The sequence below is a fragment of the Tachyglossus aculeatus genome, chromosome 21, assembly GCF_015852505.1.
Source record: "Tachyglossus aculeatus isolate mTacAcu1 chromosome 21, mTacAcu1.pri, whole genome shotgun sequence".
NCBI classification, from domain to species: domain Eukaryota; kingdom Metazoa; phylum Chordata; class Mammalia; order Monotremata; family Tachyglossidae; genus Tachyglossus; species Tachyglossus aculeatus.
This window is the reverse complement of record NC_052086.1, coordinates 61841507-62126441: the sequence shown is the minus strand read 5'-3', so window position 1 is coordinate 62126441 and position 284935 is coordinate 61841507. Positions and strand designations below refer to the sequence as shown.

Genomic DNA, 284935 nt, shown 5'->3' with positions numbered 1-284935 from the left:
AACCAACTGTCAGACCATTCCCAGATGATTAATAGTAATCAAAGGAACGGCACTGACAGAGCATCCATGACTACCTGCTTGGTAAAGTTCAACTGGCACCCAAGACACATTTCACGCCCACAAGCAGCTTACACTCCACTGGGGGAGATGGATATAAACCTATATATTATTAGAATATTATCAGAATTAACAATGAAATGAAACAAAAACCACACAATTTGAAGCCCCCAGGTCCTCTTGTATGACTCTGACTGCTAGTCCATTTAGCAACCCTGAGCCCACCCTGTGAGGTCACTTCCTGGGCCTCACAGCCAGGAAGGGAAGTTGTTCAGATTTTCTGGGTTAAGTTTGGGCATTTGAGGACTCCCAGAGTGGGATTAGCATTTCACTGAAGATCATGCTGCTCTGGGCAGAACACTAATAATCATGATTGGGTTATTTGTTAAGGACTTATTCTATGCCAAGCACCATACCAAGCACTGGGGTAGAGAGAAGATAATCAGGTTGGACACAGTCCCTATTCCACATAGGGTTCACAGTCTAAGGCATTGGGAGAACGGTCATTGAATCCCCATTTGACAGATTCACTCATTCATTCAATCATATTTATTGAGCGCTTACTGTGTGCAGAGCACTGTACTAAGCGCTCGGGAAGTACAAGTCGACAACATATAGAGACGGTCCCTACCCAACAATGGGCTCACAGTCTAGAAGGGGGAGACAGACAACAAAACAAAACATGTGGACAGGTGTCAAGTCATCAGAATAAATAGAAGTAAAGCTAGATGGACATCATTAACAGACGAGGAAGTTCAAGAATTCCATGGAGAAGTGAAGTGACTTGCCCAAGGTCACACAGCAACCATGCAGCAGAACTGGGACTAGAACCCAGGGTTCTGGACTCTCAGTCCCATGTTCTTTCCACTAGGTCATACAGCTTCTCTAACCTCTAGGCTAGGTGACACTGCCTGGCCGAGCCTCACAGCTAGGATCTCAGGGGCAGCCGTTCAAAGTGACTGAGAACAGCCCAAATTCTCTCCAGTTACCTCCAATTTCAGTCTTTCCCTTGTTCTGGTTAGAGAACTCTTTTAAAGCAGCTCCTTTCTTTGGCTCCAGAGCCCAACTTGCCCAGTGTCCTTGGTCAGCAGAGTGATTTGAGGGGAAAGGTCATGAAAGCCCTCGCTCAGATGAACAATCGGTCCTCCCAAGCCTTCAGGCTGGAGGATTTGTGCAGTCCAGGCTGCTGTTGTTACTACTGGGGCCTGAAGTCTTCCCTGCCCCATTCATCTCTGCTGGGTGTGTATGCTTAAGCCTACTTTCAAGGAAATGAAGATGCTTTGGTGGTGGGAAAGTAATCATGAATCAATGGTATTTATTGAGCACTTACTGTGTGCAGAGCACTGGACTAAGAGCTTGGGAAAGGACAATACCACAGAGCTGGTAGACAAGATCCCTGCCCTCAAGAAGGTTACGGGGCTGAACCCCAGGCAGAGATCCGGAGGGAACACGTTGGATTCAGGGCCGGCAGAGAGCAGGCCAAGGAGTCATCGTGGCCCGCTGGCAGATCAAACTCGAGGTTATTAGAAAATGATTCATGGTCTAGAAAAGTTGCCGCAAAAAATAGCAGAATGAAAACAGGCAGGGTGAAAGCAAATTAACTATGGAATATGTGGCTCTGATATGTGTTCATTTAAGAATATTTATTATCCTCTGGTGAGGTTTGTTTGTTTTCATAACCAATTCAATATTTAAAAAATAACTAAAGCCTCTCTCCTTCTCAGCCTCACTTACACTCTCTGGCTCCCTCTGTCTCTCCCTCTCTTCCTTTTCCTTTGTCTCCCTCCCTCGCCTGCTCCCCCCTCTCTCGGATACTGACTCTGACAAACCGTGCGATTCTGATGGAAAATTCATTAGTCGTCTGTTTTTTTTTCTCCATTTTCCCAGTCAGCTTCGCGCCTGATCTGTCAGCCTCTTCCATCCTGATTATCTGGAGACGCCAATTTCAAAGAGACATCTTAATAGTGATGTCAACGAATTAATTAGATGTGTTAATGAGCTAAAAGCAACCCAAATTAAATTAATGCAGTAATAAGCACAGACAGCAAAATTAGCTCCAATTTCTGTAAATGATTCTGAACTGTACACAACATCTCATCTTGCTAGAACATTACCATCCCCCAAAGCTAATCAAGAACTCCAGTGCAATTAACTGCTTAATTACAAAACACACACACACACACACACACACACACACACGGCTCATAGATCCAGCAGCAGGCAGGCTGGGCTCTGCCACCAAAGCAGGAGGAAGGATTCTATCGAACCATAAGAAAATAAGCCACATTTCCCTCGCTCCCCTTCTTTCCCCCGTCTCCCCCCACCCTGCCCTACACACACTAGCCGCAGTGGTGAAAGGGTTGGAGCTCTGGCCCAACCCATCCTTGAGGTTTGGAGGTGGGATTAAGTGCTAAGGATGAAGAGCTCTGGTCTGAGGCTGAATCATGCAAGGTGCCCCAATGCGATCCCACCCCACCCCGAAGAAGTCAGCCAGCTACAGGGACAACCTGGGCAACCAGGTGTGTCTCTACCTGGAGGAACCGGGGGAAACTCTGAGCCACGCCCACCTCGTAGAGGAGCACCAGGGCTTGGGTTGTTTATTGCTTGCATCAGAATCTGAGTTGCAACTAAAAGCCTAATTGTCCAGGACTGCTGATTTCCCACAGGGGGAGGAAGAGCGGCTAATAGCTTTGCAGAGCTGCTCAGGTATCTGATTAGCTCTAATTGCAGCAAGAGACAGAGAGGGAGAGAGAAAGAGAGAGAGAGGGAGAGAAAGAGGGAGGGAGGGGGAGAAGAGAGAGAGAACGATAAAAAGGAAAGGAAGAGGGGAGTGAGAGAGTGACGGGGAGGAGTAAAATGGAGGCAAAGCCAAGGGGGAGGGAGAAAGATAGTGATTGAGTGTGGGAGACAGAGGGAGAAGGGAAAAGAGCAGAGGAGGACGAGCAAAGGAAGGAGAGAAAAGGTAAATATAGCAAAGGAGAGCCGCGAAGACAAGGACTGGAATGAAGGAAGAACGAGTACAGAAGAGAAGAAAGAGAAACAAAGAGCAGGAAATAAGAAGGGGGAGTTAGGGGTGGTGGCTGAGATGATAGACGACAAAGCAGAAACAAAGCGCGGAAGAAGACAAAGAGACAGAGCAAACATGCATATGCATTTCCTTTAGGCCTCTTCTAGACTATAAGCTCGTTGTGGGCAGGGAACGCGTCTGCCACCTCTGTGATATTGTACTCTCCCAAGAGCATAGTACAGTGCTCTGTACACAGTAAGTGCTCAATGAATATCCTTGATTGATTTATTGATTCTCTACCCAAGTGAGGAACTTATGGAAACCCAACAGAGATGTTCCAGGCTGCAGAGTTCACCGCTCCCCCGCAGCCACCCGCTCCAGGTCCCTGTCAGGAAAAGTATCCTCCTTATCCAAGAATTACAACATTGATTTTTAAGGTTGCAGAGTCATTAGTCTATTTAGCAAATGGGAACATTTGCGATAAGGACGTAGGCGAGGGTGTGGGAAGCAAAGCTTTGGTAGGACAAATAGAAACTCTGGGTTGTGCTCCCTTTTTTTCCACCTTTTATTGCAATTAGTTCAGTCTGTTAATAAGCAAAGGATATTTTTAGTTAATTTCAGTTCCAGTTAATTGATTCAAAAGCGAAACCCAGCAACTGAGCTAATTGATCCATGCATCTTTCACAGTAACAGCGAGTTAGTCCCTAGGCAACTGGCGTCCCTGGGCCACGGAATGGAAAGATAAAAACACTGAGGGGGGTGGGGAGGGGGGTGAGATGAGAAGGGCGAGGCCATAAAATCACTGCGGGGAATTAGGGTGGGATGGATACCGAGGTCTGGGTCCACAGCCTCACTCCCTCAGCTGCACAATTCAGACCATGGACAGCTGCTCCGGCTCATCTGCAGCCCTATTTTGTGTGCCGCCGCCGGACGTCTAGAAGTTGGCTCCATCTCCCTCTGCTCAAGGGTCTGTCCTTTCTCTCCTGATCTATACGCCAGCCCTCCACCCATGTGTCTCCGTGGATGCGTTATCTCTATAGATCTGGTTGACTATAACCATATCATTAAATCTCACTGTCTCAAAAGTGGAGGAGGTTTCCTTCCCTCCCGGTCGGCTGCAAACACTAAGGGTATAGTTTTCTAGTTCTTGGTGGACTTGCTGCCTGTATATATGCACACACAACTATACAAACATATGATGATGATGATGGTATTTGCTAAGCGCTTACTATGTGCCAAGCACTGTTCTAAGCGCTGGGGTAGATACAAGGTAATCAGGTTGTCCCACGTGGGGCAATCCCCATTTTTACAGAAGAGGGAACTGAGGCACACAGAAGTCAAGTGACTTGCCCAAAGTCACACAGCTGACAAGTGGCAGAGCCAGGATTAGAACCCACGACCTCTGACTCCCGAGCCCGCGGCCTTGCCATATATCTGCTCACATGCATGGACAGGCAATGGATATGCACTGCCTGTCTTCCAACTCTACCAATACCAACTCTATTGTACTGTACTTTCCCGGGGGCTTAGTACAGTACTCTACATGCAATAAGTGCTCAACTGATCAATGGCATTACCAAGTGCTTACTATGTGCAGAGTATTATATTAAGTGCTTGGGAGAGTAGAGTACAACAGAGTTAGCAGACATTCCTTGCCCACAATGAGCTTACAGTCTATTAGGCACACAAATTAGGAAGCAAAGAAACACACTAATTATGCCCAGTGTGGGGAGAGGAGCAGGAACTTGAATCCCTGTGTGATTTTAATCAAGTCTCTTAACCTCTCTGTGCCTTAGTTTCAGCAACTGCACAATGGGACTAATAATCCTGCTCCTTCCCAATCAATCCATAATATTTATTGAGTGCTCATCATGTGCAGAGCACTGTACTAAGTGCTTGGGAGAGTACAATATAACAGTTGGTGATCACATTCTCTTCCCAACACTCAGGGTTTAAGTCATTAAAAGGAGATAATAGATGAGAAAGCAGCATGGGCCTGAACATCAGAGGACCTGGGTTCTAAATCCCACTCTGTCACTTGCCTGTTGGGGGACCTTGGGTAAATCACTTAAATTCTCTATGCCTCAGTTTCTCCTTCTGTAAAATGGGGATTCAATACCCACTCTCCCTCCTTCTTAGACTGTGAGCTCCATGTGAGGCAGGGACTGAATCTGTCCTAATTTTCTTGCATCTACTCCAGCAGTTAGTACAGTGCTTGGCACATAGTAAGTGTTTACAAGTATTTATAGTATTATTATTGTTAAAACACTTTGAGCTCTTCAGAGGATAGGAGCTATTGAGAGCCATATTAGGCACACTTATGTGCAAAATCACAGTATAGATGTGGACATGTTTAGTTGGGGCTGGTTTCACTTACATTTGGGGCCTACTAAGTTGCCAACTCCAAAGGGGAGGCAAATCAGCCTTTAAACAAAACTGGGCTCTTGGCCCTTAAAGGCACAGACACACCCCAAAGTCAATGTCCTTAGAGAAGCAGCATGGCCAAACTGACAGAGCACAGGCCTGGGAGTTGGAGGACCTGGGTTCTAGTCCCAGCTCTACCACTTGTCTGCTGTGTGACCATGGGCAAGTCACTTAACATCTTTGGACCTCAGTTACTAAATCTGTAAAATGAGGATGGAGACTGCGAGCCCCAAGGGGGACAAGGAATTTCCCAATTAACTTTTATTTACCCCGACGCTTAGTACAGTGCCTGGCACATAGTAAGCACTTAATACCATAAAAAAGGCCTTGTTTAGCACCCCTGGTGGTGCTCTGACCCACCCTCCTCCTGCCACCCTCCCCAGGAAGTCACCCAGAACTTGGCTCTGTTCAGACCCACACCCCCTGCCCATCAGGAGAGATCCTGCCTCAGTTCCCTCAGGGGGAAGGAGCAGTCACTCTCAGCACATCAGTGAGACTCTTTTAATCCCCTGCCTGGGCCAGTGAGGAGTGTGGGAGGTGGTGAAGGGTGAAGTCAATGCGGGGGCTCAGATCACTTTCTGAATAGATGTCCCTGCCACGGTTCTGGATAATAATAACAATAATAATGATGATGACACTTATTAAGTGCTTACTATGTGCAACGCACTGTTCTAAGCACTGGGGCAGATACAAGGTAATCAGGTTGTCCCACGGGGGGATCACAGTCTTAATCCCCATTTTACAGATGAGGTAACTGAGGCACAGAGAAGTTTGGGCAAGTCACAAAGCTGACAATTGGCAGAACTGGGATTTGAACCCATGTCATCTGACTCCAAAGCCCATGCTCTTTCCACTGAGCCACGCTGCTTCTCTGGAGCAGAGGATGGGCCGACATTCGCCCCTAGAGGCAGCTGCTGATCTCCCAGAGTACACCACTATGAGGGCCAATTATGAACTTGTTCCACATTATTTTAATTTGTCTCTAGGGCTATGAAAGGAAAGTCATGAGATTATTATTATTTTTTGGCTGTAAACTATAGTAGTCATTATATAAATTACATATAATTGAATATATTTAAAGCATTTTCCTATTAAACAATCATGTTTTTCCCTTAGACAACAACGGTGTTGCATTCATCCTAATTACGCCACTTAACATTGCACAAAGATTATCCTATCCCGAACTTTCCTCTGTGCACCAAGCAGGTTCTGAATTAAAGTTTACAGGAGGTTGCAGGATCTAGGCCAAGCACTTTTTTTTGAATGGGGTTGAAGATAATCTGAGCACAATGGGGAGATAATTTTATCAAAACAAATGCTAGTTGCTGCCATATATTCATATCTACATACACAGGGATTTGTGAACAAAACTCCCATTAATGTTAACGGGAGATACACACACCAACGTCTGCACATCAAGATGTGAATATGCCCCATAGTCTGATAAGTAGGTTTCTTGATACTGTACAATCAGCCCGCCATCTGCTTGTATTTATTCATGCCTTCTCAGCGTACTACAACAATGTTGACATGAGATAGGCTCCTCGATCCACGGAAAGCTTTGCGGGTTTGTTTGTTTTTTTCAAATTCTAATTTCCAACCCTGGCTTTTCCTTCCTTGGGTCATCCCCACCCTGCAGGCTGGGTTTCCCATCTCCTTTGGCTTCCCTTCTGGCCGATCCCTCTCTTTTTCTGGCGGAGAGCCGATTCCCAGCTTCAAAGGGGGTGGTTTCTGGAAACCATTGGAAAGCCTGCTCTCTGCAAGGTGGTTTGGGCTTCTCCATCCACTTCCCTTCGAGTCCCTCAGCTGCTTATCTCACCTCATCTTCCTGGCTCCAGTTGGCCCACTCACGTCTTGCTTAATAGGCTTAATTTTTCTCCCATGTTTCTGCAATCTCATCCCTTCCCACATTTCCACTGAACGCGATTTTGATCTTTTTACATATTCATCCTGCATGGCTTTCTCTTTGTGTTCCATTCTCTGATCATTGCTTCTTTGTCTTGTCATGTGATTCATACTCTCAACTTGTAAAGTAACAACCTGTCACACTCATAACCTCTTTGCACCAAAAATGTTCTTTGATCTATGTAAACTACAATTGATGCTGGAATGCTTGATATTAATATCTTTTGTTTGTGTGTCAATGTTCTCTAGAATCTAATTAAGCAATGTTTTGAGAGCATTATATATGTTTGAACAATTTGGCAGAGCAGACAATATGAGCTATTGACCTGCAAAGATAAATTGTGCTTGCAAATTCTGAGGGATGTGCATATGCTGTTCACTTCTGCTACCGCTTCAGAAAACGTATCCAGCCCTCAGTTTGGAATCAACTTAAAAGTCTTAATTGAGTATTTATTTCACTGTCTTTCCTGTCATTTTGATCACCAGGCACGGCTGCTCTGGATTGGAAGGGGCCACAGCTCAGACCTGCTGAAAATATGAAAGTCTCAGCCAGTCCTCCGTAAGGCACATGATTCAATCAACCTGACCTTTTGAAGACCGAGTAAGTTAGGTCAGTGGTGACTAACGAGATCTGTGTCAGTTTAATCCAGCTGCTTTCTCTAATTTGGCTTTCGGTGTGAAAGTTATCCACCCTCCCCTCTGCATCGACTGAACTTGGCCGTGTAGCCCTTATGCACTTTGATACTCAGCCCAGCCCGACAAGACCTATGTAAATATTCTTCTACTCTATTTCCCCTATCCTTCATCTATTTTAATTTCTGTCTCACCCTGTGTAACATAAGCTCCTTGTGTACAGGAATCATGTCTACCAACTTTGCTATACTGTACTTTCTCAAGCTGTAAATACAGTGTTCTGCACACAGTAAATGCTCAATAAAAACCATTGATTGATTGAAAGGAAAGTTTCAAAAGGGGGGTGGATTGGATATATGTAGGGAGCAGGTTTGCAGGGGGAAGGAAAAGGAATCTCTCTGCCAACGAGAGGGAGGGGAACACCAGGTACTACCACGTATAATAAAGCTGTGTGACCTAGGGGATAGAGCACAGGCATGTGAGACAGAAGTACCTGGGGTCTCATCCGGGCTCCACCACTTGCCTGACCTTGGGCAGGTCGTTTCACTTCTCTGTGCCTCATCTATAAAATGGTGATAAGGTCTTTGAGCACTTGTGTGAAAGGGACTGTGTTCAACCTGATTAGCCTGCATCTACCCCAGTGCTTTGTACAGTGCATGGTACATAGTATGCGCTTAACAAGTACCATAAAAAAAAAAAAGAGGGGATGGCGGCAGACATGGTAGGTCCAGCCAAGGAAATAGGAGTGCATTACTCCAGAAGGATTGGGCATCAAGAAGTCAGCAAAGTTCTCTTTTTGGAAGGGGCAAGATGGAATGAGTATTGAGGGGGTGAATCACTGTGCTCCATTAAGTGGAGGTCACCTGTCCAGTATCTCCATCTCCCCACTACCAAGCCACAGGCTGAGGAGAACTGTCACCCACCTCCAGAGGGAGGCCTTTAACAGATGGTGGCAAAGCACTTCAGAACAAATCCCCTGGACCCAGCAGCTTTCAACCTTGCCCCACACTTCCTTCCCTCACCCTCTCCTCAGTGGGAGTGCTGAGAGGCTTGTGGCCAAAGAGACAGCTGGAAAGGGTCACTGCTCAGGGCAAAGGTGAACCCAAAGCAGGTCGGGCCCAGGTCCCATTCGGCCGTATCAGTGGATCGATAGGTTTGATTAACTCATTGCCCTAAGCGAGCACAAAGCCCTGTGCTGGTGGCGGCGGATTTCTAAGGCAGTTGGCAATCAGGTTCTCTGCTCCCAAGGAATTTACCAGCTAATAGATGGGATGAGATGCTGCTGCTTAATGTGTGCCAGACACTGTATTAAGCACTGGGGTAGATACAAATTTATCAGGTTGGATACAATCCACGTCCCACATGGAGCTCACAGTCTTAATCCCTATTTCGCAAATGAGGTAACAGAGACAGAGAAGTTAAGCAACTTTCTGAGGTCACACAGCAGACAAGTGGCAGAGCGGCAATTAGAACATAGGTTCTTCTGACTCCCAGGTATGTGCTCTATCCACTGGGCCATGGTGCTTCTCTGCACACATATATTGCACACACTAAAGCAAAAACATCGGAAACAATGTGACCAATCACTGCTATGCAGAGGTCCACTCAGGGAGGTGGGAAGTCCGACTTATAGTGAGCTGATGGAGGGCTCCCAGACTTCTCACCCACATCCTGCCTCTGGCCTGGAATGCTCTCCCTTTTCATACCCAACAGACAATTACTCTCCCTCTTTCGAAGCCTCACTGAAGGCCCATCTCCTCCAAGATGCCTTTCCTAAGCCCTCATTTCCATTTCTCCCACTTCCATCCTGACTTGCTCCCTTTGTTCACCCGCTGCAGCTCCACAACACTTTTGTGCATATCTGTAATTTATTTACTTTTATTAATGTCTTCCTCCCCCCTAGACCGTAATCTCACTGTCGGCAGGGAATGTGTTTGTTGTGTTGTACTCTCCCAAGTGCTTAGTACAGTGCTCTGTCCAAAGTAAGCACTCAATACGATTGATTAATTGACTGGGGCAATGATGGCAAACATGTCATGACTAAGTCAAGCCATGGCCCATTCAGCCCAATATTCTCACTCAAATTCTTACTGGGTTGCAGAGTGATGAAACAATATGAGGTCCCTGCTATCTGTTCTGACGGTTAGGAGCAAACCACCTAACTTTCTCAACTTTCTCTTCTACATTCCCTAACATTCTTTTTGGTAGCCCATTATGGACCATTCGTCCATGAATGTATCCAACCCCCTCTTGAACTGCTGATATTTTCTACAGGCACAACTTCCTGTGGCAACGAATCCCAGATGCTTACCACCTGCTGTGTGAACTGTTTTGTTTTGTTTGTTTTAAACCTACCACCTCCAAGCTACAAGCTGTTGCGTCCTTCTGGAGGTGGGGGGTGGTGATTCCAGAGTAGAGAAGTCTGATGGGAGGCAGCTGGAGAGTCAGATCCTGCTCATAATTTACCAATGCTTGGGCAACTACAGCCTTGCCCCGGCCTGTTGAGGGAGCTGGGACTCCAGACCACTAGAGACTGACTCCTCTGGGTCCAAAATCGGCCTGGGCTCATAGACCAGAATTCTGCTGGCTGGGTCAAGTTTGCAACCTTTGGGGTTTTTTTGTACGGCGGGGGGGAGTGTTAATTGTATTTCTTAGGCAGTTACTATGTGCCAAGCACTGTACTAAGCGCTGGGGTATGTATAAAATAATCAGGTTGGACAAAGTCCCTTTCCCACATGGGGCTCAAAGTCTAAGTAAGAGGAAATCAAATTTACCCCTCACTTTACATATGAGGTAACAGACACAGAAGTTAAGTGACATGCCCAAGATCACATGCAGTAGCAAGATTAGAACACAGGTCTTCTGACTCCCCAGGCCTGTGCTCTTTCCACTAGGCTATGCTGCTTCCCTAAATAACCAATCCCTGGACCCATGGCCTAAGACACCTGGTAGCTGCATGCACTTTTTTCTTGTGGACTTCCTTCCTGGAAGTGATGATCCAGAGGAGGAGGCTGTGACTGGGGAAACATATGTGGCAGCTCCTCTAGCCATGCCAGTCTGGGGAAACCCCAGAGGACCTGCGCTCCTATGGCTGTTTCTTCCAGCCCCCTTCAATTTTGAAGTTCGGAGACTTACTTGAAAGTTGGTGATTTGGAGAGCAGAAAATTCAGTTTGCTGCCTATCTAGATTATAAGCTCCTCTGGTAGACTTTCAACTCTAGTGGACAGGGAATGTGTCTACCAGCTGTTATACTGTACTGTTCCAAGCACTTAATGCAGTGCTCTGTACTCAGTACCCTTTAGCTTCACTACCCATTCTTCACTACCCTTTAGCTGCCAATGCTTTGGCCATTTTACTGTACAGGAGCTCCCTCACTGTCAGGGAGGACACTTGGCAATCATCCCCCATTGGCCTCCTTGGCATTTGGGCACCTCTAAACACTAAAGTTATCACAGACCCCATAACACTACTGTACATGTCTTATATACTCCATTGAACCCCCTAGTTCTAATGTATTTACATGTCTGTCTCCTCCATTAGACTTCATATATTTAAATATGTATGATAGAAATAGATCATGTACATACACATCATGGCATTTATTAAGTGCTTACTATATAAGTTCCTTGAGGTAGGGTTATCTACTAACTCTAGCCATTCCCAACTGCTTATTATAGTGTTCTGCACATAATAGGCCCTCAATAAATGTTGTGAGGATGATGACGATGAAGAGGATAACTCTATTCTGCTGCTTTGAGGAAGCTCTGAAGAAAGCTTTTGTGGAGGTCTGATGAGGGAGTAGTTGAAACTACTGACTACAATGAAAGTTTGGGATGAGGATGATAATGATTACATTTCTTAAGCTTTTAATATTTGTCAAACACCTTTCTAAGCACTGGCTCAATACATGAAACAGCATGGCATAGTAGATACATCTTGGGCCTAGAAGTCAGAAGGTCATGGGTTCTAATCCCAGCTCTGCCATAGGTCTGCTTTGTGACCTTAGGCAAGTCATTTCATTTCTCTGGGCTTCAGTTACCTCATCTGTAAAATGGGGATTAAGAATGTGAGCCCTGTATGGGACAGGGACTGTGTCCAACTGGATTAACCTGTATCTACCCCAGCACTTAGAACAGTGCTTGGCACATAGTAAGTGCTTAGCCAGTACCATTATCATCATTATTACAGGTTAATCAGATCTGACAGCATGGGGTTTACGGTCAAATTAGGAGGGACTTCTTTTACTCTTCTTGCTCTCCCTTTCCGGGGGACACTTGGGAGTTGGTAGTAGTAAGAACTGGGTGTCATGGTGACTATCTTTCTCCTCAGGTTTGTTTCCTGAGACTCTTCCTTCCCCCTGCCACTTCTCTCCCTCTCTATCCAGCCACCACCTCCTCCCACCATACCAGGAGACAGATCCTCAGGAATGACTGGAAATCCAGGTCTAGTAGACAAGCAAGCTCTGCTCTCAGTTGGGCAAAGGAAATGGAACCATTAACATGGTGAGGCTGCTGGGTTCTCTCTGCTCCCTATCTATAAACAAACAAGCTATTCCGTGACTCCCTTGGGAGATAGACTAGATCAAAGCCACTGACAAATCGGCAAGGAAGCCGATCCTCCCACTCTTCTCTCTTCGATTCAAACCGGCCTCTCCTTCCCCAACCTTTCCCTGCTGCCAAATAAGCTGGATTTGGAGGGACTGGGGGAGAAATGTTGAGGACAGCAGCCCAATTCCTGGGAAGTTCTGAAAGGCCCCTCAGTGGGTATCTAGTTGTTCTGTTCTTGGATTTGGTTGGAGGAGGCGCAATGAAGCAGGAAAGTGAGTGAGGCATTTCTTTGGGTGAAGCCATGGGGTAAATTAGCTCAAAATGAAATTTTCAAGTGTCACAATGCCTTTTTCCCTATAATGCCTTGGGGTTATCTGGGAACACAAATGTACACTGCCACAAACACAGGAGTCCTGAAGGTAGGGTCCCCCCTAAGAGGGCACCAGATCTATGTGGGAACCCAGAAGCTGGAAGTCCATCCTCTCCCCTTAATTTTTCTCCCTGACCCAAAATACCTATGCTACTGCACTTTCCTCCAGGTGAAAAAGATTCACTTCTCCAGTTGCCTGTTGCTCTGGTCAACCCAAGCCCCTGTTGTATCCCCACTGTCTGGAGGAAATAGAGTATTGATTCATTCATTCAATCATATTTATTGAGAGCTTACTGTGTGCAGAGCACTGTACTAAGCGCTTGGGAAGTACAAGTCGGTAACATATAAAGATGGTCCCTACCCACCAACGGGCTCACAGTCTAGAAGGGGGAGATGCTTATTATTATTATGTCACCCCAAACCCTGGCCCAAGGGTCCTGCATATATTGCGTTATTGTAGAGGGAGAAATGGAAGGGGAAGCTTGCTGTGGGGTAGGGACCGTCTCTATATGTTGCCAACTTGTACCTCCCAAGCTCCTAGCACAGTGCCCTGCACACAGTAAGCGCTCAATACGATTCATTCAATCGTATTTATTGAGCGCTTACTGTGCGCAGGGCACCGCACCAAGCGCTTGGGAAGCACAAGTTGGCAACATATAGAGACTTTCGGTCCCTATCCAGCAGTGGGCTCACAGTCTAGAAGGGGGAGACAGGGTAGTGACAGGGACTGGGCTGTCCTGGGTTAAAAGGGACAGGATAGCACCCTACACTTCGGAAGGGACAGCTCAAACAACTTTGCAACTTGGTCCAGGTATTTCCTCGCCAGGGCCCAGGCTCCTTTAGGAAACAGCACAGCGCCATCTGTTGGCCATCTGCGTTGGTCAACTGCGTGCTTTCTGCAAACGAATTCAGCCACTGCCCTGCCGTTGGATCCCAAGGAAAATTCCTTCTAAGAAACCTAAAGTGCCAAGAGAGAAGCTGTCTTGATCCCGCATCATCCCCTGGGCGTGAAAGTTTCCATTTCAGTGCCTAGAAGCTGCTGGCGGCTGTGCTATCTGGATCTCCACAACAGAATCCTATCATGGCAGAGGAAACCTTATTGGAGAAGTCTGGGGCCCAGAGAGTGCCACCCTTGTGAGGTGGGCTACTGGTGACCCTCAAACTTGGCATTGTCCTTGACTCATCTCTCTCTCCAATTAACATATTCAGTCAGCCACCAAATCCTGCTAATTCTATCACCACTACATCTCCAGAATCCGCCCCTTCCAATCCATCCAAACTGCTACTTAGAACAGTGCTTGGCACATAGTAAATGCTTAACAAATACCATAATAATAATCATAATTATTATTACCCCACTGGTCCAAGCATTTGTTTTGTCCTATTTTGAATATTGCATCAGCCCCCTCGCTGACCTCCCTGCTGCCAGTCTCTCCCCTCTCCAGTCCATACTTCACTCTGCTGCTGGTATTAATTTCTAAGAGAACAGCTCTGCTCTTATCTCCCCCCTCCTCAAAAACACAGTCCCCCATTCCTCTCCACATCAAACAGAAATTCCTTACTGTTGGCTCCAGGGCACTCAATCGACTATCTCCCCTTTACCTATCCTCCCTCTTCTCCTTCTACAACCCAACCCTCAAACTTCACTTTAATACCAATCTACTCACTGTACCTCCCTCTCATCTCTCTTGCTGTAGACCCTTTTTTCATGCCTTACTTCCTCCCTGAAACTCCCACACCCTTCATATCCGACAGACCATCACTTTCCCCATTTTCAAAGCTCTAATAAAATCTCACCTCTGGAAAACCTTCCCTGACACTTCTCCCCACCTAATTTTCCTTCCTTCCTGTAGCATCCCCTAAGCCCTCAGGTACTTACCCCACCACAGCACTTACACACATATATTGGTTTGCTTCCTTTACGTGTCACTTATGTTAGTGTCTGTCTCCCCCACTAGACTCTAAGCTCCTTGAGAGTAAGGATTGAATCTACTTACTCTGTTGTCAATCATACTTATTGAATGATTACTTTGTACAGAGCACTGTACTAAGTGCTTGGGAGAGTCCAATACCACTATATAACAGACATTTCCTGCTCACAATGAGTTCACAGCCTAGAGGGGAGCACTGTATTATGCATTTGGAAAGTACAATTTGGATGGATGTGACTCTAGGCAAGCCACACTGAAGAAGAGAGAAGTTGGAGCCAGGAGGTGATGAAGACTGTTCCAGAGCAGTAAGAGTGGAGAGCATGGCTAGGGCTAAGGTAGAGGAAGTCCCAGCACAACTTAGAGGTAGCCTGGAGATGCCCCGAGGAGGCCAAGAAGAACAGACCTGCAAGACTCCAAACTGAGCAGCAAATTGTGGGTAATGTCATAGAGAGCAGGCCCTCCTGGATACCCTCTCCACAGCCAGGTGCCCTTCCCTGCTGCAGTGTTGAGAGGGAAACCACAGCTGTCCAGTTCCAAACAGCTTTGGTGGTAGTGGAAGAAGTAATGGTATTTACTAAGCACCTGCTGAAGGCAACACACCATACTGAGTGCTTAAGAGGTGCAATAAGAGCCCAAGGGATCTACCTTGCCCACTAGACTCTTATGGATGGGGTAGACAGAAAATTTCACCAGTAGTAGAATTAGAAAGAATATGTTTGCAATACCAGTATAAGATTTGGAGTTCCGATCATTAGCTGGGAAAGACTTGCTGGAGGAGGTGAGACTTTAGGAGGAAAGAGGGGAAGGCTGAAGTCTGGTGAAACTGGGGTTTGAAGGAGTTCCAGGCCCCCGGGACCACAAGAGCAAGGGATTGGAGGTGGACGAGACAGGAGCAGGGCAAAGTCAGGGGGTGGATTTGGGAGGAGTAGAGTGTGAGTAGGGGAGTAGTGGGTTAGGAGAACTGACCAGTAAAAGGGAGAGATCCTGAAATCAAATCAATCAATCCATCAACATTTACTCTGTGCAGAGCACTCTACTAAGTGCGTGGGAGAGTATAATACAACAGAATTAGCAGACACATTCCCTGCCCATAATGATCTTATAATCTGGGGTAGTGGGGGTGGGGGGGAAGAGACAAACATAATATATATAATATCATAATAAATAATATAAATAATTCATAATATATAATTTAAAGATATCTACTTAAGTGCTGTGGGGTAGGGGATGGGGCTAACAAAGTTTCTCTCCATTCATGCTCTGCAGGCTTGTTGTCACTTGATAGTCTATTAAAGGGACACTCCCCTCCTCAAATTCATTCATTCAGTCATATTTATTGAGCACTTATTGTGTGCAGAGCACTGTACTAAGCCCTTGGGAAGTACAAATTGGCAACTTGTAGAGATGATACCTGCCCAACAATGGGCTCACATCACTAGCCTTTCCCTCCACTGCTCCCTGAACCTGCACAGAAATGCACCATTGTCACAGAATGCACCAATGCCACCTGTAGTTGAGTTCCAAAAAAGCCATCAGCCTACGAAGACTTTGCCTGTCCATCAATCCTTCTGACATTTGTATTATTATTATTAGAAGCATCACAGCATAGTGGATAGACCGCGGGTCTGGGAGTCAAAAGGTCAGGGGTTCTAATCCTGGCTCTGCCATTTGTCTGCTGTGTGACCCTGGGAAAGTCACATCACTTCTCTGTGCTTCAGTTATCTCATCTGTAAAATGGGGCTTGAGATTGTGGGACTGTGTCCAATTTGATTTGCTTGTATCTACCCCCAGTGCTTAGTACAATTCCTTGTACATAGGAAGTGCTTAACAAATATCATCATTATTATTAGTAGTAGTAGTAGTAGTTGTAATAATGATGATGATGGTACTTGTGAAGCATTTACTATGTTCCAAGCACTAAACTAGGCAATGGGATAGATATGAGATAATCAGGTTAGAATAGTCACTGTCCCACATGGGGCTCACAGTCTAAATAGGAGGGAGAACAAATACTGAATCCCCATTGCATAGATGATGAAACTGAGGGACAGAGTACTTAGATGATTAGTTCAAGTTCTGGGCCTTTACCTATTTACACGATTGCATGAAGGTCTGGATTACACAATGAGTACCCAGTGGATAGAGACACCCACACTCCCAGACCATCCCATTTGTGTTCCTCCTTTGCCCATCCACCCCATCTTCTTTGTGATTCAATGCCATCCCACTCTCAGCTTCCCCATCTACAGTCTCCCACCTCGATCACCCGTTCATCTTCCTGCCCATCTCAGCTGGCTCTTCCTCACCTCTGTACCAGATGGAACCAAGAGATCCCACCCCCAAAATCCCATCCCTCCACACTTGTCCTTCCAGGCCCAGGTATCAGAGTCCTGGGTGAATTCTCCGCCTTCCCTGCCCAGCCCCCAACAGGGGGAGGACAGAGGAGACCATATGCCATTGAACTTAGCAAAGGCTCGTGGCAGCCACGACTTCTGCCCAGGCCTCCCAGGGCAGAGCTCAGCTAGGGCCTGGCATGGCACACATACACCGTCTGGCCCTCTCATGCCTGGCACCACTGGATCCCTCACCCAGACAGGTAGGTGGGGGCTCTGCTTAGGTCCCTCAGTCACCCCCTGAGGCACAACTGAGTGGCAAGTCTGAGGTAGCTCCCTCCCCATCATGGTCCAGGCTGGATAAATGGACAGGAGGAATCATGGTGGCTGGATATCTGAGGGACCCTGGATATCCAGTCACAACTTCTCTCCCTTCCTCCAACTTTCTCAATCCAGGAGAGTAACATTTTAACTTTATGAAGAATGATAGGTCTTTCCCCCTCTCTCCTAAGTGTCACTCTGGCACTTGGCATGGATCAAATAGGCTGGCAAAGGGGATCTGGCAAAGTTTCTCTCCACTCACTTGCTCTGCAGGCTTGTTGTCACTTGACAGTTTATTCAAGGGACACTCCTCACCACTATCCCTTCCTCACTGAACCTGCACAAAAATGCACTATAATCATCTGAAGCAGGGTTCTGAAAAAAGCCATCAGCTCACAAAGGCTTTGCCTGTCCATCATCCTTCTGATATTTAATAATGATAATGTAATAATAGCACTTGTTAAGTGCTTACTGTGTGCCTCCACCCTGAGGTGAAGGCTAAGGTGGAGGGAAAGGGGAGGATCTTAACAACTCTCCCCATGTAGGAGAAGGAGTTTTTATGAAAAGGACATCATTCATGTACTTTTCATCTTCCCAAAGGACCAAACGAGCAGAATGTATGGAAATTGAAGAAAGATCCTGTGGCCCAGTGGAAAGAACTCACGATTAGGAGGGGAGACCTGGATTCTAATTGTGGCTCTGCCATTTGCCTGCTGGCTGACTTTGAGCAAGTCACTTAACTTTCTCTGTTCCTCAGTTTCCTCATCTGCAATATGGGGAATGGACTGTGAGGCACATATGGGGCAAGGACTATGTCCGGTCTGATTGCATCATAGCTACCCAAGTGTTTAGCACAGTGCTTGACCATCTTAATAAATATCATTATTATTGCCATCATTAGGCATAAGGAAGAACTTTTGGACTGTCGGGATGGACAGTTTTGGCCTGAATGGCACTCCTGTGATATAGGAGAATGAGATGGACACTGGAACAAAATATCAGTGCTGGGTGGGTAAACTACAATCCCTGGAGATCTTAAATATACCCATGGAACAGGCTCCAGGATACTGGGGAAAAGGAAACTACTTTTATCAGATACTTGAAAGGAAACGTTCTTTCACAGGTGGCTATTTATGAACATGCATTCAGTTCTCCCACAACACCTGTTCTCACGACATAGGCGTTTTTCAGGCCCAACTCCTCAGGACTGAGGCTTCTCCATCATTCCCGAAGAGAGACCCTACTATCACCACCACAGCTATATACCCTCTGGGAACTAGGGAACTTCTTTCTGGCAAAAGATGCTTTGTCTGGGCAGAATGGGATGCAACACTGGAAGAGGTAGGTGGGAGGACAACACCCTCAAACTGAGAAGCAGTCAGTCAGTCAATCCTATTTTCTGAGTGCTTACTGTGTGCAGAGCACTGTACTAAGCTCTTGGGAGAGCACAATATAACAAACACATTCCCTGCCCACAATGAGCAGAGAATGTGCTCAGTCCAGAGAACAGCATGATCTAGTGGAAAGAACACAGTCCTGGAAGTCAGAGACCCTGGGTTCTAATCTTGGCTCTGCCATTTGCTTGCTCTGTGACCTTGGGCAAGTCACTTAACTTCTCTGTGTCAGTTACCCCATCTGTAAAATGAGAAGTAAATCCTCCTTCTTTCAATTATGTCTGTGAGCCCCATATGGGACAGGGTCTATGTCCAACTTGATAAACTTGTAGTGATAAACTTGGACCTAAGGCTGCTTCAAGAGGCCATTTCTGATCCATTTCTTATGAACAATGGGGTAAAACCGGTAGAAGGCTTAATCCTGTTTGATTTATTCTAGGCAGCCAAGCTAGAAGATGCAACAAGGGCCCTGGATGCCAATGTCAGAAGAGCCTTCTGATCCTCCAAGAACTCATTCAATTCAGCAGGATAAGAACATCATCAAAAGTCCTAAAGCTATGAATAACTCCACCCTCGAATGGTGTTTGTTAAGTGTTTACTATGTGCCGGGCACTGTTCTAAGCACTGGGGTAGATATAAGATAGTTGGGTTGGACACAGCCCCTGTCCTACATGGGGCTCACAGTCTTAATCCCCACTTTATAGATGAGGGAACTGAGGCACCAAGAAGTTAAGTGAGTAGCACCAGGTCACACAGCAGACAAGTGGCAGAGTCAGGATTAGAACCCAAGTCCTTCTCACTCCCAGACCTGTACTCTATCCACTAGACCACACTGCTTCCTAGAAGCACACATCCAAGAAGACATCCATTAATTGTAAACTCAGAGAGCAGAGACCATGCATTCTAATTCTACTGTATGTTCCCCAAGCACCTAGGACACCTCAGAGTACAGAGTAGGCTCTCAATAAATATTGATGATGATGATAGTGATTAATAATGATGATACTAATGATTGTAAACTACTTTAGAGGGTCAAAGAGGACTGATGATTAGCTGGAAAAAAAAAAACCTGCCTCATTGTGGGCAGGAAATGCATCTATCAACTCTGCTGTATTGTACTCTCCCAAGCGCTTGGTACAATGCTCTGAACACAGTAAATGCTCTATAAATAGCATTGATTGATTCATCTACCATAGCGCTTACAACAGTGCTTGACTTATAGAAAGCACTTAGATATCTTTTGTTTTGTTTTTATTTCTTTAAAAAGGCAAGTTTTGGCCAGAATGGCACTCCTGTGATATAGGAGATTGGGATGGACTATATAATGTCTTCCAAGTGACAGCGGGCTGAAGAGGAGGAGAGACAGTGTCCTAGCTGGACCCTTGGGTGTTCACCAGGACCAGATGACCTCTCGAGGGCCTCACCAGTACTCAGATTCCATGACCCCTGAGGGGAAGGACTGCCTTCTAGTTTCCAACAGTGTCCCTCTCCTCCTACAGCTCCATTCCCCCGGTCCCCCAGAGCCTAATATAAGGCTCCACTTGCAGTGGGAATTGAGAGACAGGTGGTGCCTGACTGAACCAAAGTCTTCTTGCCCACCCTCACTCCCCTTAGGATGAGCCAGCACTGCCCCCAGGGTCAGGCACACCCCAGGTTACATCACAGCTCCAGGAGATGACAAAGGCAAAGCAGGGAAACCCACCCACCCCTGCTACAGAGCTATCTGCAGAGAGGGGAGAATTTGGAGCCTCTCGGATGCGGGGAGAGGGGCAGGCATAGATGGGTTGAGCTTTTTCCAGACTATGGCCCTGGAAACTAGGACTCCTGACTTCCATTTTTTTTAAATGATATTTGTTATACACTTACTATGTACCAAACACTATATTAAGTGCTGGGGTAGTCCCACCTGGGCCTCCCAAAGTAGGAGAGAGTAGGATTTAATTCCCATTCTATGGATGAAGTAACTGAGGCACAGAGAAGTTAAGTGACTTGCCCAAGGTCATGCAACAGACAAGCGGCAGGGCCAGGATTAGAAACAGGTCCCCTTATTCCCAGGCCTGTGCTCTTTCCCCAAGGCTGCACTGTTTCCACCTCTGCTCCTTGTTCAAAAGGCTCAAGTGAGGTAAGTCCCTTGGGAAAGGAAGAGATGGAAACTCAACTAGTCAACGTGTTATTCAAAGCACTGTACACTAGGACCGTCTGGAGGCAACATGGCCTAGCAGAAAGAGCCCAGAGGAACTGGTTTCTAATCCCAATTCGGTCATTTTCCACTGTGTAAACTTGAGCAGTCATTTAATTTCTCTGGGCCTCGGTTTCCTCATCTGTAAAATGGAAATCCAAAGCTTATTTTCCCTCCTTCTTGGACTATGGACCCCAAGGGGGTCTGGGACTGTGTCTGATCTGCTTGTCTACTACCACAGTGCTTGGCACATAGTAAGCACTTAACAAATCCCACAAATAATGAACAATGCGGCAGTGCAGAAGGGGCCATCTTTGCACACCTCTGGTGAATAGGACTGATGATCCCCATTGGTCTTATCAGCCACATATGTGCACGCAATAAGAAGTCTGTGGGCAGGGAATGTGTCTGCTTATTGTTATACTGTACTCTCCCAGGCGCTTAGTACAGTGCTCTGCACACAGTAAGTGCTCAATAAATGCGATCAAATGAGCTTTGCATCAGCCCGCAGGATGGCTATACAACTGAGTGACCACAGTTCATGTGGGCAGAGCACTGAACTAGACACTGCAGAACCAACTTTGCACTACTCACTCATAGTCAAGCTTCTCCACACATGTGAACGCATAACTCACTTGGTGTCTATATACAACAGGGGTTAAATAAGTGACATCAAAGGCCCAGAAGAGTGAGTTATTGGCCCAGTCTAGAGCTCCCTCCCTAGAGCTGACCATGATGGCTTGGGCACACAATGTCCTCGGAAGATACAGTTTCAGCAGTGCAGTCACCAGAGTTTCACCATCTAGGAGAAGGACTGCGTATTCATCATGAGGAAGCAAAGCCAAGGCAGACTCGCTTAGATGGATGATTGTGTTTATAGAGTACCATTTTTAATTTAATAAAGAATTGACTGATTGAATTACAATTTATTTAATTAAATAGATCAATAAATTATTTGTTTATATTGATAATAATATTAATTTGTTTATATTAACATCTGTCTTCCCCTCTGAACTTAAACTCATCATGGACAGGGAACATATCTACCAACTCTTTTGAATTTCACTCTCCCAAGCACTTGGTACAGAGCTGTGCAAACACTGAACGCTTAATAAATACCATCGATTGAAGGATGGATTTTAATTACCAAAATGCTCCTCATCTCATATGATTTATCTGTATCCTTTTTGAAGGAGCTAACCCTAATCCCTTCCACATGCCACCTGGTCCCCCACCCTCTCTAGCCTGTCCCTGTCCATGACCAGAGATCACTCCCCACATCTGCTCATTGCCACTGAATAGTTGGGGGCTGGGTCTCCCCTAGTCAAGTGGCCTCTCCCTTCCCTCCCCCTTCCCTTCATTCATTCATTCATATTTATTGAGCACTTTCTGTGTGCAGAGCACTACACTAAGCGCTTGGGGAGTACAACACATTATAACAGATATTTCCTGCTTACAGCTAACTAGCTTACAGTCTACAGGGAGAGACAGAAATTAATATAAATAAAGAAATTACAGATACGTTCATAAGTGCTGTGGGGCGAGGAGGAGGGATGAATAAAGGGAGCAAGTCAGGGCGATGCAGAAGGGAATGGGAGGAGGGGAAAGGAGGGCTTAGTCAGGAAAGGCCCCTTGGGGGAGATGTGCCTTCAGTAAGGCCTTGAAGGTGGGGGAGAGTAATTGTCTGTTAGTTATGAGGAGGGAGGAACAGGTAGTAGCAGCCCCAGACACTTCCCTTCCAGACAAGAAACTGGAGGGTAGGAAGTTTTTATTATTTTCTTGTGAATTCATATAGAGTTCATTCCTAGAACAATAGAATTGGGTGAAAACAAGTGTGGGATATTTTTGGTGGGCAAGGGAAACTTCACACCTGTTCTGAACCAGGAACAGAACCAAGAAACCTACCTTGCCTCAGACACGGATCCTCATATGCAGGGACTGGGGAAGCCAGGGAAAGGCAGAAGCAGAGAAAGTCAGAGATCTCCGACAATGGGGCACAGAGGCAGGTAAGAGATGGAGGAAAAGGAAAAATGAGCAGAGAGAAATGGCTAGAGGGGGCAGGGATCACACACCCAAAATACTCTCCCAGCTGCCACTGATTCTGCTCCTGCCTATCCTACTCCTCTCTTCCCCCTTGCAGCTGCCCAGGCTTGTTGGGTAAAGGTTTGGGGCCCAGCCCCAATAACTCGGGCAGAAGGGTACCATGCCACTGAAACTTCTGGGGCTGCTGAGGGGGAGGAGGGGAAACACAACGTCAAAGCAGAGAAGGAGGGGGGAATAAAGAAAAAGGGAAGGATGAGGGCTAGACAAGAAGGTTGTCCATCTGCCTCTGCCTCCTCCCTCGGCACTGCCGCCCCAAAGCTGTCATGTTTCCCTCTGCCAAGCAGCCCCCCACCAGTCCCTTTTCTGGATATAATAATAATAATAATAATAGTTGTTAGGCACTTACTATATGCCAAACACTGTTCTAAGCACTGGGGTTGATACAAGGTTGTCCCACGTGGGACTCACAGTCTTAATCTCCATTTTACAGATGAGTTAATTGAGGCACAGAGAAGTTTAGTAGTTTGCCCAAGGGCACCCAGCAGACAAGAGGCGGAGCCGTAATTAGAACCCGCATCCTCTGACTCCCAAGCCCGTGCTCTTTCTACTAAACCACACAAACCTCCAGATTTCTGACTTTATTCCAGTGACAAGCCCACATGAGACTTCACAATTACCCTGACTCCTCCATGTCTTCTCCCACCCAAGGAAGAAGGCCCACCCTGGAAGTCCTGGTTACTGACCTCTATAATTGTAGCAGTCCTCCAGCAGGTGACGGGGAACTTCTGCAGCTTTGCTTTCCCCTAGGTTGCCCTGGTCTTCTGTCACTATAGTAGCAACCCATTCACAGTGTCCATCTTCCAGCTGCTAGCCGATCTTCTGGAATCAATCCTATCACCCTGGATCTCAGATCCTCTAGACACAAGCTCATTTCTAGACTGAAAGCTCATCTCCAGAAACAGAATAGAACACAGGCCTAGGAGTCAGAAAGACCTGGGTTCTAATCCCAACTCTGCCACTTGTCTGCTGTGTGACCTCAGGCAAGTAATTTAACTTCTCTACAACCTCAGTTACCTCATCTGTAAAACGGGGATTAAGATTGTGAGCTCCACATGGGACATGGATTGTGTCTGAACTGATCAGTTTGTATCTACCCTAGTGCTTAGTACAGTGACTGACATAGTAAGCACTTAAATATCACTTTTAAAAAGGACTGTAAGCTCACTGTGAGCAGGGAACTTGTCTACCAACACTGTTGTATTTTCCCAAGCACTTAATGCAGTATTCTACAGTAAGTGTTCAATAAATAGCAATGTTGGACTGATCTGGGTTCCCTTCAGTTGGGCTGGATGTTGTCCTTTTTTTAGGAGCCACCCAGCAGCATTTAAAGCCTCAGTCAGTCTGATTGGTTCCCACCTCTATTGCTTGCCTGCCGTATGACCTTTACCTCCGTGCCTCAGGTTCCTCACCTGAAAAGTGGGGATAAAATATCTCCTCTTCCTTCCTTTTAAACTGTAATCCCTCTATAGCACAGGGACCATGACCGATCTATTCGACTAGTATTGACCCCAGCCCTTAACTCAGTGCTTGGCACACAGAAATAGATCCCATTGTTCTCTGTCTCGCCCCTAGGTTCCTTCTAGCTATCTCTAGTTCTTTCAGCTGTCTGAATGTCCTCCTTAATACCTCCTGCCTGGTCAGGTGATCTTGTTTAGCTTCTTCACACCAGGAAACAGGTGGGTGTGACTTTCTTAACAGAGGCCTACGGGATTGGGTGATATACGCATCAGAGTCTCCTTGATGTTAACTTGATTTTACCACTGTGTGGCAGCCAAGCCTCTTGGGCAAGAAGTTTCTGTTTAGGATTTTCTGCATCTATCCACTTTATCCCTACTAGTGACTGCTAATTCCTTAAGAGGAATTTAAGGAAGCAGCATGGTCTACTGGATTGAGCATGAGTCTGGAAGCCAGAAAGACCTGACTTCTAATCCTGTCTCTGCCACTATTCTGCTGTGTGACTTTGGACAAATCACTTCACTTCTCTGTGTCTCAGTTACCTCATCTGTCTTCATTCATTCAACGGTACTTATTGAGCGCTTACTGTGTGTGGATCACTGTACTAAGCACTTGGGAAATACAAGTGGGTAACATATTGAGACGGTCCCTACCCAACAACGGACTCGCAGTCTAGAAGGGGGAGGCAGACAACAAAACAAAAGGTGTGGACAGGTGTCAAGTCATCAGAATAAGTAGAAGTAAAGCTAGATGCACATCATTAACAAAATAGAATAGTAAATATGTACAAGTAAAATAAATAGAGTAATAAATCTGTACAAACATATATACAGGTGCTGTGGGGAGGGGAAGGAGGTAGGATGGGGGGATGGGGAAGAGGAGAGGAAAAAGGGGGCTCAGTTTGGGTATTATTATCATGGTATTTAATAAGTGCTTACTATGTGCCAGGCACTGTTCTAAGCTCTGGGGTAGATACAGGGCAATCAGGTTGCCCCACGTGAGGCTCACAGTCTTAATCCCCATTTTACAAATGAGGTAACTGAGACACAGAAAAGTCAAGTGGTTGCCTAAGGTCACACAGCAGACAAATCGCAGAGCCAGGATCAGAATCATCATCATCATCAATCGTATTTATTGAGTGCTTACTGTGTGCAGAGCACTGTACTAAGCGCTTGGGAAGTACAAGTTGGCAACATATAGAGACAGTCCCTACCCAACAGTGGGCTCACAGTCTAGTTCCACGTTCTCTGACTACCAAGCCCGTGCTCTTTCCACTAAACCATGCTGCTTCTGTAAAATAAGGATTAAGACTGTGAGTTCCATGTGGGATAGAGGCTGTGTCCAACCTGATTAGCTTTATCTACCCCAGTGTTTAGGACAATGCTTGACACATAGTAAGTGCTAAACAAATATTATTATTATTTATTGTGAAGCAGGGGATGGGATGGAACATGAGGCCTGCACTTACTGAAAACTCTGCAAGCAACCTCGTATTTGGTAAAGGTGAGCCAAGCCTAGTGGATAGAGTACAGGCCTGGGAATCAGAAGGGCCTGAGTTCTAACCCTGGCTCTGCCACTTGTTTGTTGGGTGACCTTGGGCAAGCCGCTTAACTTCTTTGTACCTCAGTTCTTTCATCTGTAAAATAGGAATTAAGACTGTGAGCTCCATGTGGGACAGGGACTGGGTGTCCAACCTGATTAGCCTGTATCTACCTCAGCTCTGAGAACAATGCTTGACGCATAGTAAGTGCTTAACTAATACCATCATTTTTATTATTTAAAATCCAGTCAAAGAAGGCCTGGGATCTCAATCAATCATCCCAGCAATTGTATTTGACCGCTTACTATGTGCAGAGCACTGTATTAAGCACTTGGGTAAGTACAATACAATGGAATTAGCAGACATGTTCCCTGCCCATAATGATCTCAAGTCTGGAAACTCAGAATAAGCTGGGAAATAACTTTCAGAGTCAAAAGATCTTAGCAGTGCACCTCCCTTAAGTGATGGAGACTCAGTGCCAACTGCCTCCCAGGCTGGGTCACCTCAGAGGCTGCCATCCAATGATACCAGGTCCCATGGCACCATTACTAGTCCTGTCACCCTGGCGGGACCCTCACTGATTGTACCCCAGTCCCCACCCTACCCCAACCTCGAAAAGATGAAAGCCACAGGCAAGAGTCCCACCTGGGTCCTCGTTGGCATTAGCCCCAGCAGCGAGAGCTCCTCAGAGGAGGCAGAAGAGGCAGGAGGAAGTAAATCACAAAAGCTCATGAGGGTGATGGACACATGACAGCCACACTGACCTCCTGTTGCTGTCACCCACCTTGCACTCATCTCACAGTCACTAAGGCGGCTGCCCCGACTGCTCCTTGTGCTGCAGCTTGGCTCTGCTTCAGGCATGTGTAGGTGTGTATGTGTGTCTGCCTCCTTGCTTCTTTCTTTAGCCTGTGCGTGTGATTGTAAGCCTGTCTGTCTGCTTCCTTGCCTGCTCCCCTAACCTGTGTGTGTCTGTCTGCCTGTCTCCCTAGCCTGTGAGGGGCTCCTCTGTCTCTGTGTCTCCTTTTCTCTGACTTTGTCTTCCTTGATGTTAATGCCTCCATTTCCACCTTTTCCTTCCTAGCCATGCCCCCACCACCCTTTGGCCCATTGGCTGGAGTTCTACCAGCTGACACTCCACCCACTGTGCCATTTTTCACTTGAAACTGGTTGCTGTAATCCCAGTTCTTCCTCGAGAGCCTTTTGCCCTCCCTTAACCCCTCTCTTGGCCTCCTCTTGAGCCTTATTGAAACCACCTCCAATCCCCTCGTCTGGTCTCTCTCTGTCCCTCATGTCCTGGCCCATCCCCTCCCTGGCATTGTGGTTCAAACACATCTCATCCGGGGGATATTTCAAACCCTCAGTCGCCCTGCTAATAGTGAGCGAGCTAAAACCCCAGGCTGTGCGATCACCAACACCTTTCGAAGATCATGTAAAATCCCTGGGAGTTACAACCAGTTGACAATAAAAGCACTTTCCAGGAGGAGTGTTATATCTCACATTGGAAACTTAATAGGAAATGATTTTTTATGGTTTTCCATTTTGCCACAGTCTCACCGCACATCAGTTCGCAGGATTTTGACAATCTGATAATCCCCCAGATTAATATCGGGGAGCCATGGGCAAGGAAGCCCAACTGACCTTCTGGCCTTGGGGATTCCCTGCCAGATCTAACAGTCTCACCAGATCGGAAACAAATTTCCTATGATTAAATAGCTTTATTCCCTTTCTCATTCCTTCCACTTCTGCTTCAAAGGGATCCCAACTTTCTGCTCACTGCTGTAAAACACCAGCAGATCTGTACACTTGGGATGACCGTGATCTTTTCTGGAAATGGGAACATTGTCCCAAGCTGGTGGATCCTCCGCTTCCCTCAGTGGCCTTGAGAACAGGAGAGATGGAGAAGGTGAAGTGAGAGCCCCAGAGAATCTTGGAATGTCAGTCCACCAAATTCCATAATGCTGTGAAGCCCAAATGAGCTCATACTGAGTATGCTCCCTTATGGATGCAGAAGTCCTAGCATTTCAGGTGAGTGAGAGCAGCAAGGAAGGCTGATGGATTTAGCCAGTGCCAAAATAATTGTGCAGGGCAGCCCCACAAATATCCGGGCCTACCTGAATAAACCACAGCAGATGTGTGTGGAAGGTGTGTCCTCAGAGTCTGTTGGCTTTGAGCTAAGAGAACCTTTTCCTCACAGACTCAGAGAGCCACCTGGGCCATTCTAGAGGAGATTTAGCCAGACTTTTTCTGCTTAATGCCTAGTCAACTCATGCAGTGATAATCCAGGATGTAGATGGCACAGGCCCTTTTCCTCTTCTACTCTCTCCCATTTCCCACCTTGACTCATGCCTTTCCGGTGCCTCCTCCAGAAGGGGATCAGTGGAGTGGGTTGAAGTTCCCATCAGTCTAGTTTGTATCTTGTCCCCAATTCCAGTGACAGATTTAGAAGAGGCAGAGATGGCACTGTGGGCATGGAGCAGGAGTGATCCAATCACACTTTTTTATGGTACTTGTTTAGAGCTTACTACATGCCAGACACTGTACTAAGCACTGGGATAGATACTAGCTAATCAGGTTGAACCCAGTTCCTGTACTAAATGCTGGAGTGGATGTAAGGAAATCAGGTCAGACCCTGCCCCTGTCCCACATGGGGTTAACAGTCTTAATCTCCATTTTACAGATGAGGTAAATGATTCACAGAGAAGTCAAGTGACTTGGCCAAGGTCACACAACCGACAAGTGGCAGAGACAGGTTTAGAACCCAGGTCCTTGCCAGGAGAGAGCCTACCATGAACCCTGATGGCCTCCACCTCTTGCCATTGATACAGGTGACGCCTAGTCCCACCCTCAGTGGGTCACAGGTGAAAAGTGGGGGAATTGTGAAGGAGACCCCAAAGGTGTACAGATAGCTAGTCCTGTGCTGCCTTCTGTAAAGACAGTTCAACTCACGCATTCAAGGCTCTTATTTCATCCACATCACATTGTTGGGTTTGTTGACAGCTCTGAGAGTTTGCAGAAGTCTCCTGCAGAATATTCCATCTTTTGGCACCTCTCCAACGTCTCAGGGAAATGAATAAAGAATCATAACCAAGCAGAAATGTATTTATTTCCATTTTACACACAGGCAAAGTGACTTCAGTCAATCAATCAATCGATCCTATTTAATGAGCACGTATTGCGTACTGAGCACTGTATTAAGTGCTTGAAAGAGTACAATATAGCAGAGTTGGTAAAAAAGATTCCCTGCCCATAGGGAGCTTACAGGAGGACACAGATAGTACAATAAATTACTAGCATGTACATAAATACTTTGGGGATGACGGTAGGGTGAATAAAGAGTACACATCCAAGTGCAAGGGTGACACAGAAGGAAGAGGGAGTAGGGGAAATAGGGCTTAGTTGGGGAAGGCCTCTTGGAGGAGATGTGATTTTAATAAGGCATTGAAGGTGGGGAGAATGATGGTCTGTTCGGTATGAAGGGGGAGGGAGTTTCCAGACAAGAGGTAGGACATGGCCAAGGGATGGGCGGTGAGACAGATAAGATCAAGGTACAGTGAGTAAGTTGGTGTTAGAAGAGTGAAGTGAATGTGCTGGGTTGTATTAGGAATTCCCCAAAGTTAGGCAAAATGGTAGTGGCTTAGCCAGGACTTGATCTTAGAAATCCTCGTTCTCCATTCCCTGCTCTAACCACTTGTCTGGTCTACCCAGCCTCCCTTCTGGTGGGTTTTCTTTGCTTGAACCCAGACAGATGTAGGAGACTCCTGCTGAGAAGGATAGGCAAGCCTCAACACAGAGACTTTAGGATCAAGATCCCATGTGACGGATTTGGTTACAGTGGAAGTGGAGTTGGTACAGGGCTTCTTGCTCTGCCTCTACCTGCCCCGGCAGTTGTGTTCCCATTGGGGTTCTTGGAGTAGTGAGTGAGCAGCTGGGCAGTGATGCAACACACTGCCAAGCACCCGCAAAGCATTTTCCATGCAGGACCAATTAGGGCAGAATTGGCCAAGCATAGGGCAGGCACATACAACAAAACCAGCCAGCCCACCCACGGACTGAATGCTGTGGAATTCCAGGACCGTGGCAACATTTAATAATATAATAATAATAATAATTGTGGTATCTGTTGAGCATTTACTATGTGCCTGGCACTGTTCTAAATGCTGGGGTAGATACACGTTCATCAGGTTGGACACAGTCCCTGTCCCACATAGGGCTCACAGTCTCAATCTCCATTTTACAGTTGAGGAAACTGGGGCCCAGAGAAGTGCAATGACTGGCCCAACGTCACATAGCAGACAAGTGGTGGAGCCAGGTTTAGAACTATCTATCCACCAGCCCAGCCATTTCCCTGAAAGCAAGGTCAAACGTAAGCTGTGCCCAGAGCTGCAAATGAGGCATAGTAATAATAATAAAATAATAATAATAATGGCATTTATTAAGCACTTACTATGTGCAAAGCACTGTTCTAAGCACTGGGGAGGTTACAAGGTGATCAGGTTGTCCCACGGAGGGCTCACAGTCTTAATCCCCATTTTACAGATGAGGGAACTGAGGCCCAGAGAAGTGACTTGCCCAAAGTCACACAGCTGGCAATTGGCAGAGCCGGGATTTGAACCCATGACCTCTGACTCCAAAGCCCGGGCTCTTTCCACTGAGCCACACTGCTTCTCAAGGCATGGTGCTCTTCTCCAGCCCTGGCTTTCCAAGAGCCAAACATGGGGGCAGAGAGAAGCCGGGGGGGCGGGAGAGGGAGGTCATGGGTAGGAAGAACTAAAATGGAAAGGGTGTGTGCTCCTGTACAGAGCAAAGAGGGAAAATAGGAGGGAGAGAGAGGGAGAGAGAGCAAGGGAAAAAGACAGTGAGAGAGAGAGAACACATATCTATTTAGCAGGACAAGGAGAAAGATGATAGCAAGAGGCAGGAGAGGTGATTGCTCTTCAGCCCCTTAATCCTCTTTGAGGTGGGATCTGGACTCAGCTTTCTAGGTGACCCAGAATCCTGCTTCTGCGGCCTCAATTGTATATTTCTTGTTCCTGCTCCCTTAATGTGTCTCTTTGGAGGGGATTAGCCTTCCAGAACGAACTTACTTCAGCATGATGCCCTTTCCCATCTTTCCTTTTTCCACCAGCCCAGCCTTCTCTGGGGCCCGAGTTTCTCAACAGCTCTGGGTGTTCTGTCCCCCATCCATCAGAACCTGTGCGCTCCCATGCCACGTAAATAATTGAGCGGTCCAGGCATCCACAGCACTGCTCTGTGCAGCCGAGATCCCGTGCCAGGAATCTTGGGAAAAGGGCCCAATAATATTGAGCCAGTCCAAAGTAATTAAAGTGCATCATTACATATAAATTTGTAATTAAACACTTTAACGTAATCATCCCGCACAGCACGGCTCCTGATGAATTAATTAAAAGAACTCCAGAAATGAATGTTTTCGTTGTCACCATTGTTGTGCTAGCCTTCGCCATCTCCCTGACTATTCCTGCTGCATGTGGCGAAGTAATTATGCAATTGCGGAGGGAAAATGGGACGGCTGGAATCCCAGTAGAGGAGAGACCTGACCAGGAGAGGATATGGCTCTCTGTACCAAGACAGCCGGATGTCCACTTGAAATGAGACTTCAAGCCCATGGCCTGTGACTTCCTGCTTCAGACTTCCTGCCCTCAAGATAGGGGAAAGGGATGAAGAGGGAGCCCAGACCAACAGGAGCTGCTTTGCCAGGATTCAGGGTCAGCTCTAAGTGTTGGGGCAGCCACAAGCTAATTAAGTTGGACACAGTCCCTATCCCACATGGGGCTCACAGTCTTAATCCCCATTTTACAGATGAGGTAACTGAGGCACAGAGAAGTTAAGCAACTTGTCAAGGTCACACAGCAGACAAGTGGTGGAGCAGGGACTAGAACCAGGTCCTTCTGACTCCCAAGCCCGAGCTCTATCCACTAAGCAACACTGTTTCTCCTGTTACCCTTCCTGGCATGTACCCATGGCTCCCTGGATCCCAGAGAGGGATGCTGAAGGATCAGATGAAAGCATTGAAGGCAAAACATTTTGGAAAAATAGAAATGCTACCTAAATTATTCAAACTAGTCACCCCACGGTGGATTTCCCAACAGACTTCAGCTTGGAATAGCAAATTTGGAGTGGGTAGGGTGTCATTTTTTCAGGAAACATTTTTTAAATTAAAAACTCTTCTATTGAGACATTAAGACAATAAAAGCTGCTCCTTTGTGCTCTCAGGCCCCTCCATCACTTCTGGGAAAAGTCTCCGGGGTAACTGCCTCCTTCCCTCCGGCCACCAAGAGTCCCTGGTCCCAGTACCTTCCATGTGCTCCGTATGCACCGGGCCGAGGATAAAAGTTGCCCCCATGCTCACCCGCAACATGAGGCCTCCACCAAACCCTGGGAATACTGGTGGCTGAGTGGTTGCCCTGAATTCTGACCCCGGAGAAGCCTGTAACTCTGCTTCTTTAGCCACAGCTCCCTAGTCATTTTGCTTTCATTTGTGCTACATTTTAATGTTTCATCATTTCTGATGTGTCTGTCTCTAGTCTCTTCTCCCCAATTATACTCTTATAACATGAGCCCCCTGAGGGAAATGGAACTTGTATAAGTCCCACCTGTTTATTCTCTCCCACCGCTTAGTACAGTGCTCTAAACACCGTAAGTGCTTAAATACTATTACACAATTTCTACTACTATTACTGCTACTACTTCTACTACTATTATTTCTTCTGCTGCTACTACTACTACTACACTACTATTAAAATTCCTAGTGACAATTTTTTCAATTACAATTTGCAGCCTACAGACTCTCTAAGCCCAAGCCCACAAAGTAAACAAGAAAGCAGGGACTCTTCCAGGTATGGCTGCTGCTGCCAGCGTAGAAAGAACTCCCCGCTGAAGTGGAGTGATCTTTTATGGCCTAGCAACAAGAGCATGGTCCTGGGAGTCGGAAGATCTGGGTTCAAGTCCCAGTTCCATTCTATGACCTTGGGCTGTGTAAGTTCTCTGTGCCACTGTTACCTCACCTGTAAAATGGGGATTAATTTTCTATATTCCCTTTCCCTTTGACTGGGAGTCCCTTGTGGAACAGAGACTATGTCTGATCCAATCAGAACATATCAACCTCAGCGCTTAAGACAGTGCTTGGCTCATAGTAACTGCTTAACAAATACCACCGTTATTATTATGATTATAGCGTGACAGAGGAAAAATGGATTGGGTGGCACTCAGTATAAAATGCCGACACGATAGCCTATCACCCCAGTGAACACTTATCTGAAATGGGACATGTTGTGTTGTGCAAATTTCAAAGGAAGTTCGTAATGTCATAAACATTTGTATAATCAGTAACAACTGGATAATTATTTTCAAAATTGCAATCATTGAACGTTTTGCAATTAGAAAACTAATACTAATAAACTAATGCTAATCATAAATAAATAATAATAATAGACTAATACCAACCAGCACTTAGTACAGTGTTTGGCACATGCTAAGTACTTAACAAATGCCATTAAAAATTTTAGAAAAATAATGGGCTGCAATAAATTTAGTGACAAACTACTCAATCTGCCCCTGACTACACTCATCAATTCATCAATCAGTAGTATCTGTGTGCCCCTACTGAGGGCTAAAAACTGTACTAAGCAGTTAGGTAAATGCCAAACACTCATTCTTGTCTCTCAAGGAGCTTACAATGCAACAGAAGGAGATAGATAATGGGAGGAGGAAGGAGAACAAAGCTTTAGCAGGAAGCAATACATATTTATGAGGGTGATGTAGTTAAGTAAATAATTTGATGTACAAGTAAAATATATAAATGTACAAGGGAATAAAAACTGCATATTCACCTAAGTGCTGAGGATGGACATGAAATACATAAATGCTAAGGGTGGGTGTTGGGTTGAACCTCTGAGGTTTTGAGAATGAGTCGGGAAATTAGTCAATCATAGCATTCATTGAGGATCTACTCTTTGTAGAGCACTGTACTAATGATCACTGTACTCTTTGCACTGCACTGTACTACTTGGGAGAATACAATAGAGTTAAATGGTCAGATCCTTCCCCTCTTGGAGTTTACAATCTGGGAGGATGGACAGACATTTAAATTACCGAGACGGAGAGTAATTGAGTACAGCTGTGCAGCCAGCAAGAGCCAAAAGTCTGGGAGTTCTGTTAAGATATGGATGGATTCTGTGAAATGTTCACAACTTACCATTTTTACTCTAAGACAGTTGCAAAATGAATCCATGTCCCCTGCCTGCTTTTAAAGGACTGTAAACTGGAAGCGCCTTCTAGGCAGAGTTCACGTCTACCAACTCTGTGTTTTTGTACTCTTCCAAGTGCTTAGTATATTGGTCTGGCACTGTAGGACTTCAATAAATAGTGCTGATTGACTGATTGGAATGTCAGTTGAGGATAAATGGATAAAGATTCAGTATTGTACTCCCCGAAGCAGTTAGTACAGTGCTGTGCATACAGTAGCACTCAATAAATATGATTGAATTAATGAAAAGATTGGGAAGCCACGTGATGGGTTTTTGCTGGCAAAAGTTGTTTCTTTGTGATGTTTTGAGCCCATGACCAAATTCAGAGTTTCTCATTCTGAACCCTGCGCTTCCCACCGAAGATGGCACCAGTCAGTACGCACAAAAGCGTTGGCTGTTCCTGGTCACTCCAAGGTCCATGGGCTGGGTATGCCCCGGCTGGACCCAGCTAGGAAAAGCCTCTTTTCAGAGGAGGAACTGGGCATTGCATGCATCCAGACCCCCGGGTGTGTTGGCAGCAGATGGCAGCTAAGCTTGCTACAATTCCAAAAAGGGGGATTTCTGATCCCCAAACCCTGGAAGAGACCCCACACACACACACACTTTGCCAGGGCTGGGGAGAATGTTCTGTGTCTCTGCTATAAAATGAGTAAAGTCACAGAGCAGGCCTGGAACCTTCCCTCCTCACCCAACCCGAGGCAGAGCTGGGAGAGGTGGGACCACTTGACCCTTGAAGGGAGATGGGAAAGTGGAGGGAGAGTGGGAAGGGGTGGCAGCCTTGAACTCCAGTTGGCCAGAAGCCAGGAGCAATCCAGGCTAGGAGCCATGGTTGAGACTCAGCCTCCACTATGGCCTCCAGGTCTCTGGACTAGCACAGAGGCACGGGGATCACCCTAGCCACCCTGGAGTTTCTTAGAGCAGGTTTGATCTGCACATCTTGAGCCCTGAGGCAATGTCCAGGCTGTTCAACCTGTGATTTTCCTCTTTTCATTTCCTTGGTCAAACCACTGCAAATGTATTAATTTACCGGGATGAACTCAATTAGTCGAAATCAATCACTTCCAAAATGCAACTTCTCTGCTCACTGCAGCCCACAGGGACTGGTGGCTTGGCTGCTCTTCAATCCCAATTTGAGCCTCAGTCATCTGGTGGATTCAACGTGCCCGGTAGTAGATGTATTTTACAAAGGCAGTCTCTGCCAGAAGGAGTGTAAAGGCTGGTGTGGCCCCCGGAGGCCTATGGGGGACTCCCGGAGAAAGAAATGTCACTGTAGGCTCCAGCAGCTCAGACACCTGGCTCAACTACAGGGTCTGGAAGGGCCCAGCAGTCCCCAGCAGGCCCCGGCATGCCCCGGCTAAGGAGGCGAGCTTGGGGAACCCACTTCCTCTGTCAGACTGGGGACAATCTGATTCCCTTCTAGACTATGAGCCCACTGTTGGGTCGGAACCGTCTCTATGTGTTGCCAACTTGTACTTCCCAAGAGCTTAGTACAGTGCTCTGTACACAGTAAGTGCTCAATAAATGTGATTGAATGAATGAATGAATAATCTGGCAGGTGCCATAGATGTAATATAATAATAATAATAGTGGTATTTGTTAAGCACTTACTATGTGCCAGGAACTGTACTAAGCACTGGGGTGGATGTAAGCAAATAGGGTCAGACACTGTCCCTGTCCCACAAGGGGATCACAGTCTTAATCTTCATTTTGCAGATGAGGTAACTGAGGCCCAGAGAAGTGAAGTGACCTATCCAAGGCTAAACAGCAGACAAGTGGTGGAGCTGGGATTAGAACCTATGTCCTTCTGACTCCCAAGCCTAAGCTCTATCCACTACACCATGCTGCTGCTGGAGCCCTGGGTCAAGGAATCAGGGAAGACGATGAAGGGGTGGGATGGAGGCAGAGCAGGGAGGAGTGTGGGAACAAACCCAAAATAAAAGTAATAGTAATAATAATAATGGAATTTGTTAGGTGCTTATTATGTGTCAAGCATCCAAGTCCTCCCGACTCCTAGGCCTGTGTTCTATTCACTGGACCACTCTGTTTCTCCTCAAAATGGCCTGAATCAGTGTTGGCCTGGGGCTCCAGGGTCAGGCACCCAGGTGAGTGGCCATACGTACACCTACAGTGGTGTGTTCAGCCTGTAGAGGTATAGGCTGGGGAGAAGGAGGAAGAGGAGCTGAAGGGGGAAGAGAAGAAGGAGGAGGAAGAGGAGGAGAAGGAGGGCTTGTGGAATTGGGAAGATCTAAAGGCTGAGGAAACCATGCAGCTGGGCCCCTGGGTGTCGCCTGGACCTGAAGCACTTTCCAAGGGGGTGGGGAGGTGGAGGCACAGTGAGAAGTCCAGGAGCAGGTTTCCCCAACACTAAGGGTGGCTCCTACCATGTTCTTACAGACTCACCCAGAGCCAGGCTCTGAATGTCCAGGAAGTCCCGACCCTCCGCCTGCCCACCAATCAATCCATCCATGTGTTAACTGAGCTAGTCACTGTGCAGAGCACTAAACCCCTGGCAGAATACAATGGAGTAAGTGGACACGATCCCACTTCTTGCCTTCCTCCAGAGCCAAGAGCCCAGATGAATCAATCAATCAGTCGTATTTATTGAGTGCTTACTGTGTACTGAGCGCTTAGGGAGGGTACAATAGAACCCACCTCTCATCTCTCTCCAGAGCCAACCGAGAGGCCGAAGCCTCTCTGTGCAGCCGGCTGGAGGGTCGATGGGCCAGATTCTGATCTGACTCAGTCCGCAGTCGCCACCCCCTCCCCGCAGGTGCCATCCCCACCTGCCCCTCATTGACCTCACCCTCTTCCGCCTGTCCGCCCCCTCCCTGACCCCAGCCCCTTCTGAATCGATCTGCCTCTCAGAGACAGAGGGCCCCTTCTTCACCCTCGCCCAACCCCTGGAGGGACAATTTACCTTTCGGAACAGGTCCAAGATATTAATTAAGATAAATTTACCTCAATTTTGAGATTCTCTTATCAGGTAATTTATCAAAATTATGTTAATTATTTCTGTAGGGCAGCAAAATTATTACCTCTTCCGTGTCTGATTTGTATTAATATTCATAATTTAATAATTCAGCATCCAGGCCATCTGGTTCAGGGAGCTTCTCTTTCCAAAGCATCCCGGCCTCTTCATTCCCGCTCCAGTCAAGAGCCTCCCCGGTGGCTTGGAATCAGACACCACCATTCTGCATCCCCCATCCTTCTCCCTCCTCCTCCTTCACCACCACCGCCAACAGCCACCTCGGCCACCCATGGTATTTCTCTTTTTGCCCTCTCCTCCCACTTAGAGGGCCTTGTCCACCTGAAAGGAGGTCATGGGGTGACTCTATCCCCTTGCCCGCCTCTCATTTTTTTTTGACTCCCCAGCAGTACTGTCACACCTCCAAACTCACATGCACACACATACACCCACATTGTATGCACGCACACACACACACACACACACACACACACACACAAACACACACACATGTGTGTGCAAAGAGCCTGGCAGGTGAGCGTAGCTGAATTGACATTTTCCACACTTTGTGATTTTTACACTGTAATTTGACATAATTAATGCCTACATTACTGCTGATAATTTAGCTAGTTAATTAAACTCGGAGGAGATAATTAAGGAGAGGCTACTGCTTGGATTGCTAATTGTTTTTGTCATTATTTCAGGGGGCCGACAGCTGCCGGCTGAGTCATCCTGTTTTGTCAGCTGATGGGTCATGTGACTGTGGTGGCTCCTTAGTGGAGGGCATTGAGTGCTCCATTCGTGGCTCTGGGTGGGATCTACCTGCTTCTTCTGACAGAGGAGCCTGCTGCTCTCTGGCCTGCCTACCTTCCTCCTCCATGCCGGTAACCAGGCTGGCTTGTGGGAGAGCTGGAGGCAGGTATAGCCTGGGATTCCTGGACTCTGTCTCTCTCCCCAGCCCATCTTCCCCATCTAGGGAGGAAGCACAGGTGTGTGGTGTGTTGTCGCTCCTCACCTGCGGGCCCTGAACTGGAGCACCTGCAGACCAGATAGATTGCTGCAAGGAGACAGAGGCGGTCGGCCTCTCAAGCCCAGGAAACCCAGAGACCTCCCTCTGATGTCTCTACCCAATGTAGGCTTTAGACCAGACCGCCCAGTTTTCCTCTGGCCTGTCCAATGCCCATCTCTGACACGTCGGGCTGGACGTCACCCTGTCGGGGACTTTCATTCGTTCGCCCAGCCTCCCTCTGCCTCCACTCCCGCTGCCTAGTTCCCAGGCTTGGCGGCGGCACTTGTGTTTGTGGGGACTTGGGAAGAGACGGCTCTGAGCAAGTGGGGCCAGGGGGTTCCCAGAGACATATTCTAGGTTCTGTGCACTTCTGCCACAGGTCCCACACGCCATCATTATGTGACTTGCTATAACCTGAGGAACAGGGTCCTCACGTGCCACCACTGACCACCCTACCACTGGGGCCTCGTCTGCCAGAGCCCTGGAGGTTTGGCTCTGGCTTTCTGGTGCTCAATAAATACAACTGACTGACTGACCATCCCTGAGGAAGGTGACATTGGCCAACGCCCAGAGTCCTCCATAAACCCAGGGGCCCCAGGAATGTGGGGCAGTGGGCTTTGTGAAAATCCAGACACCTCACTCGTTCTGACCCTGTCTGCCACCAGCCTGTCATCTTTCCTAATCCTATGGGGTGAGCTGCCCTATGTTGGAGGTGTGAGTGCTGCAGTGGGGGAGAATACTTGGCCCCTACCCTCATAGAGCTCATATGGTACTGGGGAGATGGGCCAGGCATGAATACTCACATAGATGAATACATGGGAAAGGAAACAGTCAAAAGAGTAACAGCACAGAAACATTCAACTGGCCTACCTGAATTGCCTTTGCTTGTCCAGTGCCTCAGCATATGAACAGGGCAAGCCAAATCAGAGGCCCCAACATACAGCCCCTGCCCTCCTGGTGAAGGAGCCACCCAATCCACAGCACCCTGGTTATGGAGCCCCTAATTTGCAGTCCCAGCCCCCTTTAGTGATGGAGCCCCATTGAAAGTCTAACAGAAAGAGATGGGTGGGTAGGGGATGGGGAGGGGTTGGTGATCAGGAGTCCAGATTCTAGCTCCTCCAATGTAAACAGTTGTCTCTCCAACTGGAGCACCTCAGTTTCCCTCTCCATCCCAGAGGCCTAATCTTGGCTACTAGATGGAGCCAGCCAAGAGCGTCCCAAAGCCAGGGAACCTCCCAGCAACTCCACCTCCCCCAGAGCAGATCCCATCATCACCCTGAGCCAAGCCAGAGACCTTCAAAAGACACCGATAAATGAAAGGAGCAGAGCCCCTGGCGAGCAATACAACATCAATTCCGAAAGTAAATAGCAACAATAACCATAATTAACAATTTCTCTCTACCCCCAGAGTACTGAAACAGATGATGGGACCCAAGCCTACCTATCCGTTATCTCTGACACTAGTACGTTCAGAAGCTGGTGGAGGGTGGGGAGGGAGGGGGAACAACTCAGTTCAAACATGGAATGAGGTCCCCAAGGTCCCTGGAGTGTCTACCTGCTCAAAGAGGGGCTGAGCATTGGATCAAACGTGGGGAAGAAGCAACCTGGCCTGGAATCCAGCCCCTGGATCAGTGCTATTTACTGATTGCTGGCTGTGTGCTTCTAAAGCACTGTACTGGGCATTTGGGAGGGACCTGGTCTCCTCCTCTTCTTGGAAGGTGTTTGGATGGGGATAACTAGAGGCAGAGAGGATGAAGGGGAAGAGTCAACAGAGAAGACCATAAAGGCCCCAGAGGGTTTTACCTGAGAAAGAGTCAATGAGGTCACTGACAAAAAGACATTTTGCTCCTAAGTTCTAGCTGAACAAGGGGCCTCCAGGGTCAGTCACATAATGATAACAATAGCAATAACAACAACAACAACAACAATAATAATAATAATAATAATAAAGAATTATGAAATTTGTTAAGTGGTTACTATGCGTCAAGCCTGTACTGAGCATTCATTCATTCATTCAATGAGTTTATTGTGTGCAAAGCACTGCACCAAGCTCTTGGAAGAGTCAATATAACCACAAATGGACACATTCCTGCCCACAATAAGCTCACAGTCTAGAGGGGGAGACAGACATTCATATAAATAAATAAATAGACAAATAAATAAACAAATGAATAAATAAATAACAGATGTATACATATATCATGGCAAAGTGGAAAGAGCCTGGGCTTTGGAGTCAGAAGTCATGGGTTCAAATCCAGGCTCTGCCAATTGTCAGCTGTGTGACTTTGGGCAAGTCATTTCACTTCTCTGTGCCTCAGTTCCTTTATCTGGAAAATGGGAATGAAGACTGTGAGTCCCCCGTGGGACAACCTGATCACCTTGCAACCTCCCCAGAGCTTAGAACAGTGCTTTGCACATAGTAAGCACTTAATAAATGCCATTATTATTATTATTATTATTATTATATACATGCATGTGTGCTCTGGGGTTGGGAGGGAGGCTGAATGAAGGAGCAAGTAAGAGAGGTGCAGAAAGGAGTGGGAGAAGAGGAGTGGTGGGCTTAGTCATGGAAGGCTTCTTGGAGGAGATGTGCTTTCAATAAGGTTTTAAAGTGGGAGAGAGCAATTATCTGTCTGATATAAGGAAGGAGAGCCATCCCAGGCCAAAGGTAGGATGTAGGCTAGAGGTTGGCATGAGATTGATGAGACTGAGGTACAGAGAGAAGGTTAGCATTAGAGGAACAAAGTGTTCAGGCCAGGTTGTAGTAGGAGAGTAGCGAGGTGAGGTAAGAGGGGGCAAGGTGATTAAGTGCTTTAAAGCCAATGGTGAGCATTAGAATAATAATAATAATAGTGGCATTTGTTAAATGTTTACTATGTGCAAAGCACTGTTTTAAGCGCAGGGAGGGGATACAAGGTGGTCAGGTTGTCCCACATGGGCCTCACAGTCTTCATCCCCACTTTACAGATGAGGTAACTGAGGCTTAGAGAAGCTAAGTGACTTGCCCAAGGTCACACAGCAGACATGTGGCAGAGCTGGGATTCAAACCCAAGACCTCTGACTCCCAAGCCCGGGCTCTTTCCACTGAACCACACTGCTTCTTGGACAGGACACAGTCTTTGTACCAAAGTTTACAGGAGAAGAGGTATTCAGTCCTCATTTTACCGGAGGAAACTGAGGCCCAAGTTTCTTAACTTGACTAAGGTCACACATCAGGAAAGTGGCAGAGCCAGGATTAGAACCTACTTTCTCTGACTCCAGACCCAAGCTCTAGGCCACTCTGCTTTTCAATGGGGACCTTCCCACCCCTCCTGCTCCTACCCAGCCCCCTGAAGGGGTTGAGGAGGGATTGGGAGATATTGTCAACCTTTGCAGCCTGCTGAAAAAAGCAATTGTGTTTTCAGGATTTCCTGGAACCCTGGAGAGTCCTACAACAATCAAGGAGAGCAAGGAAGGAGGGGAGCTGGAACTGGTTCACTTTGGGCCCTGAGAATGTAGCCTACCAGGACCAGCCCCATTTGGTGGTCATGAATCCCAGTTGAGTAGAGGAGGCGGGAGTTGGGGCAGTGATCTCTTGAAGGAAGCCCTTCCCCACCCCGGGTCCATCAGCTTCTATAGTCCCCCAAAAAGGGACTGGCTTTTCCATCTGTTTCAAAACCTCTTACCTGGAAGCTGGAATTGGAAAGTACACTTTGTTTCAGAACTTGTCAAAGACCGATAGGCCTGGTCTCATGAAGGTTCTTTTTCACTTTGTCCATGGAGCCTTTCAATCACCGTCCCTGTCAGCTGAGCAGAACCCAAATGCCTGTCCGAGTACAAGAGGGCCAGTAAGGGACAGACCTGAAACAGAAACAGAAACTCTGGTCCCGGCTCCCTACTGGCCCACCCCCAGCCAGGGAAAAGCCAGCAGGACCAAAGGGGCTTTTCTCTGGTCCCCGAAGGTAGGATGGATGAGAGAGTCTCAAGGCTGTGAAGTAGCGTGGCCTACTGGATAGAGCACAGTCCTGGGAGTCAGAAAAAACAGGGTTCTAATCCCAGTTCTGCCACTCATCTGCTGTGTTACCTTGGGCAAGTAATTTAGCTTCTCTATGCCTCATCTGTAAAATGGGGATAAAGACTATGAGACCCATGTGGGACATGGACTTTGTCCAAACTGATTAGCTTGTATCTCCCCAGAGTTTAGTATAATGCCTGACACATAGCAAGTGCCTAATAAATCACACACACACACACACACCCTTGCTGAGATTATCTCACCTGTCAGGCTGCAGTGTGTAAGCGATGACTCCTAGAAACTGCTTCCAACACATGACTTTCTTGCCAGTGGTAAGCATTAGAACCGACATGAGAAGGGTAGATATCCGCCCCTCCACCCCCCTGCTTTGTTAAATGACCCATTCTTCCCTACATCTCTTCATCACGCATCACCATCTGTACTCTTCCTATGCAATCAGACTGTTTTTTCTTCCTCTGAATATCTTTGTTTCCCATCCACCATGAACAGGGAACACCAGTTTGTAAGTCTGGGCATGACATGCACGCATGTGTTTACAGAAACATTTGAAGGTTTCTCTCATCACCTGAGGGAAGTAAATTTTCCTCAGAGAGAGAACCTCAGAGAGGGATGAAGCTTTCAAATGCCACGATTGGTCCTTCAGGGAGAACACTTTTATTGAGTCCTTGGGCAGTGCAGTGCTCTTGAGCAACAGGCTGTCCACTACTCCATCCCTTCCCAGGCTCCGGGACTCTCACTCGCTTTTCTCCTTCCCTTCACTCCCAGCAACCTCTGGGAAGACCGCAGGTGGGGAAGGAGGAATTCCAGGGATGTTATCACCATGGTCAATGTGGCCGAGTGAAGCAGCAGGTGACCAGATTTAGAGTTTGGAGTGAGTCCAGCCAGCTTCTCTGATGGAAACAGCTGCTCCCCAGTACCCCACCATCACTACCATCTCCAGGCTCGGGAACACCCACTCCCTTCCATGTTTTCTCACAGTAAAAATGGTCAAAAGTGAGTAACTTGCGTCCAAGCTGTTTGCAAAAAGTTTCCTCTGGAGTGGGACATCCTGGGAGCGAATCGGGAGGGGAGGATGGGGAAAAGGGGAGAAATGTAGAAGAGACAGCTCAGAAGAGGGATAACCAGGACGGAACGAGAGAGAGCAGCTGGGTTGGACCGCCCAGGCAAGATAACATGATAAATAATCAATCACTCAGTGCAAAATCCTTAAGTGCTTGATGTATCCTCCTACAAATTGAATCACTCTTTCTACCAGGAAGTTCTCTCTTGTAAATAAATGAGAACAGAAATGGCCCATATTGAAAAATAATGTTGTTAAAACCACTGATTAAGTTTTACACAGGCATATGAGAGCAAACTAAAAGGTTTTAGCTTTTTAATTTAAGAAATGAGGAATATGATATAATTTCAATTTGTGATAAGATGTTCTCGATATTGTGGCTCCAATTGGATTACACTCTAATGTACTTTATAAAGTGTCAGGCTGGCTGCAGATTAAGGTATGTGTGTAATATTCTTTATTAACAATTTAATGGACTCACTTTCACTCGATCTGTCTTAATCAGTGTTTCCAGCCCACCTGGGAGACCTAGTTAGTGCAGAACCTGAAACCACGAAACCTGCTGGAATGGGGAGTTGAATGATCTGTCAGAGTTGGAGATGAGAAGAGAGGAGAGGAAAGGGGCTGCTCAGGAACCATGACAGGGGCCCGGCACTTGCTGTCCCCACCTACTCCACTCGCCTTTGCTCTGACACTCAGCAGACCCCAAGTCCAGGCTCCCTGGCCCAAATGGTCCCTTCCGTGAGGACTCCAGGATCCTGCTGTTGGTGAGGTGTGCTTGGCAGGGGGTGGAGCGGGACAGTGGGAGGAAGGGGTTCAGGACATCCCCACCTGGCCTCTGCAGAGACATCCAGGGTCAGGATGAGATGCTGTGGAGATTCTCCGCTGTGTCTCCTGCCGCCAGGCAGGGCTGAGGGGCATGGAGGAGGGGAGGGGGTGGTAGTAGGATGGAGGTAGTGTACAGAACAGTTGTGGCTGCCCATCCCTTTTGACTGTAGAAGTTGGCGCCTGGTGGGAGGGGAGAGAGGGTGGAGGGGGGACAGAAGAGGGACCCAGATGGCTCCTTCCCCAGACCTCAGGACCAATCTGACAGACCTTCCATGGAGCCCCTGCCCTCATGTCCAGCTCTCCTGCTAGGTCACCACTGGGAGAGGTATCAGCTATGCAGCAGCCAGATAAGACACCAAGGAAAGAGAGAGAAGTCCCACCAGGAAACCCAGGAAATTAAGCAAAATCTAAAGCAGGCAAAAAAGAAAAACCAAGTGATTTGTTTCTCCCCCAGGGAGCAGTGTATAAATTCCCCTGCCTTTCTTTCCTTCTTTCAGTTCCACCAGACTGCGAGGAAGGGGCCTGTTGGGGTAGTAGAGGCAGTGACGGGGAGTACAGGTGCCTCCCTGCTAAGAAACTGAGGATGCTGGGGACACTGCTGGACCTCTCCTGCCTTTAGGTCAGGGGCAGGAAGCTCAGATCCATCCCACAATCTCATGGGGGTGTCAGCGGCAGCTGGCTACCACTGCCACTGCCAAGTGAAGCAGCATGGCTCAGTGGAAAGAGCTCGGGCTTGGGAGTCAGAGGTCATGGGTTCAAATTCCGGCTCCACCACTTGTCAGCTGTGTGACCTTGGGCAAGTAACTTAATTTCTCTGAGCCTCAGTTCCCTCATCTGTAAAATGTTGATTAAGACTGTGAGCCCCACATGGGACAACCTGATCACCTTGTATCCCCCACAGTGCTTAGAACAGTGCTTCGCACATAGTAAGCACTTAACAAATGCTATTATTATTATTACTATTATTATTATTATTATTATTATTACCAGCCGTACAGTCAGGAAGATGCTCGCCACTTTGGGACACCCCCTCCCTCGAGATCACCCTAATCCATGCACTTCCGACAACTCCTCACTTTTCCTCAGGGCAGCTGAGGCGGGGCTCACTGCAGGTGCTGCGGGAAGGGGGAGGAGCGCAAAAAATGAAGTTGTTTGTGGCTTTTGATTCCGTCTCTGGAATTATTTACAGCTGCAGGCGATATTAAACTATGTAGAGCAAGTGTCCTCATTTACATGCTAATTCATTTATACCCTCTGGATTGATTTCTCCAATTCATTTTCAATCCACTAACTCTTTTGATATGAATTATAGTAACACCTCCAGGATGGCAGCGGGGAAGCCTGCGTGGCATCACCGTGCACTCTGCCCCCTCAGCCCTCTACCTCACCCTCTTCTTGGCACATCCGTTGTCTGGGCATCCATTGGGTAGCAGAAACCCTGGGCACAAGTCGTGGTTCTCTGTCCAGTCCTCCCCTCTCTCCCCGAGTTGACTTCACTCCCTGGAGCAGCAGAGACTTCTCTCTGTCTCTCTCCCTGGGCAATGCCACCTTCCCCCAGGGAACACTTCAGCGCAGGATGTTGGCTTCCTCAGAGTGAGGTCAGAAGGTTCCTTTCTGAGGAAAGGACACTGAAAGGACACTGAAAGAAGCCAACTCATTGCTCCCTGCCTGGGTGTAAGAAACTCAATTTCCGATGCCAGAAATCCTGAGAACCTTTGAGAATGGACCAAGATGGACTTGGTCTATCTCTCCCTCCTTTGTCCTTAGAAGCACCTATGGGGTCTGCTTTCCTATCTCGATCATCATCCTTGTACTCTTACCCACTGCATAATAATAATTATAATAATTGTTGTATTTGTTAAGCACTTACTATGTGCCAGGCACTGTACTAAACACTGGGGAGGGTACAAACAAATCAGGTGGGACAGAGTCCCTGTTCCACATGGAGCTCACAGCCTTAATCCCCATTTTACAGATGAGGTAACTGCGGCACAGAAAAGTGAAGTGACTTGCCCAGGGTCACACAACAGACAAGTGGCGGAGCCGGGATTAGAACCCAGGTCCTTCATAGAGGACACTCAAAAAATACAATTGAATGAATCAATCAATTCCTCATCATTAATGGTATTTATTGAGCCTTTATTGGGTGCAGAGCACTGTACTAAGCACTTCTGAAAGTACGGTTCGACAGAGTTAGTAGACACATTCCCTGTCCACAGAGAGTTTATTGGACACTTACTCTGTGCAATAAACATTGTTCTGAGCACCAGGGAGAGAATAATAGCTAATAGACACGATCCCTCAAGGGTTTTACAATCTAGAGGGGAAAACAGATGCTAAAACAAATTACCGAAAGGGGGAACAACAGTTTAGAGATGCATACACAGGGGATAAACGTATGTGTATTCAAGTTCTTAGGTGGCAAGGAAGTGGGGTGGCAGGAGTTGGGGGAGATAGTATGGAGAGATAAGGGATTAATTGGGGAAGGTCTCTGGGAGGAGATGTGATTTTAGTGGGACTTTGAAGAGGGGGAGGACGAGGGCCTACCAGATATAGATGGGGAGAGTTCCAGGCAGGAGGAAGAGGGTGTACCATTCTTTGCACACAGTAAGTGCTCAATAAATACAACTGACTGACTGAATGAATGAATGAATGAATGACAGGGAAGTACAAGTATGTTGGTGTGAGAGGAAGGAATTTCAGTCTGGTACTAGTGTCGGAGTTTTGGCCCTCAGCAGAACAGGGTGAGAACAACCTGCTTCCAACTCAAGCCCCAATAACTGTCTCCCCTCTAGATTGTAAGCTTGTTGAAGGCAGAGAACCCATCTGCCAACTCTGTTGTTTTGCACTTCTCCTGGGGCTTAGTACGGTGCTCTGCACACAGTAAGTGCTCAATAAATACCATTGATTCAATCGTATTTATTGAGCGGTTACTGTGTGCAGAGCACTGTACTAAGCGCTTGGGAAGTACAAGTTGGCAACATATAGAGACAGTCCCCACCCAACAGTGGGCTCACAGTCTAGAAGGGGGAGACAGACAACAAAACAAAACATATTAACAAAATAAAATAAATAGAATAAATATGTACAAGTAAAATAAATAGAGTAACAAATACGAACAAACATATATACATATATACAGGTGCTGTGGGGAGGGGAAGGAGGTAAGACACGGGGATGGGGAGGGGAAGGAGAGTGCTCAGTCTGGGAAGACCTTCTGGAGGAGGTGAGCTCTCAGTAGGGCTTTAAAGGGAGGAAGAAAGCTAGCTTGGTGGATTTGCGGAGGGAGGGCATTCCGGGCCAGGGGGATGACGTGGGCCGGGGGTCGACAGTGGGACAGGTGAGAACGAGGCAAAGTGAGGAGGTTAGCGGCAGAGGAGTGGAGGGTGTGGGCGGCTGGAGAAGGAGAGAAGGGAGGTGAGGTAGGAGGGGGCGAGGTGATGGACAGCCTTGAAGCCCAGGGTGAGGAGTTTTTGCCTGATGTGTAGGTTGATTGGTAGCCACTGGAGATTTTTGAGGAGGGGAGTTACATGCCCAGAGCATTTCAGCACAAAGACGATCCGGGCAGCAGCATGAAGAATGGACTGAAGTGGGGAGAGACAGGAGGATGGGAGATCAGAGAAGAGGCTGATGCAGTAATCCAGTTGTGATAGGATGAGAGATTGAACAAGCAGGGTAGCGGTTTGGATGGAGAGGAAAGGGCGGATCTTGGCAACGTTGCGGAAATGAGACTGGCAGGGTTTGGTGACGGACTGGATGTGAGGGGTGAACGAGAGAGCGGAGTTGAGGATGACACCAAGATTGTGGGCTTGTGAGATGGGAAGGATGGTAGTGCTGTCAACAGTGATGGGAAAGTCGGGAGAGGGCAGGGTTTGGGAGGGAAGATAAGGAGTTCAGTCTTGGACATATTGAGTTTTAGATGGAGGGCAGACATCCAGATGGAGATGTCCTGAAGGCAGGAGTGAGCATGGAGGGAGGGAGAGAGAGCGGGGGCAGAAACGTAGATTTGGGTGTCATCAGCGTAGAGATGATAGCTGAAACCGTGGGAGCGAATGAGTTCACCAAGGGAGTGAGTGTAGATAGAGAACAGAAGGGGACCAAAAACTGACCCTTGAGGAACCCCTACGGTAATGGGATGGGAGGGGGAGGAGGAGCCCGCAAAAGAAACTGAGAATGAACGGCCGGAGAGAGAAGAGGAGAACCAGGAGAGGACGGAGTCTGTGAAGCCAAGGTTGGATAGTGCGTTGAGGAGAAGGGGGTGGTCCACAGTGGTCCACAGTGCCGAAGGCAGCTGAGAGGTTGAGGCGGATTAGGATAGAGTAGGAGCTGTTGGATTTGACAAGCTGGAGGTCATTGGTGACCTTTGAGAGGGCAGTTTCCATGGAATGTAGGGGATGGAAGCCAGATTGGAGGGGGTCAAGGAGAGAGCTGGCGTTGAGGAATTACCTTGTACCTTGTACCTACCCCAGTGCTTAGGACAGTGCTTGGCATGTAATAAGCGCTTAACAAATACCATAATTATTATGATTATTATTAACACTACACTATTAACACTACAAGTAACCAGCATGCTGTGAACTCAAACTGAGCATGTTTTGAGTGTGACCCCAAAATCCCAGCCACACAGTGAATTGAGCAGCTGAGGGTAAGGTAGTCCATGCATAGCAGACGGACCTACTTAGCCAGGACTAGTCCATTGGGAACACGTGATCATTTTTCTAAGGTTGTCGGGGAAACTGACAAGACTGAGCTTGAATGGCCAGCCTGGGGGATGTGTCAGCCTCTCCTGGCAGGAGCTCAGTTCTGGTCTTCTTTCTGGTGGGTGTCAGGAGCTAATAATAATACTAATAATAATAATTATTATTATTATGATACATGGTAAGTTCTTACTATGTGTCAAGCACTGTTCTAAATGCTGTGATAGATACCAGTTAATCAGGTTGGACACAGTCTTTTTCTCACATGGGGGCCACAGTCTAAGCAGGAGGGAGTAGGATTGAGTCCCCATTTTACAGATGAGGTAACTGAGGCCCAGAGAAGTTAAATGACTTGCCCAAGGTCACCCAACGGATACATGGAGGAGCCAGGATTATAACCCAGTTCTGATTCCCAGACCCATGCTCTTTCCCATAGGCCATATTGCTTCTCTTGGGCAGTTAACAGCAGTTACCCCCATCTTTCACCCCAAGGGACCACTCTGAAGCTGAGATCATGAAGATAGGATGGGAAAACCTCTCTTAGAAATGCAACCATCAGAGTCTGCCTCCAACCACTAGACCTGGAAACCGAGCTGGATGGACCAGTGGACTGGCTCGAAGCAGGCCTGATTTTCCTCTTTCAAGCCTATTTTCCTTTGTGTTCCTGGTAAACCATTTGGAGAAGCCTCTTGTTTACTCAGAGCTGTTAATGATCCATCAGCAATTACCTCTGAGATTGTAATTAAAGAAAACTGCAGCAGAGAGAGTGAGAAGAGAGAGGAAGAGCAACACTCACAGGGTGAGAAACAATGAGACTGATGGGTGTCTGAGAAAGACAAGCAGACAGAAATGTAGACTGATGGGAAAAACAGACTCCAGGAAAGGGAGATCAGAGGCTGTGCAGACTGCTCTCTCAAAAACGATCCCAGCTTGGACTCCTGGGTCCGGTTTTCCTGAGGGTGTCCGAGCCACTGGTCCTGGAGGAAATTGAGTCTCTCCAGTGGGAAGATGGGTAGGTGGGCGTCCTGCCTCTCCCGAAATCCCGCCTAGGAAATGGGCCAAAGAGGCCTTCACAGCCCAGAAAATAGAGCAAGCATACAAATACTATAATAATCATCATCATCCTCATCCAAGCTCTCCTCCCTTCCCCCCGACCTGCCATCAGGCCAGAAGACACCATACAAGTCCCTCAGGACTCACAACATTTCTTATGCTGTTTCAGGTGTCGACTGAGGGTAAAGAGTTCGAGGACCTGGCTGTGGGACCTTGGGCATGTCACTTCACCTATCTGGACCTCAGTTCCCTCATCCGTACAATGGGAAGAATAATACCTGCCTCTCAGGGACGCTGGTAGGAGAAAATGAGATGAGTCATGTCAAAAGCACTTTGGTAAAATAGAAGGGCTTCTGCAAACAGAATGGGCTCATTTCTTTCTGGGGCAAAGATTGGCGAGGGGTCTCTAAAAATAGTCTTACAGTGTTCTGCCTAGTATTTGAGCCCCAAGTTTGTGGAGTTGGGGTGATTTTCCTCATTTCTTCCAGGAGCAGAGAAGGGTTCCATCTCTGGGCTGTCAACAGAAGGCATCCCCTTCTACCTTCTCTTCTGCCCACAGAGACTAATTCTGCCATGGGGAAGCGGGTCTGGGAACATTCTGAGAAAATGGCTTCCAAGAAGCAGTCCAGAAAAGGCCCAGTCCTTCACTCCTTCCCAGTCCCTCCCTCCTCATCCTGCCAACCACCTCCTGGTCAGCTCGAGGAAAGGGGGGAGTCACCAGTTGAACAGGGCCTGATCTGCCCCAGCTGGAGCAGCCTGGTCTATGTATGGCTCCTATGAAGGAGTGGGCTACTTCAGAAGACAGTGGTGGGAGTTCCTGAGGGAGAAAAAAGAGAGAGAGAAAAGGGGGGAAAGAAAGAAGAGAGGGAGAGAAAGCACAATCTCTGAATAAATTTCCTTCACTTTGGACTCCCCCAGTGATATTGACAGCCCCGTTTCTGGATCTGAGTTGATATTTATAACACCACAGCATAAGATGAGCAATTCATTTAGGAAGAGTAGGGCTTAGATATACTTGGGAGAAGATTCTGGTTCCAGAGAATGACAGATACATGTCTCTCTGGGCCCCTTTTCAGTATTCAGGGCCAGTTTGCCAGGGCCAGTTCACTCACAGAAGCTGCCTAGATTGTGAAGGCAGGAAGGTAGTACATTCCTTTCTGAGAGCAGGGCCCAGTGGGAAGGGATTTGGTTAGACCTGAGGGGTAGTCCAGGCTCATGAGGGAAATTGTGGAATCCCCTTTCTAGGGATCTGTTCAGGAGAGGAGAGGCTCCCATCTCTCTGGGCTAGATGAGCAGCAAGTCCTGCTTGGAGGCATGGGGTGGCCTAAATCGGCCCCCAAATCCCGGTCAATTCGAGGAATCTAGGATAATAATAGCATTTACTATGTGCCAAACGCTGTACCAAGCACTGAAGTAGATGCAATCCAATCATAACTGACACATGGGCTCACAGTCTACGGGGCCGGGTACTTTATCCCCATTTTACAGATGAGGAAACTGAGGGAAGGGTGGAGTAACGAATCAGTACTGAGAGCTGCAGTTGAAGCCACAGCTGCAGTGACCCCAATTCCCATGCCTGCCCTCCCCTCCCTCATCTATCCCTGTCACCAGCGTCTTCCGCAGCCACAGCCTAAGGCGGTGAGAGGGCAGGGGAAGCGGACAGAGGAAGGGCGCGGGCACAGAGACCGCAAACAGTGGAGCTGGCACAGAGTGAGTCATACATGGGTGTGCGTGTGTGTGTGGCAGAAGCCAGTCCCTGCCAGCCCACCAGCCTAAGCCCTAGAGCTTCCCCTCTTCCCTCTCCCCTCTCCCACGCTGGGCTGGACGTGCCCAGGTCACGGACACCCTCCCCAACCCAAGGGCTACCTGCTTTTGACTTCCCTGCCCTGTCCCCCCGGACAGCAAAGGGAGCCCCTCAGTCCTGTGCCAACTACCATAGGTCTTAGATGAGTTGTAGCGCTATGGGTAGTGGCAGCTCTGCACATTCTGGGGTGTTCAGTGGGGACCCCAACCCCACTTTAGTGCAAGAGCCCCTGGGTTACAGGCTCTGTAGCCTTTATGTTAATCTTTGTGAAGGGAAACCATGTCAAACAACTTTGTCGTATTCTACTCTACCAAGTGCTTAATACAGTGTTCTGCACACAGTAAGTGCTCAATAAATGCCACTGATTGATCGATTGGTCATGTGGCAAGAAAGCCAGTCCATTAACCAGCTGCCAAACCAGGAGAGGGAGAGTGGCAGGAGGTTGGTAAAGCCCAGATTGCTTATGACTCCTTTCAGTGGGTGGCTGGGTCTCCCATCACTCCACCCCCACCCGCTTCCTAATGAAGGGTCGGGACTTTACCCACCCTGAAGGAGCCCCCAGGGCAGCTATGGGACTCATAGCTGGGACTCAAAGGAAATTGGGCAGTGGAACTAATGGAAGTCAGACTGAGCACCACATGCGGGATATGAACTGTCCATTCTGATTAACTTGTATCTACCCTCAGTGCTTAGTATAATGCCTGGCATAAAGTAAGCACCTAACAAATATTTTTAAAAAAGAGGTCAGGCAGCAGGCCAAATGAAATCCAGATCCAAATGAAACAGAATATTACTGCTCTCCACCCGGCCTGGGCAGTCCCTGGATGCTGGATCTGAGTGGAGCAGGGAGGGAATAAAGTGAAGCTAGTATGTAGTTCAGGCAGAGGCTGTGTTCTCAGACAAGTGAGAAGGTGAACAGGAGGGAGATGGGGCTCGATCTGAGAAGAGGGAGGGTGAAGGAAGGGGGCAGGACCAAGCTCGCATGTGGCCGGATGAAGTCATTAAGTTCTAAGCATGGCTAGGTTCTGGGTTTTATTTCCCATATGACATAGGAGGTGCCCCCTACCCTGTGATGGGACTGTAAATGGACCCTACCATACAAAAGCAGCACAGCCTAGTGGAAAGAGCACAGGCTTGGGAGGCAGGAAGCATGGATTCTAAGCCTGGATCCACCACTTAACTGCTGTGACCTTGGGCAAGTCACTTCACATCTCTGTGCCCGAGTTTCATCTGTGAAATGCACATTAAATGCCAGCTCTCCCTTGTGTGGGGCAGGGACTGTGTTCAACCTGCTTAATTTGTATCCGCCCCATATTTATTACAGCATTTGTCATATAGTAAATGCTTAACACCACAGTTATTACTGTTATTTTTATCCATCCCATGCCAATGGCTTAACCGAATTCCACCAGCACTCCCTCTTTCCGCTGGGCTGTCAGAAATCATTCCTTGCAGGCTGGATGGTTGGGAGGTTAAGGTTCCCCGCCCTCTGGCTTAGCTAAATCAGCCCTCCTGCCCTCTCCCCCTTCCCATGTTGGCAACGGCTGGGGCAGGGAAATGATGGCCACCCGGGGGCCGGTTCCAGGGGACCACAGGGGCCTGGGAAGGGGCTGGAGCTCTTGAGGTCCATCAGCAGACACTGGGCTCTCAGTCTCCAGCACCTGAAGCTCCCAATGGTCAGCACCCTCAGAAACTGCCTGAGATAATAATAATAATAATGATAATAATAATAATAATAATAATAGTATTTGTTAAGTGCTTACTATGTGCAAAGCACTTCTAAGCACTGGGGAGGTTACAAGGTGATCAGGTTGTCCCACAGGGGGCTCACGGTTTTAATCCCCATTTTACAGATGAGGCCCAGAGAAGTGAAGTGACTTGCCCATAGTCACACAGCTGACAGTTGGCCAAGCCAGGATTTGAACCCATGACCTCTGACTCCAGAGCCCGGGCTCTTTCCTCTGAGCCACTCTGCTTCTCTGCCTGGAGCAGATCTGGCCCAAGAGACTCCTTCCCCGCCTTTGACCTCCACAACTCTGACCGCCACCGTGACTGACCCGTCTCGCTGTAGCCAGTCTCTTCCCAAATGTTGTCGGTTGGCTCCTCACATCCAGCTCCGAGGGAGAAACGAGATGTTCCCAGAACTGGGTAGACAGGGAGATGGGCCGGCTCCCACACTAGCGGGGTGGGATGTTGGGGGGTCTGACCCCCAACCCTTCGCTTTACAGGCTGAGTTGTACTTCCATCTGGTGGGGGACAAGAGAAGCACAGCTGCCTCCTTCTAGGGAACCCGACAACTAAAGACCTCGGTAAACTGAAAAAGCCAGTCTAACCCCATTGCCTAGGGCTTTGGCTCACAATAATAATAATAACAACTATAATAATACTAGTTCAGTGCTTATTCGGTGGCAAATACCGTACTCCGGTTCGGTGGAAAGAGCCCTGGCTTTGGAGTCAGAGGTCATGGGTTCAAATCCCGCCTCGGCCATCTGTCAGCTGTGTGACCTTGCGCAGGTCACTTAACTTCTCTGTGCCTCAGTTACCTCATCTGTACAATGGGGATTAAGACTGTGAGCCACCCGTGGGACAACCTGATCACCTTGTTACCTCCCCAGCGCTTAGAACAGTGCTTTGCACATAGTAAGAGCTTAATAAAATGCCATTGTTATTATTATTATTATTATTCCTTACTGCTGGGGTAGATACAAGGTAATCAGACCCAGGCTTTGTCTCCCATGGAGCTCACAGTCTAATTAGGAGAGAGAACAGGTATCAAATCCCCACATTACAGATGAGGAAACCGAGACCCTGAGAAGTTAAGTGACTTGCCCAAGGATGTACAGGAGGCAACTCAGTGCTTAGAACAGTGCTTTGCACATGGTAAGCGCTTAACAAATGCCATCATTATTATTAAGTGGCAGAGCTACCCAGGTCCTCTGATCCCCAGGCCTGGGCTTTTTCCACTAGGCCCCACTGGTTCTGGAGGGATAGGCTCCACTGAGAGGAGGCTCAGGCTTTGGGATGACCTGTCATCCTGAACTCCAGCAGGATCCCAGGATCCTGGCACCCGCTCCATGCTGATTCGCCCTGGGAGCTGGGTCTAGGGGCAGGAAAGTTCCCAGCCCCTTCCCCGACCCCACGTGCAGGAGTGGCTGCACGAGTGCAGCTGTGGAGCCAGGAAAAAGGCAGGCAGCCCAGTGGACAAAGCACAGGGCTGGGAATCAAGAAACCTGGGTTCAAGTTCCAGCTCTGCTGTGTGACCTTGGCCAAGTCACTTCACCTCCCTGGGCCCAAGTTTTCTTGTCTGTAAAATGGGGATAAGATACCTGCTGTCCCTGACTTTCAGACCATGAGCCCCACAGGGGGCAGGGATTCTGTCCAATCTTAACATCTTCTATTTAACCCAGTGCTTAGCACATCACAGACCCTTACGAAATACCATAACCAACTGCCTGAGCCAGCATCCCCCCTTCCGGGGTTTCATCCTGACGAGTGAGTTGTTGTGGGGGCGGGAAGGTAGTTCCAGTCCCCGCTCTCCTGCCTGTCCCCGCAGCCCGGCCTGCTGCGTCACCACGGATCATCCCTGAGTTGATCAGAGCTTCTCCAGCTTCAGCCCAAACTTGTTGAGGCTGGGTGAGGGGAGCGGGGCCTTAACATGCCTCTGGCCATGAGCCCTAGTCGAAAGGAGAACCACAAAAGCACAGCAGCACTAGATCCTTGGTTCATTCAGTTCTGGTTTTATTGGGGTTCCCAGGGGACTGCTGAAAGTGAAGGGATCAAATCTGGCCCCCAAAGTCTCTGCGCCTTGCCAGACACGAGGAAGCCAGCCCATTGCCTGGACTCCACCCCTCCCCATGACCATCTGCCTCCAGGTCTCCCCTAGTAGGCCCAGGAAGCTCTGGATTATTTGCTGCCCCTTCCTGAGTCTCTCCTGCTGCTAACCAAGTTCTGCAGGGCCTTTCCCACTCCCCCTCAGCCCCCAGACCCGACTCCATGCAACGAGAGGGCGGCTGGCGGAGAGGGCGGCTGGCGGAGAGGTAGCGGCAGGACTGTCGGCGTAGACTTTCACTCTGAAGTCTTGCTTTTACTCTTCTGCCCCCAGATCTTGGACCACTGGAATTTGGGCTTCTTCTTCCTGTCAGACCCATCCCGCTGAAGATCTATAGGGAAGACAGAGGATGAGGCCCGGGATGGTCAAGTGCAACAGGATAAAGGAAACTGTCTTCCCCATCCCCTCCCCTGACCACCCCAGTGCCCGGGAGCCTGGCTTACCCAGCCTCTGGATCATATCCTGCAGCACCTGGTCTTCCTCCAGCTCCCTGTGAGGAGAAAGACATTACCAAAATGGAGGGGTAAGGGGTAGGTGGGAGTCAGGGGGGTGGGAGAGGATGGAAGGTTGGAGGAGTGGGGTGATGGAAGCAACATGGTGCTTATAGAGCACAGGCCTGGAAGTCTGAAGGACCTGGGTTCTAATCCAGGCTCTGCCACTTTGCTGTGTGACCTTGGGCAAATTACTTCACTTCTCTAAGCCTCAGTTACCTCATCTGTAAAATGGGGATTAAGAATGTGAGCCCTATGTGGGACAGGGACTGTGTCCAACCTGATTAACTTGTATTTACTCCAGGGTTTAGTAAGTGCTTGACAAATACCATAAACAAAAAAAGGAAGGGGGTTAGAAAGTCAACAGCTCCAGCTGGGAGCAGACCAAAACCCCCCAACCAGTTCTTCCAAGGGCATAAGAAGTAGGCTCTACCTAGGCATGGCAGGATGCGGAGAAAGGACGGATGGGGATTCCAGGCTCTCCTAACCCTGCAATTGCCCACTTGCCAGCTGCAACCAAGCTGCCCAGAGGCATAAACTACTCTAGCACATATGACTTAATTCCCAACTACGCTCAGCACCTGTGGAAATGTTTATTCTTTTATGTAAATTTGACCACTCTAGTTGCAAATATTTTTAAGTCTATCTCCCCCTTTGAAATGTAAACACATTATGGGTAGGTAACAGTCCACTTCTTTATTCTGTGCTTCCCAAGGGCCTAGTAGAGTGTACTGCAGCAAATGGGTGCTCGGTAAACGCTGCTACTACTACTACAAGTTAAAGGGGTAAATTAGGCATAGTGGGTAGTTTCACCCCTCTCTGCCACGCTGGTCCAGGGTTTGTGGTACAGACTTTGCCCAGAGCAGGTCTGAGGTTCATTATTTGCCAAGTTAAAAACCCCACCACGAACCACAGCAAAATCACCAGGAGCAACAAAACCCATAGCCACCAGTTTACTAGCAGAGACCAACTGAGCTCGCTCACAGAATGGCTGAGGCGCTGGCAAACCATGTTCTAAAGGAGTCTATGGAGAAATAGTAAAACCAGTAAAAAAAAAAAGAGCTGTCAAATTAACCTCTCACCTCCCCCTTGCTTCCCCAAGCCCCAAGAAGGGGTGGAGCAGAGTTAAAATCCAACATCAGGATCATCTCTGGGCAGGAAAGGTGCTTCAAGTCCCTACCCTCTTCCCCATCCTGACCCCAACAAGAAGCAGGGTTCTTCCCTCCCCTCCGCAATCGCCTGGCACCCTTCAAATGAATACGCCTCTTCCCCCCACCCCCTACCCTAACCCTAGTCCTTTTATCCCCAACTTATGCTACCCGCTTTTGGGGGCAGATCAAGGGGAAATAGTGGAGGGAGAAGCAAGGATACCGAGGTAGGAGGCAGTGATCGCAGAGGGCTCTCTCTAAGTTCTGCCAGTGATACGCTGGGTGGCTTTGGGTAAGACCTTTAACCCCTTTGGTCCTGTTTCTTGAGGCTATTGTGGACATGTGAACTCACAAAAAAAGACTTGCAAGGGGAGCAAGGAATCACACTTTTGGACCTCTTTTGTGTACTTCCTGGGAGCCTAGTACAGTGCTCTGCACGCAGTAGGCACTCTCAATATCAGTGCTGTCCATCCGGCTACTAGAACACATCCTGGGGAGCATCTGATCAATTGATTTCATTTCCGTGTTTCTTCCCTGGCTCTCGAGATGGCCGCTCCGCCCCCACTTCCCCCGAGGTCCACTTTGCAGCTCTGTGCCCACGTCTACTCTGGGCGGACCATACCCGGCACGGTGCACTCCCAACCACCTGCCTCCGGGCCCCCTACCTGAGCCGGTCCTCGTCTAGACAGTCTACGATGTTGCTGCGGTCGTTGACGGTGCTCACGTACTGGACCAGCAGCTCCTGCTCTTGCTCCTGCTCCTTCTGGGTCTTCAGAGCATCTGAAGAGACCAGACAGGATCAGGCAAGGGGTCAGAACGGCCCGGGCCTCACCAACCTCCCTGCACCCTGCTGGGCAACAATCCTGTCAACAGCCATCTGACCCAGGTGGCCGGGCCTGCAGGGACCCCTTGAGCGGCTACAGGGCCAATGGCCTCTTGGATGGGGCGCTGCAGTGCTACGGTGGCCAGTCAGTCAGTCAGTTGCATTTATTGACTGCTTACTGTGTGCAGAACACTGTGCTAAGCATTTGGGAGGCTACAATATAACAATAAACACATTTCCTGTCCACAACAAGCTTACAGTCTAGAGGGGGCTGCGGCCGCATTGACTGTAAGTGGGTTTGAGGAGTTAAATTCACATATGCCCTTTAGGATGGTCTCACCCCTGCCTGCCCACCTGCTCACTCATGGTGCCCACTGCCCCGGAGGGAACTTGGCTGACAGGGACAAGGGAGTGCGAGTGAGCAAACCACTTTCACTGATAGCCATTCCTGTGCACAAGTTCTCAGGGTTGCAGCCTTCACATCTGGCCCACCCTATCTGTCCTCCCCTCTGTGTCCCTTCCGCACTTGGGTCTGTACGCCTTACGCACTTGGATCCTTACCCTATTCCCCAACCCCAGTGTACTTATGTACATATCCTCACACTTTGCCACTTCCACAAATGTAATTTATTTTCATGTCCAGCTCCCCTACTAGCCTTTATGTAAGCCCCTTGGGGGCAGGAATTGCGTCTCTCAACTCTGTAGTACTGAACACTCCCAAATACCTAATAGTGAGCTCTCACACAGTAAGCGCACAATAAATACCTTTGACTGACTGGATCAAGGCTGGCCCAGAGTGTATGAAAGGAGGCTCTGTCATAACAGGGTGGGCGGAAGGGGTCTGGGATGGGCCTGGTGTTTCATGGGGTGCTTCAAGGGATGAACTGGGAGTGGGCAGGATGGGGCTGGCTCTCATTCTGCAGGCGGTTGGGGGCACTCTCTGGCTCAGGCAGAGGGGGATGGAGCAGGGCCTCTTCCTACCTGGTTTGGCCATCAAGCGCCGAAGTTCTCCCTCAATGTTGAACTGCTCCTCCTCCAGGTGCTGGTCCTTGGATCTGGACGAGACCGGGAGAATGGGGTAGCGGCTTAGCCCGACCGACTGCCCTTCTCTCCCCCTCTCTGCTGCCTGCCCACTGCCCAGGTCTTTGTGGGGGGCCAGTGGGATCAGCTCTCCCTGGCCCCTGATGCCCAGGCCAGCCAAAGAGCAGGAGACTCTTCCAGGCCCCATCCCTCTTCTTCCTCCCCTGGCTGCCCAGGTTGGGCCGGGTGGGACGGAGCCCCTCTCTCACTTGTACATCAGCTCCGACTCGAGCCTCAGCAGCAGCTGCTTCTCGTGGATGAGCTTGAACCACTCCACCATGAGCGCGTCCTCCGACTCGTCTGCGGGGGACAAAGGAGCAGAGTCTGCACCCGCTGCCCGCCCCGCCCTCCGGGCACCCACCCCCGCCACCTCCCCACCACACACAGCCACCCAAAGCCCACTCACAATCCTACCCAGAGGGTTCAGCTTTCAGCCCAGGCCCTGGCCCACCCAAGGCAGCAGCCAACCCAGACCTCGGGCCGGTGACCCTAGGGCAGTTCCGGGGGTTCTCGGCTGCAGCCTTGGACCCCGCAGACCGACTAGGGCCAGGCGACCTCAAGGTGGTTCCGGGGTCTTTTCCTGGAGTGGCTGGCCCTGAGTCTTGGATCCCACGGGCCAACTAAGGCCAGGTGACCCTGGGGAAGTACTGGGGTCCCTGGCTGGAGCATCAGGCCCTCGGCCTCAGACCCCATTGGATGGCCAAAGCCAGGCAATGTTCCGGGGGTCCTCGAGTGGAGTGGCCGGCCCTCGGCCTCGGCCCCTCTGGGAGCACCAACCCGCTGCTCCCACATCTCCTCCTGCCCAGGCCCTGCCCGCCAGGTCTACCCAGCTCACCTCCCTCGGCCTCCCGCAGCCGCTTCTCCAGCTCCACACCCTGCAGCTCCAGCATGTCCAGCTCTTTCTCGATATCTAAGACCTTCTTTTGGATCTCTTCCTCGGGCACGTAGTCCGGGTGGAACTGGAGGTGAACATGGGGTGAGGGGCAAAACCCACGAGTCCCTTCCTCCTCCTCCTCCCCTGTCTCAGAAAGTGACAATTCTCCTTCCCAAACTACGGGTGCCCATTCCCCAGGGCCTATGGCCCCCTCAGCTACTGGCCCTGGGCTCCCAGTCCCACTCACCCCAGGACTCTGGAGTCTCCCATCAGGGCTGAAGAAGCTCCAGATGGGACCTTTCTGGCCTGTTCGCTCTTTGATGCTTGTCCCCTCCCGCCCCTCACCCCCACAGAGCCCCAGCATCCCCTTTTGTCAGAGAATCAGCATGGTCTAGTGGATACAGAATGGGCCTGGGAGCCAGAAGGACCTGGGTTCTAATCCTGGCTCTGCCCCTTGTTTGCTGCTGTGTGACCATGGGCAAGTCACTTTACTTCTCTATGCCATAGTTACCTCATCTGTAAAATGGGGATTAAGACTGTGAGTCCCATGAGGGAGAGGGACTGTGTCTAACCTGATTAGCTTGTATCTACCGTACAGTGCCCGGAACATAGTAAGCACTTAATACCGCAATTATTATGATCATTATTATGATTATTATGATTTTTGCCCCCATGCTCAGAATGAAGAGGTGGCCCCTCTGTCCCAAGCCGTTACCCCGATCCAACATACCTTGCCTGGAGACTTCACCTCCTCCCTGGGATGACTTTGGAGGTCTGGCAGATATGAGGTTCTGCCTGGGGGACAGGAAGAAACTTCAAAACTGGGGATGGGAGACCCACTTCTGCCTCTGCACAGCAATCACTCTGGACTGCCCCCCCGCCGACTGGCAGATCGGGACCCAAAGACCAAGGAGGCTTTCGCTCTTCTCGCGGGTATCGCTCTTGGGGATTTTGGAGTACCTCTCTGCCTGAGAACTCAGAGATCTTTCATGTCTACCAGTTCAATTTGGTCTTAATAACTGTAGTTAAGCACTTAACTACGTGTCAAACACTGCATTAAGTTCTGGGATAGACACAATATAATCACATTAGACACCATTCCTGCCCCACAAGGTGCTCATGGACTTAGAGAAGCAGCGTGGCTCAGTGGAAAGAGCCCGGCCTTGGGAGTCAGAGGTCATGGGTTCTAATCTCGGCTCCGCCACATGTCTGCTGTGTGACCTTGGGCAAGTCACTTAACTTCTCTAAGCCTCAGTTACCTCATCTGTAAAATGAAGATGAAGCCTGTGAGCCCCACGTGGGACAACCTGAGCACCTTGTATCCCCCAGTGCTTAGAACAGTGCTTCGCACATAGTAAGCACTTAACAAATGCCATCTTTTTTTTTTTTTAAGAGGGAAGTCCAAAATGTATTTAAACTCCATTTGACAGTTGAGGAAACAGAGGCGCCGAGCAAGTAAGTGACTGGCCCAGGGTCACAGAGCAGGCAAATGGTGGAATCGGGATTAAGACCCAAGTGTCCAGACTCCTGGTCCTGTGCTTTTTCCCATTAGGCCACAATACTTGCCAACACCCCTGCCAGGGAAGTGAGGAAGGAATTACTGGCTCTAGTTCACTGTGGGGAAAGCTGAGGCCTACGGGAATTGAAGAGGTGCCCTAGAGACCCACTATAGCATAGGCCTGATAACAAAGCCTTAGTCCCGATCATTCATTCATTCAATTGCATTTATTGAGCGCTTACTGTGTGCAGAGCACTGTACTAAGCTCTTGGGAAGTACAAGTCAGCCAACCTCTGGCTCTCATGCAGCTGAGGAGATGCATCCAGCCCCCTTCCTGAAACTCTGGCTCCGACAGACTATCATCGGTTCAGGACACACAGCTGGCTTCGACCAGAGCCGGTCAAAGGAGCAGTGACCACTAACCCAGGGCCCGCGGACTCGCTAGGGGACACAACCAGCCAGAATTCGGTTTTTTTAATAGCATCCATTAAGCGTTTTCATTAATTTATTCAATCGTATTTATCGAGCATTTACTGTGTGCAGATCACTGTACTACGCGCTTGGGAGAGTGCAATACAACAATAAACAAATGCTTTCCCGGCCCACAACGAGCTTGTGCTGGTCACTATACTAAGCACTGAAGTAGATACAAGCTAATCAGATCGGATACAGCCCATGTCCCACGTGGGGTTCTTAATCCCCTTTTTACAGATGAGGTAACTGAGGCAAAGAGAAGTTAAGTGACTTGCTCGTGGTCACACGGCAGACAAGTGGCAAAACCAGGATGAGAACACAGGTCCTCTGACTCCCAGGCAGTTATTTTATCATGGTATTTGTGAAGCGCTTACTATATGAAGCAGCGTGGCTCAGTGGAAAGAGCACGGGCTTTGGAGTCATAGGTCAGGGGTTCAAATCCCGCCTCCGCCACTTGTCAGCTGTGTGACTTTGGGCAAGTCACTTCACTTCTCTGTGCCTCAGTTACCTCATCTGGAAAATGGAGATGAATGTGAGCCCCGCATGGGACAACCTGATCACCTTGTAACCTCCCCAGAGCTTAGAACAGTGCTTTGTGCTTAATAAATGCTATTATTATTATTATTATTATCAGTGGAAAGAGCATGGGCTTTGGAGTCAGAGGTCATGGGTTCAAACCCCGGCTCCGCCAATCATCAGCTGTGTGACTCTGGGCAAGACACTTAAATTCTCTGTGCCTCAGTACCTCACCTGTAAAATGGGGATTAAGACTGTGTGCCCCCCGTGGGACAAGCTGATCACCTTGTAACCTCCCCGGTGCTTAGAGTGGTGCTTTGCACATAGTAAGCGCTTAATAAATGCCATCATTATTATTATTATCATTATTATTATTATTATTATGTGGCAAGCACTGTTCTAAGTGCTGGGGTAGATGTAGGTTAATCAGGTCGGAGAGAGACCCTGCCCACATGGAGCTCACAGCCAGAGTCTCCAGTCTTCAGCACCGCCAACCCCACCTTTACCTCATATTTCTTGGGGCTGAGGGGTGGAAGGGGCCCTCCTAGCACTCTCCCCCTGCTCACACCTGCGCTCCTAGGGCAGCCATCTGTCCAGTCTTGCCAGGCAGTCCAGTTTTCAGCTCGTCTATTCTCTCTCTGGCCTGGCTATAGCAGAGATCTTTATGTTGGGCACTTTCACTTTTGGCTCCCAGCCCTCCCTCCACTTTGGCTCTTGCCTCTACGTCCTATAGCTCCAAAGTGGCATCTATGATCACATGGCCCTGTGGGAGAGGAGAAAGCAAACCCTCTGAGCAAGCGGGTGAGTCAGGGAGTGTGTCCTCCCACGCCAGGGAAGCTCTGGGCTTGATGAATTCAGCATGCTTCCTCAAAACAGCGTGCATGACATCATTGAGAAGCAGCGTGGCTCAGTGAAAAGAGCACAGGCTTTGGAGTCAGAGGTCATGTGTTCAAATCCCTGCTCCACCGCCTGTCAGCTGTGTGACTTTGGGCATGTCATAAATTCTCTTTGCCTCAGTTACTTCATCTGTAAAATGGGGATGAAGATTGTGAGTCCCCCGTGGGACAACCTGATCACCCAGTAACCTCCCCAGCGCTTAGAACAGTGCTTTGCACATAGTAGGCGCTTAATAAAATGCCATTATATACTGTGTTACAGTAAACCTGCTTCTAGAAAGTAAGCTTGTCTCTAGATGGTAAACTCATCTCTAGATGGTAAGCTCATTGTGGGCAATGAATGTGTCTGTTTCTTGTTGTACTCTCCCAATAATAATAATAATAATGACACTTGTTAAGCGCTTACTACGTGCAAAGCACTGTTCTAAGCACTCGGGGGGAATACAAGGTAATCAGGTTGTCCCACGTGGGGCTCACAGTCTTAATCCCCATTTAACAGATGAGGTAACAAGCTCAGAGAAGTTAAGTGACTTGACCAAGGTCTGACTTCTCCCAAGAGCCTAGTACAGTGCTCTGCACACAGTATGTGCTCAAGAGATACAATTGATTGAATGAATGAATAAGAGTGTTTGGCATAACCCACATGACTCTGTGAGGGTTCTCAGGACCACCCTCCTCCCTCTTCCAGGCCGGTGTCAGGCTGACTCTCAACCCAATCTGTTGTTCCAAACTCTTGGTGGTGGCCTAAGGCCACAGACAATTGGGAAAGTCCAGGAAGCAGCATGTCCTAGTGGATAAAGCAAGGACCTGGAAGCCAGAGGACCTGGATTCTAAACCTGACTCCACCACTCGCCTGCTGTGTGACCCTGGGCAAATCGCTTCACTTCACTGTGTTTCAGTTTCTGCAAGACGGGGGATTCAATCTCTGTTCTCCCTCCTACTTAGACTGTGAGCCCCACGTGGGACAGGGACTGTATGCAGCCTGATTAACTTGTATCTACCTCGGTATTTAGAACACTGCTTGACACATAGTGCTTAACAAACACCATTAAAAAAAAAAGAAGCTAAGGGTTTTCTGCCAGCTTGCCTGATCCTCGAATCAGCAGGCCCTGTCCCCCGCCATGAGCCCTGCACCTCCAGTCACGGCACTCTCCCACTATGATACCTGCACCGGTGCTCCAGCTGGACTGTTCCTTTCCAGAGGGAAGCACACTTTCTTCCCACTTCTGCTCGGGGCTCAGCCAATGACTGGAAAGGTCCAGGTTCTGGGGAATAAGTCGCTTCCTTGGTTGTGCCGGGGAGAGGGACGAGGCTGTGCGGAGACAAGAAGACACCACATTTCCCTGATCTGCTCCTTCTGCTCCATCCCAGTAGTTGCCCCCTGGTCACCCTCGTCCAGACACTCATCACATCCCGGCTAGACTTCTGTATCAGCCTCCTCAGTGGACAGTCTCCGGCCTCTTCCCTCTGCAGTCCAGACTTCCCTCTGCTGCCTGGATCAAAGTTTTTTTAAATCAGTGGTATCTATTGAGTGCTTATTGTGTGCAGAGCACTATGCTAAGTGCTTGGGAGAGTATAACACAACAGTTAGAAGAAACCCTGCTCTACGTACAACTCTCCATGCCTCAGAAACCTCTGATGCTTGCTCATCCCTCTCCCCACCAAGCAGAAACTTCTGACCAAAGGCTTAAAGGGCCCTCCAGCAGCTCTCTCCCTCTTTCCTATCTGGGATCTTGGCAGCTTGCACTCTTTCTTCCTTCCCCACAAATTCACCTTCTCACTGTGCCTCACTCTCGACTCTCCTTTGTTTCTGGCAACTTCCACCTGCCTGGAATTCTTTGCCCCTTCAGATCTGCCAGGCCACTGCTCTCCCCACATTCTAAACCCTCCTGAAAAACCTACCTCCTGGAGCCATCCAACAGCCACCCTTAGCTGGTACGTTTGCTCAACTTCCATTTCTGCATATTCTCCACTTAGTTGAATTTGTATATCTCTATTTATCCACCAGGACCATTATCATCATATTCTTCCAAACCTTTTCAAACCTTTGTTATCACCAGTGTTTGCAACTGGCATACCTCTCAAGTCCCTCAACTCCTGGAGGGCAGGATTCAGGCCTGCCAAAGGACATGTGCATGCTTGGAACACTCTCCCTGCTCCTTTTCATTGTCACATCCCACCTCTCCTCCCAAACCGCTTAAGTCCATCTCCTCTGTGAAGGCTCCGGTCACTTCATTCAATCCAGCCCTCCACTCATCTACCCTAACCCTGATTTAGAGCACTGAAGATCCTATGGGTCTGTTTCTGTTTATCGTGATCTTCTTAGAGAAGTAACATGGCCTAATGGGAAGACACAGGTCTGGGAGCTAGAGGCCCTGGGTTCTAATCCCAGCTCTGCCAATTGTCTGCTGCATAGCCTGGGGCAAGTCACTTAGCTTTTCTGTGCCTCAGTACCCTCATCTGCAAAGTGGGGATTAAAAATCTGTTCTCTCACCTGCTTAGACTATGAGCCTCATGTGGGACAGGGACTGTGCCCGACCTGATTAACTTATATCTACCCCAGCACTTAGAACAGTGCTTGACCCATAGTGAACATTTAGCAAATACCATGAATATTACAGAGATTATTGTTCTGGGTTTTTAAGATGCTTTATTCTTCTTGACCTTATGTCTGTCCCTTTTCTTCATTATATTAAGCAACACCTCTGCTGACTGAGCGGCTTACAGGTCAATCAGCTGACTGTCTGACCAACTGGCTGACTAAGTTAGCATCATCAAACCCACACACTCTAACTACAGCCCGGAGCACCAACAATGATCTGAAAACTCCTGTTCAGACTTTGCCCAGAGAGGTCCTGAACTCCAAGGCTGCGGTGGATGACCAAACCTCAGCGATACAAGGCACTAATGCAAGTATTAGTGCACCAGTGGGTGGGACAGGAGGGGCACCTCGACGTGGAGAAATCCGAAACTCGAGACTAGGAACCACCAGCTAAGCCCTGGTACTTGAGTTGTGTTGGAAACCCCTCCCAGCGCTGTACTCCTTCCACTCTTGCCACCCCAGCTCCTGACCTCAGCATCGCCCTACACTGACCCTTCCCCTAAATCGCTATGGCTGCATTCTGAAACTCAAGAACTCAGCACAAGGAAGTCAGTCAATTAAGCAAGGAGGAAATGGACGGTGAGGAAATGATATGGGGAAAGATAAAAAACAGAAACCTTGCTCAAGGCCACACCTGCAGGTGGCCACACACACACACACACACACACACACACACACACACACACAAAGTGTGTGAGTGAGAGAGAGAGAAACTGCCCAATATCGCATCACCCAGAAATTACTTTTTTTGGTGGGGAGGGAGGGAACGGAGGGGAGTGGGGTATTTGTTAAGCACTTAACTATGTGCCAGGCACTGTACTAAACACTGGGGTGGATACCAGATAATCAGGTTGGACTCAGTCCATGTCCAACATGTGGTTCACAGTCTTTTACAGATGACATAACTGAGGCACAGAGAAGCTAAGTGACTTGCCTAAGTTCACACAGCAGACAAGTGGTGGAGCCGGATTAGAACCCAGTCCTGTGTTCTATCCACTAGACCACACTGCTTCTCTGTCAGTGACTAATGTTTTCCAAATTTACAAAATTTGTTTCCTGTCTACGGCATCACCCTGCGTCTGTACTTCTGAGGGACGTGGGGTGCCCAGAATATGGCTGGAAATGCACCCTCTCCCGACAAGGCAGGGCTGGCTTGGGTCCATGGGTGTCCCCCAACCCCCCACAGCTTCTGCAAGAGGCCCTGGGTGGAGAGTGGGCCCAGGGAGTGACAAACTTTGAGAAGCGAGGGTGGCCAGCAGCCGGGCTGCCTGCGAGGCTCAGAATAATAATAATTATGGTATTTGTTAAGCACTTATATTATGTGCCAGGCACTGTACTAAGTGCTGGGGTGGGTACTGTGGGTTGGACACAGTCCCTGTCCCATGTAGGCTCACAGTCTTAATCCCCATTTTACAGATGAGGTAACCGAGGCACAGAGAAGTGAAGTGACTTGTCCAAGGTCACACAGCAAAAAAAGTGGCAGACCTGGGATTAGAACCCATGACCTTGATTCCCAGGTCCATGCTCTCTTCACTGTGCCATGCTTCTTCTCTGGACTGCCTTTAGAGACCTCTCCATGCCATTCACTAGTCGTTGAGCCCGCGCATGATGCCCGGCCCCAGGAGCTCCCACTATCACACGTGGACTCAGCATCCTCGACTGCAAAGTGTCTCCAGAAACCATCTGGCCCAGCCCTCTGCCTCCAGGCAACTCCATCCAAATTATTCCAACCAGGAGAGCATGGCTGTGGAGAGTTCCAGCATCATCCCCTTCCCTCTCGAGACCTAACGTCTCCTGACAACAGGAGACACGAGGAAAGAGCAAAGCCAAACAGTGAGGACACTGGGAAGGAAACACAAGTTTAGGCCCAGTGACCCCTGCTCCTTCCAGACGCAATCAAAACTGAAGGGTAAAGGTTGTCCCAAGGCAAATGAGTTCTGGGCCAAGCTGGGAGACAGGCAGCTGGCAGCTTCTGCCCGTAGCATAAGACCGTCAGTGGGGGAGAATCAGGCTCGGCCTCTCCCACCCCGGGCCCCCATCCCTATTACCTGTCAGGCCGGGTCTCAGTTTAGGAGGAGAAGGGCTGACTGGGGCCACTCTGAGCTCCTTCTGTGCTGGGATCACATTGATCTGGATGGTCACCACAGAGCTGCCGGGGGATTTTTTCAGGACACCGATTCCGCTTTCTTCTGCTGGCCTGCTCTTCTCCTTTGGGTCTAGAACTTTTCTGGGGGGTTGGGGGTAGAGCAAAGGTCAGAGGTAGGGAGTGGAGGAAACAACACCCAACACCTGGCAACCTCCGATGGCTTCCCATTTCCCTCCTTATCAAACAGGAACTCTTCACCAATGGCTTCCAGACTCTTGTCTCTTTCATTATCCACTCTCTTCCACCACTCCTCCCATGCTCCCTTTCTCACTGCATCTCACTTTCATCTCTCCCACCTCCGACCCCTCACTGATGTCCTTCCCCCGGCCTAAAACTCCCTCCCACTTCAAGCCCATGAGGCCATATCTCTCCCCATTTTCAAAGCCCTCTTGAAAACTCAGCTCCCCCAGGTAAGATTCCCCTATTAATTTCCAATTCAACATCCTCCCATAGCACTTGATTTTTTACAACCATCCTTAGAACTTAGGTAGATCTCTATTTACCTAGACTTCTAATTTCCTCACTCGATCATTCATCTATTGATTGCTCCACAGTCCTGTGATTTCCAGTCATTCATACTGTTGTTCTGTCCCAGCTCCCGCTGTCTGTCAATGATTTATGTCTCCTCGTCTCTCCCACTAGACTTTAAGTTTTTGCTTTTATTGAACTCTCCCAAGTGCTTCAGTACAGTAGTCTGCTCCCAGTAGGCACTCAATAAATACTGTCCACTGGAAGAAGCAAAGAAGAATTAGGCCCTAATATAACAAATATATTAATATATATATAAGATATATATATTTATATATATATATATATATAATATATATATAACTAATATAGGCCCTGATTCAGGTTCTGCAAGTTCCAAGTAAGTCAGTCAATGGCAGAGCTGTGTGCAGAGCACTGTACTAAGCACTTGAGAGAGTACAATAAAACAATAACACATACACACACACACACACACACACACACACTCACTCCCCCCCACCCCCATCCCATGAGGACCTGTCCTCAAGCCACTCACTTTTCAGCCCTAGACTTTTTCTCCACAGGCTTTAATTTGGCTCTCCATCCTTCAGGACCACCACCAATATCCTTACTGGAGCAGGAGCCCTGACCTAGAAACAGAGAGAGGACACTGGCGGGCCGAGTGTTTTTTCCGATCTGACAGGCAAGGTCGGTACATGGCGCTTTAATGTCGGAAGGCAATCAGAAAAATCGATAGAGGATTTGGAGATGGAAGGAGTTTGCTGGTGGGCGAGATGGCGGGGGAAGGGCCCTTCCTTGTGCGGCGTGCCTGCTGTCTGCACACCTGCGATCTCTAAGCCCCACAGCTCACCATGGAAGGGGGCTCGGTGTCTGGGGAGCTGGCTGGCTTCAGCTCACACGACTGCCCCACGGCTCCAGCCAGGTCTCCACAAGAAGCAGGAACATTCTCGTGCCCAGGCAGGGGTATCACTGGCCTGGCAGGCAGGCCAACTTCCACTCCCACTGAGGTGCGGCCCAGAGAGACTCGGGAGGGATGTAGGGTGCCAAGCTCTCCCCTCTCTGCCCAAAAGGACTTCGGCTTGGAAGGAAAGGCATGGCCCACTGCTGCCGATGTTGGGGATGGAGGGCTCTTGGGTAAACTAATAAACTGAGCCAAGTCCACGTTGCCATACGCAAGTCCCAGGCCAGGGTAGGACTGCAGGGCCCTGTCTCTCCATTGGTGAACAGGACGTGTCACCCAGAGACCCTCACCTTGTGGCGACATGGGGCTCTCCCGTTTCTGCCCTGCTGTGGTGCTGAAACTGGTTGAGCTGCCAGAGCCTGGGCTCTTCGCGCCGGTCCCCTGCAGGGAAACTTGGGACCCTCCCAGTCTGGGACGGGTAGAGGCGGCCTCCTGCTTTGCTGTGGGGCTCCCTCTGGGGCCCTCTGCTTCAGGACTGGGACTGGGCGAGGCAGATGAAGTCAATCTGCAAGGAGAAAACCCATGCCAGGGGGCTGCCAGTTAGAGACCAGACCTCCATCTTACCCCTGCCTCACTAACCCATTCCTGGGTTCATTCACATGCACTGAGGCCTCCAGGGGTTCTCGGGGCTCTGGTGGGAAAAGTCAAGAGAAGAAAGAAAGGATGAGCCCTTCCTTGAAGAGTTTTCAGTCTAGTTACGACAAAACAGACTGACTGCGAGGTAACAGAGAGAGGCTGTGGGTGGAGGACAGAGGGTCTCTGGTTGACATTTTCTGTTGGCGAGCCATGGATCTCTCTCTACTATTCCACGGAAGGATCGGAGGAACAGAGGGACAGAGACTGCTGATCCTGATTAACCTGGGGAGCAAGAGCTACTGCCTCTCCCATTCAAAAATCAGGTTTCCAGAGACCGTGGAAGGGAGAGATTCCCTCCCGATCCCCCACCAGTGTAAGTACTCTCCCAAGCGCTTAGTACTGTAGATCGACTGACCAACTGAATACTAATAATTGTAATAACTGTGGAATTTGTTAAGCACTTACTATGTCAGGAACTGTGCTAAGCGCTGGGGTGGATATAAGCCAATTGGGTTGGACACAGTCCTTGTCCCACATGGGGCTCACGGTCTTAATGCCCATTTTACAGATGCGGTAACTGAGGCGCAGAGAAGTGAAGTGACTTGCCCAAGGTCCCAGAGCAGACAAGTGGAGGATCTGGGATTAGAACCCAGGTCCTTCTGTCTTCCAGGACCATGCTTGATCCACTAGGCCACGCTATAGTTGGAATCATGGCAGACCCCTCCCTGAGCCTCTCTGTGTGTTCCCCGGGGGCCCCCGCCCACCCATCCCCCTTGCCGGAGCAGGTCTCCTACCTGGTGGGCCCCTGGGGACTGGGCCCAACTCTCCCGTGTGGGGAAGAACTTCCTCCCGGCAGATTCTTCAGGATGACATTGCGGGCTTGGTCTTTCCTGTTGTCATCTGCAAGGGAGCTGCTGCGAGGAGGTTCGCCCGCACCACCCACGCCATTGGCCCCCCGGGAGGGCAGTGGTGCCAGGCCGGAGTCCCGGGCAGCTGGGGCTTGGCCCGCTGGTGTCCCAGAACTGCCTGACTGGAAGAACTTCTCCCGGGCTTGCTGGGTCTTGACTGCGGAAGCGGTCCAGGGGGACGAAGAGGGGGTGACCTGGGTGGCGGATCTGCCCTGAGCGGTGGGGGGCCACCCCACGGGGGAACGTGCAGGGACCTTGACAGCTCTGCTAGTGGGAGGTGAGGAGTCCCGGGCAACGTGGCTTTTGGAGAAGCTGGGGGTCGACTGGAAGCTGGAGGGCGGCGGTTTCAGCCGGGGGGAGGCAGAGGGGGAGGTACTGCCAGTCTGTGGTGTCAGGCTCCACGGGCTCGGGTGCACCAAAGACTCTGGGGCACCGTTGCCAGCGGGCCTGTAGCCCGGCGTCCTCAGCCCAGTCTCCCCTGCTTTCTCTGATTCCCAGGCCTTTGGCGTCTGGAACCCTGAGCGGGTGATGTCCACAGGGCCAGCCTGGCCCCGGGGAGTCGGTGTTGGGGCTGGCAGCCTCTTGGCATTGACGGGAGAGGAGGCAGGTGCGGTGGATGCTTTGGGGTGGTGGTTGATGCAGAGGAATGAGCCAGGCTCCTCTGCAGGACGGTAGGTGCCCGAGTGCAGGGTATTGGAACACTGTTTGCACCTGCAGTGGGAAAATGAGTCATTAAAGGAGGCTGGAAACAAACACAGAAACCCCCTGTCTTGGGCAGGCTGGGCCGACTGTCAGCTGGGCACGGAGTTGCCAGCAGAGAAAGCAGAGTGCACCACGCTAAATGGCACTGGACCCGAAAGGCAGACACACTGTCTCCCGGCCCCTTGACTCTACATTCAAAGCCAATCCCTTCTCAAACCTTCCTTTCCCTCTGTACCACTCTTCCCACCACTATCCCTGGGGAGAGGGTCACCATGGAGAAATGAGAAGCAGCATGGCCTAGTGAAAAGGGTCTGGGCCTGGAAGTTGGATGATCTGGGCTCTAATCCCAGCTGTGGCTCCTGCCTGTCACTTTGCTTCTCTGTGCCTCAGTTTCTTCTCTCTAAAATGGGGATTCACTACCAGTTCTTACTCCCACTTAAAGTGTGAGGCCCGTGTGGGACAGGGACTGTGTACAACCTGATTATCTTGCATCTATCTCAGAGCTTAGGCCAGTACTTGACACATAGCAAGCCCCTCACTAATCTCATAATTAATTAATTAATTCTCAGGGCCTCAGTTTCATCTGTACAGCAATAATAATAATAGTAATAATGGTATTTATTGAGTGATTACTACGTGCAAAGCACTGTTCTAACACTGGGAAGGTTACAAGGTGATCAGGTTGTCCCACGCGGGGCTCACAGTCTTAATCCCCATTTTACAGATGACGTAACTGAGGTCCAGAGAAGTGAAGTGACTTGCCCAAAGTCGCACAGCTGACAATTGGCGGAGCCGGGATTTGAACCCATGACCTCTGACTCCAAAGCCCGGGCTCTTTCCACTGAGCCACGCTGCTTCTCTGTTCTTCCTACTTAGACCGTGAGCCCACTGTGGTACAGGCACTGCGTCCACCCTAGTGATGGGTACAATGCTTGGCACATACCAGAGTTATTATCACACAAAGTTGAGACAGACAGAGGATGGCCCTTGGGGACACGAGGATAGCTTCCCGGCTCCCACCCTCTATTTTCCCCGCCCCCGGGGCCCTACCTGAAACAGTTCCTGTGGAAGAGCTTCCCGTCGACCAGATGCCTCTGCACTAGGTGCACATGCTTCCCGCAAACGGCACAGTCGCTGCTGACGGTGCCCTGGCTTCGGTCTGACCCACCGACGGACTGCCAAGGGCAGAGAAAGGGCCATCAGCCCGACCCAGCCCAGAATCCTGAAGCAGGGGCCGGGCAGCGCGGGAGATTGGCACAGGCCAGTCCAGGGTGGTGATGGAGGGGGGCACAAGGCATCTGACCCCAGGAGAAGGAAGGTGAGCAGCTGCCAAGGACCGAGCCCAGTGAGCAGAGCCTGTCCCTGGGACTATAGGTTGCGGGGGGTGGGGGTTATGCTCTTGGTCCTCGCGCCCTTGGACCAATCACTTTCTTCTCTGGACCCACTGCAAAGAGACACTCCACTCCCAACTCCCAGCGTTGCCACTCCCCGCACCCAGGGAGCTGCGGAGACTGGCAAACTGGGGAGCGCTGGGAATGTTTAGAGAAGCTGGCCCCACGACCAGGGATGCTCACACGGCCGGGGCTGGGGGGAGATGAGGCATGGTGATCTTCGATCAGCTCCCTCCCCAGGACCCTCTTGTCCCTGAACAGGAGACAGCACATCTGTGCTCTGCTCGGTTATGGTGAGTGCCAACAAAAATGCACACTGAATCCATTTGATGTTAAGGAAGCACTCTGGGAGACATAAATCAGCCTAAATCTAGTTTGGACCACCCGAGGGGGAGTTCCAGGCTCCACCACTGACCAACTGTGTGACCTCGAGCAGGTCACTGGAAATGGGGATAAGTTAGATTGTGAGCCCTGGGTGGGGATGGGGCAGGGGTCTGATCTCATCACCTTGTATCCCTCCCAGTGCTTCATAAGCATCGACTAAAGGCCATAATGAATTATTTCATCAAATCTGCACTCTGACAGCTCCCTCCTGCTGCCTCAGCTACTTAACCTCTAAGGCCTCAGCCCGGGCATGACACAACTCGGGAAGAGTTCTGAGAATCCGTGGCAGACTGGGTCAGGGGCAGGCCCTGGGGCTAATCTCCACCCCTCTCAAATAGTGTTTGGCTTCTCAAATAGTGTTCACCTGGAAGCCAGAGGCCTGGGTTCTCAGAACCAGAAGCAGGTTGCTAGGCAAGCCTGTGGCTCTACACTCACTCCCTTTCCCTACCCCCATCCACCAAGACACTAAGCCCATGGCTGGCTATCCGGCTGGACGGGAAGCGTGCTTGGGGAGGGTGCACAGGGAGTTAGAGGGAAGAGAGAAAAAAAAGACAGAGCTGTTCACCCCGCTATATCAGGGGCTCCGGGACAGAGCTCTGCATGGGAAAAATCTCAGGCCGACTCACTGGGGCCGGGCCGGGTCGCTACAATGCAGAACCCGGCTGGACTGGACCAGGAGAGAGAACTTCGCCTGCCCTAGCCCTCCTGTCCGAACCCCTGCAGGGCACTGGGATCAGTGGGGCTGTGGCAAGGAAGCTGGGGAGCTACTTGATGTCACCTACCTGTGCCCAGGCTGCCCGCACCACCCCATCTGCCCTCACTCAGAGTTCAACTTTGGCTCACTTCAAGGCTGGGCCAGCGGCCGGTGCCTGGCCGGTGCCGGTGCCTGGCAGGCCAAGGTAAGTCCTTTGAGACGAGTTGCAGATTTGCTGCCAGAGCAGGGGCTTCAGCCTCCAGGCCGCCAATCAAGTGGCTTTGCTACTGCCCACTAACTTGGGGGAACTCACTTTTCATCATCTCCTAAACTGGGAGAAGAGTGGCCCTTTTCTCTGCAAGAGAGCCAGATCAGGCGAAGAAATTAGGGAGAAACTCTTCGGAGAGGGGCTCTATAAAACACCAGGTGCAATGACCCTTACAGAGCAGCTGGTAGTACTGTCTGATCCAGGCCAGAAGCTGAAGGAGGAGGAGGAGGAGGAGGAGGAAAGAAAATCTCTTGCTTACGGCTTTCACCGGAGGGTACTCCTTCACCACACTCTTCGTGGGGACTGCTGGGTTTGTGCGGGCCGGAGACAATGGCTTCCCAGGGGATGGGGTGGTGGGGGTGGGCTGGATGGGCCCCGAGGTGACCTTCTTCCCCACTGGCTGCTCTTTGGAGTCTTCCGGGGGCCGCTTCACGCCTGCGATCCCTCCAACTGACACCAAAAGCAAAGACAGCTCATTAGGTGCAGCTCCCACAAACAGACAGTAAGCTGGGATCAGGAGCTCTGGGAGAGATGAGGCAGAAGAACAAGCAGGCTACCCCCAGAGATGGGCCCAGCCACACTAGCCGGTTTGTGTCGGGTGGCCATAAATTCCCTTTAGGTGGGGACGGGCGCATAATCGGGGTTCTGCTTCCGCCATCCAAATCGTGGTAGCCCCTGCTGCTCCTGCCGTGGCTGAGATGACTCAAGCCAGAGCCAGGCTTGAAGAGGAGTTTCCGGCTGTGCTGGAAACTCCTGTCCACTCATGGCCCCAGGCAGAGCCAGAAGCGGTAAGGCAGCAGCCGGGACTCCCACCTTCTCCAAAGCCCAGGTCTCCGGCCTCAGCGGCCCCAGGGGACTGGCCGGCCTAGACTGGGTTGCCCCCTGGGCCCCTCTCCCCTTCCTGGAGAAGCAGCGTGGCTTAGTGGAAAGAGCCTGGCCTTGGAAGGCAGAGGTTGTGGGTTCTAATCCCGCTTCTGCCACTTGTCAGCTGTATGACTTTGGGCAAGTCACTTAACTTCTCTGGGCCTCAATTCCCTCATCTGTAAAATGGGGATGAAGCCTATGAACCCCACATGGGACACCCTGATTACCTTGAATCTACCCCAGCGCATAGAACAGTGCTTTGCACTTAATAAGCGGTTAACAAATGCCATCATTATCATTATTATTATTATTATTCTCTGCTCTCCTTCATTCCTCTCCCCCTCTGACTCCACTTCTTTTTGTTCCTCACCATCCCGTCTCCAGCCCCGTGCCCTGCTCCCAGGCCTGCCCCATTTCTCCTAAAACAATCAGGCCTCAAACGATCTGGGGCCAGGGGCATCCCCAGGAGGAAGTTACAGGATATTGCCCACCCAGAAACAGGGAGTGAGAACAGGAGAGAACTGGGTTCCACTGAGCAGAGTGGATCTTCTTCTCTTCTGAACCACTCTTATTCAGACTCCCAGAGCTCACTCACTGGTATAAGGCAGTCTAGAAGTGAGCCCCTTCCCTAGGATGGCAGCCACTGAGGTAAGGGCCCCTTTAGGAGAGGCACCTGATCAGTCCCTCTGTTCTCTAAGACAAAAGCAACTCTGATCTGCCCTTCCCCAGCAGAGAGCCCGAGAAAAGAAAGTTCACGCAAGGCTGAGGTGGAGAAAAAGGTGGAAGGGACAATGCCCAGGCCACTGTTCTAATCCAAGATCTGCCCTGGCCTGCTGAGACAATAGCAGGTCTGAATCTTTTCTGGACATCAACGTCCTTATCATGAAATAGGGATAAAAGAACTCTTACATGGTAAGCCCCACGTGGGACAGGGGCTGTGTCTGATCTGACTATCTCGGGTCTACCCCAATGCTTAATACAGCATTTGGCACTTCCCTTCCCTGTTATATTGTACTCTCCCAAGCACTTAGTACAGTGTTCTGGACACGGTAACTGCTCAATAAATACAACTGACTGATTGACTGAGGCGGGGCAGGGATGGGACCAGAGAGGGAAACAGGTCAATTCTTCTGAGGTTGGAACAGGTCCAGGGGAAAGGCCATACTGTTAAGGTGAGAGTGAGCCAGTCATGACAGCCCTGCCACACCTCTGCAGGCTGCCTGTCCTCAGGGCCCTGCTGCTCCATGCCCACCAAGCACCTGGCAGCCCCACTCTGGCTTCCCTGCTGGGCTTCTGCAGGCACAGCCTTGATGTGCTTTCAAATTCACATCTGGAGGGAAGGATTTCATACAGGCCTGGGCTCTCCCCCTCCCAGAGAGGCAGCTCTCGGGGCCCCCTGCTCCATATCAGGGCTCTCTCGGCTTGGGGCAGACTACACTCTCCGCCTTGGCATTATGCCTTGCCTTCTGCCCCTGCCCGGGTGAGCCCAGCAAAAGAGGCAGCTGTGGGGATGGTAGCAATGCCAGTCCAGGTAGACTGTGGCAAGCATCGCCAGCACCAGGCGAGAGGGTCCAGGGTTCTGTCCTCCCATTCTGGCTCCCAGAGGAGGGCAAGGCACCAGTCCGTCAGTCAATCATAGTTATTGAGTGCTTACTGTGTGTAGAGCACTGTACTACGTGTTTGGGAGAGTACCATATAACAGACACATACCCTGCCCACAGCAAGCTCAGGGTTTAGTGGACCAGGCAGATGTTGGCCTGGACAGAAATGCCCACTTTACCCTGGTATCCCAAAGCATTCTCTCCCCCTGCCTCTGAACCAGGGGCTTCTCTCTCTGGGTTCCTTGTGCCGCTCTGTTTAGGGGAAGGGGATCTGGGAGGTAAGTTAATGGTTGGGAGGGGTTATGTTGTCTGAAAGAGAGGGAAGGGAAAGCGGAGATTACGGGGAATAGAAGGAGGCACTGCCTCCACCCAGGGAGAAGAGAGGGGGTGGGGGAGCCGGGCCCCAGGGAAAGGTCCACTCACTGGGAGACCGCCCATGGAAGTAGTTGTAATACTGAGAGACGTAGGTCAGGATGCTCAGTCGGTCGGGAACCTTTAGGGCGACCATGTCCTCTGCGTCCAGCAGGGCAGGGATGCCCAGCTTCTCTTCCGCCACTTGGAATGCCTGCGCGGGGGTGGGGAGGGACAGAAGCAGCCCATCAGTCAGCAAGCCCCAACTGAGCTCTCTGGGGTGTGGACGGGAAGGGGGAGGGTGTCAGAGCACAAGGAGCAAAGGCCTAGGAAAAACAGCCCAGGACTGGGAGCCAGGAGACCTGGGTTCTAATCCCAGTTCTGCCACTTGTCTGCTATGTGACCCTGGGCAAGCCACTTCACTTTTTTTATGGTATTTAAGCACTTCATCATCATCATCATCAATCGTATTTATTGAGCGCTTACTATGTGCAGAGCACTGTACTAAACGCTTGGGAAGTACAAATTGGCAACATATAGAGACGGTCCCTACCCAACAGTGGTCTCACAGTCTAAAAGGGGGGAGATAGAGAACAAAACCAAACATACTAACAAAATAAAATAAATAGAATAGATATGTACAAGTAAAATAAATAAATAGGGTAATAAATATGTACAAACATATATACATATTTACAGGACTTATTATGGGCCAGCCACTCTACTAAGCACTGGCGTAGATACAAGATAATCAGACTGGAAACAATCCCTGACCCACATGCAGCATGGCTCAGAGGACAAAGAACGGGCTTGGGAGTCAGAGGTCATGTGGTTTTTTTTTATGATGGCATTTATTAAGCGCTTACTATGTGCAAAGCACTGTTCTAAGCGCTGGGGAGGTTACAAGCTGATCAGGTTGTCCCTCGGGGGGCTCACAGTCTTAATCCCCATTTTACAGATAAGGTAACTGAGGCACAGAGAAGTGAAGTGACTTGCCCAAAGTCACACAGCTGACAATTGGCGGAGCCGGGATTTGAACCCATGACCTCTGACTCCAAAGCCCATGCTCTTTCCTACTGAGCCATGCTGCTTCTCAATCCTGGCTCTGCCAACTGTCATCTGTGTGACTTTGGGCAAGTCTCAACTTCTCCATGCCTCAGTTCCCTCATCTGGAAAATGGGGATTAAGACTGTGAGCCCCATGTGGGACAACCTGATCACCTTGTAACCTCCCCAGTGCTTAGAACAGTGCTTGACACATAGTAAGTGCTTAACAAATGCCTTCATTATTTTTTTATTTAATCCCCATTTTACAGATGAGGTTACTGGGGCACAGAGAAGCTAACTGATTTGCCCAGGGTCACCCAACAGATAAGTGGCAGAGCTAGGATTAGAACCCATGTCCTCTGACTCCTAGGCTCAAACTCTTTCCAAGAAGCCACACTGCTTCTCTGTTCCTCAATTTCCTCTTCTGTAAAAAAGGAATTCAGTTCCTCTTCTTCCCTGACCCCTTTACACTGTGAGCTCCATATGGGACAGGGACTGTGCCCAACCTGATTATCCTCAATATACCCCAGTGCATGGCACATAGTGAACACTTAACAAATACCACTCTTACTATTACTTAGGATTCAGGCTGAAGAACAGATACCATCCCCACCCTCCAAGAATTTACTGGGATGCCTAACAAGCCTATGTATGGATACAGTAATAACCAGAATTTAGGGGGAGGCAAAGGCCATGAATTGAGCCAGTGGGCCTGAAACAAAATAGGAGTTTATCAGGGAAAGCTTCCTGGAGGAGGAGGGAAGTGTTGGGCTGAGACTCCAAAGAAATGGAAGGGAGGCAGGACCAAGGAGGCTATTTATCTGGGATGGAGGAATCAATCAATCAATGGTATTTATTGAGCACTTACTGTATGCAGAGCACTGTACTAAGCACTTGGGAGAGTACAGTATAACAGAGTTGGTAGACATGCTCCCTTCTCACAATGAGCATGCAGCCTAGAAGGGGAGACTCGTTGTAATAATAATAATAATTGTGGTATTTGTTAAGCAATTACCGTGTGCCAAGCACTGTACTAAACACTTGTGTGGATACAAGCAAATCAGGTTGGACACAGTCCCTGTCCCACAAGGGGATCACAGTCTCAATCCCCACTTTACAGATGAGGTAACTGAGGCACAGAGAGATGAAGTGACTTGTCCAAGGTCACAGAGCAGACAAGTGGCAGATCTGGGATTAGAACCCACGATCCAGGCCTGTGCTCCATCCGCTATACCAAGCTGCTTGTCCGCTGTGGGAAGGGAATGTGTCTACCAATTCTGCTATACTGTACTCTCCCAAGCGCTGTACCCACATTAAGCGCTTAAATGTGACTGCTAAATAAATAAATTATGCATAGCTACATAAATGCCGTGGGGCTGAGGGAGGGGTTAATAAAGAGTGTAAATACAAGTGTAAGGGTAATGCAGAAGGGAATGGGAAAACATGAAATGAGGGCTTAGTCAGTGGCTGAAAGACTCCTAGTCTGGAGTTCCCTGGGCCCCGGTCTTCAAGGGGCTAGGGAAGAGAGACCAACTCGAAGGGGCACAGCTGGGATTTAAAAGGCGGCTGGAGAGGAAAGGGAAAGTTTTCTAAACTTCCTTTATTTTTGCTTAGTGCTTAGAGAGATTAATACACAGTCAGACAAATAAGTGTCCTAATGAAGCTTTTTGGCATTGGGTGAAAAGCACATTCTTTCATGACGCCAAACCTTATATGGTCAATTAGGGCTCAGAGAAAGAGTGGAGAGGCAGGCTTCCAGCAGATCGGAGGATTTGGGCAGATCTCAGCCCAAATGCCCAGAAAATGGGAGAGGCTCAGAACGTTGTCCCCCTCCCCACCTGCCCTCCCCCCATTTCCACCACCAGTACTCCCGCTAGGCAGACATCAGCCCAGGCAGGACAGTGTGCCCCAGTTGCAGGGTGAGCAGAGGAAGTTGAGAACGGTGGAGGTAAGAGGAGAATAATAAATAATAATAATAATAATGGCATTTATTAAGCGCTTACTATGTGCAAAGCACTGTTCTAAGCGCTGGGGAGTTTACAAGGTGATCAGGTTGTCCCATGGGGGGCTCACAGTCTTAATCCCCATTTTACAGATGAGCGAACTGAGGCCCAGAGAAGTGAAGTGACTTGCCCAAAGTCACACAGCTGACAATTGGCGGAGCCGGGATTTAAACCCATGACCTCTGACTCCAAAGCCCGTGCTCTTTCCAGTGAGCCACGCTGCTTCTCCAGGAGAAGCAGCATTGCCTAGTGGAAAGAGCACATGCCTGGGAGTCAGAGGACCTGGGTTCTAATTCCGGCTCTGCTACATGTCTGCTGTGTCACCTTGGGCAAGTCACTTCGCTTCTCTTTGCCTCATTTACCCCATCTGAAAAATGGGGATTAAATCTTACTCCCTCCCACTTCGACAGTGAGCCACATACGGGATAGGAATTGTGTACATCCTGATTAACCTGTATCTACCTCAGCGTTTAGAACAGTGCTTGGCACATAGTGAGTGCTTAACAAGTACACTATTATTATTAGTCAGAAGTGAACAAGGCAAAGGTTAGAGAGAGCAAGGGGTGAAAGGGGAGCAGCCCAAAGTGAGGGACAGAGAATGGGAAGGATTCACAGACCTAATAAACACAAGGGCCGGGAGCTGCAAAGCGGTCTGACTATGGCAGTTCAACAGCCTCCCTACCCCAACTCTAGCTGCTTCCCCTAAACACACACACACACACACACACACACACACACACACACACACTACTTCTCTCCCCCTCCCACCTCCCCAGTGTAGATGTGAATTCTAACAACTTAGAACCCCCAGGGATCCACAGTCCCTCCCCAATGACTCAGAGTTAGAAAATTCCAGCTGGTTCTGCTTCCAGCTCCATCCCCTGGGAAATGAGAGGAATTCCCAGATTTGACCCACGCATTTGACCCGCTGCAGAGCCGTGCCCGGGAGGGCTGTTGAGCTGGCTGTGCAATGGACGGGCCAAGCCTCTTCTTTGTTTCCCTAGGATTTGTGTCCTGCAGGATTGCAGTTTTGCTTTTTACACAATCTTCAACGGTTTCCTTTAACTACAGCAAGTCCCAAGGTGGGAAATGTTCATTTCAGGGTCCTGCTGGGAAAGTAATTTGCATTTTCCAGGGGCTTCAAACTTCTGCCTCTTTCCAAAAAAATGGCTGGCAGGGGCTGCACCGACCCACGGGGTGGGCTGAGGGGGTTCAACAAACCTCGTGCTCCACTGGGTTTGTGACTCCTCCTCCCCTGGCTCTCCAGGGGAGCAGCCTGCCAGAGAGGAGGGGAGGAACAGTCCGGGAGGTGGGGGAGAAAGGGAATAAAAATAATAACTCAATCAGTTGTACTTATTGAGCACTTCCTGTGTCCAGAGCACTGTACTAAGCGCTTGGGAAACTACAATATAACAGAGTTGGTAGACACAATCCCTGCCCAGAACAGGCTACAGTCTATACCATTTATCAAGTGCTTACTATGTGCCAAGCACTACTAAGCACCGGGGTGGATACAAGATCATCAGATCAGAAGACAGTCTCTGTCCCTCTTAGGGGTTTACTGTCTAAGTAGAAGGCAGAGTGAAATCTAATCCCCTATTTCCTACAGATGAGGTAACTGAGGCCCAGAGAGGTTAAGTGACTTGCCCAAGATCAAGCAGGGGATTAGAACCCTGGCTCTTGGATTTCACAGGCCCAGATATGTCATGGATGGGGATGATCTCCACACTCACAGGGCCTCTAGGCCCTGCCCCCAGGGCATCAGAATCAGAAAACGCTGTTTTTCCCACCGAATTCCCAGCAGCTGTTCTTGAGCCTCGCTTGCTGCCCTACAGACCTCCTCGACTGATTGATCAATCTATCAGTCATATTTATTGAGCATCTATTCTGTTCAGAGCACTGTTTCAAGCACTTAGGAGAGTACGCTAGATTAAGGTAGACAAGACCCCTGGCCTCAAGGAGCTTACAACCTAGTGGGGGAGGAATACATTAAAATAAGTTACAGAAAGAGGAAGAAACAGAGCTTAGAAAGCCATACATAAGGGCAAAGCATGAGGAAAGCGTGAGTACCACATGCTTAGGTGGGTAAGAAGTGGGGAGATGAGAGATCAATCTGGGAAGAGCTCCTGGAAGAGGAGTGATTTCAGAAGGGTTTTTGAAGACAGGGAGCATAATGGGCTGCCAGATGTGAAGGAGGAAAGAATTCCAGGAAGGAAGGAGGACATGAGCAAGTAGTTGGTTGTTAGAGATGAGGATGAAGCACAGTAAATAGGTTGGTATCAGAGGAGCCAAGTGTGAGGGCTCAATTGTAGTGGGAAAAAGCAAGGATAAGTCATGGGGAGAGAGTTGATGGAGTGCCGAAAAGCCAGTGGTTAAGAGTTTCTGCTTGACAAGCAGAGGAATTGGCAACCATTGGAGAATTTTAAAGAGTGGGGAGATGGGAAAAATTATGTTCTAGGAACATTAAATGGGCAGCAGAGTAAGTTAAGAACTGGAGAGAGGAAAGACTGGAGGCTGATGCAGTAATCCAGGTGGGATATGACAAGTGCTTGGACCAGTATGGAGGTAGCTTGGATGGAGAGGAAAGGGTGAATTCTGGAAATGTTGCGAAATTACAACCTGCAGGATTTGGTGACTGAAAATGGAGACTGAAAGAGAGGTGTCAAGGACAATAATGCTGAGGTTATCGGCTCGAGGGATGGAGAGGATGGTGGGGTTGTTAACAGTACTGGGATGAGATTATGTGGATGAGATTTGGGAGGGAAGATGAGGTGTTCAATTTGGGGCCTGTTGAGCTTGATGTGCCTGAAGGACATTCATGTACAGATGTACTGGAACCAGATGGAGAAGAGAGATTGCAGAGATATGTTGGGAGGGAGATTTGGGAGTCATGAGTGTAAAGATGGTAGTGGAAACTGAGAGCTCCCCAAAGAAGTGGATGGGGACGGTGAATGGAAGGGGACCCAGAACTGAATCTCCAGGGACCCCCAAAGTTAAGGAGTGGGAGGACAGGCAGAGCTAGTAAAAAAGACTGAGGAGTGACCGGAGAGCCAGGAGAACCAAGAGGAGAAAGAGGAGAAAGGCTAATGAGAGAGTCAACAATCAGAGAAAGGATGGCCCCTCGGCTCTGCTAAGGACTCTGGGATCATGGAAACTTTGCGCCTCAAGGGCCCATACAGGGCTATCTTCCTTGTTGTCTGCCTTGTGGTCACTCAAGGAATGCTCTTTGGCTGACCTGGAGGGAGCATGCCGGATGTGTATCCAGACCCTAGGGCCTATTCCAGGCCACGGGGCAACTCAGGCCAACTCTAGCCTCGGTGGAAAGTGAAACAAGCAGCTGAAGTCCATAAAACAGAAGCGCTGGGCGCTCCCTGGACTCAGCCCACGCTCCCAGCCCCCGGAGAGTAGATGGGTGGTCTATGCTCCCGGAGCCACCCCGGGCTCACCCATCCCCTCCTCCCAGGCCCACCCTTTGCCTTCCCCTCTGTGAGTTCCCGGCCCAGGACTCAGCAACTCTGGGTGGACCGGACATTCCCATCACCCAGTACAGAGGGGGAAAGGGAGGGAGAGAACCATAACTCTGGAGCTCCGGCTCATTTATATTATTGCCCGTCTCCCCCTCTGGACTGTAAGTTCATTGTGGGCAGGCAGTATGTCGACTATGTTCTTATATTGTACTCTCCCAAGTGCGAGTACAGTTCTCTGCACAAAGTAAGAGCTCAATAAATGTGATTAATTCATCGACAGAATGGGGTGAGGGCACCTGATGGGGCTGGGTGTCAGGACCCTCGTGGTTGGGTGTCAGGCTCTGAACAGATTGCCTTGTTTCCCCTTCCATGACTGAGCATGGGGCATGGTGGTAACCCGCAGCCCTAGGGGAACACAAACGTGGCCTGAGAGGAGTGTCAGTTCCACTCATTCATTCGTTCAATCGTATTTATTGAGCACTTACTACAACAATAAACACACATTCCCCACCCACAATGAGTTTACAGTCTAGAGAGGGAGAGAGAGGTATGGCCCCCAGACTCAGATCCCTAAGCAATGTGACATAGTGGAAAGAGCAGAAGCCTGAGTGTTAGGAGACCTGGATTCTAATCCCACCTCTGCCACTTGCCTGCTTTGTGACTTTTTTTGTGGGGGGGTGGCGGGAGTCACATAACTTCTCTAGGCCTCAGTTTCCTCATCCGTAAAATGGAGATGAAATACAGGTTCTCCCTCCCCGCTTTGCAAAGCGAGCACCATGTCAGGGACAGGTACTGTGTCTGATCTGATTGTCTTGTACCTCCCCCTGTGCTTAGTACAGGGCTTAGCACTTACCAAATATCATCAGCATAGTTTTGGTCCCAACGGAGAGGTGGGGGCACCACCACTGAGGCAGAAGGAACAGAAAGGCACTTACCAACTTGTTGTTTTCATAAATGTTTTCTTTACTGAGAGCATTGAAGTTTCTGAAAGAGACACACAGGGCAAGGTGAAAGTGGAGCCAGGTGGGCTGGCCCACAGCAGCGCCTCTCTGCTTCCTCCCCAAGCCCTGCTGATGCCAATATAGGGGCTCCATCTGTCCCCCTCCCCCTCTGCTTTCCCCATTGGAGAAGCAGTGTGGCCTAGTGAAAGGAGCACAGGCCTGGGATTAAGAGGATCCGGTTTCTAATCCCAGATCTTCCACTTGTCTACCATATGACCTTGGGCAAATCACTTTACTGCTCTGTGCCTCAGTTATCCCAACTGTTCATGAAGGTTAAGACTCTGAGCCCCACCTGATTAGGTTGTCTCTAACAAAGTCCTTAGTATAGTGGCTGGAACATAGTAAGCACTTAAATACCATTAAAAAACCCCTACAACACACAGAGTGCTCTGCTGAAGTTGGAGACAGTCTCAGGGAGGATGTGGCCACTGAGGAGACCAACCCACGGCCTTTGCCGTCTCACTGCTGGGGCCTGGGGGCTGCAGGGAGCAAGGTGGAGTATATCATGGACGATTGCTGAAGGGAGTTGGTTGGCCAGGAGGCAGAGGGCAGGGGCAGAGAGCTGGCAGCAGCCACTGAAGGGTTAAAAAGACGCCCGGCCACCAGATCAGACACTATCTGAGAGCCCCAGAAAGTAGCGGACCCTGGGATCTTCAACAATGCAGGGACTAGACTTTTACCAGCCTTAATCAGCCACAACTAGCAATCAGAAAACACCCACGGATGTGCTGACTAGTTGTCCGAAGTAAGTTAAACCGAAGCAGTCCCCACCTACAAGAGCTTTCAGCCTGTATGAGGGTACAATGTGCATATACTTCAAAGATAATTCAATTTGACAAAGACTACTTTGACGAAAGGTATACCGGAGTGAGAGGAGGTAGCGGGACGGTGGTAGCAGAATGCCCTTCGGCCTCTCTGCCCATCCAACTGCCCAGCAAAACCACTGGGAACTCCTGCCACCCTTCCAATTGTTCCTTCAAACGTAATTATTGAGCACTTACTGTGTGAAGAGTACTGTACTAAGCACTTGGGAGAGTACAATATAACAATAAACAGACACATTCCCTGCCCACAACAAGCTCCCCAGATCCCCACTCCCAACAAGGCCCAGGCCCGCAGGGCTTTGGGTGATTAATCTGCAGTGGGGTGCCATCTCATAGATTTCAGGGCGCTGGGAAGCTTTGATTCATTCATTCAATCATATTTATTGAGTGCTTACTGTGTGTAGAGCACTGTACTAAGCGCTTGGGAAGTACAAGTTGGCAACATATAGAGACGGTCCCTACCCAACAACAGGCTCACAGTCTAGAAGAGCGCTGGAGAGGTTACAAGGTGCACAGGTTGTCTCACGGGGGGCTCACAATCTTAATCCCCATTGTACAGATGAGGTAACTGCAGCACAGAGAAGTTAAGTGACTTGCCCAAAGTCACATGGCTGACAACTGGCAGAGTTGGGATTTGAACCCATGACCTCTGACTCCAAAGCCCGTGCTCGTTCCACTGAGCCATGCTGCTTCGATTGTGACTGGGCTCTCACTGATGTGGGCGGTGGCATCCTGGGGCCCCTAAAGGTCCCCTTTACCTCCAGAGTGGCTGGACTCTGAACTTTGTCTTATGTTGTCTTCCATTTATATGATTTCATCTCTCCTCCCGTGTCTGTCGCAAACCCTTCCCCGGCTTCAATTGTGAGGCCCTGGAGGGCCAGGTACCACATTCAATTCTGACTTGCATATTTCGGCATTCAGTACAGTGCTCCGTGCACAATAAACATTTAATAAATAACATTGATTGACTGACCGATGGGCCAGGGACCATGTCTAACTCTCAGCAGTGTATTTTTCCCCACACTTAGTACAGTGCTTGCCACACAGTAAGCGCTCAATAAAATGCTATTATACAACTGGTATGAGCCCGCTGTGGGAAGGGATCGTTCCTCTTTGTTGCTGAATTGTACTCTCCAAGTGCTTATTACAGCGCTCTGCACACAGTAAGTGCTCAATAAATATGGTTGAATGAATGAATGAATTGCCTCTAGACTCTAAGCTCACTGTGGGAAGGGACTGTGTCTGCTAACTCTGTTGTACGGCACTCTCCCAAGCACTTAGTACAGTGCTTTGCACATAGTAAGTGCTCAATAAATACAATTGATTGAATGATTGATTACGCCCGGCCAAACATTGGGGATGCTCTCTTCTGGGCTCTAATCTGCTGGGTGGCTGCTGCCTTAGGCCATCGGAAGGAGGAGATCGTCAACCTCTTCACCTCCATCGATACTGACAAAGTGCAGCCATTAGATTCCCAAGAACACACCTGCACACCTGCCATAGTTGCTCCTCAGGTCCTTCCCATCCCACCTACTCCAGACAGCTCCAGGGCCCAAGTGCCTGGATTGTTTCCAGCAAGATTGGACACTATGGGTCATCCTGTCCCACGTTCCGCTCCCCCCAGCCCCGCGCCCCCCACTCCTCCTCCTCCTCCTCCCCACTCCAGTGAGCATTACAGCATCAGTTCCTTGAGGGCAGGGAATACATGGCTTGCTTCTGATGTACTCTCCTATGTGCTTAGCACAGTGCTCTGCTCTCAGGAAGCACTCAATCTCGTGGATTGATTGAGCAGAAATCTGGAGAGTGGCTACTATTCATTCATTCATTCATTCAATTGCATATATTGAGTGCTTACTGTGTGCAGAACACTGTACTAAGCGCTTGGGAAGTACAAGTTGGCAACATATAGAGACAGTCCCTACCCAACAACGGGCTCACAGTCTAGAAGATTATCTACTAATCTTATCTACTACTTATCTATTACTAAATAATAATTGTGACATGCACTTACTATATACCAAACCCTGGAGTAAATACAATCAAATCAGACACAGTCCTTGTCCCACAAAGAGTTCCCAGACTTAAGGTGAGGGAGAACAGCTATTTAACCCCCTTTTCACAGAGGAGTAAACTGAAACCAAGAGAAGTGACGTGACTGGCCCAAATTCACACAGCGGGCAAGTGGCAGAGTCAGGATTAGAATTCAGGTCCTCGGACTCCCAGGCTGTGCTCTTCCCACTAGGAAACACTGCTATGATGTGGGATAGCAGTGTGAAGGGAGTTCTGCTCACCAGGAGAGCCTGAGGCAGTTGCTTTGGTATCCCCTACCCTAAAGAAGGCCACAACTCCATTTTAGGCTTAGTTTTCTCATCTATTAAATGGGAATAGAATACCTGCTCTCCCTCCCTCTTTAGACTGTGGGCCCTTTGTGGCTTGTAAAGATAGGCGGAGTGCACAGCACTTAGTAAGTGCTTAATAAATACTATTACCATTACTTTGCTACTCTCTGCCTCAGTTTCCCTAGGTGCAAAAATTAGAAACTGCCCACCCACCCACCCCTCCTCGGAAAAGGCGGGTAAATGAAAGGCAAAACACCAGTTTCCACTGAGTCAGAAAAATAATAGCCACGTCACGTCTGACAGCTCCGTCAGTGCCTCCTGGGAATCGTGTTTCAAACAATGCAGAATCTTCAAATAGAACAAAGGCACCTCGAGATTTAAATAAGCACTTAATCCCACCACTCCCAGACTGCCAGATCCGATCCAGGCCCAACCCCTGTCCTCTCCCCAACGGTGCACAGTCACACAAAGAGCCGCCGAGTGCAGAGTTTGGGGTTTCCTTCCAGCTACTCAGATCGCTCTGAAAGCCCAGCCGAACCACTGGGCCTAGGTGTAGGAGGAGGGAGAGAAACAGACAGCAGAGGGCAAGGGCATCTCCCCTTCTGTCCTCTCATCAGCAGTTAACATTTGCTAAAAAAAGTTGGCTGGGGTGCTGAGGAGGAGAAAGTGGAGAAGGTAGAGGCTCAAAGGGTTCGAAACTACCAGGATCTCTGCTTTCTAAGCACTTCGTGAGATTGACAAGATGGATGGGCAGATCACACAGTTAGGTGCAAAACCATCCGAACTGTTTCAGTACGTCCTTCACGGGCAAATGGGTAAACCGCTCCCTACACCCTCGTTCACACTCTTCCTTCCTCCCAAGCCCGCCTCCAACCCTGAGCTCCCGGGAGGCCTGGAACTTCCTTCCCCCAGCCCTCCTCCGCGTTTTTCCCCACCTGCAAAGCCCTCACCGAAGCCTGGGGTGAGTTCACAGCTTTTTCTGCCTATTGGAGAAAGACTTCCTGTAGAAGATAAACTGGGAGCTAGGCCCGGAAGGAGCTTGGGGGAGTGGGAAGAAAAGGGGAGATTGATGGCTGGGGAGAGGGTTTCCATGTAGACGAGTCATACCAACCCCTGCCCAACCTCCCCGTAGCTCCTGTCCAGCCCAAAGCCCACCAGCCAGCGCAGTCAGTGTCGGTCCTATGAGCAGCTACTATCCAGAGCATCCTCTGCCCCTAGGGACTCCGAGACGGCCGAGATTGGTCTTTCTGTCTACACAGGGAGGCTTGCAGCAGTGAGTCTCGCTGTGGCCAATGGTGAGTCTTAGGGTCCCCAGACTAAACTGCTACTCCTCCCATCCCCACCTACAAGAGCCCAAGAACCATCATCACACTCTTGGCGGAACTACTACTGAAACCTGCTGATTCTTAGAAACATTTCTCTCCTCACTTTACATTCACTCCTCCAGTTTCAACTCTCACTGCTCTGCAGAATACTCTTAAATCTCCCTTGTTAGTCTAATCTCTGCCTCTGCAATCTCACAGTAACCTTGACATAATCCTGGACTCCTTCCTTTCTTTGAGGCTGCAGTCAAATCCCGTCAGTTTTTCCTCCACGACATTTCCAGAATCCACCCCTCCCCTCCATCCAAACAGCCACCAAGCTGAAGCGGGCATTTGTCATATCCTGGCTTGACTCTTGCATCGACACCTAGCTGATCTCCCTGCCTCCAGACCATATTTCACTCTGCTGCCCAGATCATTCTTCTAAAATATCATTCTGTCACACTTCTCCCCACTCCTCCAAAATCTCCACTGGTTCCTCATTCCCCTCCACTAGATTGTAAGGCCTTGGAGAGCAGGGTTTGGGTCTGCTTAGTTCAAGCAGACCCGAGTGCCTAGTACAGTGGCAAGCACTTAATACGGTGCTCTGCATCCAGTAAGCACTCAATACGATTGATTGATTACCCTATGGAATTCTCTCAAACGCTTAATACAGTACTCTGTCCACAATGTTTTCAATAAATACCAGTGATTTACTGATTCAAGCAGAAACTCCTGTCCTGGAACTTCTGAATGTTATTACTCAAAAGTGTTTTGATTTATCATACGTTCTACACTTCTGAGTGTTTCAACCATACTTATTAAGCACTGACAGTGTGCAGAGCACTGTACTAAGCGCTTGGGAGAGTTCAATATACCAGATAGCATACATGTTCCCAGCCCTTTGAAGCACTCAACCAGCTCTCTCCCGACACTTAACCACCCTCTTCTCCCACTACACCCCAAATCCTTTCAATTTATCTCAGTTCTTCCTGACTACATCTCTATGAGGTAAAGAGGGCCCACACTGGCCCTGTTTAATAATGATGGTATTTGTTAAACGCTTACTATATGCCAAGCACTGTTCTAAGAGCTGGGGTAGATACGAGGTAATCAGGTTGTCCTACGTGGGGCTCACAGTCTTAATCCCCATTTTACAGATGGGGTGACAGAGGCGTAGAGAAGTGAAGTGACTTCCCCAAAGTCACAAAGCAGACAAGTGGCGGAGCCGGGATTAGAACCCACGACCTCTGACTCCCAAGACCGTGCTCTTCCCTAAACCAGGCTGCTTCTCAGTTTCAGTGTAATCTGTTTGATAGATTAGGAAACAGAGGCACAGAAAGGTTATGCGGCTTTCTCAAAGTCACTCAGCTGGCCAATGGCAGACCCATGCTCATTCCATTAGACTACCCTTCTTCTTGTCTAGCACCACCCCGATCTGCGGGGTAGGCGGATGGGCACCCCCTCCCCTCCTACCTCTTCCCCTCTTCCTCAACTCTAGCGTCCAGCAGAACGAGGACCAACCTGGCCTAGTGGAAAGAGCACGGGCCTGGGAGCCAGAAGACCTGAGTTCTAATCCCGCCCCTGCCACTTGTCTGTTAGGTGACCTTGGGCAAGTCACTTCACTTCTCTGCGCCTCAGTTTCCTCATTTGTAAAATGGGAATTCAATCCTACTCCCTCCTAGCCCCAACAGTGAGCCCCATGTTGGACAGGGGCTGTGTCCAATCTGATAACCTTGTATCCACCCCAGTGCTTAGAATAGGGCTTGGCACATAGTAAACACTTAACAAATATCACTATTATCATTATCATTATTATCCAGCCCACCAACTTGCTTTGGCTCCCACCATTAATGGTGCATGTGAACATCTGTGAGGTAACCAGAACCAGCAGCTGCTCCCAGATCCCCAGCTTCCCATTCTGATGGGCATATGGATTTCTGGGAAGTTGAATTCCTGGGAAGTCTCATGCTGATGAGATGCTGACCTCATGTGGGTCTAGAACCCAAACAGAGCCGCCTGAGGCTGGAGACGGAGGGCCGGGCAGAGTGGCAGAGGTGGGTTGGCAGCCCAGGGCTCGAGGAGAGGAGTTGGAAGGCTTAAGCGGGCAGCAGGGAAAGAAGAGCACGTCATCAAAGCCTTTCCACCCCAGCTCCTCTAGCACATCTGGAATTAATCCCACCAAGAGTGCAGCCCCTCTGCTCGCTCACTCACCACATTACTCACTATTGCGAGAGAGAGAGAGAGTCAGATTGTTACTAGGAAATGGTTGCTTCATTCTCTGACGCTACATCCCCGAAGAGAGATTGCTACCTAGCCAAGGGGAAAAGCAGGGGATTAAGAGTCAGGAGACCTGGGTTCTATTCTCCATTCCATCATATCGCTGATGGAATGTCCTTAGGAACCTTGGGAATGTCACTTAACCCCTATGGGCCTCAACTTCCTCAGCTGTAAAATGGGGGCCAGATCTCTGCTCTCCCTCAGACTATGAACCCCATGTGGGACTGGGACCATGTCTAATCTCATTACCTTGTATCTGTCCCAGCGCTATGTACAGTGTTTTGGCACCCAATAAGCACCCAATAAATACCATTATTATTATTCTGATACCAGGAGTTAACTAAAACCTCATAGTTGGTCCCAACCTAGACATGATCAACAAGCCAGAAGCCATCACCAGACCCCAGTGAAGGAAGTAGGGGATAATAATAATAATGATGGTATTTGTTAAGCACTTACTATGTGCAAAGCACTGTACTAAGCATGGGGGGGGGGGATATAAGGTGATCAGTTTGTCCCATGTGGGACTCACAATCTTAATCCCCATTTTACAGATGAGGTAACTGAGGCACGGAGAAGTGAAGTGACTTGCCCAAAGTCACACAGCCGATAGGCGGCAGAGCCAGGATTAGAACCCATGATCTCTGACTCCCAAGCCCGTGCTCTTTCCACTGAACCCCGCTGCTCCTCTAGCGTGAGGGATGAGGAGGGCCCAGCTCAAACACCCAGCCCCTTTCCTTGATGGAGTAGAGCCCAGGAGATCCTGAGGGGGGAGGGATGGATGGTGGGCAGTGATGGACACCAGAGCTGCCAGAGCCCTGGGAAATTCAAGGAACTGAACTTCCCCTTTCCACCTCTGGCATCATAATCATGTGGCAGGCATGGCCTAGTGCAAAGAACATGAGAGCATGGGAGTCAGAGAACTGAGTTCTAATCTCAACTGTGCCACTTGTCTGCTGGGTGACCCTGGCCAAGGCACAAACTTCTCTGTGCCTCAGTTACCTCTCTAAACTTTAAGCTCACTGTGTGCAGGGAATGCGTCTACCAACTCTGTTTAACTGTACTCTCCCAAATGCTTAATGCAGTGCTCTGCATATAGTAAACACCTTTCCCCTCCAGGCTTAGAAAGCCTTCTTAGCTTTTAAACTAATCCTCCCCTACTTTACTTTAAGCTCGTTCCCTCTTTCCGGGCCTCTCCAGACCTAGAAGACCAATGGTCGGCACCCTCGACAGAAAACCCTTCCCTCCCCGTGGGTTTCCCAAGTTAAACAGGTTCGAACACTTGGTCATCTCCCTAGCTAAGGGCGAAGCCAAAGGAGGTGAAACACACGAAAAGTTGGGAGAGGGACAAATTGGGCCGTCTCTGGCCTCAGGCTCTCCTCTTCCCGGAGAGGCAATAAACAAGTGGCAGCACCCAGCTGCCCAACATCGGTCAGAGCGCGGGAGAAAAATAACTTCCTTCTCCCTGCATTCTCCAGCAGAAATCAACAGGAAGCGAGAAAGATGATTAAAGCAGCCTGCCCCTTGGATTCCAGGCTCCAAGGCCCAGAATAGAAGGTCTCCATTGATGCCGGGGTTTTAGACGGCCCCACCGCTTCCTGAATGAATGCTGGATGTATGAACTTCAAAAGCAGAGCTGGCCACAGGCGCACACCCGCTCCCCCCCGCCCCCACCGCCATCACCTCCAACGGGGCTTGGCATTAAAGCCAGTTTGGGCCGGGAAAGCACCCGGTTGCAACCAGAAGGGAAATGTGCATCTCAGTGGAATGTTGGCTGATTGACCCGAGCTACCCTGTCCTGCCCCGATTTTTCCATCACTCACTATAGACGGCACCACCATCCTTCCCGTCTCACAAACCCGTATCCCTGGCATTATCCTTGACTCCTCTCTCTCTCATTCAACCCACATATTCGATCCATCACTAAATCCTGTCAGTCCCACCTTCACGACATTGCTAAAATCCCTCCTTTTCTCTCCATCCAAACTGCTACCACGGTAGTACCTTCACTTATCCTATCCTGCCTGGATCACTGCATCAGCCTCCTTGCTGACCTCCCGGCCTCCTGTCTCTCCCCACTCCAGTCCATACGTCACTCTGCTGCCCAGATCATTTTTCTATAAGAACATTCAGGACATTTTCCCCACTCCTCAAAAAACTCACGTGGCTGCCCATCTACCTCCTCATCAAACAAAAACTCCTCACCGTTGGCTTTAAAGCATTCAATCACCTTGCCCCCTCCTACCTCACCTCGCTTCTCTTCAACTATGAGCCAGCCCTCACATTGTGCTCCTCTAATGCTAATCTTCTCACTGTGCCTCTATCTCGTTGCCAACCCCTCGTCCATGTCCCGCTTCTGGCCTGAAACCCCCTCCCTCCTCAAATCCGACAATTACCTTCCCCCACTTCAAAGCCTTAATGAAGGCACATCTCCTCCAAGAGGGCTTCCCTAAGGCTCCCTTTCCTCTTCTCCCACTCCCTTCTGCGACACCCTGACTTGCTCCCTTTGTTCAACCCCCCTTCCAGCCCCATGGCACTTATGTACATATCTGTAATTTATTTACGTATATTAATGTCTGCCTCCCCCCATTTAGACTGTTAAGTTCATTGTGGGCAGGGAATGTGTCTGTTTATTGTTGTATTGTGCTCTCCCAAATGCTTAATACATAAGCGCTCAATTAATTTGATTGAATGAATGCCCTGTGTATATGGGGGGCGGGGACAGAGGAGGGCAGAAGGTGGCAGAGAAGCCTTCTTTACCCACTACCTCCAGCACACTCTCTTCATTCCTCCCAGGCCAATCTTCTAGTTGTTTCTTGGTCTCCACTTTCCCGCCTCCCTCCCCCTGCTCACACTGCTATCCCAGCCTGGAACTCCATCCCCCAGCTAATCCGACAGACCACCACTATCCCTATCTTCAAGGACCTCCTACCATCTCATCTCCTCCAAGCCTTCCCCGATTAATTCCCCAAACTCAAGTTGCAGCAACCCATCAGCCACTTCCAGCCCTTGTATATTTATTTCTATCCTCCCCCAACATGGATAGATGGACAGTCAATGGGCTTATTCCAATTACTGTATTTTTAAATAATTTACTGTCTGCCTCCCCCCTTTAGCGTGTCAGCTGCTTGTGAGTGGGGAACATGTCTCATGCTTCTGCTATACTTTCCCAGGTGCTTAGAACAATGCATTGCAGCCCCATGGGCTCAATAACTACCACGACGGTAGGACTGCTGCTGCTCAGCCAGGAGGAGCCAATTCTTCCCTCTGGGTCTTTGCCAGAGCAGTAAAGGATGCAGGGGGGTGGGGGGTTTCCAGCCACTTCAGAACAAAGTCCAGGACTCCAAAGGACTTGGAAAAGTCACCCAATCCACACCACCCTGGCTTCCAGACAGGCCTGCCCTCCCCTAACAGTTGTTGCCTGTCCTTGGATCAATACCTGCAGAGAAGACACTAAAACCTTCCTTAGGGGCATATTACAGTGTGACCCATAACGCAGGAAGTTCATCCCGCGGTCTAACCTAAATCCCTCCTGCTGCAATTCCAATCTGTTCCCTCTTGTCCCGAACGTATGCTCAATTTCTAGCATGCAAACACAATCTTTTCTTCCTTGTGGAAAATGTCACCCAGTGCCCCCACCCCCTCCAGCCTTCCCTTCTCCAGGCAACTCCCTTAGCTGTCACCAGAGGCCCTGAAGTGGCATCATCATCATCAATCGTATTTATTGAGCGCTTACTGTGTGCAGAGCACTGTACTAAGCGTTTGGGAAGTACAAATTGGCAATATATAGAGACAGTCCCTACCCAACAGTGGGCTCACAGTCTAAAAGACCGCATGGGCCTGTTCGTTCACCATGACACTCTAGGGAAGAAATGCAAACCTCCACACCTGGCAGGGGGGAAGGCACCTGTGGCCTCCAGCTACTTGCCAGCCCCACAGCACTCTCTTTTCTGGCCCAAGAGCAGGCACGGGCCTGCCAAGGGTGTGGCCATTTGTTCAGGCTAATCCGCCACTGCTTACCTGGTTGGGGGAGACTGGCGCTGGAGGCCCCTGTGACATTACCAAAACCTGTGCCTGTGGGTCTTCACCGGAGGCCTGCCACACCATTGTGCAGGCAGCGCCCCTCCCTAGCCTTTCCCCGGCCTCCCCTAGGACACAGTTTCCATTCCCACTCTAAGAAGGCAGAAAGAAGAGAAAGGAGGGGAGCAGGCCACCCACCCACGACCGCTCCGGTCCCCGTGACGTCTGTCCCGCCACTTCATCTTCCTGACGGTGCCTCTCCCCGCCCCAGCCCAGGCAGCAGCAACCAGTCTCGTCCTGGGCTCCGCAACCCAAGTGGGTGCTGCTGGAAAACTTGGACGGAGCCACGAAGGGTTGAAAAGTCTACCCCTGAGGCGAGGTTCAGGGAACTGGGATGATTGGCCTAAGGAAGAGAAGGTTGAGAGCAAGTTTAAGATGGATTTCAAGCTTACAGAGGGCCCTTATTCAGGAGAGGGGAATCAGCAGAACAAGGCGCTTAAGCTGAAGCATGTGGGATGCAGGTTACATGAAAGGAAGCACTTTTGAGAAGCCGCATGGAAAATGCACAGGCCTGAGAGTCAGAGGACCTGGGTCCTAATCCCAGCTCTGATGCTTATCTCCTGTGTGACTTTGGGAAAGTCACTTCCCTTCTCTGTGCCTCAATTACCTCGTCTGTAAAATGAAGCCTAAGACTGTGAACCCTACGCGAGCCACTCCAATTACCTTGCATCTACCCCAGCACTTAGTACAGTGCCTGGCACATAACAGGCACTTACTTCCTGAGGTTTTGAGGTGTAAGCTACGGAAGGGTTCAACTCAAGATGGATTTTCACCTTCTAGGGCGGTTCTGCCGGAACTCAACGGGCCGAGAGTCCAGAAGTCAGCTTGGTTCAGGAGGCTCGCCCCCTGTCCGGCTAGGATCATTGCTGCCTCTGGCTCGGCCGTGGGTCACTCGGGCAGCTGACCGCATCGGGCCAACCAGATGCCCCAGCAACTGCCTGGGAATTCTCTCAAAGCCCTTCCCGGGAGTTTCCTCAGAGACTGGCCTAGGGCAAGGACCTGCCCAGACCAAGGAAGAGGAGAGAAAAAGTACTTCTGGGAGCCATTCTGGAGTCACGCTGGCACACACTGCGATGACGAATCAGGAAGTAAACTGGACCCGTGGCAGTGGCTGCGAAAGAATGGGGGAAATCCCACCGTCGGGCTGGCTGCTGGGTTCTGGGCCAACTCAGGGAATTTCAGCACTGTAGGTGGAACCTATGGGGAAAAGGCAAGGGGGAAACGAGAGCGCACAAGAGCAGCCGGGCCCTTCGGCATGAGCGGGAGGAAACACGCTGTCCTCCTGGGACAGTCATGCACACTCAGCCAGCTGGGGAACACTTAGAGAGCAGCTAGAGCAGGAAGCCAGCCAGGATTCAAGAGGCACATGAAGTAGACTTGGAGAGGGGATGCTAGACCCGTTAAGACACGCATCTCTGCCGGGCTGACTCACCACTTTCCTGCCTCACTCTGTTGCCCGGCTCCTCTGGGGCGGGGATGGAGAGCCCCAGGGAGACACCCCCAAAGGGAGGTAGGGAGGCTACAGAATCACGCTGACCCGATAGGCCAAGCTCAGTCCCACCCTCTGGTTCCCCTCCACCATGCCACCCTTAAGACATTGCAACTCCACCCCCATTACCAAAGAGATGTAGGTTACTGGTAAAAGGCGCAAGCCTTCTCCAGAATCAGTGTACTGTCTGTTTTCCCGGCAGGGAAATTGGGCAGGGAATTTCCAGCAAGTTTTAAGTGCCATGTATTTCCTCAACGGAGAAAAAGCGCTGAAAAGAGTCGTTTGGATACACATGGGAAGCTGATCCTACACAAACATTTTCTTTCTCAAACAACCGACACAAACAGTCCCTAACTGGTGTTTAAACTTGTTTTGTAACAAAAAATATCCGAGTGTTTACAAGTCAGCAGTGGGGTTTCACAACCCATGGAGGAGAGAAGTCCTAAGAAGCGGAGGAGAAAGAGAGAGAAAGTAGAAGAGCCATTTGCTGGGAGTCTTTCCTGGCTTTCTCTGTGGTTGGGCTGACGCCACTGTTCAGGAGCAGCGGGGCGGGGAGACGGTGAGAAACACGGTTCCCATTCAGTCGTGCAGGCTCCGGTCCTCTTTGCCTTCGGCTGCAGCCTTCCCACATAGTCCTCCTTCCCCAGAATACCCACCCTCAGCAGCTGCTTCCAGAGCGGGCAGGACCACATGGACTTCAGTCCAGGAGAGCTCTGACCACTCCGATCAGAATAATAATCATCATCATCATCATAATATTTGTTAAGCGCTTACTATGTGACAGGCACTGTACTAAGCACCGGGGTTGATACGACAATCAAATCGGGTTGAACACAGTCCCTAACCCACATGGGCTCACAGTCTCGATGCCAGTGGCTTAGTGGAAAGAACACGGGCTTGGGAGTCGGAGGATGTGGGTTCTAATCCTAGCTCCGCCACTCGCCTACTGTGTGAGCTTGGGCAGGCCACTTAACTTCTCTGTGCCTCGGTTACCTTGTCTGTAAAATGGGGATTAAGACTGTGAGCCCCACGTGGGACAACCTGATTATCTTGTATCTATCCTAGAGCTTAGAACAGTGCTTGGCCCAGAGTAGGCGCTTAACAAATACCATTATTATTACTATTATTTTGCAGATGAGATAACTGACACACACAAATTAAGTGACTTGCCCAAGATCACACATCAGACAAGCGGCCGAGCTGGGATTAGAACCCAGGTCTTCTGACTCCCGAGCCCGTACTCTTTCCACTACTTCCCTACGGTTACTCCTTCAAGGGCAGCGATTATCATTAAATCACAATTGTGGTATGAGTTGAGTGTTTACTCTCTGTGTGCCAAGCTCTTTGGTGGATATGCAGGCTAATCCCATCGGATACAGTCCTTGCCCCACGCGGGGCTCTCAGTCTAAGCGGGAGGGAGACCATGGATCTCCACCCCATTTTACAGATGAGGAGGGTGAGCCTCAGAAAAGTTAAGTGACTTGCCCACGATCATACAGCCGGCAAGGGGTGGAGCAGGGATTAGAACCCAGGTCCTCTGACTCCCAGCCCTGCATTGTAGCCGCTAAACCACTCTGCTTCTCTACTAACACCCAAGGGTGCACTTTTGCTTCCTAGAAGCAGCGTGGCTTATGGAAAGAGCCTGGGCTTGGGAGTCAGAGGTCATGGGTTCTAATCCCGGCTCCGCCACTTGTCAGCTGGGTGACTTTGGGCAAGTCACTTCACTTCTCTGTGCCTCAGTTCCCTTATCTGTAAAAGGGGGATTAAGATTGTGAGCCCCACATGAGCCAACCTGATTACCTTGTATCTACCCCAGCGCTTAAACAGTGCTTGGCACATGGTCAGCATTTAACAAATACCATCATTTGTTATTATTATTATTATTATTGTTGTGGTTATTATTATTCATGGCTGGCCATAAAACCCTCGCCTGGCTCCCTCCCTGGAGAGCCCTGTGGAGTGCTTTGGGATCCCTGAGAAGAAGGGTCCCAGCCCGTTGTTGGGTAGGGATTGTCTCAATCTGTTGCTGAATTGTACTTTCCAAAGCGCTTAGTCGAGTGCTCTGCACACAGTCAGTGCTCCACAAATACGATTGAATGAATGAATGAATAAGCCCTGCAGCCGCGAGGAGCTCCGGATTTGGGGAAGGGGTTCATTCATTCATGCCCTCATTCAATCGTATTTATTGAGCGCTCGCTAAGTGCAGGGCACTGGACTAAGCGCTCGGGAAGTTCAAATCCCGGCTCCGCCAATTGTCAGCTGTGTGACTTTGGGCAAGTCGCCTAACTCCTCTGGGCCTCAGTTCCCTCCTCTGTAAAATGGGGATGAAGTCTGTGAGCCCCCCGTGGGGCAACCTGATCACCTTGTAACAATAATCATAATGTTGGTATTTGTTAAGCGCTTACTATGTGCCAAGCACTGTTCTAAGCGCTGGGGGGGGGGGGAGGATACAAGGTGATCAGGTTGTCCCACGGGGGGCTCACAGTCTTAATCCCCATTTTACAGATGAGGTAACTGAGGCACAGAGAAGTGAAGCGACTTGCCCCAAGTCACACAGCTGACAATTAATTAATTAATTAACGTCTAAACGCTGGGGGGGGAAACAAGGTAATCAGCGTTGTCCCACGTGGGGCTCACAGTCCTCACCCCCATTTTCCAGATGAGGGAACTGAGGCCCGGAGAAGTGAAGCGACTTGCCCCAAGTCACACAGCTGACAATTAATTAATTAATTAACGACGGCATCTGTCAAGCGCTTACTATGTACAAAGCACTGTTCTAAGCGCTGGGGGGGGGGGGGGCTACCATGTGATCAAGTTGTCCCACGTGGGGCTCACGGTCTTAATCCCCATTTTTACAGATGAGGGAACTGAGGCTCAGAGAAGTTAAGTGACTTGCCCAAGGTCACATAGCAGACTGGTGGTGGAGGCGGGATTCGAACCCATGACCTGTGACTCCAAAGCCCGTGGTTTTTCCACTGAGCCGCGGTGCTTCTCGACCCGCCCCAGCGCTTAGCACATAGTAAGCGCTTAACAAATGCCGTTCTTCTTCTTCTTATTATTATTATTATTACAAATCTCCGAGGGCTGACCGCGCTCCGCCGAGGGGGCTGGGGGCTGGCAAGGGGGTGCAGGGGCCCCCGGGGCCCCCGGCTTACTCACACGAGGTCCGGCCTGTGCCGATGCAGGATGGCACAGAAGGCCAGCCCGTCCCGGAACGAGGTGGTCATGTTGGTGATGGAGACGTCCCGGTAGCCCTCGCACTGCTGCCGGCACCATTGCTGCAGGGCTCGGATGGCAGCCATCCCGGCCGCCCGCCCGGCCGGCCGGCCGCCCGCCTCCTCCTTGGGCGCCGGCTCCCGGCTCCCGGCTCCCGGCTCCCGGGGTGCCAAGGGCAGGGGCTCGGACGGGGAGAGGCGAACCGCAGGACCGGACGGACGGACGGGAAAGCACGGCCACACAACCGGACCGCCGCCGCCGGACTCCTCTCCCTCTCTCTCTCTGGGGTCGTCTTGGCCACGCACCCCGAGGTAGCCACGCCCCCGAGGAAGCCACGCCCCCAGTGCGATCGCTCCCCCAATGAGATCGCTCCTCCGGCGTGACCACGCCCCCGAGGCAGACACGCCTCCGAGGAAGCCACGCCCCCAGTGTAATCGCTCCCCCAATGAGATCGCTCCTCCAATGTGACCACGCCCCCGAGGTAGCCACGCCCCCAGTGCGATCGCTCCCCCAATGAGATCGCTCCTCCAGCGTGACCACGCCCCCGGGTAGCCACGCCCCCCGATAAGGCCACGCCCCCGGTGTGATCGCTCCCCCAATGAGATCGCTCCTCCAGCGTGACCACGCCCCCGAGGCAGGCACGCCCCCGAGGAAGCCACGCCCCCAGTGTGATCGCTCCCCAATGAGATCGCTCCTCCAGCGTGACCACGCCCCCGATGTGGCCATGCCCCCGAGGAAGCCACGCCCCCAGTGCGATCGCTCCCCCAATGGGATCGCTCCTCCAATGTCACCACGTCCCCGAGGGAACCACGCCCCGCCCCCGATGGAGCCACGCCCCCCCGAGGAAGCCACGCCCCCGGTGTGATCGCTCCCCCAATGAGATCGCTCCTCCAGTGTGACCACGCCCCCTAGGCAGCCACGCTTCCGAGGAAGACACGCCCCCAGTGTGATCGCTCCCCCAATGAGATCGTTCCTCCCGTGTGACCACGCCCCCGAGGTAGCCACGCCCCCAATGCGATCGCTCCCCCAATGAGATAGCTCCTCCAGTGTGACCACGCCCCCGAGGTAGCCACGGCCCCTAGGAAGCCACGCCCCCAGTGTGATCACTCCCCCAATGAGATCGCTCCTCCAGCGTGACCACGCCCCCGAGACAGACACGCCCCCGAGGAAGCCACGCCCCCAGTGTGATCACTCCCCCAATGAGATCGCTCCTCTACCGTGACCACGCCCCCGGGTAGCCACGCCCCCGAGAAGGCCACGCTCCCCAGTGTGATCGCTTCCCCCAATGAGATTGCTCCTCCAGCGTGACCACACTCCCGATGTAGCCACGCCTCCGAGGAAGCCACGCCCCCAGCGTGATCGCTCCCCCAATGAGATCGCTCCTCCAGCGTGACCGCGCCCCCGGGGGTAGCCGCACCCCCCCGAGAGAGCCACGCCCCCAGTGTGATCGCTCCCCCAATGAGATCGCTCCTCCAGTGTGACCACGCCCCCGGGTAGCCACGCCTCCAATGTGATCGCTCCTCCAGCGTGACCACGCCCCCGAGGTAGACACGGCCCCGAGGAAGCCACGCCCCCAGCGTGATCGCTCCCCCATGAAATCGCTCCTCCAATGTGACCACGCCCCCAGTGTGATCGCTCCCCAATGAGATCGCTCCTCCAGCGTGACCACGCCCCCGATGTGGCCGTGCCCCCGAGGAAGCCACGCCCCCAGTGCGATCGCTCCCCCAATGGGATCGCTCCTCCAGCGTGACCACGCCCCCAGTGCGATCGCTCCCCCAATGAGATCGCTCCTCCAGTGTGACCACGCCCCCGAGGGAAGCCACGGCCCCGAGGAAGCCACGCCCCCAGCGTGATCGCTCCCCCAATGAAATCGCTCCTCCAATGTGACCACGCCCCCAGTGTGATCGCTCCCCCAGTGAGATCGCTCCTCTAGTGTGACCACGCCCCCGAGGAAGCCACGCCCCCAGTGCGATCGCTCCCCCAATGAGATCGCTCCTCCAGTGTGACCACGCCCCCTCGGTAGACACGCCCCCAATGTGATCGCTCTCCCGCTGAGACCGCTCCTCCAATGTGACCATGCCCCCGAGGTAGCCACGCCCCCAGTGTGATCGCTCCCCCAATGAAATCGCTCCTCCAATGTGACCACGTCCCCGGGATAGCCACGCCCCCCGAGGTAGCCAAGCCCCCAATATGATCGCTCCCCCAATGAGATCGCCACTCCAGTGTGACCCCGCCCCCGAGGTAGCCACGCCCCAGTGTGATCGCTCCCCCAATGATATCGCTCCTCCAGGGTGACCACGCCCCCGAGGTAGCCACGGCCCCGAGGAAGCCACGCCCCCAATGTGATCACTCCCCCAATGAGATCGCTCCTCCAATGTGACCACGCCCACCAGGTAGCCACGCCCCCAGTGCGATCGCTCCCCCGATGAGATCGCTACTCCAGTGTGACCCCGCCCCCGAGGTAGCCACGCCCCCGGGTAGCCGCGCCCCCAAAAGGATCGCTCCCCCAATGAGATCGCTCCTCCAGTGTGACCACGCCCCCGGGGTAGCCACGCCCCCGGGGTAGCCACGCCCCCAATATGATCGCTCAATCAATCGTATTTATTGAGCGCTTACTGTGTGCAGAGCAATGTACTAAACGCTTGGGAAGTACAAGTTGGCAACATATAGAGACGGTCCCTACCCAACAGTGGGCTCACAGTCTAGATGTGATCATCCCCCCAATGTGATCATTCCCCCAATGTGGCCACACCACCAGTGTGATTGCTCCATCAATCAATCAATCAATCAATCAATCGTATTTATTGAGCGCTTACTGTGTGCAGAGCACTATACTAAGCGCTTGGGAAGTACAAGTTGGCAACATATACAGACGGTCCCTACCCAACAGTGGGCTCACAGTCTATAAGGGGGAGATCTAATCATCCCCCCAATGTGGCCACGCCCCAAAGTGATCAATTCCCCAATGTGATCACTCCCCAATGTGGCCACCCACGCCCCCCCCGTAGTCACTCCCCCAATGTGATCGCCCTCCCAGTGTGATCACCCCCCCATGTGATCGCTCGCCAAGGTGGCCAGGCCCCTTCGCCTGTTAGCCACTCCCCCTCCGCACGGCCAGCCCATTCATTCATTCATTTATTCATTCAATCATACTTATTCACTCAACTGTATTTATTGAGCGCTTACTGCGTGAAGAGCACTGTACTAAGCGCTTGGAAAATAGACACCTGTCTACTTGTTTTATTGTCTGTCTCCCCTTCCTAAACTGTGAGCCCGTTGTTGGGTAGAGACCATCTCTATATGTTGGCGATTTGTACTTCCCAAGCGCTTAGTACAGTGCTCTGCATACATTATGAGCCCGTTGTTGGGTAGGGACCGTCTCTATATGTTGCCCATTTGTACTTTCCAAGAGCTTAGTACAGTGGTCTCCACACAGTAAGTGCTCAATAAATATGACTGAATGAATGAATTAAGCGCTCAATAAATACGATTGAATGAATGAATGTGTTCTCTGTCTCCCCCTTCTAGACTGTGAGCCCACTGTTGGGTAGGGACTGTCTCTATATGTTGCCAACTTGTACTTCCCAAGCGCTTAGTACAGTGCTCTGCACTCAGTAAGCGCTCAATAAATACAATTGATTGATTGATTGATTAAATGAATGAAAGTACGACTTGGCAACATTCATTCATTCAGTCAATCGTATTTATTGAGCGCTTACTGTGCACAGAGCACTGTACTAAGCGCTTGGAAAGTACAATTCGGCCACAGATACAGTCCCCACCCAACAACGGGCTCACAGTCTAGAAGGGGGAGACAGACAACAGAGAAGCAGCGTGGCTCAGTGGAAAAGAGCATGGGCTTTGGAGTCAGAGGTCATGGGTTCAAATCCTGGCTCCGCCAATTGTCAGCTGTGTGACTTTGGGCAAGTCACTTCACTTCTCTGGGCCTCAGTTACCTCATCTGTAAAATGGGGATTAAGACTGTGAGCCCCCCGTGGGACAACCTGATCACCTTGTAACCTCCCCAGCGCTTAGAACAGTGCTTTGCACATAGCGCTTTATAAATGCCATCATCATCATTATTATTATTAGACAACAAAACAAGTAGAGAGGTGTTAATAGCATCCGAATGTATAAATAGAATTATGGATATAGACACATCATTAATAAAATAAATAGAATAATAGATATGTACAAATATACACAAGCGCTGTGGGGCAGGGAAGGGGGTAGAGCAGAGGGAGGAAGTAGGGGTGATGAGGAGCGGAGGAAAAGGGGGGCTCAGTCAGGGAAGGCCTCCTGGAGGAGGTGAGCTCTCAGTAGGGCTTTGAAGGGTGGATGTGAGGAGGGAGGGCATTCCAGGCCAGAGCAGCGTCCCACTAATGCCTCCTCACAGTCCGGGCTTCGCCCGGCCGGGTCCGCCCTCGCTCCAGGATCCCCGGGAGTCCCTGGGAGTCTCCCACCCCGGCTCCAGTCTCCCGCACCTCTGCCCTTTGGGACGGACCTGGGGAAAGGACCTGGGGCCGGCAGTGAGCGACCCCACCTTCATTCATTTAAGCGTATTTACTGACCGCTTACTCTGTGCAAAGCACTGTATTGAAGCAGCATGGCTCAGTGGCAGGAGCACTGGCTTGGGAGGCAGAGGACGTGGGTTCTAATCCCGGCTCCACCACTTCAATCAATCAATCATATTTATTGAGCGCTTTACTGTGTGCAGAGCACTGGACTAAGCGCTTGGGAAGTGCACGTTGGCAACATATAGAGACGGTCCCTACCCAACAGTGGGCTCACAGTCTAGAAGGGGGAGACAGAGAACAAAACAAAACATATTAATAAAATAAATAGAATAGGTATGTACCAGTAAAATAAATAAATAAATAGAGGAATAAATACGTACAAACATATATACATATATACAGGTGCTGTGGGGAAGGGAAGGAGGTAAGGCGGGTGGGGGGTCACTTGTCTGCTGTGTGACCTTGGGCAAGCCACTTAACTTCTCTGGGCCTCAGTTACCTCATCAGTAAAATGAGGATAAAGACTGTGAGCCCCATGTGAGAAAGGGACTACGTCCAACCCTACTTGCCTGTATTCTCCCCAGCACTTAGTACAGTCCCTGGCACATAGGGCTCAACAAATACCATTATTATGATTATTTATTGAGCACCGATCTCTCTTTCTCACTGCTGACCTCTTGCCCGCATCCTGCCTCTCGTCCGGATCACCCTCCCTCCTCATATCAGACAATTACTCTCCTCCCTCTTCAAAGCCTTAATGAAGGCACATCTCCTCCAAGAGGCCTTCCCTAACCAGGCCCTCCTTTCCTCTTCTCCCACTCCCTTCTGCGTCACCTTGACTCGCTCCCTTTGTTTTTCCCCCCTCCCAGCTCCACAACACTTATATACATATCTGTAATGTATTTATTTATATTAGTGTCTGTCTCCCCTCCCTAGACTGTAAGCTCGCTGTGGGCAGAGAATGTGTCTGCTTATTGTTATATTGTACTTTCCCAAGCACTTGGTACAGTGCTCTGAACACAGTAAGCACTCAATAAATACAATTGAATGAATGAATGAATCTCCTTCAAGAAACCTTGCCTTTCTAGGCCCTCCTTTCCTCTTCTCCCACTCCATTCTGCATCACTCTGACTTGTTACTCCTTCATCACTCTGCATCCCCCCAACTTCCAGCCCCACAGCACTTACATACATATCTGTGAACCTGTTGTGGGCAGGGAATGTGTCTGTTTATTGTTACATTGTAATCTCTCAAGTGCTTAGTACAGTACCCTGCATACAGTAAATGCTCAGTAAATACAGCTGACTGACACCTACTGAATACAAGAAATTACTAAGCCTTTGAGAGACAACAACAGTAGCAAGGCACAGTTACCTGCCCTAAGGAAGCTGCCATCTAAAGGGAAGGGGGGCCAGACAGATGATAGAGAAAGCCAGAGGAAGGTCAAGTATAAAGCAAGAAGCAAGAGCCGAGGTGGAGGGATGCAGAGTATTTAAAACAAAAATAATGGACACAAAGGACCTTACAAATGGCCACCTAATGGATCCACTACCAGAATGATTGAAGATGGAGGTGGGGCGTTCTTGGAGAGATGTGTCCATGGCATTGCTACGGGTAGGACACAACTCAACACCATAAGACAACAACAACAACAAGGTAGTATCTTCCCTCTGACATGCTCCAAGCCTTCTTCTGATGGTTCACTGATCCACATTAGGTTCTTGCAAGGTAGAACGTATAGAGGTATGTATTATTATCAAAGGCTTGTGAGACAGGGTTGATGGTGGTGCTCTCTACAGTGATAGGAAAGTCCTGGGGAGCATAGGGTTGGATAGAGATGTTCTGAAGGCAGGAGGAAATTCGAGACTGCAGAGAAGGAGAGAGATTAGGGTTGAGGATGTGGATTTGGGAATCATCTGCGTAGGGATGGAAGTTGAAGCCATGGGAGTGAATGAGTTATCCAAGGAAGTGGGTGTAGATGGAGAATAGAAGGGGACCCAGATCAGAGCCTTGAAGGACTCCCACAGTTAAGGGGTGGGAGGCAGAGGAGAAAACCCATGAAAGAGACAGAGAATGTGTGCCAGAGAGAGAGGAGAAGGACCAGGAGAGGAGAGTGTCAATGAAACCAAGGTTGGATAATGTTTCCAGTGAAAGGGGGATAACACTGTAACCTTGGCAGTATTTTAGACTTATCTCTCTGATTCAATCCATATATTCAATCTGCCAACAAATCCTGTCAGTTCAACCTTCATAACATCGCTAAAATCTTCCCTTTCCTCTCCATACAAACTGCTACCGTATTAATCCCAGCATTTATCCTATCCTGCCTTGACTACTGTATCACCCTCCGTGCTGACCTCCCTGCCTCCTGTCTCTCTCCAATTTGGTCCATACTTCCTCTGCTGCCCAGATCATCTTTCTACAAAACTACTACTTTAGTTCATGTTTCCCCACTCCTCAAGAAACTCAGTTATCCACTCCATTATCTTGCCCCCTCCTACCTTACCTCCCTGATTTCCTACTATAAACCAGCCTGCCCACTTCACTTCTCTAATTCCAACCTACTCTTTGAACCTTAATCTCATTTATCTTGCCTACAACTCCTGCCCCATGACCCGCCTCTGGCCTGGCAACACCCTCCCTCTTCATATTCTCTTTGGCAGGGAACAAAGGGGAATCAGCCTGACAGCGGATAGAGCCAGGGCCCTGGAGGCAGAAGGTCATGGGTTCTAATTCTGCCTCCATCACCTGTCTGCTGTGTGACCTTGGGCAAATCACTGCACTTCTCTGTGCCTCACAGAGTGGGGCTCACAGACTTACTCCCGTTTTACAGATGAGGTAACTGAGGCACAGAGAAGTTAAGTGACTTACCCAAAGTCACACAGCTGACAAGTGTGGAGCCAGGATTCGAACCCATGACCTCTGACTCCAAAGCCCAGGCTCTTTCCACTGAGCCACGCTACTTCTCATTGTGGAAAGAGAGCATGGGTACAAACTCCATTCTACTCTATTGTACTCTCCAAAGCATTTAGTACAGTGCTCTGTGCACAGTAAGTGCTCGATAAATTCGGTTGCTTGATTGATTAATTAGCAGCCTTGTGGATAATATAATAATAATAATGGCATTTATTAAGCGCTTTCTATGTGCAAAGCACTGTACTAAGCACTGAGCACTGTACTAAGCGCTGAAACTAAGGATAGTTTCCAGGAGTCCTTCATCTCTTCCTAAATTCAATACAATGCTGCAAAAGCAATGGCTCTGAACACCTAGATTCTAAAGAAGCACGGTGCCAGACAGCGCGGGTCTTATTTAGAAGTCTTACATTCTTTTTTGCCCACAGCCAGATGGCTTTTAAGCTCTGAACCTTAGGCCGGTGTAAATTTGTGCCGCTGGTTCTTTGTCCCTGCTCTGGTGTGGAAACAAAACAAGAGGTTTTCACATATTGTGCCACCTCGTGCCAGATTACCTAGAACACTCATCAATCAATCCATCAATCAGTCCTACTATATACAGCCTACCTCATGGGCTCAATTTGTGTGTTTCTCAGCCTGAGTTCCAGGGAAGCATCACTCTTATTTATTTAATGGGCAGGGATCTACTTAGTTTCTCTGGAAACCCTTTAAGTAGATCCCATGCAGAAGGTATTTTTGTATGGTATTTGTTAAGCACTTACCGTGTGTCAGGTGCTTCTACTAAGTGCTGGAGTAGATACAAGATAATCAGGTTGGACATAGTTCATGTCCCACATGAGGCTCACAGTTTTAATTCCCCCTCCCCTCCCCACTGTCATTTCACAGGTGAGGTAAGTGAGGCACAGAGAATTTAAATGATTTGCCCAAGGTCACACAGCAGACAAGCGGCAGAGCCAAGATTAGAACCCAGCACCTTCTGACTCCCGGGCCCGTGCTCTATCCACTAAGCCACACTGCTTCTCATGTTTCTAGAGGGGCCAAGCAAATCCACTGTCCCTTGTTGCTGTGCCTACATCTCTCCTCTTTGGAGAATGGCACAGGATTTAGCACTTTGAGGATTTGAGGAAAGGAAAGAAGTCTCCGTCTCCCTCACTTGCATTATAAATAACCTAACCTAGCAGGGGGTACTTTCCTGTAGGAAAGCATCTCTGAACTTCAGTTAATAGATAAATAAACCTCAATCATCAATAGCAGAAGAACGAATGTCTAGGAGAGGAAAAGACAAGTGACGGGGGGAGGATGTTAAAATGCTCCCCTCCTCTGCCCCCAGAAAAGTCCCCAAACCCTGGTCTCCAGGGCCAACATGATTGAGGAATCATATGCACAAAAGTATAAATACCCACTCACACACTCTCACACACACACACACACACACACACACATTTGTCACGGCTTCTCTGTGAGTCAATCTCACAAACAAGCCCTGACCCCGAGGTCTACATGTCTGAAAGTTTTTGTCATAGAAACCCACGAGGACCCTCCAGGATACCATCCTGGTCAAACATTGAGTGTTGGTGTGGCCATTCCGGTCACTGTTTTCCTTCAGGGCTGAGCTTCCCTCCACCTCTTCTCCAGAGTCCACTGGGCCATCTGCCCGGGAGTTGGTGGATTCAGACGTCTGGCCTGGTGGGCGGCGCCGGGGCTGGACTGCCCCTCAGTGTTTCAGGGGCTCTCAGAGTCATGTCTGCACAGCGGGGGAGGTGAGGGGAGAACCGGCCCACCGCATCCTGCACTCTCCCGGCTCCCACTACTCCCTCTACTCCTGCTGTTCTCACCATTCCCGCCATTCCCACTGTTTCCCCTCTCCCACTGCTTTCGCCAAGCCCACCGCTCCAGGTCCTTCCGCCCACAAGATGTAGCCTCTGATGTTTTCCAGGGATCTTTGGGGTCTCTCCCGAACCCACCAGGCTGCAGGGTGTGCCAGACTACTTGTCACCCCACCGTAGGGCTCGTGGGAACCACCATCTGCTGACAGGACACTATTACCCCCATACCCCTGCTCCATGTCTGCTCAATGTGGCAGTTGGTGCAGCAGCAGGTATTTTAAATCCCTGGACGTTCTGGAAAGGAACAATTCCTACTTCCACCCCTGATAGAAACCTTTCCTCCTTGTCTGTGCTCTCTCCCACCCCCTCCGCCCCACCAGGACTGATCAGAGTGGACTGACTCCCCAATCTGAAAGCATAGGCTTGGGCACTTGGGCTGACACCTAATGTGGCAGAGCTAAAACCAGGGGCCTTCCCACCATCCTGGGGCTTGGATGTCATCCTGCATGTGTACACGAATATATGCATGCAGTGACATGCCCCACATCAGCACCCGAACCAGAGCACTGCATCCCAGGGAAGGGTAAGGCCCCACTTCTCTCTTCAGCCAGCTGTATCTGAGTCACCTCTTTCACCGAGCACAAACTTCTCTCCAGTACCCTATCTCATTACCCAGCTAGGCCTTAGAGGTAATTTTGGAAACTCAGCAAACAAGTTTGTTCATTTGTTTTTAGTGGTCTTTGTTAAGTGCTCACTATGTGCCAGGCATTTTACTAAGCACTGGGGTAGACATAAAATCATCAGGTTAGACAAAGTCCATGTCCCACACCACAGTCTTAATCTCTTTTAGGACAGATGAGGTACCTGAGGCACAGAGACTTGCACAAGGTCACACAGCAGACAAGCAATGGTGTCGGGATTAGAATTCAGATCTCCGGTTCCCAGGCCCGTGGACTTTCCACTAGGCCACACAAGTTCATTCATTCAATCGAATTTATTGAGCGCTTACTGTGTGCAGAGCACTGTACTAAGCGCTTGTTCTCAGTGTTAGCTTCCTAACATCAGAGTGGGGAGCTGAGTCCAGGTCTTGCCAATCCTTCCTTTTACACTCCCTAAGGAGTGTGACCTCTGAAACGGAGGTTGGAATCCGACTGCTAAATCGGGATGTAGGAGCTTGTATCAAATCTGAGGGATGCTGCTTGTCCTGAACTTCTCAGGTTGAACTGGGCAAGCAAGGCAGCATGGAAGGGATAGAGAACAGGCCTGGGACTCAGTAGGACCTGGATTCTAATGCCGGCTTGGTCAGTTGTGTGCTGCGTGACCTTAGGCAAGTCATTTCATTTCACTGTGCCTCAGTTCCCTCATCTGTAAAATGAGGGTGAAGACTGTGAACCCTATGTGGGACAGGGACTGTATCTGGTTGTCTTGTATCTACCCCAGCATTGAGAACGGTGCCTGGCACATCGTAAACACTTAACAAACACCATTATTATTACTGAGGCAAGAGATGCTCTTTCGGTGAGCCTCTGAACTCTCCCATCCAATCAGTCGAGAGGATTTATTATTCACCTACTGCGTGTGCATGTAGCTCACCGTACTAAGTGCTTGGGAGAGTACAATGGGGTAATGATAATAATAATGATAATGATGATGGTATTTGTTAAGTGCTTACTATGTGCAAAGCACTATTCTAAGTGCTGGGGAGATTACAAGGTGACCAGGTTGTCCCACGGGGGGCTCACAGTTTTAATCCCCATTTTACAGATGAGGTAACTGAGGCTTAGAGAAGTTAAGTGACTTGCCCAAAGTCGCACAGCTGACAAGTGGCGGAGCTGGGATTTGAACCCATGACCTCTGACTCCAAAGCCCATGCTCTTTCCACTGAGCCACGCTGCTTCTCCAAGACCAGATCCCTTCCCTTGAGGAGCTTACAATCTGAAAGGGGAGACAAACCCAAAATATTTTGCAAAGGGGGTTAAAATAATGGATTGGTCTGAAGCTGAGTTTGAAGGAGAACCTTACGGCAGTGAGGACTTGACTTGCAGGAGGTAGGGTGGCCTAGTGGAAAGTGTAGGGGCCTGGAGTTGGAAGACCTGGGCTCCGACCTAGCCTTGCCACTTTTTAAAAAATATTTTTTAAGCGCTCACTGTGTACCAGACACTGTACTAAGCTCTGGGACAGACACAAGCTAATCATGTTAGACACAATCCAGATCCCATGTAGGGCTCATTTGAATGCTGTGTGACCTTGGGCAAGTCCCTTAATGACTCATGCCTTGGTTTCCTTATCTAAAAAATGGGGTGAAATACCCATTCTTCTGAGCCCCTAGTCTGATCTGATTGTATTTTTTTCTACCCCCTTATTTGGTCTATAGTGAGCACTTAAAAAGTATCTCAATAATAATAATAATAATAATAATAATAATAATAATGGCATTTGTTAAGTGCTTACTATGTGCAAAGCACTGTTCTAAGCACTGGGGGGATACAAGGTGATCAGGTTGTCCCACATGGGGCTCACAGTCTTGATCCCCATTTTACAGATGAGGGAACTGAGGCACAGAGAAGTTAAGTGACTTGCCCAAAGTCACACAGCTGACAAGTGGCAGAGCTGAGATTTGAACCCTTGACCTCCGACTCCCAAGCCCAGGCTCTTTCCACTGAGCCACGCTGCTTCTGTTATTATTGTAACAAATACAATTATTTGTATTAATTAATCAATCAATCAATCAATCAATCAATTAATCCATCAATCATATTTATTGAGAACTTACTTTGTGCAGAGCACTGTACCAAGTGCTTGAGGGAGAACAATATAATAGAGTTGGTAGACACATTCACTGCCCATGAGAAGCTTACAAAATACATTATCCCTAATGTCCTCTCGAGGCACTCTGAAACACAAATACTACGTGGGATCGGTGAAAATTTCCCCCTCCACCTCCCCGAAATATCTGTGTAAACCAGCTGTCTCTCTCTGCAAAGTGGGCAGTAGGTCTTCCAGATAAGGAATGGAGCAGTTCAAAGTGGAGGGGGAAAAGTGTGGGAGGGAGATCTGAAAGGAACCAGAAAGTGAGCTGTGTATGTATGAGCTGGGGCTGAAGCTGACTGTACTGGGGTAGACGGAGAGTTTCAATCAATCAATCAATCAATTGCATTTATTGAGTGCTTACTGTGTGCAGAGCACTGTACTAAGCGCTTGGGAAGTCCAAGTTGGCAACATATAGAGACGGTCCCTACCCAACGGTGGGCTCACAGTCTAGAAGGGGGAGACAGAGAACAAAACCAAACATATTAACAAAATAAAATAAATAGAATAGATATGTACAAGTAAAATAGAGTAATAAATACGTACAAACATATATACATATATACAGGTGCTGTGGGGAAGGGAAGGTTCCCCACCCCCTACAATCCAGTCCTGGACAGGATTTGTTAGTATTTTGTATTTTAGTATTGTTTAGATTTGTTAGCATTTCATTAGTATGTTTTGTTTTGTTGTCTGTCTCCCCCTTCCAGACTGTGAGCCCGCTGTTGCATAGGGACCGTCTTTAGATGTTGCCAACTTGGACTTCCCAAGCGCTTAGTACAGTGCTCTGCACACAGTAAGTGCTCAATAAATGCGATTGATTGATTGATTGATTGATTGATTGATTGAAACAACCGGAGGCTGCAGCCATTTTGGAGGGTGCCATTCCTGGAACTACCAAAGGCAGGCACCACCTTGGCCGTCTGTGGCAGGTTCACTAGCATCCCCCAGCCCTGGGCCACTCTGAATATCTAATGATCCAGGCAGGATCTCAAATATAATAATAATAATAATGATGGCATTTATTAAGCACTTACTATGTGCAAAGCACTGTTCTAAGTGCTGGGGGGGATACAAGGTGATCAGGTTGTCCCACAGGGGGCTCACAGTCAATCCCCAATTTACAGATGAGGTAACTGAGGCACAGAGAAGTTAAGTGACTTGCCCGAAGTCACACAGCTGACAGTTGGTGGAGCTGCAATTTGAACCCATGACCACTGACTCCAAAGCCCAGGCTCTTTCCACTGAGCCATGCTGCTTCTCAACAGTCTTCCAAGGGGCTTCTCAGCTACAATTTTGTTGTGCCCTCTTATAGGGCCACATATATTGTACGTAGCCATGACATTTTGATGGGTCTATGACACTTTGAAGGCTGCAGATTTTTAAAAGTGTGCTAATAATAAAATCCAGCAGGAATTCATGTGATATGCCTGGCATAGGTGTCAACTTAACTTCCCTGTGCCTCAGTTACCTCAACTCTAAAATGGGGAATATTCTGTGAACCCCATGTGGGATAATCTGATTACCTTGCATCTACCTCGGTGCTCAGAACAGTGCTTGGCACATAGTGAGCACTTAATAAATACCATCTTGAAAAAAAATAATTTCAGTGGAAGTATGGAGTCCAAACGGGAAGCAGGGATTTTAGAAACCATTTCCAAAGGTGAAAACAGTCCAGAATGCTGCAGTTTGGAGTTTTTTTAGAGTGAGTGATGCTTGCAGCTTAGCCTAGTGGAGAGTACACTGGCCTCGGAGTCAGAAGGATCTGGGTTTTAATCCCGGCTCTGCCACTTGTCTGCTGTGTGACTTTGGGCAAGTCACTTTGCTTCTCTGTGTCTCAGTTACTTCATCTGTAAAATGGGGATTAAGACTGTGAGCCCCTTGTGGGACAGGGACTCTGTCCAACCTGATTACTTTGTCCCTACCCCTGTGCTTGGAACATAGTAAGCACTTAAGAAATACCATTAAAAAAAAGAAAGAGGAAGCTGAAGAGTTGCTAAGTCCAGCACCCTGCCTTCAAGCAGCTCCACACCAAATTGCCCTCTCCCATTTTCAGAGCTCTCCGTAGAAGGAGAACCCACCCTTGCCTTTGTCACCCATTTCAGGGTCCGACAATAGCCAGTGTGAAAAAACATTCCCCATGTCTATCCTAAATCTCTCACGCCGCTGCTTCAGGTTATTGCCTCTCGTGTTCGCAGAGCCAATGGAGGACAGCTGGTCCCTGTCCTCTGGGTGCCAGCCCTTAGGATGGAAGCTCAGAGAGGGCCAGGGCCCAGCAAAGGCATGTTTTGGAGAGTACCTTGCTCAGTCATCCTGGGGCATAAGCAATACTGTTCAGTGCCAAAGCAACATCCTGCTGTAGGAATCTGAGCCAGGTGGATCGAGTGCTACAGGTAGACAGAAGCCTAAATCCATCCAATTCCCATACAGCAAATAAGGAGGAAAATAGTAGGATAAGCAGCCGATCAATCAATCAATCGTATTTATTGAGCACTTACTGTGTGCAGAGCACTGTACTAAGCGCTTGGGAAGTACAAGTTGGCAACATGTAGAGACAGTCCCTACACAACAGTGGGCTTACAGTCTAAAAGATCAGAAAAGAGTAGGTCCTGACCCCATAGTCCCTCACTCTCCAGGGATGCAAAATTGGTGAATTCAGAATCCAGGGATTTGCTGGTTAGTGTTCTGCCTGGAGACCAGTCATCCGCAACTGCTGGGACACATACTCTCTCCCTTTCCAAGCCCATTGTGGAGTCTAACTCGCCTGAACCTTTACTTCCACCACTATAATTTCTTCTCATGATTTAGAGATTAGAGAGAGAGAGAGAGAGAGAGAGAGAGAGAGAGAGAGAGAGAGAGAGAATGAGAGTGTAAGAGATCAGCAGAGACAGACCCAGAGAGAGAGAATAGCAAGGAGGCCTAAATGTTACATTGAAGAAAGAGGCTGGCAGAAAAAAGAGCACTTACCCTAGTGACTGTACCACCTGACCCCAGTAGGCCTCTGAGATGTGCCCTAAGACTATTTCCCCATCTGTAATTACTCAGACTCCAAGGAAAGACTACAGGAATCCTGGAGCCAAGTGATAAGGCTCAGGAAGTGAGAAGACGTTTTGCGCGTTAGTGTATAAGCTCAGCCGTGAGTGATGTAAGCCGGTGCAGAGTCCTCACACAGACCCTCGATGCCTGAGAGCAAAGAGAATAATTAACGGAACCAAATGAAAACTGACAGCACGGGGAAAACCACCAACTCCGAAGAAAAATACTTGCCGAACTGACAGGCCAGGGAAGGATGTCGTGGGCCGATGCTCTGCCGGATGGGCGGCCTATAAATTAATTAGAAAAAATTAATAATACATACATATATTAATAGCACATTCATATGACATGATATGGATAGTATACATTAACGTCTAAAGACCTCACAAATAATTTACGACACATTTTCATTTCCAGTGCGTCAACAATAACTGGCCAATGCGTTTACTTTTTTTTTTTTTTTACGGTCCAAATTTTACATTTCATTATAAATGGCTTTACTGGGCATGTCGGCAACTTTTACATTTCCATTCACTTTATTATTAATGGCTTCCTGAACAGTAACAGCATAACGATGCACACAATGCGTTATAAATATTTGATTTGGCATCTATAGTCCCCCCATTTATCATTTATAACGGGTTACAAAAACATTATAAAACATTTACTACACATTTATAGATCATTTTATGCTACCCCGACGATGTGTTATAAATACATTATTAATCCTCTGAACGCCATTTTCAGGAGCCCCTTGTTCCACGGCTCAGCCTGGTGCTGCTCTCCAGTAAACAACCCGGGGCTCTGATGGGAACCGGCTCTCCAAGGGGAAAAGCCGCGGAGAGGGGGAGAGAAACAGCTCTTTTCAGGCTTTACTAGAAATGAGTCTTCTCTGGCCCAGAAAAACCACCCTGAGGGGAGCTGATCTGGGTGACCCAATGGGTCACACCCCTGCTCCCGTGCCTTCTTCGAGTCGACTGCTGAGACCGTATCAGATCGACTGGCTAGGCGGGCAGCGGGGCTTGGCATCTCTAGGCTGGCGATAACTGTTTAGTCTCATGTGCAGAGGGAGGATCAAATCATCATCATCATCATCAATCGTATTTATTGAGCGCTTACTATGTGCAGAGCACTGTACTAAGCGTTTGGGAAGTACAAATTGGCAACATATAGAGACAGTCCCTACCCAACAGTGGGCTCACGGTCAGAAGCAGCCTGACCTACTGGAAAGAACACGGGTCTGAGAAATCAGAGGACCTGGGTGACCTGGGTTCTGATTCCAGGTCTGTCCCTTGTCACAGCTGTGTGACCTTCGGCAAGTCACTTCCCTTCTCTGGGCCTCGGTTGCCTCGTCTGTAAAATGGGCATTGAGACTGTGAGCCCTACGTGGGACAGGGACTGTGTCCAACCTGATTTGCTTGTATCCATCCCGGTGCTTAGCATGGTACGTGGCGCGTAGTAAGCATTTGAGGAATTTGCATTTTCCCAAAGAAGCATTTGGGAAGCAGCGTGGCTCAGTGGAAAGAGCCCGGGCTTTGGAGTTAGAGGACATGGGTTCAAATCCCGGCTCTGCCACTTGTCAGCTGTGTGACTTTGGGCAAGTCACTTAACTTCTCTGGGCCTCAGTTACCTCATCTGGAAGATGGGGATTAAGACTGTGAGCCCACTGTGGGACAACCTGATCACCTTGTAACCTCCCCAGTGCTTAGAACAGTGCTTTGCACATAGTAAGCACTTAATAAATGCCATTATTATTATTATTATCATTTAAGAAATACTAGAATAATAATTATTACTTCTAGTGGAAAGAGCATGGGTCTGAGAGTCAGAGGACCTGGGTGAAGTGGGTTCTAATCCCAGTACTGTCATGTGACTGCTGTGTGACCTTGGAAAAGTTACTTAACTTCTCTGTGTCTCAATTTCATAATAAGAATAATACAATAATAATTATGGTATTTGTTAAGCACTTAATACGTGTCAAGCACTGTTCTAAGTGCTGGGGTAGATATAATCCCCATTTTACAGATGAGGTAACTGAGGCAAAGAGAAGTTAAGTCACATAAGCAGACAAGTGGCGGTGCTGTGATTAGAACCCACGTCCTCTAACTCCCAAGCCCGTCCTCTTTCCACTAAGCCATGCTGCTTTGCACGCTTCCCTCTGTGGGCCTCCCCTCCTGCCTAAATTGCAAGCCCCCTGTGGAATAGGGACTCTGTCCAGACTGATTAGCTTGTATCCACCCCAGGGCTTAGATCAATGCTTTGACACATAGTAAGTGCTTAACAAGTTCCATTAAGAAAAAAAAAAAACAAAAACGGACATTGGGGTTGCCCTCAGGACCCACATCCTGGCCCTCACCCATAAGGGGCCTCGTTGGGGTAGCCAAAGCATTCAATCCATTCCAACTGTGGGTTTGACCAGCCTGGCTCATTGCTCCCATCTCTCCAGGACATCACATTTCTGACCGTTTTAGTTGGGAGGAGACTGAGCATCCAAAATACAGTGGATCACGGCCCCGACCCTCTCATCTCAGACCTTTCCCCCAAGTCCCTTCTTGTGTGCTCCTCTTCTGAATGGGTGGTCTGGAGAGAGGAATCATGATCATAATAATTGTGGTATTTGTCCAATGCTTACTAAGATTGAGACACTGCACTAAGCGCTGGTGTAGATAGGAGAGAATCAGGTCAGGTGCAGTTCCCGTCACACATGGAGCTCACAGTCAAGTAGGGGAGAGGCCAGGTACTGAATCCTGTTGTTATCTTCCCTGCACATTACAGATGAGGAAACAGTCCGTCAGTCAGTCATGTTTACTTAGTGCTTACTGTGGGCAAGCACTGTACTAAGTATTGGGGAGAGTACAGTATAACAATCTAGACAGGGAGACAGACATTGGTATAATTAAGTAAATTACAGCTGTGTACATAAGTGTTGAGAGGCTGGGAGGAGGATGACTAAAGGGAGCAAGTCAGGATGATGCAGTTCTCCCCCCTTCAATTTTATCCCTCCTTCAATTTTATCCCCCCTCCATTTTCTCCCACCCCCTCCATTTTCTCTCACCCTGCATTTTATCCCCCTCCATTTTTTTCCTCCTCCTCTATTTTTTCCCACCATCCATTTTCTACCCCCCTCCATTTTCTTCTCTCCCCCTCCATTTTCTCCCCCATCCAGTTCTCCCTCCTTCAATTTTCTCCCCCTCCATTTTCTCCCACCCTGCATTTTATCCCCCCTCCATTTTTTCCTTCTCTTCCATTTTCTCCCACCATCCATTTGATGGTAGAGGAAAGGAGGGCTTAGACAGGAAAGGCCTCTTGTAGGAGATGTGCCTTCAATAAGGCTTTGAAGGTAGGGAGACTAATTGTCTGAGTAGCTGAAACACAGAGAAGTGAAGTGGCTTGCCCAAGGTCAAACAGCATGCCAGTGGCAGAGCCCAAACTGGAATTTGGATCACCCAACTCCCCATCCTGTGCTGTTCCCACTGGACGGAAAGAGAAAAAGGGGGTCACTGCCTTACGGGGAATCTCAGCAGCACTCATCTGTGTCTTGTTAAATGTTTAAATGTCCAGACAAGGGCCTGGCTAGCTGAAGTCCTCATACTAATAGTTATTGTTAAGTGCTTACTCTGTACCAAGCACTGTACTAAGCACTGGAGTGCATACAAGATGGTTAGATCAGACAGTCTCTGCCCCACATGGGACTCACAGTCTAGGGGGTGAATGATAACAGGTACTTAATCCCCCATTTTACAGATGAGGAATCTGGGGCCCAGAGGAGTTAAGTAACTTGTCCAAGGTAGCACAGCAGGAAAGTGGTGGAACTGAGATGAGAAAGCCCAGGTTCTCTGACTCCCAGGACTGTGCTCTTTCCTCTAAACCTCCTGGCCCCCTTTCCACTAAGCCAGGTTTGCATGATTCATTCATTCATTCAATCATAATGAGCAATTACTGTGTGCAGGGCACTGTACTAAGCGCTTGGGAGAGGGGCTGGGCTCGTCAGAGGACACCATCTCCGATGGAGCCACCTACACCAGTGGCCTCATCTTGCCCCATTGAGGAATCCACCGAGCTTCCTGTTGGATGGGTGTCCAGAGGTCAAACAGCCCATCCCCTGTTGCCGAAACCGAAAGTGGAACTTTGGATGAAATTGATGGTGTTGATCTCATTAAGTGGGCGTGTTGACCTTCACCTGGAAGCTGAAGAAACCCTGGCAGTGTGCCCCTCTCCTGGAAGCCAAAGAAACCCCGGCAGGGTGTCGCTCCCCATTCTCACCTCCTTCACGGCCACCCAGAACAGGACACCCAGGGACGGTGGCTATAGGTTTTCCAGGAAAGGGCTGGCTTTTTCCTGGGTCAGTTATTACCACGGAGACACACCCATGGTGGCCCTTAAGGGAACCCACAAAACCAAACCAGTCATTCTTTCTGCTCCTCTCCTGGTTCTGCTCGTAGAAATGTTTCTCGACACATTTGTTAGAATCACAGAGCTCACCCTGAGACCAGGGCTGGATCCAGTGATCTCTAAAGCTCCCTTCCACCTTCTAGGGCTCACTGAAACCATCAGGGTCAATTTCTTGCCCCAGATTATTTTTAAAGTTCTTCAGGGAAGGGGAGTCTGTAACCTATCTTGTTAATGTTATCATCACCATCACCTACAATAAGTTCAGTAATATCAACCTCCAAAAATATCTATTTGAGAGTGGGGGCAGATGCCAGACACCACTCCAGAGGCTTGTGTCCATCAGTTTCCTGAAAGGAAATAAATCCTTAGTGAAATGCCAGGGAAGCAAGCCCTAGGCGTTGGACTGTTGGGAGAAGAGGCGTCTGTGTCTTGGTCCGTTTCCTCTGGAGCAGACCACTGTGTGAATTTTGGGTGACCTATCAATAACAATAGGAGCAGAAGCTGGGACTCGGGCCAAGAGACTCAGCCTGAACGGAATCAGGAGAAGACGCGGGCCTGAGGGCCTGACACTCCCACGTCCCTCAGTCAGTCAATCATATGTACTGAGAGCTTACCATGTGCAGAGCACTGTACTAAGCACTTGGGAGAGTACAATATAAATATAACAGGCATAATCCCTGCACATAATGAGCTTACAGTCTAGTGGAGGAGCCAGCACCCTGCATCGCACCAGGTGCTGTGGACTGGGACACAACTGAGTTCCTTCCCTGAGGCAAGTTTGGTCTAATGGAGAGAGCACAGGAGTCAGAAGACTTGGATTCAAGTCCCAGCTCTGCCACTTGCCTGCTATATGACCTCGGGCAAGCCACTTAACCTCTCTGTGCCTCAGTTTCCTCATCTGTAAAATGGGGGTAAAATACCTGTGCTCTTTCCCTCTTAGATCATGATCCCTCTGTGGGACAGAGACGTAGCCTGACCTGATTATCTTTTATCTTCTATCTACCCCAGCGCTTAGTACGATGCTTGAGGAAATAATAAATACCATAAATAGTCTCATCTGGCCCAGACTCCCTCTGTGACCTCAGCCTTGACCACAGATAGAGCCCAGGAGATCTGGCCATGCCTACAGTGGCGATTGTCAAATCTCAAAAATCAACAACGGATTCAGTTCCCATTTTGCTCTTGAATCTTCTGATGAAATCTCACCCCAGTGGCCACTTTCTACCCTCTCCAGGGACTGCCAACCACACCAGTTTGGAATTTAAATGTCTCAGTGGGTGGAAGTGGAAAGGGGAAGATTCCTTTTCTGTATTGTCTTTGTTTCTTTGAGATTTCATAATAATAATAATGCCTGTAGTATTTCCTAAGCACTTACTAGGTACCAGGCACTGTACTAAGCACTGGAGTAGTTACAAGCTGATTGGGTTGGACACAGTCCCTGTTCCACATGAGGCTCACGGTCTTAATCCCCATTTTACAAATGAGGGAACTGAGGCACAGAAAAGTGAAATGACTTGCCACTTGCCCAGGGTCACACAGCAGACAAGTGGCGGAGCCAGAATTAAAACCCAGATCCATTTTACTCCCAGGCCTGTGATCTATTCATTAGGCCATGCTGCTTTCCTGATGGAGTACACTGGGTCATCAAGGAGCCAGTGCTCAGACTCTCGAACTCTAGGGGAGGCTTAATGATGAATCAGTGTCCCAAGTCCTTTGATCGGATCTCTGTCCCGGGGAGGAGAACAGAGGCCCACTGGCTGGGAAGCGTGGTGAGCAACCATGCTTGGAGAGAGACATCATACAGTGAGAAAATATCCTGAGAACTGTGAGCCCACTGGACCGTCTCTATATGTTGCCAACTTGTACTTCCCAAGCACTTAGTACAGTGCTCTGCACACAGTAAGCGCTCAATAAATACGATTGAATGAATGAATGAATTTCTTCCATCCCCTGCAGCTCAGAAGTGAGCCATTCCTTCAGCAGAGGGCTATTTAATAATAACAACAATAATAATAGTAATGCAGCGTGGCTCAGTGGAAGAGCATGGGCTTTGGAGTCAGCGGTCATGGGTTCAAATCCCTGCTCCGCCAATTGTCAGCTGTGTGACTTTGGGCAAGTCACTTCACTTCTCTTTGCCTCAGTTACCTCATCTGTAAAATGGGGATTAAGACTGTGGGACAATGTGATCACCTTGTAACCTCCCCAGTGCTTAGAACAGTGCTTTGCACATAGTAAGTGCTTAATAAATGCCATTATTATTATTATTATTAATGATACTTGTTAAGTGCTTACTATGTGCTTTGCACATAATTAGTGCTTAATAAATGTCATTATTACTATTATTATTAATGATACTTGTTAAGTGCTTACTATGTGCTTTGCACATAATTAGTGCTTAATAAATGCCATTATTATTATTATTATTATTATTATTATTATTAATGATACTTGTTAAGTGATTACTATGTGCCAGGCATTGTCCCACATGGGGATCATACTCATCCCCATTTTACAAATGGGGTAAATGAGGCATAGAGAAGTTGAGTGACTTGACTAAGGTCACACAGCAGACATGTGGCAGAGGTAGGATTGGAACCCAGATCCTTCTGACTCCCAGGACCGTGCTGTATCCATTAAGCCACACTTTTTACCCCCTTGCGTGGGCCAGCAGCAAGGCTGGGGACAGCAGGGACAGTGAATTGCTGCTGTGCTCAGAGCTGGCCGGTCTGCAACTACCTTCAGGAAACTCTGACTGGCAGCCAGATCTGCAGGGGCCGCCTGGCTGGAAAGACTTCCTTGAACTGGCCTGAGCCTCAGCTCCTGACCTAAGTCATCCCAGGCAGAGGAGATCTCTCCTGGGCCATTTCTCTCAGCTTGCTAGGAGCCTGACACCCAACACAAAACAGTCTAAAATTCCAAACTGGGCCCGCACCTTCCGCTCCATTTGGCTAGTGTAACCCCACCACAAGTGTTTGTGTTGGCCTGGAGGCGGCCGAGTAGAGGGGGCTGCTTTTTTGGCCCCTCAAGCCTACACATTGCCTCACTCCTCAAACACCTCCAGTGGTTGCCCATCCATCTCTTCATTAAACAGAAATTCCTCACTGCAGGCTTTAAGGCACTCAGTCAACTCTCTTTCCTTCCTATGTACCCCCATTCCTCTCCCACTACACCTCAGCCCAAACACTTCACTCCTCTAACACCAGCCTGTTCACTGTGCTTCATTCTTACCTCTCTTGCTGTCGACCCCTCGCTCACACCCTTCTTTCTGTCTAGAACCCCCACCCCCTTTGCATCCAGCTGACCCCTTCTCCCCCAGTCTACAAAGCTCTGCTAAACTCACATTTCCTTCAGGAAGCCTTCCAGGATTAATCTCTCCTCTCCCCACCCTATTTCCCAGACTCCTGAAGAGAAGCAGCATGGCTTAGTGGCTACAGCATGGGCCCGGGAGTCAGAAGGACCTGGGTTCTAATCCCAGCTCTGCCACTTGATGGCTGTGTGACATTAGGCAAGTCACTACACTTCTCTGTGCCTCAGTTACCTCAACTGTAAAATGGGGGTTAAGACTATAAGCCCCATGTGGGACAGAGACTCCGTCCAACACAATTTGCTTGTATCCACCCCAGAGCTTTTAGTGCAGTATGTGGTACACAGTAAGCACTTAACAAATACCAAAGTTTTCATTATTGCTACTATTATTATTGTTATTATCATTATTATTGTTATGACTGAGACTTCTCAGCTTCCTACCCTTCCCTCCATCCTTCCCACGCTGGGCATTCCCAGGGTTAGTTGTTAGTTATAGCAATCATACCCAACCAAAGGGGCTTTCCCTATTTAGAAGGGGTTGAGATGGGATGGGGAGGTGGATGGGGCTGGTGACTCGAGGGGTCTGACCAGATTCTTTCCTCCTTGCCAGATCTATGCTCCTCTCTCCCCGTCCCTGGGGGCTGAGAGAAGCCAGACCTACCCCACAGCCCTGCATTGCCCACTGCTTCCTTGTGCCCCCGGCACACCCCTGGGATGGTCTGAGGGTTGGTCCCTCTGCTCGGCCTTTGTGAGTGCCCGAGAACTGAGCTGCTTGGTGGTTGAGCTTGGCCCTACCTCCATGCCACAAGGCAGAAGAGGCTCATTTTGCAGTCAGAGAGTTCAGTTAGACAAGGCAGACCTTCCTGAGCATCATGGAGGTCAGACGCTGGAATGGGTTGCCACAGGAGGTGGTGGAATAGCATCCCCCCACCCTACACGGTTCCTGAGTCCGCTTGTCTCGAGACAGTGAACCCAGGGGTCTTGGGGTTCTGAACACTCGCATCTCACTGCAAGTTGAGGTGGGGTGCCCCCCCTCCACCACTTTCTCTCTGCCTCCACTCACCCACCCACTCACTCACCCACCTCACTCACCCACCTCACCCCGGCTGCCCTGAGCTCCCCCTGCTCCTCTGGCAACTGGGAGATGATCAGTGGCTCCCCGGCAATTGCCTGATTAATCACTCTCCCTGCCAGCATTTTACTGCTGCCATGGCTGCTGCTTAAATCCACAGCTTTTAGTGGGCTCTGGGGTTGAGCACTTCCTGGAATCAGGAGCCAGGAGCACCGACTTGGGGAAGTAGCCCTTCAGAACTAACTGCCACTCCTGGGCTGAAGTCCATCTTTTGTGAAACTTCAGGCGATTTTAGCCTACCTCATGCAGTAACAACCCAGAGAAAGAAGGATACATCACCCACCGCTCTCTCTCTTTCCCTCTAAAAACACACATTCATGCATGCAAGCACACAACAAAGTCAACGAAAAACAGGGTCAGGTGTATCCAACAGAGATCTCACCGTTTCCTTTACACACACCTACACACCCTCATGTGACATGGAGCTAACACATCCGAACACACAGCACATATTGTGGGTCCCTAGTCTCGCTGTTGGTAACAATGAGAGCAATAAGAATAACGCTGCTACACTAGCAAGTTGACCCCTTCTGCAAACATGCTCACAAACTCCATAGAGGGACACTAACCTCCCAGACAGAGCAAAGGCAGCTTCTGCTCACCTCATCCCAACTAGTGTATTGCTGGCCCCCACCCAACATCCAAAGCCAAAGCCTGCCAGTAGTGCAGTGGGGTCGGAAGGTCAGAATGGAGACAAGGGCTGTCTTTCTGTATGAATGCACCATAGCGCTTAGTATGGCACTTGGCCCACAGTGAACACTTAGCAAATACCACATGAAAAAGAAAACAAAAAAAGTTTATACCTTAGGAACTTAGAATGACACCAGTTTGTGCACCCACAGATGGCCTCAGTCACGCAGGCAGTTAATCATATTTACTGAGCACTCACCATATCAAGAGCACTATACTAAGCATTTGGGAGAGTACAATATAACAATATAACCGGCACATTCCCTGCCCACAGTGAGCTTACAGTCTAGATGGGGAGACAGATATTAATGTAAATAAATAAATAAATTTACAAATATGTACACAAGTGTTGTGGGGCTGGGAGGGAGGACAAATAAAGGGAGCAAGTAAGGGTGATTCAGAAGGGAGTGGAAGAAGAGGAAAAGAGGGCTTAGTCAGGGAAGGCCTCTTGGAGGAGATGTTCCTTCGATAAGGCATTGAAGCGAGGGGAGAGTAATTGTCTGTCAGCTATGAAGAGGGAAGGCATTCCAGGCCAGTGGCAGGATGTGGGCTAGAGGTTGGTGGTAAGATAGTCAAGAATGAGGTAGAGTGAGAAGGTTGATGTTAGCGAAGCCAAGTGTGAGGGCTGGGGTGTAGTAGGAGAGTAGCAAAGTGAGGTTGGAGGGGTGATTGAGTGCCTTAAAGTCAACAGTAAGAAGTTTCTGTTTTATGTGGAGTTAGATGGGCAACCACTGGAGGTTCATGAGGAGTGGGGAAATACAGTCTGAACATTTTTGTAAAACAATGATCCAGGCAGCAGAATGAAGTATGGATGGGAGTGGGGAGAGACAGGAGGCAGGGAGGACAGCAAGGAGGCAGATACAGTAATCAAGGTGGGAGAGGGGAAGTGCTTGGATTAATGTGGTAGCAGCAGTTTAGATGGAGAGGAAAGATGGATCTTATGGATGTTGTGAAGATCAAATCCACAGGATTTAGTGCTGGATTGAATAAGTGGGTTGAATGAGAGAGAAGGGTAAAGGATAATGCCAAGGTCACAGGTTCACGAGACAGGAAGGATGTTGGTGCTGTCTACAGTGATGGGAAAGTCAGGGGAAGGACAGGGTTTTGTGGGGGAAGATAAGGAGTTCTGTTTTAGACATGTTAAGTTGGAGCTGATGGCAGGACATCCAAGAAGAGATGTCTTGAAGGCAGGAGATAATGTGAGACTGCAGAGAGGGACAGAGATCAGGATCGGAAGATGTAGATTTGGGAATCATCCACATAGAGGTGGTAATAACAATAATAATAATGATGGTATTTTTTAAGCACTTACTGTGTGCAAAGCACTGTTCTAAGCACTCGGGGGATACAAGGTGATCAGGTTGTCCCATGTGGGACTCACAGTCTTAATCCCCATTTTACAGATGAGGGAACTGAGGCACAGAGAAGTGAAGTGACTTGCCCAAAGTCACACAGCTGACATTTGGTGGAGCAGGGATTTGAACCCCTGACCTCTGACTCCAAAGCCTGGGCTCTTTCCACTGAACCACGCTAGTTGAAGAAATGTGAGCGAATGAGTTCTCCAAGGGAGTGGGTGTAGATGGAGAATAGGAGGGGACCCAGAACTGAACATTGAGGTACACCCACAGTTAGGGGGTGGAGGGAGACAAAGGAGGATCCCACAAAATAGACTGAAAATGAGCAGCCAAAGAGATAGGAGAAGAATCAGGAGAGGACGGTGTCAGTGAAGCCGAGGTTGGATAATGTTTCTGGAAGAAAGGGATGGTTAACAGTATCAAAAGCAACTGAGAGGTTGAGGAAGATTGGGATGGAGTCGAGGCCATTGGATTTGGTAAGAAAGAGATCATTTGTGACCTTTGAGAGGGTGGCATCTGTGGAGTGAAGGGATTAGAAGACAGATTGGAGGGGGTCAAAGAGAGAATTGAAGGAGAGGAACTACAGACAGCTGGTGCAGACAACTCAGTCAGGGATAACTGTAAGGAGCCGAGGGATCAAGAAGCATTTTTTTTAAGATTGGGGCGATATGGGCATGTTCGAAAGCAATGGGGAGGAACCCATTGGAGAGTAAACAGTTGAAGGTGGCAGTTAGGGAGGGGAGAAGGGAGGGGGCAAGTCCCATGTCTTCCCCAGCTCAAAGACAATGTGCCACAAGGGCAGGAAATGCTGTGCCAAGGAGGAGGCTGAGAGGGGCTGACCCAGCAGAAGTTCCAGGAAGCTGTTCAAAAACAGGAACGAGACAGCACAAGGAAGACCCAGAGGTCAATAGAGCTGGACACATTCCTGGGAAGAGAGGGTAATGCAGTTGTGGTAGAGATGGGGGGAGGTGGGTGTGGGAAGCAGGATGACTTAGTGGCTAGAACATGGGACTGGGAGTCTGAGGGTCACGGGTTCTATTCCCAGCTCTGTCATTTGCCTGCTGTGTGACTTTGGGCAAGAAGCAGCATGGCTCAGTGGAAAGAGCATGGACTTTGGAGTCAGAGGTCATGGGTTCGAATCCCGGCCCCGCCACATGTCTGCTGTGCGACCTTGGGCAAGTCACTTAACTTCTCTGAGCCTCGGTTACCTCATCTGTAAAATGGGGATTAAGACTGTGAGCCCCACGTGGGACAACCTGATCACCTTGTATCCCACAGCGCTTAGAACAGTGCTTTGTACATAGTAAGCGCTTAATAAATGTCATTATTGTTATTATTATTTCACTTCTCTGGGCCTCAGTTACCTCAACTGGAAAATGGGGATTGAGATTGTGAACCCGATTTGGAACAGGGAATGTGTTCAACCTGATTGGCTTACATCCAACCCAGCGCTTAGTTCAATTCCTGGCACATAGTAAGCACTTGACATACACCACAATTATTAGTAACAGGAGGTGAAGGTGGGTGGAAGTACATGTGGTAGCGTGGCTGAGCAGTCTAAAGTGCTGGATTAAGGCTCCAGTCTCTTTAGGGGCGTGGGTTCGAATCCCACCGCTGCCAGAGAGTTTTGAATTTAGGAAGTGAAATTATATTCTAGCAAAGCTGAACCAAAAATAAACAATAATGAAGGTTGGATTACGTTTTAACTTGTACTTCCCAAGCGCTTAGTACAGTGCTCTGCACACAGTAAGTGCTCAATAAATATGATTGAATGAATGAATGGAGGAAGAAGGGCAAGAGACCTCGGAAGAGGGAAGAAGTAATGGGGCGTGCACTGGAGTCTTGGGGTATTTTCACTGCAGAGAATAAGAGATGGGACCAAGCGGGGACTCCATTCCTCTTGTCCATTCTCCTGTAAGCCCCATATAGGATAAGGTTTGTGTCAACCTGATTATCTTGCATCTACCCTAGCATTTAGCACATAGCACTTAACAAATATCCCAGTTGTCATAGGCTAAATTTAGAGGCAGGTTGGGAGCATAGCCTGGGAGCTGAGGGAAAAGGGCTTTAGAGATGTATTCAGGACCCCCAACAGTATTGGGGGAGCAAAGCCTGAGGGTCAGGAATTCAGTCTCGAGGGCCCTCAGTCCCAGAGGTTGAGGTGATGAAAATCAGGGGATCCCTGGAGTCTCTGGGCAGAGGCACCTCACAGCTCTAGGTCTCTCGAAGCCACCCTTTGCCCTTCTCCCACAGCACAACTGTTGGGAACCTGACTCACTTCTGGCTCCCTCAAGGTTCTCCGTCACCTGCAGCTCTGACTCATCCACAAGAGGAGAAACCACTTAATCCCACCTACACCCCTATCCCTCTCCCCACAACCCATGGCAACTGCTATGGGCCCTGGCTGGCAGGGCCTGACAGGATTTGGAGCTCGGTTGGAGGGGCCAGCTAAAGCAGAGAGAACACCAGAGTCTCTCCCTGTTCCCAGTTGAAGTCTATTGACATACTGTAGCCAGGCCCTTTGATGGCTGCTGGAATGTCCTGTCAGGAACACGGGGTGAACCTTGGACCTAGAAGACCGGGATATTTCCCAGAGGTTCACTCTCTCCTCTCTGCCAGTCATGCTCCCCTGGGGCCCAGAGTGTAAGGAGAGAGGAGGCGGGCAGGGGTGCAGAGCACTGCAGGGTAAACGTCCAATCGTCATCTGCATTAGCAGCTACAGACAGGAGGAGGACTAGAACCCAGGTCTCCCGAGTCCCAGAATGGGGCTCTATTACTGGGCCAGCAGCAGGGTTAACAGAAAAATTGGGCTCTGCCACTTGTCTGCTGTGTGACCTTGGACAAGTCCGTTAACTTTTCGGTATCTCAGTTTCCTCATCTGTAAAATGGGAATTCAGTACCTGTTCTCTTTCCCATCTAGACTATGAGCCCCGCGTGGAAAGGGACTGTACCCGACCTGTTTATCTTGTATCTATCCCAGCTTTTAGTACAGTGCTTGGCACATGATAAGCGCTTAACAAATATTGTTCCTATTATTATAATTATTACAACATTGTTGGTGTTAATCAGAGACATTTAGAAGTTTCTCACATCAAATCTAGATTGATTCAATTACTTCTAGTGGAGTTCTTCAGACATTTCTCAGAAATGCGGGCAGCTCGTCCTCCCTGCTTCCTCTGGCTGGGGAACCGAGGAGAGCCCAGAGACCTAAGGGTGAGAATGGACCCAAGGCAAAGTGAGGATGACACGCCCAACATCAGCCTGGTCCCAACTCAGGTTCTCCTGGGGCCCAAGCTTGGTTGGGGCCGTCTCCCATAGCTCTGGAGCTCAGTGTTCTTGCCTGAAAATGGGAATATCCTGCTAGAACATGGAGACCCAATCCTCATCTCTTCCTGATTCTCCTTCCCGCCCATTCGGCCCTTCTCTTGGCTCTCCCCACTGCAACACAGTTAGAGAGGTCACGGAATGACGCGGGAAGCTGGGAAGCCTCAAAGGAAAGGGATAGAAATGTCAGCTTGAAAATGTCCCTCCCCTCCCCCCCCGCCTCCCCGCCGGCCTCTTCAGCCCTTTCTCCTGTGAGCCTTCTTTGTGTGTCCCCGTTGCTCCACCATCGCCCCCCCTGCATCCTCCTCCTCCGCCCACCCTCATGAATCATGGTCCAAGCACTGGCCCCGAGAGGTTTGTGAGGTCCCTACTGCTCTCCTCTGGCAGAGAGCCCTTGGGCTTGGCTAGGATGAACACAATCAGGCCATGGGGACCCAGGAAGCCCCTGTCTTTGCCGTACTCCAGGCCCTTCAGCACCCCGTCCCCCTGGCAAGGAGCCGGAGCCATGGCATCTCTAGTGAGACCTTCCACAGAAGCAGTGTGGCTTGGTAGATAAAGCACGGGCCTGGGAATCAGGAGCAACCTGGGTTCTAATCCCTGCTCTGTCACAGGTCTGCTGTTTGACCTTGGTCAAGTCACTTAACATCTCTGCGCCTCAGTTTCCTCATCTGTAAAATGGGGGAGGGACTGTGTCCAACCTGCTTGTCTCTATCCCAGTGCTTACAACTGTGCTTGGCACATAGTAGGTGCTTAACAAATGCCATTATTGTTATCATTACTACTATTATTTCAGCACACCTGGAATAGGCCCGGGCCTCACCTTGCTCTCTCAGGGCCCTCGGGCCTGGACGAGAGCTTGGATCGAGGTTTCCCTCCTTCTTTGTGGCCGCAGCAGCTGTGCCAACTTGAGTCTCAAGGAGGAAGCCCTCTGCCACCATGGGAGGAACACCCGAGGGGAAGCCCCTACTGGATGATTCTGGCCCTCCCCCTCCAGCTCATTTCCTCTTTCCTATCAAGGATGCGGGACCTGCCTCTGCCCTCTCTGTTGTCGTCATTTTTGACTTCAGATTCTCTTCCCTCCAGATCAGATCCACCCAGCCCTTGCCTGGATTCTCCATAAATCCCCTGAATCCCAGGCCCATCTCTCTTGCCTCCAAAAGGGGCTGGTTTTAAGGACCTGAATAGATCCCCCTCTCCATCCCCCATCTTACCTCCTTCCCTTCCCCACAGCACCTGTATATGTGTATATATGTTTGTACATATTTTTTACTCTATTTATTTATTTATTTTACTTCTACATATCTATTCCATTCTATTTATTTATTTTATTTTGTTAATATGTTTGGTTTTGTTCTCTGTCTCCCCCTTCTAGACTGTGAGCCCACTGTTGGGTAGGGACTGTCTCTATATGTCGCCAACTTGTACTTCCCAAGCGCTTAGTACAGTGCTCTGCACACAGTAAGCGCTCTGCACACAGTAAGCGCTCAATAAATATGATTGATTGATTGATTGATTGATTTGTGGTCTAGTGGAAAGAGCACAGGACTGGCCGTCAAGAGACCTGCGTTCTAATTCCGGCTCTGGCACTGGCCTGATGTGTGACCTTGGGCAAGTCACTTCATGTCTTGGTGCCTCAGTTTTCTCAGCTGTAAAATGGAGATGAAATACCTGTGCTCCCTTGTGCTTAGACTGGGAGCCCCTCAGGAACAGAAACTGCTTTAGATCTGACTGAGTTGTATCTACCCCAGCACAGTGCTTGGATCATTGTAAGCATTTTAACAAATGTGACTGTTATTATTACTATTATTATCGTTAGTGTAGTCCACCATTGTTCTACAACAGGAAACCTGCAAGAGTTTGACAAAAGTTAAAAGAATATGAGTTGTTTCTCTCTACTCTTTTGTAATTTCCAACCCAACATTTTTTGTCCCACTGCAGCCTGGCTTTCCTCCAGATCTTTAGGTTGGGCTGGTCGAATGAATGAATAAATAAATGATGGCATTTGTTAAGCACTTAGTATGTGTCAAGCGCTGTTCTAAGCTCTGGTATGGATACAAGCTAATCAGGTTGGACACAGTCCCTGTCCCACATGGGGCTCATGGTCTTAATCCCCATTTTACAGTCGAGGTAACCAAGGCACAGAGAAGTGAGGTGACTTCCCTAAGGTCACACAGCAGACAGGTGGCAGAGCTGGATTAGAACCACAGTCCTTCTGACCTCTGACTTCAAGCAGCATGGCTCAGTGGAAAGAGCATGGGTTTTGGAGTCAGAGGTCATGGGTTCGAATCCCAGCTTTGCCACATGTCTGCTGTGTGACCTTGGGCAAGTCACTTAACTTCTCAGAGCCTCAGTTCCCTCATCTGTAAAATGGGGATTAAGACTGTGAGCCCCACGTGGTACAACCTGATCACCTTGTATCCCCCTCAGTGCTTAGAACGGTGCTTTGCACATAGTAAGCGCTTAACAAATGCCATCATCATTATTATTATGATCTATCCACCAAGCCATGATTGTCACTCTTTATTGCTGTATTGTACTTTCCCAAGAGCTTAGTACAGTGTTCTGCACAGAGTTGATAGACATGTTCACAAGGAGCTAATGAAGAAGTGATGTGTTCTTGCCCACAGGGAGCCTGTATTCTAATGAGTTGTATAGTACTCTCCCAAGCCCTTAGTACAGTGCTCTGGACATAGTAAGTGCTCAATAAATACCACTGATTGATTGATTAATGAGGGAGAGACATAAAGACATTTACAAATACATGAACAATTGACTGAACAAGTGAATAAACGTGTATAGGGAAGTACTGTGGATGGGTATGAATGAGTCTGTAATTGCTAGTGATGGCTGATGGGTTTATACAATTTAGGGCACTGGGAATTATTTGGGAAATGCTTGTTGGAGGAGGAGGGATTTTAGGGTGAACTTGAATATGGGGGAAGCTGTGACCTGACAGATTTGAGGAGGGAGAGAGTTCCAAACCTGGGGGATAGAGGTAGCCAAGTGAAGTACAGGTAGCAGGTTAGCTTGGGATGACTGAAGAGAGTGAGTTGGGGAAGGGTGGGAGAATCCAGCATAAAGGAAAGGTGGCAGGGGTGTTGTTGGAGAGCCTGGAAGCTGACTGTGCCGAGTGTGTCTTTAATGCAGATACAGAAAGACAGTGGAGGCTATTGAGGAAGGAAGAGTTGTGGGTTGAGAGACACTTCAAGGTGATCTGAGCAGGAGAATCTAGTATATTGCGAAGTGGGGGAGAGGCTGGAGCACTAGTTTAGCCACCATCTGACCAGCACTTGCACAGTGGGGTAGTTTTCTGGGAGGAGAAGAAGGTCCTGGATGTGGAAATTGTTACATATAAAGAACTGGCAGCAGTTGGCAGATGACTGAAAGTGACAGTTGAAAGAAAGCAAGGAGTTGAGGATGATTCCAAGACCATGGGGTGAGTGGGAGGATACAAGGCCTGAAAAAGAATGAGAGAGAGAGAGAGAGAGAGAGAGAGAGAGCATGGGAGAGGGAGAGAGATTAGGGAGACAGTGTCATGAGCTAAAGTCAAGTCTCACTGATGGCAAGATTTTAAATTCCCCCACAAAACCATATGCTCCTTGAGGGCAGGGATCATGTCTATCATCTCTATTGTCTTGTTCTGTCCCAAACACTTAGTATAGGTCTCTGTTCACAGTGCACATTCAATAAATGCCACTGATTGATAATAATAATATTAATAATAATGGAATTTGTTAAGTGCTTACTATGTGCAAAGCACTGTTCTAAACACTGGGGAGGATACAAGGTGATCAGGTTGTCCCACGGAGGGGCTCACAGTCTTAATCCCCGGGCCAGGAATTGGTCATGTATGAAGGAGTTGAATACATGTAGGGGGAACCACAGACCTCGGGGGAATGGAGGATCAGGAGGGGAGGGCAGAGGGGAAAGAGAATGGTTGGGTGAGGTGATATTAGAGATAGTGCGGGGCCTAAGGTGTAGGAAAGGGAGGATTGGTGGGTGGGGGAGGGAATGGGAGGATGAAGAGGAGACTGTGGGGAGGGAGTGAGAACAACGTGGGGGCAGAACAGCACTGATATGGGTTTCGGCTGCTGCTCCCTTCTCATCGTTCTATCAATCAGTGGTATTTACTGAGCACTTACTGTGTACAGTGCACTGTACTAAGCATGGGAGAGTACAGTACAACAGAGTTGGTAGACATGTTCCCTGCCCACAACGAGCTTACAGTCTTGGGTTGGGGGGGACAGACATTAATATAAATAAATAATTTATAGATATGTACCTAAGAGCTATAGGGCTGAGGGTGGGAGGAATCCCAACTGCCCAAAAGGGACAGATCCGAGGCACAGATGATGCAGAAGGGAGAGAAAGGAAGAAGGCTTCTGAGTCCTACGCTCTGTTCCGGGAGGGGAGGAGCGTGTGGCTGTGGTCTCCGGGTAGCCTAGTGGGAGGTAGGACACACACGTAATCTAGTGGAAAGAGCATTGGCCTGGGAGTTGGAGGACATGGGTTCTAGTACTGGCTCTGCCACATGTCTGCTGTGTGACCTTGGGCAAATCACTTCACTTCTCTGTGCCTCAGTTACCTCATCTGTAAAATGGGGATTCAATACCTGTTCTCCCTCCCCTATAGGCTGTGAACCACCCTGTGGGGCAAGGGTTGGGTCCAATCTGATAATCTTGCACCTACCCCAGTGTTTAGTACAGTGCTTGGCACATAATAAGCACTTAACAAATACCACAATTATTAAAATTATTGCTTGGAGGACAACCTTAGTAGAATCCCGCTTTCAGTGCGACATCTCATGTTTCTGATTGTCTCGCATCTACCCCAGCACTTAGTACAGTGCTTGGCACATAATAAGCACTTAACTAATACCACAGTTATTAACATTATTGCTTGGATGCCAACTCAGTGGAGTCCAGCTTCATTGCGGCACCTCGTATTTCTAATTCGACAGAAAACAGGAGGGCCTGCAAGAAGATGAGAGCTTCCCGGAGGATGTTGGGCTGGGGCTGGGGGAGGGGGCAAGGGGATCTCAGCCCAGAAATAAGGTTCAGAGGCAACACTTTAGTCAGGGCGATTTTCTAGACACTTATCGGAGCCATCTGGATACAAGATTCCTGGCTCCTCATCACGTCACTAAATTGTTTTCTTTACGGTAATGCTAATGCATTCAAGTTTCTCTTGACCTCCACTCCAGTTACCAGAAGCTACAAGGTGAAGGGCTGCAAGAACGAAGACTGAAAACATCTGGGTGGTGCCTTCGGAGATCTAGGCAGATGGTCTCCAGCTGTTGGGGGGTCTTTTCCCCAGAGGAGCTTGGAAGAAAGAGGGGACCCTTTCTTGGGGGGAAGGGGTTGGGTCAGGCTCTTAATGGAGAGCCACTGAGAGCTTGGTTTATTAAAAGCTAAGGCTAACACAAGTCTGTGAAGCTGAGCTCCAGAGGCAGCCCCAAACCACAGCCCCCAAAATCTGTCTCAGATCGGTTCATAATGCAGCCATTCCGGGAAAAATGCACATGTTTCTTTCTGACGGGGAGAGTATGTTTTCTTGGGCTCCCATTTGACCTTTTCCCTTTCAGCCACACCCGTGGCCCTCCCTCCCTCCCTCTCTTTTTCTACCTAGGGTAACCACTCAGCCTGTTTGCTACTGGACAGTCTGGTTTTCCACCAGTCTGTCCCCGGCCCAGTGTTGATGTGGCACCGAATGGTCGGGTGTCTTTATTTTTAGCTCCCTGCCCCCTCTTCCTCACTTCCTGCCACCCTATCCCACAGCTCAGGGCAGCACCCACTTCAGAGAGCCCTGGGAAGGGAAAGGGATGGCTCCGAAGTAGGGATAGGGGCCTGGGGCCCCCAGAAAAATGCTCTGCTTTGGGCCAGGTGAAATCAAATGGATTTCCACAAAATGATGTAAACATTTACACACACTGTGGTCCCAGAACATATGTGATGTTTCACATGCCTGCAGACCCAGAACCCACAAGATTTAGCCCCCAGATTCCAACCTCTCTCATGTCCCACCCCCTGACATCCCAGTCCTCCTTTCCTCTTCTCCTACCCCCTCCTGCGACACCCTGACTTGATCCCTTTATCCATCCCCCCTCCCAGCCGCACAGCACTTATGTACGTATCTGAATTTATTTATTTATATTAATGTCTCTCTCCCGTTCTAGACTGTAAGCTCACGTGGGCAGGGAATGTGCCTGTTTATTGTTGTATTGTACTCTCCCAAGCACTTAGTACAGTGGTCTGCACACAGTAAGCGTTCAATAAATACAATTGACTGACTGACGGGTGGGTACAAGGGAATTAATCCAAAGTTCCTTCTCTTATATTCTTCAGAAATGGAGAAGCCCTCTGGAGCACTCCTCAGCCCAGACAGAGTCCTTGGGGTTCCAGAAGCCTCTGGAGAACCTCCCCACTCCCCCCGACCCATCCAACCCAACCCAGTCATCATCATCATCAATCGTATTTATTGAGCGCTTACTATGTGCAGAGCACTGTACTAAGCGCTTGGGAAGTACAAATTGGCAACATATAGAGACAGTCCCTACCCAACAGTGGGCTCACAGTCTAAAAGGGGGAGACAGAGAACAAAACCAAACATACTAAGAAAATAAAATAAATAGAATAGATATGTACAAGTAAAATAAATAAATAAATAGGGTAATAAATATGTACAAACATATATACATATATACAGGTGCTGTGGGGAAGGGAAGGGGGTAAGATGCGGGGGATGGAGAGGGGGACGAGGGGGAGATGAAGGAAGGGGCTCAGTCTGGGAAGGCCTCCTGGAGGAGGTGAGCTCTCAGCAGGGCCTTGAAGGGAGGAAGAGAGCTAGCTTGGCAGATGGGCAGAGGGAGGGCATTCCAGGCCCGGGGGATGACGTGGGCCGGGGGTCGATGGCGTCCCTTCAGGTCCCAGAAGCCCTCATGACCACCCTCCAGTGTAGGCAGGCTTCAAACCAACTCTTCCACAGGCACACACAGGCCTGGGGCCCAGTTCTCTCCTGGACTCCTGCCCACTTCCTCTAACCCACATTCATTCATTCAGTCGTATTTATTGAGCGCTTACTGTGTGCAGAGCACTGTATTAAGCGCTTGGGAAGTACAAATGGGCAACATATAGAGACGGTCCCTACCCAACAGCGGGCTCACGGTCTAGAAGGGGGAGATGGACAACCAAACCAAACCAGTAGACAGGTGTCAATTCCATCAGAATAAAGGAATTACACCTATATACACCTCATTAATGAAATAAATATAGTAAATATGTACAAATAAAATAGAGTAATAAATATGTACAAATATATACAAGTGCTGTGGGGAGGGAAAGGGGATAGGGCAGAGGGAGGGAGGGGGCGTGGGGAGGGGAGGAGGAGGAGGAGGAGAGGAAAAAGTGGGGGGCTAAGTCTGGGAAGGCCTCCTGGAGGAGGTGAGCTCTCGGTAGGGCTTTGAAGGGAGGAAGAGAGCTGGTTTGGTGGATGTGTGGAGGGAGGGCATTCCAGGCCAGAGGAGGGACAGACATGGGCCATACCAAGCTGCAGGTTTCTAGAGTGCTGACTCCCTCTTGTGGGAAGCTCGACAGACCAGAGCTCAATCCCTGGTGGGGTGGTCTGCCTCCCGTCACTGCTGCCTTTCGGAGAGGGTGGGTCGATCCGCTGAGCAGCCCCGGGAAAGGAGAAGAAAAGGAGCACAAGGAACAGGCTCCTACCTCCCACCCGGCCCAAAATCACTCCTCTCTTCCCTCCCCTCCCCTCAGACCCAGCTGGAGCTCCTGCCTTAATCGTGACTAGTAGCAGCGTGGCTCAGTGGAAAGAGCCCGGGTTGGGAGGCAGAGGTCATGGGTTCACATGCCGGCTTTGCTAATTGTCAGCTGTGTGACTTTGGACAAGTCATTTAACTTCTCTGGGCCTCGGTTACCTCATCTGTAAAATGGGGATTAAGACTGTGAGCCCCCCGTGGGACAACCTGATCACCTTCAAGGCCCTACTGAGAGCTCACCTCCTCCAGGAGGCCTTCCCAGACTGAGCCCCTTCCTTCCTCTCCCCGCTCGTCCCCCTCTTCATACCCCTCATCTTACCTCCTTCCCTTCCCCACAGCACCTGTATATATGTATATATGTTTGTACATATTTATTACTCTATTTATTTATTTATTTTACTTGTACATATCTATTCTATTTATTTTATTTTGTTAGTATGTTTGGTTTTGTTCTCTCTCTCCCCCTTTTAGACTGTGAGCCCACTGTTGGGTAGGGACTGTCTCTATATGTTGCCAACTTGTACTTCCCAAGCGCTTAGTACAGTGCTCTGCACACAGTAAGCACTCAATAAATACGATTGATTGATTGATTGTAACCTCCCCAGCCCTTAGAACGGTGCTTTGCACATAGTAAGTGCTTAATAAATGCCATTATTATTATTATTATTACTTGGTATCTACAAATTAGACCTAGGAACTGCCACTAAACTGGGCCCAGAAATTGATGCTCCTCTCCAGGGTTCAGTTTTTATCCTCGTGGGCAGAGTCGGGGGTCACACTGGGCAGAGGGAGAGCCTGAGGAGGGGCCCAGATTGGGGCTCTTGGGGTTGGGCTCCAGAGTCACTTGCCACAGGACACCAGTACCAGCTTTTTGTGTTAACCCCGGGAGTAGGGATTTCAGTGGGGAAAGGGCTGGGAGGAGACAAGTTTCCAAGAACAAGGTCAGATAACCACCACATCAGGCCTGTTCAACCCAGAGTGGAAACTCTCAGGTCACTTTCAAGACATGGGAAGAGCTTAGCTCGGGATGCAAGGAATCCAGGCTGTGTTCCACGTGCGGACAGGGGCAGTCCCCAGCCAAAGAAGTGTCCCTTTACCCCACCCTGCTCACTGGCTCCCTGGAGTCAGCTGAGAAGCCGGGCAGGTGTGGGAAGCTGCCTGATAGATTGACAGATCCAGTACATAGACATCATCATCATCATCAATCGTATTTATTGGGCGCTTACTGTGTGCAGAGCACTGTACTAGACACATTTCATCTGTCCGGAGGAAGAGCACAGACTTTAGAATCAAAGACCCTTACCTGCTGTGTCATCTCTGGCTAGTCTCTAATCGTCTCAGTTTCAATCAATCAATCAATCAATCAATCGTATTTATTGAGCGCTTACTATGTGCAGAGCACTGTACTAAGCGCTTGGGAAGTACAAATTGGCATCACATAGAGACAGTCCCTACCCAACAGTGGGCTCACAGTCTATAAGGGGGAGACAGAGAACAGAACCAAACATACCAACAAAATAAAATAAGTAGGATAGAAATGTACAAGTAAAATAAATAAATAAATAAATAAATAAATAGAGTTCCTCATCTGTATAATGGGGATTAAATACCTGTGCTCCCTCCCCCTTAGATTGTGAGCCCCGTGTGGGACAGGGACTGTGCCTAACCTGATCATTTTGTAGGTACCCCAATGCTTAGTATAGTGCTTGGGTGATAGCACATAGTCCTATTGTATTGTACTTTCCCAAGTACAGTGCTCTGCCAACAGTAGGCACTCAATAAATATTGATTGATTGCATAGAACAAATTTAAACTTTTAAATTTACAGATGCACCTATCATGGCATGTTTTACAGTAAACCACCCAAATATTTTGTTCGAAACCAATGCCTAGTCTAGGAGCAAGCGTGTTAGTGACTTTGTGATCACTATCACTATCACTATCATTGTAATTATTCCTTCACACTTCTCCTGGAGTCTCACTATCATCTCAATGGGCAACTCCAAGAACAGCGTACATCATGTTGTGGTATACTCACAGGGCCCAGCCTGGAAAATATGCAAATAGTTCACTGTGGAAACCAGATAGTGACCCCTTTTTCAGTAGGGGTGGAGAAGAGAAAGGCCTGTAGAAGGCAGCCTAATAATAATAATCATTTATTAAGCACTTGGTTTATCCAAAGTTCTGGGGGTAGATGCAGATAATCATATCACTCGATTTATGTCCCGCTCAGTGGTTGCAATATGGGAAGGAGGGAGGGAAAACAGGTGGCCTGACCCAGTTTTGTGGGTTAGGGAATTGAGGCGTGGAGAATTTGGGTGACTCTGCCCAGGGTCACGTAGTGGGCCAGTGGCCAAGTTATCACTGGAACCCGGATCTCCTGAACTAAAAGCCAGGATAGAAGGTAGCAGTTAATGCCAGGAAACAGGTAAGTTAGGTGGGGAAGCAGTGCTGTCTATGGAAAGAGCCTGGGAGACAATCGACTTGAGTTCTAGTCCTTACTCTACCACTTTCTTGCTGTGTGACTTTGGACATCATTCATTCATTCATTCAATCGTATTTATTGAGCGCTTACTGTGTGCAGAGCACTGTACTAAGCGCTTGGGAAGTACAAATCAGCAACATACATCATTTGATTTCTCTGTGCCTCAGTTTCTACCAAGGGACTACCAAAAGCCTAGTTATTGGGGCTGGATATATAGCCCTAATGATTCCAGGGGAGGCAACATCCTGTTTCCTGCAGGCAGCTGGAAGCCATCTGGACTTTGGGCTCATTTTCCCCTCTCGCCCCAGGCCCCTGTGCCCACAAATGACTCCTCGTGCTTCTGCTTGACCTCTCATCACGGGGCAGGCATGTGCCAACTTGTGGGTGGTGACTCGGTTTACCAGTGGCCCATCCAGGCCAGCATTCTGCCTCTGACAGAGGCAACAGGATGCTCAAATGAACAGATGGACCATTATTCTCAGCCAATATTGGAATCTCTCACAGTCTCCTAAGTGGTCTAAGAAACCTACAATAACACTTTGCAATATTTTAAAGCTCCCCCAAATCCCTCTCTCCCTTCCTTTCCATCTGTGGAAATATGGGCAAGGTGGTCCCACCTAATTGGGGTGGATTTGAGTAAACCATTTAAACACTTCCTAAGGTCCTAAGACTATATTTTGCTCTTGTGGTATTTTTGTGCAATTCCAATCCTGGAAAAGAGCTAAGGTCCATCCAGGCCGGGAATCTGTCTCTGCTGGGGGCCCGGGATGCTTGCAGCAATCGTGAGACTGCTGTCCTCCGGAATGGGAATCCTGAAAGGCCCCTTCAGCTCAGAGTCTGTGCATTTCCTAGGTTCCTTAGACTGTGACCTCCTTGTGGGCAGGGAAGGTGTCTACCAACTCTATTTTACTGTATTCTCCCAAGCGCTTAGTACAGTGCTTTGCATACAGTAAGTGCTCAATACCATTGATTGGTTGATTGTAAGTGATTAATAAATACCACAGGTAATACTGTTATTATTGCTGTACTGAGCCTCAGAGGGAGAACAGTCTATGAACTGACCTTTTGTTCATTTGTTCGATCGAATTTATTGAAGCACTGTACTAAGCACTTGGGAGAGTATAATACAGCAATAAACAGACACGTTCCCTGCCCACAATGAGCTGACAGTCTAGAGGGGTAGACAGACATTAATATAATGCTATTAATATATTAATATTAATGTTATTAATATAATGGGGGTTTATATACTCCCAGGCACCTAAACACACATGCATGAGCGTGCACCAACAGCTAACCACCCCCTACCTCCTGGGGGCCTGGGCTCTCTTCTCCACGAGGACTGAAGAGAACACTTAGAACAGTGCTTTGCACATAGTAAGCGCTTAGTAAATGCCATCATCGTTATTATTATTATTAAGAGAGGGAAGGAATAGACTGAGCACACCCTATCTCTCCCTCTGTAAGTCTTTTAAATCGGAGGTGACGGACTTGGGCGGGCAGAGGAATGGAGGGAAACAAGGATGTGGGTCTTTCCCGGACTCGGGATACTGATGCTCCTGACGCTACTTCAAGAATAATAATAATAATGATAATAATAATAATAATAATAATAATGGCATTTGTTAAGTGCTTACTATGTGCAAAGCACTGTTCTAAGCGCTGGGGGGGGATACAAGGTCATCAGGTTGTCCCACATGGGGCTCACAATCAATCCCCATTTTCCAGATGAGGTAACTGAGGCTCAGAGAAGTTAAGTGACTTGCCCAAGGTCACACAGCAGACATGTGGCGGAGCCGGGATTCAAACCCATGACCTCTGACTCCAAAGTCCGGGCTCTTTCCACTGAGCCCCGGGCTCTCTGGGCCCACTGACAGGCAGGCAGACCCCTGCCCACTGGAACTGGTGGCCTCAGCCAAGGGGCTGAGAAGCAGTGTGGTCTAGCGGATAACACACGGGTCTGAGAGTCAAAAGGATCTGGCTTCCAATTCCGGCACCACCACTTGCCTGCTGTGTGACCTTGGACAAGTCGCTTAACTTCCCTGTGCCCCAGTAATCTCATCTGTAAAATGGGGATTAAGACTGTGAACCTCATGTGGGACGGGGATTGTGTCCAACCTGATTAGCTTGCATCTATCCCAGCGCTTAGAACAGTGTCTGGCACGTAGTAAGTGCTTAACAAATACCATAAAGTTAAAAAAAACATAAGGGCAACTTGGGGAAGGACAGCAGGCAGAGGGCCTGATGTGGGACACTGATGATTGATTTTAAAATCAATTCCCATCCCCCATGCAGGAGGAGGCAAGGCGGGGGGCGGGGGGGCATAGGCAAAGGCTATTTGTTTGTTTTATGGTATTCGTTAAGCATTTACTATGTGTCAAACACCATTCTAAGCACTGGGATAGATACAAGTCAATTAGGTTGGACACAGCGCCCTGTCCTGCATGGCGCTCGCCATCTAAGTAGGTGGGAGAACAGGAGAACCGAGGCTAAGAGGAGTGAAGTGACTTGCCCAGTGGTCACACAGCAAGCAATTGGCAGAGCTGGGATTAGAACCCAGGTCTTCTAACTGCCAGGCCCGTGATCTCTCTGCTAGGCAATGCTGTTTGCCAGGACTTGAGGGTTGCTTTCCGCTGGCTACAGCCCTGGGCTGGGTAGCTTCGCTCAAGGCCTTCTCTCCCTCCCACTCTGAGTCTCTGTCCCAACCTCCTTCCCCTCTTTGCCCCAACCTGGCAAAGTCCGGCCCTCAGGGAACCTCCGGGGATCAGATGCCCTCCCGAACGCCCTGCCGCAGCCGCCCCCATATCCTGCCCTGTATCCATATCCTTCAGCTGCTGCTGCTGCTGCTTGGTCCCGAGGTGAAGAGTGAGGAGGGGGTATTGACGGGGGCAGGGGGAGGCTGAAGGTACTGCCGCTCTGCAGCTCTGCTCCCGGATGGGAATGAGCCCCACCGAGACCATGTCCCTGGAGTTCAGACAGACAGACAGATGGAAGTTGGTTTTCCCCTCGGAGGCTCCCTGCGTGCCCTGTCCTGTCCCTGCTGTTGCTATGGCGTTGCTTGTTTGTTTAAACTTTAAAGGCTGCCAGGTTGGTTCTTGACCAAGAACACACACTGTGCCACCCTTGAGAGGGACAGAGCGCTCTGCCCCAAGGCCTCGAGCACTCCTGCCGGGTCCTGAAGCCCCGTTGAGCTCCTTTCCTAGGATTCACTGTGGGCCAGCCCAGAGGCCTGCCTGCAGGCGGGAGACACCCCTCTGCTCCATTTTCATCACCAGACGGAGCCCCTGACTGGACTGGCTGCCCAGCACAGCTTTCTGGGTGAACATCTCCGGGCCAGCTGGTCGCTGTGGAGGAGAGACTAATGAAAGGACCATGACTGGGAGCCCAGCTGCTGCCCTGGGGGAGTCCCTTGACTTCTCTCGGTCACCCATTGGGGCACCTGTCATGGAGGAGGAGAGAGGCAGAGGGAGAGGAGGCAGGGGTGGGGCATCTTGATTGGGAGAACAAGTGAACACATGGGTGAGATGGCATTTCCTTGGGTGACAGGGACTTCATTCATTCATTCAATCGTATTTATTGAGTGCTGTGTGCAGAGCACTGTACTAAGCACTTGGAAAGTACAGTTCAGCTTGCCTTCTCTTGCTCCTTGGGCCAGAAGTGAGTGAGGGAAGGAGGGAAGGGTGTGGGGGGCTATGGGGTGTGTGTGTGTGTGTGTGTGTGTGTGTACATGTGTGCATGCATGTGCGTGGGTGTGGGTGCATGCAGACATGTGCCATAATAATAGTGATAATAGTAATCACTGGGGTGGATATTCAGGCTAATCAGGTTGAACACAGTCCCTGTCCCCCATGGGGCTCACACCCGTGATTCCCCATTTTACAGATGAGGGAACTGAGGCCCAGAGAAGTAAAATGACTTGCCCGGGGTCACTTAGATTGTGAATCTCAGAGGACCGGAGACCCATCTTTATTTGTTTTGTCATTTCCCCTGTCCCTAGGGCAGGGCTCAGTACTAAGTACTGATTACTGATGCTGTAATTATTGGGATATGGAGCCTGAGGGGTACATACCTTGGATACAGCTATGTAATAAGGAATATAAGAAGGAAAAATTATGGTACTTGTTAAGTGCTTACTATGTGCCAAAGACTGTACTGTTTGGTTTTGTTGTCTGTCTCCGCCTTCGAGACTGTGAGCCCACTGTTGGGTAGGGACCGTCTCTATACGTTGCCAACTTGTACTTCCCAAGCGCTTAGTACAGTGCTCTGCACACAGTAAGCACTCAATAAATACAATTGAATGAATGAATGAATGATGGAATTCATTGAGCGCTTACCATTTGTCAAGCACTGTTCGAAGAGTTGAGGTAGATACAAGCTAATCAGATGGAACAAAGTCCATGTCCCACACGGGGCTCACAGATGAGGTGAGTGAAGCACAGAGAAGTGAAGCGAGTTGCCCAAGAGCACACACCAGAGAAGCGAGATTGGAACCCAGGTCCCTCTCACTCCAAGGCCCATGCTGCTTTCCAGTATGTGTACTGTAGCCTCCCTGAGTTCCAGGTGATGGGCAGGGCCCTCCGCCTATAGTCATCGGGGTAAGGAGTGGGCTGAAAAGCTGATTTTGGCTTCTCTGGTTGCCAGCTGCCATAGTTGCCACGGGCTCTCTGTGCTTGACTGGTGGCTCTCCTCTGTCTGGGGAGCAGAGAGGCTGATGGAGGCAAGCGGGAGGTGTGAGCCTGCTGGATAGAGCCAGGCCCCCACCCAGCTAACCTTAGCAGTGATTCACCATCCGCCTTGCCCCCCTCATTCTCTCGTTCCGCAGTCGTTCCACGGCAAACCAAAATTAGCAGGGCTGGGGTGGTGGTGGCCCCGTGGCCGTGATCGGGCCCACGACTCTTCGGCACCTGTGGCCAGTCACCACCTTTGCAACCCCTCTGGCCCCACCGTGGTTTCTCTGGGCATCTTGGAGCTGAGGGGGCTCAGAAATAAGAACTGGAGGGGTGTGGCTGACTCCTGTAGCTCCTCTCCACCACCTTCATTCCGCCAGCCCTCCTACCAAAACCATCGCTCCCCTCCCATACCCAGCCCCCGAAGCTTCCTCCCCGGGGAAGCACCGGGAAACCCCATCGGTTAAAGGGTTGACAGATTGTCCTGGAGCTTGCCTAGCTCAGCTGCAGTCTGAGGGAGGGGAGGAGGTGGTCAGGAAAGAGAAGAGGAAAAGGAGGGGAAAGGGCGCTGACGGTGGGAGACGAAGCAACCGCGTGGCAGAGCAGGACTATGTAAAGGGCAGTGGTGTTGGCATCTCGGCAGGGCATCACAAACTGTTCCTGAACTACCCGTCAGCCTTGCCCAGGGAAAGGTGAGGGGCCGGGATGGGTGTTCTGCCCGCTCGTGTTGGTGGCAAAACAGGCTGCCCAGCAGCCCCACACATTGTATGGTCTGACAAAAAAAGTCCCTGGGAGTTTCGGGGGAAGTGGATCTCATCTCCCCACCTCTACATAATAATAATAATGATGATGGCATTTATTAAGCGCTTACTATGTGCAAAGCACTGTTCTAAGCGCTGGGGAGGTTACAAGATGATCAGGTTGTCCCACGTGGGGCTCACAGTCTCAATCCCCATTTTACAGATGAGGTAACTGAGGCCCAGAGAAGTTAAGTGACTTGCCCAAAGTCACACAGCTGACAATTGGCGGAGCCGGGGTTTGAACCCATGACCTCTGACTCCAAAGCCCGTGCTCTTCTCCACTGAGCCATGCTGCTTCTCTTAATAATAATGGCATTTATTAAGCGCTTACTATGTGCAAAGCACTGTTCTAAGCGCTGGGGAGGTTACAAGGCAATCAGGATGTCCCACAGGGGGCTCACAGTCTTAATCCCCATTTTACAGATGAGGTAACTGAGGCCCAGAGAAGTGAAGTGACTTGCCCAAAGTCACACAGCTGACAATTGGCGGAGCCGGGATTTGAACCCATGACCTCTGACTCCAAAGCCCAGGCTCTTTCCCCTGAGCCACACTACTTCTCTACATGTTGGTCCAGTCTCCTGCAGTCAGCCTTCCCAGTCCCGCATCCAGAAGCCAGGCCTGACTCGGGGGGCCTTCAGTCACCATCCTGCCTGCAGCGCTAGCCACTACTCCCTTCTTGTTTAGATTCGGTCTGACGTGACCAACTTTGTGAATTGGTTTAATGATCTTGCCACACGCCCGTTAAGAAGGTGAAAACGCTGAACGGTGCATTTGCAACCTCCTCTGGATCAGAGGAGGGCTCTCCCTCAGGAAGCCACTTAATCAAGTTGAACTCCTCGGCTTTGGCTTCTCTTAATTTATAATTAACGGTAATTGTTCAAGTGCCTTCATCTGTTACAGCGCAGACACTTTGGAAGGTAGGCGTGTGGTTTCATTAGCGACTGCTCTAATGACTCTATTTAAAGCTCATGGTACAGGGGAAGAGCTGGACCTAGTTAAAACCCCCTCACCTTCCCCTTTCGACAGTTTCCTCTCTTTCTGGGATCCAAGGTCACCTGCAAGAAGAGCCTCAGCTGGAGACCTGGGTCGGCTGGGTCCCAGGGCTCCTTACGAGACGATCCCAAGGCCCAACAGTTGAGGCTCAGAGCTACCCAAGGGGCAGAGCAGCCTCCGGGGACAGGTCAGGTCTAGGACCCGGGATCCTGCCAAGGTCAAGAGGATAATGCGTCCATTCCAAGATGTTCCCGGTGGATTCAGCTCTTTCCCTGAGGGTGGCTTCAGAACCAGCCCATTAAGAGTCCTTTGTAGGGCTGATTACAGTAGCCTCATGTTGGGAGAACTTCTGGAACTGCAGGGTCAAGGGAAGCTGCATGAAACAGTGTGGCCTAATGGACAGAGCACGGACCTGGGCATCAGAAGAACCTGGTTTCTGACCCCAACCCCACCACTTGTCTGCTGAGTGACCTTGTGCAACTTTGCTGTGCCTCAGTGACCTCATCTCTAAAATGGGGATTAAGACTGTGAGCCCCATGTGGGACATGGACTATGTCCAACCTGATTAGCTTGAACTACCCCAGTGTTTAGTACAGTGCCTGGCACATAGTAAGTGTTTAACAAATACCATTAAGTAAAGCGGGGGGATGATGGGTGAAGGTAAGCTCCTTATGGGAGGAGAAGTGCCTATCATTTCTGTAAATTGTATTCTCAAGAGCTTAGTACATTGTAAACTGTGAGCTCAATAAATACCACTGATTGATTGATAAGAGTTGGCACTACCTTGGTGGGAAAAACAGCGGGGTGGCCTAGAACTAAGTTCCTCCCCTGTAAAATGAGATTTTAATACCTGTTCCCCCTCCTCAGACTGTGAGCCCCAGGGGAAACAGGGGCAGTGATCATAGTAAATGCTAAGGAATTATTATAAGTGTAAATCTGACAATGAATTCTTGTAAATCCTAATAAGCATGCCTTGGGTTTCCCGGCTGTGAAGTAAGGAAGGGTAGAGAGGCTAATTCCCATTTTACAGATGGGGAAGCTGAAGTCAAATAGCTTGCCCTTGATTCCACAGGGAGTGATAGAAGCAGGCTTTGGACCCAGCTCTCCTGTCCATTCCCGGTGAGTCCTCCACTTGATTTTGCTCACTGCCGGCAGGCAAGACGATGGATGGGAAGAGGACTCAGGAACTGATTTCGGGAAGGGAGCGGGAGAGAGACTCAAACCAGACAGTGCAGACACTAGAAGAAGAGCAGGCTGGTGGAAAGCAAAACCCCCCAAAATCCAAGAAAGACCCCCAGAGACAGAAAGCCTCCAGGCACACTGGAAATCAACTGATTTAATTTAAAAAGAACAGCTGCTGCCCCAGGTGGCTTTAGGTGTGGACTGAGGGTTGTTTCTCCTCCCAGCTCCAGCCTACCTATCTGTCCACCCAACTCCAGAGTCCCTCTGAGAAGGCGGCCAGGGGGTTAGGGACCCAGACCCCCTTCCCACCCAAAGTGACCTGAAACTGATAGTTACTGGGGTAACAGGCCCCCGCCCCCAGCTCCAGTTTCACTGCTTAAAAGCCCCGTTGTTCCCATTCAGATGCCCAGTGCCAGGGCGGAACCTTGCTCCCTTCTCCTACCCTTCTGCCCACCAGGAGCACGAATGGAGTCCCAACCTCCTGGGGCTCAGCCCCCTGGCCCCTGCCCCCTGCCCCCACAAGTCCTCAGGGAAATGGTCCGTTCGAGTGTCCCTGATGAGGCAGAGGGCTGCTTTGTTCCAATGGCCCCTCTGCTCCGACACAGTCGTCACATCATGGCTTCCATGTGCAGGATTTTCAAGGCCTCCGAGATCTGGGAGCTGGTATCGACCTGTCCGTACATCCCAACCAGGAAAGCTCTGTGCAGCAGTACTGCGGCATGCTCTAAAGTGAAGAAACATCTCATGAGTGGAACAGAAATCGTCAGACACCGGGCCCCAGGCCCCGAGGCTACCTTGCCCCTTCTTGGAGAAGGGCAGGAGAAAAGAGGAGACATGACCTATCCGTGCCTGCTAGGGGGGCAGGGAAGGCTAGTCCATTAACTCTCCTTGGCTCTCACTCACTCCCGTGAAGGGGCAGGTGGGTTCAGAGCTTTCTGCAGGCCTCCCCTTCCTTGGCTTTTGGGCTAAACCATCCCTCATCCAGGGAGGTGGGTGGTAGCCTCCAAATGCCCCCCAACACCCCAACACCCAGGGTGGGTGGCAGTCGGTGAGAGGGTATTAATAGGAAGGGGCCCATCCTAACCACATGAGGAAATGGATGGAGAGGGTTCCAGGCTGGGGAGCCCACGTGGGACCGGCCTGTGGCACTTCCTCATCTGGACGGGGACGGGAGGAGAAGGAAGGAAAGGGGAAAGCCCCGCGACCGTTACCTTGGCAGAGCAGGGTGAACTCGGGCAGGTTCTTCAGTGCGGTCTGCACCACCTCAAAGTCCCGGCTGCCCAAGCAGTACATGTAAGTAGGGAGGAAGTCGGCGGCAATGCTGGAAACCCAGACAAACCCTCATCAGCACTCCTGCCCCAGCCCAGACGATTCCTAACAGACGGAAAGCCTCCGAGCTGCCGGGGCACAGTGGTTAAAGACCAGGCAGAGTGGAGGCCTCAGAAGCACTCCTGGGCACCGGCTGGTGGCTTTACTCTAGCTATTCTGTTTGAAAAAGGTACCCGAACGAGGGTTACGCCAAGGAAACGGTTTTGTTTTTAAAAGCCAACAAAGTGGGGGGAGGCACAGTAATGAGGGGAAGGTACAGGGGCTTGGGACCTTGGGGAGGGAGGTGGGGAGAGATGTTAAGCGAGCAGAGGTCCTTGTGTTGCTCACCTGGGGTTGTGCTGGATGGAGCGCAGGGCCAGGTTGAAGGCCAGGTGGCGACAGGCCTCCTCGGAGGAGCTCATCAGCCTCTGCAGGTTGGTCTGGGAGGGAAGAAAAATGTCCTGACCCAAGGCCCTGGCCCTTGCCCCAGGGTCCAAAACTCTGGCCATAGACAGGAGGAAATAGCTAAGCCTGGAAGAGGAAGCTGGGCTAGGAATCTCCAGCCCTGTCTGGCCCAGCCCTGGCAGAGCTCCAAGATGAGGGCCTTGAGGTTGTCCGGGGCCCAAGTTGGACTGGAAGCGGCTCGGCCCCGGCTGCTTCTGGGGGCTCGGCAAACACCACCTGGGCATGAGATTGCCCCAGGAAGCGAGTACTTCTTCAAACCGAGTTCACTTCCAGTCTGGGATGCCCCTACTTCCCCGCCCTGACCCTCACCCTGGCTGAGATGGGAAGGATGCAGGTAAGCCAGAGGCAGCGGCCAAACTGGGCACAGGCCCAGGCTGGTTCTGTCTTGTGCTGGCCCGACAACCCTGGGCTGGGCCGGGTCTGGCCTGGCCCTCACAGCTGGAGAAATCCATCCCAATCCACCCAAGGCTGCCTCTTCGGGGGTGAGGTGGTGGCTCTGAAAGGGCGGACCCCCACCACGCCTGGCCCCTTCTGCCCTCAGGCCCAGAGCCAGAGACCTGATCTTTCACCCTCGGTGGCCTTCCCCTGCACCCCCATCCTCCCCACCCACACACCACAGGGAGCATCAGACCCTTGGTCCAGTGGTGAGTCCCAGCACTGGCCATAGGACCTCGCACTTCAGGGTGAAAGGAACCCAAACAGGGCAGCGGGATGAGCCTCCTGAAGCACGAACCCCACGGCACACTCACTCCGAGTAGCTCGGTCACTGACGGCCTCAGAGGGAACACCATTCCCCCCACCCGCCCTGCCCCCCACCAGGCCAGCATACTCACCGAGAAGAAGGCCAGGATCTCCGGCCTACGTCGGGACATTTCATCGACGTCGCTCAGAACCTCCAAGATATCTAGGACAGGAAGGAGGACAATCTGGCTGGAAGTGAGTGAGAGGCATGTCCTTGGCTGAGCCTCCGGCCTCCAAACCCATAGGTGACGGGGAATCCGTCCCCCAGCTGAGAGGGGCCCAGCCTGGGCTCCCAGCGGCCTTGGGGCCCTGGACTCATTCTATAATGCGCTCCTTCCATACCCCACACCAGGGTAGGGGCTGCCCAGCACCCCTGGCTGGGAATCCCCTGAGCTGCTCTGGGCAGACGCTTGGAAGACAGAACCAGGAAACAAGTTAGCCCTCACAGACATCTCACCCAGCCCCCAGGAGACACAAAGGAGTATTCTACCCTCTCTAAACAAACTAGGGATCAGTTGCAGGCTGATCCCTGTTCTCTTCTGACTGGGGAGAAGTGGGAGGTGCTCCTGCTGCCACAGCCCCCCTAGGAAGGGGGTGGGAAGGACGGAGAACCAGAAAGGGAGAAAGAGAAGAAAAAAAACAAGCAGGGCAGACAGCATGGGAAGCCGAGTCAGACAAGAAAGGTCACGGTATAGGGGAAGGAGGGAGAATATAGGTGCTTTGTCCACCTCCCACCCCTGCCGGCTCCCCTCCTCTCCTTCCTCCTGAGAGCCTTAGGGAAGGGAAGCAGGGGACTAAAACTAAATGGGGAGAAGCCCCAGGGAAGGGCTCACTGGTAAAACAGAGCAAGGGGGCCTTGAAGCTTGAATGCAGCCCTCTGGTCCCAGGATGTGGGGAGAGGGCTGGGACAAGATGGGGTCACTGTCGCTCTCTCTTTCTTCTGCATCCCTCAGCTTGAAACAGGCCGGGCTATGTGCAGGCTACCCAGGACCGCTTCTACGCTCGGCTCAGTACCGCTGTACCCTTCCCCCTCCCTCCACCACATCCTCACTGTTGCTTTATTTCCCAGCTTCTTCCTTCCCTCCGGAAGCAACAAGGAGCCTGGAACTCGAGGGCCCTCCCCCGGCCTACTTGGCTCCCACTTACCTTCCACAGTCTGGCCCCTGGAGAGCCTTCTCATATAAGGAGCCATTTCGGCTGCGGTCAGAGGAGTGAACAGTGAGACGCTGACCAGTGGCAGAGAACCTGCTGTGCTCTCATCTGCAGGAGGAGAAATCAGGGTTCATTCTGTGGTTGACCTTTTCAGGCTCTGTTCAGTTCATGATGAGCTCCCCTCTGTCCTCGTCTGTCTACCCCACACCACCACCTGATGGTCTCTTGGGTTTAAGGAGTTGAAAGGGTGGTGGATCCTGTTCAGTTTATCGGCTAGGCAGTCTGCTGCCCTGGGGATCAGAAGCCCTGGCCAATTTTCTCCTTTAGGAGAAGTCTGGGGTTCTACCATGGCAGACTCTGATGTTGCCCCTGAGCAGGAGAGACTGTAAGCCCGGTGTGGGCAGGGATTGTCTCTCTTTATTGCTGAATTATACTTTCCAGGCACTTAGTACAATGCTCTGCACACAGTAAGTGCTCAATAAATACAACTGAATGACTGACTACCCAGTGTGGAATATGGCTGCCCAGACTTAGGGAAGAGACCGTGAACACACAAAAATCTGACCCATCCAGGAGGTCCAGCTCTTCAGCCTAACCAAGTTTGGCTCCTAAAACGGGATTGGCCTCGATCACCTCCCCTGCCACCGGCCCAGGTTTTCCTGGGGAGCGAGCACCCTTCCCTTACCGGCCCTGTCCTCGTCCGATCCCCGGTCCGCTGGGCCGCTCCTGCTTGGCAGGCTCAGTCCAGCCAGGACGGACTTGAGCATCACCAGGTCATTGTTCTCTGAAGACAGGTCACTGGAGGACAGAGAGAATCAATCCAACAATCAATCAATGCTATTTATTGAGCACTTAAGAGAAAGCAGAAGCTCTTGGCTAGTGTCAACGTGACAATGGATGCAAGAGTTGGGAGGAAGGGGCTGGAGGGTAGCGTGAGTCACTACAACGGGGGACTATGGGAAAAGATGACCGGGCTCAGTGGTCAGGATCCAGGAAAGAGCCATCCAAACGGAAGGAGTGACAGAGTTAGGGAATCCTTTCCATTGGTTTTGTGATGAAAGTTCAGCACTCGTCGATCTACTGCTCTCTGCTCTCTACTCTATTCCCTTCCCTGACTCCTTGGGGCTCTACTGGCTGGTCAGGAGGACTCGCATCCACCGAGCGCTGCCTTGGTGCGGTGCGCTGTACTAGGTGCTCAGGAAGTACAGGATACAGACGTGACAGGAGGCTTTCTACTCCACCTCAATTCAACCGTGGGTTTTCGCTGGCTACATACCGAGTCCGATTTGGTGGCAGGGCAGGAGAGGATACTCACTGGAGTGGGTCAGAGTGCTTCTGTAGGAAAGAGACCGCCGCTGGGGCGTTGCATGTGATGTACTTGTGGATAAACTGGACAAATTTGCTGATGAAGGCGGCAAGGTGACGAGAGGACTTCCTATAATTCTGAGGTGAAAAACCAAGGCAAATGAGAGTCCGTCCATAGTCTAGGGTACACGCAAAGAACCCTTAGGTGTCACCTCCGGTCCCCGGCCTCCCCTTGGCCAGCAACGAGCCCGGTCCTCAGAGTCCTCCTGTCTGGCCAGAAGAGGACGAGCACCACCTACCCCGGCCAGAGGGCCGCCCCGATCGCAGCTGGGCCGGCACCGAGACTCAGCGGTTTGCATTCTGCGGCCCTGCAGCCTTTGCCTCAGTGTGCCCACGGGTGGCTTCTGGCCGGCAGAACAAAGATCACCATGCCACAGGCCCTTTAACCTCTCCACCATCCCACGCTCCTCTCTGGTTCCACCTCAAGGTGGGTTTCCTCACCTCTGGTTTGCCTCTTGGCCAATCCTGGGATTTCATTCCCCCCCACCGCCCCGTGCTTCTGGCAGTCCACTCCAAGGGGTTACTTTTCTGTATCTGACCCTCTGTGCTGGGAGTGGGGGAAGGATCCTCCCCTTATCGTTCTCCTTCCTCTTTCTGGATCCTTGAAGACAACCTCCAACTCTTCTTTGCCGATTTCCCTTCGCCCTGTCCCTCTGGCTCACAATTTAACCCCTCGAGACTTGCACTGCAGTCGCCCCCCGGTGCATCCCCTTTCTGGAAGCCTGCACGCGCCCACTCCCCCTTTAAACTGTGAGTTTCGCCCTCTAGACCGTGAGCTCATTGTGGGCAGGGAACGTGTCTGTTTATTGTTAGTTATATCGTACTCTCCCAAGTGCTTAGTATGGTGCTCTGCACACGGAAGGGGCTCAATAAATACCACTGACACACACACACTCATTAATTCTCTCTCTCCCCCACTGGGGAACAGAAGCACAAGACAGGCTCCCAAATCGATAGGTCCAAGCACCTCCCTCCAGGCGCCGTCGAGTTTCTAGTGGCCTAATGGAAAGAGCCCGGGCTTGGGAGTCAGAAGTCGTGGGTTCTAATCCCAGTTCCACCACTTGTCAGCTCTGGGGCCTGGGGCAAGTCACTTCACTTCTGCGGGCCTCAGTTTCCTCGTCTGTCAGATGGGGATGAAGACTGTGAGCCCCAGGTGGGACAACCTGATGACCCTGTATCTACCCCGGAGCTTGGAACAGTGCTTGGCACATAGTAAGCGCTGAATAAATGCCATTATTACCAGAAGCAATCGGATGAAGGAGCGAAGACAGTCCCAAAGCGCCCCCTGGTGTTCAGCCTGGAACACCTGCGGCTGCAGCAGCTCCAGGATGCCCAACACGTGAAGGAAGAAGGTCAGATGGTTCTGTTGCCGAAACTCCTGGAAGTTGAGGTGAATCCTCCCGTGAAGCAGGGCAGCAGTCATGGGTAGGTGCCTAGGGAACACAGAACCACCCTCAGTGTCAGGCCTCCTGCGGGTCCTTCCCGAACTTCCTTCACTTAACCCCAAGAGCCCATTCCGGGTCCCCCCGAGGCCCGGGTCTTGATTTCGGATCGGGAGGGCCACGCTCAGGAACTCTCCTCAGCTACTTGCTGTTCCCAAACGAGCCGGGAAGTCTCAGCGGTGTTTCTTTGTCAAGACAGCCAAGGCCGAACCTCTGGCCAAGCACCTGCTGCTGCCGTTTCCTCTTCCCACGCCCGGCCCTCGGGAAGGGTCCCCGCCCGCACGCGCTGGGGGGGGCTGGCGGTGTCTGTGTGTGTTGGCGGGGGGAGGGTAACCACCATCCTCTGGGTCCTTTCGGAGCACGGGAGGGGAGATAGCAGCACCTGAGCAGAAGGATGGGGTGCGCCACGGCCAGCTTCCGGCACGCCATGTTGGCATCTGCCACCCGGCCCTCGGAGGATTTGGAGTCGCCGGTGTCTGCGAGGAGGGTGATGAATCGATGAACCAGGGCATCAAGCTAAAAGGGGGAATGGCAATTAATCGGGCCGGCTTCCCAACCTCAGTTTTTCCAACGGCCGCATTCCGGGAGGGTGGAAGGCACTGACCGATGCATCCCTACTGGATCCGCCCTGGGTTTCCGTAAAGCAAAATCCCTATTCAATCAGCCTGCCTTTGGGTTTGCCAAGAGGGTTTCAAATAATCTTTAAACAGGTATTCGTTTCTTCTGCTCTAAATCATTGGCCTTTTTAACTACCCTTTGAGATCAAATCCACAGATTTCCAGCTGCCCTTGGAGTATGTCCTTTGGTGCATGACAAAAACAATGCTTCAAAGTCAACTTCCTTGTATCCTAAGAGGCAACATTCGGAACTGCAGACAGGTTCACAACACTGGATAGAATGTGAGTGTGTGCGTAGGTGGGTGTGTGTGAGTAGATCGGTGCATGGGGTTGGGGCAATTAACAGGAGCAGCTGATATTGTCCATCCCGGAGCCTGAGGGGCCACTTCGGGGGAGATAAAGCAGTTTCAAGTGCACTGAGCCACTCTGAGGGTTGGGAAACTGAAGCAGGCAGGTCCTTGGCTCTTTGGTCTTAGAAGATGCAAGCTAAAGATACTGGTGGCCTAGGTCGCCACGGGCTTCCCCGACCACCGAGCCCATCTAGGCCGCGCAAACCCTTCCTAGCTCCGAGATCAAATCCCTACTGACAACGGGAAAGGCAGAGAATGGTGATAGTCAGCCAGATAATTCAAGTATGAGAAAGAAAACAAACCCCCCGAAAAACACACTTCTCCCAGCAGGGCTGTTTCTGGCCCGACCCAGAACTTACGTGGATGCAGAGGTGCCCCCACCCCACAGCCCACCCTGCTCACCTTGCATGTACTGCTGTCAGTAGCCCCCTGGCTGTTGAGGAGAGTTTCGGGCATGGGCACCAGAAGCTCGGGCAGCTGAAGGTAGATCTGAAGGAGGAGGTCCTGGCACCGTTTCCCCACCAGGCTGGAAGAGATGCCACCCACCTCTCCGTTACCCGTCTCTCACCGGGCCCCACAGTCCCCAGGCCCTCTCACCGGTTCACCTCCAGTCCCCAAACCCCTCGAGGCAAGCTGCCGGCCAGCCTGCCTGCCAGCCAGCCAGCCTCTCTGGGGATCTGGCCGTTCTATTCTTTCTCAAGGTGTTTTTTGCGAACAACTGGGCTGGGCTGCATGCAGAGGGGAGAGCAAGATCCCCACAAGGCCACGATACAGCTCCATCCGTTTGGGGTCCTAAGCCTCCTTCTCCATCCCTCGGCTGCAGCCACGTGCAAAACGCTCCCGAGCCTCCCGCTGCCGAGGCTAATTGATGGGCACCACCAACTCCCTCTAATTTTCTGACCATCTGTTTCTGCCCTCACCTGGGACACCCTGAAACCCAAAGAACTGCACACACATCACACATTTTAGAACATTCAGCCATTGGCGCTCCCAAGTGCTCAATGATCCAGAGGCCTCCTCCGAGCCCGGCCTCCCTCTCACCTGTCTCCCCACTGCTGGATGCAGCCCGTCAGGTACTCGTTCACTTTCTTGATGCTCTCTACGTCTCCATGACAGCAGCTGAGCAGTAGGGGCAGGCGGGACTGGATGAAGCTGCAGGAGCCCTCTTCCGGCTTCGGACTTCGGGTTTCCGATTCTGCCAGGATGAGCTCCACCAGGCTGATCAGTTCCGCGGCCTTGACTCGGAGCACAAACTCCTCCCGCCGCTTCTAAAACGCGGCCCGGAGGCGGGTCACGGGATCCGCCGGGCACAGCCCCCAAACACAAGCCGAGACAACCCTCGTGGACTGGGCCCCTCCGTCCTCCCAACCCAACCGGCCGGAAGGACCACCCACCCCAGTCTACCTGCGGAGTCCGTTGGTCCCTTCCCTGCCAGATGCGGGGAATGTGGATGCAGGCCCACAGGAAATCCAGGGACGCGGATGGGTCGAACCTGGGAGAAAGCAAGGGAGTCCGCATGAGCCCGGGAAGGAATGTCACCTGAGAGGACGACTCCAGGAAGAGGGAACCCACAGGCTCCAGTCTGAAACGAAGCCGACAAAATCCCATCTAACCAATAATAGAGAAGAACCAATAGAGAAGCAGTGTGGCTCAATGGAAAGAGCCCAGGCTTTGGAGTCAGAGGTCATGGGTTCAAATCCCGGCTCCACCACTTGTCAGCTGTGTGACTTTGGGCAAGTCACTTAACCTCTCTGGGCCTCAGTTCCCTCATCTGTAAAATGGGGATGAAGACTGTGAGCCCCCCGTGGGACACTCTGATCACCTTGTATCTCCCCCAGTGCTTAGAACAGTGCTTTGCACATAGTAAGTGCTTAATAAACACTATTATTATTATTATTATTACAATCAATCTCCTTGGGAAGGGAGAGCCATGAGGCAAGAATTCTTCCCACATCTCGCTGGGATCTCCCGAGAAAAGAAACACAGACTACTATGCAGGAAATCAGAAAGTGATTCTAGAGTTTCTTCTCCCTCACGCTAGACTTTTTTGGGTCACAGTCTTATCTGAGCAGAGTTTCAACTCTTTTTTTTTTTCTGACAAACACTCTTTAGTCCACTTGGAGAGTGGCAACTAAACACCACAAAATTAAGCTCTGCTGAAAAAAGAATCTGATGTTCCTGGAGATGAACATGTAGGCTGGAGAGTGCCTGGGTTTTGGGGGTTCTCTGGTTTTCTCACCAGAGAATCAGTGGGTACTACTTGTAACCAAGAAGGCCTTCCACTATCAACACGTGGATGCGGGCACCATTCAACCACGACTGACCCACCCACCCCCGAAGCAGGATGGACAAGCACTTCCGTACCGATCCGTAATTTACCTTAATGACCATCTCCCCCTCTAGACTGAGCGTTCCTCGTGGGCAGGGAACATGTCAACCGACTTAGTTGTACTGCACCTTCCTAGGCATTTAGTACAGCGCTAAATGCTCACTAAATACTACTGTCTGATTACAAGGACGGGGGTCAGTCCTGAAGAGCGAGAGCAATTCCATGGGTCCGGAGCTGGGAGACGGGCTGGGACCAGGCGCTTCAGGTGACTTACCTCTGCTCCCGGTTTTTGCCAAGGAGGCTGTGGATGCACTGATGCAAAGTGGTCCAGTTGGACTGGTGTGTGAGGAGGGCCAAGAGATATGGGCGGAAAGAAGGCATCTGGGAGTAAGACTGACCCTTCACCTGGGGAAACAGAGAAACAGAGCTGGATGAGGCAAGAGAAACTTCTCAGAACCCACACAGCCCAGGGACAGTCAGGATCAGATGTCACATTCAAGTGGAAGCACGGACATGCGGACTGAGTTTTCTTGGTCAACTCTCCACTGAGGGCAGAACAAGTCAGTGCCAACCAAAACAGACATTCTGCTGGAGAAATTCACTATCAGCTGGGGCCAACTGGCAACTGTGCAAAATGAAACACTGAGGCTTATTAAGGAGGACCTAAGTCATTTTTCCCCTATTCCAGAGACTAGAAAGTTCAAGGCGGGCCCACTGGAGAGCTCAGGTCCATTATTGGATGCAGATGCTACAGAAGGGGTGCTAAGTTGGCTTAGTCATTGAGTCCCTGTCCTTCTGAGTCAATCAATCTATCAGCCGTGGAGGATGACAGAAACGCCCGTCGGGGATGACAGACAAGCCGCCGTCCTGAGACTTCAAGATGAAGGAATCAGTTCTGGGGATGGTAGTGTGATGGAGGTTTTATACAGCTGTGCCCGTTCTCTCTTTCCCACACAAGCAGGTGGGCAGACATGAGCTGCCCATTCCCAGGGACACAGCAAGGTTTTGTTTTCACATTCGGCACCGAAGTAGGCCCGAAGTGACTGCAACCTCATCCTGTAGCACAGTATCCCAGCAGGTGGTTGCCCCTCATAACCCTTGCAGGCAGAACTGAGACAAAACCCAGGTCTCTCGACCCTCAGGGCAGTGCTCCTTCCACTGGACCAACAGCAAGGTTATGGTCAATACAAAGGTCCTCGCCTTCCTTCTTTCTTAGTTCTTTCCAAGTAGAGATATGCATGGGCGGAAACCGAGGCCCTGTTTCAGGCTGGTGGCTTCTTTGGCTGGTCTGATGGGTTCAGCAGATGCGGTACCTGTGCCAGTCCTGGTTTTATTTTTCGGTTGAAACTTGCTTGTCTCTACCCCTCTCTGCCCCCAGCCTGGGCCTCCCCTCCTCCCAGTCTGTGGTGACAGCCATTCTGGGGTCCAGATCGAAGTCATCTGGTTCTGGGGGTTGGGGGGTGCTCTCCCTACTCCTGCCCTTCCCACATCACTTGCCGAGCAGCAGTACTTTCCCCTAACGGAGGGAAACAGAGCCCAAGCTCAAGCGCTCCGCTCCCCAACCATGGGCCAAGCAGCCCCACCGAGGCGTCTTCATCCAGCTTGGCCTCCAAATCCTCCAGATAACCTGCTGGCCCCAAAGAAGCATCTTTCCTACAATCTCCCTCTTTCCAGCAAGTGCCAATGGTAATAAATAATAAATATGGAACCTACTAAAAGTTTACTATGTGCTAAGTGCCGAAGTTGATAAAGATTACCAAGTCAGACACAATCCTAGTGCTAAAAGGGGCTTGCAATTGACCTCCTTCCTATTTTACAGATGAGGAAACTGAGGGCCAGGGAGGTTAAGTGTCTGGCCCAGGGTCAGACAGCAGGCCAGGGCCAGAACTGGGACCGGAACCTGGGTCTGCCAATCTTTAGCCCTGAGCCCCAAGGCCGGAATGATAACACAACTGCGAGCCTTGAACCAGACCTGGGGTGGGCAGACTTTTGCAGCCCTCTCTGTGTGACTGTCCCGTGGGGCCCACCCAGGCGTCTCCTCCTGCCTTAGCTCAGACACCCCCGGAGGTAGCCCCAGAGGGAAGGAAAAGCCGTGCTCTCCGCCCACCTTGTTCCAGGAGAAGAGCAGCCTCTGCTGAAGGTCCGGGCAGCTGCTGATCACCTCAGGATCCAGTGTTTCCAGCCAGTCGACGAGGAGCCCCGAGGAGGGACCCAGACGGGCGGCTTCTGCGCTGCTGAGGTAAATGGGCCGTTGTCAGGGCAGGCAAAGCCAACCAACCCTGGATGGGCCAGCCGGCCCAGCCCCTCTCCCCCAACCTACCCGCAGCTGTCCGGCTCCTTCTTCACCGGAACCTCCTCGCGCTCCTGAAGCAGAAGGGAGCTCACGATAGCGATCGGCTTGGTGGCAGGAGCCTTGGAGGTGGTTTCGGGAGCGGTCGAGAGGAGGATGCTCAAAAGCTCCTCCAGGTAAGGCGATCTCATTTCAATCAGACCTTGAAGGACTACAAGGGGGGAGAGAAAAATTCATTGAAAAAGCTGGCTGGGAAACAGGAGGGGGGTCCGGGGATGGCGTCACTTAGAATGGCGTATAGAATGGTGTAGGGAGGCGGAGAGAGGCAGAAGGAGGGGGCCTCGGCCTCCAAGGAGCTCACAAGACAGACCCAGAGAGAAAAAAGATCTCGACCATCAACATAACAGGTTAAATGCAACAATTCGAAAGGAACAGTTCACTGATGCCTAGAGGGACAGCCCCTCTGGCTCTCCAAGGTTCCCGCCTGGACCAAGGATGTTTGTGCCTGGACCAAATGGCCATAACTTCTCCATATCCCAAGTTGGGGATGGCAGTTAGTTTCTGCTCCTGGGAAGCGCAGGGCTGCAGCCAGCCATCACACAGGGAGTCAAATGAGATCGGTGGTCTCTTTGCACTCCTCCCTGACCGAGAGTTTCTAACGCTTGAAGCATCCCTCCGACTGTGCAGATTGCCACCTGCCCAACTGCCACAGCTAAAGACAGAACACCCCCCTTTTCCTGCCGAGTAGTAAGAAATGGCTATTTTCTGTTCTCTCCTCTCACTGCACCCGGGGCCTTCCAGACACATGACCCAGCCGGGGCCCGCAAGACACTACAAGGCCCTTTCCGGGAACTTCCACTCTCCAACGTGGTCTGGAAGCGGCCCAAAGTGGGACCCCAGGCTGGCCGAGCGCAGCCTTGTTCTCCCGGGTCCTGGCCCGACCTCTGCACGGGCCCACCCCTCCCCATACAAACAGCCACCGTGCTCACAACTGGGGCCTCGGACACCAGACGACTATAACTCTCGCAAGGACTTTGCAGGTTCGCTCCTGCTGAGGTTGTGCAAGGAGCGACCCTGCGAGCAGCAATGGGCAAATGCAAGTAGGTGTTGGAAGAAGCAGAAACACTAAAAACCCCTTCCAAGATTCTTCCAAACCAAGAATGGGTTCCCCTGCCTGCCCCGGGGGGGACAAAGGAGGTGGCAACTGTACCTTTGCCAATCAGCTCGGGCTCGACACCGCACTTCTCTCCTGATTTCAGAGTGGCGATGATGGCCCGGACGGTGGAGCTGATCACTTCGGCATCTCGGTGGAACGCCAGGGCTTCGGCCAAGTGGAGAAACCCGCCTCGGACTGTGGGGGGGAAATGGCACGGTGTCGTCCCAGCCGCCCTGGGCAGCAGGGGCCCCATTTGTCCCCACTGAGGCGTCTACCCACTTGTTCTTTTCCTCTGGGACCCCCTGCACTCGTCGCCGGGGCCCGCTCTCCTCCGAGTCCTACCCCACACAACTGCAGAATGCTAAATAACTCTCAGCCCATGTTTCCATGGACACACTCAACCTGATTCCCTCCGTGTCCGAATCAGCTATTACCCCTATCAGACCCTGACCCCAACTCTGGATCGCAAGCTCCTTGTGGGTGGGGATCATGTCTACCATCTCTGTCGTATCGTACTCTCTCCCAGGTGCTTAGTCCAGTGCACTGCACCTAGTAAGCGATCTATAAATACCACTGCTCGTTCTACTGCCTGACCGCCTGGCTCCGTCCCCCGGCCTCCGGCCCCACTCCCTAGGCTCTCCCTGCCCCGAAATGTTCCCGGCCGGATGCTTCAGACCGTCGCTGATCCTGTGGCGCGAAGAGTACTGGGCGGCAAACCATTTGAGCTGAGCCCGGAGGGGCCCTTCTTCCACCCCTGGACTCTCCAACCACTGTGACATCTGCATGAGGACTTTGAAGAAGAGTGAAGAGAAAGCAGTGTCTTGTGGCACGCAACGCTGTAGGGACAAACAACAAAAGATAAGTCAGGGCCAGGGACAGCCAGAGGTACCCGGGGCCACTGAAACAACCTGTCTAAACACAGTGAAGGACAAACTCTGAAGGGAACAGTGTAGAGGCCCAAGAATTCACTCGGTTTGCCCGTTCGTTGGTCTCACGTTCATAATCATGAGTCAACATGGACAGTTACATTGCTGAGACTGCGGGGACAAATGCTTTGGATGAGGGGATTTTGTTTCCCTGGAAATATGCATTTCTTTCCCAAATCTCCAGACAGCACTAAGCTAGTATCTGCGGGAAGATCACCCGGAAGGCAGATGTGACATCTCTGTAGTCATTCATTCAATCGTATTTATTGAGCGCTTACTGTGTGCAGAGCACTGTACTAAGCGCTTGGGAAGTACAAGTTGGCAACATATAGAGGCGGTCCCTACTCAACAACGGGCTCACAGTCTGGAAGGGGGATTCAGACAACAAAAAAACCCCCTATAGACAGGTGTCAAGTTGTCAGAACACATACTTGTGGTCCCACTCCCCAGAGGCTCAGGGGTCATCATCATCATCAATCGTATTTATTGAGCGCTTACTATGTGCAGAGCACTGTACTAAGCGCTTGGGAAGTACAAATTGGCAACATACAGAGATAGTCCCTACCCATCAGTGGGCTCACCTGGTAGCGGTCCAGCTGGCGCATCAGCGAGCAGGAGATGAAGGGATGCCGATGCATGGCCAGAGCCAGAGCCCCGCCATGCGGAGAGTTCAGTAGGGCAGCCAGAGCCTGCAGAAGGCGTCCCGGAACCCCTGGCCCCCGGGGGCTCCCCTGCGGGCTCCCCTGCCGGACCCGGGCCACCTCTTGCCCCAGGGCTTGTTGCAGGGCCAGAGAAATGGACCGGGGGCTTGAGTTCTGCCACCGGGGATCCGGGTTCAGTGGGAAGAGCTGGAAAGCAATTGGAGAGGGGAGGTAAGAGCGGGCGGCAAACAGCAGAATGGTGGTGGGACAGGCTGGCTCCCCCCACCACAGGACCCAACTAGCCCCTGAATTTGCATCACTTATGCTCCCAGGCTAGGGGAAAGGTTCTGCAGTTGAGACCGATGGGGTGTCTCCCGCTGCTTGGCCGGCTCCCCAAAAGGCTCAGCGGTCCAAAGCCTCTGGCCAGAGGAAGCTGGGAGCGACACTCAAATCCCCTCCGGGAATCCCTCCGGGTAGGCTCCCAAGAGGAAACTCCTCGGTTTAGGGACTCCTGACTCGCAGGCCTGAACAGACCACATTCAGAAGGGAGCCAGAGCCCCCTGTTTCTCAGTCCCCTGACGCAGACCCTCCGCCACCCTAATCACCACTTAAGAAAGGAGGCCCCTTCCCCAGGGAGCAGGGGGATGACCCAAAAGGCTCACCCAACAGAGCCGCTGCCCCCAGTCGAAAGCTCCGGAAGGAGATGGGGGCAAGTAGCTGCTCCCCTGCCGTGGCTCAGCTATTTTAGGGTTGTCCGATCCCACTGACCCGACTGCTCGTTTCTTCCCCTATCTTTAAGAGACCCTGAGTATTCTGCTCCGAGCCAGCTCTGAGCGTTACCAGGCAGGGGGACCGAAGGACAGAAAGCCCTACCTCTTCCACTGTTTCCCACCGGGCTGTAAGAGCAAGGCACGGGATCTGCTGGGGTGTCAGTACCTGTAAGAGCATGCCAGCCAGGTCATCCTCTGGGCCCACCGCCCGGATCTGGGTCAAAGCTCGAATCCTGCCAGGCCCTTGCGGGTGCTCTGGGCTGGCTTTTGGCCTGCATGCATCCATGCTGTCTGCAAAGAACCAAAGACAAATGAGGTCCTGTCCCAGATTCCACAGCTGGAGGAGACAGAGGCAAACCGGCAGCAGAGTCTCTCCAAATTCCACAGCAACAAAAAGGAAGAGGAAGGGAAGGCAGGGAGGAGAGTCCAAAGCTGAAGGAATAATGTCAACATCCTCCCTCCTTGACCCCAAATAGGGGACTGCAGTCTAAAGTGAGCCTAGGAATTCCTTGAGGAAGCAGCGTGGCTGTCTTTTAGACTGTGAGCCCATTGTTGGGTAGAGACCACCTCTATATGTTGCCGACTTGTACTTCCCAAGCACTTAGTACAGTGCTCTGCACACAGTAAGCACTCAATAAATACGATTGAATGAATGAATGGAAAGAGCACGGGCTTGGAAGTAAGAGGACGTGGGTTCTAATCCCGGCTCTGCCACTTATAATAATAATGATGGCATTTGTTAAGCGCTTACTACGCACGAAGCACTGTTCTAAGCGCTGGGGGCTACAAGGTGATCAGGTTGTCCCATGTGGGGCTCACAATCTTAATCCCCATTTTACAGATGAGGTAACTTGAGGCTCAGAGAAGTTAAGTGACTTGCCCAAAGTCACACAGCAGACATGTGGCAGAGCCGGAATTCGAACCCTAGACCTCTGAGTCCCAAGCCCAGGCTCTTTCCACTGAGCCATGCTGCTTCTCATCTGCTGTCTGACCTTGGGCAAGTCACTTAACTTTTCTGTGCCTCAGTTACCTCATCTGCAAAATGGGGATTAAAAGCGTGAGCCCCGTGTGGGACAACCTGATTACCCTGTTTCTACCCCAGTGCTTAGAACAGAGTAAGCGCTTAACAAATACCAAATCATAATTATTATTATTGTCGTTACTGAGGTCCAGATAGGTATCAGCTTGGATCTAGACGGATAGATGCTAAAGAGGGAGCATGGATGCCGAGAGGAGTTGGAAAGTGACCTGCGCTGGAACAGCTATAGACGCAGAGTAGCCCAGGTTTCAGGTGTAAGGACCGTGAAGACCGCGAGGATCCCAAGGAGGGGAGGAGAAAGGCCAGAAGCCCAGGCTGCCGTACCTCTGCGGGTGGGCAGGGAAGCAGTGAGCAGGGAGTGGAATGTCTGGCCTCCAGTCGCTCCTCTCTCGTGCTGAACCTCTACCAGATGAGCCATGTAATCTGCAGAACAACATATCGACAGCCACAGCATATGAGCCCTCACCCTTACCCGGTTCGGCTAGAAACCTGAAGCTGAGGGGCTCACGCTCTATAGCAGTTGGCCAAAAAACTTTCCCGATACAAGAGACTCTCCAGATGATTTGGGATTGAGTCTATTTTACACAAAAAAATTTCAGCGACTCAAACAAAGCTGACCTCAGCTAGCTCAGTCTTGGTAGACAAACTGGAAAGTGTGTGTGGGGGGTGGGGGGAGGAGTCTTTCCAAACTGGTCTCCATAGTCTAGCTGCCCAGTCAGATGGTTTGATGACCGACTGCGGTGAGTGACCAGATCTTCCCGTCAAGGCATGAGCCGAATGCCAGGGATGAACAGTTCCCGAAAACCAAGTTTTCCTGAACACTGCAGTGATCCCTGAGCCTGTCGGGCCCAGTCGCCGCCAGTGGAGAGCCGGGTCAGTAGGAACAAAGAGAGGCCGAGGGCCCGGGCTGGGCCACAGAGCGCACGCGTAGGACCGCTCTTACTCTTGTCCATGATGTTCTGCTCCAAGGTCTGGGGGTCGTGGGACACGGCCTGGTCCAGGTACTGCAGGAGTTTACTCATGCTGGAGACGGGAATGCCGAAGGACTGGACGAACAGGAGCAGCTGCTGAGGCTCCAGGTCCTGTAATGCTGAAGTCAACAGATTCCCTCAGAACCTCCCAAGTCTCATCGGTTCACCAAAAAACTGGACTAGAAAAATGCTCCAAACCGCAAGGTCTACACTTCTGGAGAGGTGATTTCAAGCAGGGCCGGACCACTCTTGAATTGGGTAGGCAAGGATTTGGAGTTTTTTGGGGGTGGTGTAAGGGGGCTGTGCTTTTAGCACTTGTGGCCCGGAATTAGGGAACCTGAGTTCTTAACCCCACTCTGCCACTTGTCTGCTGCCTCACCTCGGGGCAGTCCTTCACTTTTCAGAGCCTCTGTTTCCCCATCTGTAAAATGGGGATTCAACATCTGTTCTCTCTCTCTTAAACTGCGAGCCCCAGGGGGGGCCAAGGACTGTTTCTGACCTGATTATTTTCTATCTACACCAGTGCTTAGCACATTGCAAGCACTTAACAGATACCACAATTATTATTTTTATTATTATTATTATTATTTCCCTAGGCTCCAAAAGAGGCTAGGAAAAAGAAAAACCACTTGTACTATATTAGTGCCACCTCAGCTCTCTTGCTCCTACTGCTCCTCCCCAAAGGACACAAACCTCCCAAGCGCCTAGTACAGTACTCTGCACACAGTAAGTGCTCAATAAATACAACTGAATGAATGAATCTATTCAAACTTAACCCCAGGCACCCGAGAGAATTACACAAGTATCTTCAGACTTATCAGACGTACATCTTATTCATTTCCTTTATTCCTACTTCCCATCTCTTAAATGTTGGCAACTGCCAGTGAGCTGGGACATGACCTGACTGCTAACCAGATTGCAAAGTTGCCTGCCCAGTTCATGAAAAGTCTCACATGTCCCAGACTGGAGAAGTAACCACAGGAGGAGCTGACAAAATCCAAGTAGCTGTTGGTGTTATCTAGAAACCCGCAGAAGCCAGGCTGGGCCCCAGGACCCAGTCGGCCAAGGGCATCCTCCTGCTTGGCCAGTTTGTTCAGGGTGGCGGCCACTGATGTCAGTGACACCCACGTATCAGCCAGGCTCCCGAGCATGTACATGGGAGGTTATCCTGCACTCCCTCGGACCCCCAAATCCTGGAAGTCTCATCGCTTCTGTCTTCCCGGATGGAGATTGGGCCAAGGAAAATGGCCCCAAGCCTATCTGGTCTGTTGTCACCCCCCAAAGCTGGAAGTGTAGCCCAGGTGGGGCCAGCACTTCCCCATGGACATTTCCTCTAGGTGACGATCCATGGGTCCCCCGCCCCGCCCCTCCAGTTTCCCTCCTCTGAGTCCCAAAATGGCCAGGTAGGTGCTAGGAGGGAGCCAGGCCGGACAGAGTCCAACAGAAGATGAGAGACCTGGGCCGGAAATCAAGCTCACCCTTAGCCTCGCTTACCAGCATCCACCAGACGTGGGACCTCGGAGCGGATCATGCGCAGCTTCAGCCAGTCGGGAAGCAGCAGGGCCTCCTCAGACGTGTCCACCAGGAAGGCTGTGGGGAGGGGCTTTTTCTCCGGAAACCAGATGTCCAGCAGTGTGTGGAATTCACTGTCGCCAGCTTCAAAGACATGAAGGGGTGCCAAAACTCACCATCACCTCCCTCATACCCAGGAGCAAGGAATCTCTCTCTCTCTCTCTTCTTAAATAAGGAAAGACCAACCACTTGACTCTCCTGGGCCCTGGACCTCAGCCGCTGAGGGACCAAGAACGGCCGTTTCCTCCTACCCATCTCACGTCCCAAAACGGGGATGCTCACAAGGGGGTACTTGAAAACGTCTGTGGAGTTTTTTCCTTTGCAGTTACAATCACAGTTCTCGATATCCTGGGTAAAGCCTGGAGCCAGGCAGGCTCAGGAGGAAACGACAGACCACGAGGGCATGGGGCAGGGACTGTGCTTGATTTGATTATCTTATATCTACCCCAGTGCTGGCCACCGTTAAGCACTGAACAAAAACCATTTAAAATGGAAATTAACATTTTTTTTTTAATTTTAGGGTGTTGACGTAGAGAAACATCAGGAGCTCCTCACTGTTCCTCCAGGAAGTCAGCTGAGTCCGCTCCACTAGGGTGGCCGAGGGCTGTGGAAAGGACTGTGACAGGGTCACTCTACCTCCTTCCCTCTCAGGGAGCAGCTCCCCCATTCCCCGGGCCCAGGGCAAGCTGTCCACTCACAGTGCGGTGGCCCGAGGGTCAGGAGGATGACCATGGCGTGGACCACGAGGATATGCATGGTGGCTGTCTCCCCGCTGGTCCAGCGAAGAAACACTTGGTCCTGGGATTCTGACTGCGGGAGAAGAGAAGCTAAGTGAGCAGGGAAGAGGGTTGCCCGGCTTTGCGTTTTGGCCGGAGAGCGTGGTGGGCACCTACCCAGCTGTACACCTCCTCGCCCTCCTTGCTTTTGCGCATGCGTCTCACGTAATGCGAGAAGATGGACAGCAGGGCGACCAGCACCGCGTCCGACTCGGCGCTGTACGACAGCTTCGAGAACAGGTGGGACATGATGGTGGAACGCTCAACGATTAGCCGGGCCACGTCCTGGGGGAGAGAGACACAGACGGAGAATGAGGCGGAGAGAGGGAGCGATCTGTGAAAATCCACTTCTGGCACCTACAGCGGGCTGCCTTCCCTTCCTCTAACCTCTTGTCCCTTCAGGGGCCAACCCTACCACTGCAATAATAATAATACTAATAATTGTGGTATTTGTTACGCACTTACTATGTGCCAGGTAATGTACTAAGCGCCAGGGTAGATACAAGATAATTGGGATGGACCCAGTCCCTGTCCCACATAGGGCTCACAGTCTTACTCCCTGTTTTCCAGATGAGGGAACTGAGGCACAGAGTAGTGAAGTGACTTGCCTAAGGTCACACAGCAAGCAAGGGGTAGAGCTGGGATTAGAACCCATATCCTCCAACTCCCAGGCCCGGGCTCTTTCCACTAGGCCATGCTGCTTTTCAAGCAAGACCCTCCCTCCCCTCCCGACATGGCCCCGGAAGGCTTCTCTGTAACCTTTTGCTCCATTTCTAGACTACAAGCTTGCTGTGGCAAGGGAATGTGTCTACTAACCAATTCTGCTGCACTGTACTCTCTCAAGTCCTGAGTACAGTACTTTGCACACAGTAAGCGCTGAATAAATACCACACACAAGCAATGGTTTTGCTAGCCAATAAGAGAGTACAGGTGCTGAAAGATGAGCTCAGACCGAGGTCCCAGTGTTAAAGTTTCCTCTGAACATGGGCCCACCACCCAGGAACAACCAACCCCAAGGGGAGGAAAGAAGAGGCAAGTGTCAAAGAATATTCTAAAGCTCAGCCTGGGACTATATTTGCGAGACTCCCCAGCTTCCCAGGTAGAAGAGCATTAAATAACAGATATCACATTGAAAAGTTGGGGCACATGATAATTTGCCGCAACAGACGGGAATACCATTATTTCTGCACGTCGAAGCTATATTTGAGACGGTTCCAAGATAGCCCTGCAATCCTAGATCCCCAAGTACCGCTGCCGGAGCCCTAGCCTCGAATTCCCTCACCTGAGCGTAGGTTTTCTCCCTGAAGGACTCACTGTTGCCCTACGAGCTTCAGTAACAGAGCAGCCCCTTCCACCTTTGAAGGCGGAACAGGTCACTGACTGCTCTGGGTTGTCTTAGAGAAGAAACTAGAGCGAGAGCTCGTGTCTTCAGAGGGACAGGTGGGAGCTGGCCTGGGGTCGACCCTTAAACTGAATGCATGGGTTGAAAGAACAAGAAACCTGGAGCAAGTCGCCCCCGGCTCACCAGAGCGAGGTCATTGTGCTGGCCCTGTTCCTCCACTGGGGCGTGCTGGGACAGGTACACCAAGTAGGCACTGATGGTTTGAGGGTCGGTCTCCATGTGGATAGCCTAAAAAATAAAAATTTTCCCCAAACCCATCACACGCCCATTTTGCCTTCCTTTCTCTCTTGCCCCGCTGCGCCCTGCTGTTTGCTCCAGGCTAATCCAGGTGAGAGGAGAGCTGTGGCCTCTTCCTACCTTCTTCTCTTCTTTCCCTTCCTCCTCCACCCAGGCCCCGGTCCTGGCCCACTCACCTGCTGTAGGGCCAGGGCAGTCGATGCCCTCACGCTGTCAAAGAGCGGCAGCCTGGGCAGATCTCTGAGCAGCCACTGGTAGCCCTGCAACAATTCCGAGTCCCCGGAGTCCTCCTCCATGGGATGGTCTTTCTCCTCTCCGTCCCGCAGGCCACCCTCTGACAGCACCAGGGAAAGCCCCTGTAGCAGGAAACACAAGAACGACCGCTGTGGATAAGGAGCACCCTCCCGGGGGGAGAACTTTTCCGGAGGATCAGCGCTCGGGAAGTGTGCTCTGGACAACACTAGATGAATCTGGTTAGAACCTAATCAATCAGTCAAGTAACACGATATCAAATTAGCAAGTCCTCCCCAGGACAGGGCCAGGTTCTCCGTTGACGTGCCACACTAGACCTGGGAAACCATGGTGAGAGGCCCTTTGCCTTCTGATTACCCAAGGCGTGTGCACCCAAGCTACTGGGATACTTCAGGCCAACCAAGGCTAGAGGTTGGTCTGGGGATACCTCTCCCACTCCCATCCTCTTCCCTGATGCAGCACGGCCTGGAACTGGGAGTCAGGAGATCCAGGGCCTCCTCCCAGTTCTCTCCCGGCCTGCTGCTGACTTCGACCAAGTCCCTTCACCTCTCTGTCGCCCCAGTACCCTCATCTGTTTTAAAAAAAAAAAAAAATGGTGGAAAAATAACTCCCCTCCTTGCCTCTTAAGATAGTTAAGGCCTGTATGACTACCCCAGGACTCAGCCCAGTACTTGCCATCCAATAAGCACCACATAAATTCCACGACTGATAATGCAGACCTCTAGCAGGAGGAGGGAGGCAGGGGAGTGGGGTGGTAGTAACAATGGTGGGCTCCAAAGGGGCTCAGCCTGTGTTGAGGAAACCTGTGACCAAAAAGGAGCACTGGGCCACAGCAACACAGGGGAGAAGTGCACCCTATCAAAGCTACTACCATGAAGGAGCAAAAATACTACCACTAACAATAACAACAACAAGGACGATGCTCACTTACTATGGGCCAGATACTGGGCTAAACCCAGGGATAGATATCAAACCAATCAGATCAGGGTTCCTGTCACCCACGGGGCCCACTGTCTATAAAGAAGGAAAAGCAGGTATTTCTTCCCCATTTTCCAGATGGGGAAACCAAGGCCCAGGGCAGTTAAATGACTCCCCCAAGGTCATACAGCGAAAAAGTGGAGGAGGTGGGACGACCAATTCCCAGGCTCGCGCTCTAGCACTAACTAGGCTATGCTCCCTCCTAAGGGAACAACCAAGACAGCTAGGATGTGGCATCTCAAATGGCTCAGAAATAAAGGCATCTAAGTCTATTATACCAGGCCTGGAAATAGCCATGGAACCAATGCCAACCCTCCCAGGACAAGACCCAACTCTTAATGAGTGGGACTGAAGGTTCACTGGCCTACCTCCATGGGGGCCAGCAGGCTAAGAGGAGGCCTTAGTTAAAGGGCGACCACAGGGAGAGTATAACGTGTTTGCCTGTCAGAATGACTAGTTCCCGCTTCAGTGAGCTGGGCCTTCAGATGGAAGGTGCGACACCCCCAGGGAAGGGGTCTTACCTTCATAGCCAGCACCCGGGATGCCACTTGGGAGGAGCTGAGGCGACGCAGGAAGTAATCCAGCACCTCGCACGTGGTCTGCTCATCAGCCTTGGGACCCAGCAGCAGGTCCTGGAGGCGACCCAGCAGTTGCCGCTGCTTCTGCTGCCTCTGCGGGGACAGGAGAGGTGGCTTCAAGAGCGGGGATGGTGGGGCGGGGTTGCAAGGTTCGGCCGGGGGCCGAGTTTCCGTGCGAGGGAGCACTGACCTGGCGTTTCTTGGCTCGCTGCTCTTTGCTCTCTCCTTCGTCCTCCTCCTCCCCAGAGGTGGCATCATCAGCCGCATCGTGCAACAAGAATTCACACAGACACTGTACCGGGAGCACGTCCAACGAACCCTCGCTGGACTGGACCAGGTCGGCTAGCCATGGCATGGACTGGGAAGAGGCCTGAGGAAGGCCGGAGGGAGAGAAAAGCCAAATATCCAATCTTACCTCTTCCAACCTGTAGAGTTAACCCAGAGCTTACCTGCTCCATGGAGACTTCCTCAACTGAAAGGCAATGTTCCCCCATCCATCACTAATTCCTTCTTCCCCATTCCTTCAGTCAGTCCATAAGTCAATCAATGGTACCTACTGATAAGCCTACTGTGTGCAGAGCACTGGGCTGAGCACTTAGGAGAGAGCAACAGAGGTTGTGGACGCGATCTCTGCCCTCAGGAAGGGTACCATCTAACAGAAGGGAGGGGAGAGAGGAAGAAAGATCTCCCAACACTCCTCACTCAGCACTGTGCTACTTGTCTTCTTAAGTTTAGTGTGTGGAGAGACACTCTCCCTTGTGTTTGTGCTTTTTTATTATGCTAGTCTCATCTATTTAAATTATGAACTGGGTGTCTTTGGTCCATTGTAATCCTCTAGCATCCAGTACATAGTGCCATGCACAGCGTAGGCACTCAATAAAGGACGACGACTCTAACGATGAAATGGCAGGCGGCCGGGAACCTGGAGTGGGATTGGAAAGCGATGCCAGAGGTAGGCTAGGAAAGAGGATTTTGCGCCTTTCTTCTTCTCCAGCTAAATCACTTCCCCTTCCTTCTTCCCAGCTCATCTCCGGCTCCACTCCCAATTCCCACACCAGGTTCCCGGTCCCCGAGGGCCCACTGCTTCTCGGACATGAGCATGGGCTTTGCCGTCGGGACAGAGGCGCAGGGGAGGTATCCCAGTCCCCCACCTGTCGCTGGATGATGTTGAGCAGGAAGTCTGGGTTGCGACTACGACACAGGAGGTGACCGAGGCGGAGAGACTGGTTCAGGCCCTTCACTTGCTCCAGGACGTGAGGCGGGGGTCTGCGAGGAGAGCCTCTGAAAAATACACGTGGGACAGGCACACTCAGACCCAGAAACCCCCACGTCGACCTCCCCAGGGCCCAGGAAAAAGGAATCCCACCTGAAGAAGGAAGCGAGGGGTCCATCCACTTGTCCTCCCAGCTCTGAGGGACTACCTCTTGGCCCTCACGTGACCCTTCCTCCACCCCGCCATACCATCCTTCCTTTTTCGATCCTGACTCGCTCCCCTCCTGGGGCGGGGTGGATTTCAAGTGGGGTGTGAGGTCTTGGATAAAGACGGGGAAAGGCCCAGCCCTAAGCAGAACTCCTTACTGGGGGTCCAGGCTGGTAAGCTGAGACAGGAGGAGGCTGCTACTCTCCGTGATGGTCTGCTTGGTCGATGCGGCGGCCAGATGCCCCTCAAATGCCAGAATCTCCTGCTTCTCCCTCTGAGAGATCTGGAGCTCCCGGTTAATCATCTCTGTCCGAGTCTCCTCGTCCGTCAGGGTGCAGGGGGGATATGAGTAATTACTGGGGAATCAAATTAGAAGGAATGCGTACCTCACTCGCCGTCCAATCCCAAGTCCCAGCAGAGACGGCGTGGGAGGTCACGGAGGGTCAAAACTCATCAGAGGACAGTGCACTCACACACAGCTCCGAGCCGTCAACAGAGCATCCACAGAGCCCTCCGGAACGACCTCCCCATGAGCCAGAGCTGAACCTTTTAGAAGAGCCCTCAGTCCCTCCCTCCCTTTAGCCAAGGAAGATCCCATCCTGCTCCCTGCCCTGTGGTGGTGGGGTCTGGGGTCTGCTTCTTCTCCCTCAGCTCGGCCCTGGCAGGTATTGCCCACGAGCCCATCGGCTGGTTTGCAGCTGCACCTTCCCTCCCTGGCCCCCAGATTCCAAAGTGAGGGCAAGAGAGGGATAACAGCTGTGCCAGTTCTTCTGGATTTTGAAAGTGAAACCTCAGAGGGACTCACTCACTTTGTCATGACCATTTCCATGAGCATCTTCAGCGTGGGATACTCTTCCCAGGCTGCCAACCCTAAAAGAAGACGACAATCGTCAGCTGCCGGAGATGGAATGGGAAGGCGGGAGTTGGCGCTGGAGGGGTTGGTGGTGTGCCAGCCCCAACGTTTAACCCCCCAGGCACTTAACATTCGAAATGTAGACAGTACTTTTGGCTCTTTTCTTTTATCCACGCCCCATCTAGACACTCTAGAGGAGATGACAATGGCACCCTGGTTGGGGCCCACCCTCTCACCCACAGATGACCAAGACGTTGGAGTACAGAAGTCGGGGGCTCAGAATGTGTCCCGTCAGGTCCACTCACCTATGTTTTCAGGGTTAAAAGCAGCCACCACGAGCAAGAGGGGCCAAGCCTTCCAGTAGAGCGTGGAAATGGCGAGGTTTGGAGGCTGGTATCTGCAAGAGTCATTCATGGGGGCAGTGAAGCCACACGCAGAGGGCACCCCGACCCGGAGTGGCTACCGAGTAAGACCACCTGCCACTTGGCACCAAGAAATCACCCAACTTCCCTGCCTCCTGGGACCGACAAGTAGCTGAGAGGAAGACTGCAGACACAGCTCCCTCAAATAAGCTGCTGGAAGAGAACAGAGCTTTTTTCTTCCAAAGTGTCTTCAAGCAGCTACTGCTTCTCTTGGCTCTCCCACAAGCCCCGGGAGTCACGCCTTTCTCTCTATTTTCCAGAAGGGGAATCCAAGGTTTGGAGAGACCAAGCGGAGGGCCGTGGGGAGTTCCGGCCCGGGGCCTCCTCCGGTCTATGGGGCTCCCGGGAAGCAACCTCGTGGGACGGGTTCCCCGTTGGATGACCAAATCCCAGTGCCTGCCAGACCCGGGTGTCAGGAGGAAACGGGGAGGGGGAAGGCGGCCCAGGCCGATCAGACCAGGCCCTTACCCTGGTGGGAGCTGGATGTTCTCCGGATGGTGGTAGGTGCACAGATTCAGGACAGCGTCGATCAGCTGAATCCTCTCCACCCTGAGAACCTCCACATCTTAAAGCCAAGAGACAAACAGAGGGTACAGCGACACAAAGGGATGCAGGGGTCAAGGAAAGGACATGACATCCTTGCCTCGACCGCACCCCTGCCGTAGGACTGGGTACAGGGGCAGGAAGCTCACGGGCAGAAGGAAGAAGCTGGTGGGAAGTGCAATGATGGGGCTGAAATTCAGGAAAGGGGCAGACTGCCAGCGGTGCTGGAGCATCAGCCGAGCAGGACCGCTGGAGTCCTCGAGGGATCTCTCTCCGCAGGGATGCTCACAGAACCGTTCCGCTAAAGGGGGTGAGGGGCAAGGCGATGGGCAGGCGGCCCCGAGAGAACGTTACCGTCAGCCTGCACGGCTGCAGCTCGCTTCACCAGATGGTCGGCGAGTTCCATGGCGTCCGCAGGCCCCAGCGGGAGCTCCCGGGACAGCCCGATCACCAAGATACGCATGAGCGTATCTTCCAGGATTGGCACCTCTGAGCAAAGGCGCAGAAAGAAACTGAAAAGAGAGGAGGTGCAGGGGGGCTGTCAGGGCGGCCCCGTTGGCCCACACTCACAGACAAGCAGGCAGACAGATACCCAGATGGCCTCAGAAGTGGGTCAGGGCTGGGGGCATACTTGCGGTCACTTTCAGGGGGCCAATTATCCCACTTGTAGTAAGTCTCTGGCTGCTCGGTAAACAGCACCTTGTGGAGGCTGGGGAGAGAAAAGAAAACCTCGGAAATCAAAAGGCCCAAAGCTCCTGCCCTGTCCCCCCTCCAAGGATAGAGGGGTTTGGGTGACCCTGCCAAAGGCTGGGGACAGCTGCCGCCTTTGTGGGATTCGGAGCCACAAGAAACATAGGGGAGTAGGTCAAAGCCAGAACGGAGCCCGGTGGGCACTCGATACATGGAAGGGGACAACAGCCCGGGTAATGAGGAGTTGCTTAAATACTGTTCCTCTGCAAGGGAACTCTGACCGTAAAACTTGGCTGCAAACCAGACAAATGGACGACACAATCCTGACTTCTCCTCTCGTTCACCAGCTGTTCCGGGAATGGTCCAGCTCTGTGTAAAGCTCCAACACGGAAGCAGAGACCACACAGCCACTCTTCCAGAGGACGGGGGTCACTGACAGCTATCCACAGGGATTAATGAATCCATCCCCCATTAGTGAAGAGGGGGGAGTCCTTTTCATCCCGAGTCAACCCTTCTCCTTGCCATAACTTTTTACTGGACAGATTACACGCTCCGCCTCCAGGGTCGGTAAGGGAGAGGAGGGACTAGCGCTTTCTCCGAGGCGCTTTTAATTGGGATAAGTCTATCCATCTCTAAGATCCATACCAGTGAACGTAGTCCTTAGGTGCCAGCTTGCTGATGGACGGCACAACCGTGTGAAGCCACCAGACGGCATCCCGCTGGATAGCGGCAATCTGGTTCTGGAATGAGCGCAGCACCTCCAGATCTGAAACAAACGACGCCATTAAGGAGGGCAGGGGAGACCAGGAGAGAAGAGGGCGGCCTACGGGCCTTATGGCTGCCACTAAAAATGACAGTCCACTGACTGGGAAATCCGGTGGCTCGGCTACTCGCTGGTGAGGGAACCACGGAGCTGGTGCCCGGCTGCCCACGTGGTACTTCCACATTGCTCAGGTGACGGGAGAGACACGTGGCGGAATCAGCAAACTCTGCCCAGGGGCAAGACAAGCCCACAAGTGGACCGGCCTGCATTTCCAACAGAAAGAAATCAACAGAAGATGTTCCAGGCAGGAGAGTTTAAACTATTTTCAACCCTGTCGTTTTCGCTCCTTGCACCCCGCCCTCCTCAGATCGAGCTGGGGACTGTGTTAGATTGCCCGCTCTCTCTCTGACCCAATGTCTGCCAGCCTTGATCAGGAAGAAGGGGCAGAAGGGGGCCACAGTGTGGAACTATTGGTTGCTCCCGTTCAGACCCCTCTTCCCTCCCCCAAAAGCAGCCCCAAAACACCTGCGTGCCCAGGAACACCAAAGTGCTAGCCTCAGCCTGCTTCAGTAGACCCTCAATCACTCATCCACACTACCCAGGGATAAACCAAATCATCAAGAAAACTTCATTTCAGCGGGTGCAGTCAGTTCTCCCATAACACAGGGTTTTGCGAGAATTTTCAGAGAGGGAAAGAGGGACTGTGCTCTGGCACTATGCAGCTGGACAGGAACTGATGCAGTTCACAAAGAAAAGGTTGCATGCATCATCATCATCAATCGTATTTATTGAGCGCTTACTATGTGCAGAGCACTGTGTTCGGGGTTGGTCTGGCCTTGCATACTATAATGTGAACATTTTTTACTGTGGGGAGGGACTGGCAACAGGACCAACCTTCTCCCCTACCAGCACCAGTAATGAATTTAATAGCAATAATAATACTCATTCTGGGATCTGTTCACCAATCAAGAGCTTAGTCTGGGCCACGCACTGTCCTCAGCTCTGGAGTCGGTACAAGATCAACAGATCCGATATAACCCTGGTCCCTCCTGGAGCTTCCAGTTTACGTGGGAACGAGAACAGGTATTGAATCCCCTTGTACATATGAGGAATGAATCAGTCAATAGTATTTATTGAGCACTTACTGTGTGCAGAACAGTGTATTAAGAGCTCGGGAGAGTACAATACCTCTCCTCCTCCCCGTCCCCCACTGCCCTACCCCCTTTCCCTCCCCACAGCACTTGTATATGTTTGTACAGATTACTCTATTTAACTTGTACATATTTACTATTCTATTTATTTTGTTAATGATGTGCATAGAGCTTTAATTCTATTTGTTCTGACGATTTCGACACCTGTCTCCATGTTTTGTTTTGTTGTCTGTCTCCCCCTTCTAGACTGTGAGCCCGTTGTTGGCTAGGGACCGTCTCTATGTGCTGCCAACTTGTACTTCCCAAGCGCTTAGTACAGTGCTCTGCACACAGTAAGCGCTCAATAAATATGATTGAATGAATGAAAAGAGTTGGTAGACACCTGCCCACAACAAGCTTACAGTCTGAGGAAACTGAAGCATAAAGTTAAATGACTCACCCACGGTCACATAACAGGCCAGGGACGGGGCTGGGATCACAACCCAGTCTCCTCCCTCTCAGTCTTGTGTTCAAAGGACTGACTTTAATTTAACCTCCTCCGTTTTCCTCTTCCCTCTCTTAGACAGAGGTGCTCGTTCCCAAAGAACTGAAATGCACCACAGTTGGATGGCTGAAGGGAGGTGACTGACAAACTGGATAAACAAAGCTCCCAATAACCAAACAGCTGCAGCAGTTCCATTAACCTCTGGATCGGCCAGGGTGAACTACCATAAAGAGGGTTCCGAGCCTTCCCCGTTGTTTGTGACCACCTCTTGGCCTCATCACCACCTAAAACTCTAAATTTCACCATGCTCTCACTCTGGCCCAGCACATTTTGCTTCCCCTGGGAAAGCTCAAGAGAGGCATCCCATGAGCCTTCCGGACTGGCTGCCACGTCTCCTCTTCCCCGGCAGAAGCTGAGCTCGGCCCGCACAGTCTCCCGAAGATGTCAACTCTCTGGGGCTTACTCTTTTTCTCGCCTTTGTCCCACGCGATCCCGGCTTCCTTCACTTGGGCTGTTATCCCCAGCATCATTGACACGGCCAGCAAGTCAGTTATGTGGATCACAAAGCGCTCCTGCAATCAAATGGCAACGCGCTCTGTGGCTGTCAACCCCAACAGCTGAATATTCCCGGGCAATAAAAATTATACCCGTTAAGCCTTTACAATGTGCCAAGCATTGTTCTATCACTGGAATAGACATAAGATTATCAGGTTGGATGCAATCCCTGTCCCACGTGGGGCCCGCAATCGAGCTAGGAGGGAGGAGGATTTACTCCCCACTTTACAGATCCCTCTCTGCCGTGCAGCCTCAGCTGGCTCAGGTCATCTACCGTTACCCGAGATAGAGAGCCACTAGAGGACACGGAGGTCTCTCTCTGCGTGCTGCCTCGGCCGGCCCAGGACGGCCTTCATCCCCGGGGGACGTACGCCACGAGAGAGATGGGGATGCAGAGACTCCAACTAGAGCTATGAGAGTTAGTAACAAAAACACTCCATTTCTCGAGATGGGGAAGGGCGGACAGGCATGATTTCCAGCAAAGGGGAGGGGGCATACGGAGCGGGCAGGGCTTAAAAAGAAATCAAAGTAACCTGACTTTCACCACGGAGGAAAAAAACCAGGAAGGGGTGCCTCTGAATTGCAACCAAACGCTGACACCGAAAGGGGGAAATGGGAGAAGAGGCAGGGGGTGGTACCTTGAACTCCATGTCCAGGTACTGCGGCTCCTTCCGTTCCTGCATGAGCCCCAGGCAGAAGGCCTGGAAGTTAATCTCATGCTTGGTCTGCTTGATGATCTCCCGGAGCAGGGCCCGGGAAGCCCGGAGGTAATCGTCCTTATTAGTCAGCAGGTCCTGGAACACCATCGCTAGGAACTGCGGCCCCGGCACACACGGATGCAAACACAAACAGGCTCTTTTAACATCCGCAATCCTCATGAACAATCTTTACTGAATACTAAATACTAACAGCAACGGCAGTAGTGGCATTGCCTGGCTATCACTCTCTATCCCTTCAGACTGTAACCTCGTACGGCCCATCTCCAGCAACGCTGCTTCTCATAGCTGGGCAGAAACGCTGCCGCTAGCGCCCAACGGAACCGTACGACTCCTTGTCCGCCCCACTCAGAAAGCCCGCCAACGGAGCCGCGTCCGTCCCGTACCTTTGGAGCCAGCTCGGAACTGTGCTGCAGCACAGTGTAAAGGATCTGCATATTGTTGGGGTTTCTTGCGTTCGACAGTTCGTTGAAAACAACAAACTTGACCATCGTGCCCAGGTTGTCCCTGTGGGCATTCAGGAGCTCCCTAGGACAAGGAAAGCCGGCAGGCGGTGGGGAATGAGGCCCGGGCGGCCCAACGGCCCCTCCCGGGGCCTTGCGTGGCCCCACCCCACCCCGCTCTCCCCCGCCTCCGGCTGGTCTCTCCCTTCGAGTCCGTGGGCTACCTGACACACAGCATGTAGTGGTTGAGGAGAACTTTGGGCTTCAGGCGGATCTTGATCAGGTTGGAAATGACCTCCATGTCCTCCGAGCCATGGGTGTTGCAGTTCATGCAGACGGACATCAGCAGATCCTGGGCTGGTCTGGTCAGCTGCAGAGAGGACCGGAAGGCATCGCCAATCAAAGCCACGCCTCCCCTTCCCCAGCTCCTTCCCCCCACCGGTTCCCCTGTGCCCTTGCCCTCATCACCCCCGGGGTGAGTCGAGCAAGCTCCCCCTCCTGCCCCCAACCCGGCCCGGCCTCTCGCCTTGGGGTTCTGCAGCCACATCTCTAGCCTCTGCACGGCCATCAGCCGCACTTCCTTGTAGCCACAGGTGGCCGTGAGGAGCCGCAGGAGGTTCCTCGACACGTTGTCCATGGGCTGGCGGCGGTTCAGCTGGTCGCGCAGCATGTCCAGGACGTACTCCTCCACGCTCTCGGCCAGGTCATCGTACCTGCCGGGGCCAGGCGTTTGGACCGACCCCCCAGCTTTTTCTCTATACAGGCCGCTTAGTAACAATATGACTGTGGGATCTGTCAAGCGCTCACTAGGTGCCAGGTGCGGTACTAAGCGCTGGGGGAGATTCAAAACGATCGGGTCCGACCCAATCCCTGTACCATATGGGGCTCCCAGCCTGAGGCCCAGAGAAGCAAAGTGACTTGCCCAAGGCCATACGACGGGTAAGAGGTGGAGCCGGGATCGGGCCCCGCGGCTCCCGGCTCCCAGGCTCATACTCTCATCTCTCACATGTGGCTCTACTCAATAGGACTTGGGGAAATCCTGTGGTTCTGCCCAGGCTCTTCCCACATGGTCTGGAGAACGAGAGGATGCCCCCCCCCCCCCAAGCCTTCTCGCCCCCTCCCACCCCCAGCCGAATATGAACCTTTAAGGATGAGGGGGCCTAGATCACCCCCTTCTCAAACCCGTAGTGGCAGGGAGAAAGTTCCTCCTACCTGGGCATCAGCTGACCTTCCTGCTCTGGACTCAGCTTCTCCTCGGCAATGAGCAGCTCGGTCTGACTGTCCTCTTCCTCTGTCAGGGAGGGGTGAGGACTGCTCCCTGTGATGAACAAGGTCCTGAGCCTCCAAACCAGCCACCCGCACACAATCCCCCGCCCGAGCAACAGCACGACCCTCAGCCCGCAGCCAAATGAGTAGCCCTGCGTCAGTCTGAAAAGCAACATCCCCGCTAAATCCTCTAGGTTCCCCTCCCCACGATTATGGAGCAGCAGTAGTCACGGCATTTATTGAGCACCTGTTCAGTGCAGTGCACTGTCCTGAGTGATTCGTTCTAGACTGTATGCTTGTGGCAGGCAGGGAACGTTTCTGTTTACTGCTGTATTGTACTCTCTCAAGCGCTTAGTTCAATGCTCTGCCCACCGTAAGCTCTCAATAAATACGACTGACTGACTTGGAAGGTACAACAGAAGCACAAGACACACTCCCTGCCCAGGAGGAGCTTCCACCGGAATGGCGGGGAGACATACGTAGAGATAACGAAGGTGCACGGGGAAGGTGGCCACAAACAGACAGATCGGCTGTAAGTTTGGCCGCGGACTGGAGAACGGACAATTAGGAAGGACAGGCTGGTTGGAGGTGGGAATATCGGAGAGTTCTGAAGGTGGGGAAGGTTGCGGTCTGGTGGATGGGTTGAGGGAGGGAGGAAGAGAGTGGGTAGCTTCAGGCCCAGGGGACGATGTGAGCAGGGGGTCGCGGGAAGGCTTGGGGGGAGCGAAGAGTGCTGCCCGGATTGTCCTTGTCCAGAAATGCTCTGGGCATGTTACTCCCCTCCTCAAAAATCTCCAGTGGCTACCAATCAATCTGCGCATCGGGCAGAAACTCTTCACCCTCGGCTTCAAGGCTGTCCATCACCTCGCCCCCTCCTACCTCACCTCCCTTCTCTCCTTCTACAGCCCAGTCCGCACCCTCCGCTCCGCCACTGCTAATCTCCTCACCGTACCTCGTTCTCACCTGTCCCACCATCGACCCCCGGCCCACGTCATCCCCCGGGCCTGGAATGCCCTCCCTCTGCCCATCCGCCAAGCTAGCTCTCTTCCTCCCTTCAAGGCCCTACTGAGAGCTCACCTCCTCCAGGAGGCCTTCCCAGACTGAGCCCCTTCCTTCCTCTGCCCCTCGTCCCCCTCTTCATACCCCCCATCTTACCTCCTTCCCTTCCCCACAGCACCTGTATATATGTATATATGTTTGTACATATTTATTACTCTATTTATTTATTTATTTTACTTGTACATATCTATTCTATTTATTTTACTTTGTTAGTATGTTTGGTTTTGTTCTCTGTCTCCCCCTTTTAGACTGTGAGCCCACTGTTGGGTAGGGACTGTCTCTATATGTTGCCAACGTGTACTTCCCAAGCGCTTAGTACAGTGCTCTGCACACAGTAAGCGCTCAATAAATACGATTGATTGATTGATTGATTAAGGGAGGAGGGGGTGAGGAGCGCCCACGGGAGGGGCCATCTTCCTACCTGCACTGAGGTCGCCTCCACCGCGCCCCACTTCCCCCTGCAGCAACATGCTCTTGGGGGGCATCTTGGTGCCGAACGCCGTCTGGATGTTGTCCACAAATGTCTTGCAGTGCGGGCTGTCCACCCAGATCCGCTCCCCCAAAGAATCTTCGATGTAAACCTGCTCGAGGCGGCGAAAGCGGAGGACGATGACTTGAGGTCAGAATGGGAAGCAGAGCCTGCAGGAGGAAGAACTCACTTCCTTTCCACTGGCGAACTGAAAGGCAGCACCCTGGAGAATGCCAACGCGCAGCCGCGGGAAGCGGCCCGCTTCGCCACCTCGCCCCGAGTCACTCTCACCCCTTCTGCCCCAGTGCCGCCCTCGGCTCTTCCTGCGGGCCGAACTGAGATTCACCTTCACGAAGATCTCCGGCCAGTTCTCGTCCTCTTCGTAGGCGGCCATGAGGAGGTTACAGGCTAACACGGACACCAGGCTGTTCCCTTTGGCCTTGAAGTTGATGGAGGCGTCGCGACGGAGGAGGCTGCACAGCGCCTGCGAGACAGCGGCCCCGGATCGACCCGACGCAATGAGGACGAGAGCGAACGGAGTCCCTGACGCCTGCCTCACGTGGGACCGCTACCACATCGATCCAAACACTTGGCCTACCCCGCCGGCCCGCCTCCTGTCTCCACTCACTCTGCCGCCCTGATCATTTGTCTTTAAAAACTTTCAGTCCATGCTTCCCCATGCCCCCCGGACCTCTAAAGGTCGCCCATCTACCTCTGCATCGAAAAGAAACTCTTCACATTAAAGCACTCAATCGCCTTGCCCCCTCCTACCTTACCTCCCTGATTTCTTACTACCACCTGGCCCGCACCTTTCACCCTCTATTGCCAACCTACGCACCGAACCTCGATCTCATCTATCTCACCATGTCCCCTTGCCCACATCCTGCCTCTGGCCTGGAGCACCTTCCCTCTTCATATCCAAGAGACACTCACTCTCCCCACCTTGAAAGCCTTATTAAAAACATATCTCCTCCCAGGGACCATCCCCGACTAAGCCTTCATCTCTTCTTCTCCCGCTCCCTTCTGCTTGGCCCTTGCATTAGGATTTGTTCCCTTTATTCACCCCTCCCTCAGGCCCACAACACTTGTGCACATATCTGTAATTTACTTAGTTATATTAATACCTGTATCCCCTCTCACACTCCGAAATCTGTTGCACTTCACAATCCCGAGCGCTCAGTACGGCACTCTGCACATAGTAAGCACTCAACAGATAGGATCGATTGATTAATTAGCGCACTCTGAGGTGGAGAGGGCACGAGGGAAGGAAGCACGCTGCTCCCGAGAGGCTAGAAACGGGGAAGCGGTGCCATCTCTCACCTCGATAACCCCTTCTGTGGCAAATATGTTGGGCTTGATTTTTGCCAGGTACATCAGGCTCAAGTACAGGGTGGTGTCCGGTTTGGCTCGGTTCATTTTCAGCTGCTTCACGGCCCCACACAGCACCCCCTCGATCCTGTCGTCGTTGCCTTCTGACTCCGCGGCCTCGATCTCGTCCAGCAGCACAGTGGGGAGGACTGTCCGGAGAAACGACGGGGTGCCGAGTCAAAGCTCCGGCCAGGGGCCGGAGGGGGTTGTCCAGAGAGGTCACTGGGTCCCAGGCCACTACTCCTTTCTCTAAGAAGCTTCTCCAAAACCAAAACCTCTTCTGAGCGCCAAGCACCCCGCTACTAGCAGTAGTTGTAATGATAACTGTATTCGTTAAGCGCTCATCCCATATGAGATTCACGGCCGAAGTCAGGGGGAGAAAAGGTATTGAATCTCCATTTTACAGATGAGGAAACTGAGGCATAGTAAAGTGACTTGCCCAAGGTCACGCAAGCGACAGTGCTAGGATTAGAACCCAGGTCCTCCTACTCCCAGGCCCGTGCTCTTTCCATTAGGCCGTGCTGCTTCTCTGTAACCCAGAGAAAGGTGAGGATTGGGGTACCTAGGTTACCTAATGTGCCTTGGCCTAAGGATACCCCTGAAATGCCTGTGGGCCTACGTGAGGGAGCTCCACAAACTCCCTGTGCTCCTGGCCATGGGTAGTAGCCACGAGACCAAGACCACCAATCCCAGCTCTTATTAAGACTATACAGAGGAGCCGGAGACTCTGGGTTCTAATTCCACTCAGTCACTTGCCAGCTGAGTCCTTGGGCAAATCCCTTTCGGTCTCTGGGCCTCAATTACCTGATCTGTAACATGGGGATTAAATCCTCCTTTCTCCTGCCTAGACTGTGAATCACACGGGGTACAGGGATGGTGTCCGTCCTTGTAATTATCCCAGTGTTCAGTACAGTGCCTGGCCCGTAGTAAGTGCTCAACAAGTACAGCTAACTTCTTTTTCTAAAGTGCTTGTTGTTTCCCGGCCATCCCTCTTAGCCTGGGGGCCTCGGGCGGGGCAAGGACCACACCAAACCTGATTATAGTGCATCAACCTAAGCTGGTAGCACAGGCACCTAGTAAAAGCACTCCCCACATATCCCGATCACTACCGTGGTGCAGTGAAAGAGCACCAGTTTGGAAGCCGGAGGACCCAGGTTAGCCTGCGGTGTGAGCATGGGCGACTCACTTAGCCGCTCTGTACCTCAGCTTCCTCATCTACAAAATGGAAATAATTAAGACCTGCCTCTTCTACCTTCCTCAAAAGGTCGCTGTGAGGGCTGAAATGATAGGAGTACTGTGCCAGCTCTTTGAGAATACCGAATCGAGGTACGATGAGCGAAGGGCCAGGATTCGGAGGAAAGTACCTTCCCAGGTGGGACGGGGACCCCTTCAGCCACGGGGTGGTGGGGGAATATCAGGTGGGTCGAGGTGGCTTCGGCTTCTTGGGGCAGCGCTGACTTTTCACTGAGTAAAAGAAGCAGTGTGGCTTAATGGAAAGAGCATGGGCTTGGGAGTCGGAGGTCATGGGTCCTAATCCCGTCTCTACCCCTTGTCAGCTGTGTGCCTCTGGGCGAGTCACTTCACTTCTCTGAGCCTTCAGTGACCTCATCTGCAGAATGGGGATTAAGGCTGTGAGCACCAAAGTGGACAACCTGATTACCTTGTATCTAGCCCAGCGCTTAGAACGGTGCTTGGCACATAGTAAGCGCTTAGCAAGTACCATCGAACAGACAAACAAACGAAAGCGAGTAGCCGGGGTCAGGCTCCTCCTTGGGGCAGGCCCTCAGGACCTCCAGCTCCCCACAGTGAGAGGCTGCGATGTCTCGCAAGAGGGCCCTCCCCGCAGATATCTGTTTTTCTATTTTGATAAATATCTATCAAACGTCTTTAGTGATAAACACTACCACTTGTTTTGTTGTCCGTCTCCCCTTTCTAGACTGCAAGCCCGTTGTTGGGTAGGGACGGCCCCTAGCCGTGGCCGAACTGTACCTTCCTAGCGCTGAGTCCGGCGTTCTGCACAGAGTAGGCGCTCCCTAAATACGACGGACTGAATGCGGCCCGCTCGCCTGTCCTTACCCTCGATGGGCACGACGGACGGCTCCTTGATGGAGGGGGAGATGGCCCGCTTCTCGGCGACGGCGGCCTCGGCCAGGCGTCCCAGGGCGCTGAGCGGTGGGGTGGAGGCCAGCTTGGGCCGCTTGGCGAGGCCCGAGCCTGCGGCCAGGCCCGCGGCCGCCTCCCGCTTGCGCTCGGAGGGCAGCCCGGAGGGAGCGGGCTTCAGGAGGGTGGCCGCCGCCTTGGCCTCGCCCGCCTGGCCCTTGGAGCCCAGGGCGATGAAGTCCCCGGGAGGAGGGTGGCCTGGCAGAGAGAGAGAAAGAGAGAGACAAGGCGGGTGAGGCCCGGAGGGAGGCAGGGAGGCCGGTCCGCATCCTCTGGGTGCCCCTCGGCCCCGCTCACTCGAAGGCTTGGCCACGGCGCTGGGCCGCCGGGTCGTGGCGGGCTTGGCTCGGTTCATCCTGTCCTCCGCGGGGTGGACACCGGGGGGCTGGTGGGGCCGGGGCCCGGGGCCCCCCGGGGGGGGCGGAAAACTGGAGGGCTGCGGGGAACGGGGGGCGTCTGGGGGGGGAAAGGGGAAGAAGGGGGTCTTGGGGCGGCGGGAGGGAGGAGTTCTGGAGGAGTGCAGGGAAGAGGGGGGTCTAGAGGGGGGGTGGGGGAAGAGGGGGGGTCTGGGGGGGCAGGGAAGATGAGGTTATGGAGGGGGCAGGGAGGAAGGGGTTACGGGGGGCGGGAAGAAGGGGTTATGGAGGGTGGGAGGAAGGGGTTATGGGGGAGGCAGGGAAGAAGGCGTTACGGGGGTGGGAGGAAGGGGTTCTGGGGGGTGCAGGGAAGAAGGGGGTCCAGAGAGGGGCGAAGAGGAAGGGGGTCCAGAGGGGGATGGGGAAGAGGGGGGCCTGGGGGGGCAGGGAAGAAGAGGTTATGGGGGGGCAGGGAGGGAGAGGTTATGGGGGAGCGGGGAACAAGGGGTTCTGGAGGGAGGCAGGGAAGAAGGGGTTCTAGAGGGGGGTGGGGAAGACGGGAGTCGGGGGGGGCAGGGAAGATGAGGTTATGGAGGGGGGAGGGAGGAAGGGGTTCTGCAGGGAGGCGGGGAAGAAGGGGTTCTGGGGGGCGGGAGGAAGGGGGTCTGGGGGCGAGGAGGACGGGGGTCTAGACGGGGGCGGGGGGAAGGGGTTATGGGGGCGGGGAAGAAGGGGGTCTAGAGGGAGGTGGGGAAGATGGGGGGTCTGGGGGGGCAGGGGAGAAGGGGGTCTACAGGGGGGCGGGGAAGACAGGGGGTCTACAGGGGGGCGGGGAAGAGGGGGGCCTGGGGGGGCGGGGAAGAAGTTATAGAGGGGGCGGGGAGGAAGGGGTTCTGGGGGTGCAGGGAAGAAGAGGTTATGGGGGGCGGGGAGGAAGGGGGTCTGGAAGGCGTTCTGGAGGCTGCAGGGAAGAACGGGTTATGGGGGCGGGGGGCGGGAGGGAGGGAGGGAGGGAGGAAGGGGGTCTAAGCCCGAGGGGGAACCGGGGAGAGGTGGGGCGAGGGGACGGCCCGGGGGGGAGGAGCCGGCGGGGAGGGGCCGCGGGGGGCCACGGGGGGGAGCCTGCGTCCGGCCTCCGCCGCTGCCCCGGAACCGGAAACGCCCCTAACGCCGGCCGCTCGCCGCCGGAGGCGGAGGCGGAGGCAGAGGCGGAGGCGGAGGCGGCCGCGGCTCCGGAACCGAAGGAGCGGGGCGCGGCCAGCCAGTCGGACCCGAGGCCGGGGACACCGCCCGCCTCCGACCGCCCCCGCGCGCCCCCTGTCGGCCGCCCGCACCCCTGCGTGGCCCGATACTCACCGTAGCGGTAATCATCATGGCATTTGTTAAGCGCTTACTATAATAATAATAATAATAATAATGTTGGCATTTGTTAAGCACTTACGATGTGCCAACCACTGTTCTAAGCGCTGGGGGTGGGGGGGGGGATACAAGGTGATCAGATTGCCCCCCGTGGGGCTCCAAGTAGGAGGCCTTCCCAGGCTGAGCCCCTTCCTTCCTCTCCCCCTCGTCCCCCTCTCCACCCCCTCATCTTACCTCCTTCCCTTCCCCACAGCACCTGTATATATGTTTGTACATATTTATTACTCTATTTATTTTACTTGTACATATCTATTCTATTTATTTTATTTTGTTAGTATGTTTGGTTTTGTTCTCCGTCTCCCCCTTTTAGACTGTGAGCCCACTGTTGGGTAGGGACTGTCTCTAGATGTTGCCAACGTGTACTTCCCAAGCGCTTAGTACAGTGCTCTGCACATAGTAAGCGCTCAATAAATACGATTGATGATGATGATCTATTCTATTTATTTTATTTTGTTAGTGTGTTTGGTTTTGTTCTCTGTCTCTCCCTTTTAGACTGTGAGCCCACTGTTGGGTAGGGACTGTCTCTATATGTTGCCGACTTGTACTTCCCAAGCGCTTAGTCCAGTGCTCTGCACACAGTAAGCGCTCAATAAATATGATTGATTGATTGATCCCCATTCTACACATGAGGTAACTGAGGCCCAGAGAAGTGAAGTGACTTGCTCAAAGTCACACAGCTGACAATTGACGGAGCCAGGATTTGAACCCATGACCTCTGACTCCTAATAATAATAATAACAATAATAATAATAATAAAAATAATGGTATTTGTTAAGCGCTTACTATGTGCAAAGCAATGTTCTAAGCACTGGGGGGTACACAAGGTGATCAGGTTGTCCCCCATGGGGCTCCCAGTCTTCATCCCCATTTTACACATGAGGGAACTGAGACCCAGAGAAGTGAAGTGACTGGCCCAAAGTCACACAGCTGACAATTGACAGAGCCGGGATTTGAACCTGTGACCTCTGACTCCCAATAATAATGATGGTATTTGTTAAGCACTTACTATGTGCAAAGCACTGTTCTAAGCACTGGGGGGTACACAAGGTGATCAGGTTGTCCCACTTGAGGCTCACAGTCTTCATCCCCATTTTACAGATGAGGTAACTGAGGCACAGATAAGTTAAGTGGTTTGCCCAAGGTCACACAGCTGACAAGTGGTGGAGCCGGAATTCGAACCCATGACCTCTGACTCCCAAGCCCGGGCTCTTTCCATTAAGCCACGCAAGAAGCCAGGTGGCCTGGGAGTCAGAGAGTGCGGGACTGGGAAGCAGGGGACCTGGTAATCCCAGATAATAATAATAATAATAATGGTGTTTGTTAAGCGCTTACTATGTGCGAAGCACTGTTCTAAGCGCTGGGGGGGGGGATACAAGGTGATCAGGCTGTCCCACGTGGGGCTCACAGTCTTCATCCCCATTTTCCAGAGGAGGGAACTGAGGCCCAGAGAAGTGAAGTGACCTGCCCAAAGTCACACAGCTGACAAGTGGCAGAGTCTGGCTCCCAAGCCCGTGCTCTTTCCGCGGAGCCACGCTGCTTCTAATCATAATAATCATAATAGTAATAATGATGGTATCTGTTAAACGTATATTATGTACCAAGCACTGTTCTAAGCGCTAAAGTAGATACAAGGTAATCAGGTTGTCCCGCGTGGGGCTCACAGTCTTCATCCCTATTATTATTATGGTATTTGTTAAGCGCTTACAAGTGCCAAGCACTGTTCCAAGCGCCAGGGTAGATTCAAGGTAATCAGGTTGTCCCACGTGGGGCTCATAGTCTTCATCCCCATTTTACAGATGAGGTAACCGAGGCACAGAAAAGTGTGACTGGCCCAAAGTCACACAGCTGACAAGGGGCAGAACCGGGATTAGAACCCACGACCTCTGACTCCCAAGCCCGCACGCTGTGCCTACCGCGCACTCCTCCCTGGAGGGAGGAGTTGTTGTGCCTCATTTCTACAATAATAATAACAATAATAATAATAATTGTCATGTTTGTTAAGCCCTTACTATATGCAAGGCATTGAACTAAGCACTGGGGTGGAGGCAAGAAAACCAGGCTGGACATATTCCCTGTCCCATTTAGGGTTCACAGACTTAATTCCCTTTTTACAGATGAGGCCACTAAAGGCACAGAGACGTGAAGTGGCTTGCCCAAGGTCACACAGCAGACAAGTGGTGGAGGCAGGAGTAGAACACAGGTCCTTCTGACTCACAGGCCCAGGCTCTACCTACTAGGCGATGCTGGTTGTTCTGACGATTTTGACACCTGTCTCCATGATTTGTTTTGTTGTCTGTCTCCCCCTTCTAGATTGTGAGCCCGTTGTTGGTTAGGGATTGTCTCTATGTTGCCGACTTGTACTTCCCAAGCGTCTAGTACAGTGCTCTGCACACAGTAAGCGTTCAATAAATAGGATTGAGTGAATTAATGGTATAGCATAGCAAATGGGACGTAGTCCCTGTCTCACTCTCCCAGGTGCTTCATGGTAAGTGTGGTGTTTGTGCCAAGCACCATGCTAAACACTAGGGTTGATTCAGCGTAAGTAAATGATGGGATATAGTCCCTGTTTCACTCTCCCAGGTGGTTTATAATAATCGTGGTGTTTGTTAAGCTCGGACTTTGTGCCAAGCGCCATGCTAAACGCTGGGGTTGATACAGCATAAGTAGACGATGGGACATGGTCCCTGTCTCATACGGGGCTCCCAGTCGAAAATGAAAGGAGAACAAGCACCTTATCCCTGTTCTACAGATGAGGAAACAGACACGGAGGCATTAAGCGACATGCCCAAGGGCAAACAGCAGCTTAGTACAACCTTCCACACCAGGGAGGTGTGTGGTAAATGCTACTGATCAGTTGATCAATCCAACCCCCACTAAAGGGACTCCTCCCTCTGCCCATACAATGGCCCAGCTCTTCAAGATGTGTTTGGGTCGGAGCTCAACCCTCCTCTGGACCCTGATGCCTCTGGTTGTTGACCATTAAGTCTCCGGGCACCCCATCCCTCTTAGGTAGAGTGTTCCACCCCCTACCAGTTTCCACCCCCTCTACCTCACTTTGTGGTAAACCCCCTGTGGGCAGGGAACCTGTAGTTCCTTTGTACCTCACAAACAGCACAGGGCAGCGCCCGGAGTAGGTGCTCGGTAAATACCATTTGTCCCATTTTGTCCGACACGGCAGATCTGTAGACATCACTGAAGATCAATGTCCCATGCAGTGGGTAGCAAAAAGATTTCCTTCTTCAGATCCTTCCAACCCTCCTCCCCGCATCCCCCAGGGACTCGGGGCAGGCAGCTCAAAACAGTTAAAGCTCAGGGGAACGCCAGCCAATTAACTGCTATGCCTCTCTGGCACCTTCTTCCAAGGAGTCCCCGAATTCAGCGGCATCACAGCCATACGGCAAGGGGCTCAGCCCCATTTTGAGGCCCCACCTTAGATACGGCCACATTTCGAGAAAGCTCCAAGAAAAGACACTAGTTCAGGTGACAGAGATGTAAACGTTCCCTGGGAGAGCTTTATTTGTAAACCTCTCTAGTTATGCAGTGTACTTCCAAGCACAGGAGGCTCCTTCAAGAGTCCACGCTGTGGGCTCCCTGTCCACTCTGTGGGCTTCTGGCCCACGCACTCCAACATATCTGGACCGTTGAGCCTAAAAGTCCGAATGGCAATTACACTCTCCCCTCTCCCTTGTTCCCCGAGGTGGCTGGGCGAGGGTGAGAAGGGGAGGGGCGGTTCAGCTCGGCCGGAGGCCAAAACATGCATCGCCGAAGGTTAGGCTGAGGGGCACCCGTGATCGGTCCGATAATCTAAGCAGCTTTCCAGCCTCCGTCCCAGTGAAATGGGCAGCGGACGGTGGGCACGGAAGGGTAAAGTGCTTAGGAGTTAGAAGTGGAAAAATCCCTGTGGTACTGGCTTCATAGAGCCCTCTAAGGCAGAAGGAAACTGGGGAATCAGGGAATCCAGAGGTTTAGCAATTGGACAACCACAAACATACAAGTGTGTGCACGCACGCACACACACACAATGAGTGTTGTCCTTCATACTCAAAGGAGACAATACTAATGGCAAAATTCAGCTGTGGGTGCCAGTACCAGGACAACATTAAGGCGGCTGCAGATGCCACAGTCTGGTTTGGGGAAGAGGAGGGATTTCCCCTGAGCCGGGACCAGGAGATCTTCCAGAAACTGTTTAGGGATTCTGGACAGACTGAGCTTCAAGTTGGCATTTTCCCATACATACTCTGCTAATACACGGTTGGGAGGGTACTCGTGTTCTTCTCCATCCCTCCCACACAGACGCAGACAGACACACGCACGCACACACACACACCCAGGTATATGAGGGCACACTGGAGGACGGTTTCTTCAAGAACCAGCTTTTTTTTGCCTGGTTTCCATCCAAATCCTGGGGAGCCTCTGGGTTTGCCTTTCACATCCACCTAGCAGAGAAGGGCTGGCTGAGGTTCAGATTGAGGCCGCTCACGTGGAGAACCTGCGAGGTGGAAAATACAGAGTTTCGCCATAACGTGTGTTTTCAAGTCTCATCTGGACTCTCTTCTAGACTGTGAGCCCGTTGTTGGGTAGGGACCGTCTCTATATGTCGCCAGCTTGTACTTCCCAAGCGCTTAGTACGCTGCTCTGCGCACAGTAAACGCTCAATAAATACGATTGAATGAATGAATCTGGGACAGAACACGACTAGGCAGGTGAGGGAAAGCTCTCCCGGCCTGAGCCTGTTTGGGCTTGGCACGCTGTGGTATCAGAGGAATGGCCCAAAAGCCCACCCCCGGGCACACGGGCACAGAGTGAGGATGGGCGGTACTAAAGGAGGAGTGTTCTTTAAAGTGATGTGTCTTGGAAGCACTCTGATGTGGTGGGAGAAATGGGCAGACCACCAAATCCATTTCAGTGAGTGACACTTCCCAGCAGCCGGAGAACAGCCAGAGGTAAGTGCTTTTGGCCTTAGACACCCACCCAATTTAGCTAAGATTTGCGTCTGAGCTAGCTCCACACTGGGGCCTCTTCATTCTCACTCTTTAGCATGACTTTTGGCAGTCTATCCACTGGACCATTTGAGAAGCAGAGTGGCCTAGTGGAAAGAGCACAGGCCCAGGAGTCAGAAGAACCTGGGTTCTGATCCTGGCTCCACGCCTTGTCTGCTGTGTGACCTCGGGCAACTTCTCTGTGCCTCACCTGTAAAATGGGGATAAAGACGGTGAGCCCCGTGTGGGACACGGATTGGGTCCAACCTGATCAGCTTGTATCTATCCCAGCGCTTACTACAGTGCCCGGCACATAGTAAGACTGTGAGCCCGTTGGTGGTTAGGGACCGTCTCTAGATGTTGCCGACTTGTACTTCCCAAGCGCTTAGCACAGTGCTGTGCACACAGTAAGCGTTCAATAAATACTATTGAATGGTGAGCCCACTGTTGGGTAGGGACCATCTCTATATGTTGCCAACTTGTACTTCCCAGCTCTTAGTACAGTGCTCTGCACACAGTAAGCACTCAATAAATACGATTGAATGAATGAATGAATAGTAAGAGCTTAACAAATACCATCACAAAAGGAGGGGGTGGTCCCCAGGAGAAGAAATGCAGCAGCAAGTATGTGTGAAGCACTGTTCTAAGTGCTGGGGGTGATACAAATGATCAAGTTGGACACAGTCCCTGACCCAGAAGGGGCTCACAGTCTAATAGGAGAGATAACAGGTATTTAATCCCCATTTTACAACTGAGGAAACTGAGACACAGAGAAGTTAAGTGACTTGCCCGAGATCACACGGCAAGCAAGGGTCAGAGCTGAGATTGGAACCCAGGTCCTCTGACTCCTGGGCCGTGCTCTTTCCACTCAGCCATGCTGCTCCTAATGCTGAGGAGGGCAAAGACTATGGGAAGAGGCTTACAACATGAGTGTGTGTGTTGGGGGGGAGGGAGGGGAGTTGTAGATGGAAGGGGGAGAGAGTCCCTGCCCTCCACAAAGAAGAAAGCATGCCGGGACCCAATTCCAGGTCCCGCAAAACCTGACAGAGCAAGGATCTACTAAAATCACATCTCCTCCCGGGAGCCTTCCCTGACTAGCTTCTCATCTCCCCACCCTCTTTGCCCTTCCTTCTGTGTTGCCTAGGCATTCGAGTCTGTACTCACATCTCCTCCCGGGAGCCTTCCCTGACTAGCTTCTCATCTCCCCTCCTTCTTTGCCCTTCCTTCTGCGTTGCTTAGGCATTCGAGTCCATACTCTTTAAACAATTTGATACCTCTCCCCCAACTCCACAGCACACAGTAAGCACTCAATAAATACAATTGATTGATATATTCGAATCTATACAAATCAAGCAAAAACTCCTCACTCTCGGCTTCAAGGCTGTCCATCACCTCAACCCCTCCTACCTCACCTCCCTTCTCTCCTTCTCCAGCCCAGCCCGCACCGCTGCTAATCTCCTCACTGTGCCTCGTTCTCACCTGTCCCGCCGTTGACCCCCAGCCCACGTCCTCCCCCTGGCCTGGAATAATAATAATAATAATAATAATGGCATTTATTAAGCACTTACTATGTGCAAAGCACAGTTCTAAGCGCTGGGGAGGTTACAAGGTGATCAGGTTGTCCCACGGGGGGTTCACAGTCTTAATCTCCATTTTACAGATGAGGGAACTGAGGCACAGAGAAGTGAAGTGACTTGCTCAAAGTCACACAGCTGACAGTTGGCGGAGCAGGGATTTGAACCCATGACCTATGACTCCAAAGCCTGTGCTCTTTCCACTGAGCCACGCCGCTTCTCATGTGTGTGTGAGGAATGCCCTCCCTCCACACATCCGCCAAGCTAGCTCTCTTCCTCCCTTCAGAACTCTACTGAAAGCTCACCTCCTCCAGGAGGCCTTCCCAGACTGAGCCCCCTTTTTCCTCTCCTCCTCCCCATCCCCCCGCCCTACCTCCTTCCCCTCCCCACAGCACTGGAATATATTTGTACAGATTTATTACTCTATTTATTTTACTTGTACATATTTACTATTCTATTTATTTTGTTAATGATGTGCATATAGCTATAATTCTATTTGTTCTGATGATTTTGACACCTGTCCACACGTTTTGTTTTGTTGTCTGTCTCCCCCTTCTAGACTGTGAGACTGCTGTTGGGCAGGGACCGTCTCTATAAGTCGCCGACTTGTACTTCCCAAGTGCTTAGTACAGTGCTCTGCACACAGTAAGTGCTCAATAAATATGATTGAATGAATGAATGTATTCATATCTTTATAACTCTGCTTCCCCTTTGAATCAGTCGATCAATCAACCATATGTATAGAGTGCTTACTATGTACAGATCACTGTAGTAAGCACTGGGGAGAGTACAATACAACAGAATTAACAGGCAGTTTTCCTGCCCATAATGAGCTTCCAATATAGGGGGAGAGACAGATATTAAGATGAATTATTTCCTATTAATTTTCATTATTTATTTTAATGCCTGTCTCCTCCGCTACATTATAAGATCCTAAAAAGCCAGGGTCCGGTCTACTGACCCTACAGTACTCCTCCAAGCCCTTAGGACAGTGCTCTGCACACAGCAAATGCTCAATAAAGACGACTGATTTGGATCCTAGAGCCATAAGAGCACAAAGTGAAGAGTGGAAAATGATTACTTGTACCTACCCCGGCACTTAGAACAGTGCTTACCACACCTAATGAGCCCTTAAATACCACTAAAAAAAGTGTGCAGTAAAACCATCAAGTGTGAGCTCTGTCACTCCCAGCTAAACTGGTCAGGGCGTCAACGGGATGATAGAAAAAAGAGAAGTCGGGGCCAGAGCTCACCTGGTTGTCCAGATAGGAGAATGGAGTCTCTTGGCCATTCACAGTGACTTCTTTGGGCCGGTCTTTCACCCCGTAGACGGTCAACCCATCTACTACGAGGTACGTGGCTTCTACGTTGCAGTGGAGGACCGTGGATGTGAACACATTCTGGGAGCGAGAGAGTTTGGGGGAGTGAGGTCCCTGGGCTTGGGGCTGGGGCCTCTGCCCCGCTTCCGTTCCCCTGCCGAGCGGCGGTTTGAGGAAGGAGCAGAACAGGGATCGATCCATCTCTGGCCTGGGCTGGGACGGTCCCCAGGGCAGCTGCAGACCGACCCTGCTGCCCGTGACCTCCAAGATGTTGGTGATCTGTTTTCTGGCCGGGTCGGCATGACGATAGCAATCACAATAATAACGGTATTTGTTAAGCACTCATTATGAGTAGATACAGTCCCCATCGGACACAGTCCCCATCCTACATGGGGCTCACCGTCTACTTGGGAGAGAAAACGGGCATCGGATTCTCATTTTACAGATGAGGAAACTGAGGCCCAGAGAAGTTAAGCGACTTATCCAAGTCTGCACAGCAGGCAAGTGGTGGAGCCAGGATGTGAAGCCAGGTCTTCCAACTCCCAAACATGTGCTCTTTCCACCAGGGCCAGGCTGATGTCATCTCAGCCTTGGTAAAGGCGCAGGGCTAAAGAAAGCAAGGATCTGGGGAACGAGGGATCCCCTTAAGAAACTGCCTTTTGAGCTGTAAGAGTCTGCCTGCGAGCTTGAAGAACTGCAGCATGGCTTGGTAGAAAGAGCACAGGCCTGAAAGTCAGAGGACCTGGTTTCAAATCCTGGCTCTGCCACTTGCCTGCTGTGTGACTTTGGGCAAGTTGCTTCACTTTTCTGTGCCTCGGTTCCCTCAACTGTAAAACGAGGGGGAGAAGATACTTGCCCATCATCCTACTTAGGCTTTGAGCCCTCTGAGGGACAGGGACTCTGTCTGACCTGATTAACTTGTATCTACCCCAGCACTTAGAACAGTGCTTGACACAGAATAAGGGCTCAACAGATACCGCTATTATTACTGTTATTATTAGTAGTAATAATAGCAACAGAGAGTGAGAAGAGGATCAGTGACAGTGTACTGGCCCCGGAGGGAAGAGGGATTTCCTGCTGTGGAGAGGAAGTGTGTCTTGGTGGGGGAGAGGGGCGAAGGAGGGGAGCGGACAGGAGGCCACTTACCTGAGAGACATTGAACACCAGATAGGAGTAGTCACCCTGCTCAAAGGTGTTCAAACTCTCCCCATCATCCCAGAACAGGTCTCCCCAAGCAGTGCCCTGCTGGGACAGAGCAACCAACAGGCTCAAGGGATTGCCACTGCTCACCCAGCTGGTGGTGGCTGGTCTCTAAAATGGGAGGGAGAGAGGGAGAGACAGAGAGAGACAAAGACAGAGAGAGAGAGAAGGAGATCAATGGACGAATGAACCTGATCAGCTCCCACGGCACCATCCAGCGTGGCTCAGTGGAAAGAGCCTGGGCTTGGGACTCAGAGGTCATGGGTTCTAATCCCAGCTCCGCCACTTGTCAGCTGCGTGACTTTGGGCAAGTCACTTAACTTCTCTGTGCCTTAGTTACCTCATCTGGAAAAAGGGGTTGAAGACTATGAGCCCCATGTGGGACAACCTGATTACCTTGTACCGCCCCCCCCCCCCCCCCCCCAGTGCTTACAACAGTGTTTGGCACATAGTAAGTGCTTAACAAATGCCATTATTATTATTATTATTATTCCTTGTTCACAGGGCCACCGGCTGGCCATGGGAGACCACAAAGCCAAATAATAGTAATTGTGGCATTTGTTAAGCGCTTGCCATGTGCCAAGCACTGTGCTTAGCACTGGGGTAGAGACAAGCTCAGCAGAACTACCACAGGTTCCATCCCACCTGCTAAAGAGTTGGAACAGTCAACTCAGGGCAACTCATGCTTCTTGGGTCAACAAAAGTTTTCTTATACTGGGGAAGGAGACCAGCTGCTTCCTACTGCCATCAGGGACCAAACAACATCTTCAAAATTCAGCATGGGAAATTCAGATCAAATGTGATGGAACTCTGTCCTGACAGCGAGGGCCTTTAGGCACCAGATTGGGTGACTGAGGGAGGAGCTGTATCTGGATGTCTTTAAACTGGAAGGGCTCCTGCATGGAGGCAGGGGGATGGACTAGATGGCCCTTGGAGGGTCATTCCACTTTTTTTTTAATGGCATTTATTAAGCGCTTACTATGTGCAAAGCACTGTTCCAAGCTCTGGGAAGGTTACAAGGTGATCAGGTTGTCCCACGTGGGGCTCACAGTCTTAATCCCCATTTTACAGATGAGGTAACTGAGGCCCAGAGAAGTTAAGTGACTTGCCCAAAGTCACACAGCTGACAAGTGGTGGAGCTGGGATTTTAACCCATGACCTCTGACTCCAAAGGCCATGCTCTTTCCACTGAGCCATGCTGCTTCCCCACTTGACCACAATGAGATTCTACCAGCCGATAGCTGTGAATCCTTCGCTCGGTCCGGTCTCCCCTCCATCTTCCCTATCCAAAGATACACACCGCTCCCTCTTCCTCGGACCCCATTGCTCGGGTTCTGTCTCCATCTTCCAGCCAATTCCCTAAACTCCTTATCGCCTCCCCAAACAGTATGCTTTAACCTCAAAGCCCCTTCACACTGCTCCTCCCTCCTCCCTATCCCCAAGGTCCCTCCCCAAAGCCATGACTTCTTCCAGTGCCCACAGCTCTGACTTCTCTCCGTCCATCTCCAGGTGACCTTGGCCTCTCTCTCCCTTTCTCTGGGCAGCCTGACCTTTTAGATTGTGAGCCCACTGTTGGGTAGGGACTGTCTCTATATGTTGCCAATTTGTACTTCCCAAGCGCTTAGTACAGTGCTCTGCACATAGTAAGCGCTCAATAAATACGATTGATGATGATGATTAGCCCTCACATAGGAAAGTGGATGCTTGCCCAGACTCCCCCGGCTGCCAGCCTACCCAGGACCCAGCCCCAGGGAATCGAGAATCATATTCACGAGCGACCGCTTCAGGGCACCGGGTCATTCACACCTCACAGACGCCCACCCAGGAGGGAGCCTGGGTCCCTCCACCTACCTGCCGACACCTAGGCCCTACCTGGGTAGGGATGATAGCTCCTTCCCGGACGTGCACATTTATGTGATCCAAGGGAGCTGCCATCTTGAGGCTTTCTCCCTGACTGTACAGAGACGAGCCCTGCAAGAGAGTGGTGAGCAACAGGCCCTTTCAGTGCAAAAAGTGCACTTATACATACACACACACACATATACACACACACACTGTGGCTCGGGGCAGGAACATCCCTTTCCTCATAAACTGAGACAACTGGAACGCTGTTTGAGGTAGGGGTGTTTGGGCAATTGCTACTGCAGCGAACCCGTGGGCCGGAGGAGGAAGGAAACAGGAACGCTGTCCTTCCTGGGTCCGGGATGGCAATGGAGAGCCACGGTGGAGCCGGGTCGGCCCATCTGTGGTCCCTGCTGGTGACCCACCATCTCCCGGGGCTCAGTTGCTCCCCTCCTCTCTCCCCCACAGACCTTTTCCATCCCATCTCCGTCCTCGGCCGAGCGCCCGGAGACGACCGCTCACCGTGTAGTAGTCGTACCACACGCCACTGGGGAAATAGCCAATCACCGCATCGACCCCTGCCTCCAGCACTGGCGTCACCAAGAGGCTGCGACCCCACAGGAACTGCCGATCGAGGGAGTAGGTGACGATGTCCTGGGGGAACCTGGAAGGCGAGGATACCCCCCGTCCCCCCCAAAAGTGAATTTGCCCTCCCAGTTCACCCACCTTTTGGGAGTTCACCCCACTCCCTTTTCGGGTTCTGTGGCCTGGGTTGAGGCGGGGATGTCCCCCTCCCCAAGGATCCTCAGGGTCACGATAAAGGGGATGCCTGGCCCTCCCAAAAGCCCTTTCCCACCCCCAGTTTGGCCCAAACCCAGGCTCACTCGAAGAAGAGGGGGCGCACCACAGTGTCCCCCCAGCGATGGGCCCGGTGGAAGAGCGTATAGAGGAAGGGCAGCAGGGTGTAGCGGGTCAGCAGGGCCTCCTTCATCGCGGTCCGGGCCAGAGGGCTAAATACCACTGGATCCTGGGGCTGAGAGGAACCGAAATAAGAAGGGTCCGTCAGCCAGCTCGACCGGAACCTCACTCGCAGGAAACTCCTGCCCAGCTGTACTTATTTTCTCTCCCAACTTCGCTCAGGCCCTTCCTCCTCCTTCCAGCCATCTCTGGAAGGGGATGTGAAGATCTCAGCTGGAAGGGCTGAGGTACCTCAATAAGCTAATCCAGTGCCTGTGGGAAATCACTGGATGCGGGAAAATAACAATAATAACAGTGACATTTGTTAAACACTTACTATGTGCCAAGCACTGCGCTAAGAGATGGGGTAGATACAATGTAGTCAGATTAGATCTGTCTCTCACAGGGTTCATTCATTCATTCAATCGTATTTATTGAGCGCTTACTGTGTGCAGAGCACTGTACAAAGCGCTTACAGCCTAAGGGTGAGGGAGAAAAGGTATCGACTCCCCATTTTACACTTGAGGGAACTGAGAAGTTAAGTGACTTGCCCAGGGTCACAGCAGACAAGGAGCAGAGCTGGGATTACAACCCGGGACTCCTGACACCCAGTCCAGTGTTCGCCCCACTACAGGCCATCCAGTCCACGTTCAACTTCGACTGAGACTCGGGGCAAGATTCTCCAGTTTCCCTATCTCCGGCGGGCCCGAGGAGTCAAGCCGGGCCACGCCAAGCCCTGCTGATGAAGGTCGGGCCCTCAAAATGCTAAAAGGCAACCCAGATGGGTCTCCCAGCATTACCTTCTCGCCTTGGGTGTTGTGGTTCCGGGCAAAGGGATAAAAGGCTCCCAGCTGCATCCAGCGGGTGCACAGCTCCTCGGAAGTGGAGCCCGAGAACCCACAGATGTCCGCTCCGATCAGGGGGATCCCAAAGAGGTTGAAGTTGAGTAGACCTGGGGAAGGAGAATATGAGAAATGCCTGCGTCTACCAGCTCTATTGCATTGTACATCCACACATGCTCAGAGCAGGGCTCTGCACACAAGAAACACTCAAGATATCCACGTGCCTGATTGGCAGATTGACTGACAGCACAGTGAACAGCCTGGGTCTGCAGGACAGAGGTCTCTAAAAAGGCCCGAGGCAGACAGTCATCGGCCAATAGCCTGAGACACTGGGGCTCTTGCCTCTCTTCCAGGGCCCATGCTCTCTGTCTTTTGGTAGCCCATTCTATTCCTTGCTCCCTCCCCTTTCTCCCTGGGGGATCACAATCTCTCTCCCTCTCCATCCCACTCCCCTCTCTACAGGGGCCTAATTTTCCATCCCCTCAGAATACAGCAGGCTCCGCTGAGCCAGCCTTTTCCAAAGCAGCATGCATCCGGGACCCACTATGTGGAGACTGCCAAACTAGGCATTTGGGAGCAGGCAACAGAGATACAAGGCACACATGGGCCCAGCCCTCGAGGAGCTTACAATCTAGTTGGGGACAAAAGCAGGTGCAGTTACAAAACACAAAATAGGGAAAGCCAGACTGGAAGAAAAAGACAGGCAGAAACACACTATTTCTCCCCAGGTCCTTTTGGGACACCCGTCTAATTCAGTACATCGTCTCTTACCTTCTTTTTTTTTTTAATGGTATTTATTAAGCGCTTACAGTGCTTTGCACATAGTAAGTGCTTAACAAATGCCATTATTATTATTATTATTACAATGTGCCAGTCAGTCTCCTAAGCGTTGAACCTTTTAAGGTTTGAAGGGCTTTCCGATACGAAAGGTGATGGCTCGTCAACAAAATGGGAAGGACTCCCCCTTCCTATCCAACAGATCACCACTCTCCCCATCTTCAAAGTCTTACTAAAAATCATACCTCTCCAAGAGACCTTCCCTGACTCGTCCCTCATTTCTCCAATGATTTGCTCTCCCTTCCCAGAGAGGAAGAAATCTAGGTGACTTCTGGCTGCCCCGTGGGAAACTCCAAGGCTTAGAGATCCACCCTGCTTCCTGCTCTTCCTCTTGCCAGGTGCAGGAAGTGGGATGGGGCAGTTCGAGGCATCCGCCGCCATCCCCAGTGAAGTCGGATGGCCACCCCGTGGCTCAGTGGAAAGAGCGCAGGCTTTGAAGTCAGAAGTCATGGGTTCAAATCCTGGCTCTGCCAATTGTCAGCTGTGTGACTTTGGGCAAGTCACTTAACTTCTCTGCGAAGCAGCAGAACTTCTCTCTAGAGAAGCAGCGTGGCTCAGTGGAAAGAGCCCAGGCTTGGGAGTCAGAGGTCATGGATTTGAATCCCGGCTCCACCACTTGCCAGCTGTGGGACTTTGGGCAAGTCACTTAACTTCTCTGTGCCTCAATCCCCTCATCTGCAAAATGGGGATGAAGACTGTGAGCTCCACTTGGGACAACCTTGATTACCTTGTATCCCCCCCAGCGCTTAGAACAGTGCTTGGCACATAGTAAGTGCTTAACAAATACCAACATTATTATTATTATTATTATTATTATTATTATTATTATTATTGTTATTCTCTGGGCCTCAGTTACCTCATCTGTAAAATGGGGATGAAGACTGTGAGCCCCCCGTGGGACAACCTGATCATCTTGTAACCTCCCCAGCACTTAGAACAGTGCTTTGCACATAGTAAGCACTTAATAAATCCTATCATTATTATTATTATTATCCTACCTGGGATTGACCAGTACATGTCCTTCCACTCGCTCCTGTTATCACCCAGCCAATGCCCTGAGTATTTGCCCTGGCTGGGGAAGGTGGAGCGGGAGATCACAAACGGGCGCTTCCCCCGGATGGAGATCAAGGCACTGAAAGACAAGAATGAGTTGGGCCTTAACAGGAGGAGCGGTAGAAGTCCTAGTAGTAGTAATAAGAAATAGAATTATTAAGCACTTACAGCAAGCCAAGTCCTGAACTAAATTCTGGGAAAGAAGTATATGGGAAAGCTATAGACACAGTCCCCGGGCCCCAAAGGACTCATAGTCTACAAGTAAGGGTGAAGGGGGTGGAGGTGGGCCACAGTCACCTAAAGAAAGATGAAACAAAAATAGAAGAGAAGTAGCACAGTCTAGTGGAAGGAGTTGGGGCTGGGGTGTCAGAGGACTTGGGTTCAAAATCGAGGCTCTGCTAATGGCTCGAGCCAGTTGGACACCAGAATTGAAGCTTCTTGCATCCGACCCTGGGATCAGGGGCAGGTCCAGGAGCAGAACCGCCGGAGCAGCAAGTGACTCAAATCTTTCACTACTGGGCCCTCCCCCAATCGCAAAAGAGCTGGCTTCCCCAGGACCACCAGCCCCAGCCCCTAAAATTGTCTCTGATCGGGGGCCCAGGTTTTTTCTTACCTCGAGTGCCCTAACTGAGCTGGAGCTGCTCACCCACAAAGCACTCAGTACTTCCTAAAATCTAGAGGAAGTAGCACCCCCAGCCTGTAAACCTGACTCTATAGAGCGGAAGACCTCCTAACCAGCGCTTAGTACAGTGCTCTGCACACAGTAAAGGCTCAATAAATACGATTGAATGAATGAATGAATGAACCACAATGGTAAGCTCAGGCCCTGAAACCATCAAGTCACTAAAGGGAGAAAGCAGCCAAGGTGAATAGAGTGAGTCTGACCCACACTGCCAGCAAGAACGATGCCAACCCAGAAGGAGAAACTCATTCTGTTTGCCCAACGTGGCTTCTTCCTCTTCTGGGAGTTCAGCCAAGCATACGGGCAACTCCTCTGGGGATCCGAAGCCCTAATCCAGCGCCTTCCTTGCATGGCTGAAAGACCAACTCCCTTCCAGAAGAGATTAAATCCTCTTCCCTCCGACTTGGACTGGGAGCCCCACGTGGGACAGGGATCGTGTCCAACCTGATTATCTGTTTCAACCCCAACACGTAGTACAGTCCCTGGTACATAGAAAGTGCTTAACAAATACCATAATGATGAAAAAAAAACCCCAAGATCCTCAAAGCCTCTGGCCTACACTGTGTTCTCTGCTTTCTCTTCTCCCCCACCCAAGAAGTAAGTCGCTTCCAGGTCTCACCTAGCTGTGGCTTTGGCTTCCATCAGTCCATAAAGGTTGTGGAGGTTGTAATGCGTAGAGGTTCTTTGCTCTGCAGAGGCACAGACGGTCTTGGCAAACAAGGAGCCTCCCAGCACCGCTTCCAGAAGGGGAAGAGACAGGGAAGGTGAGAGAGATTCAACTTCTGATCACAAAACAACTTCCCATCTATATAGTACAGTGCTCTGCACACAGTAAGCACTCAATAAATATCATTGAATGAAAGAATGAACTTGAGATACGTGGTGCAGCCCTGTAGGTGAGGCCCAAGTGTCCCACCTGGATAAGTTTCCCTTTGGCATTAGCAAGCCATATCAAAGGCCCGGGAGCATGATGGGAAAACCCACAGGGGGGCCAGAAGTGTGGGGAAATACTGAGACAGCCTTCAGGGGGACAGAAAAAATATAGTGAGAAAACGCAAAGACTATGAGATCTCCACATATATCTCATGGGTCGCAACTCATTTTCTCTCTTACCTGGTTTGTAGGGCGGATTGTCCAGTTCTCCAGGAGGACAACCATTCACTGATCCATCCTTGAAGTTGGAAGGTTCATTCATGTCCTAGATTCAGAAAAAGTTATCGTGTTCTTCCAGGAAGACCACACACTCGCAGTTCATTGGGACTAATCAGATCTACACTGTGATTCCTAGAATTCAGCTTCAATCAATGGGTGGATTTAACCCTCCCCATGATCTTCCAGACTATTTTCTTCAAGGGACCTAAAAAGTATACATGTCTAACCTCGAGATCTGGGATGCTTTATATCTTTCAGGGCCTCAGAGTTGACTATAGGAATTATTAATCCATAGGGCCTGCCACGTGCTAACAGCGTGGCTCAGAGATTTTATATTCCCAATCGACTTGGGCAACCATGACCAGAAAGTGGGCTTCACACTCCTCAAAACAAGCGCGGGGGCGATGGCAAGATCCGTGCCCCAAAATCAAAGCCAGGGACCCGGAAGAGAAAAGAAGAAACTTACAATCCAGAGCCCATCGAAAGGAACTTGAGTATGGAAGTGCTTCAGGTTATCCAGCCACCACTGATGAGTTTCCGGATTGGAGAAGTCAGGAAAGGCAGTGAGCCCTGGCCACACCTGCCAGATCATCCAAGAAACCTAGGGTAAGTGCCCACCCCACCCACCCTACTTCATAAGCCCCCAGAAAACATAATCTCAGGGCAGCCTTAATGTTCCCAAAGCTGAAAAATGTACCTTACAACTCTGCCAGATCCCAGAATCACCTTATTCTCAAAAGACTGGAATCGCCCAGCATACTGTGTATTTGTACTTGTCCTTTACTCTGTTTAAACGTTTTAGTGTTTCACTGTTCCTAACGGCTCTGTCTCCAGTCCTCCCCGTACCACCTGTATTCATAGATTGGGAGCCCCTCAAGGGACAGGAGCCATGTCTGATTCTGAACTGCAGACTCTTTCCCATCACTGAGTACAGTGCACTCTTCACAGTAAGCACTTAATAAATTCTATTACTACCACAACCACTACGCAGACTCCTAAAGTTGGAAGTGGCCAGGAGAGCCGTCTCATCCAACCCCCTGCCTTCAGGCAGGACTGCTGGCAAACCACCTGGGTAGCAGCATGGCCTAGCGAACAGAGCCCAGGCTGAGGAGTCAGAGGACCTGAGTTTTAATCCCGGCTCTGTCACTTGTCTGGGGTGTGACCTTGGGAAGAGACGCCGCCCGACTCCCCCTCACCTGACCGATGAGTGGCTGCCCTTGGGTGGTGTTGATGAAGACTCCTCGGATCAGACCTTCGTCATAAGGAGGGTAAGAACCCTGGGGCTGAGTGCTGCTGATGCCAGGGTCCTGAAAGGTACAGGAATGTGGAGTGACCCCCTTGGGTCTTTTCCTCAGAAACCCCACCCCACCCCGAGTCCTAATCCGGAGCTCAGAGGGCCTCTGCCAGGCGCTGCTCCAGACCCCTCTGATGGGACGGCTGCCTTGAGCGAGAGGAGCAGAAACCTGTTTAACTGCCTTCAGCAATTAGCTCCTTTTCACAAGGAGGTGTGGAATAGCACAGATGGAGCTCAAGAGGTCCATGGCAGTTTTGGAAAAATCTCAGGGCCACAGTCGTTGGCGTTTCTCGGTAGGGGAGTCAGGATCGCTGGGGTCCTGGGATCGGGCTCTCTCTGCCCAGCATTCCTTTCCTGCTTGCACCTCCAGAGCCCCCAGTAGGCTCTCTGGCTGGAAGTCGCTCCTATTGCACTAAGCTGCATTTCAGGGACTCCCTCAGCCACCTAGCTGAGGCCCCGGGGTGTGACACGTGGCCAGCCCTTGGGAAAACACGGAAAGCAAAGAGCAAACAAAACACAGCCACCTCTTTAAAAGAAACCACTAAAGAACATCAAAACACGTCAAGTTGAAGACCGAAGAGCAGAACTAGGTCCTTCCAGGAAAATCAACTGAGACGGTTCAACTCAGAAGTCAAAAATGCCCCACTTGTGCCAGCACTGTACCCCATTCTTGTCTGTTTCATCGCTGACCCCCTTCCCACATCCTCCCCCTACCCAAAAACTCCCTCCCCCTCCATATACGCCAGACCACCACCCTCCCAACCTTCAAAGCATTACTAAGGTCACATCTCTTCCAAGAGAACTTCACCGAACAAGTCCTCTTTTCCCTGGCCTGCTCCCCATTCTGCATCATCTTGGCATTTCGATCTGTGACCCCTGTGATATTCGCCCCACCCCCAGCTCCACAACACTTGCGTACAAATTCTATAGATCTTTAAATTATGTTATAAATTATTTATTCATATTGATGTCTGTCTCCCCCTCTAGACTGTAAGCTCATTGTGGGCAGGAAACGTGTCTGCTAATTCTGTTATATTGTGCTCTCCCAAGTGCTCCACACATAGTAAACTCTCAATAAATATTATTGATTGATTCTATTTTTTTCCCTCATGAACCAGGCCAATCTACAGTGAATGCCTAATCCACCAAATCAGGGGGCCTTTCCTGAAATTCCTTCAAGTCTCAGGCCTAGAGGTTTGTGCCCGCTCTTTAACCCAACCCAAGTGGCAGAATCACAGACCAGGTGGGATGATTAGCATCAGGAGGGTAATAATAATAATAATAATGGCATTTGTTAAGCACTTACTATGTGCCAAGCACTGTTCTAAGCACTGGGGGATGCAAGGTTATCAGGTTGTCCCACGTGGGGCTCACAGTCTTAATCCCCATTTTACAGATGAGGTCACTGCGGTTCACTTGGCCCACCTTGTATCGTCCCACCTGACCTGGGGCGGGCAGCAAAGCTAAAGGTGGAGCCGCTGAGAGTGAGACTTTTCGGAGCTCAGGGTGGGTACTGCTGGGTGGCTCGGGGGCAGAGGGTAAGTGTGAGAACTGCAGCACTTAGAACAGTGCTTGGCACATAGAAAGCTCTTAACAAATACCATCATTATTATTATAAGGTACCAGGCAGGTCACCTGTCTACATGTTTTATTTTGTTGTCTGTCTCCCCCTTCTAGACTGTGAACCCATTGTTGGGTAGGGACCGTCTCTATGTGTTGCCGACTTGTACTTCCCCAGCGCTTAGTACAGTGCTCTGTACACAGTAAGTGCTCAATAAATATGACTGAATGAGTGAACGCAAATGAACTATCCTGGTAACCCTGCAGATCTCCCCTTCACCAAAATCACAGTACCAGCATCATGACGTAGTACTGCCCATGCTTGTGGAGGTCAGCCACCAGCTGGGGAAGTGTCCCAAAGTTCTTGGGGTCAAAGGTGAAATCCCGAAATCCTTCCATATAGTCAATGTCATTCCACTGAGCATCCTGCCAAGAGAAGATGCGGAAATCAGGCTGCGAGCAATGCCCCTCTTCTCCTCTTTCCATCCTTTTCCCCTTTTGGCCTTCCGCTCTCTCCCCGGATCTAGTTTGGCTTTAATAGGTCAGTGTCTTCACGGGGATTTTCCCATCTGCATCTACCTGTCTTTAACTCAGCCAGGAAGGCCTCTGCTTTTGCACGTGATTTGCCGGTACATTAACGGCGTGTGTTCTAATGTGTCTTAGCTATGTAGGTGGACTCTGAGGCCGCTTTAAATTCTTGGGCCTCTCCCTGCCCCGTCGGAAGAGCACATCTCTTCACCACAGCTGCTGGGAATTTGTTCTAAATGGAGCGAGCAGCAGCTCCCTCAAGCTGGCCAAGGGGGGCTGGTGGCACCCTAGTAGTGGGTCCCTTTTGGTCAAGGGCACTGAACCATCCACCATTTTGCCAGTCAAGTGTCGCTGACAGTGATAGATCATACCGTTTACTCTCAGGCAAAAGACTGGCTTTTTCTTGATTATTCTCTTCTCTGGTCCTTCGCCCCAGCTATGCTTCGTCCACCAGGCCGGAGGCAAGGGGTAGAATCCCACAGACTTCAGGGAAAAGTCAGGGGCTGCTTTTCAGAGCCATTATTGGGTCCCACAACTTGCCTACCCATGGCAGCACCTGCTCTCTCAGGTGTCGGCAATCTTCCTGCTTCCCCCCATCAGCATCCCAAAACAGATGGGGAGTCCCTTCTAGGGAAGACACGGCAGAGTGCCCCCCTGCCTCAGATTGCCCGGATTCCCACCCTGGCCCCTCCGTGCTTCAGGATGGGGTTCAGTCATTGGGCTGGATGTGGCCCGAGCACCATTTTGGTTGCCATCTAGCTTCTCTGACTGTGCCTGGGGGTAGCCTGGCTGGCCCGCCCAGCCCACATCCCGGGCTGGCTGTACCTGAGGGATCCGGTAGTTCCTCATGGCTCGGACTGTCTGCCAGGTCTCGTTGCTGGTCCCGTACCCCCAGCGGCACAAGTGAAAGCCCAGTCCCCAGAAAGGTGGCATGGCAGGAAAACCTGGAACAGAGACTTTCGGTCAGAGGGCAACCGGGGCAGTTCCCAACAGGATAGAGTGGAGAACAAAACCTCCAGAGATCTGAGCACAACCCCAGCTCTGGAACTGCCAAAACAGGGCCTCTTCTAGGGAAGACACGACAAAGTGCCCCCCTGCCTCGGATTGCCCGGATTCCCACTCTGACTCCTCCGTGCTCCAGGATGGGGTTCAGTCATTGGGCTGTGTGTGGTCCGAGCCCCATTTTGGTTGCCATCTAGCTTCTCTGACTGTACCTGGGGGTAGCCTGGCTGGCCCAGAAGACCCAGAGAGGGAGGGTCCATTCACCCCTGCACCTGCTGGGCCCCCCTCCCAGATGGGAAGAAGATATGCGTACTGGATAATATCAGAATATTTGAAAAATAGACAAGACAAAGTAAATGAAGTAGAACCATGCCCAATAAGGAGTTCCCTTTTCAAAGATATTGAAATCTTTGGGTCTGCTGTCCTTGATTCACACAGCTGGTCCCCTTCCTGCTGGCATTGGTACCCATCACTTCACCAAAATTTCCTTACGGGAAGGAGGAAAGGCAGCTCACATAGTCTAAAGATGATCTACTGATGATGATGATGATGATAGCATTTGTTAAGTGCTTATTATGTGTCAAGCACTGCTTTAAACACTGGGGTAGAGACAAACTAATCAGGTTAGACAAAGTTCCTGCCCCACATGGGGCTCAGTCTTAATCCCCACTTTACAGATGAGGGAACTGAGGCCCAGGGAAGTTAAGCGACTTGCACAAGGTGGTAGAACACGGGTCTGGGCGTCAGAAGAACCCAGGTCCTTCTGAGGCCCAGACCCGTCTTCTATCCACTAGACCATGCTGCCTCCCCAGGTCTACTGCCCTCTTACCCTTAAGTTGCAAATTCCCCTGCAATCCCCCACCCCAGAGAAGAGTCAGAGGGCCGAGCAGGCCGTAGAGAGACAGGAACCAATGGATCTCTGCCGATCAGTATGTCTGCAGATAAAGCCATTGGCCCACCGCACACAGAAGAGATTGGACAGTGATCATGTTAATTTGATCCACATAAGCAAAGGGGGTTTTTACCTTGAGTTATCTGGCTGGGGTGTCTGCCTGGATCAATTTAACCAGATAATTATAAAATTTTATCTCCACCTCACTTGGTGTGCCAAGCTATGCTTAAATATGTGGGGTGGGAGGTGGGAGAAAGGAGGAGGAGAGAGGGAGGATGGAGGAGGAGAGAGGGAGGATGGAGGAGGAGAGAGGAAGGACGGAGGAGGAGAGAGGGAGGACAGAGGAGGACAGAGGGAGGACAGGGGAGGAGAGAGGGAGGAGAGAGGGAGGAGAGAGGGAGGACAGAGGGAGGACAGAGGGAGGACAGAGGAGGAGAGGGAAGGAGAGAGAAGAGGGAAGGAGAGGGGAGAAGAGGAAAGGAGAGGAAAAGAGAGGGGAGGAGAGAGGAAGAGGGAGGAGGAGGAGCACAAGAGAATACCCAGGCACCAGAGTGGCACTTACCTATGACCTCCTGGTACTGCTGGATGACAGAGCTGGGCTCGGGCCCCAAGAAGACATAGAGATCCAGAATCCCCCCAACAGTTCTCCAAGTCAGGGCAGGAGCCGGCTGCAGCGCTACCTCTGCATAAAGGAATGACCCAGAATCAGTGCTATCTCTCTCCCTGGGGTTCAGCTTACTTCAACAGCATGGCTTTCTTCTTCATCTCAACTGGAGGACCAAATCGATCAGAGAACCTCGAAATCCTGATTCTGGGCACTGGCCTGGGGTCACACCATCATCCATCCTCGCTCTGAAATGCCCAGCCCCAGGGAACTGCGGGAATCACCGAGAAAGACTACCAAGGCCTTTCGAGCAGGTAGACTGCCTGAATTCCTGTTGAATGGCAGAAACCCATGGCAGCCCAGCTGAGACGGATCCAACAGAGTTGCTGGCCAGACACGATTATGTGATGTCACGACCCTGCTGAAAGCAAACGCCCTGGCCAGGATGGGCTCCCGGCTGGACGGCCAGAGGATGCCACCCGTCGGGCTGCACAACTGGCCCTGGAAGACCTCTGCCCTCTAGGAGCTGACTGCCAAGGCCTCAGCTGGGAGCAGAAGGGCCCAGCTGTGCAAAGAGCAGACTGAAGCTGCACAGGAGCACCACTTCCCATCTACTCTCAAAAGCGCTTCAGCTCTGGTATAAAGTGGAGAAGAAACATTGGAGGGGTGGGGAGAAGGATCCAGTGGGAGCTGCGGGGTAGGACTGAATGAGGGGAGTTGGGAGAGGGAGCCAGACAAGGTTAACCGCTCAACAATTGCTAAAGAGCTTGACCCAAACCAGGAAACAGATGTCTAGGCTCAATGTGTTGCCCAACCACAATTTCCCTGAATTGCCAGTATCCTGAGTGTCCTGGTAGTAGTAGTAGTAGTATTTATTAAGCACTTGCTGAATGCAGGGCATGCTACTAAGCTCTGGGAGCAAATAGGCAGGTGGGAATTAGACAGTCCTTGTTTCTTGAAGAGCTCTCAATTTAAGTCCTCTCCAGCAATGGAGGCTGGAGCCCCCATCCCCCTACCTGGAACAGGGAAGCAGCATGGCCTAGTGGAAAGACCACAGGCCTGGGAGCCAGAAGACCTGGGTTCCAATCCCTGCTGTGTGACTTTGGACAAGTCATTTAACCGCTCTGTGCCTCAGGTTCTTCATCTGAAAAATGGTGATGCAATACCTGTTCTCCCTCCTATTTAGACTGTGGCCCCCATTGTGGGACAGGGACCGTACCTGGCCTGATTAACATTTACCTACTCCAGTGCTTAGAACAGTGCTTGATACATAGTAAGCACTTAAATATTATAAAAGATCCCCAACCCCCCCCACCCCAAATCAAACAAAAGTCCCCCAGTTCTGCTACAAGTTCCCACAGATTCTTCCCTGGGATTCCTGAGATAACGTGGAATCACTATCCCAGTAAGGACTCCGCTTCCCCTCAGACCTCGGCCCTTCCCAGGGCAGTGGGCGAGGACACTTACCCATGGCATTGCTATTCAGCAGGAAAACCCCGTGTGACGTTCCGGTTGGCTCCATCCCCAGGTAGAAGGGGTGGGCCCCGTACAGGTTGTAGGACTCCTGAAGGAAGAAGCCTTGTGAGAAGACCGGGTTTCATGTTCTCTACCCAGGCCCCAAAGAGAAAGGATTGTGGTGGGGAAGGAAACTTGGAAACTTGAGGTATTATGGAGGAAAAACCAAGATGAGATTGTAGATTGTAAGCTTCTTGAGGGCAGGGATTGTGTCTGCTCCCTCTACTGTCGCTCTGCACTTCGTCCGAGCTCAATAAATACCACTGATTGACAAGAGCCGTTGACAGACTAAACTCCTTGCCCCCCACTAACACAGCAGGAATCCTCATCTGGAATCCTAACTGTAAGGGTGATTAACCGTCGAAACACTCTGCTAAAAAAGGCTCCAGAACTTCCAACCCCGGAGGGCTCTAAAAATAGATTAGACAACCATCTATCTGCCCTAGATGGTCTAGGCAAAGCCTAAACCAAGTAATCTCCTCAAGTCCCTTCCAGTCCTCTCGTTCTAGGAAATTAAATATGAGAGCCCAATCTTGGCAACCCCCTTCACTCCTGGGGGACTCCACTCTGGATGAACCACACGAACAGAATACAGGGCAGCAAATTTTAACCACCCTTTCCCGCCACCTCCAGAATGCAAATGGCCCCACACAGCAGCTCAACTCCTCTAAACCAGAGGTGGCCGGTAGATACAGATGCGGGCCTGTAGCTAGGAGGGGAGGGGGCGAGGGGCTTGGACTGGAGGATTGAGGGCTGCTACCATAGGGGGGACATCCTGAGCCCAGAGAGTCAGGGTGGTCCAATTCAGCTGGTGAAGGAAGCCATGGCGGTGTTCTCCGAGCCCATAGACAAATTCAGATGGGAGGAGAGTGGAAATCTGGAGAAACTGGTCAGCAAAGATGAGCGGGGCCACGCTGCTGTTCAACCTGCAGAAACAGAGGGAAAGCACAGACAGGGAGGGGACTGATGAGAAAGGTACTTGTGCTCTGGTACAGTCAATTCACTCATTCAATTGTATTTATTGAGCGCTAACTCTGTGCAGAGCACTATACGAAGCACTTGGGAGAGTACAATACAGCAGAGTGGGTGGACGCATTATCTGCCCGCGACGAGCTTACAGTCTAGATGGGGACTTAGTGCAGAATCGCCAATATCCCCCAGTGCTCCTTGCCTGTAAAGTAGCAGAAGCAACGGTATTTACTGAGCACCCACTGAGTGCCAAGCACTATATTAAACACTTGGGACAGTATATCGGAAGCCTTAGAAATGTCTCCTGCCTACCAAGAGTTGACAGTCTAATGTGGGTTGGGGACAGAATGACATAAAAATATTAACAAGTAATGGTAGCAGTAGAAAGAAAAGGAATCAGATAGGGAGTAGAACGCCTATGTCAGGATGAAATATCAGAATCAATACATGGCCAGATGTTGAGTAGACAAATGTACACAAGTGACAAGGATGGGTATAAGACACATAAGGGCTAGAGGTGGTTGAAAAACAGGTCTAATAATGGAGAAAAAGAGCACACAAGTGAGTGCAAATAGATTGGAGGGGAAGGGAAAGGAAATGGCAGAAGTTAGGGGAAATTCTTAGGGAGAGATTGAAGCCTTAAGACAGAAAAGGAGGGGGTAGGTGCAAAGAAACTACCAGGGGGCAGCTGAAGGGACAGGGTGAGGTAGAGAGGGAGAGACTAAATCAGTCATTCGAAGCTTCTCAGCTTCTCCACTACAGCCTTCAGCCCCCCTTCACCAAAGCACTTCAACTGATTTGCCTGCTATATTTAGAAATCTCTTCACCCACTGCTCCAACCCGGCCGCCACCGTTATTGGGTTCCAGAGCCCATGACTCAGCACGGTGGGGGAGACCCTGACTTTCATGAAGGCGGATGTGGCTGGTCGGGGCCAAGGCCTTGACCCAAAAGCTGCATAGATCCAATCGTAATCTCAATGTGGCCTAGTGGATAGAGCACAGGCCCAGGAGTTAGAAAGACCCGGGTTCTAATCCCAGCTCCACCGCCTGTCTGCCGGGTGACCTTGGGCAGGTAACTTCACTTTCTTGTGTCTCAGTTACCTGATCTGTCAAATAGGGATTAAGACTGTGAGCCCCATGTGGAACAGGGACTGTGTCCAACCTGATTATCTCGTATTTACCCCAGGACTTAGAACAGTGCCTGGCACATAGTAGGTACTTAACAAATACTGTAAAAAAAAGAGGAGGTTTCAAGTGCTTCCTGGGCTAATTCAAGTTTCTAATCAGATCCCTAAACCAGAGATCCCACCATGGGGAACACCAGTGCAGGGAGGTTCACTGGCAGATTACAAATGAGACATAGGGAGAGAATGGCGAAAAACCTGGATAGGACTGATCGTGAAAGGGCTGGCACACGCAAGGCAACAACAGTGATGGCATTTTTGAAGCATTTAATCCACGCCAAGCACTGAGAAGTGCTGGTGTTGACAAGATAATCAGATGGAGTCCAGTTTCTGTCCCACAGGGGGCTCACAGTCGAAGGGGTGGGGGGAGAATAGGAATTGAATCTCCATTTTACATATGAGAACAGAGAAGCACAGAGAAGCTAAATGACTTGCCCAAGGTCACAAAGCAGTCAAAAACCTGGCAGAGCCAGGACTAGAACTGAGAGTCTCCTGATTCCCATGTTCTCCTGGTGCCCATGGTCTCTTGATGCCCATGTTTTTTTCAAGAGGCCAATGGTGGACTTCTTGGGCTAAGTACAGTGGTCTGCATCCAGTATGTACTCAATAAATATGATTGACTGTCTGATTGTCTGACTGACTGTGCTACTAGCTCAGGCTTTGCTGGGCTCTGCTTCTCAACCTAAAGGGAATCCTTTCCCTAGGCGCTGTGCTCCAAAGCACCTAAATAGCAACAGCCTCTGCCCCAACTCCCACCTCTCAACCCTGCAGACAATGGGGGTGGTGAGGTCAGCTGGAGCCCTGCCCACAGGGAACATTCTGCCGGGAATGACAAGAATATAACTTCACATCACCACCAACCAACTCCCAGGGCAGTCTGCCAGTCTGCCACCTGCGGAGAAGCCTGCCACAAAGCAGGGTTTGGGGCCACTAAGACCAGCCCTTGGTAGCTACAGAGGCCACGTGGGCTAGTGGAGAGGGCCTAGAATTCAGGAGACCAGATTCTGATACCAGCTCTGCCACTGGCCTGTTGCGGGAGGCCTTCCCCAACTAAACCCTCATTACTTCTTCTTCCACTCCCTCCTGCATCGCCCTTGCACTTGGATTTTCATCCTTTATTCGCCCCTCCCTCAGCCCCATAGCTCTTACATACATATCCGTTATTTATTTATTCATATTAATATCATTTATTCATTCAATCAATCATATTTATTGAGCACTTACTGTTGCAAAGCTCTGTTTAGTGCATGTGAGAGTACAGTATAACGACAAACAGACACATTCCTGCCCACAGTGAGCTCAAAGCCTAGAGGTGGAGATAGACATCAATATTAATTAACATTAATGTCCATCTTCCCCTCTAGACAGTAAGCTCTAGACTATGGGCAGGGAATGGGTGGCCCAACTCCACTATATTGTGCTATCCCAAGTGCTTAGTGCAGTGCTCCACACACTGTAAGTGCTTAATAAATATGACTGATTGATCGACTGATCGTGGACAAGTCACTTAACCTCTTTCTCTATGCCTCAGTTTCTTCATCTGCAAAATGAAGATAAGATACCAGATGTCTCAACCTCTTAAGATATTGAGACCCTGAGGGACAGGGACTGTGACCGATCTTATTAACTCGCATCCCCTCCAGCATTTAGCACAGTGCTTCGGCAGCTATTGAGAGCTCAATATACTTTATTATATGGCTAGCTGGGGGAAGGTGGAGGGACATCTGTGCCTCCAGATACAGCTGGCATGTGCAGTCCTGAAGGGTAAGGTTCTCCTGCCTGCACACATGCAGTGTCCTAAGGGCGTGGACTAGGTCTTGAAAGGGCCTAGGTCCTAGGAAAGAAGGCAAGAAACTAATCGCAAAGGTGATAAAGTAGAGAAAGAAAGCTCACAAAACAACGCCTGATCCTCGGCGTTTCACCAATATCCCAAAAGGTTCCCGGGAGAAGTCCAGGATGTACAGGGGGTTCTCAGCTCTCTTCGTGGCTCGGGGAACCTCCAAGGGCACCTCATATCTTGGGCTGGTGGCGTCGGTCAGCTGAAGAGGAGCAGAGGGTGGGAGAAGTGAAGGGAGTCAACCTGTCCACGGCCTGGGCAGGTAACGCATCCTCTCTGTCACCCAGGGCAAAGGGTGGGGGTAGGAGGTTCCTCTGAGCTGGCTGATAGCAGACTAACCACTCCACCCCTAGTGTCTGGTCTCCCTGCCTCTCTCATCCAAGCTTGTCAGCCCCACTGGAGAAGGGAGACTTTTGGTGAGAAGATTACGGCCTGGACCGACTGACCCCCGGGGAGGACACCCCCCGCCACTGACCTTGATGTGGAGCCGAGCGTCCATCTCAAAGTCCACCGTCAGGCGCAGCTCCGGCACGTCCCGGGGGTAGTAGGCCGGCACCTTCCTCACCAGGGTCCCCTCCAGGCCGACAGCTGTCTGCCTCACGCTCTTCAGGGTGTAGCTAGGGAAATCGGGAGGGTAAAAGCACCAGGGCGGCCCCGCGGAGCCACCGTCCTGCAGGAAGCAGCACCCCCGGCCCAGGCAGAGCTCCTCGGTCACCACGGTGTCCCGCTCGGGATAGCAGTCGAAGCGGTGGGCCTCGGGCACGGAGCTGCATTTTGGGGGCGGGGTGGCCACTTCCAGCCGGCCGAGGGCCCAGAGGGTGGCTCCCCCCAGCAGAACGGCTCCGGCCAGCAGGGCGCTTCCCAGCCACCACAGCGGCGGACCAAACTTGGGAGGACCAGCAGGCTTCGGGTGCTCCTCTTCCTCCTCATCCTCCTCCTCTTCCTCCTCTTCCCCAAAGGGCCCTGCGGCAATCTGGGTCTCCCGGAAGGGCAGCTTGTGGTAGGCTTTCATCCTCTACAACACAGGAACAAGAAAGAGGCAAGAGATGGTGAGCAGAACTCAGGGTGCTCAGCAAGTGGGGAGCGGAAACCTTTAGGTTTGGGAGGGACATCAGCACAGGTTGTCGAGGTGCAGAAAGGAGCCACAGCTGGAGTCGGGGCCACCCCATTTCCCTTACGCTCTGGGTTTCCAACTCCCAGCCTCCAACTCCCAGTCTGCTTCTGACCGACCACGGGGTGAGATCGACAGACGGAAGAGGCTGTTCAAGGTAAACGCAATGATGATTCCTGAGGGGCTCGTCAAGGGCAGGGAACGTGCCTGCTAATTCTGCTAACTCTCCCAAACGCTTAGTACAGTGCTCGGCACATAGTAAGCCCTCAACCAATATCACTGATTGATTCATTAAGGCCAATGTCTTGGGGCTTGGAACCTGAATCGTTGCTTCTGGGGTCAGAGCTGAGTTGTACTCCATCGATCAGTGGTATTTTTTTGAGCGCTCATTGCGTGCAGAGTACTGTACTAAACACAGGAGGACGTACAATACAAAAGAGTTGGTAGACGTGTTCCCTGCCCAGAAGAAGTCCAAAGGGAGAACAGCGATAGATGAAATCCACCCAAAAGTCAGAAACCTCATTTTAGCTCAGTTTTTTTTTACCTTCTTCCCAACCCACTTTGTCAAAGCAGTTTCCAGACAGCCTACTGACAGACCTGCATTCGTTCTTCCTTCCCCACTGTTGGTGCAGATGCTAATGAACACGGAAATGGTTAGAAAGCAGGTAAAGCATGAGGCGGGGGAAGCCAGATTGGAGACCCGGAAGGCGAGGACTCTGAGTCAGAGTGGTTCAGCAGGCCGCTCCAGGTCTGGAAATAAAGCTGGGAATCCAGAATCCATTTCTGAACCGACTCCAGAGGGAGACAGGAGAAGGGGGAAAGAAGGGAGTTTGGTGCCCATTACTGAATGGCCCTAATTTTTGGCATGGGAAAGCTTCTTCTCCACACTGGGGGAGAGGGATGAAAACGCACGCACACAAATACACACACACACACACACACACACACACACACACACACTCTCTCTCTCTCTCTCTCTCCCTCTCATTCTCTCTTTCTGGAGGGAGCTGTGGAACAAGGAAGCCTTGCTTAGGATGGGGAGATATGCATGTTTGAAAGCATTGGAGAGTGAACCATTGAAGATGGTGGTCAAGGAGGGAAGATGAGACAGGCCAAATGTTTTACTAAAGTGTGAAAAGATGAGGTCAGAGACCCAGGCGAAGGGGGTTGACTTTAAAGGGAGAAAGGCAATGTCCACTTATACTGCTGGGAAGGATGGGAGAGTCCAAGACAGAGCAAGAGGAGGGTGGGATTGACTAGGTGCTAGGGACATTTTACAGAGCTCATGGCTGATGGTTTTGATTTTCTCAACAAAGTATGTGGCCAAGTCATTAGGGACAAGAGATGGGAGATGCAGGGAGATGAAGGGTTTGAAGAAGGAATTAAAAGCCTGAAACAGCTGGTGTAGGCAATGGGAGCTAATAGGGATGGAGAAGTATTGTTGCTGTGCAGAGGAGAGGGTAGCGTTATAGAAAGTGAGGATGAATTTGAGATAGAGAAGTTCACCTTGACGTCTGGCTTTCTGCCAGCAGGCTCTGAGGCACAAGCGTGGAGGGAAAGTAGCGTGCAGATGATCCAGGGCTGCTATGAGATTGGCAGAAGGCCAGGGGAGTGAGAGAGGTTAGTTCAGTGGAGAGGGCAGAATTGAGGGCGTGGATTTGTGTTTCAAGAGAAAGAAGGTTGGGTACGGAGACCAAGTGGAGCATGATGGACTTGGGAAAATTGAAAGATTGAGAGGGTTGGGAGGGGAGTGTCAAGGGATCAGAGGTCTTTGTGGGAGAAGCGGAGAGTTTTGTGTGGAGGGGTGTGCATTACTGCTGTACCTCACACCAGAAAATGCTCTGCAGGAGAATTAAGCAATGGCAAAATGAATACTTGCTGCCTAAACCATTTCCCTTGAAACACCAGTCCTCTACTGAGACTCATTAGTGAAGGCACAATAAGTTCGACACATAAAAACCTCTTCCCAACCCGGGGCACTCTTGTCTGAAGTGGTTTCCTAGGGCCACGTTACAGCTCCACTTTCCCAGGAGGGTTCAGGAAATCAGCTGTCAACTTCGGCTGAACCTAGACCCACAGAGACTGCTGCATGCCTCCAAAACCGTAGGTAGCCGTGACCCGCAAGGGCATGTGACATCAGGGGCTGGGCTCTTTCACTCATGTTCTCTATCCTTCACTAGGGACTGAGAGCCTGCCGCAGTAGTCCCTGGACACAGGATACCCGAAAGTGCTTCGAGTCCTGTCGCTTACCGCGTGACTTCGGTCAAGGGACTCCTCCTCTCAGAACCTTAGCTTCCCCATCTGTCCGAAGGAGATAACACTCTCAATCGCCCTCCGAGGATTGAGAAGTGACTCAGGGAGGGCCGAGAAGCCCAATGGCGCGTGAAGTGCACGCAATAATGATGCAGATAATCAAGGCAGCTGGTTGGGTGTGGACGACCACAGAAGGGACAGCAGGGGAGGTCTTATCATGCTGTGAGTCCTTCTGGGAACTGGCTGATTTGTTTAAAACTCCTCGTGTAGTTATCACCACAGCAGCAGGAAACTCACCTAAGACAGCTTTGCATAAAGGAACCCACACACGCCTTCCCTGACTAACCTCTTTTCTGCCCACCCTATTCTCCTTTCCTTCTACGTCATCTGTGCACTTCAATTCATTCCCCCTAAGCACTTTGATGCTCACCCAAGCCCCACAGCACTTCTGCAAACTGACGCTCTGGTGTTTCCTCCTCTCTGCAATGTACTTAAAGGTCAGTCTCCCCCATTCGACTGTAAGATACTCAAAGGGGAGGTGGGGGGGAGATTGTGTCTACCTCCTCTACTGTATTTTCCCAGACCCTCGCTGAATATCACTGACTGAAGAAGAAAAGTGGAACTGAATCTGCAGGAGCTCAGAACCAACTGAGTAGTAGTAATAGTATTTAATAAGCACCCACTATGTACAGGGCGCCGTATTAAGCGCTGAGGCTCCCAATAATAATAATTAATAATAATTGTGGTATTTGTTAAGTACTTACTGTGTGTCAGACACTCTACTAAGCGATGCGGGGGACGGGGGGATGCAAGTAACCGGATTGAACACAGTCCCTGTCCCACGTGGGGCTCACAGTCTCAATCCCCATTTAACAGATGAGGTAATTGAGGCCCAGAGAAGCAAAGTGACGTGTCCAAGGTCACATAACAGACAAGTGGCAGAGCAGGATTCCTGGCCACTCCCCCAAGTTCCCCCTCCCCCGTGGTAGCTTGAGAAGCAGAAAGTGCCAAAGGATGCCTGGATTTAGCATAGCTTAACTGGTGAAACAAGAAAAGAACTGCAACAGCACTTCCTGAGTAACGGCCACACATCTTGGCTTTTCCTAGAGTCGCAGCTGAACATCCAATCGATCAGTGGTATTTGTTGAGCGCTTGCTAGGGGTAGAGCACAATTCAGGCAGGCTGATGCTATGCATTGACAAAGCCGGGAAGGTAACCTCCTGAACCCCCCTTGGAGAACCCAGTAGAAGCTACAGGATTGTCTCTATCTGTTGCCGAATTGTACTTTCCAAGCACTTCGTACAGTGCTCTGCACACAGTAATGCTCAATAAATACGATTGAATGAATACAGGACTCAGCTTTGTCACTTCTCACGTTGAATAAAGGCTGGCCTATGGAGAGGGCGTGGGTGGCGATGCTGTCACAGGCTTGTCAGGGAAGCTACGCTTGCCCAACTCTGGCTGGGCAATGGAAAGTCCAAGGACGCCCATAATGGAATGGGCTGGCCTGGGCCATCGACACCAGTGAAGAATTCTAACCAGAAGACCAGGGCGCCTTTGCTTTGAAGCAGGTGGTTGGGGGAAATCCTCAGTACAATGCTCTGCACATAGTAGGTCCTTGATAAATACTACAGTTTGAGCCGATGATTGATTGAAAAATGTAACCAGACTGGGGCAGTTCCGCATTATTTGGTCTGAAGGAAGGTCAGTAGGTTGAAGAGGAGCCAGCAAAGGCAAAAAAAAATCTTTTGAATTCAAAGTGATTTAAAAAAAAAATAACTGCCCCAAGAATGTTGGACAGTCTCAAAGGAGTGGACCACAGTGAGGAAGGAAATACGGCCAGGTCAGATTGTTCTGAGGAACAATTAGAAAAGTGATTATGGTTTTTAGGTCACACACTGCTTTGGAATGTAAGCTGTTGAAGGGCAGGGATGCATCCTCTGCATGGTCTGAGCAGTGAAAACATTTGGGACTCTTAATAAAAACATTAAGCTTGATTACAGAGAACAGCAGTAGTAAAAAAAAAAAAACAAAAACTTCAAAAAGCTTTTGATTGTTTACTTCCAAGGGTACACCCTGTTTACTCTCCAGAGACACAACTGTTGTGGGCAGGGAATGTGTTTGTTTATTGTTATGCTGTACTCTCCCAAGCATACAGTGTTTTACACATAGTCAGCACTCAATAAATATGACTGAACGAAATGAACCAAATCATTCAGCGGGGCTCAGTGGAAAGAGCCTGGCCTAGGGAGTCAGAGGTCATGGGTTCGAATCCTGACTCCGCCACTTGTCAGCTGTGTAACCTTGGGCAAGTCACTTAACTTCTCTGTGCCTCAGTTACCTCATCTGTAAAATGTGGATTAAGACTGTGAGCCCCACATGGGACAATCTGATCACCTTGTACCCCCCAGTGCTTAGAACAGTGCTTTTCACATAGTAAGCGCTTAACAAATACCATCATTAATTAATAATTAATTAATTAATTAAACCATACATTTGATAAACTGAAAGGTGATTTATTTCCACTAAGCCAGGGTTAATGTTATGACCGACTCAATCAATGGTATTTACTGAGCCCTCACTGTATGCAGAATACTGTACTTAGTACTCTCACAAGTGCTTAGTACAGTACAATAGAGTGGGTAGACACAATCCCTGCCCACAAGGAGCTTACAGTGTAGAGGGGAGATAGGCATCTAAAATTAATTTCAGATAGGGGAGCAGTAAAATATAAAAATTACCTACGTAAGTGCTGCGGGGTTGTGTGTGGGTGGGGTGAATATCAAAAGGCCTCAAGTGTACAGACCCAAGTGCATAAAGAACTCAGAAACGATGGCCAATAGGGTGGGGAAATGAGAGGCTGGTTAGATTTTAGTATGGCTCTGAAGGTGAGGAGAGTGGTGGCCTGACAGATATTATTCTGTGGCATTTATCGAGTGCTTACTCTGTGCAGATCACTATATTAAGCACTTGGGAGAGTACAATACAAAGGAGTTGAATAGGAAGGGGAAGGGGGTTCCAGGTAGAAGAGAGGACACGTGCAAGGCGTCGATGAGGAAAGATGAGATTGAGCTACGAAGAGTAGGATGGCGGGAGGAGGGAAGGGTGAAGGTTGGGTTGCAGTAGGAGATCAGCGAGGCATGGTAGGATGGGGAGAACTGATTTGCATTTCCTCATTCTTCTTTAACAATACTTTCCACCAAAACACTTCACTAGCCCAACTCAGCACAGGCTACTTCGGACAAGTAATTGAACCATTCTAGTCCTTCCCTGCTCCATCCGTAAAATCAGGATAATAATGTTTGCCCCTACAGGCTTCCCATACATTTCCAGGTATAATCCACCACCTAATCTAGTACGGTGAGGCCTTGGGCCACAAGCCATTGACCATCATGGCAGGAAACCCTAACCACTCCTTCCCCTCCCCACAGCACTTGTATATATTTGTACAGATTTATTACTCTACTTATTTTGCTTGTACATATTTACTATTCTATTTATTTTGTTAATGAATGTGTGCATATAGCTATAATTCTATCTGTTCTGACGATTTTGACAACCGTCTACATGTTCTGTTTTGTTGTCTGCCTCCTCCTTCTACACTGTGAGCCCATTGTTGGGTAGGGACTGTCTCTATACCTTGCCGACTTGCACTTCCCAAGGGCTTAGTACAGTGCTCTGCACACAGTAAGCGCTCAATAAATACGATTGAATGAATGAATCAGGGGGCAAGTAAAGGGGAAGAGCGGCAGGGCCCCAGTGGTCTTCAAAGCCTGACCTCTCTTTCCCATCAATGCCCTGCCACTGAGAAGCAGAAAGCAGGTGGAAGAGTAGGGGAGCCTTTAACAACTTCAGAATGTTAGAGTATCTCAAACAGGGGAAGATCATGTGCTGCTCTGAACTAACCTGATGGTTAGTTCATTTGCTATTTATTATATTTGTTGTTTACATGTTTTAAATATTTCATTTTAAATAGTTTCTATGTTTGGCTTCCCCTCTAGATTGTAAGCTGACTTTTATCCACTCTTCTATGTGAAGTATGCTCCCAAGGGCCTGCATTGCAGGCACGCAGGAGTTGATGATGATGATGATGATGGCATTGATAAAACAAGATAAAAGTGCTTGGAGATCTTGGAGAGAGTCAATCAATCTAAGGGATTATTAATATTACTTGTAGGGTAAAATCCCTTGTCCCTATATTTGGAAACCAGCCTATTACAGAGATGGATTGAAGTGGCTAAATTTCATCCCTCCCGTGACTGCTCACTCTTGTACCTCTCTAGAACCCCACCTTTTTAACCTTCTTTCTTTTCATTCCAAAATTCCTTCATCATCGTCATCCCTACATTTTTTCTGAGAATCTACTTGGGTCCCATCCTGAGTTGAGAACAGAACAATTGGAAGCCCTGTTATCAATCAATCAGTGGCATTTAATGAGTGCTTACTATGTGCAGGGCACTGTATTAAGCACTTGGCAAAGTACAATAAATTATTGTCAAGGCACTGGTCTGCTGTCTGACTGTGGGCAAATCACTTAACTTCGCTGTGTCTCAGTTACCTCATCTGGAAAATGGGGATTATGACTGGGCGCTCCATGTGAGACATGGCCTGTGTCCGATCTGATTAGCTTCTGTCTACTTCAGCGTTTAGAATAGTGCCAGGCACATTCCTTCCTTCCTTCAATCATATTTATTGAGTGTTTAGTGTGTGCGAAGCACTGTAGTAAACACTTGGGAGAGTACAATACAACAATAAACAGACAGTCCCTGACATGAGCTTGCACTCCAGAGGAGGGGGACGACATTAATAAAAATAAATCAATTACAGATATGTACAAAAGTGTTGCGGGGCTGGGACGGGTGAGGCAGAAGGGAGAGGGAGAGGAGGAAAGGGGGGCTTAGTCGGGGAAGGCCTATTGGAGGAGATATGCCTTCAATTAGGCCTTGAAGCGAGGGGAGAGTAATTGTCTGTCAGATATGAAGAGGGGAGGCATTCCAGGCAAGTGGCAGGAACGAGGATGATAGGTCAGTGGTGAGATAGTCAAGAACGAGGAACACTGAGAAGGTTGACATTAGCGAAGCGAAATGTGCGGGCTGGGTTGGAGGAGGAGAGTAACGGGATGAGGTGGGAGTGGTGATCGAGTGATTTAAAGTCAAGGTAAGGAGTTTCTGTTTGATGCGGAGATGGGTGGGCAACCACTGGAGGTTCATGAGAAGTGGGGAGACCTGTCCCAAACGTTTGTGAAGAAAAATGATCCAGGCAGCAGAGTGAACTATGAACTAGAGTGGGGAGAGACAGAAGGCTGGGAGGTCAGCAAGGAGGCTGATACAGTAATCCAGGTGGGATAGTGTGAATGATTGGATTAACAAAGTAACAGTTTAGGTGGAGAGAAAAGGATGGATTTTAGTGATGTTGTGAAGGTGGGACAGACAAGTTTTAGCGATGGATTGAATATGTGGGTTGAATGAGAGAGGGGAGTCAAGGATAACAACAAGCGCTTAACAAGTACTATTAAAAAAAACAAACACTAAGACCTGACTTTTTCTTCATTTACCTTTCCAGTCAATATCTGCTCAATCAGTGTTCTACACCAACCAGTTGAGAAGCAGTGTGGCCTAATGGAAACAGCAGGTCTTCGAGCCCCGATGTGAGACATAGTCTGTGTCCAACCCGATTATCTTGTATCTACTCCAGTACTGAGCCCAATTACCATTCAGTACACAGTACATATTATAGTATACTACATTATTCATTCAATCGTATTTACTGAGTGTTTACTGTGTGCAGAGCACTGGACTAGGCACTTGGAAAGTACAGTTCGTCCCAGCACAGTTAATACTTAAAGTACACCACATTAGTACTACTCCACAGTGCTTGACACATAGTATGCACTTAACAAATACCATCATTTTCAGCTCACCGCGCCCCCCTTCCTTACTTACCTAGCTGATTGCCTATTTTACAGTCCAGCCCACACACTTCACTATGTTACTAACTGTGGCTCCATCTCATCTAGTTTGCCACCGACCCCTTTCCCACATCCTCCTTCTGACCTGGACCTCCCTGCCCCTCCACATATGGCACACCACCCCTCTCCCCACCTTCAAAGTCTTCCTAAAAATCATATTAAAAAATAAAAAATAATGATGGCATTTATTAAGCACTTACTATGTGCAAAGCACTGTTCTAAGCACTGGGGAGGTTACAAGGTGATCAGGTTGTCCTACGGGGGCTCACAGTCTTAATCCCCATTTTACGTATGAGGGAACTGAGTCCCAGAGAAGTCACGCAGCTGACAATTGCCGGAGACAGGATTTGAACCCATGACCTCCGACTCCAAAGCCCAGGCTCTTTCCGCTGGGCCACGCTGCTTCTCCTGAGGCCTTCCCCAGTGAAACCCTCTCTCCCCCACCTCCGTCTCCCCTTGGAATAAAATAAATTCTATTTATTTTATTTTGTTAATATGTTTTGTTTTGTTGTCTGTCTCTCCCTTCTAGACTGTGAGCCCGCTGTTGGGTAGGGACCTTCTCTCTATGTTGCCAACTTGTACTTCCCAAGTGCTTAGTACAGTGTTCTGCACACAGTAAGCGCTCAATAAATACGATTGAATGAATGAATGAAGGAGAAGCAGCACGGCTAAGTAGAAAGAGCATGGGGTGGGGAGTCAGAGGGCGTGGGTTTTAATCCCAGCTCTGCCACTTGTCGGCTGTGTGACCTTGGGCAAGCCGCTTAACTTCTCTGTGCCTCAGTTACCTCATCTGTAAAATGAGGATTAAGACTGTGAGCCCCACTTGGGACAAACTGATTATGTTGTATCTATCCCAGCACTTAGGACAGAGGTTGGCATCTAGTAAGAGCTCAACAAATACCATCATCATTATTGTTCTCTATGCAATGGGACACGCACTCTTTAAGCACACGATATTCACCCCACCCTCAGCCCCAGAGCACTTTCCTTTATCCACTTTATTTATATTATTGTCTTCTCCCCCTCTAGACGGTCATTTATTTCTACTGATGCCTGTTTACTTGTTTTGCTGTGGGTCTCCCCTCTCTCTTTATTGCTGAAATATACTTTCCAAGCGCTTTGTAGGGTGCTCTACTCGCAGTAAGCGCTCAATTCTATTTATTTTGTATTCCATTTATTTTATTTTGTTAATATGTTTTGTTTTGTTGTCCGTCTCCCCCTTCTAGACTGTGAGCCCGCTGTTGGGTAGGGACCGTCTCTACATGTCGCCAACTTGTACTTCCCAAGCGCTTAGTACAGTGCTCTGCACACAGTAAGCGCTCAATAAATACGATTGAATGAATGAATGAACGAATACGATCGAATGAATAAGATCCCCGGGAGCAGGAAACGTGTTGCCTTGAATCAATCAATCAATCAATCGTATTTATTGAGCGCTTACTATGTGCAGAGCACTGTACTAAGCGCTTGAGAAGTACAAATTGGCAACATATACAGTCCCTACCCAACAGTGGGCTCACAAGCGCTTAGTACAGTGCTCTGCACACAGTAAGCGCTCAATAAATATGATCGAATGAATATGAGTAAGATTCCCGAGGGCAGGAAAAGTGTTGCATTGAACTCTCCCAAGCGCTTAGTTCAGTGTTCTGCACTCAGTAAGCAATCAATACGCTCAAATGAATGAATAAGAGCTCTGAAGTCAGGGAACGTGTTGCACGGGACTCTCCCAAGCGCTTAGTACAGTGCTCTGCGCGAAGTACGCGTTCAACAAATACCAGGGATAATCAGATGTTAATCAAATATCTCGTCCCTCTTCCTTTTTGCTTTCCCTCCCCCGTGTCCATCCTTACCGAATGGTACTTTCCAAGCGCTTAGTACAGTGTTCTGCACTCAGTAAGCAATCAATACGCTCAAATGAATGAATAAGAGCTCTGAAGTCAGGGAACGTGTTGCACGGGACTCTCCCAAGCGCTTAGTACAGTGCTCTGCGCGAAGTACGCGTTCAACAAATACCAGGGATAATCAGATGTTAATCAAATATCTCGTCCCTCTTCTTCCTTTTTGCTTACCCTCCCTAGTGTCCATCCTTACCGAATGGTACTTTCCAAGCGCTTAGTACAGTGTTCTGCATTACTGGGAGCCCGTTGTGGGGCAGGGACCGTCTCTACACGTTGCCGACTTGTACTTTGCAAGCGCTCAGTACAGTGCTCTGCACACAGTCAGCGCTCAATAAATTCGATTGAATGACTGAATGTTGCCTGTCTCCCCCTTCTAATAATAATAATAATGATGATGGTATTTGTTAAGCGCTTACTACGTGCGAAGCACTGTTCTCAGCGCTGGGGGGAGGGGGTACAAGATGATCAGGTTGTCCCACGTGCGGCTCACATCCCCATTTTACAGATGAGGTCACTGGGGCCCAGAGAAGTGAAGTGACTTGCCCAAGGTCACACAGCAGACATGGGGCGGAGCGGGATTAGAACCCACAACCTTTGACTCCCAAGCTCGGGCTCTTTCTACAGAGCCACGCTGCTTCTCTATGATTCTCTTCTAGACTGTGAGCCCATTGTGGGGTAGGGACCTTCTCTATCTGTTGCCGATTTGTACTTCCCAAGCGCTTAGTCCAGTGCTCTGCACACAGTCAGCGCTCAATAAATACGATTGAATGAATGAATGTTGTCTGTCTCCCCTTCTAGACTGGGAGCCCATTGTGGGGTAGGGACCGTTTCTATTCATTTAATCGTATTTATTGAGCACTTACTGTGTGCAGAGCACTGGACTAAGTGCTCTATCTGTTGCCGACCTGGACTTCCCAAGCGCTTAGTCCAGTGCTCTGCACACAGTGAGCGCTCAATAAATAGGGCTGACTGACCGAAGCATTGAGTGTTTAGTCCAGTGCTCTGCCCACAGTAAGCGCTCAATAAATACGACTGACTGAAGCATTGAGCGCTTAGTCCTGTGCTCTGCCCATAGTGGGTGCTCAATAAATAGGACTGACTGATTGACTGAAGCATTGAGCGCTTAGTCCGGTGCCCCGTGCACAGTGAGCGCTCAATCAATAGGACTGACTGAAGCTTTGAGTGCTTAGTCCGGTGCCCCGCCGACAGTGAGCGCTCAATAAATAGGACTGACTGAAGCATTGAGCGCTTAGCCCAGTGCTCTGCCCATAGTGAGCGCTCAATAAATAGGGCTGACTGAAGCTTTGAGTGCTTAGTCCGGTGCCCCACCGACAGTGAGCGCTCAATAAATAGGACTGACTGAAGCATGGAGCGCTTAGCGCGGTGCTCTGCCCATAGTGAGCGCTCAATAAATAGGGCTGACTGAAGCATTGAGTGCTTAGCCCGGTGCTCTGCACATAGTGAGCGCTCAATAAATAGGACTGCCTGAAGCATTGAGCGCTTAATCCGGTGCTCTGCCCATAGTGAGCGCTCAATAAATAGGCCTGACTGACACTGACTGAAACATTGAGCACTTAGTCCGGTGCCCCGCGCACAGTGAGCGCTCAGTCCGGTGCTCTGCCCACAGTGAGCGCTCAATAAATAGGACTAACTGAAGCATGGAGCGCTTAGTTCGGTGCTCCGCCCATAGTGGGCACTCAATCAATAGGACTGACTGAAGCACGGAGCGCTTAGTCCGGTGCTCCGCCCATAATGAGCGCTCAATCAATAGGACTGACTGAAGCATGGAGCGCTTAGTCCGGTGCCCCGCGCACAGTGAGCGCTCAATCAATAGGACTGACTGAAGCATGGAGCGCTTAGTCCGGTCCTCTGCCCATAGTGAGCGCTCAATAAATAGGACTGACTGAAGCATGGAGCGCTCAGTCCGGTGCCCCGTGCACAGTGAGCGCTCAATAAATAGGACTGACAAGCATTGAGCGCTCAGTCCGGTGCCCCGTGCACAGTGAGCGCTCAATAAATAGGACTGACAAGCATTGAGCGCTTAGTCCGGTGCCCCGCCCATAGTGAGAGCTCAATAAATAGGACTGAAGCATTGAGCGCTTAGTCCGGTGCCCCGCCCAGAGTGAGCGCTCAATAAATAGGACTGACTGAAGCACTGAGCGCTTAGTCCGGTGCCCCGCGCACAGTGAGCGCTCAATAAATAGGGCTAACTGAAGCATGGAGCGCTTAGTCCGCTGCTCCGCCCATAGTGAGCGCTCAATAAATAGGACTGACTGAAGCATGGAGCGCTTAGTCCGCTGCTGTGCCCATAGTGAGCGCTCAGTATATAGAACTGACAAGCATTGAGCGCTTAGTCCGGTGCCCCGCCCAGAGTGAGCGCTCAATAAATAGGACTGCCTGAAGCACGGAGCGCTTAGTCCGGTGCCCCGCCCATAGTGAGAGCTCAATAAATAGGACTGACTGAAGCATTGAGCGCTTAGTCCGGTGCTCCGCCCAGAGTGAGCGCTCAATAAATAGGACTGACTGAAGCACTGAGCGCTTAGTCCGGTGCCCCGCGCACAGTGAGCGCTCAATAAATAGGGCTAACTGAAGCATGGAGCGCTTAGTCCGCTGCTCCGCCCATAGTGAGCGCTCAATAAATAGGACTGACTGAAGCATGGAGCGCTTAGTCCGCTGCTGTGCCCATAGTGAGCGCTCAGTATATAGAACTGACAAGCATTGAGCGCTTAGTCCGGTGCCCCGCCCAGAGTGAGCGCTCAATAAATAGGACTGACTGAAGCACGGAGCGCTTAGTCCGGTGCCCCGCCCATAGTGAGCGCTCAATAAATAGGGCTAACTGAAGCATGGAGCGCTTAGTCCGGTGCTCCGCCCATAGTGAGCGCTCAATAAATAGGACTAACTGAAGCACGTAGCGCTTAGTCCGGTGCCCCGCCGACAGTGAGCGCTCAATCAATAGGACTGACTGAAGCACTGAGCGCTTAGTCCGGTGCTCTGCCCATAGTGAGCGCTCAATAAATAGGACTGACTGAAGCACTGAGCGCTTAGTCCGTGCTCTGCCTATAGTGAGCGCGCAATATCAATAGGACTGACTGAAGCACTGAGCGCTTAGTCCGGTGCTCTGCCCATAGTGAGCGCTCAATAAATAGGACTGACTGAAGCACGGAGCGCTTAGTCCGGTGTCCCGCGCACAGTGAGCGCTCATTAAGTAGGACTGACTGAAGCACGGAGCGCTTAGTCCGGTGCCCGGCGCACAGTGAGCGCTCAATACATAGGACTGACTGAAGCACTGAGAGCTTAGTCCGTGCTCCGCCCAGAGTGAGCGCTCAATAAATAGGACTGACTGAAGCATGGAGCGCTTAGTCCGGTGCCCCGCCCACAGTGAGCGCTCAATAAATAGGACTGACTGAAGCATGGAGCGCTTAGTCCGGTGCCCCGCCCATAGTGAGCGCTCAATAAATAGGACTGACTGAAGCATTGGGCGCTTAGTCCGGTGCCCTGCGCACAGTGAGCGCTCAATAAATAGGGCTAACTGAAGCATGGAGCGCTTAGTCCGGTGCCCCGCCCAGAGTGAGCGCTCAATAAATAGGACTGACTGAAGCACGGAGCGCTTAGTCCGGTGCCCCGCGTACAGTGAGCGCTCAATAAATAGGACTGACTGAAGCACAGAGCGCTTTGTCCGGTGCCCCGCGCGCAGTGAGCGCCCAATCCTTACGCTCGAATGACTGAATGAGTGAGTGAATGAATGAATGAGTGAGTGAGTGAGTGAATGGTGCGGGGGTGGGGTGAATGAATGGAGCGTGCGGCGCGGGGGCGGGCCGCGGTGACGCGCGCTGACGCGCGATCCCGGAAGCGGAGTGTCAGAGCCCGGGCCCGGGCACGCGCGCGCGCGCGCGCGCGGGGCGGAGTGGCGGGGAGGGGGGGGGGCGGGTGTTATTCCCCAAGTCGGAGGACGCGAGGAGGGAGAGGGAAGCGCGTTCCCGCCGCCGCCGCCGCCGCTGCGCGTCCCCGCCGCCGCGCGTCCCCGCCGCCGCCCCCCACCACCAGGCCCCGCCGCGCGCGCCACTGCCAGGTAAGACCCGCCCGGCTCGGCTCGGCTCGGCTCGGTTCGGTTCGGTTCGGACGGGCTCGGCCCGGCCCGGCCGGGGATCCGCCCTGCGCAGACGGACGGACGAGCACCCGGCCCCGCCGCACGTGTCGCCTCCCGGGGTGGGGGGGGGGGGCCACACGTGCCCGGGGACCCCCCCGCCTGAGGTCAGCGGCCGACGGCCACCAGCCCCTCTGCCTCCCCCTGGACCGCCTCTCCATCGCGTGCGCTTCCCCAGCGCTTAGTCAATCATCAATCAATCAATCAATCGTATTTATTGAGCGCTTACTATGTGCAGAGCGCTGGACTAGGCGCTTGGGAAGTACAAATGGGCAACACATGGAGACGCAGTCCCTACCCAACAGTGGGCTCACGGTCTAAAAGGGGGAGACAGAGAACAGAACCAAACATACCAACAAAATAAAATAAATAGGATAGAAATGTACAAGTCAAATAAATAAATAAATAAATAGTCCAGTGCCCCGCACCCAGTCAGCGCTCAATAAATGTGCTTGAATGTTGTCTGTCTCCCCCTTCTAGGCCGGGAGGGCCGCCTCTCTATCTCGTGCACTTCCCGAGCGCTTAGTCCAGTGCCCCGCACCCAGTCAGCGCTCAATACATATGCTTGAATGTTGTCTGTCTCCCCCTTCTAGGCCGGGAGGACCGCCTCTCCATCTCTTGCGCTTCCCTAGCGCTTAGTACAGTGCCCCTCACCCAGTCAGCGCTCAGTAAATGTGCTTGAATGTTGTCTGTCTCCCCCTTCTAGGCTGGGAGGACCGCCTCTATCTCTTGCGCTTCCCGAGCGCTTAGTACAGTGCCCCGCACCCAATCAGCGCTCAATAAATATGCTTGAATGTTGTCTGTCTCCCCCTTCTAGGCTGGGAGGACCGCCTCTCTAGCTCTTGCACTTCCCGAGCGCTTAGTACAGTGCTCCGCACCCAGTCAGCGCTCAATAAATGTGTTTGAATGTTGTCTGGCTTCCCCTTCTAGACTGGGAGCCGTTTGGTGGGCCGGGACAGTCTCTCTGTGTTGCCGACTTGCACTTCCCAAGCGCTTAGTACAGTGCCCCGCACCCAGTCATCGCTCAGTACATATGCTTGAATGTTGTCTGTGTCCCCTTTCTAGACTGTGAGCCTGTTGGTGGGCAGGGACGGTCTCTCTGTGCTGCCGATTTGGACTTCCCAAGCGCCTAGTACAGTGCTCCGCACCCAGTCAGCGCTCAATAAATATGCTTGAATGTTGTCTGTCTCCCTCTTCTAGACTGGGAGGACCGCCTATCTCGTGCACTTCCCGAACGCTTAGTACAGTGCCCCGCACCCAGTCAGCGCTCAATAAATATGCTTGAATGTTGTCTGTCTCCCCCCTTCTAGGCTGGGAGGGCCGCCTCTCTATCTCGTGCACTTCCCGAGCGCTTAGTACAGTGCCCCGCACCCAGTCAGCGCTCAATAAATGTGCTTGAATGTTGTCTGTCTCCCCCTTCTAGGCCGGGAGGACCGCCTCTCTATCTCTTGCACTTCCCGAGCAGCGCTCAATACATATGCTTGAATGTTGTCTGTCTCCCCCTTCTAGGCTGGGAGGACCGCCTCTCTATCTCTTGCACTTCCCAAGCGCCTAGTACAGTGCTCCGCACCCAGTCAGCGCTCAATAAATGTGCTTGAATGTTGTCTGTCTCCCCCTTCTAGACTGGGAGCCGGTTGGTGGGCAGGGACTGTCTCTCTATGCTGCCGACTTGGACTTCAAGCGTCTAGTACAGTGCTCCGCACCCAGTCAGCGCTCAATAAATATGATTGAATGTCGCCTGGCCCCCCCTTCTAGACTGGGAGCCCGTTGGTGGGTAGGGACGGTCTCTCTGTGTTGCCGATTTGGACTTCCCAAGCGCTTAGTACAATAAATATGATTGAATGAATGTTGTCTGTCTCCCCCTTCTAGACTGGGAGCCCGTTGGTGGGTAGGGACGATCTCTCTATGTTGCCGACTTGGACTTCCCAAGCGCTTAGTACAGTGCTCTGCACACAGTAAGCACTCAGTAAATACGATTGATTGAATGAATGAGTGAATGAATGACCACAGTTACCGGGCGTGGGGGTCCTGCGGTTCAGATAAGGCTGTGGGCAGAGCGGTGGCACCTGTGCCCGGCCCCCGGGGCTGCTTGTATTATAATAATAATAATGACGGCATTTATTAAGCACTTACAATGTGTAAAGCACTGTTCTAATAATAATAATAGTATTTATTAAGCACTTACTATGTGCAAAGACTGTTCTAAGCGCTGGGGAGGTTACAAGGTGAGCAGGTTGTCCCACGGGGGGCTCACAGTCTTCATTCCCATTTTACGGAGGAGGGAACTGAGGCCCAGAGAAGTGAAGTGACTTGCCCCAAGTCACACAGCTGGCAATTGGAGGAGCTGGGATTTGAACCCATAACCTCTGACTCCAAAGCCCGGGCTCTTTCCACTGAGCCACACACCCCTGCCCCGGGCCGAGCGCTGCCCGCGAACCAATCCAGCCCCGCCACCAGCAGGGAGGGGCATGATCTGCTAAACGTTAGGGCCACCCTCGGGTGGCTCGGCCCTGCCCCCGTACAACATCCTCTCTGCCTCCCAAACCCATCGTCCTTGGTCCAAGCCGATGAGACATATTAGTAGTAATCATCATGACGTCATTTGTTCAGCGCTCATTATGTGCCAAGCACTGTTCTAAGCACCAGGGGAGATAGAAGATCATCAGGTTGTCCCACGTGGGGCTCACAATCTTCATCCCCATTTTACAGATGAGGGAATAATAATAATAATAATATTGATGGCATTTGTTAAGCACTTAGTATGTGCCAAGCACTGTTGTAAGCACTTGGGGGGATACAAGGTAATAAGGTTGTCCCACGTGGGGCTCACAGTCTTCATCCCCATTTTACAGATGAGGGAACTGAGGCCCAGAGAAGCTAAGTGACTTGCCCAAAGTCACACAGTTGACAAGTGGCGGAGTCAGGATTAGAACCCATGGCCTCTGACTCCCAAGCCTGTGCTCTTTCCACTGAGCCACTCTGCTTCACTGAGAACTGAGGGAACTGAGGCACAGAGAAGTGAAGTGACTTGCGCAAAGTCAAACAGCCGACAAGAGGCGGAGGCATAATCTAGAGACACAGAGAAGCAGCGTGGCTCAGTGGAAAGAGCCCAGGCTTGGGAGTCAGAGGTCATGGGTTCTAATCCCCTCTCCGCCACTTGCCCAAAGTCACCCAGCTGACAAGTCACTTCACTTCTCTGGGCCTCAGTTCCTTCATCTGTAAAATGGGGATTAAGAATGTGAGCCCCACATGGAACCACCTGATTACCTTGTATGTCCCCCTCCACCCCCCACCACTTAGAACTGTGCTTGGCACATAGTAAGCGTTTGAGAAATACCAAGCCCCATGTGGGCCAACCTGATCACCTTGTATCCTCCCCAGCACTTAGAACAGTGCTTCGCACATAGTAAGCGCTTAAATGCCATCATCATTATTATTATATCATCATCAAGCGCCACCTCCCTGGGCCACACAGTCTAGGGAATAATTCAGCCCACTCTGTTGCAAGGCACGCGCCCAGTGCTGTGCCCATAGTAAGCACTCAATAAATGCTCAGTAAACTGAGGAGCAGCATGGCCTAGCGGACAGAGCCCGGGCTTGGGAGTCAGAGGGACCTGGGTTCTAATTCCCGCTCTGCCAGTTGTCCAGCTGGACAAGTCACTTTTCTGTGCCTCAGTTCCCTCCTCTGTAAAATGGGGATTAAGAGGGTGAGCCCCATGTGGGACAGGGACTGTGCCCAACCTGATTTGCTTCTATTTACCCCAGCGCTTAGTACAGTGCCTGGCACATAGTACGTGCTTAACAAATACCCCAAATACCGTTATTACCATTGGTTGATGGGCTATATCTCTTCCAGGTTATACGAATCCGATTGGATTCAACCGCCGTTGAACCATGGCCCAGAACTAGGTCTCCGTATGACTTTTTTTTTCCTCTGGTGTCACCGACCTGAGATATTGTTACTTGAGCACCTGCTGTCAGATGGCCACTGGGGAGACTGCCTTAGCTGGCAATGTGCATTTTGGTTAAGGCTGCTGCCACTCCCTGTCAGATTGCCATATGATCCAAATACTGACCCATTAAACACATTCCAGTGCAGTGTGGCCTGATGGAAAGAGCACAAGCCTGGCAGTCAGAGGACCCGGGTTCCGATTTGGCTGTGCCACTTTCCTGCTGTGTGACCTTGGGTAAGTCACTTCTCTGTAAAATGGGGATTTGATACCGGTTCTCTTTCCTACTTAGATTGAGTCCCACGTGGGACAAGGACTGGGTCCAATTTAGTAGTGTTTGGCTTATACTGAGTGCTCTGCACACAGTAAGCGCTCAATAAATATGAATGAATGAATGAATGAATAATAAGTACTTTAACACTGAAAGAGAGAAGGAGGAGGTGCAGATGATGTGCCACCTGGACCAAAGGAAAAGCCTTTTTTTAGATTAGGGTTTAATCCTAGATATTGCCAGTTTGGGTCAGAGAGTTGCATTGCCCTTCGGGATATGAAGAGACAGGCAAACATCAGGGTAGAGATGTGACAGACTGAATTTGAGGTATTAATCTTGCAGTTAAGGTTGCTCAGCATGAGTAGTGATGTCTTATGCTGATAAGCATATTTTGGATTGATTTTTTTCCTTTTTTCGGTCCAGTTTTCGAGCTCTGCCCAAAGAAGCAGTTCTGTAAGGCCGGTACTCAAATCTTCAGGGTGCTTGGTTAGGGCCAGCTGAGGTCCACTGCTATAACAAATTGTCTCCCACCAGAAAAATACCCTCTGAGCGTCATTTGCGAGTTGTGTGGGGAGCTGGATAGTTAGTGGCAGGCGATGAGTAGGAACCTAACATTTGGACTGGTTAGGGGGAGAAAGGTGCAGGACTAGACTGTGAGCCCACTGTTGGGTAGGGACTATGTCTATATGTTGCCAGCTTGTACTTTGCAAGCACTTAGTACAGTGCTCTGCACACAGTAAGTGCTCAATAAATATGACTGAATGAATGACCACAGGGAAAGAGCTGTTATTTCAACCTCTCTCTCTTCCCAGCTCCAACCTCTTGCTACTTGATTTCCCCCCCTCCCCCTTACCTATTGATGACAGAGACTAGTCATTTCCTTGTTGAAGCCTTTACAGATTACTCTTGTTATGTGGTAACCAATTTTAAAATAAAGACTTCTTGGGATCTGTGGCTAGTGTTTGAAACTTGAGGAAACTCTGGGGAAAATGGGACATTAGGGAGAACGTAATCTTAACTAAAATACTGTTTTCCGAATGATTGTACAGTGACAGTGTTTCACTTACTGGCTAAACTCAGTGTGGGGTGTTTGTAGCTGCAGTGATAAAAGTTTGCACTCACGTTCCAGGATTGCAGAGCCCTTTTCAAGTAAATTGTTATTCCCCTTTCAAAAAATCAGTGGTACTGATTGAGCTCTTACCATGTGCAGAGCACTGTACTAAACACTTGGGAGAATACAATACAGTGGAGTTGGAAGACTTCCTAAGGGGAAGAGCTGGGAGTAGAATTCCAGGACCCCTGACTCCAGTCTAGCTTCTCCCTTCCAGTCCCGGCCACTCTGGAGAAGAGAAACTAGAAAATGTCCACATCTCTGAAATTAAACAGTATTTTTTTTTTTATCCTCATCAGTGAGTTTTTATTGAACACCCACAGGCTGCATGGTATTCTCCTAGGTGCTATTTTAAAGTTGCTTGCGTAACAAAAAATTCCAAGCAGTAAAACGAATTTCCCACTCCCCGATGCCAAGAGGGGGTGCGCTAGCATTCTCAACAAGTGCGTGTAAACGGGAAAGGCGGCCCAGTCGGAAAATGGGTGGTGTCTCCTCCAACCGGTTTTGGGAGAAACGGAAGTAAGCTCCTTTGCCTCTTTGCTCTTCGGCCTCTTCCCCCTCCCACCGCAGGTCAGCCTACAAGCCCAAAGTACTTTTGAGAGGAAGGCACGGGTGACCAAATGCCCCGAAGGAAACCGGTTGCCCGCTCCTTGCCCCTGGAGGCCCTGTGAGCTCGTGAACCAAGAGGGCAGGAGTCCCCAGCATCCCCGGGACCGGTCATCTCGCTTAGGGTTTAATGGATTTACCTTACTGCTTCCGCACTGCCGCTTCTCCTGAGGGCACCCACACTGTCTCTCCCTGTCCCCTCTGTGATGCTGAAGGGCCTGCCTTCTGCATTCACTTCCTCCATTTGACTGGCAAGGTCCCTCATCCAATGGCCTTGCTTGTCAGTGCCCAGAGGCAAGGGGGCGGGAAACGGAAAGGGACGTTAACCCTGACTTCACCTGACAGGGAAGAAGAGCTTCTGCTTATTATCAGTGCTGAGAGCATTCGTTAATAAAGAGTTACCAAGTGGCCTCAGTGCTCTTCAGAAGAGACGTAATTTAGGTTTCCTAGGTTGGGTGTGTGGGAGTTGATCAGTGGTATATATTGAGCACTTACTGTGCCCAGGAGCACTGTCACCAAGCGCCTGCAAAAAGTACAGTATGGTAGTCACCGTCCCTGCCCACCAGGAGCTTATCATCTAGAGAATCAATCAATCGTATTTATTGAGCGCTTACTGTGGGCAGAACACTGTACTAAGCGCTTGGGAAGTACAAGTCGGCAACACATAGAGACAGTCCCTACCCAACAGCGGGCTCACAGTCTAGAAGGGGGAGACAGAGAACAAAACCAAACATACTAACAAAAAATAAATAGAATAGATATGTACAAGATAAATAAATAGAGTAATAAATATGTACAAACATATACATACATACAGGTGCTGTGGGGAAGGGAAGGAGGTAAGATGGGGGGATGGGGAGGGGGACAAGGGGGAGAGGAAGGAAGGGGCTCAGTCTGGGAAGGCCTCCTGGAGGAGGTGAACTCTCAGTAGGGCCGTGAAGGGAGGAAGAGAGCTAGTTTGGCGGAGAACCGAGTACTGTATTGTACTGAGTTCAGAAAGTGTGGTCTTCTTCGGCTCCCAAATCTCTAGAAGGCAAATTGAAAACTGTCACCCCTTATGGTAAAAACTCTAGGTGGCCGATGGGAGCAAAAGTACTGTGTTCACTTGCTCCTGTTCTAGAATTTTATTTACATTTGCCAGACAATCCAGTACTACCTTTTTGTTTTGGCAAACCTTCAGGCTCCCAAAGAGAATATTTTGATGTTCATTTGTGTGTTCCATGGTCCCAATCAGAAAAAAACCCACCTTTTTTAACCAACTTAATAATAATAAATAATAATGGCATTTATTAAGCACTTACTATGTACAAAGCACCGCTCTAAGCTCTGGGGAGGTTACAAGGTGATCAGGTTGTCGCACAGGGGGCTCACAGTTAATCCCCATTTTACAGATGAGGTAACGGAGGCACAGAGAAGTTAAGTGACTTGCCCAAAGTCACACAGCTGACAATTGGCAGAACAGGGATTTGAACCCATGACCTCTGACTCCAAAGCCCGTGCTCTTTCTACTGAGCAATGCTGTTTCTCTAAACCTTCCTATATTGAAGCTTCTGTTGTTCTCGGTAGCCCACCTTTACTTCCTCTCCATGAGAGCTGCTCTGTCAGTCTTCTCAGGGTAGCCCCTTTGAAGAGGTTTTGCTGTGCCTCATTAATCTCTTGCCACTTTTACTACTCCAAGGCAGAAATTGATCTGTTCGCTTTCTTACTATAATAGGTATATTTTACTTGGGGGACATCAGATTTGAGGGGATATGGTATGCTTATGTGTAATAATCCTTCTCTCCTGTCCTCCACCTTTAGCAATCAGTTTTCAGTTTCTTTCGTAGGGATCCCACTCAAGACTATCCATCCGATATGTGCAGATACAGTTTTAACAATACTGGCATTTGGAAGAAACCACATGTAGCATCCTACAGGCTCTAACATGTTGATAGAGAGAGCCCCGCTTCATAAGTGGACTCTCAGATCTGTATATTTTTTTGGAGAATGGGCATGGAGAGAGGGGGCTGAGAAAAGCGGCTATGGCCAGCAGTTTCCTGTCCTGTGAACGTTTAAGTAGATAAATGTTGATGATGGCTGTATGAATCAAAGAAACTTCACCTTCATCGCTTAGATCTTCACCTCTTCATCCCTCCAGTCGGGAGTCCCTCTCCTTTTTCACTAAGACTAAATATAAATTGTTACCCTGATAAGGAGAGTTTGCATTTATAATATAAAGCCAGAGATCCTGCCTAGGAGAAAATGTCCGCTTCATACTTGAGACTGTTGGACTGAGGGGAGAATCCTTGGACCTTGTACAGCGGGTCAGGAGTCACTATCTCATTCCCTTCTCTAGCACCTCTCATGGGGTCTTTCTTATGTTTGAGAGACCCTGTGACCACATAAGCATCTGCCGCCTTAATCTCTGCTGCATCTGCCGAGTCTGTTTACCAATCAGGCAGGGCTGTCTGATCCCCATCCAGGCATTCCCTGGGGAGGGCATCGTGTCCTGGCAGTCTCCAAATCTGAAGGTTCCTGAAAGCATGTTTTGCTGCTGAATTCAGGTTTCGGTCCATAAAGGAAATGGAAAGCTGGCCAGCTGGGAGAGCGTGACTCACCTTTCTCTCTGCCTGTCCTGCCCTTTCTTAATGGGAGATATTTTACTATGTATATATTACCATGTGCCAGGCATTCTAAGTACAGGGGTAGATACAAGTTAAACAGGTTGGACACCGCCCATATCCCACATGGGGCTGAGAATCAGAGGGACCTGAGTTCCAATCTTCACTTACTCCAATTATAACTAATTTTGGTATTTGTAGGTGCTTATTATGTGCCAGGCACTGTATTAAGCTCTGGGAGGGACACAAGCAAATTGGGTTGGACACAGCTCCTGCTCATCATAGGGCTCACAATCTTAATCCCCCTTTTAAAGATGAGGTAACTGAGGCACAGAGAAGTGAAGTGACTTGCCTAAGGCCACACATCAGACAAGCGGTGGAGCCAGGATTAGAACCCATGACCTTCCTATTCCCAGGCCCGTGTTCTTTCCACTAAGTCTCGATGCTTCTCACTGACTAGTAATTTACACTGACCAGAACTATCTGCTATATTCCAGCTGTAGGCATACCGTGGTTTTAAGTGGCAAACGATTACTTTTCCATCAGCTTCTAATAGTGCCCAGGATTCGGTTGGCCTTCTTGGGTACTGAAGCATACTGGACTGATATTTAAGAGGCCAGTCAACACCACTTACCTTCTCATAAGCCTCAAGCTGACCGGCCTTCCGATAGCAAAGCTATCAGCAAATGAAATACTTGAAAAGCTTAAAAGTACATTGTGAATGCACAGAAAACCAGGGTCCATCAGACTGAATTGTAGGAAAAGATCAGTATGTCATCCAGTGTTCTAACCGGTATTATCTCACCTACCTTTGAAGAACTTCAGGAAGGGGAATTTTGAGCTTCAGTTTTCCTCTCGACGATATGAAAGTCTTTCCTTGTTCTCCATTCCGCTGATGCTTGTAGCTCTGACTTCAGGGGCCAGGGAAGTAGCACATGACACTCACTTCAGCTATTCCCAATTCACCTTTCAGCTGTAGTCATCGGATGTGATTCAGGTGCAGTCTAGTCAGAAGGACCTGTGTTCTAATCCCAGCTCTGCCACTTGTCTGCTCTGTGACTTTGGGCAAGTTCTTTGTGCCTAGTTACCGCCTCTGTAAAGTGGGGATTAAGACTGTGAGCCCTGTGTGGGACAGATACTGTGGTCAATCTTATTAACTTGTATCTACCCCAGCGCGTAGTACAGTGCCTGGCACATAGCAAGGACTTAACGAATCTGAAACAAATTAAGCAATTAAGCATCCTCTGCTAGATCTACGTACTAGATATCAGGTGGCAGTGTGGCTTGCTTTATGGCTGTGGAGGAAAAATAGAGAGTGTATCCCAATAGCCAAATGTAAAATGGGATGTGACTAAGACATCAGTCAGTGGGATTTATTGAGCACATACTGTGTACTGAGCACTGTACTAGGCACTTGGGAGAGTACATTATAACAGAGTCAGTAGACATGTTCCCCGCCCACGAGGAGCTTACAGTCTAGAGGGGATTTTGCAGTCCAGATCCCTAGCTAATGCTAATGCTCACTTAACTTCCCTGTGTCCCAGCAGCCTGCTGAGATGGAGTGTAACTGTCCTCAGTTCTCCTGTGATGTGGGCATTATGTTTCTGTCAAGCCGCACGTTAAGGAAGCCTCTCATCGCAGTTTACGTACCTGGACTGAGGATGCACACTGGTGCCCAACCATTTCTTCTGCCGTCGCATTGCATTGTCAGATGAGCATTTCCTAACGGTGTTCTATCTAGTGACAATCCACCTTCTGGAAGGACTGAGTCCGGGAGCGTGCAGACTTTCTGCGATAACCAGGATCTCAACCACCAAGGGTTTTATGTGCTAAAGCGAATACTTAAAATCAAATGCCAAGGTACATCATAACCCGTAGAAATGCCACACAATGTTAGTTTCCCTTTCAGTCTAATTCCTGTCAACATTTGGTAAATGAGAACCAGTATCTTCTTCATCAGCTTCACTGAATCTGCTGCTTGTGGCTCACGCTAACTTTTTGTTTTTCTTTATGCTATTTGTTGAGTGCTTGCTCTGAGCTCAGACAATGATAAAGCACTGGAATAGATGCAAGCTTATCAGGTTGGACACAGTCCATGTCCCGGGTGGCACTCACAGTCTGAATCCCCATTTTAGAGATGAGATAACTGAGGTACAGAGAAGTAAAGTGACTTGCCCAAGATGACATGGAAAACAAGTGGTGGAGTGAGGATTAGAACCCATGTCCTTCTGACTCCCAGTCCTGTGCTGTGTCCTCTAGACCACAGTGTTTCCCTATGAACTTCTCATTTGCTTAGCGTCAGCAAGGACAGGTATATTTGGGAATCATTTTGTTTCCTGAGGGATGCAAATTTTTAGCATGTAGGATTATCTTGGAGTAACAGTGGATTAACCACCAATCTGGGAGGAGGAACTCTAATTCCTATTCCTTCACTGCCGCTTAACCCACCTGGGCCTCACTCTCCAGATGGCTTTCTCCTCCTTCATCCTCATTCTCTTCCACTCTCCCCTTTCTCTTCCTCTTCTGTGAAGGTTCTCTTTTGGGAAACCAGGATATTTCCGCTACAGTTCTCAACTGCCATTTTGGGAAACGGGAGGCAGAATATATTCCTTGCGGAACTTCCTGGCACTGGAATTACTTCTGCTGCTATGAAAACCCCTAAATCTGGAAATCTTCATTTGGGGCACAGAATCAAACGTGTCATTTTAGGTTTACTTCCCTCAATAAGGATCCCAGATGATCCGCTTGTTTTCATGTCTTCAATGATTTTTAGATCCTTTTAAATTATAAAATATTTTCAGTTATGAACTTTAGGTGTTGGGAGGCATAAAGCCAATAACATAGGTACAAATAGTTATAAATGGAGTAAGTGAAGATTGGAACTACTTTGTCTTGGCTCTTTTTTAAAAAAAAAAGTTCACAAGGGCCTCCAATGGAAGAAACATGTGAAAATCAAAATAAAATGGAAGAAAACATCACAAATCAGAAAAACATCTAACTCAAGCATTCTTCAGCCAAAGAAGCTCAACCACTGCTGATCTTGTATAAATTCTTAGTCAACCCTGGATTCCTCTTTACCCTAAATTCTGGGCCTAGAACCTTACTCTACCCAAGATTTATGTTTGAGAAGCAGCGTGGCCTAGAGGAAGGAGGATAGGCCTGGGAGTCAGAGGACCTGGGTTCTAATCCCGGCTCTGCCACATGTCCACTGGGCAACTCACTTAACTTCCCTGTGCCTCCGTTATTTCATCTGTAAAATGGGAATTAAGACTCTGAGCCCCATGTGGGACAAGGACTATTGTGTCCAAACTCTATCAGCATGTAGTATAGAGCTTAGCACATTGTAAGCGTTTAACAAATACCATTAAAAAAAAAGATTCAGGAAAGTTCAGTTCATAAGGTAAAGATCTCTAAAGAAAGGTCTCTGAACCACCAGTCCAGGTGAACAAATAGTCTGCTTTCTACAAGATCCCAGTACATTCTATTTACATGCTAGATTTTCTAGGAAAAATCTGTTCTCCATTCAGAGTGAGTGGAGACCCGTTTTCCTCAAGATCAGATATTTTGCCTTGCAGCAGGATTTGCCACAAAGAAAACTGAGATGGGGAAAGGATAGTTTGGGTTTTGAGTTTGGTGCTCCACCTTATTTACCTCCACACTGCCTGATTCTCCTCCCCATCTTCATTTGCTCTGCCCCAGCAGTGACTATAGGCCTTGCTCTCTCAGCTCTTTTTTTCCCTCCTTGATATTGTTTTATGCAAAAATAGCGGGCTTGTCAAAACACTTAGATTCTATGGTGCTAGGCACCGTAGAAACACACAGAGAGTGACCTGTTCTTTGCTGTTTCTTGGGCGGCAACCCACAGTGAGCCAGAAAGCACAGGTTTCTAAGCAGCCAGCGAGTAGTCCAACTGGGACTGATCTCAACTCTCTGACGTGGGGGTAATGTTCTTTTGGAAACTCGGTCAGGGAAGACTCTCATCATAGTGGTCGTCTCGTGCCCGATGTCATGCCCGTGACTGCCGGGCCTTATCCAGCGTGTTGTGGGAAGAGCATTTCCTAATTCTGCTTCTGCGTCCCTGCTCAAGTGCATAAGGAAAAACCACCAAGCGACAGAGCCGTGTACCTAACAGCCGTGAGAAGCGCGATGGGCCGCAGACATCTTGGCTTTTGGATATTTCCAGACCTACCCTGCTCTCTCACCTAGGACATCAGTTGGAACCCGTTTTGGACTCCTCAGCCTCCCTTCCCATCCGCCTCTTCCTGACTTTGTTTCTCATAGGCTCTGAGCAACCAGTGGTTTTCAGCTTTTCTACGCATCTAGCCCAGAGAGGGTCTTGTCAGTCCAATGGGCAGAAAGCAAAAGGCCTTTTGTGTAATCCCCGAGTGAAAGCGGAGATCCCCCTTCTCTCCTTTGACTCGACTTTTCCGGTTTGGCTCTGCCAAGTACAGGCTGTGAGGCCTGGGAGTGTGCGTATCCTTGTAGGGATGGGAGGGGTTTCTGGTACTGTGGGAATGTGAGCTCTCAAACTGTAAACAGCTGATGACTCACTGCATAACTATGTCACCAACTAACTGCAGGGCCTTGTACTGTGACGCTCTGTGTGCGTGTGTGTGTGTGTGTGTGTGTGTGTGTGTGTGTGTGTGCATGTGTTTGCGTGTGCGTGCAGGCTCCTGTGTTGGAATAAGGATTGCCTCCTGTTCCTTTTTGACATGGAAATGTTTTTGCTCACCATCCCAGCTGCCAGGCTCCAGCAGGTCTGTCACTGGGGCAATCTGAACGGTGTTGGCTCCTGACTCTTTCTACAAACTCTTCATTTCCAGCACGTGGGCCAGACAGCGCACCAGTCAGATCAGATAAAACCGGTGGGTGGGAAGGCGGAATGGGAAGACCTGTGTGGGGTTTAGGTGGGGCCAGAAAATTGGTTTCTGCACCTCCCAACCCATACATTTCTGTTTTCAGCAGCACCTTTAAAAGAATTCTGCCATCTGGCCCCATTTCGTAAACTCTAAGAAATCCATTTGAACCTTTATATATGATGGTATTTGTTAAGCGCTGACTACGTGTTAAGCACTGTTCCAAGCGCCGGGGTTGATACAACCTAATCAGGTTGGACGCATTTCCTGTCCCACATGGGGCTCACAATCTTAATCCCCATTTTCCGGATGAGGTAACTGAGGCCCAGAGAAATGAAGTGACTTGTCCAAGGTCACACAGCAGACAGGTGGCGGAGCAGGAATTAGAACCCATGACCTTCCGACGCCCAGGCCCGTGCTCTATCCACTCCGCCACGCTGCTTCTCTTAGGATGCCTGCGACCCCTCTCCCTCCCCAGCGCACCCCGCCAATTCTCTTGAAGGCATCGTCCACTCTAGGTGGCAACAATCAAGTTTTGATGAAGAGTTGTATCCTTTAGGATCTTCCTATAGTGTTGCTCTGCGGAGGCTTGGTTGTTCCGTCTCCCTGCCTTTTAGAGGTGGGTGAGAGTGAATGCAAGGCAGATTCAGAGGGCAGAGGGTTCCGGGGTCTGCCGCAGAAGAGGGACTTGTGCCGGGGACTTTTTTCTCACGGCTCGTCTCTCGGCAGCCTGGGCCGCAGGGAGGAAAGAAAGCAAGACGGACTCGGAGAGAGCATGGCAGACGGAGAGATGGAAAATGACCGCTCCTTCTCCAGCCCAGATGCGGGGTCCATCCTCAGAGGCGCCAGAAACCCCTTTAACTGGCCCTTGTCTCGGATGTTCCCTTTCCCTAGTCGTGTTAATTCAGCCTAAGGTTTGAGAGTCCCAACTGGTACGGCGAAGGAGACGGAGCTGGCAGGCAAATCCACCGTCTCTGTCGTCCCTTCTTGGCCCCCGAGCCCCCGGCCCAAGCCGTTTGATGATATGAATGAGTTTGTTTACTCTCCGACCTCGTGATGGCTCTGTGCAGACATGACCCAAAGTCATTATTGCTTTTGGGCTTCTCCGTTTCCATGGCTACCGTCTCGGGGTTGGCTACTTTCCCAAGGTCACCATGGCAACTATCAGAGGGGAATCATGCTTGGGATGCTTTGGCTGGGTTTTTCATGAATGATTAGAATGTGTGACACAATGCAGACGTGAAAATGAGAAGGGAGGGCGGCGGAGGGGAACGGGAGCTGGGGGAGAGCTCCCGCCAGACAGTCTGTGTGCGCTCCGTCTGTCCACCCGTCCGCTGCTGCTGCTGCCCATCTGGCGTTCCGGCCCCTGGACTCGGCAGAGGCGACGGGACAGTCCAAGACCAAGTCTCACCTCCATCTCCAGGTCTCCCGGGTCAGGATGCCGGAGGCAGTGTAGGCGGGGGTGGTGATGTCATGTCACTGCTGCGGCGCCCTCTCCCACGGTAGGTGTGTGATGGGTGGCAAGCTCACCTGACGGGATTTTGCTCCCACTTGGTGGGCAGGGTGCAAGGAGATGGGGCTCGGGCCAGCCCCGGACGGCGGGTGCTCCCAACCTAGAGGGACTTGGAATCAATTAGATGAGAGCCAGGATCGGTGTCTCTCCAGATCCTCTCCTGCATGTTCCCAGAGAAGCCTTCGGGCTGATGGGTAGAGCCGGGAAGGGGAAGGGAAAGATCATGTGTTTTAAAACGGGAGAGTGACGTAGGGAGCAGCAGAGCTGCCCGGGCAACAGGCACAGATACTCACTGCCATCTGCAAATTGTCTCTTCACTGTTAGAAACCCGACAACATCTCCATTGCCTCCGAAAATTGATTTCTGCCCTTGCCCTAAAGGAGTCGAGAGAGAGGAGGCCGCGATTGCTGACGGACCCCGCGTTTCACCCCCAAGCCCCTGGCAGTCTCGTGGCCCTGTGCCGGAGGGGAAGTGGGGTCAGCGTCTGATGGAGGGGGGGGAGATGCTAAATGAGTCAGGTCGGTGGTGCGCTTACCCCTGGGTGGCTGCCCTTGGCCAAACCCGTGAGCCCCGCCACATGGGCTTCCTCAGCGCAGACGGCCAAGCCCCCCGATTTCCAGTAGAAACCGAATGACATTCTCAGCCCTTAGGGTGTCTTTGGGGCCAAATAGGATTGATTGACTGATTGATTGTTCGATCGATTTACCTATCTGGCCGGGCCCAGGCTTGGCCTGGCCACTGGGAGTGATTAGAAATTGTGGCCTTCCGTATCCAGGCCCATCTCTGAAATTATTTCAAAATGCCTGAAGTCAAGGCAGGTGCCCAGCTACATCTCTGGGAAGAAAAGGACCGTGCTTCCTCAGCCCCCCTCCCCCCTACGGTCTTTGGTGCTAGTTTAGGAGAACTTGTGCTGTAATGAATCCTGCCCCCTTCTAATCCAGTGCTTAACCGAGGTGTCGTTTTGTTTTTCCTAGTTGCAATTTCCGAGCAGTTTGGTCCAGGCGACTGTGCTCAGGTTATGACGACTAACCCCAAGCCAAACAAGGCATTAAAGGTAAGGAAGAGGCCCACTTCATGCAGTTCTAATCGGATTCCACGACTTCCAGAGCCTTGGGGGAAGGTGCTGATTTTCCCGAATTGCACATGTTCCATAGGACTAATCTCTTGAATATACAAAGCATCTTCCTTCCAAAGAGCTCAGAGCGTGGTGTCGTGTAGCATCTTGCTTGTTGGCTTCCCACCCGTCCCCAGCTGCCAACGGGTAGGTTTGAGGAGCATCATTTCCCCTCATAGCCAGTGGTGTCTGAGCGGCATGTGCCCAAAGAGCCAGGGCCTGGGAAAGGTTCATTACCGGGTTCTCATGGACGAAGTATGTGAGACTTTCTCTGTCACACTGTTCTGGTTCGGTTCAAAAGGGCCAACCTGTGTGGGCAGGAAACATATCCTCCAATTCTGTTACGTTTACTCTTCCAAGTGTTTAGTACAGTGCTCTGCACAGAGTAAGTGCTCAATAAATACAATTGATTGACTGGCCTCCAGGGAGAGGAAGGGGAAGGAGCCACTCATTCATTCAGTCGTATTTAGTGAGTGCTTACTGTGTGCAGAGCAGTGTACTAAGCACTTGGAAAGTACATGCACATCGTCTTGTGCCTGCAGTCTTTACAGGTGCTTCTTGGGTTTGCCGGCCTAGTATGTATTCTGTTTCACCCTGTGAATGTAGAGGTCCTGTTGGGCACTGCCCTTTGGGTGACCTGCCCCTTTTTCTTCCCCAGCCCCTTCACCACCACCAGAGAATTTGGGGACACCCGATGTGGTACAGGAGCAGGGTTCCCGCTAGCCCAGATGGGCTTTCTGTATTCTGGTTTACTCGAAGGCCCCGCGGTGCCGGCTTCGGCTATCTTTTCTTCGAGTGATGTTTTGATGGGTTTGGGCTGGGCTTCTCTGCAGACCCTACCCTCCCAAGATGCACAGACTATTCTTTAAACAACAAATGATGGACTAGGGTGAGGCCCAAGAGGAGGAGGAGGAAGAGGATTTTAAGAGCAAAATTTTGTCTGCCACTTCCTAAATCCCTGTTATTTCATCATGCCTGATAGCTGGAAATCCCAAACTCAGTAATGTCGATCGAGACTAATTCTCAGATGGGAGTCCTCTAAAGCGATCTTGGAGGTCTCCAGAAGCCAGCTTGGGTCAGGCTAGAGACGATGGTTCCTAGGGACAAGAAGTTGGGATTTGCAAGTTTACTCTGGAAAGTGCAACCTCGCTGAGGGAGGCTTAAAGCCAATATCCTGCCAGCTTGTCTCAGTGGAAGAGTCCAGGGCATTTTTTTTTATTTGTTTTCTCATAAGGGATGATTGGGTCCATCCCCTTATCCTGGGCGGATTCTCAATCGGGCCCACCCCGACTGGCTTATTCGGTAACATTGACCATTTCCAGGCCAGGTGGCCCATACCCTTTGGAGAGGTGGGCTGTATTCCTGCCTCAGAATGGTGATATGATGCGGCAGCCCGCGGGCCATGCTCCAACTCAGAAACGGCCGCACCGCTCTGCATGGGCCTAGCTCTCCTCTCCCTCCTCTCACCCCAGAATCCACTCCTTTCCATTGGACCACCGGCCATAAAGCCAAAAAGCATCGCCGACCCTCAGGCTACCCCACGCCTCTCTTTTGGCCAAGACGACGGGTCCCGCCGGCCCCTTTGTTTCCCCGGCCCCGTTCGTTCATTCAGTCATATTTATTGAGCACTCACTGTGTGCAGAGCACTGTGCTAAGCGCTTGGAAAGTACAGTTCGGCAACAGAGACAGTCTCTACCCAACGGCGGGCTGACCGTTATCTTCCTGCCGTTGAAACCGTGTGCCGTTACCGCCGTGCAGGTCAAGAAGGAGTCAGGAGAGAACGCCCCGGTCCTGAGCGACGATGAGCTGGTGTCCATGTCGGTGCGGGAGCTCAACCAGCACCTGCGGGGCCTCACCAAGGAGGAGGTGATCCGCCTCAAGCAGCGGCGCCGCACGCTCAAGAACCGGGGCTACGCCGCCAGCTGCCGCATCAAGCGTGTGACGCAGAAGGAGGAGCTGGAGCGGCAGCGGGTGGAGCTGCAGCAGGAGGTCGAGAAGCTGGCGCGGGAGAACAGCAGCATGAAGCTGGAGCTGGACGCCCTGCGCTCCAAGTACGAGGCGCTGCAGACGTTCGCCCGCACCGTGGCCCGGGGACCCATCGCCCCCACCAAAGTCGCCACGACCAGCGTCATCACCATCGTCAAGTCGGCCGAGCTCTCGTCCGCCTCGGTGCCCTTCTCGGCCGCGTCGTAGTGCCGCGTCCCAGGAGCCGGGGCGGTACGGAGGGAGGGGGGAGGCGGGAGGGGGGCGGTGGCCTGTTGAGAGGGGAAGGGGTGGGAGGGAGATGGTCTCACGCACTTTGTGCCAGAGTCCTTTCTCAGCCGGGACGAGAATCGGCGCCTGGGCGGCCCAGAGACATGGTGCTTCACCACCTACAGTGGCCATTCCTCAGTGGCCTTTGGCTGCTCGTGGCGGGAATGTGAGCCCCGGCCCTAAGATGCGATAAAAGGATCTTGTTTCACTGTTTCCCCCTTGCCCCACACGCACCTGTGGCCCCCTTCTCCGTCCCCTTGTGAACGAGAGAAAGCTTGCGTCCGAGTGGATGTTTCAGGGGAGCCCCAGGAGGCTTGACGGAGATCCTCGGCAATGGCAGCCGGGAAGGAGGGAGGCAGCCCTGCCCTTGAGCAGATTCTTCCCCCGGCCTCCCGGACGCTGCTCAGAGTGGCCTAGGTGCCGTCCCTTCACCCCCTGGACCGAGCTCACGTAGTCAGACCTTCTGCCTGTTCTTGCTGGATTGAGACTTGGGGTGTTAGCTTTAAAAAGCCCAGGCACTTGGGTCCCACCAGTTAGAAACAACTTTCCAGTTTCCAGCCCCCCACAGTTTACACGTTTCAAATGCTCCTACCCGGGCCTTTAAGGTGACGTTTTTGTTTTCTGGACATGACTCTTGAGTCCCACCCCAGCCAGGGTCTCTGTCCTACTGGGGCTTGAACGGAGAGTGGGCGGTATAGTTCAGTTCTTCTAGACGGGTTCCACAGGCAGAGAGGTCACCCAGCCCTCTGTTAGTTTAAGATTTTCTAATGTTCCAGAAAGGAGGTACAGAAAGCAGCGGGAGGGGGGGCGAATGTGTGAGTGTGTGCGTGTGTGTGTGCACGTGCGGATGCCCCTGGTCACGCTCCCCAAGGAAGAGGCTTAGCAGTATTACCAGACTGAAACAGGACCATGGCCAGGAAATGGCCATTCCTCTGACGACTGACGGAGCACAGAGGTGCCGCTTGAGGAGAAAAATAACAGTATGTTCAGGAACGCCTCAGAGAACAGTTCAGCGAGGAGTTTCGCCGGAGAGGAAGTAGCACGTGTGCGGCAAACTCAGGACGGCAGAGGCCCCAGTATGTGGTAGCAGGGCAACCTGCCAGTACACTGGAGAACAGAAAGCCTCAGCACGTTCGGATAGGTAGACCGCCCCCCTGCCCCCCTCCTACCACCCATCCTCCTCCCTCACGACCTCCTGGGAACCAACTGTACTGTCGGCCTCTGTCACAAAGCAGGCCAGTTACAGGATACCAGCGGATAGGGGAGATGTGTGGAAAGGAGGAGCCAGAGTGTTCCTGTTCACTGATCTAGGGCAGATGTGCAGGTAGATATTTCAAAGTCGATTTCAGCTTCCTTCCTTTGGCTTGAGTGAACACAGCGTCTTCTGTCCTGGGGATCTACTTTCGATTGATTGGCTGTCCTCGGGAGTAGGACAGACATAGCAGTTCTTCTGAGAAACACGGCGTGGGGCAAGCCGTAGTTGGGTCTAGGATGGAAGAGGGTGTTTGGAAAGCAGAAGCAAAGGCTTCGGAGCCAAGGAGGGGGAAGGTGAAGAATTAAGTTGTTGGAGGATTGTGGGAGGGGAAAGACAGGCAGACCTATGAGCATATTGTAATACCTGTTCTAGGTCAGTGACCTTTGCAACTAGGTGGAAATGGACGGTGGCACTGGATTCCAACAGAGAAACCGGTTGGCATTCAGTAAATTGGTGTCAGAGTGGTTCCTGGTGTTTGCACTAAGGAAGGGGAAAATAGTAGGAGAATGGCATGTGTTTGGAGAAGAAGGTCAAAAGGCTGGAGACCAAGAGGGGATGGGGCTGAGGAGAAGAAGGGACGTCACATCACTTGGAAAGGGACAGAAAAATGACAGTGTTTAGAGCAGGTGGCTTGCGCAAATGACCAGTATCCCAGTTGTCCAGAGTAAGTCGTTTGACTGAGACCCAAGGGTGTGTTGGGCTGTTCTGCTGAAGGATGTAAGAGTGCCCCTTTAGCCCAGGATTAGACATGAATGGTGTCTGTGCCGGCCGGGTGCTCGGTCTTTCGATCTGAAACCTTTAAAACTTGCTTTTCCCGGTCACATTTTCCTCTGGTTTCCTACCAATGGAGAGCTGTAGTAAAGATAGCCCAAAACATTCCCTTTGGGATGACTGACATTAGGCATTTTGGAGGGTTTGTAGCACTGTTGCTTCCGCAAGCCCAAGTCATCGGAAGAGTGGTGCGAAGCTGACACCTGGGGCTGGCTGACTAAGTCCAAGTCTCCATCAAGGAAGAAACTGATTTAATGTCAGTTTACCCGGTTCGATCAGATTCTGCCATCCAATGGGTGAAGTGAGGATTCTTTGTCGAGCAGGGGAATGCCCCTCCTGTTAAGTGGGTTTGGAGAGGCTGATTCCACGGGCCTGCAGAAAGCTCTGATGGTGTCGAAAAGGGAGTTTCCTGTTGTCCTCCCATTTTTGCTTCCTCCTCCCTCCCCCGAGTCGCCTCTCCGCTCACCTCGGGGATGGGCGGCAATGCATTGAGAAGTCACACCATTGGTGGAAGGCAGGACCCCAGAGGCAGCTCTTTTTCTCTGGGTTCCTGCTGTTGGAACACGATGAGAAAACATATCTGAATTTCTCCAGCGGCACTGCCATGCGGCCGGATATTTTTCCACTTCCTGGAAGAGTGCCAAAGGGCTTGGCTAAGCTGAGAGCTGGGTTCGCGCCCGTGGGCACTTGGAGTCTTACGAACCAAGAGGCCTGGGTGTTACTAAAGCTGTTGATACCATAGCGATGGTAGGTAATCCATATTGGATATCAATAAGGACCATGTGGGAATATTTAAAGAGAGAGAGAAATATATATATATATAATTATATACACATTTTATCATACAGATTTTTCGTAAAAAATAATTTTTTTTCCAAGTTTGATACTGTAAATCTTTATTAGAAATAATTGGCAGTTTAGGAGTTCCTAACTGGCAATTTGTGTTGTGGTTGGGGGAAGGGAATAAGGTCTCGACTCCTCCCTCCTCCCACCCTCCCCCCCATCAAAAAATAAAAAAACCAAACAAAAATCAACAACAACAAAAAAAACTCCTGCAAGTGAGTCAGAACAGCAGACTCCATGGAAGGAGGGATATGTTGGCTGCTTCCCCCACCTTCCCCAAACGCTATCCTATCCTACCCGCCTGAGTGGAGCATCAGCTTTGAAAGCCCCCACCCTGCATTCCTCGTACACTGGCCCCGGCTTGGAAGCCTGGTAATACCGTCCCCCTTCCCCTCTAACCCAGGGCTCCAGCTAAAGGCATCCCCCTCTGTCAGCTGTCTCCCGGTGCTCCCATGAAGCCTTCTGCTTCTGGCCCCTCTTTTACCCCACGAATCCCTCACACCCACCCCTCCGGCCCGCAGATGCACACAGTCTGACATTCTACATCCAAAACAGGAAGGAGGGGCAAGGTGAGCGGGAGCTTATTGGGGGTTTTCTACACTCTTCCCTGCTCCCTGGGAAAGGCGAAGAGATGGGATCCTTTTGTAGGTGCTACCTGTCAAACATTTCTCAAACACTGCTTCTGGTCCAACCCGGGCCCAGAAGAGCAACTATGGAGGGAGAGAAGTGACCCCCTTCAGCTCAGCCGCTGCCCTTGCTCCTCCCAAACCGTAGCATGGCAGGCTGGGAATGAATCCGGGCTGGGGTAGTTGGCGGCAGCTCAGCATCTGCTCTTGCCCTGAGCTCCGGAGGAGCCATCTCAGCTATGTGTGGAGTTGGGCTTAGGGGCCTTCAGAAGAGAGGAGTCACCACGCGAGTGAGGTGTATTTTTCTCTGGAGTGGTGCGATGGATTCCAACTCTTCCAGCTGCAGGCCCTGGTGGCCCCAAGCCACATCTCCCGCTCTCCCCCTCAAACCATCAAAACTTCATTGTCCCAGTTTTAATGTCTCTTTTTTTAGGAAAAAAAAAAAGACAAAAGGTGACAACCTCTTTTGTAAGGTGGGTTGGTTTTCCTTAGTCTCTTGTGCTAAAATCTTCCGGGGCATTTCCATAGAAGGCAGATCCTTCACTTACCCCTTTTTTTTGTTGTTGTTCTAAATGATAGGGGTCTTCTGTGTATCAGTTTTTAGCACCAGCTCATTCTATCCTCTGTGGTTATTCAGTAATTTCAATATTTATTTTTGTGCTGCTTTTTTATTATAATATAAATTATTGAGAATATACCAAGTAATGTGGATTCCTGTTTGTAAGGCGTGTAGCCCAGTGTTTGTGTCCATCGCTTTTCTCTTCTGACAGCCACACGTAATTTATTGCTGTACATTTAGCTGCCGTGACTGGTTTTGTACCTTTCCAATAAAGCATTTTTCTGGTTTCGGACATGTCCTGGGGAGCGGTCTGTGTCTTTTGGAATTTGACCAGGTTTGGACTGATGATTTTTAAGGTAACTTGGTAAGGTCAGCCCGAGGACATGCCAGGAAAACCAGTCTCCGCCTCCCCCAACCCCCTGCTCCCCGGGCAGCCTTCTGTCCACCCCTAAGCAGCTCCTGCTTCTAGAGAAAGCCAGGAGGTGGCCCTGACACCTCCTCCTCGAAAGACTGTTTTCTAGTTAGTTCTTGGCCCCTTTCCTTCCAGGTGATTTTCCTGTTACTCAAGGTAACTCGTCTTTCCTCAGTGGTGTCTTCCAGTTAAGTTGGTTTAGACGGCCTCGGACTGAATGGCTCAACCGGTCATATTGGAATCTACCCCAGCCTTCTTCTACACTGCCCCCAGCTCACTTCTCTGGGGCTGGACTGCTGGCCCTTGAGAAAGGAAGACCTCAAGGCTGGGGAAAAGGCCAGGGGTAAGTTGAAGGGCTTTATTGCAGGTGAGAGAGGGAATGTGTCAGTCAATCCTATTTATTGAGCACTTACTGTATGCAGAGGATTGTACTAAGTGCTTGGGAGAGTACAAAATATAACCATGTAACAGACACATTCCCTGCCCACAACTTCATGGGGTGTGGGCAATTCTCAAAGGGGATTCAGAATTGAAGTGCTGCTTATTGTTCAGTAACACCTTTCTTGAGTAATGGAATGGAGTTTAGCTCACGTGTCTGACTCAGAGTCCAGTTGGTTGAAGTGTAGTGTCCCTCTCTTTTATTATGGGTGGCAGGCATGGGCTTGATTCCTCCCTGCCAGCCCATCAGGTTATTAGACAAAGGCTGCACTTAGGGAAGGGTGAAGCAAAACTCCCTGGCATGTTCCAGAAGATGTAACCCTTGCCTGCCCCCTTCCCATCCTACCCTAATTTCTTGGTTTTTTTTTTTTTTTTTTGTATTTCTGGTATTTAAGCATATACTATACTGTGCTAAGTGCTAGAGTAGATACAAGTTAATCAAGTTGAACACAGGCCCTGTCCCACGTGGGGCTCACAGTCCTAATCTCCATTTTATAGAGGTAACCGGCACAGAGAAGTTAAGCGACTTGCCCAAGGTTACACAGCAGCCAATTGGCAGAGCTGGGATTAGCACCCAGGTCCTTTTGACACCCAGACCCTTATTCTTTCCACTAGGCCAGCTGCTGCTGCTTCTTCGGTAGGGTCTTTGACTGGAGCTAACCCTGAGTCTAGTTTGAATGAGATGTAAGAGGAAAAATTAAGGTAGCCTTCCAGGTTCTGGTCAGTGTTTTTTGTTTTGTAAATGGTGTTTATTAAGCATTTATTATGCGCTGGGCACTATACTAAGTGCTGGGTAGAGACAAGCTAAGATGATTGGACATAGTCCATGTCCCACATGGGACTCGTAGCCTTAATCCCTATTTTCCAGATGATGTAACTGAGGCAAGCAGAAGTGACTTGCCCAAGGTCACACAGCAGAGAAATGGCAAAACGGGATTAAAACCCAAGTCCTATCTTCCAGGCCCTTGCTTTATTGACTAGGCTATGCTGCTTCTTAAGTTGTTGGACAAGGGCTACATTTAGGAAAGAGAGAATTGAAACGTCCTGGTATGTTCTGGAAGAAATGGCCCTGCCTGTCCCACTTCCATCGTTTCCTAATTTCTTGGGTTTTTTTCTTCCATAGGGTCTTGGACTGGAGCTAACCCTAGGTCTGCTTGAATGAGACATAGAAAAGAAAATTAAGACTGTCCTTCCAGGTGCTGTCCGATATTTCTAGGGAAATGAATCCCACCTCTGCTCAACAGAACCAGGCAAAAGATGGGATAATGGAGAATAAGTGCTGGTGATGGGGAAAGGGGAAATGTCAGTTACAGTATTCAGCGACTCTAGCCCCACAAATATTCTCTTGTGTGGACTCTAAAACCAGGAATTCCATAAAGAATTGAAGACTCTTTCCTGAAGGGTTCCTGGGTAGCTGTAACCCAAGAGCGAGAGAGACAGGCGATCGGATAGACGGGTTCTGGCCGCAGGCTTAAACGGGAGTTTTGGGGTTGAGCTTTTCTCATACCCTTGGAAGTGGCTTTAAGAGTTACCAAAGCCTCGGCTTGTCCACCATTAGCAACCTGAGGGGAGGGCCTGGCGCCAGTCACCGAGACTTAACTGCAGGAGTGAAGCATAGGAGCAGATCAGGCTTGGGTCTTCTGGGAACCCAGCTGCTTTCTACTAAAGTTGGGAGCGAGTCACCCAGGGACTGTCCTCTGTGGCCCAGGCCGGAGGAGCTTGAGGAAATGAAATAAACCCATGTGGTGGAAAAATCCCAGCAGCCTGTTTCAGAGGTCACTTCCTCCTTCCTTCTATTCCTCTGTTTGTTCAACACACATGTATCAGCTGCAGTGGGACAATGTTTTGTATTGACACAGACCCAGCCGAACAGCTTGCTTGGCTTCAAAAATAAACTGTACAGCAGGTGAGGATTTAGGTTCTTGCTGCTGCCACTGTAAACACGGGCTGATTAGCGGGGCACTTTACATGAGTTCCTCCTGCTGCCCTTGTCCCAGCCACCGACTGAGAAGGTATCAGCGGAGCCTTCAGAGGAACTTGTTCCCTGTGGTTCGATGTCTGCCCCCTTGCCAGAAAGAGAAACCTGCTGGATGGGCCTTGGTGGCTCAATCTGCTTCTCTTTGATCACTCTAATGGGATGACTCAAAAGTGACATTGACTTTATGCCTCTATCCTCTCGTGGGCTGAGGCTGTTGGGAAACATGCAACTTCTCCAAGCAGCGCCCAGGCCTTGGCAGGGGCGGGCTCAGAACTTCACCCTTTGATCTGACCAACTGACGGTTCGGCCCTTGGCTCCTTTCCCTGTAGCACATGATTCAAGCTCCCTGCCCTATATTTCCAGCTAAGCTGGAAATTGGAAACATCCTCCTTCTCAGCAGGGAGGCATCATAGCCTAGTGAAAAGAACACAGGCCGGAGAGGCAGGAAGTGCGGGTTTTAATCCTGGCTCTCCTACTTGCCTATTGGGTGTGGCCTCAGTTCCTTCACCTGTAGAATGGGGGTACAATCCCCAATTTCCCTCTTAGACTGTGAGCCCTGAGGGAGGCAGGGACTGGGTCTGATGTGATGGTCTTAGATCTACCCCAGTGCTCAGTACATGGTAAGCAGCATGACCTAGTGGATAGAGCACAGGCGTGGGAGTCAGTAGGACCTGGGATCTAATCCCGGTTCTACCGCTTGTCTTTTGTGTGACCTTGGGTAAGTTACTTCACTTCTCTGTGCCTGTTACCTCATCTGTAAAATGAGGAGCCCTATGTGGGATGGGGCTGTCCAACGCACTTACCTTGTATCTACCCCAGTGCATAATACAGTGTCTGGCACATACTAAGCACTTAACTAATACCACAATTATTAAGTACCTAATAAAAACCATTATTACTCCAGTGGCACAATGCTCCCCCTACCTACGATCACTTGCTGCAGCAGGGCAGAAAGGGGACCGGAAAGCAGCCTGGACCCCAAAGAAATTCCCAACCATTCCTTTCCCTCTGTATGGGCTTCAATAAGGAGATGCTCAATAGGGTCTTGTCCCTGACCTTCTTGACTCATTCCTGCCAAAAGCAATGACCATAAAGTCAGCATCTTTTGGTGTTGGCACTCCCCCACAGCCTTGCCCTCTGAGCCTCTCTGCTTTGCCAGCAACAGTGGCCTTGATATGCTATCCCAAATGACATTTCCAGCCAGCTCAGTCCAGCCTTGACTGAAAAAAAATCATTCTGAGTACCTTGTCACATGCTTCTCCTTGCTGTTGGTCTCATGAATAGTGGTGGTGAAGTAGCAGGTGGATGGCGGGGATCTAGGGGATAAAACTTGGGCTGGGCATCAGACTCCCCAAGAGTCTAGGCATGTTGAACCCTCAGTTTAGGCAATTTCCCCATAAGTAAGGATGAGCAGATCAAGTGTACTGAGGGGCATGGGCTAGGCTAGGTCACCACCTAGTGGGTAGAACCCTGCTTCCAGGAGAGCTGGCTCCCAAAGTCATGTGCTGGGGCTGGACCTTGACTCCCACTGGGATCATGGGAAAATGGTTAGGAGGGTGTTTTCCTCCCAAATGTGGATAAACACTTCCTGTCTCCCGACTGACCTTGTGGGAATAAGAAGGATCACCTCTTGGCAGTGCTCTGAAGGGCTTGGAGCAGTTCAAAGAGAAGGGGCTGCTACAAGAGCTGCTCTTATCGTATTATGCTTCAGACCAGGGGAACAGCACCAACCGAAAGCACGGACACCCTTCGGGCAGCAGGGGATGTCTTTCCCCGGGAGCAGTCTGGACTTGACCCCACTTTAGGTTCCAGTGGGAAAAAGGACCAGACCCCAGAAACAGAAGTCAGTCAACTCATTAGAAAACCAGCACATTTATATTTATAAATAATTGCAATTCGCTTACTGCTGATTGTGGCATAATGAGGAATCCCCAGCCTCAGTGGCCCAGCTGGGAAAGGATCCAAGCCCAGATTGCCTCCATCCCCTTTTCTGGGCAGAAAGAAAAGGTAGCTTCCTAAGTTTGAAACCTAAGAGCTAGATTTTTCAGGCACTACCATTTAGAGAAAGTGTGCTCTCTCTCTCTCTCTCTCTCTCACACACACACACACGCACACACACACACACACACACACACACACAATCAAAGCCATCCTCCAAACAACACTTCCAAGACCAAGTTGAGAATTCAGCACATGGAGAATCATTCAGAGACCTTTCCAGGGAGGAGAGGCAAGGACAAGACACTGTTCCCTTTACAAAATAGAAATCCCCCACTTCTGAATATTGGAACCTTAGAAGTCCGGCAGAGAAACTTGCCCCTCCAACCAGTCCCAAGCACATTCAGCAAATCTGAAAGCAACAGGTCCACTTCCTCTCCACTACTGGACTCCAATGTGTCCCTGAATGACTCAGTCATGGTGGGGGCAGGGAATGGGCCCAGTTTGGTGGCAGCTTGGTTTCAGGTGAATTCCCTTGGGGTTGGGGTTGGTGATTCACACTATGATTCATGCCTTTGGCCCTTGGGGGCGTTCCACAGTGAGTGTCCTTGCTTGGGTACTGTACCCCTTAAGGTCTTCTGTGCCTTGGCTGCAGCTGGGGGTGAGATTTGCAGATAAAAATCAGTGGGAATTTCCACCCAGCGTATTGACCAAACAGCTCCATCCTTGAGTGATTCCAGGTAATGAGGCCATTAGATCTGAGCAGAATGGGGCATGGTTCATTGTAACATGGTTCATTGTAATGGAAACTCAGGGGGTCCTCCGCTCCTCTCCTTCCACCATCAAGAAGTAGTTCCAGAGGCCTTGCAATGGGTTCTTTGCAACTCGGAGACACGTGAGATCTATTACCCAAGTTCAGGGAAATCAGCAAGAAGTATGACCAGCCCTCAAGCTTTTCTTGCTACCTGACAGTACCTATTACAAGGCAGAACCCTCTGCCACCTTTCCCAGATGGCAGCTCTCCTAGAAATTCTAACAGAGACAACAGTCCCCCCTTTGTGCTCCCGGACTCAGGTGGCAAAGACCCAAGAGGGAGTCCAGTAGTGTCGGGCTCTTTGAGGAAAGATTCCTCCTCTAATCTCATTGCTCACCCTCTCCCATCCCCACACCAAGAAACCATTTTCCATCGTTGGTCCTGGGTGAACTGCATTGGCCTGTGCCCAGGAACTGTGCCACAGGCAAAGAGGGATTATATCCGGTGCTCTCTAGTGGTCCCTACAGCTCATCCGAAGGGATCAGCTCCCTCTTCTCGATGCTTTTGCTCCTCTTGACGCTGGGTGGTATGGGGGTGGGAGTCATAGACCCGTTTTGTCCCAGCCCCTTGGCTTCCTGCATGGATTGCTGGGTGTATTGCTGGTAAGCAGGAGAGAAGTTGTGGATGGCATCCTGGACAATGTCCTGGGGGCTTATGGTCTCCTTCAGCCCGCTGGAGATGCTCTGCATCGGGGCCACATTCACTGAGGGGGAAGGAGAAAGCAAAAATGAATCCAGGACAACTGGGGGCAGTCCCCTCTTTGCCAGCAAGGGACGGACAAGCAATGCTTTCAGCTGTAAGCCTGCCTTTAATAAAGCTCCACAGATTGCCACTTGTGCACTCACTCCAGGCAAGTAAGGAGTTAGGCCAGTTGGGTTGAAAAAAAACAAACCAACTCTGCTTTCATGTCATTTAACTAAATAATAATTCTGGGATTTGTTAAGCATTTAATCTGTGCCAAGCACTGTCCTAAGCACTGGGATTGTCCCGTATGAGGCTCATATGTGAAAATTTGGAGAAGCAAGTTATGTCCCTCCTTGGTTCCTTCCCCAGGACCAACCTAGCTATGCCCTTCTTGGGGGGGAATCAGGGCTGGGATGGATTACCTGGTGAGTTCTCCTTCTTCTCCCAGTACACTTGGCAGGTGAAGGCATAGCGTAGGGCGATGGCGGCAAAGAACATCTCGATACAGATGATGAAGTTCTGGTACCCAGCAGCCACCGTCCCAGCCCCTACCTCTTTGCCGTTGATGATTTGCATCTCGGGAATCACCCCAAACTTCTCCAGAATGGCCAACAGCATCCCTGGGGGGAGGACAGTGAGCAAGAGGGAGAGAGAGCATGAGTGAGAGTGAGATAGAGAGAATATGCATGACAGAGACAGATGAGACAGAGAAGGAGGAGCTAGGGGATCACTGGTGGGGACAGAGAATCAATCAATGGTATTTACTGAGTGGTGAACACGGAGCTCTGTATTAAGCACTTGGGAAGCATGCAGTACAACAACAAAGTTGGTAGATACATTCCCCGCCCAAAGAGGCTACTCTATGCCCAGCTAGGCCTCTACAGGGTTCAGAGTTCAAGGTGGTTGGCAGGGAGTAAAACCCTCCCCTAACCTGAAGAGTCTACATGCTTCTTCCTTTAGGGCTTAGATCTGAACCCTCATAGCTACTGGGAAGACTTGATTCAAAAAGCCCAGATGGGCAGGGCAGGGGGAGGCCCTGAGGGCAGCAGGACAGACAGATCAGGAACAACAGGGCAGTCCATCCACTGGGCTTCAGTGACCATGCCAGGGCAGGATGGGGCTGTTTGAACTCAGCTGGTCCTGGAGAAGGAACCAAGGCTTCTTTCTGCTCCTCAGAGCTGTCCATCCAACCCCTTCCCTTGAGTGTTGACTCTACAGTGGATGTTGCTCCAAACATAGGGTCAACTATACCTATAACGTTCAACTACAAATCATTTTGGAAAAGGCTTAAAGTATCTACTCTTCCCAAAGGATGGACGGGCCTTGGTATTTCAGAGCAGCCAGCAGTGGGTTCACTCCTGGGACGCCTTGTCTTGATTGGCTGAGACATTCCTCCCACGTGGAAAAGGAGGGATAATGTAGGGAGCCCCCACCCCCCAGCTCCCCGCACACCCACCTTGCCAAAAGGATAGGAAGATGACGGCTTTAATGGTGAGAAACTTGAGAACTGGCTCGAAGGGCCGCAGCAGCTCCTTGGTAGCAAAGTAGAAAAGGAACAGAGCATACAGGGCCAGGCTGACCGAGATGTTGTAGATGATGGTGACGTAGAGGTAGCCACTGTGGATACTAGCAGGGGAAAGAGCAAGCCAATAGCCAGGGCTCAGACCTGAGGTCTTGCTTCCCTCTCCCTCCTTCCCTTCAGATCCCAGGCCCTGGGGGAGAAGACTGGAGAGGACCTCTTCCCCAGAGTGGGCCTGAAAGGTGTACATTGGCCTGCAAGATGACTTATTATTACTACTATTATTGTATTTAAGCACTTACTATGCATCAAGCACTGATCTAAGCACTGGGGTAGATATGAGTTAATCAGGTTGGACAGAGACACAGTCCCTTATCCCCCATGGGACTCACAGTTGAACTAGGAGGAAGAACTGGTTTTGAATCCCCATTTTACAGTGGAGGAAACTGAAGCACGGAGTAGTTTAGTGGCTTGTCCACACAGCAAGCGATTGGCAGAGCCCAGAATAGAACTCAGGTCCTCTGGTTCTCAGGTCCATGCTCTTTCCACTTGGCCACGCTGCTTCTCATGACATTTGTTAAGCACTGAGCTGAGCTCAAGGGTAGATACAAGGTAATCAGATCAGACACAGTTTCTGTCCCTCATGGGGTTCCCGATCTAAGGGAGGGAGAGCAATATTGTTTCTGTTCTCCAATTGGCCTGGGATTCTTCTTTATAGAACATACTGAAGTGTAAAAAAAAAAAAAGCCAAAAAACCTAGAGGCAGGGCAACTGACCAAATGACTGCTCCCAATACCTTCCGACAACCTGTATCCATGAGTCCCAATAACGTGCTAAGTAAACACTGTGCTGAAAGTACCCCCACATTGTCTGGCCTGTGGGAGACAGCCCCTCTGTTGCCCTTTATGCTATGCCTGTAATCCCTGCACTTACCATACCTCCAGACCTTCTCCTGGAAGAAGCGTGGCCCAGTGGCCTAGGAGTCAGAGGGCCTACGTTCTAACCCTGGCTCTTCCATCTGTGAGCCCACTGTTGGGTAGGGACCATCTCTATATGTTGCCAACTTATACTTCCCAAGCACTTGGTACAGTGCTCTGCACACAGTAAGCGCTCAATAAATACGATTGAATGAATGAATGAATTTGTCTACTGTGTGTCCTTGAACAAGCCACCTAACTTCTCTGTGCCTCAGTTACCTCATCCGTAAAATGGGGATTAAGATGGAATCCCCTGTGGCACATGGCCTGTGTCCAACCTGAGTATCTTGTATCTACTCCAGCACTTACTGCAGCCCCCGGCACATAGAAAGCACTTAAATACCATTAAAAAAAATGTCCCAGCCCTCGCTTTGGGTCCAAATTCTTACTTGAAGTCTCCATCATGGTATTTCCCAAACATCTGCAGTATTATGGTGACCAGAGACATGATGGGTTTCACAATGCAAAACTGCAGGGTCGCCTGTGGACAGAGGGGTTGGGGGAAAAATAAAAATAAAACACACACTTCCCATGACTGGGCCCAGCTCTGGGGAGACTGCAGAGGATTGACTGGGCCAAGAGCAGATCAACCCGAAGGTATGTCCTCTGCATCCCTTACTCACTTGCTTACAGAAGCGCAGGAAGCCAATGGAATAGGACATCCCCTGCAGACAGCAGGTCCCGTAGATGCAGCTGGACCTTGAACCAGGAAAAGGACAGAGCTCATGAGCACTGACAACAGGCTAGCCACTGGTGGAGGGGGAGGTCCTGAGGGCAACAGCACAGAGAGATCCAAGGGAATCTGAGTCCAACCCACCCATACCTATTCATTCATTCAATCATATTTATTGAGCGCTTACTGTGTTCACAGCACGGAAAGTACAATTCGGTGATACTCATCCCACACTCAACCCCTCCTCTATCCTCCATCTCCTCAGGCTGAGAGAACCTGATTAGCTGCTTAGAGCCAAGCACACTGACCTCAAAACACACATTCATTCCCCAGAAACCTTAAGGAATTACGCGACAGAAGTTTTTTTCATTTCTTCTGCCTCCGCCCACACAGCCAGGGTCCCAGCCCCAAGACTCCTGGGTTGGAGTGTGATAGCCCAGTGGGGCAAGCCAACTTACTTGATCAGCTTTCCGCGGATCTCTGACATGATGGCGCTCTCGCCGCCCAGGTACTCAAAGCACAGACTCAGGAAGCTGTAAATGACGAATGCTGGTGGGGGTGGGAGAGTTGCAAAGATGGGTGAACTGCAGGGACAGGCCCGCACGTGAGAGCGTAAACCCCTATTGGCAGGAAAATCAGAAACAGCAGAAAGGCCTAGTGGAAAGTGCCTGAGCCTGGGAACTCTGGGGTTCTAATCCCAGCTCTGCCAATTGCTTGCTGTGGGATCTTGGGCAAGCCTCTTAAATTCTCTGTGCCTCAGTTTCCTCACCTGTGACATGGGGGTTCAATATCTGTTCTCCCTCCTACTTAGACTGTGAGCCCCATATGGGACAGGGACTGTGTCTCACCTGATAAATTTGTATCTACCCCATCTTCGAGAACCGTGTACCAATAGCCTTGGGACCACTATACCAAGAGCGCCATTCCACGGGTCCCTCATTTCTGGGCCGGTGATACCTGCCCCCAAATGTCGCCCAGGGCGGGAGGGGTGCACAAGAGGATGAGCCGGCAAGCAGACCTCAGAGACTCAAGGCCGCAGAGAAGGAGCGGCTGAAACGGGTTGCCATGGAAACACGGCCGGGCCTCCCTGCGTCTCCGAGCTCCTCTAAGTCACCAGGACCACTTGGGAGGCTGAGATTCCCTGAGGCGGCGCTTGCCTCGGCTGGACTCAGTCCTCAGAATGGTCCCTCTCCCCGTCCACGGCCCTTGACGGCCTCCGCTCTCACCTTCGTAGCAGTCACGCACGGTGTTGAAGTAGACATAGTACTGGTGGCTGCCGAGGAGGAGGAGGCTGAGCCAGGAGTCGAAAGAATAGATGGGAACGATGAAGAGGAGCCGGATGATGTAGCGCTGCTCTTGGGGCACGGTGTAGAAGCGCAGGTGCAGGTAGATCTGCGTAGAGGGACGGGAATGGTCTGTCAGCACCCGGCCTCACAGGACGGACTCAGGGTGGAATGGCTCAGACGGACCAAGCTTTCTCACATCTTCTGAGCCTCCCCGTGCCCCTGAGCCTGTATTAAAGACCCACTGTATGAGATGTTGAAGGAAAACAGACGCAATACCTGCCTCCAAAGAGCCTGTGGTCTAAAGAGAGGGAATCCAAGGAGCTGGGTTCTAATCCCAGCTCTGCCACTTACCCACTGCAGGACTCTGGGCAAGTCACTTCACTGCTCTGTGCCTCAGTTTCCTCATCCGTAAAATGCGGATCCAATACCAGCTCTCCTTTCTACTTAGACTGGGAGCCCCATGTGGGACAGGGACTTAGCACTTAGTATGGTGCTTGGTACAAAGTATAGCACTTAAATAACATAGTTATCATTATTACTATTATTATTATTACCATCCAAACATCTGAGCCATACCAACCCACAGCCATCTCTAGCACTTACATGCTAGCACTTAGCCTTCCTCAGCACTTGTATAGAGGTACATAAAATCAACTTTACATTCCGTTATCCTATTTGTTAATATTTTTATGTCTGTCTACACCTTTAGAAGGCAGAAAAGGTGTCTCGTGCTTCCCAAATGCTTCGTACAATATGTTGCACCCAGCGGGCACTCAATAAATGCCGTTACTACTGTTCCTGCTCTTCGGAGGAGGTGGACTTTAAAAGAGTTTTGCAGGAAGAAAGGGTTTTGAATTGGTAAAGAGGATGGGGTAACAGAAGTTGTTTCCCTTTCATTCCCTCTACTACTATTACCGCAAAGAGCATCCTTTTCCTTCCCTAAAGGCTTTGGACATTCCCAGCTCCAACAGTGCCCTCCCTCCGCTGTTGGCTGCAGCCAGTCCTCAGACCTAAGCCTAAGAGGGCCTAAGAGGTTTTTGAGGGGTGGGTCATAGGGCTCCCAATACCTCTACCATTCTTTAGGAAGACCATCCAGGAGATCGGGAGACTGTAAGCTCATTATAAGCAGGGAATGTGTCTGTTTACTGTTGTACTGTACTCTTCCAAGCATTTAGTACAATGCTCTGCACACAGTAAGCCCTCAATAAATACAACTGAATAATGAATGAATCTAGAAGAGCAGCAGATACAGGTTTGAGGGTGACTTTATCTGAAGAAAAAGAAATGAGGGAGAATGGATTTGCTGCCTTGGTAATCCCACCCCAATGCTAACTTTCTGATGCAAAGAAAAGCCAAACCAGTGACCTCACATTACCATGAATCCCCAGGTTATATAACCAGCTGTCAATTATTCAGTCAAACAGGGGAGGACATAAAATTCACAGATAATCCAACAATTTTAGCTAAGTTTCAACCTCCTTCCTTGAGAAGGAGAATAAAGAAAAGGAGAAGAAAGAAGAGGAGGAGGGGAAGAGGAATAAAAGAAGGAGAAGAGGAGATGGAGGAGGACCAGGATCTGAATAGTCTGTCTTCAAACTGGGAATGATCCTGAAGAATGAAAGACTCACTGCAGGCATGGAATCAAGAGTCCTTGGCCCCAAAGACACAGCCTTTGTGGGTCTCCCTCCCCTCTAGACAAGCCTCCTTTTGCTCTCCATTGGACCAAAAGAGCAGTGGGGCAGGGAAGAAGAGGACAGATTACATTCTGGAGCGTAGACGAAGTCCACCGAACTGAGTGGTGTCAGGAGCCTAGTGGCAGAGTGCAGGTGACCCCTCCGCCTTGGAGGCAGCAGGCATTCCCTTCTCTCCACAGAGCCGCTGGCCTCACTCCCAGGCACCAGAGCCCCTAGGGCCAGGAGAGACTGAGCAGCCTAAACTCTACTGCTCATCAAGCCCTTCCACCAGGCTCACCAAAGCCTTACAAGGCTCCAGCCTCTCTTCCTAAAATCCTGGACCTGGGTGGTACTTCAAAGGGTCATCTCCTTCAGGAAGGACCTAAACAATCCAAGCCTTGGTTCATGTGGCCAAGGTCAGGGCTGGGGAAATCCACCTGACTGGGGCAGATCTGATTTCCATGCTGGTGAGTGGCAGCTGACTGGAGTTGACCGATGGATTCCCCCCTAGAAGGCAATGATTGGGGTCATGGGCCTATTGTACTCTCTCAAGTTCTTAGTATGGTGCTCTACACATAGTAAATGCTCAATAAATACCATTTATTGATTGATTGGAAGGTGCACGTTCTTTCAGGATGGATGGGGAGTGGGAGTGGTACTTGGTTCTCATGGGCTTTCATGGTGTCACTTCCTCTTCCTTGGGGAAGACCTCTTCCTTTCCCTCCACCAGCCTCCCTAAGATGGATGCAGGGCCAGGAGGAAGGCAAGGAGAGGCATGAAGGAGGAAGTAAGGAAAGCTTACCTGGTGGCAGGTGAGCACCAGTGCTGACCACACGAAGACTCCTGAGATGCCCCGGGCAGCTGGAGTGGTCAGGAAAATCTGCTCACCGCCTTGAGAGCCATTCCAGAGATTGCCACCCTGGGGGGCATCCTCACTGGAAGCGAGCATGGGGTCCTTCATGGAGAGGAATCCAGACTGCAGTAGCCCCACGGCTAACAGGGCGGGCAATGCAGGGACTCTGTTGGGGGAGGTCCCGTTGCTGAAGGCCAGGGGGTGATTCATCTGGTGAGGGGAAGAGAGGAGAAAGGGAGCAAAGGTGAGTGGCGGGAGGCAGGAAGTGCTAGGGGGAGGTGAAGCATAGATCAGGGCACAGGGACAGAAGGAGACAAGAGCAGCTAAAGAGGAGGAGCCTGAAGGAGTAAAGAGCAAAGCAGACAGCAGCAGATTGGTGGAAAAGGAAAGGTAGAGGGGGGGAGGAGGAGGAGCTATTTCAGGAGGACTCTGGTTCTAATACCTCTGCAGCCTGTACCTATACCTATCACTCCTCTGAGCCTCAGCCCAGACCTAAAACGCCCCTGAGCTCCACCCCTTTCCTTTCCCACAGCACCTGAAATTCTGATCTTGCTAGGATAATTTGGAGCTTTGAACTACACATACGGGTGAACTTTTGATGAGTTTTGTCCACTCAGCTCAGCCCATATTGAAGGTAAAATAAGTTTGCCTCGATGACAGAGCATTTGAAAAGAGTGCCTCACTTGTGGATGTTCAAGGTCTAGAGAGGCTTCTGAACTCTGTGAGTGCTTTGTGGATTCCTAAGGGCCTCCCCTCGGCCCCCCTGCCACACACCACACCACACCACATCTCCTCTCACTCTCCTTGTGGGGCAGAGCTCTTATCTTCTCCCCTCTTCACCCCACGTGACCCGGGTCCCCACTGAAGCAGTGTGGCCAAGGTTTGACGGTGGTCAGGACGGCCTTTTGGGAATTGGCCAAGAGGCCGAGCACACCCATTTGGCCCACCCCTTCAGCCACGTCCCTATTCCTCCTGCCAGGAGAGAGCACCCTCTTCCTCAGTCAGATCACAAGTTGTGAATGGGACTCACAATCAACCCTAGGAAATAATCCTGGGGAAGTCCACGGTCCATGGATTCTCCCCCTCCTACTCCTGTGTGGAATGGGGATAATAATAATAACAATGGCATTTGTTAAGCACTTACTATGTGCAAAGCACAGTTCTAAGTGCCGGAAGGGGATACAAGGTGATCAGGTTGTCCCATGGGGGCTCACAGTCTTAATCCCCATTTTACAGATAAGGTAACTGAGGCACAGAGAAGTTAAGTGACTTGCCCAAGGTCACACAGCTGACAATTGGTGGAGCCGGGATTTGAACCCATGACCTCTGACTCCCAAGCCCGGGCTCTTTCCATTGAGCCACGCTGCTTCTCAGGAAACCCTCCTCCCTTACCCCCACACCCCCTGTGGCCCCCCGCCCCCCGTCCCCGACTCCGTCTCTCCTTCTCTGAGACTAAACTGTTGTCTCCAACCTGGGCACCCAAAGTGGCAGCCCTTCATGTGGACTGGTCTTGTTTGAGTACTTCCTTCGGGCTAGACCAAGGGAAGGGAATAGTAGTAGGCATCAGCTCTCTTCTGATCATGAGAAATAATCAGACTAACATTCATCATAATGATAACACAGACAATAATGAAACTAACCCTTCCCCCAGTCCTGCTGGTGCATTCAGAGACTGCATTATGGGCACCCAACAGCAAAAGCAAGATTCATTCATTCAATCGTACTTTCTGAACACTTACTATGGGCAAAGCACTGTATTAGGTGCTTGGGAGAGTACAATACAAAAATAGACACATTCCTTGCCCACAACTAGCTCATTTATGCCGCTCCCCAGCCCCGTCTGCCATTGCACTAAATCCCTCCTACCTTGCCCCAAAGGATGCTCCCAACGGGGTCACCTCGGCAGCCAGTGTCCCAGCGACCGCAAACACTCCCATCTTGGGGACCCAGGGCGGCCCGGGCGGAAGAACACGTGCCCCCGGCAGAGGAGACAGCCCCACGGCAGGAAGGGCAGCCAACACCTGACGGCTGGCCCCCCGAAACTGCCAGCTGCGTGGAGCAGGGGAGGCCAAGAGGAAGAGGTGGGGGAGGAGAGAAGAGCAGCAGGGAAGATTGAGTTACCAGGAAGTCACCTGCGCTGCGTGCCAGCCTCACCCGCCTCCCACAACTGTGTACCTAGCTTGGGCCTGCCTCCCAGCAACCTCCAGGGGCCTGCCAGCCTCGCCCTCTCTTGTACACGCCATCAGGGCGGAAGAGGAGGAGGGAAAGTGAAGCTGCTTTGCCCTCCCCAGCCCTCCGCCTCTTTCTGTGTGTTGACACTGAATGCCCTCCCTCCCCTGTGGTTGAAGGAGCAGCAGCTGTGGCCCTGGAGCTGGCAGGCCTTGCAATGGTGTCCCTCTGAGCCTGAAGATGGCAGCAGCTCCCTGCCCATCCCGTGCCCACCGGGAGAGTTTCTCTGGTAGCGAAAGGTGGCTAGCTGGCTGGCTAGGGGGAGCCCGCTAAGGAGACTTCATTATTACAAGAATAACAGTAATAACTGTGACTTTTCTTACGCGCTTACTCTGCACCAAGCACTTTGCTACCCTCTGGGGAAGATACAGTACTATCAATTAGGACACCGCTATCTCATCATCATCATCACCATCATTAATCGTATTTATTGAGCGCTTACTGTGTGCAGAGCACTGTACTAAGCGCTTGGGAAGTACAAGTTGGCAACATATAGAGACAGTCCCTACCCAACAGTGGGCTCACAGTCTAAAAGGGGGAGACAGAGAACAAAACCAAACATACTAACAAAATAAAAATAAATAGAATAGATATGTACAAGTAAAATAGAGTAATAAATATGTACAAACATATATACAGGTGCTGTGGGGAAGGGAAGGAGGTAGGATGGGGGGATGGAGAGGGGGACGAGGGGGAGAGGAATGAAGGGGCTCAGTCTGGGAAGGCCTCCTTCCAGACTCTCCCCACCGACCTCTCGCCCATGTCCTGCTTCTGGCCTGGAACGCCCTCCCTCCTCATATTTATTCAGTCAGTTGTATTTATTGAGTGACTACAGAGAAGCAGCGTGGCTCAGTGGAAAGAGCATGGGCTCTGGAGTCAGAGGTCAGGAGTTCAAATCCCGGCTCCACCAATTGTCAGCTGTGTGACTTTGGGCAAGTCACTTAACTTCTCTGGGCCTCAGTTACCTCATCTGTAAAATGGGGATGAAGACTGTGAGCCCCCCGGGACAACCTGATCACCTTGTAACCTCCCCAGTGCTTAGAACAGTGCTTTGCACATAGTAAGTGCTCAATAAATGCCATTATTATTATTATTATTACTATGTACAAAGAACTATACTAAATACTTGGGAGAGTACAATACAACAATACACAGACACATTCCCTGTCCATCCAAGAATTACTGTCCTACTTTTCAAAGCTTTGAGGGCACATCTCATCCATTCATTCATTCATTCGTATTTATTGAGTGCTTACTGTGTGCAGAGCACTGTACTAAGCATTTGGGAAGTACAAGTTGGCAACATATAGAGACGGTCCCTACCCAACAACGGGCTCACAGTCTAGAAGGGGTAGACGGGCAACAAAACATGTGGACAGGTGTCAAGTCATCAGAATAAAAGTCCAAAAGGCTTTCCCTAAGCCCTCTTTTCCTTTTCTTCAACTCCCTCCTGAGTCACTCTGAGTGGCTCCCATTATTCATCCCTCCTCCCAGCCCCACAACACTTATTTACATATCTATAATTTATTTATATTAATATCTGTCTCCTGCTCTAGACCGTAAGCTCATTGTGGACATGGAATGTATTTGTTATTTTGTACTCTCCCAAGTACTTAGTACAGTGCTTTGCACACAGTGAGCACTCAATAAAAGTGTTTGATGGGCTGACATCATCCCTGGCCTAAAGGGGGTTCACAGTCTAAGGGGGAGGGAGAACAGGTATTTTACCCTGATTTTACAGATCAGGAAACTGAGGTGGTTTAGACTGCCATTTCACAGAGGACTGGGAAGTCTTGAACCAACCGAGGTCCAGAGTAAGGCATGGACAGTGTGCAGAGAATGTGTCTGCCAACTCTGCTGCACTGTACTCTCCCAAGCACTTAGTACAATGCTCTACATATAGTAAGTGCTCAATAAATACCATTGATAGTTTAATAATGGCGATAGCCGGTACCTTGTCTGGCAGCAGCAAAAGGAAAACAAGGGAGAATGAAACGATGGATCTTGCTGAGGTAATCCACACTGAGCAGAAGGCCAATGATCCACCCAGCTTTCTCCAAGCTTCCTTCTGGGGCTGTCCGATGGCCAAGAAAGGAAGTAATTCACATTTGTGTTGATTAGCATTCTGACTGCCAAACTGCGGTAACTCTTCTAGTCTCTTCAGCATCTCTTGGCCAAAGCACTTGGAAGTCACAAGGTCAACAACAACACTCCTAAAGGAACTAAGCTTCATCTTCCTGATTTTCCAGGTGAGGAAACCAAGGGAGAGAAAACCAAAGTCCAGTCATGAATGCATCATCTGAACAGGTATGGGAACTTGGGTGTTCAGCCCCTATCTCCTGCCACGAAGGGCCCAAGTGCACATAAATGTGACTTTTGTTAAACACTTAGTATGTGCCAAGCACTGGGCTAGATACAATCAGTCCTACTTGGGGCTCACAGTCAAAGATGGAGAGAGAACAGATAATTAATCTCCATTTTGCTGATGTAGAAATTGAGGCCCAGAGAAGTTAAGTGACTTGCCCAAGGTCACACAGCAGGCAAAAGGCAGAGCTGAGGTTAGAACTACGGTCTCCTGACTCCCATGCTTGTGCTGATGCCACTGGGGTCTGAGCCAACTGACAGCTTTTACCCCATCCCCCCGTGGGAGCACCTAGCTTGGCTATTAGGTCCTGTTATTTGAGACAAACTGGTCTACCAAGTAGGTTGTTGGGTAGGAACTTAGCCGAGAGATGGGCTGATAATGAACGAACTGGGGTTCCGTACTGGTGGGGAGCTCGAGATAAGACAAAAGATTAATCAGATGCTCTGAATCTTTCACTAGGCCTGGGAGAAGGGCCCTCCCCCTAAGAAAACACAGCTCTTTTACGCGTTGGAACACGACAGTTGGTTGAAATGTTTACAGATGGGGCAAGACACCCGGCTGGATCCTACCCAGGAATCCAGACTGGCTTTTCTGGGCGTTGGTGCCTGAGACTTTGAGGCCGCTTCTCATTCTCTCTTCCACCAGAGTCCCCTGCAAGGGTTGAGTGCATGGGGGACTGTCTTAAATAACGATGATGAAAAGTGTGGTGTTTGTTTAGCACTCACTATATACCAAGAACTGTTCTATGTGCTAATAATCAGTGAGGAAATATTCCCTATCCCATTTGGAGTTTACAGTTTAAGTGGGAGGGAGGGAAGGTATTTAAATTCCAATTTACGGATGAAGAAACTGAGGTATAGAAATGTTAAGTGCCTTGCACAGGATCACACAGCAAGTAAGTGGTGAAGTCAGGACTAGAACTCGGATAATAATTGTGGTATTTGTTAAGTGCTTACTATGTGCCAGGCACTGTACTAAGCCTTTACCCCAGGCACTGTACTGGGGTAATTGGGTTGGATACAGTCCCTGTCCCATGTGGGGCTCACAGTTTTATTCCCCCTTTTACAGATGAGATAACTGAGGCACAGAGAAGTGAAGTGACTTGCCCGAAGTCACACAGCAGACAAGTGACAGAGTCAGAATTAGAACCAAGATCCCCTGACGCTCAGGCCTGTGCTCTTTCCACTAGGCCATGCTGCTTCCCCAAAAGTCAGGAAAGCGGAAATTCTCTTTACTGTCTTCCCTCTCCTCCACCCATCCAGGCCAACATCTCAGGCTCTATACTCCTTCCATGCCCACTGACCATATCTTCTCTTGTTCAGGGATGAGTGGAGTAGAAACACTGAAAAGGGAAAAAGAACACACTCTCAGAGCTGAAGTTTTCTTTGGAGGGTTGCTCTGCTGTCTGATCCACAAAGCCAAAAAGACTAAAAGAAAATGGTGAGCCTAGGGAGGGGTGATCAAGGACATTGTAAACACCTCTACTAAATTGTTAGCTCTTTATAGGCAGGGATCGTGTTTGCCAAATCCATCGTATTCTCCCAAGCACTCAGTACAGTGCTCTGAGCTTATTAAGTGCTCTCTAAATACCATTGGATTGATCAACTGATCAAGATGGAAATTACTGAGCTTGTCCATAAGACTAGACAAGCTTTGCAATGCTGGAAATCCACAACTTCCGAATGGCAACTCTTTGGAGAGGTCCTGAATTCAACAACGCGGGGAATGAGAAAAGGCCTCTGTATCTACAGAAATAGAACTCACCCACCCTTCCAGTGCTGAAAAGGGCAAATACTGCCCAAAGGAACACGAGGCTGCCTGTCACTGGGGAGGAGTCTCGTGACCCCCTGCCTCAGTGGTCGAGGTTGAGACATTTGCAGGACCTTAGAGATCAAAATGACTGCTAATTCTCTTGTACTGTACCCTTCCAAGTGCTTAGAACAGTGCTCAGCATGTATTAAGTGCTCAATAAATACCATCGAAAGATCCCAAGCACTTATTACAGTAGCTTTCAGCCAGCTGAAAGCCAGCCCCCTACTCGTTTCTCCCCAGAAGGTGCCAGCAGTTGTCACTCAAGCACCTCTCCACCTCCACCAACTCTCCTACTGTGACCCGCATTTCCCCTCAAAATTGGCAGAAGTGGGGATGCTCCAAACCGGGGGATTAGGCTGCTCTGATGAGAACATTCATTCAGCTGTATTTATTGAGCACTTACTGTGTGCAGAGCACTGTACTTAGCGCTTGGGAAGTACAAGTTGGCAACATATAGAGACGGTCCCTACCCAACAACGGGTTCACAGTCTAGAAGGGGGAGACAGAGAACAAAACAAAACATGTGGACAGGTGTCAAGTCATCAGAACAAATAGAATTAAAGCTAAATGCATATCACTAGCAAAATAAATAGAATAGTAAATATGTACAAGTAAAATAGAGTAATAGATCTGTACAAACATATATACAGGTGCTGTGGGGAGGGGAAGGAGGTAGGGTGGGGGGGATGGGGAGGAGGGGAGGAAAAAGGGGGCTCAGTCTGGGAAGGCCTCCTGGAGGAGGTGAGCTCTCAGTAGGGCTTTGAAGGGAGGAAGAGAGCTAGCTTGGCGGATGTGCGGAGGGAGGGCATTCCAGACCAGGGGGAGAACGTGGGCTGGGGGTCGACCGCAGGACAGGCGAGAACAAGGCACAGTGAGGAGGTTAGCGGCAGAGGAGCGGAGGGTGCGGGCTGGGCTGTAGAAGGAGAGAGGGGAGGGGAGGTAGGAGGGGGCGAGGTGATGAACAGCCTTGAAGTGGAAAGAACGTGGTGGGCGATGGTTGTGGTGAGAGATAACGGGGACCTGAGCCTGCTGGTCTCCAAACAAAGGCAATCAGCCATGGCCCGACAACCAGAATGTCCCCTTGTATTCAGCAATCACTGGAGGAAAAGTCACTCAGACGGGCCCACCGACCCAAAAGAGGAGAGGGGACAGCGGAGAAGGAGTCAGGTCTGGTCAGAGAATCAGTACCATGGGGGAAACTAACTTTCGCACACCATCATTTAAAGAACAGGCATCCCATTTTTCCCTCTCCATTCAGGGCATCGCACTGGATTTGTTTTCACCTGCTGCCGGGGATGACAAAGTACAGCAGGATAGATTTTGTTTAGGCACAAGGAAGAACTTCTCAGCAGTAAGGGTTGCCAACTATTAAATCAGGTTACTAGCTGAGGTGGTGGAGTCAGGATAACTATCTATTGATCTAGAATGAGTTACATGAAGCCTGCCTGAGAAACAGGTCATTTTCCAGCAGTTAATGGCCCATTATTCTCCTTTCAGAATACTTATTCCAGGATTAATTCCCCTCTCTCTGACCCCTGCCAATAACCATCAGTCATAGGAGTTCATCACCTTCTACAGAGCTCTGTCCCCTCCTGAAATGATCTACACCCCCATTTTATTCCAATTCAGCACCAAGCAGCCATTCATATTCATAAGCAGCTTCGGTGTGCCACAGTCTGGTTCAGAAAATACCGAAGACATTAGTCCGCCTTTATCCCCTCTCCTTTCCTCAGCTGTTCCTTCCAGCTTCCTCTCCTTCCTTCTCTAGCTTCCCAAAGACAAGAGAGTAACTGTCCAGCACCTCCCCAGGCCCCCTTGCAGGGAATGTCTGGCTTTTATTATGGGTTTTACTAGCTCCTCCATCCCAAATTGCAGCTCACAAGCAGGAACCCCGGGTAACCATATTCACTGCCCATTCCAAAGGGGACTATTACTGTTGGAAAACTTAATTAACAGTTTATAACAACACTAATTAAAAATAAAACCCTCTGCATAGGGCTGAGTTAGAATTCCCACTTCTGAAACCTAATTAGAAACCAGCTGAGCAGGGAGACTGGTCATTTTCAGGTAGGTTAATGACCCATTTTCCTCCTTCTCGCCCATCAGGTTCAGTGAGAGAATGAAGAGGAAAGGAGGGAAAGGGGCAATTTTCTTTCCACAGGAACATCAGGAACACTAGAGAAGCAGCCTTGCCTAATGGTTAGAGCATGGGCCTGGGTTCTAATCCTGACTCTGCCACTTGTCTGCTCTGTGACTTTGGGCAAGTCACAACTTCTCTGGGCCTCAGTTACTCATCTGGAAAATGGGGAGTAATAGTTTGAGCCTCATGTGGGCCATGGACTGTGTCCAGGCCCGGCACATAGTAAGTGCTTAAATACCATAAAGCACACACCCACATACACAAAAAAACTATGGTTAAGACAGCCAATAACCCCAAGTTCCAAATTTCACTTTCTCTCAGAGAGGCAGCGGACTGCAAGTTCCTTTCTTCTGCTCCACCTGGAGATCTGCCCTCCACCTGAGTGAGAAACCCTTTGCCAGTGGTGAGGCGGGCAAGGAGAAGGGCCTCAGATGTGGCAAATCTCGGGCCGTTTCCCCTCCAGGTGTAGGAGTCTAGTTGCAAGTAACAGGATGGTTATGCCGAGATCTATTTACTGGGAAGAAAGCAAATTGGATTTGGAAAGCAAGGCGGTGTGGGAGGTGGGGTTCCTAGGGAGAAAGTAGGTGAGAATCTGATTGCACTGATTTGGACAAGAAAGACTGAAACCTTCCTGAATTTTAACCTAGTGGCCTGACCTGGCGCTTTTGTAAACCACAGAGAAGGAATGGCGGAAGTAAAGGCCGGCCTCACATGCCACACCCGCTCAGGATAAGAGATCCAATCGATCAGTCATATTTGAGTGCTTAGTGTGTGCAGAGCACTATACTAAGCTCTTAGGAGAGTACAGTAGAACAGATTGGTAGATACATTCCCTGCCCACAACAAACTTACAGTCTAGAGGACAAGCCAGTGTCAGACTCATTTGATTTTTCCTAACCTGAACCCTGAGAAGAATGACAGCTCCTTAGTCATAAGGTTTCAGCTTCTGCTCGTCTGTTCCCAATCAGCCCGACTGCATTGGAGCTATTCCTGCTTCTGATCTCTAAGTTGATGTACGAAAGGTGGTTGGTAGACATTAAAATGTATTAGCAGGGAAATGTTTTTCCTGATCCTTCCAATTCTTTGCTGGTCTTATTCTAACCCTAGGTTAGGTCCTTACTGCCTAATAATAATAGTAATAATACTCATAATAATATAGTGATAACAGTATTTAAGAGCTTACCATGTGCCAATCACTGTACTAAACAGTGGGGTAGATACAATCCAATCATTCATTCAGTCATTTATTGAGCACTTACTGTGTGCAGAGCACTGTACTAAGCACTTGGGAAGTACAAGTCGGCAACATATAAAGACGGTCCCTACCCAACAACGGGCTCACAGTCTAGAAGGGGGAGGCAGACAACAAAACAAAACATGTAGACAGGTGTCAATCAGATTGAGGGTAGTCATGGGGCTGACAATCTAAGGGGTGGGTGAGCAGGTACTTCATCTCCACTTTACAGATGAAGAACTGAAAGCCCAGAGAAGCTAAGTGATTTGTCCAAGGTCACACAGTAAGCAAGTGCCAGAGCTGATATAACAATTGTGGTATTTGTTAAGCACTTACTATGTGCCAAGCACTGTACTAAGCACTGGGTAGATATCAGATAATCACACTCCACGTTGGCCTAAGTAGGAGGGAGCACAGGTACTGAATCCCCATTTTGTATTTGAGGGAACTGAGACACAGGGAAGTTAAGAGACTTGCCTAAGATCACCCAGCAGGTAAGTGGCAGTGGTGGGATTAGCACCCAGGTCCTCTGACTCCAAGGCCCATTCTCTTTTCCACTAGGCCATCCTGCTCCTGATTCCCAGGCCTATGCTATTTCCTCTTCATTACTGTTTTTAATTTTTCTGATGGCTTCCCCTTAACTAAAGTGAGACCATCAAGATGTCCTTCATCGCTTTCAACTGCTTCTCCCCCTGCAGATGTCCCACCACCCCTCACCTACCACACTTCCTGATCTATGCAGCAGCCACAGTTGATCAGCAACTGGGACCCCCACCATGGGCTCAGATGGTCCTTTCTCTTCCTCTCTCCTAATGCTTTTCAGTTCCCCTCAGCCCTCTTGCCCTTCAGGAGGCCCTTCTGCTCCTCTGCTTGTGGCTGCTCTCCAGATAAAGAGCCAGGTTGATGTCACAATTCCTCTTTTATTTTCTTTACCCATTAATACTCATCACACTGTTTGTCTCCAGTTGCTCCTGGGCCCTACAAGAAGGCTTCTCAAGAGCTGTAACGAGGACTCCTTGAGCTTATTTCTTCAAAGACTCCTGCCAATTTGGAGTCCTCAAGTGGCTCTCAGAAACCAAGTGCATTTGCCAATGAGTATTGTTTAGAATAAATACTGTGGACTCTGTAGCTCCTTTCAGAGCAGACCTTAAGAAGAATCAAGGATGAGGTTATGAGGCTGGAGGTGAGAGTACAAAAGAAGTGAGAGCAAAGAGTGGGATATGGAACTGGGAAACCATTCTCTTCCCCTATTGCACACTAGTTTGTATACTTTGTTCCTCTCAAGCCAACCTACTCACTGTGCCCCATTCTCATTTATTCAATAGTATTTATTGAGTGTTTACTGAGTGCACAGCACCATACTAAGTGCTTGGGAGAGTCCAACAATATAACATCTCTCCCCACACTTGCTCACACCCTCCTTTTTGCCTTAAACTCCCTTCCTCCTCCAGAGGACCACTCTTCCACTTCTGCAAAGCCTTTTTGAAATTCCATCTCCTTCAGGAGGCCTTCCTGATTAATCTCTCCATCATCATTGGTATTGACTGCTTACTGTGCTCAGAGCACTGTACTAAGTGCTTGGATGACTACAATGTAGAGTTGGTAGACAAAATCTCTGCCCATAAGTTTACAGACTAGAAAGGAGACAGACAATTCATTCATTCAATTGTATTTATTGAGCGCTTACTGTGTGCAGAGCACTGTATTAAGCGCTTGGGAAGTACAAGTTGGCAACATATAGAGATGGTCTCTACCCAACAGCGGGCTCACAGTCTAGAAGGGGGAGACAGACAACAAAACAAAACATATTAACAGAATAAAATAAATGGAATAAATATGTACAAGTAAAATAGAGTAATAAATACATACAAACATATATACATATATACAGGTGCTGTGGGGAGGGGAAGGAGGTAAGGTGGGGGAATGGGGAAGGGGAGGAGAGGGAGAGGAAGGAGGGGGCTCAGTCTGGGAAGGCCTCCTAATCTCTTCTTCAATCTCTTCTTCATTCATTCAATCATATTTATTGAGCACATACTGTGTGCAGAGCATGGTACTAAGCGCTTGGAAAATACAATTCAACATCAGAGACAATCCCTGCCCACAAGGGCCTCACAGTCCAGAAGTGAGGAGGCAGACATCAAAACAAGTAAACAGCCCTCCGTTGGGTAGGGACCGTCTCTATATGTTGCCAGCTTGTACTTCCCAAGCGCTTAGTATAGTGCTCTGCACACAGTAAGTGCTCAATAAATATGATTGAATGAATGAATATAAATAGAATTATAGCTATATCTACATACCAAAACAAGTAAACAGGCATTAATATAAATAGAATTATAGATTTGCACATATATATACACAAGTGCAGTGCAGTGGGGAGGAGAGGTAGAGCAAAGGGAGCAAGTCAGGGCGATGGGGAAGGGGAGCTAAGGAAAAGAAGGTTTAGTCTGGGAAGGCCTCCTGAAGGAGGTGAACCTTCAGTAGGGCTTTGAAGGGGGAAGTGTGATTGTTTGAATCCTCCTTATTCTCCCACCCAATTGCCACTTTAGCACTTCCCTGGCACTGAGCGTTTAAGTACTCCCAACCCTCTGTACCACTTAGTTACATATGCTTGTGCTCTATTACTTCCAAATATCTAGAATTCATTTCAGTATGTGTCTCCTCTGCTAGATTGTATGTCCCTTGCAGGCAGTCCAGTAGGAGTAATAGCACTTACTGAGCATCCACTGGATGTAGTGCACTTTTCTAATTCTATTGCACTCTCCTTAGCACTTAGTACAGAACTCTGCACACAGTAGGCACCCAGTTAATAATATTGAGTGATTGATTGGGAATAACCTGTGGACAGGGCTTCCCCCTCTCCTCCCAACTTGGTAATAACTGGAATCTGCCTTGGGACCTTTGGAAAATCATGGTTGCAGAAGCAGATTCCTTTCCTAGGAAGAATTTTCACAACTTTCCAGCGATCGGGGCCCGAGTGCAAGAATTGCTTCAAGAGCAATATCCTGTTCCAATGGTTCCAAATTCAAATTCCCTGCACCATCCACTCTTCCTGATTCATTGGCTTTAGGGTCACAGCCGATTCCCAAATTCCTCCCACTGTCAGCCTCCGGGCCAACAGAAGGTGCTTCAAAGTGAAGGTGTTTTAAAAGGTGTTTTAACACGCCCCCTCCACAACCTCTGTCTGATGCCAACACCAGATATTAACTTCCACAAGCAGTCAGGAAGTCACCATCTCCTATATACCCTGGGGAAAGAAGCCAACTGCTCGAACATAGCTACCCTGGAAAAAATATCACTTCCAACACAAAAGATAATAAAATGTGTGTGTGTGTATGTGGGCAGGCATGCAAGATCATGTGTGCATATGTATGGTCAGGCATAATTATAATAATAATGACATTTATTAAGTGCTTACTATGTGCAAAGCACTGTTCTAAGCGCTGGGGAGGATACAAGGTGATCAGGTTGTCCCAAGGAGGCTCACAGTCTTAATCCCCATTTTACAGATGAGGGAACTGAGGCACAGAGAGTTAAGTGACTTGCCCAAAGTCACATAGCTGACAACTGGCAGAGCTGGGATTTGAACCCATGACCTCTGACTCCAAAGCCTGGGCTCTTTCCACTGAGCCACGCTATGTGCATGTGTGTTTATGTATGGGCTTGCTTAAAGGGCCAGACTAGCTCTCCTCTGTCAGTGAGTTCATTCTGGGCAGGGAAGTTGTCTGTTTATTGTTGTACTGTGCTCTCCCAAGTGCTTAGTACGGTGCTCCGCACACAATAAGCACTCAATAAATACAACTGAACGAACGAATAAATGAACATAAAGATCCACAGCTCCTCCTCACTGCTCGGGAAGATGGCTTGAACAGCGCTGGAAACAAAGCGAATCGTCAACTCTGTTAATGGGATCAAAGCACGCACCATAAACAACCAGTCAAGGGCAGAACTCCTGAGCTGATGAAAGAAGGGGAAACTGTGGGGTCAGGGATGCTTCCCTCCTTTTATCACCTGAAGAGCCAACAGGGCCTATTGTGGAATGAGCACAAGACTGGGAATCAGAGGACCTGCATTCTCATCCCAGTTCCTCCACTTGCCTCCTGGGTGATCTTGGGCAAGTCATTTAACTTCTCAGTGCCTCAGTTTCTACATCTGTAGATATTCTCCCTCCCCTTTAGACTTTGAGCCTTATGCGGGACTGGGACAGTGTCTTCTCCGATTGTGTTATATCAACCCCAGCACTTGGCAAATGGGAAGGACTTAAATACCACAATTATTACCATTATGATGATGACCCTATTCAGAATCCACCCTTGAGAAGGGCAGGCTGAGCAGTTCTAACAACTAAGGGATGAGTCTTGGGGACCTCACTCTGTTATGGCACCCAGAGGACAGTAAAATCCAGTCCAGACTTAGTTTTCTGCCCCAACTTAATTCAAATCAACCCTGAAATTCTAAGCTGGATTTATGTTAAGTCTTGTGACAGGGAAGGAAAGGGTGCACGAACCAGCCCAGACTTCTTGCTCTCTCACCACTGCCAACAGAGACTCTGTACTCGGAAGCTCTCAGAAGACCTGGGGTCGTCTCCTTCTCAATCAATCATCTTTATTGATCATTTACTGCATGCAGAGCACTGTATCTAGAGCTTGGGATGTTCAACAGAGTTGGTAGAAATGTTCCCTGCTCACAAGAGGCTTACAGTCTACAGCCTCCTTCTCTCATTCCAAGTTGCCAAGCACCTCCCCTATTCCTAGTGGTCTGAAGACAAGCTTTCTTCCCTAGGCCCTGTTGCCACAATTTTAAAGGAAGAGAGGGTGGGCATCTCAGTATGTGAGGCGACTTGATGTCACATCCTTACCCTGATACCCTTGGCTTTGCCCTCTGAGAAAGAGCAATCTGGTTCTTCCACCTTGTTAGTAACCCTGACACAGACTGCCAGCCTGGGGAGGATGAGAAGGACCAGTTCTCTGCAGGTGAGCATCGGCCCAGGGTGGCAGGGTTACTGAGAGAGAAGGGATAGGTAGGGAGTGAATGAAGGGCCCTTGAAGTGCCAGAATGCTAGGGCAGACCTGAGCTAGGGGAGTTGGGCTAAGGGCATTGCTCTAACTAGGATTTTTACTGCACTGCAAGAAAAAATACTAATAATTATGGCATTTGTTGAACATATGCTAAAATAATAATAAGTGGTAATAATAGTAGTATGTTATACAATTGTTATGTGCCAAGTGCTCAGATAGATATGAGGTAATCAAGTCAGATATGGCCCCTGTCCCACCTGGGGCTCACCATCTAAGTAGGAGGGAGAACAGGTGTAGAATTTCCATTTTTCAGATAAGGAAACTGAGGCCCAGAGAAGTGACTTACCCAGTATAATATATGGGACAGGTACAATCAGATCAGATCCAGCCTCTGACCCAGTCTAAAAGAAACAGAAGACAAATAGCTAATCCCCACTGTGCAGATGAGGAAACTGAGCAGGCAAGTGGCTGAAACAGGAATAGAACCCATCTCCTAATTCCCAGACCTGGCTCTTTCCAGTGGGCCCCACTGCAGGTCTTTTCAAGTAGCTCATCAATCATGTGTCTTAAAACAGTGCTTTGCACATAGTAAGCGCTTAACAAATACAATCATTGTTATTATTATGGGTCATTCCATAGAATCACAGGGTTTAATGAGGGCAGTAGCCCAGACCAAACAGTGAACTTAAACGAACCGCTCCCAGGCTTTGGCACTCACCTTCCTGCCCTTCACCTGCACCGATGCCCCATTTTGATCTTCCCTGGCGGCTCTCAACTTCTGAAGGGGTACGGGTCACAGTCAAACACCCAGAAGCAGAGGAGGAAATCCCAAAGGATGCCACCCTGGTTCCAGGGTGCCTAACCCATCTGGTTTCTGCTCCCTTGCTCCCTGCCCCGGCCCAACCTCTGCCCCAAATACCACTGCCAGGGTAGTAGCTGCCCTGGGAAGCAGAAAACTCCTCCCAGACACCCACCTCTCCCCCCAGCAAACCACTCCCAGGCCAACCCCGGACGGCCTCCACCGCCACCCACCCTTTCCCCTCTCCTAACCCCACCTACCTCTTCCCATCCCAGATCACCAAACCCTTCCCTCCTCCTCTGTCTTTTTTTCCCTGCATCCTCCTTGCCCCTAGGATGGCCCTATCCACTCCCGACTCCAACTCACCTCTCCTGTTTCCCCCTCCCACTCTGCCTGCCTTCCTTTCACCTCAGCTTATTTGTGCAAACACCTGGGCCGGGGGGGTCAGAGAAAAGATCTCTTTCCCTGGGAGTAGTCAAGTTGTGCTGAGGAGTAATGATTAATGACATAGCCTGACAAACATGTTCTACATCTGAGGGAGTGGGTGTGGTTTCCCTGGTTTTGGCCAAATTTCCGTTGTTATCTGAATTTCTTTTCTCCCCTCCTCTAAGATTCCCTTTCACACCTGCCCAGTCCACACCCTCCCACAGAGCTTCAGGTTCATCCACTTTAAGTATCAGGTATCAGTTTGCCTCAGCAGAGACCCCAAGTGAGGGGGCTTCTGTTTCTCTTGCTGGTGTATTTTTTATTTTTATTTTATTTTATGGTATTTGTTAAGCATTTACTATATGTCAAACACTGTTCTAAGCATTGTAGGAAATGAGGAAGGAGCAGGATTTGGCCGGCTGGGGTTACAGGAAAAAGGAATGTCCACTTTAAAAAAAGTTTCTGAAGTTTTCTTCCTTACCCAATCCTCTGGTTGCCCTCTATCCTTTTCCAATATCTTTGGAATTTATAGATACTCATTTCAGATACAAACCATCCTTCATTCACCTCGAATCTGGGTTTGTCCTGTATTTTTCTTGCTGTGATGCCACACTATAAAACTGAAATGACAGAAAACCTTTCTTTAGTCATTTTCCACATCAGTCAGAGTTTTCTGATTTCATTCCCATCGATCGGGTCCCTCCTCCTAGTCGCTTATCTGATCACTGTTCCCCTTATTTCTAATTTCACTTTGGTGTTCATAACAAATAACATACTCCCATGTGCTGCAAAGTGTTTTTTCTATCATTCCATGGTCAATTTGTCATAATTTGCTCAGGTGTTCTTAAGGCTTTCTTTTTTTTCTTCAAAGACACACAGATGTGCTGGTGAAATCATCACTGCCCCCCCCCCCCCCATCACAGCGTTAAGTGTGAGAACTATCAATCCAACAATGGCATTTATTGAGTATTTATTCTGTGCAGAGCAATATACAAAGTGCTTGGGAGAGTGCAATAGACATAATCCCTGCCCATAATCTAGTAGGAGAAATGGACTTTTAAATTACACATAGGGTGAAGCAACAGAGTTTGAAAGATAGGGTGAGTACCTGAGTAAGGGAAAGCAGCATGGCCTAGTGGATACAGCACACGCTTGGGAGTCAGAAAGACCTGGAGTTCTAATCCCAGCTCCACCACTTGTTTGCTGGGTGACCTAGGCCAAGTCACTTAAATTATCTGTGCCTAAATTACCTCATCTGTAAAATACTGTGATCCCCATATGGGTCAGGGACTGTGTCCAATCTGATTAGCTTGTAACTACAGTGTGGCTCAGAGGAAAGAGCACAGGTTTAGGAGTCAGAGGTCATGGGTTCTAATCCCTGCTCCACCACTTGTCTGCTGTGTGACTTTAGGCAAGTCACTTAACTTCTCTGGGCCTCAATTACCTCATCTGTAAGACTGTGAGCCCCATGTGGGACAACCTGATTACCTTGTACCTCCCTAGCACTTAGAACAGTGCTTGGCACATAGTAAGCACTTAACAAATGCCATCATTATTATCTACCCTAGCACTTAGAACAGTGCTTGACACATAGTAAGTGCTTAACAAATACTGCCATTATTATTAGGGGATAAAGACTCAAGTGCATAGGTGATACAGTGAGGAGACGAGAGGGAAGTTTTGCTGGAGGAAATGTGAATTTTAGTAGGGTTTTGAAGATGGGGAGAGTAGGGTTCTACCAGATGTGAAAGGGGAGGGAGTACCTGACTGGTTGGGGGGCAGTGCCAGGAGAGGTATTGATTCTCCTATCCCACCAAGCTAAGAGTGCCTCTCCCTATTCCTTGTTCCAGCTGCCACCCCCAAAAAATTACCAGTTCTGAGAGCCTGGCAGAGTCTGCCTGATTTAAGCACCGGCTAGCAGCTCGGCATAAAATAGAATTTAACAAATCGCATTTGTCCAAGGACACCGTCGAGGAAAAATCCGTCTTTAATCCACCAGTTGTGCTGCAGGGGCAGCAAATTAGTCTAATGTTCATTATTTACACTTGGCCATAAAACTGCTCGAAGTTGTGATTACAGTTTGATCACTGGCTAAGCACCGTATGCAGTCCTTCCTTGCAAAGGAATAACAATTTCTAAAAAGCAGATAGTTCTTCCTGTGGAAACTGCCAGCTTTATAGATCTCTTTATTGGAGTGGGTATCTCTTCCTCTGAGTTATAGCAGCTGGGAACTGAGCTCTGATAGAAGCAAAGGGGGCCAAGTGCCTTTTCCACACCAGTCATATGAATTGATTTAGATGGAATAGCAGAGTAATAAGGCACCAGCCTAACTGACTGAAGCATTCAATAGCACTCAGTAATTTTTAAAGAGTTACCAGCTAGCAGTCGATGGTTGTAAATAAACAGGAGTAGAGAAGGCAGTGAGGGCATTCCAGTTTAATTATTTACCTGTGCCAGTGTGGACACGGCAGTGTCTGTGATGGGCATCGTTAGAAGGTGCCCAGTGGCTCTTCTCTACGTTAGCTAGAGTCTCAGGCCTAGTGGGCAAGCCTCTGGCACCGATGCCCTGCAGCTGGGTAAAAAAAAAACTAATGAAGTGTCTCTTACCTAGCTTTTTAACATGAGCCACCTCCGTTCCTGGTCTAGGGTCTTTTCTACCTAATTGGTGGTGTGATGGTTTAGAAGAGGAAGTGACAGATCAGAACAGAATTATGGCTCTCATGAAGGTTAAAATATTAACTCCTATAGTACACACACAATGCGCCTCTCTGCTGAGCGTGGCCTAGTAGAAAGAGCTCGGACCTGGGAGTTAGAGGTCCTAGGTTCTAATCTTGGCTCTGCCACTTGCCTGTGTGACCTTGGGCAAGTCACTTAGCTTCAGTCCCCTCCTCTACAAAATGGGGGTTCAATACCTGTTCTCCCTCCTACTTAGACTGCAAGCCCCAGGTG

General features: G+C 50.5%; 5 protein-coding genes and 1 non-coding gene across 16 annotated transcripts; 2 read left to right on the top strand and 4 right to left on the bottom strand.

The window, feature by feature from the left end:
• Window positions 1-55611: 55611 nt before the first annotated feature.
• On the bottom strand, window positions 55612-100592 carry MICALL2 (MICAL like 2). Its single transcript, XM_038763104.1, has 17 exons — window positions 100450-100592; window positions 84912-84960; window positions 77533-77674; window positions 74904-75094; window positions 72958-73082; window positions 71092-71916; window positions 70012-70226; window positions 69296-69389; window positions 68174-68352; window positions 64689-64835; window positions 60870-60934; window positions 60101-60224; window positions 59475-59565; window positions 59167-59240; window positions 58028-58142; window positions 56167-56213; window positions 55612-56054 (listed from the first exon to the last, which is right to left on the bottom strand). Exons 1-17 carry the CDS (start codon window positions 100590-100592, stop codon window positions 55960-55962), a joined length of 2721 nt encoding a protein of 906 aa, XP_038619032.1. The 3' UTR covers window positions 55612-55959.
• Window positions 100593-128019: 27427 nt separating this feature from the next.
• Window positions 128020-128101, top strand: TRNAL-AAG. The gene has a single exon. It is a non-coding gene; the product is annotated as a tRNA-Leu (tRNA).
• A 19738-nt stretch (window positions 128102-147839) lies between these two features.
• On the bottom strand, window positions 147840-185774 carry INTS1 (integrator complex subunit 1). Of its 4 annotated transcripts, none has more exons than XM_038762508.1 (47): window positions 185717-185774; window positions 185336-185617; window positions 183212-183408; window positions 182238-182375; window positions 181844-182003; window positions 180310-180415; window positions 179624-179810; window positions 179322-179467; window positions 179041-179182; window positions 178577-178753; window positions 177847-177955; window positions 175631-175751; window positions 174927-175004; window positions 174650-174807; window positions 174221-174317; window positions 173636-173727; window positions 173287-173347; window positions 172636-172833; window positions 172209-172338; window positions 171248-171427; window positions 171001-171150; window positions 169426-169605; window positions 169136-169240; window positions 167728-167895; window positions 167533-167644; window positions 166757-166918; window positions 165235-165381; window positions 164616-164714; window positions 163419-163543; window positions 162423-162689; window positions 161592-161751; window positions 160970-161110; window positions 159790-159970; window positions 159577-159703; window positions 157744-157874; window positions 156545-156632; window positions 156182-156408; window positions 155543-155666; window positions 154556-154689; window positions 153972-154164; window positions 152682-152809; window positions 152052-152164; window positions 151361-151474; window positions 150307-150377; window positions 149357-149448; window positions 148912-149021; window positions 147840-148424 (listed from the first exon to the last, which is right to left on the bottom strand). In XM_038762508.1, the coding sequence occupies exons 1-47, from the start codon at window positions 185772-185774 to the stop codon at window positions 148309-148311; spliced, it is 6582 nt and encodes a 2193-aa protein (XP_038618436.1). In that variant the 3' UTR covers window positions 147840-148308. The 4 variants fall into 4 exon arrangements, with proteins under 4 accessions (XP_038618436.1, XP_038618437.1, XP_038618438.1 ...); XM_038762509.1 differs by having other exon boundaries at window positions 159577-159700; XM_038762510.1 differs by lacking the exons at window positions 185336-185617; window positions 185717-185774 and adding an exon at window positions 184624-184760.
• Window positions 185775-190673: 4899 nt separating this feature from the next.
• LOC119942223 (lysosomal alpha-glucosidase-like) lies at window positions 190674-239878 on the bottom strand. 3 transcript variants are annotated; one of them, XM_038762876.1, is made up of 20 exons: window positions 239738-239878; window positions 215492-216031; window positions 215073-215218; window positions 211787-211952; window positions 210979-211075; window positions 209470-209589; window positions 207839-207957; window positions 206780-206911; window positions 204828-204938; window positions 204098-204211; window positions 203593-203677; window positions 203099-203216; window positions 201743-201876; window positions 199866-200017; window positions 198993-199141; window positions 198631-198772; window positions 198139-198237; window positions 196213-196377; window positions 195001-195147; window positions 190674-191683 (listed from the first exon to the last, which is right to left on the bottom strand). In XM_038762876.1, the coding sequence occupies exons 2-20, from the start codon at window positions 216026-216028 to the stop codon at window positions 191621-191623; spliced, it is 2796 nt and encodes a 931-aa protein (XP_038618804.1). In that variant the 5' UTR covers window positions 216029-216031; window positions 239738-239878; the 3' UTR covers window positions 190674-191620. The 3 variants fall into 3 exon arrangements, with proteins under 3 accessions (XP_038618804.1, XP_038618803.1, XP_038618805.1); XM_038762875.1 differs by lacking the exon at window positions 239738-239878 and adding an exon at window positions 236469-236565; XM_038762877.1 differs by lacking the exon at window positions 239738-239878 and adding an exon at window positions 218378-218441.
• On the top strand, window positions 230288-248643 carry MAFK (MAF bZIP transcription factor K). 4 transcript variants are annotated; one of them, XM_038762879.1, is made up of 4 exons: window positions 243566-243685; window positions 245208-245286; window positions 246272-246351; window positions 248170-248643. In XM_038762879.1, the coding sequence occupies exons 2-4, from the start codon at window positions 245253-245255 to the stop codon at window positions 248602-248604; spliced, it is 549 nt and encodes a 182-aa protein (XP_038618807.1). In that variant the 5' UTR covers window positions 243566-243685; window positions 245208-245252; the 3' UTR covers window positions 248605-248643. The 4 variants fall into 4 exon arrangements, with proteins under 4 accessions (XP_038618809.1, XP_038618807.1, XP_038618808.1 ...); XM_038762881.1 differs by lacking the exons at window positions 243566-243685; window positions 245208-245286 and adding an exon at window positions 230288-230315; XM_038762880.1 differs by lacking the exon at window positions 245208-245286 and having other exon boundaries at window positions 243566-243793.
• An 8759-nt stretch (window positions 248644-257402) lies between these two features.
• TMEM184A (transmembrane protein 184A) lies at window positions 257403-281597 on the bottom strand. 3 transcript variants are annotated; one of them, XM_038762922.1, is made up of 9 exons: window positions 281480-281597; window positions 265913-266173; window positions 263378-263543; window positions 262610-262700; window positions 262102-262177; window positions 261868-261959; window positions 260439-260608; window positions 259405-259602; window positions 257403-259001 (listed from the first exon to the last, which is right to left on the bottom strand). In XM_038762922.1, the coding sequence occupies exons 2-9, from the start codon at window positions 266171-266173 to the stop codon at window positions 258760-258762; spliced, it is 1296 nt and encodes a 431-aa protein (XP_038618850.1). In that variant the 5' UTR covers window positions 281480-281597; the 3' UTR covers window positions 257403-258759. The 3 variants fall into 3 exon arrangements, with proteins under 3 accessions (XP_038618850.1, XP_038618851.1, XP_038618849.1); XM_038762923.1 differs by lacking the exon at window positions 281480-281597 and adding an exon at window positions 268139-268160; XM_038762921.1 differs by lacking the exon at window positions 281480-281597 and adding an exon at window positions 267830-268115.
• Window positions 281598-284935: the final 3338 nt, after the last annotated feature.

Excerpts from the sequence above, each read along its gene's own strand:
- MICALL2 (XM_038763104.1), bottom strand. The coding sequence starts at position 100,592 with ATGGCTGCCATCCGAGCCCTGCAGCAATGGTGCCGGCAGCAGTGCGAG. Across the intron at positions 84,961-100,449 it reads CGGCACAGGCCGGACCTCGT|AAACTTCAATGCTCTCAGTA; the intron begins GTGAGTAAGCCG and ends TGTCTCTTTCAG. Across the intron at positions 69,390-70,011 it reads GAGCCCCATGTCGCCACAAG|GTCAGGGCTCCTGCTCCAGT; the intron begins GTGAGGGTCTCT and ends CTCTGTTTCTAG.
- INTS1 (XM_038762508.1), bottom strand. The coding sequence starts at position 185,774 with ATGAACCGAGCCAAGCCCGCCACGACCCGGCGGCCCAGCGCCGTGGCC. Across the intron at positions 167,645-167,727 it reads GCGAGGAGGTGTACAGCTGG|TCAGAATCCCAGGACCAAGT; the intron begins GTAGGTGCCCAC and ends CTTCTCCCGCAG. Across the intron at positions 154,690-155,542 it reads CTGACAGCAGTACATGCAAG|CTTGATGCCCTGGTTCATCG; the intron begins GTGAGCAGGGTG and ends TCCCCCTTTTAG.
- LOC119942223 (XM_038762876.1), bottom strand. The coding sequence starts at position 216,028 with ATGAAAGCCTACCACAAGCTGCCCTTCCGGGAGACCCAGATTGCCGCA. Across the intron at positions 201,877-203,098 it reads GAAGCCAAAGCCACAGCTAG|TGCCTTGATCTCCATCCGGG; the intron begins GTGAGACCTGGA and ends CTTGTCTTTCAG. Across the intron at positions 191,684-195,000 it reads TCTCCTATCTGGACAACCAG|GTTCTCCACGTGAGCGGCCT; the intron begins GTGAGCTCTGGC and ends TCCACCTCGCAG.
- MAFK (XM_038762879.1), top strand. The coding sequence starts at position 245,253 with ATGTCATGTCACTGCTGCGGCGCCCTCTCCCACG. Across the intron at positions 245,287-246,271 it reads CTGCGGCGCCCTCTCCCACG|TTGCAATTTCCGAGCAGTTT; the intron begins GTAGGTGTGTGA and ends TGTTTTTCCTAG. Across the intron at positions 246,352-248,169 it reads AGCCAAACAAGGCATTAAAG|GTCAAGAAGGAGTCAGGAGA; the intron begins GTAAGGAAGAGG and ends ACCGCCGTGCAG.
- TMEM184A (XM_038762922.1), bottom strand. The coding sequence starts at position 266,173 with ATGAATCACCCCCTGGCCTTCAGCAACGGGACCTCCCCCAACAGAGTC. Across the intron at positions 262,701-263,377 it reads CGTGCGTGACTGCTACGAAG|CATTCGTCATTTACAGCTTC; the intron begins GTGAGAGCGGAG and ends CACCCCCACCAG. Across the intron at positions 262,178-262,609 it reads ATCCGCGGAAAGCTGATCAA|GTCCAGCTGCATCTACGGGA; the intron begins GTAAGTTGGCTT and ends TCCTGGTTCAAG.